At 45.8% G+C, this 288,358-nt stretch overlaps 2 protein-coding genes across 2 annotated transcripts; one reads left to right on the forward strand and one right to left on the reverse strand.

Moving 5' to 3' along the window:
* The first annotated feature begins 56,142 nt into the window (after positions 1-56,142).
* On the forward strand, positions 56,143-122,362 carry LTA4H (leukotriene A4 hydrolase). Its single transcript, XM_077265535.1, has 19 exons — positions 56,143-56,340; positions 64,681-64,811; positions 69,653-69,773; positions 71,703-71,771; positions 79,981-80,085; positions 80,481-80,533; positions 88,709-88,781; positions 91,636-91,776; positions 97,854-97,877; positions 100,106-100,176; positions 101,276-101,387; positions 102,047-102,191; positions 106,060-106,163; positions 106,264-106,334; positions 108,573-108,627; positions 109,396-109,491; positions 113,495-113,577; positions 120,115-120,219; positions 122,088-122,362. Exons 1-19 carry the CDS (start codon positions 56,194-56,196, stop codon positions 122,206-122,208), a joined length of 1,827 nt encoding a protein of 608 aa, XP_077121650.1. The 5' UTR covers positions 56,143-56,193; the 3' UTR covers positions 122,209-122,362.
* A 1,713-nt stretch (positions 122,363-124,075) lies between these two features.
* On the reverse strand, positions 124,076-210,276 carry C5H12orf75 (chromosome 5 C12orf75 homolog). Its single transcript, XM_077265536.1, has 5 exons — positions 210,184-210,276; positions 144,739-144,763; positions 130,258-130,293; positions 129,699-129,772; positions 124,076-125,701 (listed from the first exon to the last, which is right to left on the reverse strand). The coding sequence occupies exons 1-5, from the start codon at positions 210,212-210,214 to the stop codon at positions 125,637-125,639; spliced, it is 231 nt and encodes a 76-aa protein (XP_077121651.1). The 5' UTR covers positions 210,215-210,276; the 3' UTR covers positions 124,076-125,636.
* Positions 210,277-288,358: the final 78,082 nt, after the last annotated feature.

A 288,358-nucleotide genomic window follows, 5' to 3' on the forward strand; every position in this document is an offset into this window, starting at 1 on the left:
AATCTGTTGACCAGTTTGTCCTGAGTATGCTGATACCCCATATGTGGGGGGGCACTGTTTGGGCACCCATCGGGGCTCGGAAGGGAAGGAGCGCGCTTGGAATGCAGACTTTGATGGGATGGTCTGCGGGCGTCATGTTGCATTTGCAGAGCTCCTGATGTACCTAAACAGTAGAAACCCCCCACAAGTGACCCCATTTTGGAAAGTAGACCCCCCAAGGAACTTATCTAGATGTGTGGTGAGAACTTTGAATGCCCAAGTGCTTCACAGAAGTTTATAATGCAGAGTCGTGAAAATAAAAAATATTTTTTTTTCCACAAAAAAGATTTTTAGCCCCCAAATTTTTATTTTCACAAGGGTAACAAGTGAAATTGGACCCCACAAGTTGTTGTCCAATTTGTCCTGAGTACACTGATACCCCATGTGTGGGGGGGACCAGTGTTTGGGCGCATGGCAGAGCTCAGAAGGGAAGGAGCGCCGTTTTGGAATGCAGACTTTGATAGAATGATCTGTGGGCATTATGTTGCGTTATGTTGCGTATAATGCAGAGTCGTGAAAATAAAAAAAAAAAATTTCCACAAAAAAGATTTTTTAGCCAAGTTTTTAATTTCACAAGGGTAACAGGAGAAATTGGACACCAAAAGTTGTCCTATTTATCCCGAGTACGCTGATGCCCCATATGTGGGGGTAAACCACTGTTTGGGCACACGGCAGAGCTCAGAAGGGAGGGAGCACCATTTGACTTTTTGAGCGCAAAATTGGCTGTGGCGTTTAGAGACCCCCTGATGTACCTAAACAGTGGAAACCCCCCAATTCTAACTCCAACCCTAACCCCAACACACCCCTAACCCTAATCCCAACCCGATCCATAATCCTAATCACAACCCTAACAATAATCACAACCCTAACCCCAAAACATCCCTAATCCCAACCCTAACCATAACACTAATCAGAACCCTAAATCCAACACACCCCTAATCCTAATCTCAACCCTAACCTCAAACCTAACCCTAATCCCAATACATCCCTAACCCTAATCCCAACCCTAACCTTAACCCTGTCGGGGTCGTCACGACAATAACCCTCATTCACCAGTCATCCCAAATTAAAGTATGAGCAGAGCATTTGGTACCGGGTAAGAATGAGTCAGACAAGGAGCTGGTTCAATCTCAGTTGATGCTCGTGCGTCTACAAGTATCGGCAACGATCACAGCAACTAACTTTATTTCCGGATACGCAGTACTATATCGTTTTAGAAAAAGGAATGCAATAGGCGGGGTTTAAGCAATGCATATCTAGTATTCAGTCTTTCTGATTTGTCCTGATGTCTTCTGGTGAATCCTTTCTTCACATTCCTGAAGTTTCAATTTCAGAAGAAATGATACTTCTTTCCTCAGAGACGAAAAGTAGGGCAAAGGTGAATACTGGCAGCCATTTTAAATACAGTTACATTAGCATCTACAAGCATGGGGAAAACTTATTGTTTCACAGCATAAGAATATAACAGTACAAAAAGTGTATAAAGATATATCTTTTTCACCTTGACAATCCCCCCTAAACACTAAGTTTTTCCCTTCAGATAAGATCCTTCGAGACTGTCCATGTGATGGGGAAAGGGGAAGTGGATTTCTTCATCCAGACACCTCAGAAGCTCTCCCCTTGCGAGAGGCCTCCAGGCAGCTGAACCCTTCACTAACCTCACATGGAGTTCTCCCACTATCCCTAAACTAAATCTCTTAGCGTCATCTGAGAATAGGGGGTTTTGTCTAATTTCTTGAGGGGGACGTACTTAGGGATCTCCCCTGGATCAGTACCATCGTACTCTAGTGGATCTACTTCTTGATTGAGAAAGGTGCCAGTCGGAATTGCTTTGGCAATAACCTTTTTATACAAGGGAATAACACAACAGAGAATTATCGATCCAATTACAAGGAGGGCAATCAGTACCAGACAAGCTTGTTGAAAGAATCCCTTGAGCCCACCCAACCAGTCGGAAAAGAAAGATGTGTCTACTCCAGCATTAGTTTTCAATTCTGCCGCTAACCCAGTTATCTTTTTAAGGGCTATCATGGTTTTTCCATTCACTCCAGAGTTCTGAGGGATATAGGTACAACATTCTTCTCCTACCATCCCACGAACTCCTCCTTTCTCAGCTAAAATCATATCAAGGGCTAGTCGGTTTTGGAGGGTCATTCTAGTGTTAGGGCCCAGTTCCTCAACTATACCCTGAAAGGCATCTTGGCTAAAATTGACAAATCTTTGTTCACTGTAATATATATAATTGATCAAATCAACATTTTTATTAATCTGCACCTGTGGGATCAAAGAAGCAAAGCCAGCATAGATCTGGTTCTGAGCTTTAAACTGGTCAGGCACCCCCTTGGCACTCCAATGGCATCAATATATACTAGTGGATCTTCTTCATAACTCATGTGGAGCTGATCAAGGCTTCTCCTCTTTCTGGTAGGTTCATCAGGTATCTCTGGATCCCATGGTAATATCTTGAACTGCATAGCTAGTTTAACAAGGGTGCATTGGCCTGTCCAGGCATTAGGCAACCTAGGACGGAGCTTACCATCTCCACATAACCAATGAATGTCGTACATATATTGTGTATGTTTAATTAGCAAGTCAGTATCTAGAGAACTGTTCTCTTTGCAGAAACCTGTCCCAAAGATCCCTACTGGTGTACCTGTGGTATCGTGGGAATTATAGCAGGTGTAATTGTCGGCTAATACAGTTACTTCTCCTGGGACCTTTAGTCTGGGTTTCTCATGAACTAGTGGGACGTAATCTGGGCAATCAGTGGGCTTCAGACCTTTCAACAGATTCATGACACAGGCAGTGGTGTTGTCATCAGGAAAAAGCAATGCATGTGTGTATAGATGTGTATTCGCAGCAGCACAAGCAATACATCCTACAGAGATATTCTGAACTCTTACATTGTATCTCACCCATTCTAACCATAAGTTTTTCCTTGGGGCTGTTTGTGTTTCTATGGAGAAAACTTCTTGCCAACTGAGACCTGGAATGGGGATTACTTCATTAACTACATTTTGCAAACGCTCACCTGGGCCTGTTTTAGCTGTACTGGTAACAGGGGCCTTGGTTGGTCTGAAGCTAATATCCTGGAGCTGTATATGGCCTAAATTCCCATTGTATCCACCATTAAATACATAATGAAAATGTCTTCCCAGTACAAACGTCCGCAGGTCAGCAGATTGGGGGCTTTCAAGATTTAGGAGGAGGGGGTGACAGTTTCTACCCCATTTACAGCCCCTAAGTGGTTGCAGAAGGGCTGTTAGATGCATCCTCTCACGAAGACTCCTACCGGTCCCATCCTTAGGGAACATGGCTTCGCTAGGTTTATATCCCCAATCATCCCCCGTATTCCAGGCAGCATCTGACCAATAATAACAATTATTGTTGTCATTTCTGGTAACACACATATAAAACTGGATGATTCCCTCTACCACCCGTTGAGTCTCGAGGCACTTGACTACATCACAGAAATCAAATCGCCAGATATTTACCGGGGCCGTTAGGTTTACCCAGAGAATGGTGGCACCAGGATTCTTATTTACAATAGGGGCCGAAGAGGTAGGGGCAAGGATGGCCCTCAGTACCAGGACCAAAAACAACAGCAACATTTCCCTTCAATCACTACTGTGACTAAACGCTGATTCGTTCTCTTCTACAGTGTGAGGCGTGGATCCAACTAGGTTTTCCTTCGAGCTTGACAGCTGTGGCTGTGGTCAGGAGCAATTGGTATGGTCCATCAAATCTTGGTTCCAGGCTCTTCCGGACGTGCCGCTTTATCACTACCCAGTCTCCTGGCTCCAAGGGATGGTGTCCAGGAACCTTGTCTGGGTCTGGAAGAGAACTGAAGACAGTTAAATGAACTTTGGCAAGGTGTCCATGTAAGGCCTGCACATAGCTAGTCAAGTCCTGGTACTTGAGCTGCAACTGTTGTGGAAAGAAACATCCAAGATTGGGGCCCCTGCCAAACAGAATCTCATACGGTAACAGTCCTGTCTTCCTGTTTGGGGTATATCTTACTGAAAACAAAACTAGAGGAAGGCATTCTGTCCATGGTTTACCAGTCTCTGCCATTGCCTTCTGGATTTTAAGCTTAAGAGTTCCATTTAGTCTCTCCACTTTCCTACTGCTCTGTGGATGGTATGGAGTATGCAATGCTTGACTTACCCCCAGTGCTGCCATTACCTCTGACATGATCTCTCCAGTAAAATGGGAACCCTGATCGCTTTCAATAACTTCAGGAACTCCATACCTGCATATGATCTCAGCCATCAATTTCTTCGCCATTGTCTTTGCCGTAGCTTTGGCAACTGGGTAGGCTTCTGGCCAACCTGAAAATAAATCAATGCAGACCAACACATACTCATACGTCCCTACCCTGCGTAACTGAATATAATCAATCTGCAGTCTCTGGAATGGGTAAAAGGGCCGGGGAGTGTGTTTGGATGGGGTTTTCACTGACCTACCCTGATTATGTGTGGCACATAACATGCAGCTCTGCACCTGCCTTTCTGCGCAGGTTGAAAACCCGGGGGCAATCCATTGTTTCTGTAGGGTGTCACACATGGCCGTCTTCGAGTGGTGCACATTCCCGTGCAGAACCTGTGCCATCATTGGGTACAGTACCTGTGGTAGGCAGACCTTTTCACCCCTCCCCCATAACCCAGTGACGGTATCAGAGTAAGCCCCTATCTTTTGCCACCTATTTTTCTCCTCCTTACTTGCCTGTTCTTGTAACCGGGCTAAGATGTCTTTTGACACAAGTGGAGATGGTGGGGTGTCTAGGTGATGTACTTTAGAGGCTACAGGAGTGCTTGCTGCTTTCTTGGCAGCCTGGTCTGCCAGTGCGTTACCCTTTGTCTATCCATCAGTGCCTTTGGTATGTGCCTTTACCTTTATGATGCCTGCTTGGGTGGGAAGCTGTAGTGCATTCATAAGTTGCTGGACTGCCTCAGCATGTTTAATGGGGTGGCTATTCGCTGTCAGGAAAGCCCTGGCTCTCCAGATAGGCCCATAATCGTGTGCAATGCCAAAGGCATACCAGGAATCAGTGTAGATATTTACAGTCTTACCTTCTGCTAGTTTGTACGCTTCTGTGAGCGCCTTGAGCTCTGCTTCTTGTGCAGACATATGAGCTGGCATTGACTCTCCCTTGATTACCTCATGTTCTGAGACCACAGCATATCTGGTACAGAAGCGTCCTTGGTCATCTTGGTGACGGGATCCATCTACAAAAAGCTCAAAATCAGCATTAGGTATTGGCACACTAGAGACAGTAGAGAGACCAGCCGTTTCCTGAGACATCAATTCTAGACAATCATGTGGTTTGGAAACGTGATCTTGTTCCTCTGGATCCATTCTAGAAAGAAAAAGAGTGTCCTTTTCCATGTCACCTACCCCTCCTTCCCCCCTTTGGATCCATAGGAACTAGAAGTTTAGGCACTTCCGGAGTTTCCAGAACAGTAACTGCATTAACTGTCCGTAAATCTTGTACCAGCCGGAACAGAGGGGGTTGGCCGGGTGAGGTCTTTTTCTTAACGGGAAACAAGGGCGTGTTACATGGGGAAACACGGTATCATTATCGAGTAACATTTGTATTTGCCCCTTGAAGCCCCGCTCCTGATCATGTTTCAAAGGGTACTGATGGACTTTGGGAAAAGGGGCACCAGGTTTGAGAAACACTTTTACTGGTCCTACAGGCATTATTGGGGGTGGATCTGGGCCTATCAGGGCCATCATAACCGTGGGAAAGGCATGTAGGATACAGATCTCATTATGTTCATCTGCATAGGGGTTATATAACGTAAGGACCATCTGACCATCATCTTGGAATTATATTCTGAAGCGGAACTGTGATAATAAATCTGCCCCCAGTAAATTTACTGGACATATAGGAAAGATTATGAACTGAGCAGTAACTTCAGGGAAGGGTCCCAATGGGAAGGGTTTTGTGAGAGTATATTTATTAGGTCTGCCATCTACTCTAATTAAAACAAACTCTTGGTCTGAGAATTGACATGGCGGGGCTGGGGAGTGAGATTCCCAGACAGGGTTAAAAGGGATATTGCAGAACTGAATTTGTGTAGGGTGGGAGGGCAGGAGCTGAAATCTGTTACATGGGCCACTGATAAGGAACAGAGCTGTGTCCTTGTACTGCGGTGGGGGCTAGAGAGCGAGTAAGAATCGCTGCAGCTGCTGATTTAACCTTTAATTTCCCTGCTGATACAGAATGGGCTTTTTGTTACAATGAGAATCCCAGATCTTTAAATATTACCATAAGACGCCCATAGAACTTCTCGGCAGTCCAGGATATATTGGTGCCTTGGGGTTAAGGGGCATAAGGCTTACAGTCGGGAGTAGAGGCTTGATTTCCTGGGGAGGGACCATATCATCTAACAGGGAGCCCCCCTGTCCCACATTTTTTTTAATTGTTCGCTTTCCTGACACATTAATCTCAGTCACTTTCTCAGTTCCTTCTTGCACCACAAAACATCCAGTTTTTTGTCATAGTAATAGACAACTTTCCTTTTTCAACGTAGCAAAAACAATCAGAATTCACATCCTCTGTTGATCCTCAATTTACTATATATCAACCACTCAACTTGAAGCAGGTGAATCTTTTACCAATCTTTCAATTACACTGATAATCAAACAATCACTTACAAGTTTCCTTCTAAAACTAGGTACCATATTTCACTTTCAAATTCCAGCTTATAATATTTCTTTGTACTTCAAAACAATATTGTCGCTTTAAACAAAACACAGATCTACCAGCGCATACTACACCAAGAAAATACAGAGAGAGAGAGCAGCCGCATGCTGCCCCCTCCATTCCAGAAACACAGACATAAGAAAAATCACAGCATTCCTCTACACAGAGAAAGAAAGAAACAATAGCGCAGCTGCTTGACCCCTCCCATCGGATATTTTAGAAAACTTTCACACAGAAACGAAATACAGCAGTTCTCAGACTTAATTTCTACAAAACCTTCCTCTGATCCTCCCTCTCCATCAACCTCTTTCCATCCTTCGTTCTTTAAGCCTCGTGCAACTCGTAAATGAGCTTGCACTTGTTCTCACAATCCTTTATCTTTCAACATGCCCCTTTTGTTCTCTATGAGATTGTGCCATGTAGACGGCTGCAATCTCCCTGACGAGGGCAATCCTACATGCTTGTACAACCTCTCAACATTCTTGACTGCCTTCTTGCCTTCCCGTGACTCTACTATGGTCTTGACTTCCACAGCATCCTCATTTAACTTGTGGGGCACAGACTTCTTCTGCTTTAAGAGACGCAGCATGACTCACAGAATACTATGCCCTTCTGCAGCAGGCCACTGACAGCGATATCAACACTGTGTCCTATAGCACGGAACCTCGCGTTCAACGTACTAGGAAAAGAGCCTCGCGCTCAATGTTTCCTGTCCCTAACCTGAACAACAGTGATTACAGACTATCCTGTCACGATATTCTAAACGTTGGGAGGTGACCTCCTAATGAGAACCCCTCCACTGAAATTCTGGTGGTCCCCCCCTTGGGACGTCTTAATTACCTGTTTGTACTGAAATTCTGGTGGTCCCCCCCTTGGGACGTCTTAATTACCTGTTAGTACAATATCACAGAGGCTGCGTCTCCTATCCCTTTCTCTAAGCCGCCCCACAATTTACAACTTGCTCAATCTTTCACTCCACTTCACTACTAGACAATAGTCATGGGTAGGGTGGTTGAATGGAGTACAATGACTGGTGGAGGAGGTATGGTGTACACGAGGATGCGCAGGATGCGACGTCTCTCAGTTGCTGGTTCAGAGCGTGGCACGGGATCGCGCTCGGTCTCACCACTCGACTGGTCACCCCTCAGATCCAAGGAGACCACAGACAAACCAATAACACTAGCAAGTGTGACACATACAAAGTATATGATCTCCACTTACCGTGTTTGGAGGGTGATCAGTCCTCGAGGTCAGCCACTACGGGTGTCATCCACGGACGTCCAGGGATGGGTCCAGGGGGTCTCGGATCGCTGGCCACGCCTCACGTTGGAAGCACCAAATTGTCGGGGTCCTCACGACAATAACCCTCATTCACCAGTCATCCCAAATTAAAGTATGAGCAGAGCATTTGGTACCGGGTAAGAATGAGTCAGACAAGGAGCTGGTTCAATCTCAGTTGATGCTCGTGCGTCTACAAGTATCGGCAACAATCACAGCAACTAACTTTATTTCCGGATACGCAGTACTATATCGTTTTAGAAAAAGGAATGCAATAGGCGGGGTTTAAGTAATACATATCTAGTATTCAGTCTTTCTGATTTGTCCTGATGTCTTCTGGTGAATCCTCCTTTCTTCACATTCCTGAAGTTTCAATTTCAGAGACGAAAAGTAGGGCAAAGGTGAATACTGGGAGCCATTTTAAATACAGTTACATTAGCATCTACAAGCATGGGGAAACCTTATTGTTTCACAGCATAAGAATATAACAGTACAAAAAGTGTATAAAGATATATCTTTTTCACCTTGACAACCCTAATCCCAAACCTAACCCTAATCCCAAACGTAACCCTAATGCCAACCCTAATCCAAACCCTAACTCTAATCCCAACTCTAACCCTAACTTTAGCCGCAACACTAGTCCTAACTTTAGCCCCAACTCTAGCCCTAACTTTAGCCCCAACCCTAGCCCTAACTTTAGCCCCAACCCTAACCCTAAATTTAGCCCCAACCCTAACCCTAGCCCTAACTTTAGCCCCAACCCTAACTCTAGCCAACTTTAGCCCCAACCCTAGCCCTAACCCTAAATTTAGCCCCAACCCTAACCCTAAATTTAGCCCCAACTCCAACCCTAAATTTAGCCCCAACTCCAATCCTAAATTTAGCCCCAACCCTAACCCTAACTTTAGCCCCAACCCTAAATTTAGCCCCAACCCTAACCCTAAATTTAGCCCCAACCCTAACCCTAATCCTAAATTTAGCCCCAACTCCTCTATCTGCCGGCCGATCATGGCGGGCGCACTGCGCATGCGCCCACCATTTTCTTACCGGAGGAAGAAGCCGGCGGCCAGGAGGGGACACAGGAGGACTCAGGGACACCGGTAAGTATAACAGGGTCCCCGAATCCCCCTATTTCTCTGTCCTCTGATGTGCAATCACATCAGAGGATAGAGAATTACACATCGCTTTTTTTTTTTTTGCAGTCTCCGGTAACACTTAATTACCGGCGATCGCAAAACAGGGGTCGGTAAAAACCGACCCCGATCATGTTCTTTGGGGTCTCGGCTACCCCCGGCAGCCGAGACCCCAAAGATCTTCCGGGTGCCGGCCGGCGGGCCAGGCGCCTACCATTTTTTGGCCAGAACAAGATGGCGGTGCCCACCGGGGCCACGAGGAGCACCGGGGGAGACAGGTATTGGGGGGCGATCGGGGACCCCATTTCTCTGTCCTCTGATGTGCGATCACATCAGAGGACAGAGAAATTAAATGGGAAATCGCGTTTTGGTTTTTTTGCGACCGCCGGTAAACGGTTAATTACCGGTGATCGCAACCCGGGGGTCGGTAAAAACCCCCCAAATCATGTTCTCTGGGGTCTCGGCTACCCCCGGTAACCGAGACCGCAGAGAAAATCTGACTCTGGGGGGCGCTATTCACTTTTTCCACAGCGCCGTTAATTAACGGCACTGTGGTTTAAGTACCCTTAACTGCCGCCGTTAAAAGGCGTATCGGCGGTCGTTAAGGGGTTAATAAACCATTTGAAGATTTAAACAAAAAACATTGCTTTAAGTACCTCGTTACGTAGCTGAGTGGAGTGAGCCAATCTACCGCAATATATTAATAGGGGTATCCAGAAGTGTGTGTACAGTTATATACACTCTGCTCTATACATACAGAAAGGTGCGTACATAATTTACCACCCACCAAAAAAATATTTGTCAAGGTCACAGTACATCATATCTCACAACTTTTCAGTCCATTCAAAGTAATTTTCCTCCTCCTACTGAAGCCCTGTATACCCTTTCATTGCACCAGTAAAGTATGCCAACAAACGTGCCCCCCAAAGTATGATACAGTGAATTTTTCCACACGCACAGTATGATGACCCTACTGTACACACCTCAACTCCCCCTGCAAAATATGGGGACCCCAACACAGTATGATCCCCCACCTGTGACTCCCATGCAGCTCTTCATGCAGTATAATGGCCCCACACCTCACCACACTGTATAAGGGTCCCCACTAGCCCTCAATAAAGTATAAAGGCTAAAGAAAATCATATGGTACCCCATATTTTTTGTGAAGTGAAAACCATTCCCGGTGACTACCTCTTGAAGCTCATCAAGAGAATGCCAAGAGTGTGCAAAGCAGTCATCAAAGCAAAAGGTGGCTACTTTGAAGAACCTAGAATATAAGACATAGTTTCAGTTGTTTCACACTTTTTTGTTAAGTACATAATGCCACATGTGTTAATTCATAGTTTTGATGCCTTCAGTGTGAATGTACAATTTTCAGTCATGAAAATACAGAAAAATCTTTAAATGAGAAGGTGTGTCCAAACTTTTCGTCTATACTGTATATATGTCCTTCATCGTGGCATATATGTCCCTCGTCCTGGTATATATAACCCCATCCTGATATCTATGTTCCTCATCCTGGTATATATAACCCCCATATATCCCCTATCCTGGTATATGTCCCCTGTTTTGACGCTGTACTTTAGAGTGTAGAAAAAACAAACCATTATACTCACCTGGGGCGAACATAGAAGTCATGGGGCCCCATAGCAGAAGTATAATGCACTCCTCATAGTCCTCCATATAGTATAATGCACCTCCCATCGTCCTCTATATAGTATAATGCACACCTCATATTCCTCCATAGATTATAATACGCCATCAATAAACCTCCATATAGTATAATGCAGAGTCCATAGTCCTCTAACTCAGTGTTCCCCAACTCCGGTCTGCAAGAGCCACCAACGGGTCAAGTTTTCAGGATTTCCTTAGTATTGCACAGGTGATAATTGCTTCACCTGGACAAAGCAAGCATTCAATCACCTGTGCAATACTAAGGAAATCCTGAAAAACATGACCTGTTGGTGGCTCTTGAGGACCAGAGTTGTGGGAACACTGCTCTAAATAGTATATTGTGCATCCCATAGTGCTCCATATAGTAATATAGTATACCGCACAGCCCATAGTCCTCCATATAGTAATATAGCATACTGCACAGCCCATAGTCCTCCTTATAGCATAATTCACTTCCCATTGTCCTCCATATAGTATAATGAACAGCCCATAGTTATTCATTTGGTATATTACACAGCCCATAGTCATCCATGTAATATAATGCACAGCACATAGTCATCCATGTAGTATAATGCACAGACCATAGTCTACACATGTAGTATAATGTACAGCCCATAGTCACACATTTAGTAGCATAGCTACAACCACTGTATACTCAACAATTTAAAAACACCAAGGTTACTTACCGGTAGACGTTTTTTCCGGAACCCATGACACCACACCTGAGAAAGAGGGATCCGCCTAGCCAGGACAGAAAACATACATAAATAAAAGGGTGGTACCTCTCCCCCACTTCAGTTGGATTACAGAGGACCCCGGTTAATTTACACACATAACCCTGAGAGCGCAGGACATGAACCATGTCCTATACCATGACAGTTGGTTAATATTGCTGGCCTCTCTTTGGATCTGGGAGGAGTATTTATACTCACTCCAGACTAGGATTCCATGTCAGCTATACTTTCGTTTTAGTCTGTGTGTCTGACCTCTTGAGTGTGAGCTCTGTTTGCTATTGCTTGTTTGTTCTACTGGCTTTCTGACCTTTGGCTTCCTTTTCTGACTATCCCCTGTCTCACCCCTTGGTTATCTCGTTATCTTTTGGTTTTGATCTTGGCATGTTTAACTACTCTCCAGTGTATATCGTCTCCTCTGCACTTTGGCATCTGGCGCTGCCCTCGAACACCTCCTTCCCTGTCACATGGCTCAGGTCCTATTTGCTACCCGGTGAGTTCCCCGCCACTCTGCTCTCAGCTCCCTTGCTGCGGCATGCAGCTCTCTCTGCAGTAGTAATACTCGGGAGTCGAGCCACCAACACCACGTTATAAAAAACACCCAAACTATAGTGCACACCCAAAAGGTGAGAAGGGAATATACGGGTGTTGTCATGGGTTCTGGAAAAACTGGCTTCCGTAAGTAACCTTGGTGTTTCCCCTTCACTCATGACAGCACACCTGAGAGATTTTCAGAGAAATGAAACACCTTAGGGAGGGACCACCGCTTGCATCACCCTTCTACCAAAGGTCAAGTCAGCAGAGGAGGACATATTCAGTCTGTAGTACTTAAAGAAAGTAGATGGTGAGGACCAGGTAGCAGACTTACAGATCTGATCAACTGATACCTCCACCTTTTCTGCCCTGGAGATAGCCATGGATCTGGTGGAGTAAACACAATAAAAAAGAGCAAAGAATCCACACCACTGCAACAAAGGTTCACAAGGGTTCACCGCGCCTCACACTCACCACAGCCTCGTGCCATAAATGCCCCAAAAGGATCGGGTGCTCAATCTTAGAAAAGTATGCAGGAAAATTCCAATGAAAGAAGAAAACTGATCTGGTGGAGTAAGCCTTGATGCCTTCAGGAACCGGAGCACCACTCGTAGAGTAAGAAAAACTAATGGCCTCCCTGATGTATCTGGCAATGGTATTCTTAGACACCCCATACCCCATTCTGCTACCCTGAAAGGCTATGAATAGGGACTAGTTCTTTCTCCACTGACTGGTCATGGACATATATTCTAACATGGACCTCCTCACGTCTAAGGTATGGAATTTTTCTTCCCCTGGATTTTTGGGGTCATTACAAAAGGAGGGCAAAGTAATATCTTGGCTCCTATGGAATTTAAGAACCACCTTGGGGAGATATGCCAGGTCCAGCCTTAGAACAACTCTGTCATCATACACCTGTGTGTAGGGAGGACATATGGATAGGACTTGTATATCACTCACACTGCGGGCTGATGTTAGGGCCACTAGCAACACAGTCTTAAGCGTGAGGAACTTTGCAGATAACTCCCATAAGGGCTCAAATGGGTCAGTAGTTAGCACCTCTGAAACTAGGTTCAGGTCCCATGGAGGAATTTTTGGGACTATAACTGGTCTTGATCTACTATAGGATCTTATGAACCGAGACACCCATTTATTTGCTGCTAGGTTGCAATTATACAAGGCACCCAGGGCAGACACCTGCACCTTGAGAGTATTAGTTGACAAGCCTAGTTCCAACTCCAACTGCAGAAACTTTAGAATGGACCCAACTGGGGCCTCATCCCCTAAGGGTTGCCCTAAAAACTCAAGGAATCTTTTCCATGTTCTACCATAGAACCGTGATGTAATCGGTTTCCTACTTTTCAACAGGGTGGAGGCTAGCCCTGGTGAGAACCCCTGCCAACTTAGTAATACCCTCTCAAATTCCATGCTGCTAAAAGGAAGCCCTTAACTTGAGAGTGGCACACCGGTCCTTGGGTAAGAAGGTCCGGGATATCTGGTAGAACCCATGGATTGGACATGGACATTAGCCTTAGAAGGGAAAAACCACGATCTCTTCGACCAGAATGGAGCAATGAGAATTACCCTCGCCTGATCCTCCCTGATCTTCCTCACGACTGCTGGAATCATCGCTCTTGGGGAAAATGCGTAGGTCACCCTGAACCTCCAAGGAATCTGACGAGCATCCACTGCAAATGGTTTCTCCCTTGGATTTAGCGAACAGAAGTTCCTCACTTTCCTGTTCCCACACTATCTGCTGGAAAATTTGGGAATTTAGAGTCCATTCTACCTGTCTCAATTTCTTGCGACTCAGGAAGTCTGCCATTGTGTTGTCTATTCCCCTTATGTGAAGTGTCTTAAGGGACAGTAGGTGTTGCTCCAATAGCTGGAGTAGAATATCTGCTGCCATCATTAGGGTATGGGACCATGTTCCCCCCGTGTGGTTGATATAAGCCAAGACTACGCGATTTTCCAACATGACTCAGACATGGTGACTCTGGAGGAAGGGGAGAAAGTGTCTGAAGGCTCTTTCCACAGCCCACGGCTTTTTCAAATACGGACCTTGGCTACTCGGTAGAGGAGACCAGGTCCTCTGAACTGAGTGAGACCTCAGATGTGCACCCCACCCGGCATTGCTCGCATCTGTCATGATAATGTCCTCCAGTGGTCTTATCCACTGGACCCCTGACGACAAATGTTTTCTTACTGTCCATCAAGACAGGGAATCCCTTATTACAGAAGTAGGATGTAAGTTTCCCTCTAAATGCCCTTTTAACAACCTCTGTGCAGACAGGACCTCCTAAGGTAGTTGCTTTAGGTGAAATTGGGCCCATCTTACTGCAGGAATACAAGATGTTAGGGATCCTAGCAAGAACATGCTTTCCTTAGTATCATTGTAATACTATTGTAGGAACTCGAGGATTCTGGTAGCGTAGGGCAATGAACAGAGACAGGTTTCTTTAGTGCAAATAGTGTATTTGTACAACAGCAAATAACACCCAAAAGTATATACTGATAACCCGCAGTGACCTGCAGTGAAACAAGTCCTTGAAACTTATACAGCAAAACGGCAGAATTCTTAAGACAGAGTCCTCAGCAAGGTGATCAAAAGGTAAGTGTGAACGGTGACAAGGTGCGGATCAAAACACTGGCGGTGCAGAAAGAGTCAAATCCAGGTATGTACTGTAGTAAACACAGGGAAGTCCAGAACAAGGCCTTAGGTTAATCTCAGGTATGCCATGAACACGGGTAACTCCAGAAACTAGTTCACAAGTTGATCCCAGATGTGGCATGAACACGAGTAAGTCCAGAAACAGGTTCACAATAAAGTATTATACTGGTGTTGGTTCCAGCAGCTCCCACCAGGGGGAGTAGTGAAGGATTAAGTAGCAACACACAGTCCAGAAACACAGTTCTTACCAGGAGGAGTGAACCAAGGGTTAAGTTCCAAAGTCAACAGACTTAAGATAACATGCAGAGAATGTCCAGAGCCATGGGTAGAAGCACACTAAGAACAAGAAGCTGAGCTGAAGGGAAATGGAAGCAGAATACTCCAGCAAGGAAGCTGACACCTGAGCCACGTTTTAAACAAACGAGCAGGAAGTAGGGCAGACAAAAACAGCAAACTCCATCTTAACAAAGGGCAAGATCATTCAAAAGGTGATTTGGAAAACCCGGAATACTGACAGTCATTTTTAGCTGATGTATCGCTGACAACACCAGGGCCATTATCTTGGACACTTTGTTCTCTGATAGGAGACAGATCTGGCACTCAGAAACCAAAATCAACCCCAGGAAGGATTGTATCTTCTCTGGTTTTAGTCTTGATTTGAGAGTATTTACCATCCAGCGCAGCTCTTCCAGGACCACTGTCACCTCCCTCACCAGCTCTGCACAGTGATCTTCTGACCTTCCGACTATAAGGAAGTCGTCCAAGTATGGGATGATAACGGTGTTCCGAGAACTGCTGAGGTGTCTGCCAGAAAGGCCGCTGCTCCCTGCAACAGTCATATTGGCCAAGATTTCATCTCTCCGAGCTTTACTCCTAAGTTGCTTCTCCATCTGTTGCAGTACAAGTCCCAGCTATTGCTGGCTTCAGACCCCTGTGGCTGCCTCCCAGGTGTGCCTCAGGAACCCAACAGCTTTTTTATCCAACGGATCTCTAAGTGCACCGGAATCCTCAAAGGGCATGGCCGACCTTTTAGAGCATTTCTCTATTGTCCTGTTAATTTTAGGGATTTTATCCCAACTCTCCGAGTCTCTCTTCAAAGGGGTAACTCCTCTTAGGAGATGAGGGCTGTCACAGGTTCCTTCTCCTGTATCACACAATCAACAGAGCAAAAGAATAGTGAACAATTCCAGAACCTTTATTTAGGCAAAAACACGAAAGGTCCATATAATCCACCACACTGAGGATACAACAGTCCAACAATCCAGCACACAGAGGATAAAAAATGGTCCATATGCTTCCCCTTCTCTCTGATGTGCTGTCTTCACTTCATAGTTCCAAACAAGACTGATCTCTGTCTCACCTCCCCATTCACAGGTTAGGGGGGTGGGTCACAGGGGCTCATTGTTTCAACAAGCTAGGTCAACATGTCATTAGCATATTAGCAAACATTATTCACTGACCCTGTGGAGAGATAACAATACAGAACTCTGGGGAGAATATCAGATGGCAAATAACAACTCAACACCATGAAAATAAGTAAAATAGAAATATACACAAAATGATACCCACATAACATATCACACCATCACAAGGGCAGGCTACCAGATCTCTCCAGTTTCTACCACTCTTTATCTATGAGCGCCTGCATCCTGGAGTTAACAGGAAAGGTGCACTTCCTCCTCTCCTCCAAGCCCCCAAACATATCCTCTAGGAGCTTAGGTGTTTTCTCCCTCTTCAGGCCCTTTGTTGACCTGACTGCCTTATCCAACCTATCCATATCCACAGCTGGAAAGCAAGGTCGGCCACCTACATCACTGTCCGAGGAGGAGGACGGGGATTCACTATGGTATTCTCCAATAGACTCTGGAGAGGCCTCCAATTCCGTAACAACCTCCTGAGTTCTCTTGATCCCCTTTTTAACAGGGTCTTTTGGGAACCTTGCACCTCAGCCCTAATTATGGACCTAAGGCTGGTGGCAAAGTCACCCTTATTCACAAAAAAAAGTAATATTCTTGTAGATCACTCACCACCCGCTGTCATATCAAGGGTACCGGATTCAGAGGCTGATCATGAGTACATACGATGTCCCTCCTGGAAATCGAGGAGTCCTGCGACCTCTGACCAGGACGGCTGCCACTTGTGCAGCTGCTCCTCTTAGCGTGCCCGAACTGGTGACCAGGCACAAATATCGGTGACTGCTGTGTAAAGACTGCTGCAGCTGCTGTTGTCCTCTGAGATCCTCTATGATGGGGAGCTTTAGACATAAGCGCTTCTGGACCCACGGACGGCGCCTCCAACACCTGAAGGCCAGCATTCAGGCATGTGCCTGTTCTTCATAAACTTGTTGATACTGTATGACTTATTCCCTACCTTATTCCTATGCATATGGCTCTATATTATGTAGCTAGATATCGACTAATGTATTAGACCTGGCTACAACTCTATTTGTGCCATTTGCACCTTGAGAATTTCTTTTTATTGTTATATTGGTTTTTTTTCTGTATGTTCTTATTGTTTTTCTTGTATATACAGTATGTATGTTTTTTATTAGCTTACCCTTTGTCTTTTAGTAAACCTCATGATTAAGAGCCGGGAGGGTCGAAAAGTCGGGTGTCTCTACTTTACTGGGTTTTGGACCAATTTTTGTAACTTGCCACTTATTTTCTTTGTCTAAAATAAAAATTCCACAGGTGGTTGCAAATCATTCCATTAGGGTGTGCGGTGAATTTTTGCTATTTACCTGTTCTTCAAGTGGCGGGACAGGAGTGGGTAAGTAGACAAAAAATAACAAAATCTTCTCAGCGTGAGGGTCCCCATCAGGACAGGAAACCCAACTGAAGCGGGGGAGAGGTATCGCCCTTTTATTTCCATAGGTTTCCTGTCCTGGCTGGGCAGATCCCTCTCTTGAGGTGTGCTGTCATGGGTGAAGGGAAAAAAATACATGATTATACTAACCCAGCACTCCACCGACACGCTGCTTCCTTTGCTGAAGCTGCGTCAGAGTGCAGCTGATGAGAGTGCACACCAACATCAGCTGCTAGCTTCTGCTGAAATATTTGCTGGCGTCGAAGGGCACTTCATGGTCATTAGGCCCTGACTACACCCAATAGTCCTCCATACAGTATAATAGACTCCTCCATTTAGTATAATACACCCCATGGTCCACTATATAGTATAATTCTTTCCCCATAGTCCTGCATAGAGTATAATGCACTCCACAATCCAGCATACAGTATAATGCCCTCCCCAAAGTCATCCATATAGTATAATGGACTCACCATAGTCCTCCTTATAGTATAATACACTCCGCATAGTCCTCATAAAGTAATAATAATAATTTTATTTATATAGCACCAACATATTCTGCAGCGCTTTACAAATTCTAAGTATAATGCATTCCCCATACTCCTCCATATAGAATAATACACTCCCCATATTCCTCCATATAGTATAATGCACTCCCCCTAGTCCACCATATAGTATAATGCACCCCATAGACCTCCTTACAGTATAATGCATCCTATAGTACTACATACAGTATAATGCACCCCATAGTTCTTCATACACTAATGCATCCCATAGTCCTCCATATAGTATAATGCACCCCATAGTCCTCCATACATTAAATTGCACTCCCCATAGTCCTCCATACAGTATAATGTAAAAATATAATGTATGACTCTTTAACATTGGGTACACAGGCCATGCCGCTGTATGGGGATGCCTCCGCATGCGTCATTTTGATGGTGCGACGACCTGTGTCGAACGCAACGAGTTGCAATTTTGTGCAGATGCCACACCGATGAAACGACGCATGCGGCGGCATCCGCATACAGCGGCATGGCCTGCGTACTCAATGTTAAAGATAGGGTGCGCACGCCGCATGCAGCTGTAGGCGGAGCTGAATGAAGAGGGGCGGCAGTGGGCAGAGCTTCACGGAGGAAGTCCGCAGCCAGGCTAAACGCTAGTGTGAAACTAGCCTTAGCCCTTCTGAATGTAGCCCCGCCCATGTGACAAGACATCCCCATCCGTTTCTAGAGCCCAGCAGTAAAGGAGAATCTGACATGACATCACACGAAGCAGCAGATTCTCAGTCAGAAAATCATGTGGGCAGAAGAGCAGCTGAGGTTACAGCAGGATTTGATAAAACAAGGTATTTAGAGAAGTGCTTATCTATGGCAGTTAGTTCACATGAAAAGTACTTGTAAAGTACTTGTAAAAAGTGGCCAACTCTTTTAAGGTCAGGAACAAAAATACCAACTGCCCAAAAGAATGTACTTTATGCACAAGCAAGGTCCAGCAGCAAAATTCTTTGCTGTAAAAAGACCACTTTGCTACGTCATTTCAGTGGTCTGGTCCCTATTGAGAAATGACCTGCGACTGAGAAGTGACCAAAAGTAAGTAACAATAGCTATCTTATGTGTGTAGATGTTACAATGTATTTAGAAAGATAAAAATACAGATCATTCCTTAAACACTTTAATGCATTTCGCAAAGCTATTGTCTTTCCTTACAGTCTTTGAACTGTCTTCCAAGCCTATCCCTGCCTCTTCCTTTTCTTTGAAAATGGAAATAGAGTTTCGCAATGCAATTGCTTAATACTGTATTCATCCACATGAAATACGAATTCAACAAAATTAACTAAAGTATGTTTTGCAATACCATGAGTTCCTCTTTGAATAATTCCTGTGATTCATTAAAGGGACCTGTATAACTCTGATAAAGCTTCAAATTATGCATTCAGCACATTCCTCAAAAACAAATCTTCCATGCATCTAATGACCAAAATGTTAATGGCAAATACCTACAACTTTTTAAATCATCGGCTGTACTAGGCTATCTTCAGCATTCCCATAGAAAATGTTTGGAGAAGAGGTGTGCATGCTAACATTATCTTCAATTTTATTGTAACAATTAGATGACTAACACTGAACTAAGTTTCAACCAGATTCACCTGTCCTAATGTAGAAAAGCAGGAACCCGGGATGTCGTCATGTACAGGAGGCAGATCAAGAGTTAACAAATTTATTAACAGAGTTAAACTCCATGTAGGGAGAAAGGGAGTATGGGAGCTAAGGTAAATAACGATGTGGGGACTGAGGGAATGAAAAGGGAGAACTAGCGTAAGGTGTAAGTTCAAAAGAGAGTGTAAACTTATCAGTCTGTCGGTTTCTTGATTGCAGCATCTCGGTCTCCAACAATGGCGCCGACACCAGCGGCACGTGATGTCCCGGAGTTGCCCTGAGTCGACGGAGGTCCAATTCTCAATGCAATCGGGGAGTCTTTACTGTCCTAGGTGGGCACCTGTTCCCATGGTTTATTTGTCTCTGGCTTAGCTCAAAGGGTGATACTGCCGGAACGCATCCCTGTTCTGCCGTATATGCGGGTGAGGAGTCAGTCAGTACTGGCCTAGTCCCCTGTCCTCTGCGGGACCGCGTACACACAGCAGTCACTGGTCTAGAGTCTGAGCCACCTCCAGGAACTGGAGACAATAGAGGTTTTGCAGTCAGTAGTGCACAAAAAGTGGACACAGTCACAGGGGATCTGCAAGGTGGGCCTGCACTCACGCAATGCTCCGCTGACAAGGCTGGCACTTTACCCTGCTGTGCACTCAGTCTTCCCGCCAGGTCTCATCTCCTTTTCCCATGTTCACTCCCTTTTATCTCAGACCCGCTGTCACGGAGAGACTAGGTGGGCGAGAGCTTATAACCCGGGCCCCTGCAATTTCCCTAAGACTAGGGAAATACTGACTGGCCCTCTACCTGAAGTTTACACTGATGGTGTGCATGTTCAGGCCTCGAACCTCACCCTGCCTCCTGATACAACCGAGCTGGAAACCTCCGCCCTCCACCCAGTGAATGCAATACACCAGTACCCACAGTTAGCACAGACAAGGATAAAGGAAAATATACATCACGCTGCAGTCACTCAGGAATACACTATAAATGTGCAGGGCAAAATAAACACAAATATAGGAAGGAGTAAATAAGACAAGGGAAAATACACCACCAGCAACGATACTCCAACGACCAGCTCTCCACTCCAGACCGAGATAACAAATACGCAAGACAGAAGCTATAAATCGGCGACACCCAATGATCAGGAGAACTATAAAAAGGCAATGGGCATGGCCCAGCCTCCAATCCGAGGATCAGGTAAATTAACCCCGGAACAGCTAGACAAAATCTAGCCGACGCCAATGAGCAAATAGTGGTCAAAAGCGGAACTACCGCTGTCGGATGACCTGGTCTGAACAGCGTCCGACATGACACAAGCCCCCCCTACTGTCCAGTGCAAAAGTCATACCGTGTCTGAAAGCTCTCACCCATGTAACATTGGTGACAGTCCCGACAGTTCTGGAACCGGGGTAAAAGAGGCACCCACAGTCCGGTTCATCTTCTTACAATATCTTACTTGATTAGAAAACCCCACTATTCAAAGAACCCACATGCCATGCAACAAGACCACTGGATTTTATATAACCTCACACTTCAGTAACAATGGTGAATGCATAAGGAGGTAGCACAGCCTTTTTAAATTGTTCATCTGTGCCTTGAATGTGATAGGGGTATTCCTGACAACAAAGATGGAGACCAACTGTCGGGTTTGTTGTTTCTCTTCTATCTATCTTGTGCCTGATGTGTAAATGGATTACACTGTGTAACATGATTTTTGCTCTCATGGAATAAATGTATTTTTTTGATTGATTTATATCCTAAAAACATGGAAAAAAATGTGTTAGCCTGCAAAAACTTTGATTTTGAAGTCAGGACAGTGAAAAGTTGAAATTGGAATACTTTAACCCCTTAATGACCGCTGATATGCCTTTTAACGGCGGCAGTTAAGGGTACTTAAACCACAGCGCCGTTAATTAAAGGCGCTGTGGAAAAAGTGTATAGCGCCCCCCCAGAGTCGGAATTTCTCTGGGGTCTCAGTTGCCGGGGGTAGCCGAGACACCAGAGAATATGATTCGGGTGGGTTTTTACCAACCCCCGGGTTGCGATCGCTGGTAAATAATCGTTTACCGGCGGCCGCAAAAAAACCCCGCGATTTCCCATTTAATTTCTCTGTCCTCCGATGTGATCGCACATCAGAGGACAGAGAAATGGGGTCCCCGATAGCCCCCCGATACTCACCCGTCTCCCCCGATGCTCCTTGTGGCTCCCGATGGGCGCTGCCTTCTTCTTTTCGGGTGCCGGCCGGCACCTGAAAGATCTTTGGGGTCTCGGCTGCCGGGGGTAGCCGAGTCCCCAAAGAACATGATTGGGGTCAGTTTTTACCGACCACATCAGAGGACAGATTTTGTGCTAAAAATCTCATGTGTTTTTTCATAAATTTCACAAGCCATTATGCTGTTCACATTTCATGTATTGCACATTTCCTTGCTTTAGCACAATAAACTTGAGTGCAGCCATTATCTATTTGCTATGTAAGACTTTTTGGTTATGCACCAGTTCAGACTAGATGGCTGTTCAGTCAGTTTTTCTATATTTACTATGTATTGCTTTTTCTGACTTGAACGCCCCGCCCTTCACCATGCTGTGATTTTAACTACATCCAAACACAGTTGGTTCTAACCTCCTCTATAAATACAGGCTTTACCATTTTATTAGCCATAGGTAAGTGTTCACACTAGGCAGACAGGTTAGTTACCCATTCGATCTGAGATTACCTTGACGTTTGGTGAATGGGCTCACAATATTTGGCCAAATTTTGTGCTAAAAATCTCATGTGTTTTTTCATAAATTTCACAAGCCATTATGCTGTTCACATTTCATGTATTGCACATTTCCTTGCTTTAGCACAATAAACTTGAGTGCAGCCATTATCTATTTGCTCCGATGTGATCGCACATCAGAGGACAGAGAAATGGGGTCCCAGATAGCCCCCCGATACTCACCCGTCTCCCCCGATGCTCCTTGTGGCTCCCGATGGGCGCTGCCTTCTTTTTTTCGGGTGCCGGCCGGCACCTGAAAGATCTTTGGGGTCTCGGCTGCCGGGGGTAGCCGAGTCCCCAAAGAACATGATAGGGGTCAGTTTTTACCGACCACATCAGAGAACAGAGAAATAGGGGGATTCGGGGACCCTATCAAACTTACCGGTGTCTCTGGGTCCTCCTCTGTCACCTCCTGGCCACCGGCTCCTTCCTCCGGGAAAAAATGGCGGGCGCATGCGCAGTGCGCCCGCCGTGATGTGCCGGCCGGCAGAGGAAGATTCTTCCTCTTGTTTTATTTTGGTCACTGTGAGATCCTATCACAGTGATCAAAATAAAAAAAAAGTAAATAACCCCCCCTTTATCATCCCCTTAGTTAGGAAAAAATTATAAATAAAAAAAATGTATGTATTTCTATTTTCCAATTAGGGTTGGTGCTAAAGTTAGGGTTAGGGTTGGGGCTAAAGTTAGGGTTAGAGTTGGGATTAGGGTTAGGGTTTAGATTAGGGTTGGTATTAGGATTAAGAATGGCATTAGGGTTAGGTTTGGGATTAGGGTTAAGGTTAGGGTTAGGTTTGAGATTATGACTAGGGGTGTGTTGGGCTTAGGGATTTGATTAGGGTTAGGGTTGGGATTAGAGTTAGGGTTGGGATTAGGTTTAGGGGTGTTTTGGCGTTAGGGTTGTGATTAGGGTTATGGTTAGGGTTGGGATTAGGGGTGTTTTGGGGTTATGGTTTTGATGAGGGTTATGGATTGGGTTGGGATTAGCGTTAGGGGTGTGCTGGGTTACGGTTGGAGTTAGAATTGGGGGTTTCCACTGTTTAGGTCCATCAGGGGGTCTCCAAACGCGACAGCCAATTTTGTGTTCAAAAAGTCAATTGGTGCTCTCTCCCTTCTGAGCTCTGCCGTGCGCCCAAACAGTGGCTTACCGCCACATATGGGGTATCAGCGTACTCAGCACTGATTTGACAACAATTTTTGAGGTCCAGTTTCTCCTGTTACCTGTGCAAAAATAAAAAAAAATGGGGGGCTAAAAAATAATTTTTGTGGGGAAAAAAAATGATTTTTTATTTTCATGGCTCTGCATCAAACTTCTGTGAAGCATTTGGGCGTTCACAATGCTCACCACATATCTAGATAAGTTCCTTGGGGGGTCTAGTTTCCAAAATGGGGTCACTTGTGGGGGGTTTCTACTGTTTAGGTACATCAGGGGCTCTGAAAATGCAACATGACACCCGCAGACTATTCTATCAAAGTCTGCATTCTAAAATGTCACTACTTTCCTTCTGAGCCCTGATGTGTGCCCAAACAGTGGTCCCCCCCCACATATGTGGTATCAGCGTACTCAGAACAAATTGGACAACAAATTTTGGGGTCCAATTTCTCCTCTTATCCTTGACAAAATAACAAATTGCGAGCTAAAAAATCATTTTTGAGGGAAAAAAAAGATTTTTTATTTTCACGGCTCTGCATTATAAAGTTCTGTGAAGCACTTGGGCGTTCAAAGTGCTCACCACACATCTAGATAAGTTCCTTGGGGGGTCTAGTTTCCAAAATGGGGTCACTTGTGGGGAGTTTCTACTGTTAAGGTACATCAGGAACTCTGCAAATGCAACATGACGCTCGCAGACCATTCCATCAAAGTCTGCATTTTAAAACATCACTACTTCCCTTCCGAGCCCCGATGTGTGCCCAAACAGTGGTCCCCCCCACATATGGGGTATCAGCGTACTCAGGACAAACTGGACAACAAATTTTGGGGTCCAATTTCTCCTGTTACACTTGAGAAAATAAAAAATTGCGAGCTAAAAAATCATTTTTGAGGAAAAAAAAATATTTTTTATTTTCACGGCTCTACGTTAGAAATTTCTGTGAAGTACTTGGAGGTTCAAAGTGCTCACCACACATCTAGATAAGTTCCTTAATAGGTTTAGTTTCCAAAATGGGGTCAAATGTGGGGTCTCCACTGTTTAGGCACATCAGGGGCTCTCCAAACGCAACATGGCATCCGATCTCATTTCCAGCCAATTCTGCATTGAAAAAGTCAAACGGAACTCCTTCTTTTCCAAGCTTTGCCATGCGCCCAAACTGTGGTTTACCCCCACATATGGAGTATTGGCGTACTCAGGACAAATTGCACAATAACTTTTCAGGTCTAATTTCTCCTGTTACCCTTGTGAAAATAAAGATTTGGGGGTGAAAAGATAATTTTTGTAGAGAAAATGTGATTTTTTTATTTTCAAGGCTCTATGTTATAAACTTCTGTGAAGCACCTGGGGGTTTAAAGTGCTCACCACTCATCCAGACACCCCTTGAGGAAGCGGTCACATACCAACGCGAAACGCGCGTCGGGGCACATATCCAGGACTAGGACGGACCTCCACTGACATCTATGGGTAAATCAATCCCTGCACTTTAATATGGTTATGTCTTTGGATGTGATACGGTAAATGCGGCATGGCAATGTATAGTGTGCTGTATAGTGGAGGATGTGTTGCCACTATTTCACACATGTGAGCACACATACTAAGCAATGGCTGTCACACATGTGATATAAACTGCAGTTACCGCAATAATTAGGATATGAGAGTACTGTCCTATGTATCTGGAACTTTTGGCGCACTTTGATTTAGTCACCATTTCACTTTTGGGATACAATATATATGATGTCTTTTAGTGTTTTACATATTTTCTAATAAATACAGTTTTATGGTACCTTTTTTGTTTAGTTCATTTGACTCTTGTTCCTCCTAGTTAGCCATGATATATTGAGTCGTAATGTGCAGTTATTTACTGACGCTCTAATTTATGTATAAGTTCCTTAAAGGGTCTAGTTTCCAAAATGGGGTCACTTGTGGGGGGTTTCCACTGTTTAGGCACATCAGGGGCTCTCCAAGCGCGACATGGCGTCCGATCTCAATTCCAGCCAATTCTGCATTGAAAAAGTCAAACGGAACTCCTTCTCTTCCAAGCTCTGCCGTGCGCCCAAACTGCGGTTTACCCCCGCATATAGGTTGTTGGCATACTCAGGACAAATTACTCAACAAGTTTTGGGGTCTAATTTCTCCTGTTACCATTGTGAAAATAAAGATTTGGGGGCGAAAGAGCGTGGGGGTTTAAAGTGCTCACCACACATCTAGAAAAGTTCCTTAAGGGGTCTAGTTTCCAAAATGGTGTCACTTGTGGGGGGGTTTCCCCTGTTTAGGCACATCAGGGGCTCTCCAAAAGCGACATGGCGTCCAATCTCAATTCCAGCCAATTCTGCATTGAAAAAGTCAAACGGCGCTCCTTCTCTTCCAAGCCCTGCCGTGCGCCCAAACAGTGGTGTACCCCCACATATGGGGTATCGGCGTATTCAGGAGAAATTGCGCGACAAATTTTGTGGTTCATTTTCTCTTTTTACACTTGTGAAAATAAAAAAAATTGGTTCTGAAGTAAAATGTTAGCAAAAAAAAGTTAAATGTTCATTTTTTTCCTTCCACATTGTTTCAGTTGCTGTGAAGCACGTCAAGGGTTAATAAACTTTTTGAATATGGTTTTGAGTACCTTGAGGGGTGTAGTTTTTAGAATGGTGTCAAGTTTGTGTATTTTCTGTCATGTACACCCCTCAAAGTGACTTTAAATGTGAGATGGTCCCTAAAAAAAATGGTTTTGTAAATTTTGTTGTAAAAATGAGAAATCGCTGGCCAACTTTTAACCCTTGTAACTTCCTAACAAAAAAAATTTTGTTTCCAAAATTGTGCTGATATAAAGTTGACATGTGGGAAATGTTATTTATTAACTATTTTGTGTGACATATCTCTCTGATTTAAGGGCTTAAAAATTAAAAGTTTGAAAATTGCAAAATTTTAAAAATTTTCGCCATATTTCCGTTTTTTTCATAAATAATCGCAAGTAATATCGAAGAAATGTTACCACTAACATGAAGTACAATGTGTCATGAAAAAAAACTCAATCAGCGGGATCCGTTAAAGCGTTCCAGAGTTATTACCTCATAAAGTTACAGTGGTCAGAATTGTAAAAATTAGCTCGGTCATTAAGTACCAAACTGGCTCTGTCACTAAGGGGTTAAGGAAAATTACAAATGTTTGGGTTTACGTTCATAACAAAAACAAAATACAAGATATTTCAACCCAATAGTATATTTTAACTAAAATGCTACAAACTGAGGAAAGGAACCTAGATATGTTTACATTTGCGAGGATATGTGAGATCACTTTCACGCATTAATCCCCAAATGTAGTCCTCCATCATGTATTCATTGTAGTTTCCCTGGTAGCGACTTTCAAAATAAAGGATATTTTAATGAAAGCGCTCTCCATGCTCCTCTGAATTGGCACCCATGCTCTATTTGAATCTATCATGATAGGCACCCAGAATATGTACTTTTAGAAATATCTTGCAACCCATTTTACTATAGCTTTTCATCAGAGTTTCAACCAAAGCAAGACTTCTCAGCTTTAATCATTTCCAAGGAAGCCTGTAACTACTTTAACAAAACTGATCCATGTTTTTTTAGCTTTTTTTTTTAGGAGGCTTGGAAACGCTTGACACTCTATAACTTGATTTGATGATGATGATAACCTTGATTTGAGGGCCAATGAAAACCCCAGCTTAAACTTTTGCTTCTGAAAGCTTTGGGAAGAGATCCTGTGGATACTTAAATGTTACTGATTTCTTGTCCAAAGGTGTGACAAATTGCTTGATGTGCAAAGGTGGCATTAACACTAGTGATGAGCGAAAATACTCATTACTCGAGATTTCCCGAGCACGCTCGGGTGTCCTCCGAGTATTTTTTAGTGCTTGGAAATTTAGTTTTTATTGCCGCAGCTGAATGATTTACATCTTATAGCCAGCATAAGTACATGTGGGGGTTGCCTGGTTGCTAGGGAATCCCCACATGTACTTATGCTGGCTAACGGATGTAAATCATTCGGCTGCGGCAATAAAAACAATCTCCGAGCAAGAATATACAGACATTACAGCATGGGATCACAGCTGATTCTTCTTGTGAGGTAAAACATTTCTCTGCCTGTTTTTAAACGTTCTACTTCAAAGAAAGAATGGGGCTGCGGTATGATCAGACCATGTATGCACGGTCTGCACGGCCAGACACAGCCATTACACAGCAGGGGCACATTTGTAAGATTATCTCAGCACAGGAACATTTTTTTTAACATATCTAATTGTGGAAGTTATTATTATTATTCCAACATCAATTGATTAAAATAAACTTTTGTTTGTGTGAAAATCCCTTTAAGGGGATTTTGGTTGGGATAGTATTGTTTTTTTCAATTAGTTTCATCTTATCACTAATTCTGATGTTCAAAATCTGCCACAATCTCAAATTTGAATATAGTGGGTTTATTATTGAACTATGTAAATATCATAATATCATTATAAGAGCCAAAAAAGCTAAGTCTGGGGTACATCAACTTTTCCAAAATAAGTAATACACAATTAAACAGAAAATTACACTTTTAAAACAAGAACATATTTTTTTTTTGTTACCTAGTGTTATAAGAGAGCCATCCACCAATCAGAGTTTGCAGACTCTGTTGTCAACACTAAAGGTACCTTCACACTCAGCAACTTTACAACGAGAACGACAACGATCCATGACGTTGCAGCGTCCTGGTTAGTGATCTCGTTGTGTTTGACACGCAGCAGCGATCTGGATCCCGCTGTGATATCGCTGGTCGGAGCTAGAAGTCCAGAACTTTATTTGGTTGTCAGGTCGGCGTGTATCGTCGTGTTTGACAGCAAAAGCAACGATGCCAGCAATGTTTTACATGGAGCTAACGACCTGTGAGAACGATAAGTGAGTCGCCGTTACGTCACAGGATCGCTCCTGCATCGTTCTGGAGCTTCTGTGTTTGACGTCTCTACAGCGACCTAAATAGCGACGCTGCAGCGATCGGCTCGTTGTCTATATCGCTGCAGCGTCGCTGAGTGTGACGGCACCTTTAGGGGATAGAATGAAGCAAGTGTGTACAAGGATGACTGTTGGAAGCCAGGTGGATTGAAATGTGTGTACCCTGCATGTTGTAGCTCTGGCTAGAGAGCTTCATACAGCTGGGCACAGATTCTGAGCACTCATATACTCTATTCTTAAGAATATGAGGACTAGACTAAAAGTGTAATATCATTGGTCACAATGCCTTGTCTAAACAAAATTGTTATAGTTCTAATTCATGCCTATGGAAGATAAGTAAAAGCTTTTAATTGAAGAAGTCTCATTATTTTGTCACCTATATTGCATTTGGAGCTCAAACAAGATCAGTCTCCATGTGGCAAACTCTCAACCTACCTGAACAAATAGACTGTCCCCATTACAATGTTCCAAGAAATTATTAGAGATGATGGATCTATTTACAGAATTTATCAAGGAGATTGCCCATCTTAAAGGGGCTAGAGCCAGTGGTTGATATCATGCCAATGGCTCTAGGAATTATAGAGACGATTCCTTATTAAAGAATACAAAGAGCCTTTAAGTGGATCCCGTAGTCACTGCTTAGTGTAACGAGATAATCATTGGGTATGATCAGAGGCTATCCAGGGACTCAAACAAGAGCCAATCAGTAAAATGATTTGTTTCAATGCTCCGCAGGGGGCGTATAATTTCATGAGGCAAATTGGCTCTAATGAGGATGTGTTTGCCCACTAGAGATCTTTAAAATGGAATGCCACATCTAGGTGTCATCGTGGTCTTAGAGATGGGGGAATATGTGTGGTTTATTCTGGTGAAGAAATTGGTGACTGAGCGGCCTGTGTCAAAAATTCTGGTGAGACCTCAATGAAAAGTTCCAGGCTTGCACATATAAGGAAAAAACTTTTAATGTGCTCCTCCAGACTAAAGAGAGACAATACAACAAAGATGTTGCCTACAAGCTCTTGCAGCTGTTGACAAGTCCAGCAGCAGCAGTAGCAAACACAACAGGAAACAGAAAAACTGTTGGTGAAACAACTCCAACAATAGCATCAGTAGCAACAGCAACAGGAGGTGTCTATGAAGCAGATGGAACTCCTTGCAGAAGCCATTCATGGAAGGCTGGTAGCCCCTCCCCCAGGTCCATGTGATGACTCATACATCCAGAAGGCGGTAAGGCAAGCCATGCAAAAGGTGATGCCAGGTGATGATTTATGTCTGTCAGAGCACAAAGGGTACATCACAGGGCATATTGCATTGACAAACCCCCTCACTCCCAAATGTTCGACTTACTGCATGTGTACAGAAGCAGTTGCAGCCGGAGTCCTCCACCCCAGCCCAGAAGGTTGATCGTGTTGTCATGGACAGATTTATCAAGTCGCTTCCAAAGCCAGTGCAGACCTGAGTTCCCCATTGGAACTCCCAAAATGCAGGTGACCTGGTTGGTCTGTGGTTGGTATTTTAGAAGCCCTTAAGGAAAGCAGGCATTGTGTCATCCCTATACTGGATTACTCCAGAACCTGGCAGTCAAGAGAAGGGTAATAGAGCCACAGCTGGGGGGGGGGAGTCCGAGGTCCTAAGGGGTCACTGAGGAGTTGCCAAAGGCCTCTGGTTAGGACTTAATTTCTTGGAGTGTTGAAGATATCATGATCTCTGAGCACATAGCCATTCATTGTTCTATCTCCGTCAAACAGATGGACTGCAGTATAGGGAGGCTTTGCTCGTATTATGCCTATCCAGCCTGCAGTGTGGACTGTCAGACTGGAAGGGAGATGCAGGCGTGTGCCAACAATAAATGGGGTACTGGAGTCTGGACTCTGGGAGTTTGGTGACCCTGGTAAGGGCCACACTTCCCCACCAGTTGATCCTTGGAAAGCTTGTGTGTGTCCACTGTATTCATGGGGTCGCTAAAGACTACCCCATTGTCAGAGTGACTATAAAAATGAACTGTGGCTTGGAACCCCATGAGGTTGGAGTAGTTAAAGACCTGCTGCACCCAGTTATAATAGGGTAGGACTTGAGATTCTTGAGTTGGGAATTTCTGGGGGAAATTTTGGGACTGCTCAAATGGAGGACCTTATGTTAAAAAGGCATGGGAAAATGTTACTGTGATAAATGGGGTTGCCCAAGAGCCTTGGGCTACACCAGGTTTCCATATTTCACAGTAAATGAGAATTTGTTATATCGGTTCAGTAAACTGAGAGGGGAAGTATTAAAGCAGCTGTTAGTACTGAGACCCTATAGGCATAGGGTAGTAGACCTGGCCCATTCTCATGTCTTGGGTGGGCATCTAGGTGTAGACAAAACCCAAGAGTGAGTCCTTCAAAGGTTCTACTGGCCTAGGTGTCACCGAGAGATTGTTTGAAATTGCCGTTCCTGTCCTACCTATCAGCTAACTGCTCCCATCTCCCACTTCTACAGTCCCCTAGTGCCATTGCCCATTATAGAGGTCCCAATTTCACCAGATTGCCATAGACTGTGCTGGGCCCCTAGTTAAGTCTGCCAGGGGCCACCAATACATCCTGGAGGTCATGGACTATGCAGCATGGTACCCAGAGACAGTACCACTGAAAAATCCCTCTGTCAGGAGTATAGCCCGAGAGCTAGTCCCGGACGGGACTGCCAAAGAAGATCATGTAGGAGCCGTTCATGCCAAAATGACTGAATCCCAGAAGCCTGACGCAAAGTAATTTCAAAGGAGGTTGAGCCTGGGCGTCATCGAGGAGTCAAGATGGTCTTCTCTATACCTGACGGTTGCTTTCAGTATACCAGAATGACTTTCGGGCTGCAGGGAGTGCCTGCTAACTTCCAGAGGGCCTTGGACTGGGACCTAGGGGGACGCCATAAGACCTGTGATCTGGAGGTGTCCATCTTTTTAGGATTGCATAAAAGTGCCGTTGACCACAGTTTGGTGCACTTCTGAAAAGAAGGACACCGCTGAACAGAGGCCAGATGGAGTCCAGAGTAATTCTGCTTCCTCATTATAGTGAATTGAGCGTCACTTGGAGATTTAGATGGAAACCCCAAAGTAAGTGCCCAGTGTAGAGCGCTGGAAAAATGTGATCCCAAACATTATGTAAAATGTTCCGAATAAAAGAATCAACTCAATCCACAAAAAAAGCAAGCCCTCACTCAGATCCGCCATCTGTTAACGGAAATATAGGGGGCTTCCACATTACTGGTAGCAAAAAGGCTCTGGAAAAGTGAAATGGCTCCTCACCCGCCAAAAGAAATTCATCAAATTCTCGGCTCCCAAATTCAAATGCCCCCCTCCCTTCTGAGCCCCACAGTATACCTAAACCACATATTGCGTCCACGTTTGGCATTTCTGAAAAGATGAGATCCCACCTAACTTATGGGTGCATGCCTCCAGAAGTATGAGTTAGGCATAACGTACTGGTGACTGCAACGTACAGTACTGGTAACTAGAGCGTACTGCTCACTACAACGACAGTCTGCAATTTTCACTAGGCAACATTCATTGCTGCTTGTTTCTGGAAAATACCCATGGAGTCAAAATCATCACTACACCTTGTAGTGCAGCGGGGTTGGTGCAGTGTGACAGACAGGCAGTGACCCAGGAAAGTTCAAAGCAAATGTGTTTTAAAGTTCAAAGAAACTCACAGAATGAACAGCACATGGTATCCTCTGTATTGCAGCCGGGGCGTCTCAACAGTCCGTATCCGAGACCAATTGCCGAGGGCGACTGCACCACTGTGTCACGCTGAAGGGTGCCAGGCGTTGCTGCTCTTAGCTCTGTGTTACTGCACACCTAAGCCAGATGTTGAAGAGCCACCTGCTCTGCAGTTTGCAAACAAAACTCTGATAAATCCAACCCTTTGCTGCAGGGTTTTTAAATGGAATCTTTGGCCATGGGCCACTTGTAAGACCCAGTCTGGAGGGAGCAGACCGCCGCACTACCATCCTGTATTCCGCTCCAAAAATAAAAGCCCTTAATGGGTTCTCCTAAACATTGCCTTGGTCACATAACTTGACCAGGTCCACACTTACTTTTACTTTGCACCTCAGCCACAGCTATATCTGTGATTGCAATGCATTCCAGTATAATATGCTTCTATGCGCATCCTGGGGGATACATATCGATCCTCACATATGATCCCCCTCACTGCCTCACAACCTATAGATAAATTCCCCAAGGGATATAGTTTCCCAAATGGGGTCACATGAGGGGGGATTCTGCTCTTCTAGCAATTAGGGGCTCTAACAACCGCCACAATCAAGACATGGAGTGCCAGAAAAGAGTTGACCCACACAGAAGATAGATATAAAATAGCCTTTATTACAGTGAGTGGCAACAACAAGTTATATATACATAAAAAATAATGAAAATATACAATAAAAACAAGTACGCGATTTAATTTCAGGACAATAAAAAAATATTTTTTTAAAAATATAATAATATATGGTGACCTCCAATCTTGGTGAATACAGATAGAAACCTACTTAAAAAATTTATTTAAAAAAAAAAAAAAAAAAAAAATATAAGCAGTGACCAGTCAATTATCAACTCAAAAGGACATTAAAGTGCATGAGTGCAAAAAAATCCGTGAAATGACAAATATAGTGTTGAATAAAAAGAGCCCACCTTGTGCCACATATGTGTTAATGTGTGGGGCCACAAAAATATATAAGAGCACACAGTTCAATGCATGCAGAACCACTCATGAAAACAGCACATTGCTGCAAAGTAATCACACAAAAAAAGTGCAAAGTGCAGAAAAAATAATAATTAAAGTGTTCTATCTGTAAACTACCTGTGGGGAGAGACGCCAGTTTACAGATAGAACACTTTAATTATTATTTTTTCTGCACTTTGCACTTTTTTTGTGTGATTACTTTGCAGCAATGTGCTGTTTTCATGAGTGGTTCTGCATGCATTGAACTGTGTGCTCTTATATATTTTTGTGGCCCCACACATTAACACATATGTGGCACAAGGTGGGCTCTTTTTATTCAACACTATATTTGTCATTTCACGGATTTTTTTGCACTCATGCACTTTAATGTCCTTTTGAGTTGATAATTGACTGGTCACTGCTTATATTTGTTTATATTATTACTTTTTTATATATATATTTTTTTTTTTTTAAATAAATTTTTTAAGTAGGTTTCTATCTGTATTCACCAAGATTGGAGGTCACCATATATTATTATATTTTTTAAAAAATATTTTTTTATTGTCCTGAAATTAAATCGCGTACTTGTTTTTATTGTATATTTTCATTATTTTTTATGTATATATAACTTGTTGTTGCCACTCACTGTAATAAAGGCTATTTTATATCTATCTTCTGTGTGGGTCAACTCTTTTCTGGCACTCCATGTCTTGATTGTGGCGGTTGTTTCGCATTTAAGTGTTTAGTCACTATCTCTCACAGAGCACTGATATACAGTATATATTCTTTTATTTTTTTAAAAAAATATATTTTTTATTGTTTTAAATTATATTGGTGTATCTGTGTGTTCTAACAATTAGGGGCTCTGTATATGGAGTCAGCAAACTGTTCTAGGAAAATCTGCACTCCAGGAGGCAAAAAGCACTCTGTTCCTACCGAGTCTCTCCGTATGGCTAAGTAGTACTGTACAGCCACATATGGGGTATTGCCACACTCAGTAGAAATTGTGAGACAAATTTTGGTGCCATTTTTACCCACTTCTTCTGTGAAAATGTAAAATCTTTGGCTAAACAAAATTTTGGTGGTAAAAATGTAGTTATTTTGTCTTCACTGCCCAATGGTTTCAAATTCTGTTACACACCCATGGTGTCAATATGATCACTGCACCCCTAGATGAATTCATTGAGAGGTGTAGTTTGTAAAATGGGGTCAATTATGGGGGGTTCTGCTGTGCTAGCACCTCATGGGCTCTCCCAGTGGGTCATGGCTGCTGCTAACCATAACAGTAAAATATGGAGCTTCTTGCCTTCTGAGCTCTGCACTGTGCCTGAAAAATATTTCCTGATTACATGTTGGGTATTGGCACACTCAGGAAAAAATGGACCGAGTTTGTTTTAAAAAAAATTTCCTTTAAGCCCTTAGACAAATTTAAAACTTGGCACTAAAACATTTTAGTGTAAAAATGTAATTTATTCTTTCTTCACCGTTCAGTGGTATAAAATTCTGTGAGGCACATGTGGGGAATTCATTGGTGAGTGTAGTTTGTAAAATGAGTTCACATATAGTTTTTTTTTGTTGTTCTGGCATCTTAGGGGCTCTTCCAATGTGAGATGGCACCCTCAAACCATTACAGGAAAATCTGAACTCCAATATGGCGCTTCCTCCCTTCTGAGCTTTCCCCTTTGCCTCAAAAGTAGTATTCCCTTACATATGGGATATTGTGTACTCAAGGGAATTTTCACAGCAAATTGTATGGTGCAATTTCTCTTGTTACCCCTATGAAAATGCAAAATTTGGGGCTAAAATAACATTTTTTGAGAAAAATGTGATTTTGTTATTTTCACGGCTTAACGTTATAAACTTCTGTGAAGCACCTGGGGGATCAAGATAAGTTCCTTGGGGGTGTCTAGTTTCCAAAATGGGGTAACTTGTGTTTTTTCTTCACTGTTTAGGCACATTAGGGGTTCTCCAAACGCGACATGGTGTTCGATCTCAATTCCAGCCAATTTTGCGTTGAAAAAGTCAAACGGCGCTCCGTCCCTTCCAGCTCTGCCATGCGCCGAAACAATGGTTTACCCCCACATATGGGGTATCAGTGTACTCAAGAGAAATTGGACCCCAAAGGTTGTTGTGCAATTTGCCCTGTTACCCTTGTGAAAATAAAAAAAAATTGGATCTGGTGTAATTTTTTTGTAAAAAAAGTTAAATGTTCATTTTTTTTAAACATTTCAAAAATTCCTGTGAAGCACTTGAAGGGTTAATAAACTTCTTGAATGTGGTTTTGAGCACCTTGAGGGGTACAGTTTTTAGAATGGCGTCACTTTTGGGTATCTTCTATCATATAGACCCCTCAAAGTGACTTCAAATGTGATGTGGTCCCTAAAAAAAAAATGATGTTGTAAAAATGAGAAATCGCTGGTCAACTTTTAACTCTTATAACAAAAAAAAATTGGTTCCAAAATTATGTAAAGTAAACATGTGGGAAATGTTACTTATTAAGTATTTTGTGTGACATATCTCTGTGATTTAAGGACATGAAAATTCAAAGTTGTTAAACTGTGAAATTTTCGCCAAATTTCCATTTTTTTCACAAAAACGCACGTAAACTTTTTGGGGGGCATCCGCAGTTGCGCTGCCCTTTGAACTTACAGCGCAGGCACCAGGGACGCTAATGAAGGAAGAGGAGGCGGCAGCCGGCGCGCAGAGGCCCTGAGCGACAGCTGTGGTGCGTCTGTGTCAGGGGGGAAAGACCTGCCACCCGTCAAATTCGAGGTATGAGGGGCACATTATTAAAGTGAATATTGCAGCGTTTGCAGTGACCTGAACTAAAAGAGCCACCTAGACAGAATGCAGCATTAGTGCTGCACAAGGTGGCTCTTTTAGTTAAAACCGCCTGGGGGGGCGGGGGGTGACAGGTTCCCTTTAACGTGCAAACCAACCTCGAGGGTTTAGGGGTTAATCATTATCCTTATCTTTTTGCAGGACTGCAAAATTTAAGACCTTTCCTTTACTCCACCAATCCCCTGCTTCAGGGGCAGCATACCCTTCATTACTTCCCAAGCTCAGCTATATTCTTTTGAAAGGGGCATGGTATTGCAGCTTCACCCCATTTACGTGACTGTGACTGTGCGTCTTTTTAGGATTGCATAAAAGTGCCATTGGCCAGTTTTGTGCACTTCTGAAAAGATGGTGAGGCAGTGACAGGTGTTATATGCGAGGGTCGCTATGTGTCTCCCAGGATGCGCATAGAAGTGTATAAGCCGCTGGATTGCATTGCAGTCACACTGGGAAAAATGTGGGTGTTGTATGCATTCGTGGTGAACTCCATGAGTGCCCAACAGTGGAGGTCTCATTTGCGGGGAAATTAAACATGAGGTGGGGGTAGTGGAGACCCTTCCTTATGGACCCTCTTCTGGTTTCTATGGAAAAATAAAATTAACCCTCCCAGAGTAAATGTTATTCCAGGCACGGAACCCGAAGATCCCAAGTTGGGGATACCTGCGGTAGGGGTCGCAAACCTAGAGACAGAATGTAACCTCAATAGGTTTCCCCTAGAGGTATTGGCAGGAGAGGTTGAGGAGACCCCATTGATCCCCAAGCTGGAAGTGTCCCCTGGTATGTTTGGGACAGCTCAGCTCCAGGATACCACTCTGACCCGAGCAGAAGAAAGAGTAATCGAAGTAAATTGGGTGGCTCAACAACCGGGTACGGAGACGGTGTTTCCACATATGGCGACCAACCAGGAGTTATTATACAGGGTTGATAAAACCCAGGATGAGGACGTAGAACAACTGGTAGTGCCCCAATCCTACCGTTGGGCGGTGCTCGAAATGGCTCACACCCATATGCTGGGAGGGCACTTGGGAGCCAAAAAGACACAGGAACGCATACTGCAGTGTTTTTTTGGCCTGGGGTCTAAGCTGAGGTGCAGAGGTTCTGTGGAACATGTCCTGAGTGCCAGCTAACCTCACCCACCGCAAACTACAGGAGTCCATTGGTACCTCTGCCCATTATAAAGGTACATTTTGAGCGGATTGTGATGGATCTGGTAAGGCCGATAGTTAAATCTGCCCAGGGCCACCAACATATATTAGTGGTTGTAGACTATGCCACCCTGAGGCCATGCCGCTTCGGCACACCTCAGCTAAACTTATAGCCCGGGAGTTGTTTGCCATGTTCTATTGCCTTGGGCTACCGAAGGAGATCCTTACTGATCAAGGGACTCCTTTTATGTCCAAGGTGATATCGGAGCTGTGGAAGCTCTTCAAGATAAAGCAATTGCGCAGGTCGGTGTATCATCCTCAGACCGACGGATTAGTTGAGCGTTTTAACAAAACCGTCAAGTCAATGCTCAAAAAGGTGGTCTCCAAGGACAGGAGGGATTGGGACATGTTATTGCCCTATCTGATGTTCGCTATCCGCGAGGTACCACAGGCTTCCACGGGTTTCTTTCCTTTTGAGCTATTGCATAGCAGGCATCCGATGGGGTTGCTGGAAGTAGCTAAGGAGATGTGGAACAGGAGCCAATTTCACATAGGAGTGTAATCGAACATGTGGCAAGGATGCAGAACCGGATTACAGTCAGGTCCATAGTAAAGGAACATCAGATGGTTGCCCAGGCCGCACATGTAAAAAGGCCACAGTCAGATCCTTTAAAGAAGGGGATTGGGTGTTAGAGCTGGTGTCCACCGCAAACAGTAAATTTATGGCCACGTGGCAAGGTCCATATGAGGTTTGGGAAAAAGTGGGGGAAGTGAACTACCTGTTTACCAGCCCGGGAAGAGAAAACCCAAACAATTATATCATGTGAACCTACTAAAAGCCTGGAAGGACCAGGAATGTTTGGTCGTGGAGGCGACCCCGGTCGTACCAACAGGGAACCCTCTGTCTCCGGCCAAAGACGAGGCCGAGAGAGAGATAAAAATAGAAGACACTCTCTCTAAACAACAGTATTGAGAGGTCCGGAAAATAGTGCAAGACAATGAACATGTATTCTCGGAACTACCCGGTCGTACCTCTGTCATTCAGCATGACACTGCCACCGAGCCTCACATAAGGGTGCGAATGAAACCATACCATGTGCTCAAGGCCTAGATACATTTGTGATGGAGCATTTGTGAGTAAGGTAAGACAAATGCTCCATCTGGGAGTAATTGCCCGATTGTGTTAATCCCAAAGCCGGACAGATCATTACGGCTCTGTAATGACTTCCGTAAATTAAATGAAGTGTCAAAGTTCGACCTTTATCCAATGCCCCAGGTGGATGAGCTGATCGAGCGACTGGGTCAGGCCCAGTACTTTATTGGCAGGTGCCTCTTACGGAGTCAGGAAAGGAAAAGATTGCCTTCAAAGCAGCGGTGGGTTTGTACCACTATGTAGTCTTGCTCTTTGGACAACATGGGGCCCAAGCCACGTTCCAGAGGATGGGCATAGTGCTAGAAACCTATCGGAAGTATGCGTCGGAATACTTGGATGACATCATCATCTTTAGTAGTGACTGGCATACCCACTTGACCCGGGTACAAGCGGTAGTAGATTCGCTCAGGGCAGCAGGCTTGATGGCGAATCCCAACAAATGTGCGATAGGGCTCGAGGAAGCCAGGTATTAAACATACGTGATCAGCCGTGAGGTTACCATACCTCAAATAAATAAAATCGAGTCCATTCAGAGCGGGCCCTGACCTGTTATCACAAAACAGGTGAGAGCTTTTCTCGGAATCAGAGGGTATTAACGGACAACACACCTAACCAATCTCCTTAAAGAAGTCGGAGGAAGTGCACCAATCCATTGGTTGCGCTGTGCGGACAGCCCGCCCTCATTAGCCCCAACTTCCAAAAATGCTTCATCGTGATGAAGATGAATTGAGAGGTATAGATTGTAAAATGGGGTCACTTATGAAGGGTTCTGCAGCTCTTAACACCTCAGGTGATCCCCCAGTGGGTCATAGCACCCACAAATTGTAACAGCAAAATCTGCACTATGACGCTTCTTCCCTTCTGAGCTTTGCACTGTGCCTCAAAATTTTTAATAATAATCTTTATTTTTATATAGCGCTAACATATTCCACAGTGCTTTACAGTTTGGACACATTATTGTCGCTGTCCTCGATGGGGCTCACAATCTAAATTCCCCATCAGAATGTCTTTGGAATTTATGAGGAAACCGTAGTACCCGGAGGAAACCCACGCAAATATGGTGAGAACATACAAACTCCTAGCAGATGTTGTCCCACGCAAATATGGTGAGAACATACAAACTCCTAGCAGATGTTGTCCTTGATGGGATTTGAACCCAGAACTCCAGCGCTGCAAGGCGGCAGTGCTAACCACTGAGCCACCATGCTGCCCAAAAGTAGTTTTTGACCACATATACAGTTGTGGCCAAAAGTATTGACACTCCTGCAATTCTGTCAGATAATACTCAGTTTCTTCCTGAAAATGATTGCAAACACAAATTCTTTGGTATTATTATCTTCATTTAATTTGTCTTAAATGAAAAAACGCAAAAGAGAATGAAGCAAAAAGCAAAACATTGATCATTTCACACAAAACTCCAAAAATGGGCCAGACAAACGTATTGGCACCCTCAGCCTAATACAACCTTTAGCCAAAATAACCGCTTCCGGTAATCATCAATGAGTTTCTTACAATGCTCTGCTGGAATTTTAGACCATTCTTCTTTGGCAAACTGCTCCAGGTCCCTGATATTTGAAGGGTGCCTTCTCCAAACTGCCATTTTTAGATCTCTCCACAGGTGTTCTATGGGATTCAGGTCTGGACTCATTGCTGGCCACCTTAGAAGTCTCCAGTGCTTTCTCTCAAACCATTTTCTAGTGCTTTTTGAAGTGTGTTTTGGGTCAATGTCCTGCTGGAAGATCCATGACCTCTGAGGGAGACCCAGCTTTCTCACACTGGGCCCTACATTATGCTGCAAAATTTGTTGGTAGTCTTCAGCTTCCTAATGACATGCACACGGTCAAGCAGTGCAGTGCCAGAGGCAGCAAAGCAACCCCAAAACATCAGGGAACCTCTGCCATGTTTGACTGTAGGGACCGTGTTCTTTTCTTTGAATGCCTTTTTTTCTCCTGTAAACTCTATGTTGATGCATTGCCCAAAAAGCTCTACTTTTGTCTCATCTGACCAGAGAACATTCTTCCAAAACATTTTAGGCTTTTTCAGGTAAGTTTTGGCAAACTCCAGCCTGGCTTTTTTATGTCTCGGGGTAAGAAGTGGGGTCTTCCTGGGTCTCCTACCATACAGTCCCTTTTCATTCAGACGCCGACGGATAGTACGGGTTGACACTGTTGTACCCTCGGACTGCAGGGCAGCTTGAACTTGTTTGGATGTTAGTCAAGGTTCTTTATCCAACATCCGCACAATCTTGCGTTGAAATCTCTTGTCAATTTTTCTTTTCCGTCCACATCTAGGGAGGTTAGCCACAGTGCCATGGGCTTTAAACTTCTTGATGACACTGCGCACGGTAGACACAAGAACATTCAGATCTTTGGAGATGGACTTGTAGCCTTGAGATTGCTCATGCTTCCTCACAATTTGGTTTCTCAAGTCCTCAGACAGTTCTTTGGTCTTCTTTCTTTTCTCCATGCTCAATGTGGTACACAAGGACACAGGACAGAGGTTGTGCTAACTTTAATCCATGTCAACTGGCTGCAAGTGTGATTTAGCTATTGCCAACACCTGTTAGGTGCCACAGGTAAGTTACAGGTGCTGTTAATTACACAAGTTAGAGAAGCATCACATGATTTTTCAAACAGTGCCAATACTTTTGTCCACCCCCTTATGTTTGGTGTGGAATTATATCCAATTTGGCTTTAGGACAATTCTTTTTGTGTTTTTTCATTTAAGACAAATTAAATAAAGCTAATAATAATACCAAAGAATTTGTGTTTGCAATCATTTTCAGGAAGAAACTGAGTATTATCTGACAGAATTGCAGGGGTGTCAATACTTTTGGCCACAACTGTAGGGTATTGGTGTACTCGGGAGAAATTGCACAACAAATTTTACGGTACATTTTGTCATGTTACCCTTCTGTGAATAAAAAATTGGGGGCTAAAAGAACATTCTTCTTTGTTTTTATGGCTGAACGTTCTAAATTTCTGTGAAGTACCTGGGGGTTCAAGGTGCTCACCACACATCTAGATAAGTTCCTTGAGGGGACTAGTTTCCAAAATGGGCTCACTTGTGGGGGTTTCCACTGCTTAGGCACATCAGAGGTCTCCAAATGCGACGTGGTGTCAGTTCTTGATTCCAGCCAATTTTGTGTTCAAAAAGTCAAATAGCACTCCTTCCCTATCAAACAGTATTTTTCCCTTCCCCATGACAGCACCGTTACATGAGAGATGGCACCCCCCCTAGGAACAGGAAACCTGCAGTGGAGATAAAAGATAGGGGAGGCACCTCTCTCCTCAGTTTGGTTTCCTGTTCCTGCGGGGAGTCTGCGGCGCTGTACCAGAGGGATCCCCCTCTGTCAATACTAGTCCAGAGACCAAGGTCCGCGACGGGGCAGCTGGGTGCGGGAGGGTGCGCGCCACTCACCGTTCCGGAAGCTGCCTTGCGATGCGTCCTCCCCGCCGTTGGACTCCCCGGCGACTGCTCCTGGCCGGTGGCTGGGCCAGGGTAAGAGGTGTGCCCATCACAAAGCTGGCACTAAGTGAATGGGATGACTTCTGGTTTAAGCGGAAGTGATGTCGCACGCCGAGGGGGAGCGGTGTGCTGACACTCTAGGGGGGAGAGAGTTCAGGGACGCTCACACTGCTCTCAACCTATAATATTTAAAGAGGCAGAGCAGAAGCAACGGTGGTAATAGCCTCTGGCAGAATGGCGGACCCGACCACGGAATCGCCGGTTCCAGTGGAAAGCAACCCACAGGCTGCCAGGTACTGAGGTTCTAGTGGGTGAGTGCCTTTGTAAGGCAAAAAACACGTCAGTAATAGTGTCTTTCTGTGTCATGTTATGCAGGGAAAGAAAGCTACGGCCAAACAGAAAAATAAAGTGTGTGCACTCTGTGATAAAGCTCTCCCTAAAACACATGAGAAGCGGATTTGCCGATCATGTATAAATAAAACTGTGGCCGAGGAGTCATCATCCTTACTCCAAAACATAAAGGCTATTGTTAGGGATGAAGTTAAAATCACAGTAAAAGAGCAAATGAAACAGCATGGTTTACATAGCTCTGAAAATCCACCTCCTACGCCTGCCCAAATCTCTGACATGGAATCTGAAGGTGAACCGGGGGAATTACCACCCGGTGATGACTCAGACTTAGACTCTTCACATGAAAAGTGTGGTCGCCCGTATGTACTATCTGAAGATGTTGGGAAGCTACTTAAGCTAGTCAGATCTACCCTGGGGGTTGAAACACCAAAATAACAAAAATCAATCCAGGACTCTACGTTTAGCAATCTGGAGGGAAAAAAACGGAGAGTTTTTCCTTTCCATGATAATGTATTAAACTTAACCCCTTCACCCCCAAGGGTGGTTTGCACGTTAATGACCGGGCCAATTTTTACAATTCTGACCACTGTCCCTTTATGAGGTTATAACTCTGGAACGCTTCAACGGATCTTGGCGATTCTGACACTGTTTTCTCGTGACATATTGTACTTCATGATAGTGTTAAAATTTATTTGATATTACCTGCGTTTATTTGTGAAAAAAACGGAAATTTGGCGAAAATTTTGAAAATTTCGCAATTTTCCAACTTTGAATTTTTATGCCCTTAAATCACAGAGATATGTCACACAAAATACTTAATAGGTAACATTTCCCACATGTCTACTTTACATCAGCACAATTTAGGAACCAAAATGTTTTTTTGTTATGGAGTTATAAGGGTTAAAAGTTGACCAGCAATTTCTCATTTTTACAACACCATTTTTTTTTAGGGGCCGCATCTCATTTGAAGTCATTTTGAGGGGTCTATATGACAGAAAATACCCAAGTGTGACACCATTCTAAAAACTGCACCCCTCAAGGTGCTCAAAACCACATTCAAGAAATTTATTAACCCTTCAGGTGTTTCACAGGAATTTTTGGAATGTTTAAATAAAAATTAACATTTAAATTTTTTTTACACAAAATTTATTTCAGCTCCAATTTGTTTTATTTTACCAAGGGTAACAGGAGAAAATGGACCCCAAAAGTTGTTGTACAATTTGTGCTGAGTACGCTGATACCCCATATGTGGGGGTAAACCACTGTTTTGGCGCACCGCAGAGCTCGGAAGGGAAGGAGCGCCATTTGACTTTTCAATGCAAAATTGACTGGAATTAAGATGGAACGCCATGTTGCGTTTGGAGAGCCCCTGATGTGCCTAAACATTGAAACCCCCCACAAGTGACACCATTTTGGAAAGTAGACCCCCTAAGGAACTCATCTAGATGTGTGGTGAGCACTTTGACCCAACAAGTGCTTCACAGAAGTTTATAATGCAGAGCCGTAAAAATAAAAAATCATATTTTTTCACAAAAATTATCTTTTTGCCCCCAATTTTTTATTTTCCCAAGGGTAAGAGAAGAAATTAGACCACAAAAGTTGTTGTACAATTTGTCCTGAGTACGCCCATACACCATATGTGGGGGTAAACCACTGTTTGGGTGCATGGCAGAGCTCGGAAGGGAAGGAGCGCCATTTGACTTTTCAATGCAAAATTGACTGGAATTAAGATGGGACGCCATGTCGCGTTTGGAGAGCCCCTGATGTGCCTAAACATTAAACCCCCCCCACAAGTGACACCATTTTGGAAAGTAGACCCCCTAAGGAACTTACCTAGATGTGTTTTGAGAGCTTTGATCCCCCAAGTGTTTCACTACAGTTTATAACGCAGAGCCATGAAAATAAAAAACATTTTTTCCACAAAAATGATTTTTTTAGCCCCCAGTTTTGTATTTTCCCAAGGGTAGCAGGAGAAATTGGACCCCAAAAGTTGTTGTCCAATTTGTCCTGAGTATGCTGATACCTCATATGTGGGAGGGAACCACTGTTTGGGCGCATGGCAGAGCTCGGAAGGGAAGGAGCGCCATTTGGAATGCAGACTTAGATGGATTGGTCTGCAGGCGTCACGTTGCATTTGCAGAGCCCCTGATGTACCCAAACAGTAGAAACCCCAAAAGTGACCCCATATTGGAAACTAGACCTCCCAAGGAACTTATCTAGATGTGTTGTGAGAACTTTGAACCCCCAAGTGTTTCACTACAGTTTACAACGCAGAGCCGTGAAAATAAAAAATCCTTTTCCCACAAAAATGATTTTTAGCCCCCTAAATTTATATTTTCCCAAGGGTAACAAGAGAACTTGGACCCCAAAAGTTGTTGTCCAATTTGTCCCGAGTACGCTGATGCCCCATATGTTGGGGTAAAAAGCTCGGAAGGGAAGGAGCACTGTTTTACTTTTTCAATGCAGAATTGGCTGGAATTGAGATCGGACGCCATGTCGCGTTTGGAGCGCCCCTGATGTGCCTAAACAGTGGAAACTCCCCAATTCTAACTGAAACCCTAATCCAAACACACCCCTAGCCCTAATCCCAACGGTAACCCTAACCACACCCTAACCCTGACACACTCCTAACTCTAATCCCAACCATAAATGTAATCCAAACCCTAACCCTAACTTTAGCCCCAACCCTAACCCTAACTTTAGCTCCAACCCTAGCCCCAACCCTAGCCCTAACCCTAGCCCTAACCCTAGCCCTAACAGGAAAATGGAAATAAATACATTTTTTTAATTTTATTATTTTTCCCTAACTAATGGGGTGATGAAGGGGGGTTTGATTTACTTTTATAGCATTTTTTATAGCAGCTTTTTATGATTGGCAGCCGTCACACACTAAAAGACGCTTTTTATAGCAAAAAAGTTTTTGCGTCTCCACATTTTGAGACCTATAATTTTTCCATATTTTGGTTCACAGAGTCATGTGAGGTCTTGTTTTTTGCGGGACGAGTTGCCGTTTTTAATGGTAACATTTTCGGACACGTGACAGTTTTTGATCGCTTATTTATTCCAATTTTTGTGAGGCAGAATGACCAAAAACCAGCTATTCGTGAATTCCTTTTGGGGGAGGCGTTTATACCGTTCCACGTTTGGTAAAATTGACAAAGCAGTTTTGTTCTTCGGGTCAGTACGATTACAACGATACCTCATTTATATCATTTTTTTATGTTTTGGCGCTTTTATACGATAAACTATTTTATAGAATAACTATTTTGGCATCGCTTTATTCTGAGGACTATAACTTTTTTTTTTTTTATTTGATGACGCTGTATGGCGGCTCGTTTTTTGCGGGACAAAATGACGTTTTCAGCGGTACCATGGTTATTTATATCCGTCTTTTTGATCGCGTGTTATTCCACTTTTTGTTCGGTGGTATGATAATAAAGCGTTTTTTGCCTCTTTTTTTTTTTCCCCTACGGTGTTCACTGAAGGGGTTAACTAGTGATATAGTTTTATAGGTGGGGTCGTTACGGACGCGGCGATACTAAATATGTGTACTTTTATTGTTGTTTTTTTTTATTTAAAGAAATGTATTTATGGGAATAATTTTTTTTTTTTCCTTTATTTAGGAATTTGTTTTTTTTTTTAAACATGTGGATTTTTTTTTTTTTAACTTGTTTACTTTGTCCCAGGGGGGGACATCACAGATCGGTGATCTGACAGTTTGCACAGCACTCTGTCAGATCACCGATCTGCCTCACAGCACTGCAGGCTTACCAAGCGCCTGCTCTGAGCAGGCACTCGGTAAGCCACCTCCCTCCCTGCAGGACCTGGATGCCGCGGCCATCTTGGATCCGGGCACCTGCAGCGAGGAGGTAAGAGACCCTCGCAGCAATGCAATCACATCACGTTGCTCCGGGGGTCTCAGGGAAGCACGCAGGGAGCCCCCTCCCTGAGCGATGCTTCCCTGTACCGCCGGCACACCGCGATCATGTTTGATCGCGGTGTGCCGGGGGTTAATGTGCCGGGGGTGGTCCGTGACTGCTCCTGGCACATAGTGCCGGATGTCAGCTGCGATAGTCAGCTGACACCAGGCCGCGATTGGCCGCGCTCACCCTGTGAGCGCCGCCGATCGCGCTGGACGTACTATCTCGTCGGTGGTCATACGGGCCCACCCCACCTCGACAGGATAGTACGTCCAATGTCAGAAAGGGGTTAATTAAAAGAGAATGGAAAAAGCCAAATAAAAAAATGGCAGTCCCTCATGCCCTTAAGCGTAAATATCCATTTAACGAAGAAATCTGCGAGAAATGGGAAAAAGTGCCTAAACTAGACGCCGCGATTGCGAGTACCTCCAGGGGCAGAGCGCTTCATTTTGAGGACATGGGAGCCTTACAAGATCCCCTTGACAAAAAGGCGGACAAAAATCAGCATGGGAAGCATCAACATGGGCGTTTAAACTGGGGGTAGCCGCCACTTGCACTGCTCGGGCCATGGTTAAATGGTTAGAAGACCTGAGCGAACAAATAAGAGACCAGTGTCCAAGAGATAGACTCTTGGAAGTAATACCCTCATTACAAAATGCGGCGGGTTTCCTAGCGGATGCCGTCATTGACTCGGTACGTTTTGCTACCCGTGCATGTGCCCTCTCCAACTCTGGAAGAGCATTATGGTTAAAAAATTGGACTGCTGACTTTCAGTCAAATGTTAAACTCTGCGCAGTCCCTTGCGAAGGGCAATATTTGTTTGGGAAAGCATTAGACAAAATTCTAGAAAAAGTGGCGGATAAGAAAAAACACTTCCCTCCTCCTTCCTTCTCTAGACGCCGTTGGAGGGTTACTCCACGATCCTTTTGGGGATCAAGGAATGCAGGCCGGGGCAGGTCAGGGGATAAGTCCATGCGAGGAAAGTCCTGGAACGAGAGAAGAGAGGATTCCTCTTCAATAAGCCCCCTCAAAAACCAGACCCCAAACAACAATGATGCCGAGTTCCGGGTGGGGGGGAAGGCTTCGGTTCTTTGTTAAGCAGTGGGTGAAATTAAAAACCTCACAATGGATAATCAGTCTCTTATCCGATGGCCTACGGTTAAACTTCATCACCCCCCCCCGCTCAGTAGGTAAAAATCACCCATGTGGCCAAAAGAAACCAAGTAATATTAGAGAGGGAAGTTCATCTCCTTATGGCAAAAGAAGTCCTCGTAAAAGTACCAGCACAAGAGATAGGATAGGGGTTTTACAGCACCCTGTTCCTCACACCAAAACCGGATGGTTCACTAAGAACTATTTTCAATTTAAAATCACTGAACCAATACATCCGAGTAGAAAAATTCAAAATGGAAACATTAAAAACAACGGTAAAACTGCTATATCCGGGCTGTTACATGGCAGTGATAGATCTCACAGATGCTTACTACCATGTTCCAATTTGCGTAGAACATCAACAATATTTGAGGTTGGTAGTACAGCTAGATCAAATTCCCACTCATCTACAGTACGAGTGTCTCCCCTTCGGGGTATCAGTGGCCCCTCGAATCTTTACGAAGATAATTTCCGAGATAGCATCCTTTGTGAGGAAGGAAAATATCCTACTAGTACCCTATCTAGATGATTTTCTCCTTATAGCAGACAACCAGGGAGACAGTGTAAAAGCAGTTACAAGAGTACGAGACCTGCTGTCCAAGCTGGGATGGATAATAAACTTAAAAAAAAAAAAAAAAAAATCGAGAATGTTTCCAGTCCAGATACAAGAATTCCTTGGGATTCAGCTAAACTCAATCAAACAAGTTTGTGTCCTTCAAGACAGGAAAATTGAAGTCATAAAACAAAAGATAAAACAAACACAGACGGCCCGGTCCATCTCCGTAAGGGAGGCCATGTCCCTTCTAGGGATGTTAACGGCAACAATTCCAGTGGTTCAATGTGGACAAATGCATTCACAGGAGTTACAGTGGCAGATCCTGGCCGAACAAGCAAAAAGCCACTGCAATCTAAATTGGAAAATCATTCTATGGCCACAAATTCGGGACTCTTTAAATTGGTGGCTAAAATCGGAAAATTTAAAAAAGTGGGTGCCATGGTCGGTCCAAAATCCATTGGTACTAACCACGGATGCGAGCCCATTAGGCTGGGGGGCGCATTTAACAGATCAAGTTCTACAAGGCCTGTGGCATCCTCAAATGGAGGCAGCGTCCTCAAACCTGAAAGAACTAACGGCGGTAAGGCAGGCAATTCTTCAAACAGAAGAAAACATCAAAGGAAGTCACTTAGTGGTATTGTCCGAAAACAGCACAGCAGTCGCATACATAAATCGACAAGGGGAAACAAGATCGAGGTCTCTAATGGAAGAGGCCAAAAGACTGTTTTCTTGGGTGGAAAACCACCTCTTATCCTTGACAAGCACACACCTAAAAGGGACAGACAACCTTGTCGCGGACTTCTTAAGCCGGCACGTGCTGCACCAGGGCGAGTGGTCCTTAAATCAGGACATTTTTGGAGAAATCTGCACCATCTGGAGTACTCCACAAGTGGATCTCTTTGCCACAAAACAAAACCGGAAGGTAAAGAGATTCTATTCCCTAAACCAAGGGAAAACCCCGAAGGAGTGGATGTCCTGTTGCACCAATGGAAATTCCAACTTGCCTATGCGTTTCCCCTGATTTCGCTAATCCCTACAGTCCTGAAGAAAATTCGAGAGGATGGGACGCAAATAATTCTGGTCGCACCCTTCTGGCCGAAGAGGGCATGGTTCACCTGGCTCAGACGTATGTCCATCTCGGACCCATGGATCCTTCCAGATGTTCCAAATCTCCTACACCAGTGTCCAGTACCACATCCTCAAGTGCACAGCCTACATCTCACTGCCTGGAAATTGAGAGGGGACTTCTGCTAGCAAAGGGATTCTCAGATCCGTTAGTTGCCACTGTGCTATTTAGCAGGAAAAAAATCACAACTGATAAATATCAGAAAGTGTTGGAAAAATTTCTATAATTTTCAGGATGATACCTGTCGAATGCCACCCAAAAAGTCCCAATAACTGAGGTCCTAGAGTTCCTCCTAAAAGGGTTGGTAAGAGGATTGTCTACCAGCAACCTAAAGGTGCAAGTTTCGGCGCTTAGCGCCTTGTTTGACCAAAAATTGGTTGATCACCCCTGGGTGTATAGGTTCATCCGAACCTCCTTCTCGGCCAGATCATTTAAACCTCGGCCAAAGGTAGCTCCCTGGGATCTAAATTTAGTGCTGAAGGCCTTAATCTCTCCTCCCTTTGAGCCTCTTACTTCCATCTCAGTGAAAGCGCTAGCCTTAAAAACTGTTCTCCTGGTTGCCCTTACGTCAGCCCGACGTATTAGTGAACTCCAAGCTATCTCTGTAGATCCCCCATACAATACCTTTTTGGATGACAGAGTAATAATTAAAACTGACCCGGCCTTCTTACCAAAGGTAAATGCAAAATTCCACAGGGACCAGGAGATAGTTTTGCCCTCGTTTTGTGCCAACCCAAAATCCCAGGGAGAAGAAACCTTTCATTGCCTTGATGTCAGACGTTGCCTACTTCAGTATCTAGAAGTATCAAAACCATGGCGACAGTCTTCAGCCTTTTTTGTCTCCTTCCAGGGGACAAACAGGAGAAAAAAAAGGCCACAATATCTACTATCACACGGTGGCTCCGTATGGCTATCTCACTTTCCTACTCCTCTTCGGGGCAAGCCCCTCCACTGGGTGTAATGGCCCACTCTACAAGAGCTATCGCCACATCCTGGGCGGAAAGGGCAATTCCATTTGAAGAACAAATTTGCAATGCTGCAGTATGGTCTTTACCCTCTACTTTCTTCCGACACTATAGGCTAGATCTGGGGCTTTCAAGTCTTGCCTTTGGGAGAAAAGTTTTATCTGCTATTGTCCCACCCTAGGAGTCTTTTTCTATTTCTTCCTTTCATGTAACGGTGCTGTCATGGGGAAGGGAAAAAATGATAATTACTTACCGGTAATTTGATTTTCCAGATCCATGACAGCACCGCACTAATTCCCGCCCTATCTTGGTGATGGTTGTGTGATTCACAAAAAAAAAAAAAGGTAGAGGAACTGATGGGGATAATATTTGCATTAAATATGTAATTAATACCAAGTAACAACCCTTGGAAATAAATGTAATGTACATAAACCCGAACTAACACAGCGGTTACCTTGCATACTCGGTAAACAAACTGAGGAGAGAGGTGCCACCCCCATCTTTTATCTCCGCTGCAAGTTTCCTGTTCCTGGGGGTGGGAGCCATCTCTCATGTAATGGTGCTGTCATGGATCTGGAAAATCAAATTCCCAGTAAGTAATTATCATTTTTTCTCCACATATGGCGTATCCAGGGCCGGACTGGCCATCGGGCATTTCTGGCAAATGCAAGAAGGGCCGGTGGCAGTCGTGGGCCGATCGCAAGCGCCGACTCCCCCCCCACCGCCTCACCCCCCCGCCAGCGCCGCCGCATTCAACTATACCTATGACGCCGGTACAGTTGAATGCAATGATGGAGGAGAGAGCGTCTGCTGTCGCTCCCTCTCCCATCATTATCCGCTCTGCCTCTGACACTGCGGGTGCGCGATGACATCATATCATCGCGCACCTGCTGTGTCGGGCGGGCAGACTGCAGCTGCTGAGATCGGAGCCGGGAGCAGCGCAGGCACGAGGAGAGGTGAGTAGAGTGTTTTGTTTTTTTAAATATATCAATGAGTGATAACTGGATTGTGGGGCTATTGGGGGGCTGTATTACATTCTATGGGGGCTGGCTGCATTACATTCTCTGGGGGGGATTTATTACATTATATGGGGGCTGGCTGCATTACATTCTCTGAGGGCTGTGCTGCATTACATTCTATGGGGACTGTGCTGCATTAGATTCTATGGGGGCTGGCTGCATTACATTCTATGGGGACTGTGCTGCATTAGATTCTATGGGGGCTGTACTGCATTACATTCTATGGGGGCTGTGCTGCATTACATTCTATGGGGGCTGTGCTGCATTACATTCTATGGGGGCTGTGCTGCATTACATTTTATGGGGGCTGTGCGGCATTACATTCTATAGGGGCTGGCTGAATTACATTCTATGGGGGCTGGCTGCATTACATTCTCTGAGGGCTGTGCTGCATTACATTCTATGGGGACTGTGCTGCATTAGATTCTAAGGGGGCTGGCTGCATTACATTCTATGGGGACTGTGCTGCATTAGATTCTATGGGGGCTGGCTGCATTACATTCTATGGGGCTGGCTGCATTACATTCTATGGGGGCTGGCTGCATTACATTCTATGGGTGGCTGGCTGCATTACATTCTATGGGTGGCTGGCTACATTACATTCTATGGGTGGCTGGCTGCATTACATTCTATGGGGGATGGCTGCATTACATTCTATGGGTGGCTGGCTGCATTACATTCTATGGGTGGCTGGCTGCATTACATTCTATGGGGGCTGGCTGCATTACATTCTATGGGGGCTGGCTGCATTACATTCTATGGGGGCTGGCTGTATTACATTCTATGGGGGCTGGCTGCATTACATTCTATGAGGCTGGCTGCAGTATATACCATACAGTTGCTAAGGTGGGGCCTCGACATGGGATACTCACCACACACGGGGATATGAACACACACACAAAATGCGCCACACACTATCATGTGCTTGAACACATATACCACCCTCAGCACACATTTCACCACACATACACCAACCTCGCCACATAAAAGTCGAAACACAAAAGTCACCGCTCAGAACTCGCCACGCGCAAAATTCGCCACATGCAAAACTAGGCTCACGTAAAACTAGCCACACGTGCAAAACTCACCTCATGGAAAACTCGCCACACACAAAACTTGCACACGAAGAAAAATTGCCACATGCACAAAAGTTGCAACACATGCAAAAGTTGCCTCACACAAAACTTGCACATACTCAAAACGCACCACATAAAACTCGCCACGCGCAAAACTCGCCATGCCAAAACTTGCTGCACACTTCTTGCTACACTAACCTGTCACATGCAACTCGACACACAAAAAGTTGCTACACGCATGTCGCCACACAAAACTCATCTCACAAAAGTCGCTACATGCATGTCGCCACACGCAACTCAACACACACAACTTGACACATGAAACTCGCCCTAAAACACACACACAACTCTGGTATTATCCTTCAAAAATAAAAATCTGATTAATAAGCAGACAAACTACAAGAGCAACAAATGTACCATATAGGAAATACGGCAGCTGTCAGTCACATGACCTATTATGTGTATGTGTGAGCTAATATATACTGCCAGGGGGGAGGGCTTCCTGTTGGCTGGGGATTTATCAGGCTGCCAATTTAGCTTACAAATACTGAGGTAAAAATACTGACCAAATAACGTGTGAACGAGGTCTAAGAGAAGAGATGACATACAGGTATATACTATATACAGGAGGAGATGACATACAGCAGGTATATACTATTTACAGGGGAGATGACATACAGGTATATACTATATACAGGGGAGATGACATACAGGTATATACTATATACAGGAGATGACATACAGGTGTATACTATATATAAGGGAGATGACAAATGTATATACTGAGGGGAAAATGAGGTGTGAGGTGAAAATGAGAGGTGTTAGGTGAAAATGAAAAGGTGTGAGTGCAAAATGAGAGTGAGGGAAAATAGTGGAGTGATCGGAAAATGACAGATGTGAGGTCGAAATGACAAGTGTTAGGGGGAATGAGAGGAGTGAGGGGGGAATGAGAGGAGTGAGAGGGAAAATGAGAGACGTGAGGGGGAAAATGACAGATGTGAGGGGGAAAATGGGAGGCGTGATGGGAAAATAAGAGAAGTGAGGGGGAAAATGAGAGGTGTAAGGGAGAAAATGAGAGATGTGAGGGGGAAAATGAGAGGCGTGATGGGAAAATAAGAGCAGTGAGGTGCTATAACTAACCACAGATATTTACTATGCCCAGGCAACGCCGGGCTCTTCAGCTAGTATGTTATATAGTCGTGTTACACTCCCCTCACTTCTTGTAACCTACAAGTATACAAAGATATTATACAGTCACCATGTGACAAGTGGGCCTGTGTAACTTCAAATGCCAGGGCTGAATTTTAGTCCCACTCTGGTCCTGGGCGTATCGGCGTACTCAAGAGAAATTGCACAACAAACTTTGGGTCCATTGTCTCCTGTTACTCTTGTGAAAATAGAGAAATTTGGGTCTAAAATTAACCTTTTGTGAAAAAAGTTAAATGTTCATTTTTTCCTTCCACATTGCAAAAATTCATGTGAAGCACCTGAAGGGTTAATAAACTTCTTGAATGGAGTTTTGAGCACCTTGAGGGGTGCAGTTTTTAGAATGGTGTCACTTTTGGATATTCTCTGTCATGTAGGCACCTCAAAGTCTTTTCATATGTGATGTGGTCCCTAAAAAAATGGTTTTATAAATTTTGTTGGATAAATAAGAAATCGCTGGTCAACTTTAAGCCTTCTAAATTTTTAACAAAAATAAATGTTTTAAAAACTGTGCTAATGTAAAGTAGAAATGTTTATTTACAGTATAAACTATTGCTAAATTTTCACCAAATTTCCATTTTTTTAACAAATAAACGCAAGTCATATTGAACAAATGTTACCACTATCACGAAGTATAATATATGATGAAAAAAAACAACCTAAGAATCAGAGAGATCCATTTAAGCATTCCAGAGTTATTACCACATGAAGTGACAGTGGTCAGAATTGTAAAATTTAGCCTGGACAGGAAGGTGAAAACTGGCTTGGGGGGTGAGGGGGTTGTCCGGGTTTGGCACAAAAGCCAATAGTCACTCTATGTAATCACAGACTTGTGAATCTTCACAGCGTGTTTTGTCAGGATACTCTGGTGCTGGGTACAGGTGGTCCCCGATATGCATACTCCGGTCCACATCCCGACTAGACGTGCACAATCCCTGAAACGTACAAAATTTCCTGAAACCCCTTAATCCTTCCCCAGTGACATGTCTGGGTGTGCTTCTGTAACCTGGAAAGAGGTATGAGAAGTCTGAACAGCTAGAGAGACATCTGGAGTATTAGGGTATGTCTCCACGTTCAGGATTGCATCAGGATTTGGTCAGGATTTTCCATCAGTATTTGTAAGCCAAAACCAGGAGTGGAACAATCAGAGGAAAAGTATAATAGAAGCATATGCACCACTTCTGCATTTATCACCCACTCCTGGTTTTGGCTTACAAATACTGATGGAAAATCCTGACCAAATCCTGATGCAATCCTGAACGTGGAGACATACCCTAAGGTGAGCTGAAGTTTGCATATTGAAGAGAGACAAGTTGCAGGACTGACACCGTGGGCTGAAGGTTAGCCAGGAGAGATGTTGCCATGATACCTCCTTGGTGGCCATTAGTTTTGGATTCTTTACACTGGCTCCTTTCTGTGAATCATGAGAGCAGATAACCACTGAGAACCACTTGCAGTTTCTGATATCACACAATCCAGCTGCCGATGCGAATAAATCCCTCAAGCAGCCTGCAGCTCAAGAAAAAACCCTGACAAAGGCTTTGACATTAGCTGGCTGTAGTTGACTGGGTTTCAACCATATTGGTAAGGGCATAAATATTGTGTACACCTTGAGTGTGACTACATATTTGACCCGTGAACACTCATTGACTTGTATCTTTTAGCGTATCAGTGTGTTTGGAGAAGCCGCTCCACGCAGGGGAGATGCCGGCTATATTGCCTAGTCGATATCTGCCTCTTACAGAAGTGATCATTGCCATCCCAGTTGAGGCTACTAGTCTATTAAATGCCACTGTCAGTCACTGAGAGGACATTCATTCGACCACTGCGGTTAGCTGAGGGATTGCTATGACAGCCATGCTGAAAAGAGAAAACACTCACACAGCTCCATTGATGGAAAAATAATAATGTGGGTCTGAGAACAAAGCGGCATAAACACGTTTGGTATCTCCGTAATGGCACTGACCTGGAGAATCATGTTGTCAGATCATTCTTACTGCCCAATTAACACCATAAAGATATAACAATGGCGGAATTGCGTTTTTTGTCACCATTTTACCACATTTATTTGTGGTCATTTTGCCTTACTCTATATCGTAAAATGAATGCTTTCCATTCAAAACTACAACTTCTCCCTCAAAAGACAAGTCCTGTGTCAGCAGCAAAATATAAAAGTTATGGCCATTCAAAAATGAGGAGGAAAAAAGAAAAGCACAAAAAAGGGCTTCTTTTTATTAAAATCTATTAAGCAATAAATAAAATTCTCCGGGACGTACTAAAAAGAATGAAGAAAAAGGAATAAATAAAAAGATTGAACATAATAACTTATAGGTCCAAAGATATGGAGACGTATTATAGATTTCTTATGCATCTTGGATATGAAATGACTATGAATTTTTTGTGCGTTTTTTCCCAATGCATAGAATAGCGGGAAAAACGCGAAAAATCCACAAAATTAATGAACATGTTCATTTTTTTACCGCGATGCGTTTTTTTCATGGAAAAAAACGCATCATGTGCACAAAAATTGCCGAATGCATTAAAAATGATAGGATGCATATGTATGCATTTTGTATGCGTTTTTATAGCCTTTTTATCGCGAAAAAAATGCGAAAATTCCTGAACGTGTGCACATACCCTTATGCCTCCAAAAGGCAACCCCATGTAAATAAACCTGGTGCACTGGGACTATCCCTGTTTACAGTGGTAGAACATGGAAGTGCCGCCACTCAGCCTGTCCGTGCCTTCTTCTTCCTCTGAGGTTGTAGACTCAGGGCTCTTCCTGGAAGGGAAATTGTGACACGTACAGAACAAAACTACAACTCCCATAAGGGCTCTCGCGGTCACGTGGCCCCGTCACACACAGGGATTGGCTACTTTCTAGCCGTTCTTGTGTGGGAGCCGTCACAGTTTGCAGTCAGTGTGCTCTGCTCGCGAGTCTGTCATCATGTCTGACCCCAGCTCGTTCTGCTCCCCGGAGCAGTTCATCACCCGGCACCTGAGCCTGCACCTGAGAGTGGACTTCAGCACCCGTGTGATCGCCGCCTCCAGTGCCCTGACCGTGCGCTGCCTGCAGGACTCGCTCTCCAGCCTGGTACCTGTGCCCATTATATAGCTCCTGCTCCGCTTCCTCTGGGTGCAGCACCCATGTGTGGTGGCCCCCGTCTGTGGTGACCCGTATAGTCTGTGACTGGGGGTCTCTAGGACTCTGCTCCATTGGGGGCACCAGGAGCAGCTTGTGTCAGTGCAGGCTCACTCCTGCTCACAGTCACTATACTGGCACTTACCCACGGGTAGACCTATTCCTCTTACTGTCCTGTGCCCCTGCGGTTACACCGCCAGCCATCGGGTGATTTTAGGAGACCCCCTTTAAATGGCATTCAGCAGATCTGTGCAGTGACCCTGCTCATAGTGTCAGATATATATTTCCTACTGTCCTGTGCCCCTGCGGTTACACCGCCAGCCATCGGGTGATTTTAGGAGACCCCCTTTAAATGGCATTCAGCAGATCTGTGCAGTGAACCTGCTCATAGTGTCAGATATATATTTCCTACTGTCCTGTGCCCCTGCGGTTACACCGCCAGCCATCGGGTGATTTTAGGAGACCCCCTTTAAATGGCATTCAGCAGATCTGTGCAGTGAACCTGCTCATAGTGTCAGATATATATTTCCTACTGTTGATTGCCATCAAATATTGCAATTCTGGAATTATCGATCGCAGATTTCACCAGATATGGCTCCACATATCCCACGCCCGGCTAAAGACCCCATTACTTTTGTGGTACTGAATACTTCTGTCCCCTCACTGTATTACTCCCATTAGGCCATCACTACCACGACTGTACGTCTGAGCAGTAGATTAATACGTCAGCTGCCATATTTTGTACCTCTAATAAGTCTGTGCCCGCACCCACCCTGCCCACATCTGTGATTGCAGCCTTCTGGTACGCCATCTCCAGTTCTCGCTAGCAGTGATTTTCTTGTACATGTTTGTCAGTGTGCTGGATTAGGTTTTGGTCAGTGTTCAGACAGTGTTTACCATTAGTATTTCCCATATATTAAACTAATGCAGGTTTCTCCAGCTTCTAGCAAAGAGTAACACATGGACAGCGCTAGGATGCAACTCTCATGTTATCCATGTGCCGTCTGAGTTTGTTACAGGCTCACAGACTTTAATGGGTGAGCTTGATCCATGACTTGGTCTCCCTTTTTTGGTCTCCGCACCGTTTGCTAAAAAGAGTTACAGGTGCATCTCGCAAAATTAGAATATCAGCAAAAAGTTACTTTATTACATATGAGTTTCACTTTTTGTATTGAAAAACTGAAATATAGTCATTACAAACAGAGTGATCTATTTCAAGTGTTTATTTCTGTTAATGTTGATGGTTATGATTTACAGCCAATGAAAACCCAAAAGTCATTATCTCAGTAAATTAGAGTACTTTATAATACCAGCTTAAAAAATTATTTTTTAACATCCGAAATGTTGGCCTACTGATATGTATGTTCAGTAAATGCACTCAATACTTGGTCGGGGCTCCTTTTGCATCAATTACTGCATCAATGCGGCGTAGCATGGAGTCAGTCTGTGGCGCTGCTGAGGTGTTATGGAAGCCCAGGTTGCTTTGATAGCAGCCTTCAGCTCATCTGCATTGTTGGGTCTGGTGTCTCTCATCTTCCTCTTGGCAGTACCCCATAGATTCTCTATGGGGTAAGGTCAGGTGAGTTTGCTCACCAATCAAGCACAGTGATACGGTTTTTAAACCAGGTATTTGGTACTTTTGACAGTGTGGACAGGTGACAAGTCCTGCTGGAGAATTAAATTTCCATCTCCAAAAAGCTTGTAGGCAGAGGGAAGCATGAAGTGCTCTAAAATATCCTGGTAGATGGCTGCGCTGACTTTGGTCTTCATAAAACACTGTAGACCTATACCAGCAGATAACATGGCTCCCGAAACCATCATTGATTGATTGTGAATGCTTCACACTAGACCTTGGAAATCAGGGTCCCAGAGTCTGGAGGAAGAGTGAAGAGGCACACAATCCAAGCTGCTTGAGGTCTAGTGTGAAGTTTCCACAATCGGTGATGGTTTGGGGAGCCATGTCATCTGCTGGTATAGGTCCACTGTGTTTTATCAAGACCAAAGTCAGAGCAGCCATCTACCAGGATATTTTAGAGCACTTCATGCTTCCCTCTGCCTACAAGCTTTTTGGAGATGGAAATTTAATTCTCCAGCAGGACTTGTCACCTGTCCACACTGTCAAAAGTACCAAATACCTGGTTTAAAAACCGTATCACTGTGCTTGATTGGTGAGCAAACTCACCTGACCTTACCCCATAGAGAATCTATGGGGTACTGCCAAGAGGAAGATGAGACACCAGACCCAACAATGCAGATGAGCTGAAGGCTTCTATCAAAGCAACCTGGGCTTCCATAACACCTCAGCAGCGCCACAGACTGACTCCATGCCACGCCGCATTGATGCAGCAATTGATACAAAAGGAGCCCCGACCAAGTATTGAGTGCATTTACTGAACATACATTTCAGTAGGCCAACATTTTGAATTTTAAAATCCTTTTTAAAGCTACGTTCACATTTGCGGCCAGCGCCGCAGCGTCGGGCGCCGCAGCGGCGCCGCATGCGTCATGCGCCCCTATATTTAACATGGGGGCGCATGGACATGCGGCGCACTTGCGTTTTGCGTCGCTGCGGCGCCCGCGTCGGGGCGCAGAGGACGCAGCAAGTTGCATTTTTGCTGCGTCCAAATTCAATGAAAAAAACGACGCATGCGGCGCAAAACGCAGCGTTGTGCATGCGTTTTGCTGCGTTTTTGTTTGCGTTGTGCGCTGCGGCGCCGACGCTGCGGCGCACAACGCAAATGTGAACGTAGCCTAAGCTGGTGTTATAATTTAGTATTCTAATTTACTGAGATAATGACTTTTGGATTTTCATTGGCTGTAAGCCATAATTATCAACATTAACATAAATAAACACTTGAAATAGATCACTCTGTCTGTAATGACTCTATATAATATGAGTTTCGCTTTTTTTTACTGAAGATCTGAAATAAATTAACTTTTTAATGATATGCCAATTTTGTGAGACGCACCTGTATGTGAACAGCCCGATAGTCTATAATGGGCTCTCGTACTATCCGTGAAGACACCGAACGCTGACGTCTGGATGCGGCCTGAGAGATAATTGACACACTAACATTCCCTATGATATACTGCACACTGTCATGGCTTTATCTGTGCAGGTTAATAATATCATGTCTCAGATCTATTTATACAATCTGTTCTATGACACCATTGTAGCTTCTCTGTACTTGCTGCACTTTCTTGCCAAGAATTTTTGTTTTTAAGTGTAGCAGTTCGCTGCTGTATTGATTTACGACTTTGTAATGTTATACTTTGTAACTTTATTAATTTAGTTTCTTTCTGGTCTATTGTCTATTTCTCAGGATTGTTCAACTGTTTTCTTTCTTCACCACCAATATTGTGTGTTTACAGGTAGCTGGATTGATCTACGGCTGGCTATGTACCATAGATGGCTGTTGGCCAACTGCAAGTTCTCCTTAAAGGGAACCTGTCACCACGTTTTTGGAAGATGGGATAAAAATAGCGTTAAATAGGGGCAGAGGTGGGCGTTACATTAGTGTGTGTGTTATGCGTTTATTACCCACCTAAGTTGCCGAAATAACTTTGCAAAGTCTCCGTTTTCGCCTGTCAATCAGGCTGGTCAGGTCGCATGGGCGTTGTCTTCCCCCAGATTTGGCGTAGTTTTCCGTTGGTGGCGTAGTGGTGTGCGCATGCCCAAAGTCCGGAATCCTCTTCCAGGGGATTTAAAATAGCGCGGTGTTCGTTATTGCATTGGTGATCGGTGGGCGCGGCCATCTTCCTTTGGCCGCGCGTGCGCAGAAGCGGCGCTCTGCTGGCCGCGGCTTCAGGAAAATGGCCGCCGCGATATCCATCTGCGCACGCGCGGCATCCCGCGGCCATTTTCCTGAAGCCGCGGCCAGCAGAGCGCCGCTTCTGCGCACGCGCGGCCAAAGGAAGATGGCCGCGCCCACCGATCACCAATGCAATAACGAACACCGCGCTATTTTAAATCCCCTGGAAGAGGATTCCGGACTTTGGGCATGCGCACACCACTACGCCACCAACGGAAAACTACGCCAAATCTGGGTGAAGACACCACGCCCATGTGACCTGACCAGCCTGATTGACAGGCGAAAACGGAGACTTTGCAAAGTTATTTCGGCAACTTAGGTGGGTAATAAACGCATAACACACACACTAATGTAACGCCCACCTCTGCCCCTATTTAACGCTATTTTTATCCCATCTTCCAAAAACGTGGTGACAGGTTCCCTTTAAAGGGAAACTGTCACCTTAGATATTTAACTGCTGATACAGGGTTAATCTGTGGGTTTACAGAGTTACAATGCTGTCCAGCTATCTTTATTAGGCTACTTTCAGACATAGCGCATTTTTGAGCGCTATTTTGCGGGCGCTTTTCAAAAATGCGCAATGTCATTTTCGGCTGCCGGCAAAGTGAATGAGAAATTCACTTTGCCGTTCAGACACACCGCAAAAAAACGCGGCGCTTTTGTCTGCAAACACGCCGGCGTAAAAAGAATTGACATGTCAATTCTTTACGCAGCGGCGTGTCTGCGTATCCCCATAGGGCCCCATATTACCGTCCACACACAGCGCCTTTGTCCTGGGTGTCGGTGTCTTTGTACGGAGGGGTTGACACCCAGGACCGGACGTGACGTCGGACAGGAAGAGGGAAGCCCCCGCCCCCCAGTGAAGCAGCATGGAGTCCTTCAACAGAATGAGCATAAACGTGGGGCTGCTGATCGATTTGGGGTGTGTGTGTGTGTGTGTGTGTGTGTCCATGCGACGCTAGTGCCACCATTGTGCTAAGTCGCCGTATGGGACTACTACTCCCATCCGGTATTAGGATGGGAGAGTTGTCCCTGTGTCCGGCGACTTAGCACAATTGTAAAGTTACACAAAACACCTACACACAATACACATACATGACACACAGTACAGTACATACAACACATAACATAGAGTATATACTCACCAACAGCACACTTGTAGGCGAAGCCCTCGATCCTCCAGGAAAAAATCCAAAAATAATAAACCAAATTCATACTCCCTGTCCGCAGAATCCATAAAACGAGTGTCCCACGCCGATCCCCTGCTCTCCGGCGATACACTGCCAGGAGCGAAGCTCCTAGCAGTGTATCGCGTACTGTTCTGGAGTTCAATGGCTCCGGCGTCTCGGTTAACAGCAGTACAGCTGCGTTGAACTTTCCCACGCAGCACTGCCGTTAAGCGAGAGTGCCGGGGTCAATGACCGCCGGTAAACTCGCTCGCGCATGCGCAGTGACACACCGACAGGAACTATGGCTCCTGTCAGTGTGTTGCTGCAGCCGTGGAGAGCAGACATATCTCTGGATGTGTCTGTTCTCCATGGAAAATCTTGATACGTGGCACTTAAATACGTGGCAATTAAATACGTGACACGTGGCACTTATACGTGATACGTGTCACTTAAATACGTGGCACTTTGATACGTGGCACGTGTCACGTAAATACGTGGCACGTGGCACTGAAATATGTGGCACGTGGCACTGAAATATGTGGCACGTGGCACTGAAATATGTGGCACGTGGCACTTTGATACGTGGCACGTGGCACTTTGATACGTGGCACTGAAATACGTGGCACGTGGCCCTGAAATATGTGGCACGTGGCACTGAAATATGTGGCACGTGGCACTGAAATACGTGGCACGTGGCACTGAAATACGTGGCACGTGGCACTTTGATACGTGGCACTTTGATACGTGGCACTTTGATACGTGGCACTTTGATACGTGGCACTTTGATACGTGGCACTTTGATACGTGGCACTTTGATACGTGGCACTTTGATACGTGGCACTTTGATACGTGGCACTTTGATACGTGGCACTTTGATACGTGGCACTTTGATACGTGGCACTTTGATACGTGGCACTTTGATACGTGGCACTTTGATACGTGGCACTTTGATACGTGGCACTTTGATACGTGGCACTTTGATACGTGGCACTTTGATACGTGGCACTGAAATATGTGGCACTGAAATATGTGGCACTGAAATACGTGGCACTGAAATGCGTGATACGTGGCAAAGAAATACGTGGCACTTAAATACGTGGCACTTAGGCTATGTTCACATTTGCGTTGTGCGCCGCATGCGTCCTTTTTTTGATTGATTTTGGACGCAGCAAAAATGCAACTTGCTGCGTCCTCTGCGGCCGGATGCGTGCGCTGCAGTGACGCATGCGGCGCAAAACGCAAGTGCGACGCATGTCCATGCGCCCCCATGTTAAATATAGGGGCGCATGACGCATGCGGCGCCCGACGCTGCGGCGCAGACCGCAAATGTGAACGTAGACTTAAATAGCTGGATAGAGCTGGATCCGCGGGCTGTGATCTGGCCTACGCTCAGCACTCTGCGGAGCGCTGTCATTCAAAACACGTCCACTCATTTTGGTGTTTAGTCCCAAAATGGAGGATGGAAGAAGAAAAGGGTTGGACAAGGAAATGACATCATTTCTTTTTTTTTTCCCCCACTGCAGTTAAAGCTTTATTTGTGTCAAACACAGACAATCTGCAGAGAAAACTGCATCAAAAAACTGCATCAAAAACTGCATCAAAAACTGCATCAAAAACCGCATCAAAAACCGCTTCAAAAACCGCATCAAAAACGCACCAAAAACGCACCTGCGTTTTCTGCCAAGAGCTGCGGTTTTTGTCCTGAAAAAAAAGGATTGAAATCAGGATCGTGTGAACATACCCTTACCGTACAGGGTTACGAGGGGGGGCGTCTGACTGACGCCTGCCCTAGTAACCTGGGGTTAGTGACAGTGGGGTTAGTAAACCCCAGCTGATGTCTGTTCCGCTTGCTGAGGCGTCTTTGGCTCAAGGCCATTGCAGCTGGCAGAATCGACATGATGTTAACTCCAGTGTGTATTGTATTCTGAGTCATAAAGACAGGAAATGACCTCAATGACTCTTTTTTTTTCCCCTTTTTTTTTTTTTTTCAAACAAACTTTATTTTCAGTACACAATGCTGAAAAAAACGCAGCTGCAAAAAACGCAGCAAAAAACGCTGTGTGTGAAAGCAGCTGCGTTTTTTGCCTGCGTAAAAAAACGCAGGTAAAGCAGCAGCAAAATACACGCGCGTAAAAATACGCAGCAAATACGCTGTGTGTGAAAGTAGTCTTAGTGCAGAAAAATTGGTCTTGCAGGGCCTTTATCAAGCTATGACATATCTCTCTTTTTCTATGACTTGATAAAGGCCCCTCGTGCCTGAAACAGTGATTTTTCTACAGCAGTAAACTTACCAAAAGGCGATCTGGTGCCCATCTGCCAGCTCTAAGTCATAGAGGCAGTGCCCATAGAGGCTTCAGTCACTGCTGTCAGCACTGAGCGGCGGATGTAGTCACACACCAGGACTTAAATGACGGCTGGCTCTACACTGATACCCAGCAGAGCATCTGTCAGTGATTAATGTCTCCGTTTACAGTACAGTATAGTGAGCGCTGCCTGTCGGTGCTCTGCTGGCTTTCAGTATTGGGGACGCACACGGAGCAGCTTCAGTCACCTCTCGCTATTCATCACCCGCGTCATCTTGATTATCAGCTGCCTTTGCAGAGTATCAGTGCAGAGCTGGATGTCATTCAAGTCCCGGCCATGATTACAGCCGCCATTGACAGTACTGGGAGCAGAGACTGAAGCCGCTCAGGGGCAGCTTCGGACTTAAAGCTGGCTGCTAACAGGAGGAATAAAATTAATTTTCTCCAGGCAGCTGCAATTTCAGTAAGAAGGCTGGACAGCTTTGTAACACATATAGGATTATTCGTGTTATTCGGTGTGACAGGTTTCCTTTAACCCTTCCCTTCTTGCACATGGACACTCAGCCAAATGTGCACGTGTTCCCCATGGAAAGAAGGGAATGATCTGGTGGTGGCTTGCTTCCAATGAGAGCTAAGGCATGAGTATTATAATCCAAGATGGCCCGATCCTTCTTTTTTCTTACTTCTGTCATCAGGGAAAAGTCAGACCACCTCTATGCTGTATTAGAAGATAATCAGGTCCCACCAAAATTTGCAGGTTTGGCTGTCGTTCTTTTTTATTTTGGAATGGCAATCTCCTCTCTTCACTGTGTATTGTATGACATGACTGGAGTTTGGGGCAATACCAGCCACAGCATGCAGGTGAGAGCCGTGACCACTGATCACACACCACTCACATGCCCTAGGAATAGCATAGCTGTTTACGCTTAGTTTAACCCTTTAGCATTCTTACCGCTGAGCAGCCCTTCTTCGTTGTGTGCTTATTTCAATTTTTTTTATTCTCCATAGATTTTGGACACCAAAGATCTCACTATCAAAAACGTTTCTCTAAATGGTCAAGAGGCAAAATTTTCCCTTGGGGCAGCTCACAGCTTTAAAGGCACACCACTGGAAATCACCCTTCCATCTCCCCTGACCAGGTACAGTCGCCTTTTCCCTAATGCAGTATTTCCCAAACTTCAGTCCTCACGGCCCCCAACACGTCCTGTTTTCAGGATGTCCTAGCTATTGCACAAGTAATGGAACTACTATCAAGACATCAGAAATGGCCACAGCTACTAAGGAGACCCTGAAAACATGACGTGTTGGGGGCTGTGAGGACGGGGTTTGCGAAACGCTGCCCTGATGCATTGATTATGTGGTGGAAATCGTGTATTTTTCCCTCCCATTACAGTATTACCCGAGAGAGGGTATCCGCCCATCAAGGACAGGAAACCTACTGGCAGTACCTCTTCTTCTCCGCATCAGTTTTGGTTTCCTGTCCTTGAGGGAACCTAAGAGGGTGCAGCACGTTCGAGTTATGTCAGACAACTGGATGACAGTTGCTTACATCAGCCATCGGGGGGTACAAAATCTCAACCCCTGATGTTGTTGTCAGAAAAGATTCTTCTGTTCATTGAAAAACATCAATTGATGCTGACCGCACTACACTTAAGAGGGAAGGAAAACGAGGTGGAAGACTTCCTCAGCCAGAATACCCTGGATCAAGGGGAATGGGAACTGAATCCACTAATATTTCAGCAGATTTTAGATCGATGGGGCAAACAGAAATAGACTTGTTTACCAACAAGCAAAACAGGAAAACAATTTTTGCTCTTTAAATCCAAGAGAAAAGCCATATGCGGTGGATGCACTACACATTCCCTGGGAATTCAAACTAGCCTACGCCTTCCACCACGTTAGTGTTAATTCCGGCAGTCTCAAGGAAGACTCGGAAGGAAAGAGGAGATGTCTTTCTCATTGCTCCATTTTGGCCCAAGAGGCCATGGTTCTCGTGGATGAGGGGGATGTCCTTATCAGATCCCTGGAATCTCCCAAATACTCTGGATCTCCTCAAGCAGGGCAGGGCCCAGTGTGTCATCCTCTGATGTCAGGCCTGCATTTGACGGCTTGGAGTTTGAGGTCGCTATTAATACAAAAGGGCTTCTCCCCGGCCTTAGTCTCTACCCTGCTGCAGAGCAGGAAGCCAGTAACAACTAGGATCTATGAGAAAACATGGGCTAAATTCTTGTCTAGTTCAGGACGGACTGTGGGGGATTAAGTCCTGATAAAGGCCATATTAAAGTTTCTTCGAAGGGGTATGGACATGGGTCTAGCCACTAGCACCCTTAAGGTGCAGGTATCTGCTTTAGGCTGGAGTCTGATGTAACGCATGAAAAATCGGTCCGATTCTCTCACCCGAGAGTCGCACAAATGTTCTCCGTATGGTCATCCGTGTGTAATGCGTTTGCAATGCGATGATGAGATTTCCTCTCATCTGGGTATCTGTATGACATGCATATGGCTTTACATTTCTCACTGCATTTCCCCAATGAATTTAATGGCTCAGTGGGCTGAAATGAGGAAAATGGTTGCGTATTTCTCGCAAATCACACTGATGTTCTGTGTGGTGTCCTCTTTTTTTTTTTTTTTTTTTTTTTTTTTTTTTCTCTCTCCTCGCACCCATACACTTGCATTGGCGAGACTCGGCCGATATACGCTTAAAATCGCAGCATGCTGCGATTTCACTCACACGTAGAATGCGCCCAAAGGGAATAAAATGGTGATGTAAGCTTCCCCATAGATTAACAGTGGTCCGAGAGCTATGCGATGTTTCCTCGCATAGCACTTGTCCCTATTATACGCTAGTGTGACTCCGGCTTTAGGAGCACTATATAATTACAACCTAGCACCTGACAGGTGGATATTAAGGTTCATTAAGGCGTGTGATAGATCAAGACCAATACTGTCCCCAAAGATGCTGCATTGGGATTTAAACCTGTTTTCTGAAGCGCTAACAAAATCTCCCTTTCAACCCTTAGAAGAGTTACCAGCCAGGATACTCGCACCCGAATATACAGATCTCGGAAGATAGTTATTTTGAGACCAGAACCAGCGTATCTTCCGAAAGTAGCCTCAACATTTCATAGGAAGCAAGAAATAGTTTTCCCCTCCTTTTTTAGCAGCCCCAAAAATGCAGAGGAATGGAAACTTCACGTTAGATGTTAGAAGGGTCCTAGTGCAAAATTTAGCCATGTCAAAGCAGTGGAGAAAGAGTCCTTATTCGTGTTATTCCAGGTAACTAGGGAAGGTCTTAAAGTAACAAGGGGTACCGTAGCTAGATGGATTAGGGATGTCATTAGTTTACCGTACTCCTCAAGTAATATACCAGTTCCTAAGAAACTGAAAGCTCATTCCACCAGGACCATGGCAACCTCCTGGGCTGAGGAAGCGGAGGTGTCGATCGACAGGATATGTAAGGCAGCGACATGGTCTTCCCCCTTTGACCTTTTATAAGCATTACCGTCTTAATCTTTCTGATGACCTGTCTTTTGGGAGAAAGTTGTTACAAGCTGTGATCCCTCCCTAAGGTGCCTTGGTCTAAATAAATCTCTCAGGCGATGCCGTCATGGGAGAAGGGGAAAAAATCTTAGTTACTTACCGATAACAGGATTTTACAGAGCCCATGACAGCACCCTTATATTCTCTCCCCTTTTATCACGAGTGGTGTGTATTTTAAGGGTGTTTAAGAAATAATGTTTATTGGTGATGGTTGTGTTACTAACTGCCTGGACGTCCTCTCATTCTCTGAAACCCAAACTGGTGCGGAGAAGTACTGCCCTTTTATTTAGCAGGTTTCCTGTCCTTGATGGGAGGATACCCTCTCTCAGGGTGGTGCTATCATGGGTTCTGTAAAATCCCGTTACCGGTTAGGCTTCTTTCACACTTCCGTCGGTACGGGTCTGTCGCAATGCGTCAGGCCGATGTACCGAAGGACGTTGTGAAAGTTTTGCACGACGTGGGCAGCGGATGCAGTTTTTCGACGCATCCGCTGCCCATTCTGCAGTCCGGGAAGGAGGGGGCGGAGTTTCGGCCACGCATGCGCGGTCGAAAATGGCGAACGCGACGGACAAAAAAACGTTCACTTGAACATTTTTTTTTTGTGACGACGGTCCGCCAAAACACAACGGACGGATGCGACGTGTGGCCATCCGTCGCTAATACAAGTCTATGGGCAAAAAACGCATCATGTGAGCACATTTGCAGGATCCGTTTTTTGCCCAAAACGATGGATTGTGACGGATGCCAAACGACGGAAGTGTGAAAGAGGCCTAAGTAACTAAGATTTTTTTAGAGTTTACTTTTATCTGCTCATCCAGTGAATGGCTATATCTAATGGCTGGTCTTGGCAGGCAAGTAATTTGTGCTTGTACAGTAGGAGATCCTGATTAAACTTCATAATAATAAGGTTCTTTGACTTTTAAGACTTTGGAATGCTTTGAATACGTGATTACATTTTGCAACCTTGTACATTGTGAAGACTCTGACCAGTTTTATTACTTGTCCCTCTCACAGCTGACTGAGCTTATACATAATGACTGAGCTAAGTACGAAGTTTATCAGTTTATTGATTCAGACCTTGGTTTCTCATCCTATTTATTTTATTGTGCATCTAGATATTGGCCAGTAGAGCTACAGCATTCGTAGAGTTCCCTTAGGTTACATGCAATCCTCCCAAGGCGTATTGTGGTGGCACGGTAGAAGTGACCAATAGAAAGTAGCACCCCCCCCATTAAATTGATATGTCTGTAATAGAAAAGCAAGAATAATAATTGATGACTGTGGCTTTTAATCAGTTTGGGGTGAATATTTTACCTGAAAGTCTAGGTGCATTTTTTTTTTTTTGTATGCTGGAGAAACCCCCTGCGATACGTCTGTATTCCTGGGGGGTGCAGCCACTTAATTTGGCTGACAGACAGGACACCTTAGCAGGGGAACTCCCCACAATGTATGAGGTCTGTAATTCATATTAATTTATAGATAAGTTCATACATTTGGCTGAAGAATTTACATCTAAAAATACAGCAAGGTTTTTATATTTTTGTGCATGGAGTATTTATTTATTTTTTTTCCTTTTTATTACATCACAATATAAAATGTGACATATTTTTACTCCTGATTATGCCGCTCCTTTCCCAGGTTGTAGACTATCTGCACTTCCTGGAAGGGAGATTGCGAATGAGAGGTTTTTTTTTTTTTGTTTTTTTTTCTTCTGTGTGCCTCTAAAGTTATGCACCTGGTAATATTGGTGTAAACTTTTCCTTCAGCCACCCGGACTTTTACAGCAGAACTTTTATGTAGGCATTTGCCATTTCTCCTCCTCTATTGGCCAATCAAAACTAAGCTGCGCCCACAGGTAAATTTTGTGATATACGCTAGTTTGTTGAAAGGAACATTTGCATCTTTATTACAAGGCGCAAACAATAGAAAAATTTGTGGCACTCGCCCCTAAAATAGTCCTTTATTACTTACCGGACAGAGGATACAGAAGGATAAGGCTTCATGCAGGCTCTTCATCAACATGGATGAAGTGCTTGACAGCGTGACTAAAAAACTTCACTCCTACCCTCACTGCTCAAAATGTCAAATGTGAAAACAAAACCCTAGAAACCATGGTGAAACGGCAGGCTGGGGTGTCCCCATAATTTCACCACACTTGTATTTTATTCCCTATTTTCCGGTACTTAACGGTATATGGCAAAATTAAGGGGGTCTGCAACAAACAAGTCCTCATATGGCTACGTCTATGGTAAAATAAGTTAAGGCTCCTGGAGCAAGGGGAAGGAAAAAAAATTGGAGCACAAAGTGAAAAATTAAAGCAGTCTCTAATCATGGAATGGTTTAGGAAGTTTAAAAACCTGATCTGCTGTACACATATTTAACTCTATATAAAGGAACGTTCGTATAGCTTTGGCTCATCATTTTTGTTTATTTTGTATAGAGGACAAGAAGCCATTTTGGAAATCTGTTCTGAAACCTCCCCAAAATCATCGGCCCTTCAGTGGCTTAACCCTGAGCAGACTGCAGGGAAGAGTCATCCTTATCTCTTCAGTCAGTGCCAGGTAATAAGACGACCTTCTCACATGTAATCCTTTGTTGTGGTATATTGTATTAATTCAGAATTCTTTTGGTGACAAATTGTTGCCCAGAGCAATCGGATACCTGGAACTTGACGCTCGTTGTCCACACCAGTTCTTATGCTTGAAGCCCACTTTGCCAGTTTGTATTGGAAAAATTAGTACAATTTTATAAAGTGTATGCCATACAGCCAATGTAAAAACTCTGCTTTTTTTTTTTTTTTTCAAATTAACATACAGTTCAGCGCAAAAATAGTTTAGAAAACACATTCACATAAGTGTAAAAAAAACAAACAAACCACAAATTAAGTGCAAGTGCTCTATTCTATTCTACTCTATTCTATTCAATGTGAATAAATCATAAATCACTGCGGGGCTGGGAATCACAGGCAGGGCGGCCGCGCAGGCGCAGTCAGCTGGGCTGCATATGAGGAAAGACGGCTAGCGCTCACTGCGCCTGCACCAGGCAGGGGATAAGAGCGCAGGCGCCGGCTACTTTTGGAAACAGCGGTGAGGAGGAGGCGGCGCCCGGCGCCAAGAAGATGTGAGTGACAGCAGTGTGCTGTCTGAAGCAGGGGGGAAACGCCGGCCCACTTGACTGAGGACCAGGTACTTCAGACAAATTATAAAACTGATTATTTCTCAAGTTACAGCACCCAGAACTAAAAGAGCCACCTTGTCAGAATGCAGCATTACTGCTGCACAAGGTGGCTCTTTTAGTTTGAAATGACTGGGGGGGGGGGGGGGGTGGCCGGTTCCCTTTAAGTCAATAACCCTGTTGGAGGTCGATTGTTGCCGCTTCAATGGCTCTATGTGATGTGATCATAGAGGCTGAAACACACACCACTCGCAAATAAGGAGGTGTATACTGCATGCCTGTATTGTGTATTTTAGTCACTAACATAATACACATATGTTAACACACATCACGTACTACAGACATTACTTAGTCATATTTGGAATACCCGCTTCCTTTTGCAGGCATTACACATACACCTTTACCTGGGTGGCAGCAGGCCCATGGTTTATTGAAGCCTCACTCATTTGTCACATATGCACCACCCGTGATCCAGTGACTAAAAGGAACCTCCATGTAACTTATCTTAGACGCTCCAGCTAAACCCAAGCAGCCAGGCGTCCTGCTGTTTGCTATTCCTTGTCTGCCGCTGAACTCAGCGTCTTGTTGTAGGGAAACGGTCATATTATTTAAAACAAAAAAGCTATTTACCTGCAGATTAGCCTGCTGCTTGGTCGCCTTACTGAAAGCACGCTACCGGGAGCAGATGAACTTGTATGCACCTGGGAGCCAATCGCTTTTATTCATACGGGCGTGCACACAACGACTATGGTGATGGCTCACTGTACACTGAGCTCAGCTGTAATTGCTCCCCGGCACTTTGACAGCTCGCTCTGCCGGTAAATAGCATTTTTAGACTTGACAGGTTCCCTTCAAAGCCCCATCGGTAGATAACAAAGTGATAATAACCTGTGGTCGCAGGACATAAGCCTGGAGAACCACCTCTTGCCTCGCGGTATCTGCAGCTCCTTTTTGATTAGCTGTCCTGACACGACATCATCATTGTGGCATGATGCACACGTAGCGTTATGACAAGGTCAGCCAGTCAAAAGAAGAGCAATGGATGCCATTAGGCTGCATGGGGTGTTTTCAGGGTTACAGTCCCAACAACCACAAACTGGACAACTGAGCCATAAGGTGAGTATAAGGATACATTTTTTCTTTTTAAACGTTGTGATTGCTTTTCATGCTTCAGAGAAATGGCTGATTGCAAAAAAATCTTCATTTTGGCAAATGTGCTTTAATGTAAAATTCAATTCCACTCTAATATATTCGCTCATCTCTAGTTATCACGGATGTATTACCAATCATATTTATTTTTCTTTTCTGTTTTCCAGGCTACACATTGCAGAACTATAATTCCTTGTCAAGATACTCCATCAATTAAATTCACCTATTATTGTCAGGTTTGTTGCCAAAAGAAAAGATACTAGAAGCTGGGATTATTCTAGGGCCCCACTAGTACACTGGTGTGACTCATGCATTTAAGATATCCTGATGATGGCAATAGTGCTTGGTGTCTTACTAAATTGAATGTAAATTTGTGTTACACGACCTGTCACAGATCAATAGTGGCAGTTTTTGCCCTGAAGTTCTTGTTTCACTTTTTTTGTTTTTAATCCCATAGTTCCTGAGATATGGGCCTCCTTTATTCTCTTCTGATTTTTATGATTTTTACAAGGGGGCATAGATCACAGGATAATAATGCAGAGCAGCCCAAAGACACCCCCACAGAGAATTCTGTGTGCACCATTTCCTTGAAAGACCATAAAATTGTCGCTGAATAAAACGTTCCATATTTCTAGAACAGTATAGCGGATTTATAAAAAAAAAAAAAAAAAACCCTTAATACTCAGGGGAGCAGGGGGAATAAAATAAGAGAAAAAACTGGCTACTTTAGACCTGTTGACAGGTCATCTTTAAAGCGCCGCTATAATAGCATGACCACAGCGAATATTTTAAGCTGCACCTCTTAATATTAAGCACGCTGGAGTAAGATGAGCCAATTTTATTAAGACTGGCATAAAATATCTAGTTTTTAGTCCCGTCCCGTCCCCCCCCCCCCCACTGTCTAATTTTTAGAGAATGCAAACTTAGACTTGAGTCTTAAAATGCATCAGATTTATCATAGTGTTTCAAGCTCTTCTACATTTTTGCATTATTTTTACACTGATTTGACCAAGTTTACAACACTTACTAATGGACATACTGCGTGCCAGATATTTATGCTATGTTTTTGGTCAGGGCCGGGACAAAGTATTTTGGTGCCCTAGGTAAATGATGTCAATGGCGCCCACCCCTTGACCCTTTCCCCCTTCCCAAAGCAAAGGGTATGGGTAAGAGCCTAAGGTAACAGGACCCATAATGCACCTGCCCCACCGATGAGTTAGGTAACGAGATCTGACGACCATTTCTACCAGAAATGTTACCTTTTTCACCAAAAAAATGCCAGCACATGTAAAAATTTGGTGTACTATAGGGATGCAACTTAGCAGGGAAATTTCAAAGTTGGATATAAAGTCAATCACTTTTGGAGACTATTTACACAGTGCGGATTAAAATGGGGATATTCATCCCCGATGTTCTATATTTTTAACGCGAAATCCAATGTTAGTCAGGGAAACTAATATAGCTTAACTATAGTGGGGCTGTTTGGCTTCATTTAAGCAGGGCCGGTTTTAGGCAAAGTGGGGCCCTAGGCAAAAGTTTAAAATGGGGCCCCAAATGCTAACAAATTGCACCAACAAAAAGAAACATTTTGGTTGTAGCTACATGCGCTGATTTCAGACCACTAAACGAGTGTGATCAACAATATTGAAGTCATTCGCCACTTGTTTCCAGCCTCTTTACACTGGCTGAGGAACAATGATGGGAACAGAATGATCACTAGTAAATCAATCTGTCCCCATACAGTATCATCTTAGCAGCATATCTACAGTTTTAACTGGGCGATGTGCTGATGAGAACAATGATTTTTGTTCCGGCATATACTGTACATACATACACCGTACACACAGGTACACATACCGTACATACATACAGATACACATACACGTACTGTACATACACACATACAGTTATATACACATATAGTATACACATACCGTACTTACATATACCATACATACACACAAATACACATACATATACCATACATACACACAGATACACATACATATACCGTCATACATACACATACCGTACATACACACATGCATATACCGTACATTCACACACATAGATATACATACATATACCATACATACACACAGATACACATACATACACCATACGTACACACACAGAAACACATACCGTACATACATACACAGACATATACTGTACCTTACATGCATACACACATACAGTTATATACACATAGTATACACATACCGTACATACATATACCATACATACACACAAATACACATACATACACCGTACGTACAGATACACATACATATACAGTATATGCAAACACATACATATACCATACATACACACAGATACACATACATATACTATCATACATACACATACCGTACATACACAAATGCATATACCGTACATTCACACAAATGCCGTACACACATATACCGTACATACACAGATACACACACATATACCGTACATACACAGATACAGTTATATACATATAGTACACACATACCGTACATACATATAAAATACACACACCCAAATACACATACCGTACATACATACATATACCGTACATGCATACACACATATACCGAACATACAGATACACATACACGTACCGTACATACACACATACAGTATATACACATACCGTACACACATATACATACACATATACTGTATGTACATGCACATAAACATACATATATACCATATATCCATACAAATTTATTGCACATACACAGATACACACATACTGTGCATGCATACACACATAGCCATACAAATATACCATACTACATACACACATATACTGTACATACACAGATACACACACACACAGAAACATACACATAGAGACACACAGATGCACACACACACATACATATACAAGCATATACATACACACATACTAATCTTGTATAGGTGATCAGATGAGCCCTGGATGAGGTCACATAGTTCAGCTGGAGAGGGCTGCAGACCCCACTGTGGGGGATGGGGCACAGAGCAGACAGCACTGATATCAGCCCCCTGGTGCTGTCCCGTGCAGTGAGCCTCCTCCCCCATCTCTTCTCTGTGAGGAGACACTGCAGCCTGCTCTGAACAGAACAGTGGAGGGAGCAGAAGACCCCCTGTAAGTCCTGCTCTTCCTCCATGATGGCTCTATGTGCTGTGCTGTGGGGCCCCTGACTGTAGGTGAGCACTCACCATTGGGACGCTCCATGCAGGGGGACAGACGGCAGCCAGTGAGCGCTCTCCTCAGTCTGGTCACTGTGAGGTAAGGAAAGCATTGATTGGCCAGCGTCTCTCCCTGCATGACACGCCCCCTTTTTGATCTCCTGCACTTCGCGCCCCGCTCTCTCCCCGGCACCCGGTGTTCCATGATTATAGGAGGGAGTGAGAGGGGCCCGATCCTGCATGATACCGGGCCTGCCTGCAGGGGCCCCCCTCCACCTCTGGGCCCCAGAGCAGTGCCATCAGCAGTATGTCTGCCCCTGGCTGGGGGCCCCTAGGGCAGCGGGGGCCCCAGGCAGCTGCCTTGTCTGCCTGCCCCTAACGCCGGCCCTGCATTTAAGTGTGCAACATTTAACAGATACTCATGGAAAATAAACCGACCTCATTATAGATAAATGGATACATTTTGATAGTTTTTGCATCTGTCATGTGAGACATATACAACTTGCACAAAACTGATGGTGTTTCTGGTGGTGTATTCATATACTGATTGTGGTTCTGGTAATGTATTCTGGTTCTGGTGACATATACATGTAATGATGGTGATTCTGGTGCTATGTTCATGTGCTTTTTGATGGCTCTGGTGATGTATTCATGTAGTGATGATGATTCCGGTAATATATTCATTTCCAAGATCCATCATCAGTACATGAATGTAGAACCAAAATCATCATCAGTACATAATTAGAGTATCGGAGCCATCAATAGTACATTAATATGGCACCAGAAACATGATCAGTAAATAAATACATCACCAGAACCACCATTAGTACATGAATACATCCCCAGAACCACCACTAGTACTTGAAAACATCACTAGAACGTATCAGTATATGAATAAATCTTAGGTAAACTGAAGACCGCGCACACGGTGTAAATTTTAGGTGATTTATTGAAGCCTACGCGTTTCAAGAGCTTTCCTGCTCTCTTCTTCAGGGCATATAATACATAACACAATATAGGGTGTATTTATACACAGGAAGGAAAGGGAAAGGGGGAGGGGCACCAGAACCGTTATACTTAACATATACATGATTAAAACCAATAAGAATACATTTAAAAAACATTCTCATTATTATTTATTCATAACCTAGGACACTAAAAAATATTAATAACAAAAATAGATAACTTAAAATGAATTAAAAACAAATCCTGAATAAAATCACAAATAGTAAAACGGAGTATTCGAACCTGTGAACTTCACATAGTAATTCCATGTGAAGTTCCAGGTGAAGTTCACAGGTTCGAATACTCCGTTTTACTATTTGTGATTTTATTCAGGATTTGTTTTTAATTCATTTTAAGTTATCTATTTTTGTTATTAATATTTTTTAGTGTCCTAGGTTATGAATAAATAATAATGAGAATGTTTTTTAAATGTATTCTTATTGGTTTTAATCATGTATATGTTAAGTATAACGGTTCTGGTGCCCCTCCCCCTTTCCCTTTCCTTCCTGTGTATAAATACACCCTATATTGTGTTATGTATTATATGCCCTGAAGAAGAGAGCAGGAAAGCTCTTGAAACGCGTAGGCTTCAATAAATCACCTAAAATTTACACCGTGTGCGCGGTCTTCAGTTTACCTAAGACTACTACTCTCAACATCCTTGTGGATTTTTGTGGAGACCTGCTGCTGCGGTCAAGCACACATGGGAGTTGTGACCTAGGTTCACAACTCAAATAGGTGAGTACATTCCCTGCAAAGGGTTGTATGTTTTTTCTCAACAGTGTGACACATTGGGGGCGCCTTGTGTTTTTTTTCATTTTTTTTTTTTCATTTACTATATGAATAAATCAACAGACCCACCAACAGTACATGACTACAACACCAGAAACACGTACGTGAATAAATCACAGGACCACAAGTACTTAAGTACAATGATCAATTGTAATGTCAAGTTAGCCCATAAACAATTGTATTACGTGAATCTACAACCCCAAAACTCCCAGTATGTGCTTAGCAATGCTAAGGAGATACTGGGAGTTGTTGTTACTAGCCATCATCAGACTGTGGACCATATATGAACCACAGAGCTGATGAGATGCAGTCAGTATCACAAATGAACATTTACACCCAGGTACCTTTTTATAGATGACATCTTTTATGGAGTCGTCTTCCTTTTTATCACCATTTTATCTAGATGCCATGTTGACTTTTCACATCTACAGCTTGACTCTGCAGACCTCCCTCTTTTCCAGTCTTCTACAGCACATCCCCAAACAGTGCCTTTAAAAATAAGAGCGTTATTAAAATGCCCTCTGCATAAAAATATTTGTCCATACTGTACCATAAATTAGCCTCTTATGGTATATGGTCACCACACTGTCTACCATTATCAGCTATAAATGACCCACCGTCCACATTTATGAACCATGGTCTATACCGTGGCTGTCCCCTCTCTAATTTTCCATTACACTCACTATATCTCCCCACTGTCCCCGTCATGCTAACCTCTCTCCATACTGTGCCCACAATTCACGCTGTCCACTCTCCATATCCATTCTGTGCTGTCATATCACCACGCTACCTTCTTCAAACTGTAACGACTCCTCAAACTGTCCCCTACACATTATGATGGTCACCAAACATGCCCATATGGCATGGTATCCACAACAACCCCCCCATATATAGTAAGGCCACCTCAGCCTCCCACATATAGTATGATGTCCAAAACAACCCCCATGTATAGTATGATTCCCCCCGGCACCCCTCACAGTATATCCACCACAGTCCCCTGTCCCGTATGGTCAACACAACTCCCAGTATAATGTCATCCACTGCCCCATATATAGTATGGTCACCACAACCCTTCATGTACTTTACTGTCCCCCCGCACAGCCCCTCATTTTGTGGCCAAATACACAAATTAAAAAAATACAAACAAAAAAAACCTTATGCTCACTGTCCATAGTCTCCTCTTCTATCCTGTATAGCAGTGGGTGTGTTGACATCACTGCATTGCGCCATCTGACATCACCAAGAGGATGCAGGCCAGGAGTATCCTGTGTTACTGGTGGAACAGGAGGCTGATTTCAGCTCCTCTGCTCCTGTCCCGGTGGCTCTTACTGACGCAAATACAACTGAGTGCAGGGAGGGAGCTATGGCAGGCAGAGAGGTGAATGGTGTCGGTGACTGAGACTGCTCCCCTGTGTGCCCGCACCACGTCTGTCAGTGCTGCATGCATGTGGCCGGGGGAAGCAATTTTTCCAAAATGCGCCCCCCTAAGGTAGGCAAGGGGTAGTGCCATAGGCGAGTGTCTAACCTGCTATGCCTTGTCCCGGCCGTGGTTTTGGTACACAAGGCTATCCTCTTACAAAAAGACATGTTCTTTTGCTGAGAGACCATCCTCCTCACACAAGAAGTTCTCTAAAACTCAGTGATTATTATGCCATTAACGAAAGACACATGTAGCTTGATAAATCTCTCCCATTGAGGGTTTGGGGTTTTTTTTGTGGTGGATCTGATAAGTCTGAAAATGCATTCTTTTCCAACTTTATTTTAAATGTTCTCCAAGTAGAAACACTTGGCCCTGGTTCATCTAAGCGATTACTTCAAAATTCTGGCATAAATCGATTGAAAAGTTATAACAACGTCTTTACGTAGTCGTGAGTTGCACAAATATTTTGAGGCTTTCGCCGTTTTCGGGGCAGAGTTAGACAAAAAAATAGCTGAGGGCACTACCGATTAAATGTGGGATCAGCTGACAACACCAAAAAACAAGTGAGAATAGGAGCTAGAGTAAGGATCATCTAATATTCTACAATAAATACTTTATTTAGCATCAAATCCATAATGACACATTGTTAAAAACATTTAAAAAGCATAATAGCTCTCATGAGAGCCTAGCTGGTGGATCAATCTTTAGCCAACACCTCTCCTCCAATGCCCAACACAAAGGGCACCAAATGAAATCTATCATTACCACAAAAGTTTATTGAAAACCAGTGTACGATTGACTACCCTAGTGTTGATGAATCGGCCCCTTATTTTCAGTCGAGTCCAGTTTTTTTTATTTTGGCTTTGATCCTATGGGGTTTTTTACTGTTGTAGTATTTCACCTTACCAGCTAAATTGCAAATCCCACAGCAATGGTGACTGGATCCTGAGGTTTTAACCCATTCACGACCTATGATGTATAGGTACGTCATAAGTCGTGTCCTAGCGCGAGCTAGTCCCGAACCCCACCTACCGGCGCCCCTGTCACTTGATCGCAGGGCGCCAATAGGTTGTCATGACAACCGGAGGTCTGTAGAAGACCCCCGTACTTGTCATTGCTGACCTGCTATAGATGATGATGATTTTTGCTATAAATACCAGTGCTGAAGCCCTGTTATATGTAGCACAAGCGATCAGATGATCGCAGCTTTAAGTCTCCTAAGAGGACTATAGAAGCAAGTAAAAAGTTGAAAATAAGAAATGTTTTTAATAATTATTTAAAAAAATATATAAAAGTTCAATCACCCCCCTTTTTGTCCCATTCAAAATAAAACAAGAATAGTAAAAAAATGCACAAATTTGGTATCGCTGCATTCAGAAATACCCAATCTAGTAATATATAAAAACAGTCAACAGCGTAGCAAGAAAAAAAAAAATTAAAAACTCCAGAATTACATGTTTTGTTTGTTTTTTTTGTCGCTACAACATTGCAGTAACTGGCGATCAAAATATCGTATCTACCCCCAAATTTTATCAATTAGAAACATATGTTCTCGCCCAGCCCAAGATTCCAAAAATGGAGACGCTACAGTTCTCGGAAAGTGGCGCCTTTTTGGTGTCTGCAAACTCATAATGACCTGGAGAATCATAATGGCAGTTCACTTTTAGCATTTAGTGAACATGGTTAAAAAAAAAAAAACAATTGTGGAATTGCACTTTTTTTGCAATTTCACCGAACTTGGAATTCTTTTTCCATTACACTATCTGATAAAATGAATGGTGTTGTTGAAAAGTACAACTTGTTCCCCATAAAACAATCCCTCACACAGCCATATTGACAGAGAATAAATAAAAGTTATGGCTCTGGGAAGAAGGGGAGCAAAAAACAAAAATAGAAAATCCCAAGGTCATGAAGGGGTTAATACAGTTTCAGAAAATTTGTGTTTTTGTTGGGGGGGGTTCTGTGACATTTTATAGCAATTGAACCTATTAATTTTTACCATTGCAGTATTGAAATAATTGCAGCTGTCAGTGTTTGAGAAACCCCCTTTATGTCTGTAGGTGTCCGTTCCGAAGGAGTTGGTGGCATTAATGAGCGCTCTAAATGATGGAGATTTTATTGATCCACAAGACTGCAAAAGGAAGATCTTTCGCTTCAAGCAAAATGTAGGGTTTCCTTTCATTTTTTTTTCTTACATGTAAAATATATATATATTTTTTTATTTAATTTTATTTATTTTTTTACTTTCACCATCTGAAATATTATTTTGTTTGTTTTCACCTGGGTTACAGAGCAATAATGTTTTCAGGACTTGCTATACATAAAATAGATCGCACAATAGTCTTGTATTGCTTTGTACAGTAGTAAACTGAACAATTCTACCAGATGGCATCGTCCACGGTTAAACATAAGAGAGACAAGTGCAAAAAAAAAAAAAACACTCTAGTACTAACAATATGTTGGGAAAAAGTACTTTTTTGTTATAATCAGCGTAAATGTGTGAAATTAACCTTACAGAATGCCAATTTTTTTTTAAATATCTTTTTTTTTTTAATAACAGGTGCCAATACCAAGCTATTTAATTGCTCTAGTGGTTGGTGCTTTGGAGGGGAGGTAAGTGTACTCCTGGATAAGCCTGTTGTACGTTGCATAAAACACAATTACCACCATTTGTAGTGCAGATTGTGAAATATGACATAATGTGTTCCCAACTATTTGGAGTGTTAGAGTGCAAAAAAAAAAAACGCCCACGAAAACTTTTAGAATTAGTTATCACCATTTGATACAATGGTCTTATATCTGCAACTTCTCTGAGCTGTGTGTCTGACAGCACTTGTTCCAGTCTCTGCTACCTTATCCACATTGTAAGAGACTCTAAGGCTACATTTCCACAATGAGCTTTTAGTGAGATTTGTAATGTTGCAGATTTTCTGCAGCATTTCTGCACCTCTTAAGTAAAATTGGTTACTAGCATTTTATTGAAAATGCCCTACGTAAAAAAAAAAAAACCTCATCATGGGAACGTAGCCCAACGCTCTAGAGCAATGGCAAAATTGCCCATCACAATAAATTGTAAGTTTGCGAGCAGGGCCCTCACTCCCTTTGTATGTGCAGAGTTATGTGTTGCTCTGTAATGTCTTTATTGTCTGTACATGTCCCCTCTGTATTTTAAAGTGCTGTGCAATATATTGGTGCTACAAAAATAAAAAATATATATATCGCAACCAGTCAGAACATGCCCAATATTCTCTGGAAAAAATGAGCTCTTGGTTGGTTGAAATGGGCAATTGCTCACATTTCCCTTTGAACAAGATTTTATACAAATCTTCCATTGTGCGGATCAGAATCGCTATTTACACTAGTGTCCCTGACACTATATTTGCCCATTATGCTGCATATCTAGATGTTCCCAAACAGTTGTTAGCTGGTGAGTTATAAAATTCCCTTGAGTTATACTGCCTTTCAATTCTGTTTTAGTACTGTGTGCAGAATATCCATTGCATCGTCACACTGCTTTCTCTGCCTTCTGCTTGTAAGCGCTTACGAGCTGACAGACAGAAGCTTATCACAAGTAATAAACAGGGGATAGACAGGAGCAGCATCTTAATGAAATATACTTGAAATTGTACATCCAGATAGCAAAGAAACATTGTATAAATCAGGAGATTGAGAAATCTCAGCATTTTAGACCAAAATTCCTGGTTACTCCCTTTCAGGTGATAGCAGGTTGAAACAACATCTCATAGAAATATAGAGAGACTCAGCAGTGTGAGTTAAGGCACAGCAGTTCTGTCGCTAATCTGTCACTGCTGTCCTTAGAATGGAGTCTTGATGTTCTGTAATGCATAGAGCAGACTACTTGAGGGGAACAATATCGCAGAGAAGTAAGAGTAAAGATGGTGGATAACACCCTTGGGGCTCATGCAGACATTGGACTGGCTGTCGATCTCCCGACCTGAGTGTGACTGCATTAAAAATTTCTATGATGCTGGCATGCTCAGGGCAGGAGACCCGCAGCCAGTGCGTGCACTGTGGCGTGTGCTTGGATTGTTTTATGGACGTCTGCATGAGCTTTTTTGGCTCATTAACTAAAATGGTTATACACTATATACAAGAGCCTATTCTTCACTATACTGGCAAAAACTGCACAGCTTCTTGTTATAGTATACTGCTAAGATATGTTATAGTGTTCTGATTAGCAAGAGTCTAACATTTGTATTCTTTGCCGATCTGAAAAATGAATGGCTATAGGCTATCCCTGTTGTGATTTTGCTTTTTGCTCCCTCTAGTGGTCATTAGTGATTTGACTCTGGAGCTTCTGTCTTTTCCTATATCCTCACCTGGGCCGTTAGTTCAGGGGCGTTGCTATATAAGCTCCCTGGACCTTCAGTTCAATGCCTGGCATCGTTGAAATCAGAGCTAATCTGTTGTGCTCTTGTCCTATGATCCTGGTTCCTGTATTTTCAAGTCTGCTTCCTTGCTTTTTGCTTTTGTTTTGTTTGGTATTTTTGTCCAGCTTGTTCCAATCTGTATCCTGACCTTTGCTGGAAGCTCTAGGGGGCTGGTGTTCTCCCCCCGGACCGTTAGACGGTTCGGGGGTTCTTGAATCTCCAGCGTGGATTTTTATAGGGTTTTTGTTGACCAGATAAGTTATCTTGCTATATTCTGCTATTAGTAAGCTGGCCTCTCTTTGCTGAACCTGGTTCATTTCTGTGTTTGTCATTTCCTCTTACCTCACCGTTATTATTTGTGGGGGGCTTGTATCTTGCTTTGGGGTCCCTTTCTCTGAAGGCAAGAGAGGTCTTTGTTTTCTTCTCCTAGGGGTAGTTAGATTCTCCGGCTGGCGCGAGTCATCTAGCGATCACCGTAGGCATGATCCCCGGCTACTTCTAGTGTTGGCGTTAGGAGTAGCTATTTGGTCAACCCAGTTACCACAGCCCTATGAGCTGGATTTTTGAATCTCGCAGACTTACACGTTCCTCTGAGACCCTGTCCACTGGGGTCATAACAGTATGCCAGGCCCGTATTAAATGTTTAATGCATTGCAGAAGTGGGATTATAAGAAAGAAAATTTTGAGTTTTTTTTTCCCTCTCTCATTTTTTTTTTTTTTTTTTTTCTTTTCCCCTTTACCTCAGAGTGGCTTAAGCTTGCTGCAGACATGAATGTCCAGACCTTGATTACAAGTGTGGACCAGCTTGCCGCTCGTGTGCAGGGTATACAAGATTATGTTACCAGAAATCCTAGGTCTGAACCCAAGATTCCGATTCCTGAACTGTTTTCAGGAGACCGATTTAAGTTTAGGAATTTCAGGAATAATTGTAAATTGTTTTTGTCCCTGAAACCTTGTTCATCTGGAGACTCTGCTCAACAAGTAAAAATTGTTATTTCATTCTTACGGGGTGACCCTCAAGATTGGGCTTTTTCGTTGGCGCCAGGAGATCCGGCATTGGCTGATATTGATGCGTTTTTTCTGGCGCTCGGTTTACTTTATGAGGAACCCAATCTTGAGATTCAGGCAGAGAAAGCCTTGCTAGCTATGTCTCAGGGCCAGGACGAGGCTGAGGTGTATTGCCAAAAATTTCGGAAATGGTCCGTGCTGACACATTGGAACGAGTGTGCACTGGCCGCTAATTTTAGAAATGGCCTTTCTGAGGCCATTAAGAATGTTATGGTGGGTTTTCCCATTCCCACAGGTCTGAATGATACCATGTCCCTGGCTATTCAAATTGACCGGCGGTTGCGGGAGCGCAAAACCGCAAATTCCCTCATGTTGTTGTCTGAACAGACACCTGATGTGATGCAATGTGATAGAAAAACCGCAAATTCCCTCATGGTGTTGTCTGAACGGACACCGGATTTGATGCAATGTGATAGAATCTTGACTAGAAATGAGAGGAAAATTCATAGACGCCGGAATGGCTTGTGCTACTACTGTGGTGATTCTACACATGTTATCTCAGCATGCTCTAAACGTATATCTAAGGTTGTTAGTCCTGTCACCGTTGGTAATTTGCATTCTAAGTTTATTCTGTCTGTAACTTTGATTTGCTCACTGTCATCTTATCCTGTCATGGCGTTTGTAGATTCAGGTGCTGCCCTGAGTCTTATGGATCTCTCATTTGCTAAGCGCTGTGGTTTTATTCTTGAACCATTAGAAAATCCTATCCCTCTTAGGGGTATTGATGCTACGCCATTAGCAGAAAATAAACCGCAGTATTGGACACAGGTTACCATGTGCATGACTCCTGAACACCGCGAGGTGATACGTTTTCTCGTTCTACATAAAATGCATGATTTGGTTGTTTTGGGGCTGCCATGGTTACAGACCCATAATCCAGTCCTTGACTGGAAGGCTATGTCAGTGTCTAGTTGGGGCTGTCGTGGTATTCATGAGGATTCCCTGCCTGTGTCTATTGCTTCTTCTACGCCTTCGGAAGTTCCGGAGTATTTGTCTGATTATCAGGATGTCTTTAGCGAGTCCAGGTCCAGTGCATTGCCTCCTCATAGGGAATGTGACTATGCAATAGATTTGATTCCAGGCAGTAAATTTCCTAAGGGAAGACTGTTTAATCTGTCGATACCTGAACATACCGCTATGCGTTCATATATCAAGGAGTCTCTGGAGAAAGGACACATCCGTCCGTCTTCTTCCCCTCTTGGTGCGGGATTCTTTTTTGTGGCTAAAAAGGACGGATCTTTGAGGCCTTGTATTGACTATCGGCTTTTAAATAAGATCACTGTCAAATTTCAGTATCCTTTGCCGCTGTTGTCTGACTTGTTTGCCCGGATTAAAGGTCCAAGTGGTTTACCAAGATAGACCTTCGTGGTGCGTACAACCTTGTGCGCATTAAGCAAGGGGATGAATGGAAAACCGCATTCAATACGCCCGAAGGTCATTTTGAGTACTTGGTGATGCCTTTTGGGCTCTCTAATGCCCCTTCAGTTTTTCAGTCCTTTATGCATGACATTTTCCGGAACTATCTGGATAAATTTTTGATCGTTTATCTGGATGATATTCTGGTTTTTTCTGATAATTGGGACTCGCATGTGGAGCAGGTCAGGATGGTCTTTAAAATTTTGCGTGAAAATTCTTTGTTTGTCAAGGGCTCAAAGTGTCTTTTTGGTGTACAGAAGGTTCCCTTTTTGGGGTTCATTTTTTCCCCTTCTGCTGTGGAGATGGACCCAGTCAAGGTCCGAGCTATTCTTGATTGGACTCAGCCCTCGTCAGTTAAGAGTCTTCAGAAGTTCTTGGGTTTCGCTAACTTCTACCGTCGTTTTATCGCTAACTTTTCTAGCATTGTGAAACCTTTGACGGATATGACCAAGAAGGGCTCCGATGTGGTTAATTGGGCTCCTGCTGCCGTGGAGGCTTTCCAGGAGTTGAAACGTCGGTTTACTTCGGCGCCTGTTTTGTGCCAGCCTGATGTCTCGCTTCCCTTTCAGGTTGAGGTGGATGCTTCAGAGATTGGAGCAGGGGCCGTTTTGTCGCAGAGAGGCCCTGGTTGCTCTGTTATGAGACCTTGCGCCTTTTTCTCTAGGAAGTTTTCGCCTGCGGAGCGAAATTATGATGTGGGCAATCGGGAGTTGTTGGCCATGAAATGGGCATTTGAGGAGTGGCGTCATTGGCTCGAGGGTGCTAAGCATCGTGTGGTGGTCTTGACTGATCACAAAAATCTGATGTATCTCGAGTCTGCTAAACGCCTGAATCCTAGACAGGCCCGCTGGTCATTGTTTTTCTCCCGTTTTGACTTTGTTGTCTCGTATTTACCAGGTTCAAAAAATGTGAAGGCCGATGCTCTTTCCAGGAGCTTTGTGCCTGATGCTCCTGGAGTCGCTGAACCTGTTGGTATTCTTAAGGATGGTATTATCTTGTCAGCTATTTCTCCTGATCTGCGACGTGTGTTGCAGAGATTTCAGGCTGATAGGCCTGATTCTTGTCCACCTGACAGACTGTTTGTGCCTGATAAGTGGACCAGCAGAGTCATTTCTGAGGTTCATTCCTCGGTGTTGGCAGGTCACCCAGGAATTTTTGGCACCAGAGATCTGGTGGCCAGATCCTTTTGGTGGCCTTCCTTGTCTAGGGATGTGCGGTCATTTGTACAGTCCTGTGGGACTTGTGCTCGAGCTAAGCCTTGCTGTTCTCGTGCCAGCGGGTTGCTCTTGCCCTTGCCTGTCCCTAAGAGACCTTGGACACATATCTCCATGGATTTCATTTCTGATCTTCCGGTGTCTCAAGGCATGTCTGTTATCTGGGTGATATGTGATCGCTTCTCCAAGATGGTCCATTTGGTTCCTTTGCCTAAGCTGCCTTCCTCTTCCGATCTGGTTCCTGTGTTTTTCCAGAATGTGGTTCGTTTGCACGGCATCCCTGAGAATATTGTGTCAGACAGAGGATCCCAGTTCGTTTCCAGATTCTGGCGATCCTTTTGTAGTAGGATGGGCATTGACTTGTCGTTTTCGTCTGCTTTCCATCCTCAGACTAATGGACAGACGGAGCGAACTAATCAGACTTTGGAGGCTTATTTGAGGTGTTTTGTCTCTGCTGATCAGGACGATTGGGTGACCTTCTTGCCGTTGGCTGAGTTTGCCCTTAATAATCGGGCTAGTTCCGCCACCTTGGTTTCGCCGTTTTTCTGCAACTCTGGTTTCCACCCTCGTTTTTCTTCGGGTCATGTGGAACCTTCTGACTGCCCTGGGGTGGATTCTGTGGTGGATAGGTTGCAGCGGATCTGGAATCTTGTGGTGGACAACTTGAAGTTGTCACAGGAGAGGGCTCAGCGCTTTGCCAACCGCCGCCGCGGTGTGGGTCCCCGACTACGTGTTGGGGATTTGGTGTGGCTTTCTTCCCGCTTTGTTCCTATGAAGGTTTCCTCTCCCAAATTTAAACCTCGTTTTATTGGTCCTTACAAGATATTGGAAATCCTTAATCCTGTATCCTTTCGCCTGGATCTTCCTGTGTCGTTTGCTATCCACAACGTGTTTCATAGGTCCTTGTTGCGGCGGTACGTTGTGCCTGTGGTTCCTTCTGCTGAGCCTCCTGCTCCGGTGTTGGTTGAGGGCGAGTTGGAGTACGTGGTGGAGAAGATCTTGGATTCTCGTCTCTCCAGGCGGAGGCTTCAGTACCTGGTCAAGTGGAAGGGCTATGGTCAGGAAGATAATTCCTGGGTGGTCGCCTCTGATGTTCATGCGGCCGATTTAGTTCGTGCCTTTCACGTCGCTCGTCCTGATCGCCCTGGTGGTCGTGGTGAGGGTTCGGTGACCCCTCACTAAGGGGGGGGGTACTGTTGTGATTTTGCTTTTTGCTCCCTCTAGTGGTCATTAGTGATTTGACTCTGGAGCTTCTGTCTTTTCCTATATCCTCACCTGGGCCGTTAGTTCAGGGGCGTTGCTATATAAGCTCCCTGGACCTTCAGTTCAATGCCTGGCATCGTTGAAATCAGAGCTAATCTGTTGTGCTCTTGTCCTATGATCCTGGTTCCTGTATTTCAAGCTAAGTCTGCTTCCTTGCTTTTTGCTTTTGTTTTGTTTGGTATTTTTGTCCAGCTTGTTCCAATCTGTATCCTGACCTTTGCTGGAAGCTCTAGGGGGCTGGTGTTCTCCCCCCGGACCGTTAGACGGTTCGGGGGTTCTTGAATCTCCAGCGTGGATTTTTATAGGGTTTTTGTTGACCAGATAAGTTATCTTGCTATATTCTGCTATTAGTAAGCTGGCCTCTCTTTGCTGAACCTGGTTCATTTCTGTGTTTGTCATTTCCTCTTACCTCACCGTTATTATTTGTGGGGGGCTTGTATCTTGCTTTGGGGTCCCTTTCTCTGGAGGCAAGAGAGGTCTTTGTTTTCTTCTCCTAGGGGTAGTTAGATTCTCCGGCTGGCGCGAGTCATCTAGCGATCACCGTAGGCATGATCCCCGGCTACTTCTAGTGTTGGCGTTAGGAGTAGCTATTTGGTCAACCCAGTTACCACAGCCCTATGAGCTGGATTTTTGAATCTCGCAGACTTACACGTTCCTCTGAGACCCTGTCCACTGGGGTCATAACATATCCCCTTATTGTATTTTCCTTCACGTTAACAATCTTGGCTTCCCACTGCCCAAGGGATTACAACACGGCTACAGCCAAGTTAAGGAGGCTGTGGTATTTCTTCATAGCAGGACCAAATCTATGGAGAGCATCATTGATAAGAAACCACATTGCTCAGCTCTTCATCCAGCATCTTTATTCCAAGAAGAGGTGGGGGTCAAAGCATATTGACACCCCTTCCTTCCATCTGTCAGTAAGTGATTGCATATTGCAGCAAGTAATGCCTATATTTAAAGGGAATGTATCACCGCTATTTACCTGCAGATGTAGAGTTAATTTGCATATAAATAGCATAACAGTGCTGTCAGGCCACTGTACTGAAGTAATACTGGTAGAAAATGAACTTGAAGAGGATAGGGGTAATTCACCAAGGTATTTTTGCCACTTTAAAAAGTAGCAACACTTCTGCACAATGCCTAGTTTTGCAAAACCTTTGCGATTTTTGGCAATTGATGCAGTTCTGCCAAAGTGGACAGAGATTGGGCGTGGCTACGTCTGCCCATCAAATTCATGAAAAGCACCTGATTTTCTTGCTCTATTTCTGATTTTTTTTTTAATTTTTTTTTAATAATAATGTCTTAATTTCAAAAGTTGTGCAGTAATTGGTGAAATCTACCTCTTAATCCACATGCAAAAGCATTTTTTTCCCCTGTAAACTGTGCAACGCCTTTTACATACAATATTTGTGATTTAATATCATTATTTTCAGGAAGATTGGTCCAAGGACCACAGTATGGACTGAGAAAGAGTCTCTGGAAGCTTCTGCCTATGAATTTGCTGAGGTGGGCCTTTACAGCTTATAATTCTCTTAAGCCCTTAACGACCTATGACTTGCATTGTACGTCATATGCTATATTCTTGACTTTGATGCCAGCTTGAGCTTGGTTTAAGTTGGTATACATGCAGCATACAAACGCATGTTCACATTGGCCATAAACCATACAAAACTTACAAGAGACAAAATGAGCAAAAACCCTGCTGTAACTTAATGAGAGAGCAGTGGAGATAGCAGCGCGGTATGTGAACGAATGTCATAGACTGCGGGAAAGAGAACTATGATGCCATGGACTATATCCCCCACAATGGATCTGCCCCCATCCACCTCCCCTATGCCATGGACCATAGCCCCCACCCTGGATCTGCCCCCATCCACCTCCCCTATGCCATGGACTATAGCCCCACCCTGGATCTGCCCCCATCCACCTTCCCTATGCCATGGACTATAGCCCCCACAATGGATCTGCCCCCATCCACCTCCCCTACAGCTCCTACCCAACATCCCCACAGTCCCTATCTCTATTGCCTTTATACACTTGCTTTGGCAAAACTGATGTGCATTTGGTCCTGCCAATAAAGCTTCTTTGAATCTTGATTAAGTAAAAAGAAAAAGTGCATTTAAATAGCACAGGGTTCTTGGTAATACCGTTTTAGATAAAAAATAGCATAAAAGCCATCCCACCATCGACAAGGTGACCCTAATCGGGACGGTCCTACACCGTCTAATATTAAAAACATTACCATGTGTCAAAGTTGACCTCCGTGTGTGAATAAGGGCAGACAAAAGGACCGGATCCTAATCTATGGACACCAGTCTGGGGAAGTCTTTAAATGTAATTTCCAGCTCAGGAGAGGGAGGCCACACCCCAGCTTGCACAGAATGCAAAAATACAAAGAAAAAACACAAAAATTGAGCTTGGTTTGAGTTGTTATACATGCAGCACATAAACGCATGTTCACATTGCCATAAAGCATACAAAACCTGCAAGAAACAAAATGAGCAAAAAATCCTGCTGTAACTAAATAAGCAAAAGTGCATTTAAATAACACGGGGTTCTTGGTAATACTGTTTTTGATCAAAAATAGCATAAAAGCCATCCCATCATGACAAGGTGACACTGATCGGGACAGTTCTATGCTGTCTAATATTAAAAACCTTACCATGAAGAACAGGAACATGAAGCGCCATGGCAAGACAAGCCGCTTCATGGGATGTGTCATCGACAGATAATGGAGATGGCTGACATGGAGAAATCCTACCAAGGCTGGAGGAAGGGAGACTCCTACAACAAACCACGGAATATAGATACGCCCAAAACTATTAGGTAAAAAATGTAACAACTCTTTATTAGAAATATAAATAACATGTTAAACAAAACTAGACAAACAGAGTACGCAGACAGTTCATGTATGGCGGACAGAGACCACTGTATATAGCACCAGGGGGACAGAAAAAAGCCAATGATTATCCAGGACAGGTAAATCCCATCAGTCGGTATATCATATATCCTTAAAGTGCATAATACTGATGGGTACTACCTGTACCTGGTAAATCACTATACATGTCTACATAGCACAAAGGAATCAGTTAAAGGTAACAGAAAAGTCATTCCAATGCAGTGCATAGTGCATAGTACGGGTGAAAGACCTCTATATCTGATACATCACCATAGACATATATATACGTAAAAAGGTGAAGTCAATTGAAAGTGACAAAAAAGGCTAAACCTGTCTTACCCAATTGAATCAGTGCCAGTGTCCGTCCGGCGGCCCCTATGTATCCCTATGTGAGGTTTGCACTGATATGCATCAGTGGTTGCTGTATCAAGGCTGGAGGAAGCTGGACTCTGAGACAGCACAGAGGCACTAATCATAGCGGCACAAGAGCAAGCACTAAGTACCAGATCCATAGAAGCAGGAATCTACCACACAAGAAAAGACCCAAAATTCAGACTATGCAAAGAAACCTCAGAGACCGTCCAACACATAGTGGCAGGATGTAAAATGCAAGAAGGAACAGAGTATACCGAACGCCACAACCAAGTAGCGGGAATTGTATACAGGAACATCTGCACAGTATATGGAGCTAAGTCCCCTTAAGTCCAGGTGGGAGACCCCAGAAAAAGTGGTGAAGAATGAAAGGGCTAAAATCCTGTGGGCCTTCAAGATCCAGACGGATAAGCAGGTGTTGGCTAACCAACCAGACATTGTGATAGTAGACAAGGATCCGAAGACGGCAATGATAATAGATGTGGAAGATGAAGGCAACAGTGATTCCAGTGGTGATAGGAATACTTGGAGCAAGGACCCCAAAATTGGAAGAATAGCTACAACAGATCCCAGGAGCAACATCTGAGCTCTCTGTCCAGAAAAGCGCAATGCTGGGAACAGCTAAGATCCTACGCAGAACTCTCAAACTCCCAGGCCTCTGGTAGAGGACCCGAGAATTAGAAAGACCCAAACAACAATTGTGGAATTGCAATCTTTTTCCTATTTCGCGACATTATGAATTTTTTTTCCCACTTTCCAGTACATCACATGATAAAATGGATGTTGTCATTTAAAAGTATAACTGATCCCACGAAAAAAGCCATTATACAGATATGTTGCGGAAAAATAAAAAAGTTATGGCTTTTGGAATAAGGCAAGGAAAAAACAAAAAATTGGTAGGTCCTTTATGGGGTTAAAATTTATTTATTTTTCGCTCGCCATTGATTCCATGGTGTTGTACATGTGAATGAGACACTAATGGTATGCTGTTGTCTAAGCGCTACATTTAAATGTTCAGCTTTTCTCAAAAAGAAAAAAAAAAGTTTGAGACTCATTTGTGTGTAAATAATTTGATGTTCTACTTTGTAGACAGAAAAAATGCTGAAATTTGCCGAGTCTCTGGCAGGCCCCTATGTCTGGGAGAAATATGACTTGCTCATTTTGCCTCCATCATTCCCATACGGAGGAATGGAGAACCCTTGCCTTACGTTTGTAACGCCAACTGTGCTGGTAAGTAATTCATGTATAAGTATATAATACGGTGCTGTGATGCTGGCTTTGACACTGTAATTTATGCGATTTATGTTCAGTAGATGGGAACAAACATCTTGCAGTACAGTTTAACTATGTAAAAAAAAAAAAAGAAAAGTCTTAAATAAAATAGACAAATTATACCATTTCCAAAAATGGGTTCTTTGGCTTCTACGCAGAAGTAAATTACTGTCTAGATGAATTTGCCTTTAGACGTAAAAAATAAATAAAAATTTTTTAGTTTGGGATGTAAAGGAGTTGTCCAGGAATTGTATATTGATGACCTATCTATAGGTCAGAAAATTGGGATCTCTGGATGTTCGCACTGTATGTTCGCACTGTACAGATCTGGAAGTGAACAGCGCTATACACTTTGTAGTGGTCATTTTGGGTACTGCAGCTCAGCTTTCATTCTAATCAGAGCTGAACTGCAGTACCTTTCAGGGTATGTGCACACGTTCAGGATTTCTTGCAGAAATTTCCTGAAGAAAACCGGAAATTTTCTGCAAGAAATCCGCATTTTTTTTTTTTGCGTTTTTTTTCCGTTTTTTTCGCGTTTTTTTAGCATTCTGCAAGCGTAATTAGCTTGCAGAATGCTAAAGTTTTCCAAGCGATCTGTAGCATCGCTTGGAAAACTGACTGACAGGTTGGTCACACTTGTCAAACATAGCGTTTGACAAGTGTGACCAACTTTTTACTATAGATGCAGCTTATGCAGCATCTATAGTAAAAGATAGAATGTTTAAAAATAATAAATGACCGCTCACGACCAATCACAGGACAGTGACGTCATCGGCAGGTCTTTCGCCGCACACCAGCTACAGGAACCGAACGGCAGCGTGCAGTGGAGGCGGGAAGACATCGAGGGTGAGTATAGGACTGTTTTTTATTTTAATTCTTATTTTTTGACCACTTATATGGTGCCCAGTCCGTGGAGGAGAGTCTCCTCTCCTCCACCCTGGGTACCAACCGCACATAATCTGCTTACTTCCCGCATGGTGTGCACAGCCCCGTGCGGGAAGTAAGCAGATCAATGGACCCCTAGGTGTGCGGAATCCCCTGCAATTCCGCATTTTAATGAACATGTTGCTTTTTTTTCCGCGATGCGATTTTTTCGCGGAAAAAAAGGCTACATTTGCACAAAAAATGCGGAATACACTTAAAATAATAGGAGGCATATGTAAGCGTTTTTTTCGCGTTTTTATCATGTTTTTATAGCGAAAAAACGCGAAAAATACTGAACGTGTGCACATGGCCTAAGGCTACGTTCACATTACAGCGACTAGAGAGCTGTTTTGTTCCTGCATTGTACACAGTGTACATCCGGCAACAGCAGGAGATGCAAAGGTCTGATTGTTGGGTTGCAAGGTGTTGAACCCCCACCAATCTGATACTGATGACTTCGACTTAGGTGAAGCCATCAATATTTAAAGCGGTTGTCCACTAATTTTACATTGATGACCTGTCCTTAGGATAGGTCATCAATGTCTGATTTGCCGAGGTCCAGCACCAGTAACGATCAGCTGTTATTGGTGGTGGCTGCTGGCCAGAAGTTCTCACTTGCCGACCTGCTCCATCTACTTGTCGCGGCTGGGGCTTGGTACTATTCAGACCGATCGGCGGTTGATGTGCAGCACCCTGCGGCAGCCCCTGCATGTAGACGGAGCAGCTTGGCATGTGAGTACCGATAACAGCATTGATGACCTATACTAAGGGTAAGCCTTCAATGTAAAAGTGGTGGACAACCTCTTTAAGGACCCTTTTAATATAAGAATAAATACCATACATCTCAGTGGTTGCTCTCACTGTGTAATGAAGCTCAAACAGAGCATTTGTAGGCCAGAAAAGGTGATTTGGCCTGTTCTTAGTGTTTGTGTTTTTTGCTGTGGCTGATGTTAATACACATCGACTTGGGATGAGCTTTAAGATTTAGACAACTTATTGATAAGAGCGTTGCAGTTTGAGGAATAAGAAATGCAGAGTTTAGTTTTCAATACCGCAGAATACCTGTAGAAAGATAAAGTAGGGTCTCCGGCTGCAAAGACTGTCGGCCTCTATAGGTGCTCCAGTCCCTGTGTGAAAAATGAGCAATAACAAAGTAGGCGTCATCTCACTGTTGGCAGATGACTTATGTAATAAGATACGTGTGTGTGTGTATGTGTATATATATATATATATATATATATATATATATATATATATATATATATATATATATATATATATATATATATATATATATATATATATATATATATATATATATATATACTAGCTGTACTACCCGGCTTCGCCCGGGTTAATGACTGCTGTTAGCAAAATAGAATGTGTTAACAAAAATTTATTCTGCACACAAAAACCACAAAACAAATAGATAGAAATGTAATTATTAAAAGGCAAAAACTAAGCAAATAGAAGCATTTCACAACATATATTAGCTTTGTTATACTGAGAATGTCTTTGTTGCCTATATTAACCAATCAGAGCTCAGGTTAATTAACTGTAGCAAAATAGAAGCTGAGCTGTGATTGGTTGCTATTGGCAGCCTGATAAATCCCCAGCCAACAGGAAGCCCTCCCCCCTGGCAGTATATATTAGCTCACACATACACATAATAGACAGGTCATGTGACTGACAGCTGCCGTATTTCCTATATGGTACATTTGTTGCTCTTGTAGTTTGCTTATTAATCAGATTTTTATTTTTGAAGGACAATACCAGACTTGTGTGTGTTTTAGGGCGAGTTTTATGTGTCAAGTTGTGTGTGTTGAGTTGCGTGTGGCGACATGCATGTAGCGACTTTTGTGAGATGAGTTTTGTGTGGCGACATGCGTGTAGCAACATTTTGTGTGTTGAGTTGCATGTGACAGGTTAGTGTAGCAAGTTGTGTGCAGCAAGATTTGTGCATGGCGAGTTTTGCGCGTGGCGAGTTTTATGTGTGGTGCATTTTGAGTATGTGCAAGTTTTGTGTGAGGCAACTTTTGCATGTGGTGCAACTTTTGTACATGTGGCAATTTTTCTGTGTGTGCAAGTTTTGCATGAGGTGAGTTTTCCATGAGGTGAGTTTTGCACGTGTGGCGAGTTTTGCGTGAGCCTAGTTTTGCATATGGCGAGTTTTGCATGTAGCGAGTTTTGAGTGGTGACTTTTGTGTTTCGACTTTTATGTGGCGAGGTTGGTGTGTGTGTGTGGTGAAATGTGTGCTGAGGGTGGTATATGTGTTCAAGCACGTGGTAGTGTGTGGCGCATTTTGTGTTTGTGTTCATATCCCCGTGTGTGGTGAGTATCCCATGTCGGGGCCCCACCTTAGCAACTGTACGGTATATACTCTTTGTCGCCATCGCTCTCATTCTTTAAGTCCTCATTGTTCACATCTGGCAGCTGTCAATTTTCCTCCAACACTTTTCCCTTCACTTTTTCCCCATTATGTAGATAGGAGCAAAATTGTTTGGTGAATTGGAACGCGCGGGGTTAAAATTTCACCTCACAACATAGCCTATGACGCTCTCGGGGTCCAGACGTGTGACTGTGCAAAATTTTGTGGCTGTAGCTGCGACGGTACAGATGCCAATCCCGGACATACACACATACATACATACACACATTCAGCTTTATATATTAGATATACCTGTATGTAATCTCCTGTATATAGTATATACCTGTGTGTCATCTCACCTATATATAGTATATATCTGTGTGTCATCTCCTGTATATAGTATATACCTGTATGTCATCTCCTCCTATACATAGCATATACCTGTGTCATCTCCTCCTGTATATACTATATACCTGTAGGTAATCTGCTCCTGTATATAGTATATACCTGTGTGTCATCTCCTCCTGTATATAGTATATACCTGTATGTCATCTCCTCCTGTATGTAGTATGTACCTGTATGTCATCTCCTCCTCCTATATAGTATATACCTGTGTGTCATCTCTCCTGTATATAGTATATATCTGTGTGTCATCTCCTCCTGTATATAGTATATACCTGTGTGTCATCTCCCCTGTAAATAGTATATACCTGTGTGTCATCTCCTGTATATAGTATATAGCTGTATGCCATCTCCTCCTGTATTAGCCCTCGTTCACACGTTATTTGGTCAGTATTTTTACCTCAGTATTTGTAAGCTAAAATGGCAGCCTGATAAATCCCCAGCCAACAGTAAGCCCACCCCCTGGCAGTATATATTAGCTCACACATACACATAATAGACTGGTCATGTGACTGACAGCTGCCGGATTCCTATATGGTACATTTGTTGCTCTTGTAGTTTGTCTGCTTATTAATCAGATTTTTATTTTTGAAGGATACCAGACTTGTGTGTGTTTTAGGGCGAGTTTCGTGTGTCAAGTTGTGTGTGTTGAGTTGCGTGTGGCGACATGCATGTAGGGACTTTTGTGAGATGAGTTTTGTGTGGCGACATGCGTGTAGCAACTTTTTGTGTGTCGAGTTGCATGTGACAGGTTAGTGTAGCAAGTTGTGTGCAGCAAGTTTTGCGCATGGCGAGTTTTGCGCGTGGCGAGTTTTATGTGTGGTGCCTTTTGAGTATGTGCAAGTTTTGTGTGAGGCAACTTTTGCATGTGTTGCAACTTTTGTGCATGTGGCAATTTTTCTGCGTGTGGCAATTTTTCTGCGTGTGCAAGTTTTGCGTGTGGCGAGTTTTGCACGTGTGGCGAGTTTTGCATGTGGAGAGTTTTGCGCGTGGCGAGTTTTGAGCGGCGACTTTTGTGTTTCTACTTTTATGTGGCGAGGTTGGTGTATGTGTGGTGAAATGTGCACTGAGGGTGGTATATGTGTTCGAGCACGTGGTAGTGTGTGGCGCATTTTGTGTGTGTGTTCATATCCCCGTGGTGGTGTGATTATCCCATGTTGGGGCCCCACCTTAGCAACTGTACAGTATATACTCTTTGGTGCCATCGCTGTCATTCTTTAAGTCCCCCTTGTTCACATCTGGCAGCTGTTAATTTGCCTCCAACACTTTTCCTTTCATTTTTTCCCCATTATGTAGATAGGGGCAAAATTGTTTGGTGACTTGGAAAGCGCGGGGTTAAAATTTCACCTCACAATATAGCTTTGACGCTCTCAGGGTCCAGACGTGTGACTGTGCAAAATTTTGTGCCTGTAGCTGCGACGCCTCCAACACTTTTCCTTTCACTTTTTCCCCATTATGTAGATAGGGGCAAAATTGTTTGGTGAATTGGAAAGCGCGGGGTTAAAATTTCACCTCACAACATAGCCTATGACGCTCTCGGGGTCCAGACGTGTGACTGTGCAAAATTTTGTGGCTGTAGCTGCTACGGTTCAGATGCCAATCCCGGACATACATACATACATACATACATACACACACACACACATTCAGCTTTATATATTAGATATATATATATATATATATATATATATATATATATATATATATATATATATATATATATATATATATATATATATATATATATATATATATATATATATATATATATATATATATATATATATTCGTAATCAAAACCTCCCCCAAAGGAAAAAAGTACAAAAAACACCCTTTAGTATAAAACTTATTTTATTGCATATATAAATCAGAAAAAAACCTTATATATTGGGTATCCACACTATTGTAGTAATGTCAAGAATTACCATAATGAATATTTACAGTGAAATGTGAACCGTATTATAAATAATCAAACAATAGACTTTGCATTCTGTAGTCACATCACACAAGTGACATAAATTACACAATAGCTAAAAAAACAAACTTAAAAAAAAATTGTTGAAAAATAAAAATAAAATGATTTCTTCTGCATAAAACACATTTTCATATGGCCACTTTGGTGAAAAAATAGTTATCACTGCTGATAAACAGAGGCAAAAATCAAATATTTCATACTGGCCATTGATGCTATTTCAGACTTGGTCATTAAGGGGTAAGTGCATGCCATGAGGTGTTTTTTTGTTGTTGTTGTTTTTTTCATTACTTGTCTTCTCTTGTGCTTTTTACATGTTACAGGGTATATCCGTCTGAATCTAGTTCTTGTATGTTTCTATTTTCCAGGCTGGTGATCGATCTTTAGCAAGTGTAAGTATTGTGCTTTTGTTAGCAGATTTCTTTTGCTATGTTGACGTGAAAAATTTGCAAGTTTTGGTAAACGGTATATTTGCACTAAAATTTGTGACTTTTCATGTTTCCCTCTTATTTTGAAAAGCGCGCCAGGTAAACTGGGAGAGGGCAGATTTATTAATACAGTGGAGAAGGGTAAAACACAATGGCGCTCTCGGGTATGCAGTGGGCTAAAGCCGCTGGTACCAAGAGATTCTGTGCTTATTCTGTCACCTAGGCGTAGAAAGTAAAATCTATCAATAAGAAGATACCGCGCTGCAGGGTATGTGATTTATGTGTAAGTGATCACTAGGTCTTTAATGTACATCTCGATGTCCACTTATGAACTAGGGATCGTATAGACGCACTGCCTGCATTTAATTTAAAGGCACATACCCAGGGGTGGTTTACTTCAGTTTCATTTGGTACCATTTTATATGTACATCAAAGACCTAGTGATCATTTTACACATAGATCATATACCCTGTAGCGCGGTATCTTCTTATTGATAGATTTATTAATACCTTTCGGCAGAAACTAGTGTAAATTATACCACAGGTTAGATTTGCGATTTCATCTTGAACTGTCATCCATTATGTAATTTCTTTCTAGGTTTTCTAAACCGCTTTACCAATGTTACCACTTCACCAAGATGTGGCAAGCATGCTCGATGTATGTGGCAAGCAGTAGCTGCCCCTGATGAGCATAGTCAGCATGCTGGCCCAGAAGTCCATAGCTGCAGATAAGAAAAGCTCACATTTCTGCTGTTTAACCCAATGTTTGACAGCATAGTAGAGCAGAGGGTCTGATCAAAGACCCAGGCCTTATTTTCTACATGAGCCTTAAAGGGACCCGGTCATGTGGTAAAAAAACAAACAAAAAAAACCACTGTTAACCTGCAGAAATAGCTTAAAGCTGCATTTTAATAGCATTCTAATGATGTGCAGCTGCCGCACTGAACAACCAGCCACCGGGAGGAAATGAACCAGCAGCCTCCGGCTTCAGTCACCGCTCAGTACATAGTCCGTGCCGGGCATGGTTACAGCTTCCACTCACTGACTGTCGGCTTAGCAGTGCATTTTGGTGAAAACTAATAAATGTAAAAAATTCAAAAAATATTTGATCAAAAAAACACATGAAAATACTATATAATAAAAATTTTAAGCCATAGCAAATAGATTTATTGCAAATATAACTTCTCATCATAGCAATTTGCCATTGTTTATTTGTTTGCAAAAATTGGGAAGTGAAGCCAAGGTTGCACTCACATTTACGTTTTGACATTCCATGTCTGTTCCTAGGAAAAAAAACTTTGACAAAATTGATGAAAATAGAAGACAAACCCCATTGATTATGATGGGGGTCGTCTTGTTTCTTTTGTGTCAGTTTCAGAACGGAAGAAAAAGCGAGTTATGCAGAACACTTTCTTCTTTCTAAAAACACCCACATCAGAACCCATAATAATCAGTGAATTCCCTCCGCCTCAGTTCAGTCTCTTCCATCTTTAAGCAGAATTGCAAATCGTAGTGTGAACATAAGACCTATTCACACCTCCGATTTTTGCGTACGAGGGCTATCCATGATCTTTATAGTCTATGAAGGGCCATTCACATGTCTGTATTTATTTTTTTTTCTTTTAAAAAAATAATGGGTCCATAAAAATCAGACTGCACTCGGATTACATCCAAGTGCGGTCCCATTTTCATGGGCTGTCAGTGGAGATTTTTTTTTCTTCTCTTTTCTTCTCTCCACTTACAAGAAATTTGGTTAACACTTGTACCAAACTTTTATCAAACGCTGATGAAAATGATCGGTCCATTTTTCCTCAAATGTGGAAAATCTGACGTGTGAATGAGGCCAAACTAACACTAATGGTAAGGACTCATTACAACCCCTATGTTTTATATGTAGTGGTCAAGAAAGTCCTCTTTGCCAATCTATTTTTTTTTTTTTTTTCCTGCAACTGTCATTTTTAAACAATTATAACCGAAAAATGTCTTATACTCTCCTCGTTGGGAATATTGTTCTTGCTTGAAAAGCAGCATTACGATGATTTGCAGCTCCTCCATTTTTTATTTCTCTGCACTGGTTTTAGAATCTTTTAACCATATATTTCTAGTTCATGAGTTTAGTTACATTCCGAAATATTCACAGATGTCTAATCTGCTGGATGTCAGAAATGGATCTCTTACCCATTTAATCTGTAGGTCATTGCACATGAAATCTCACACAGCTGGACAGGAAACTTGGTCACAAACAGAACCTGGGAAAACTTCTGGTATGTACATGTCTGATTGACGATCTCCTTACATGGTTGTCTTTGTCATCCCCAAGCAAAAACTGTATTAGCTGATGAGGAAAGCATACGAAAACTTACCATGGCACCTTATGGGGCTGCAGTTATATTGCTTCACTTTCTATAGGTAATACATTAATGTGAAATCCTTCCTTGTGCAAAAAGCATCAAATAAAATATTTGTCTTTAATAAACTATAGCTTGATCAAGTATTTTTACTTTTGATCAAATTCAAGCAGATAATGCATCTTCAGCAACGGATTTCCATACTTAGAAAAACTACATAGTGCCTATGGAAAATCAGTGGGTGATTGAAAAAAAAAAAAAAAATTGTAGCGCTTATTACAAGTGGTTAAAAGGAATTTTTCATCAGTTTTTTTTCCATCCAATAGCAGCGTAATATAGAGAGAGAGACCCTGCTTCCAGCAATGTCACTTACTAGGCTTCATGTTGTAGTTTTCATAAAATTCTGCTTCATTGTCTACAGTGATAAGCTCTTGCGGTGTAGTCCACCATATTCATGAGCTCTTGCTCTCTCAATCCCGACTATTTAATGGCAGCGTTCTGCCTATGCACAGTGCAGGCAGGACACTGTCAATAAGTGTTGTGGCAGAGTACTTAATTGAGAGAAATAGCAAATAAAATCAAGGTTTTATCAAACCTATTGCAAAAAGCCATGTAAGTGACAGCTGGAATTGGGGGTCTTTGTTGCTATTTTATATTGCCATCAGATTAGGAGACGTAACCTGGTGATACATCTGGCCAGTATGACCTTTTCCATAAGCTTTGGCTCTAGCCATTTATTGTAAGGCATTTAGAAGCTATAGGACATGTTTCATTTCTTTATTATAAAGGGAATGTCCATGGTCAGAAACTGGGCCTCCTTATTTCCAGTGTCTATGGGCTGTTTGTGGTATTACAGCTTTTCTTTATTAAAGTGAACGAAGCTGAGCTGCAGTACCTGACACAGCCCACACGTAACGGTGGCAGTATTTCTCAGATTTAAAGACCCTTTGTATTTATCAGTCATTAATTCACCCGTTTGTTAGAGAATATATAAAGTCGCAGCTCTTTGTTTCAGGTTAAATGAAGGTCACACGGTCTATCTGGAAAGGAGAATTGATGGACTTCTGTATGGAGAGCAGTTCCGACAGTTCAAGGCTTTGGGGGGATGGAAAGAACTTCAAAACGCCGTATGTAGGAATGTCTATCTTCATTATGTGTATATATTAGGAATTGTGATCATTTTACTCCAGTCTTTAGTCTGGTATTGTTCAAGCTGTAAATATATGAAAGGAACTTTATGGGAAGACCCAGTTATGCTTGGTGTCAGGCAAAAAGTAGGCTGTGCAGGATTTAAAGGGTGTCCTTTCACCTTCCTAAACGGGTAAAATTGCAAAGTGGTCCTAAAAAATGTACTTTGAATTTACTTATTTAAAAAAATCCTCTCTGTTCTCATGACTGTAGGGATTTTTAATTGTACTGTTTATTACTTAAGTTACTGGCCACCTCTGCAGTCTATCACCGGTGACCTGTGTGCTGGGTAAGGAGTACAGCGCTTACAAGCTCTTTTGTTATAGAGCTTGCAAGCGTTTCTCTAAAGTTGACCTGTTTTGGCCAGCTACAGTCTCAGCCTCAGTCTTGCTGAGAAGGCAAAGATTGCAGCTTTGGAGAGTTCATAGTTGGAGTGATGATGACGATGATCATCCAAACTGTGCACCATTCCCCGGCAACTGGAAATCCAGAAGCCATAGGAGCCACGTGCGCTCCTTTTGTTTTTCGACTTCAGTTTTTGTTCTTCCATTGCGCTAAGTACTTGACTAATATTCTGGGCATTCTCTCTGCGATACAGGTTAACACCTTCGGTGCTACTAATCCACTCACCAACCTGGTCCCCAACCTACATGAAGTTGATGTGGATGCAGCATTCTCCTCTGTACCATACGAGAAAGGATTTGCCCTTTTGTTCTACTTGGAGCAGCTTCTTGGTGGACCAGGTCTGTAAATGTTGGATGTGGAGGACGTGTGAATGAGAGATTAATATTTAGCATTTTGGGTGCCATCCTAAAATTCTATCTTCAGATCAGAACCCATGTGATAACAGTAGGTTTTTCTTCCATGTCACATGAGAATAAACTTCTGTGTGTGAAGACGATAAAGCTCTAAAATACCACTGGCGCTACTTAGTTCTAAACTACCTGCTGCAGAATAGTCATTCCCAAATCCAGCACAAGATTAAATATCTATTTTTTACTCGCTTATATATTGCCATTAATTCCACATGATTGGCACTGTGCGCACTGGGCTCACAGTCTAGATTCCCTACCTAGCTTATGTGGGAGTACTGACTTTTACTACCTTTTGTAGTTTGTCGTGACGTCACAACCGGCAGCTCCATTTTTGAAAGGTGGTCACATTGAATAACTGCCACCGGCCGGGCCACTACCGGAGAATACTCTTGCCGTGTGATTTAGGAACACTTGGAACTAGTTTTTATGGAACACCTTGGTCTTTTATATTTTGTACCTACACAAGGTTGGCTTATTTACAATCCTCCTCATATATTGAATTATTTCATTACACAATGTTATTTTAGACGAACACCAGTCCTTCTCCCTCATTGTTTGAGAGTTTCCATAGTATTGCTCTACAACCTCTACAGGAAACCTTCACCATGAACCAAGAACACTCCTTTATGTTGATGATTCTTTGTTACATTCATTATTATATATTGATGGTCGTTTCTAAAGAAATCCTTGGTTCATTAAAAAAGGTTTTTGTTGGTTACACATAGCTGAAGCAATGAGATATTAGGTTTCATAATTATATATTTCATCAATCCATCTGTGCAGCAATAGGAAGTGTGGATATTCTGCCTTTTCTTTTCTAAAATTGCTTTTCTGGAAAACTATATCTGCTGATTTTTACCAAAAACAAACTTTCTAATAATAAAATACCCATTATTAAAATATCTGACTTCTTCTTCTAATCACCTCCCAAAATCCAGACGTTAAAGACCTGTAGATGCGTGCAGTATGCCATAAGGCTATGTTCACACGTTCAGGATTTCTTTCAGAAATTTCCTGAGCAAAACAGGACATTTTCTGCAAGAAAATCCGCATGTGTTTTTACCGTGTTTTTTTTTTTTTTTTTTTTGGCGGATTTTTCCGGAGGTTGCCAATGCAATAATATAGTGGGAAATGCGCCAAAAATCCGCAAAATTAATGAACATGCTGCATTTTTTACCGCGATGCGTTTTTTTTTTCGTAAAAAAAAACGCATCATGTGCACAAAAATTGCGGAATGCATTCTAAATGATGGGATGCATAATGTATGCGTTTTTTTCCGCGTTTTTATAGCGAAAAACGCACAAAATCTGCAACATGTGCACACAGCCTAAAGGTCCACTGATGACTGGAGAGGCAGGGGAGCGCTCTCCTCATGAATACTCTGGATTCCTAACTATGTGCCTGAAGTATTGTATTGGGTTACAAGCCTAAAGTTGCAATAATGTTTTGTGTTATTTACACTTTTTTCTTACAATACACCTATCCCTATGTTATACCTCCTTAAAGAGGGCAGCATATTGCTTGACAGACCTCCTATTATTTTTTTTTTTAAGATGTTTTTGGAAAAGTTACATTGGAACCAGTTTGGTTACCTTTACAGCACCTATTAGTCACCTATGTTATAGCATTAGATCCCATATATACTTGGCTGTGGTACCTGTAATGGCACATACACCTGTTATCATATGACCAAGACTTTTTTTTTTTTTTTACTCTGAAACTAGAACATCCTTTTAATATATAGTGCCTTGCAAAAGTATTCGGCTCCCTGGAACTTTTCAACCTTTTCCAACATATCATGCTTTAAACATAAAGATACCAAATGTAAATTTTCTGTGAAGAATGAACAACAAGTGGAACACAATTGTGAAGTTTAACGAAATTTATTGATTATTTAAAATTTTTGTGGAAACTCAAAAACTGAAAAGTGGGGCGTGCAATATTATTCGGCCCCTTTACTTTCAGTGCAGCAAACTCACTCCAGAAGTTCATTGTGGATCTCTGAATGATCCAATGTTGTCCTAAATGCCTAATGATGATAAATATAATCCACCTGTGTGTAATCAAGTCTCCGTATAAATGCACCTGCTCTGTGATAGTCTCAGGGTTCTGTTTGAAGCATAGAGAGATTCATGAAGACCAAGGGACACAACAGGCAGGTCCATGATACTGTTCTGGAGAAGTTTAATGCCGGATTTGGATACAAAATGCTTTCCAAAACTTTAAACATCCAAGGAGCTCTGTGCAAGCGATCATATTGAAATGGAAGAAGTGTCATACCACTGCAAATCTACCAAGACCCGGCCGTCCCTCTAAACTTTCATCTCAAACAAGGAGAAGACTGATCAGAGATGCAGCCAAGAGGCCCATGATCACTCTGGATGAACTGCAGAGATCTACAGCTGAGGTGGGACAGTCTGTCCATAGGACAACAATCAGTCGTACACTGCACAAATCTGGCTTTTATGGAAGAGTGGCAAGAAGAAAGCCATTTCTCAAAGATATCCATAAAAAGTGTCGACAAGCCACCTGGGAGACACACCAAACATGTGGACGAAGGTGCTCTGGTCAGATGAAACCAAAATCGAACTTTTTGGTAACAATGCCAAACGATATGTTTGGCGTAAAGGCAACACAGCTCATCACCCTGAACACACCATCCCCACTGTCAAACATAGTGGTGGCAGCATCACGGTATGGACCTGCTTTTCTTCAGCAGGGACAGGGAAGATGGTTAAAATTGATGGGAAGATGGATGGAGCCAAATACAGGACCATTCTTGAAGAAAACCTGTTGGAGTCTGCAAAAGACCTGAGACTGGGACGGAGATTTGTCTTCCAACAAGACAATGATCCCAAACATAAAGCAAAATCTACAATGGAATGGTTCACAAATAAACGTATCCAGGTGTTAGAATGGACAAGTCAAAGTCCAGACCTCAATCCAATCGAGAATCTGTGGAAAGAGCTGAAAACTGCTGTTCACAAACGATCTCCATCAAACCTCACTGAGCTCGAGCTGTTTGCCAAGGAAGAATGGGCAAGAATTCAGTCTCTCGATATACAAAACTGATAGAGACATACCACAAGCGACTTGCAGCTGTAATCGCAGCAAAAGGTGGAGCAACAAAGTATTACGTTAAAGGGGCCGAATAATATTGCACGCCCCACTTTTCAGTTTTTGAATTTCCACAAAAATTTAAAATAACCAATAAATTTCGTTCAACTTCACAATTGTGCTCCACTTGTTGTTGATTCTTCACCAAAAATTTACATTTGATATCTCTGTTTGAAGCATGATATGTGGGAAAAGGTTGAAAAGTTCCAGGGGGCGAACACTTTCGCAAGGCACTATATGTGCTAGAGCTGGGTGACAATACTGTGGAACGTATTGCAGCAAGTGTTTAAGATGCACAATTTAACATAAACCTGCAATCCCATTTCCCAACTTGTAAAATGGTTTGTGTGTGTCCTACATATATCTTTTTTTTTTTTTTTTTTTTCTTGTACTGGGAATACACATTTTTAAGATGCATGGAGTTCTGTATACCATAGGAAATAACAGTATGACCACTTACTAGGCTATATTGGAAAAGTTGGTAAAATGCCACCCTTGTTCTCGGCCATTGCTTCCTGCTATTGGCTGACGCTTCCATCTTTTCTCGGCACGATATTGTATATAATACTGAAAGACTTATACTTTGACTGTCTTTTTGTTATGAATATTGATTATTCCTTCTGATATATTTCTAGATTATTTTTTTTTTGTTCATTGTAATTACAAATTGATTTTCTAGATGTGTTTCTTGGATTTTTGAAAACCTACATCCAGGCGTTTGCTTATAAAAGTGTAACCACTGAGGAGTGGAAAACGTTCCTGTATTCATATTTCAAAGACAAGGTACAAGTGTGGTTTTGGTTGTGTTTTGTTTTTTTTGCCCCTGGGTTATTGTTTTCATAGTTCAACATAGATGATGTTTTCCTCTTGTCCATGAATACAGGTGGAGATTCTTGATAACGTTGACTGGAATGGGTGGATGCACACGCCAGGCATGCCGCCAGTGCAACCCAAGTGAGTTTCTGTTGCTTCTATTGTCAATATGCTTTTCCCCTATGGCTATTCATACACATTGGTGAGATTTTCTGCTGAAGATTTGGTTACAACAAATCTGCATGTATTTATGGATTTTATTGGAGTAGAGCGAAATCTGCAGGAAAATCTACCCCCCCCCCCTTTACCAAGCATTGAATAGGGTGCTATGGAAATACTCATAATAATGCGCATGCTTCATATCTTTCCCATGCTTTTATTTTCACGTGGACTTTTTTTCCACAACGTGTTACTGGGCTTTCAAAAAAAACCATTTATGTGTATTATATTGTGAATTTCCGTGCGGAATCCACAACGTGTGAACTCGACCTATCTGTCCAAACATTTACAGAGGAAATTATTTCTCATTGTGTGCAGTCTTTAAATAAATTTCTGAAATCACTTCACTTAGAGGATGCTGTTCAGTGTATAGTGTTTTTTTTGTTGTTGTTTTTTTTACTTTTGTAGAAAAGACACACAGTACACATTATACAAACCTAAAAACAAAAAGTACATTATTTTAAATAATTTTATATGTTGCTCCAGATCAAATACATGAAAGCATTATATAATTAGCTTGTCATTTGTGTTAAGAATATATCTGCTCACCTACAATTACATGGATGCACGGCTGATTTCAAAGCCAGAGTTGATGTGCGCAAGAAGGCAAAGCCAGCAGTCGGTTCGTCCTAGTCACTTTGAGCAGGGGGTTGGACCAGATAACCGACGAGGTCCCTTCCATCTCTACTATTCTATGACTCAAGCTTTATTTCCGAATATCAAAAATATGGAATGCATGGTTGGTCTAAAGTTTTTAATAATGCGATTTGTGTTACGTTATAATTAAGGTCCATTAATGGCCTGAAATGCATAGGTGAAGCAATAACTTGAAATAAAGCACATTATAATTATCAGGACATTGCCATTGCTTCCTTATTTGCATTTTGTAATTGGAATTTCTAAAATATTGGCACAAGTCTAAGGATGCATTCACATTTGCAACTTTTTCATACTTGTTCTCAGTATTTTTCACAGATAGATCCAATAGAGGCAACTTGGCAGGTGACCACAAAAATGTAAACTAGATATGAGCAGTCACACGAGGACAATCCTAACAGTACATATGTTACACACTGTTAGTATACGGCACGATACACTCCCTACCAAAGTTGCTGCCTGACCTGGAAAACCACTTGATAAGGTCTTGGAGACAGGTTTTGGTGTTGTGTATAAAGATTATTAGTTTTATTAATGTCTACACTATTTTTAAGTATCACTTGTTTCCATATCACTTGTTTCCAGTACTGATAAATGTTCATTAGGCATAAACCCTGGAGAGTCGTATGACAAAATTCTGTCTTTGGACATTGAAGATAAATGTGTTTCAGAACCGTGTTTACACAGTCACCCCCCTGCCACTGTGACAAGGTCTAAAATAGGGTAGTCATCTTCAGAGTATGCCTTGAGCAAAAACCCTAAACTGTTGGGGTAGACCCTTATTTCCAGAAATTAAAGGGGTACTTCCCTTTCAGAAAACTAGTCTGTAGTAGCTATAGGAGTATTGGTTGCCCTTCTAAGGGCCACCCATCCAGTCAGTCACGTTGAAAATGTTGCACCGAATGAGTGCGTTCAGCGGCTCTGCCCAAGTAGACTGAGCCGCAGATTGGCTGCCGCATCATTAGCGCGGAGACTGGTGCAGCAGCGACGTACCAGAGCTGGACCCAAGGAAGGGGAATTCTCGGTTTGCGTGATTAGCTGCTGACTCTTAAACAAGCAGTCAGGAGCTAATCACGCAGAAAGGGTCTGGGAGAAGCAATCTTATGACATGAGAACAGGATATATCTTGATGCAAATTATTTGTGGCAGCCAGTGTAAAGACATTGTCAGAATATCCCGATAGAGCCCATCCTTCTCTGTTGTAGGGCAAGATATAGGATGAAAGTGGTGATCCAGAGTGTAGCTATAGGCAACCCCTCCATCTTTCCCCTGTATTGGTCACTTGCCTCGTAAGTTGCTATATTATTGTTATCTAGCTCTATGCACACCATTGCATGTGCTGGAAAAGCTTCTTAATGGATCTTTCCAATCTACCCTTACCTCTGATTTCAAAACCTCCAAATGTTCGTTGTACTTGGACTCTTTCTCCCCCCTCTAACCCCTGATGAGAATCCGTATGTAGTTTTCTGCTCTGGTGGCTGATATCGTCCATCTCTTTTGCAGGTACGATATGACTCTTGCCAATGCCTGTGTTCTACTTGGCAACAGATGGACAGAGGTAAGAGGTGCAACGTCCTTCTTGGCTGTAACCGGTTTCTATTGGTAGTCAGAAGATTAACGGTACAGCGAAGCCGCTGAGCATGCACTACCATCATTGTAGAGGAGAGGGTGAAATATGCGGCACAACCGCAGCGTAAACTTCACAATTTGCCTATTTTGTGGATTGGTCCCGACACATACGCTAAAGGCATTCTCGTGAGAAGAAAAAAAAACCTGACCCATTAGTTGTTCGTAGCGTCTTTCGAAGTTTTATATGCCCTATTACGGATTAGTTTTAAGTAAGACAACCACTTTAAAGGGAACCTGTCATGCTGTACATGCAGTCTAATCTGTGGGCAGCATGGTATAGAGAAGGAGAAGCTGAGCAGAATGATGTATAGGTTCGGCGGAAAAAATGATTTGTATTTAATTCATTGAGATCCCTGGTGGTTCTCTACATGAGTCCAGGGGGCGGTCCTGTTCAGTGATTGACAGTCTTCCCTGTATGAATGAACGTGAAAAGATGGCGGTCAATCTCTGTGTGTATGTGTCCAGTGGGCGGTCTTATTCAAACACCAGGGATTGCAACGAAAATGTACATCGATCCCATCAGCTCCTCCACTGTCTGCAGATCAGGATGTATACATAAAGGTCTTCTTTTAATAGACTGAAATGATTGATTGTAACATGATGACCAATTGGATCAGATTGCACCGTTTATTTATTTATTTTTTGGGGCAAAGCTTTTATCTTTTTTTTTTCTTTCTATTTTTGTCATTTTGTTTAGGCTAAGGCGAGTGATTTGAGTTCATTCACTGCCACCGACCTGAAAGAATTATCATCTCATCAGCAAATTGAGTTCCTGACTCTCTTGCTTCTTAAGGTAATTGTTCTTTCTTCGCAGTAGTATTAATATATTATATTCTGAAAACTGTTTTGCATTGATTCCACTTTACTAATAATGATGCTTCTAGGATTGATTGGGTACAAGATAGGCCAAGCATGTATTTAAAAAGTAAAATCTATTAAGTGATCTTGGCACCTATAGTTCAGGGGAAGCGGACAATTCCATAGAGATTATACTGCATACTTTACAGCTAACTAAAGTAAATATGCTTTAAAGGCAACCTGTCACAAAATGTTTGTACCTTTAAAACTCTAGCATGTCGATATACTGCTGGGTTTTAGGGTGACTTACATATGCAATGCCATAAGGAACATTTCTGATAGTGCCATGTTAAAGGGATATTCCTATCTTAATATGTAGTAGGTGTAATATTATTTATTATTATTCTCCAAGTAGACATAGCGAATCAGAAGAACTGCACTACATTTCTCTTTCCATATATGCAGGGCATTGCAGTACCTTTAGGTATCCAGGGTTACAACCACTATCGACTAGCTGTCACTGAGTGGTTGCAACCATGGATACTTAGGGTAGGTGCCCACGATCCGTAAACGCTGCGGGTTGGATGCTGCGTACTTGCGCAGTATCCAGATGTTACAGCATAGTGGATGGAAACTCAAGAAACCCCATGTCCACTATGCGTGCACCATCACCCACGGCTCACCTGCGGAGACAGACATGCGGCACGTCTTTCCAGACTGCAGCATGTCTATTTATCTTGCGGAGATGTGAGTCGCTGCATGATTCATCTCACCCATACAATGTATTGGACGCGGTAAATCCGCACGGTTCAGTGACCACATGCGGATTCACCTGCGTTCAATAGCCGGCAGCGCTTTGGACGCAGCGGTTGCCTGTTCCTGATCGTGTGCAACATACCCTCAAGCTACTGCAATGCCCTGCACATGGGGTAAGCGACATAGCAAATTAAAAGTACTATACTACATTACTTTTTAGAGGTATTTGCTAATATTATTATTTTTACACTTACTACATATTGGAATAGGATCTTGGAGATGGGAATACCCTTTTAAGTTTTATATAATATGGATGCTTTATGTAACTTATCAAAGAAGTGTTATATGGTGCCTTAGGGGACAACAATTTATTGACAGATTCCATTTAAATTGCTATCCCATCTCAGAAAGTGCCAACCTATGGCTAGGCTGTTACGGCTTTCTGAACATTGGCAGCCAAAAATTCAAAACTCCAGAACTGCTGCTTTTCAGTCGCCACAGCTTTGTCAAAAATTGCCAAACGAAGTGATCAAAATGATGGATCTCCAAAATACGATCAATATCAATAAAAACATCAGCTTGCCACACTAAAAAGCAGCAAAAGCAGCCCTCACACAGCTCCATAAACCTGCAAAAAAAAAAGCTACAGATCACGGAAATGGCAACAAACCAAATTTATTTGTTTATGAATTTCACTGCACTTGAAATTTTATTGCTATTTTCTAGTACATTAAATGGTAAATCAATTGTTTTTTGCTGGCCAAGTTGTGAGTTTTTGATGATGCAAGTCCTCATATGGCTGTGTCAATGGAAAAATTTATAGCTCTTGAAAAATCAGGAGGAGAAAATTAAAGCCTGAAAATCGCCCAGTCAGGAAGGAGCACATCTATTAGCCAAACTGCACGCGTTTTGAGCCATTTGGGTTACTAGATGCAGGAACCTGTAGGTGTAATATAACTGTCCTTACCTAGGGCCACATGTTAAGCTGACAGACGCCCTTTAAGGACATTTGCTTGATTTTTCTCTATTGTTAGGGTTAGTCTGAAATCGCTGTTGTCCAAATAAATGTGCTATATACAGGTGCTTCTCGCTAAATTAGAATATCATGAAAGTTACCATATATACTCTAGTATAAGCCGACCCGAGTATAAGCCGAGGCACCTAATTTTGGCACGGAAAACTGGGTAAGCTTATTGACTCGCATATAAGCCGGGTATGCATTGTCCCCTCATCCCTGTCCTGCTCTGTGTGGCTCCCCCCGTCCTGTCCTGCTCTGTGTGGCTCCCCCCGTCCTGTCCTGCTCTGTGTGGCTCCCCCCGTCCTGTACTACTGCTCTGTGTGGCTCCCCCGTTCCCCGGTGAGTATGTCACAGCCGCCGGCTCCTGCTGCTGCTCCCCCGCTCCCCTCCCCCTCCCCTGTTGACTTTCAGGAACAAAGACTCGTGTATGAGCTGAGGGGGCATTTTCAGCACAAAAAAGTGCTGAAAATCTCTGCGTATACATGAGTATATGCGGTAATTTATTTCAGCTCTTCAGTACAAAAAGTGAAACTCATATAGTCATTACAAACAGAGTGATCTATTTCAAGTGTTTATATCTGTTAATGTTGATGCTCTACCACAAGATATTAGGACCATCCACAACTTGCATAGTTTTAGGCGCTCGCTCAAAACTCATTTGTTCAGAGCGGCCTATCACGTTCCCACTCCTCACTGTAAAGCGCTGCGGAATATGTTGGCGCTATATAAATAAAGATGATGATTATTATTATTATGTTCATCATTATGGCTTACAGCCAATGAAAACCCGAAAGTCATTATCTCAGTAAATTAGAATACTTTATATCACCAGCTTGAAAAATTATTTTAAAATCCAAAATGTTGGCCTACTGAAATGCACGTCCAGTAAATGCACTCAATACTTGGTCAGGGCTCCTTTTGCATTAATTACTGCATCAATGCGGCATAGCATGGAAGCGATCAGCCTGTGGCACTGCTGAGGTGTTATGGAAGCCCAGGTTGCTTTGATGGCAGACTTCAGCTCGTCTGCATTGTTGGGGTCTGGTGTCTCTCATCTTCCTCTTGACAATACCCCATAGATTCTCTATGGTGTTAAGGTCAGGTGAGTTTGCTCACCAATCAAGCACAGTGATACTGTTGTTTTTAAACCAAGTATTGGTACTTTTGGCAGTGTGGACAGGTGTCAAGTCCTGCTGGAGAATGAAGTTTCCATCTCCAAAAAGCTTGTCTGCAGAGGGAAGCATGAAGTGCTCTAAAATTTCCTGGTAGACGGCTGCGCTGACTTTGGACCTACACCAGCAGATGACATGGCTCCCCAAACCATCACCGATTGTGGAAACTTCACACTAGACCTCAAGCAGCTTGGATTGTGGCCTCTTCACTCTTATTCCAGACTCTGGGACCTTGATCTCCAAATGAAGTGCAAATTTTACTTTCATCTGAAAACAACACCTTGGACCACTGAGCAACAGTCCAGTTCTTTTTCTCTTTGGCCCAGGTAAGACACTTCTGGTTGACTGTTGGTCATGAGTGACTTGACACAAGGAATGCGACACTTGTAGCCCATGTCCTGGATATGTCTGTATGTGGTGGCTCTTGAAGCAATGACTCCAGCAGCAGTCCACTCCTTGTGAATCTCCCACAAATCTTTGAATGGCCTTTTCTTAACAATCCTTTCAAGACTGCGGTTATCCCTGTTGCTTGTGCACCTTTTTCTACCACACTTTTTCCTTCCACTTAACTTTCCATCAATTTGCTTGGATACAGCACTCTGTGAACAGCCAGCTTCTTTAGCAATTACCTTTTGTGGCTTACCCTTCTTGTGGAGTGTGACAATGACTGCCTTCTGGACATCTATCAAGTCACCAGTCTTCCCCATGATTGTGGAGCTTAATGAAACAAACTAAGGGACTTTGTAAATGCTTAGGAAGCCTTCGCAGGTGTTTATTGTGAAGTATTCTGATTTACCGAGATAATGACTTTTGGGTTTTCATTGGCTGTAAGCCATAGTCATCAACATTAACAGAAATAAACACTTGAAATAGATCACTCTGTTTGTAATGACTCTATAGAATGAGTTTCACTTTTTGTATTGAAGAACTGAAATAAATTAACTTTTTGATGATATTCTAATTTAGTGAGAAGCATTTGAAACTTTTTATATAATACAATGTGAGTGTAGAACAGACTATAAATTTTTTTATTTTTTATTTTTTCTGAGCAGGATCCATTGCCGGTGTCTCATGTGAAGCGTATGCAAGAGGTATACAACTTCAATGATGTCAAGAACTCTGAGATTCTATTTAGGTATGTAAGATCAAAACTGACAATCGGTTCATAAGGTACAACGGAAAAACTGTTGCCATGCTAGTGAGGACTGCCCTCTGCTGGTACATTTGAGACCTAGTGCTAATCAGTGTGAAGTGTGTTTTTCTTTTTTTGTGTTTTAAATACGTGTTTCCATTTTTTCACCATGATTTCAGTAAAGAACAATTAAATTATTATTTATTTTGTTATATGATGCAGTTCTACTTGATGTAGATTTATCCTCTGCCTGACTTACAATTTAAATGGCAAGAATGCTGTAAACATGTCAGACATATCTTCTGACTACTACCTTGATTTATTTAATTACCTTTAATTATTTTTTTTTTTTTAAATCTTCCGGTAGTACTTACTGAAAGTTTAAAGAGCTTTTTCTCCTTCGCCTCATTGGGGGACACAGGACCATGGGTTATGCTGCTGTCTCTAGGAGGCTGACACTAAGCTGAGACAAAAAAAGGTTAGCTCCTCCCCTGCAGTATACACCCTCATACTGGCTTCCAGACACCCAGTTCAAGCTTAGTGTCCGTAGGAGGCACACTGATTTTTATTCTCATGGATTTTTTCTTTTTAATCTATTCCGGACGAAGGGGGCGACGGATTCTTTCATGGTCCGATCTCCCCCGAACCAACAACAGGCGAGCACGGGAGTTTCACCTCACCGTATCCTCTCCTGCGACGTGGGAGCCACTGCCTGAGCTGATCTTTTTTGGGGCGACGGTTTTTTCCCTAGAAGGGCACCGTTCTCCCCACTTAGTCCAGACGAGCACTGGTGTTTTCCTCCAGTATCCTCTTCTGCAGCCAGGCCTTTTTATGCCGGACTGCCCTGTCCACCAGGTTTCACCCTCGGCTGTACAGAGGCACTAGTACCCGTGGCGTCCGTGCGATATTCCCTGCATCACCACTGCATGCGGCTGATTCAGGGGTGGACGGTTCCTCTCCACCCCCCGTTTCTGGGGCTGGTGGATGGAGGCTTCCCATCCCCTGCACCGTCCCTGTCTTTCACCCCAATTACCTCAGTCCCGGTGCGCTGCTCCATCAGGGTAAGTGTCTCGGGGGTAGGGCAGGTGGTCACTGGTCCGGCGGTCCGGAGGGCTCCCCATGTTCTAGTGGCACTCCTTATTCTTGGGCCTCTTGATACCGCGGCCTTCAGCGGCAGCGCGCCAGGCCGATGGTACAAATTTAGTCCCCGGCTTCGGCCTAGACGACCGGGAACCTGGCGCTTCCCGATAGGCTCCGCCCCCCTTTTTCGCGTCATCGCGCGGCTCCGCCCACCTCTAGTGGCGCTTCACGCTAGGCTCCGCCCCCTTTTCGAGTCATCGCGCGGCTCCGCCCCCTTTTCGCGTCATCACGTGGCTCCGCCCACCGGTCCTGGCGCTTCTCGCTGTGTGCGAGATCTTCCCCCAGGTCTCGGCGGCCATCTTGGATCTCATATGCACGCCGCAGCACCAGGTCTCCCAGCTGCAGCGTCCCCCACGTGCAGCTCTGTGCACGCCGGCTGTCGCCTAGTTCTCCTGCCGCCTCCCTCTTCCTCGTTGGGACACAGGACCAGGGTAAGGAGACCGTCAGCGCTCTCCTGCAGTCTCGCTCTCGCTTCCCCTCCCGGGGAATCAGGCTAGCCCCTGGCATTAGTTTACACCATGTCTCCGTCTAAGACTAAGAAATCCACAAAGGTGCATTCGACCTTTTTTTCTGCGTGTACCACCTGCCAGGCTCCACTTCCCCGCCCTCAAAGCTCTCCCCTCTGCTCTGCCTGCGATGCCCCAGGAGCCCTCCACCGCCACCGACTCCGGTGTACCTAGCCCCCCCCCCGTGGGTTGTTTCACTTTCGCAGTCCGTGGATTTTTTAGCCAACGCCATCAAATCCATTCAAAATCCTCCCGGGGAACGGGGCAATCCGTTACAGGTCCTAAGGGATCCCTACGTAGCAGGGGATTCGTCTACCAGCAGGGGCCGCTCTCCACTTATAGAGGCACGGTCGTCCAGAAAACGGATCCGTACTACCTCTCCTGGGCGTTCACCTCGCCACTCAGTTTCTGGCAGCTCCACCTCTCGCTCACCCTCTTTGGGGGCTCGCAGCGTTCAAGACTCTGAACATGAGTCCGAGGTATCATTGGACCCGGAGGCTCCAGAGTTTAGAGCTACGGTTAACTCCCTCATTGTAGCAGTCAATCACGCGCTTAGGGTGGATGATGACCCTAATTCCGCTCCGGAACACGCGGTTTCTTTTACCAGAACCAAGCGTTCCCACAAGACTTTTGCCTCTCACCCAGCTTTTCTTGATATAGTCAAGCGTCACAGGGAGCGTCCAGATAAACGTTTCTCGGGTAAGAAGGATCTGGTATCGAAGTATCCCTTCTCAACAGATCTCGTGAAAGACTGGACGGATCCCCCTATAGTAGACCCTCCGGTCTCGCGCCTGGCCTCTAAAACACTTCTCTCAGTCCCGGACGGCGCTTCAATTAAGAGTCCCACTGAACGCCAGCTAGACTCCCTAGCTCGCTCAGTGTATGAGGCCTCAGGCTCTTCCCTGTCCCCCTCATTCGCCGCGGCTTGGGTGACTAAGGCAATGGTTTCCTGGGCGGATGCTCTAGCGAAATCTATTCACGAACAGGACCTCCCGTCTGAGATGGCGGACCTGGCTAAGCAGTTAGCCATGGCTAGTGATTATGTGATGTACGCATCTCTTGATGCGGCGAATTGCGCAGCATCGGCGGCCGCTAACGCCATCGCTATTAGAAGGACTCTTTGGCTCAGAGAGTGGCGCGCAGACTCCTCCTCTAAAAAATCTCTGATTTCTCTCCCTTTTCAAAGCGGGCGCCTTTTTGGCGAAAGGCTTGACCAGCTTATTTCCGACGCCACGGGAGGAAAGAGCAAGTTTCTTCCCCAACAGAGGCCCAAGGCGGCTTTCCAGCGTCAACCTTATTTTCGCTTTCGGTCCTTTCGTACCAGCCCAGCCTGGTCCAATCCTACCGGTCGCCCCAGATCGGACCGATCCGCTCGCACAGACAGAGACGTTCGCCCCTCCTTCAGGCCGATCCCTTCCTGGCGCGGAAAACCTAGGCAGCCCAGAACCAGAGGTTCCAGACCTCCCAGATTCCCGTCTCAATGACTCGGGAACGGCGCCAGTCGATACCACCAGAGTAGGCGGACGTCTACTCCTTTTTCAGCAGGCCTGGCTCTCCGTCGTTCAAGACGGATGGGTCAGGGACCTGGTATCGTCGGGCTACAAAATAGAGTTCTCCTCTCCTCCTCCAACCCGGTTTTTCCCCTCTCGTCTCCCCAGCTCGGGAGCTCAGTCTCGCGCCCTTCTTTGCGCTATCCACTCCCTCCGCCAGAGCGGGGTCATTGTTCCGGTCCCGGAACACGAGAGGTTCAAAGGTTTCTACTCAAACCTCTTCGTAGTGCCAAAAAAGGACGGAACAGTGCGCCCCATTTTGGATCTGAAACTCCTGAACAAGTGTGTAAGAGTCCGGCACTTCAGGATGGAATCACTCAGATCGGTCATCTCTTCGTTGGAAAGAGGGGAATTCTTGGCCTCGATAGGCATCCTTGATGTCTATCTTCACATCCCTATTTTCCCGCCTCATCAAAGGTTCCTCCGCTTTGCCATTCTGAACGACCACTTCCAGTTCACAGCCTTACCCTTCGGTCTTGCCACAGCGCCCAGGGTATTCACCAAGGTCATGGCGGCTGTCATGGCCATCCTTCACTCGCGAGGAGTCGTCGTGTTACCTTACTTAGACGATCTCCTCATAAAGGGTCCGTCTTTCCAAACCTGCGAGTCAAGCGTCCACATTACCCTGGATTCTCTCTCGCGCCTGGGCTGGCTGATCAACTTGGACAAGTCCTCTCCCGTTCCTGCCCGTCGGATCTCCTTTCTGGGAATGATCCTGGACACTTCAAGGGGGCTGGTTTTGCTTCCTCGGTCCAAGGCTCAAGCGCTTCAGCAGGGAGCCCGAACGCTCCGTCATCTTCGCCCGCGAACCATTCGGTTCGCCATGAAGATCCTGGGAAAGATGGTTGCAGCAATCGAAGCGGTTCCTTTCGCTCAACTCCATCTCCGCCCCTTACAACAGGCTCTGCTGGACAACTGGGACAGGAGTCTCCCATCTCTCGACCGTCCTTGCCCGCTGTCTCCGCGGGTCAGACAATCCCTCATATGGTGGACCCTGGGTCCATCTCTTCTCCAGGGGAAGTCCTTCCTCCCGATCCGCTGGTTAGTGGTAACTACCGACACCAGCCTCCTCGGCTGGGGGGCGGTGTTTCTTCATCACTCTGCCCAGGGCCGTTGGATAGGTCGGGAATCCAGTCTCCCCATCAACATCCTGGAGATTCGGGCTATCAGACTTGCCCTGAGTCACTTTCACACCCTGCTTGCGGGTCACCCTATACGTGTCCAATCGGACAACGTCACGGCGGTGGCTTACATCAACCACCAGGGGGGTACCCGCAGCAGGGCAGCGATGCAGGAAGTCTCTCACATCCTTCGTTGGGCCGAAATCAACCATTCCATCATCTCCGCGGTGCACATTCCGGGAGTCGAGAACTGGGCGGCGGACTTCCTGAGCCGCCAGGGCCTTGCCTCGGGGGAGTGGGAACTCCACCCAGAGGTCTTTCGACAGATCTGTCTTCGCTGGGGGACCCTGGACGTGGATCTGATGGCGTCCAGATTGAACGCCAAGGTTCACAACTTTGTTGCTCGTTCTCGGGATCCCCAGGCCATCGGAGTGGACGCGCTGATATTCCCGTGGCATCAGTTTCAGCTCCCATACGTGTTTCCTCCTCTTCCCTTACTGCCGAAGGTGATCCGAAGGATCAAGACGGAGGGAGTTCCGGTCATCCTGGTCGCTCCAGACTGGCCTCGTCGCGCGTGGTACGCGGAACTCGTCCAGCTCGTAGCCGACGTGCCCTTGCGGCTACCAGACCGCCCAGATCTACTTCGCCAGGGACCGATCTACCATCAGAGCTCAGGGGCCCTACGTTTAACGGCGTGGCTGTTGAAACCTGGATTCTAACTCGTGCCGGTTTCTCTCAGCAGGTCATTCCCACCATGTTAAGTGCTCGTAAGGCGTCTTCCGCCTCCATTTACCACCGCGTCTGGAAAACCTTCTTCTCATGGTGCAGGCTCCGAGGGCTTCCTCCGCTCGTTTTCTCTATCCCTTGCATCTTGAATTTCCTTCAGTCCGGTCTTGACTCCGGTTTGGCACTCAGTTCCCTCAAAGGCCAGGTCTCAGCGTTATCCGTGCTGTTTCAGCGCAGGATCGCCGCCAACCTCCAAGTCAAGACCTTCATCCAGGGAGTCTCCCATGTGGTTCCCCCTTATAGGATGCCGATAGAAACCTGGGATCTCAACTTGGTCCTGGGGGTTCTTCAGGAACCCCCGTTCGAACCCCTTCAAGACGTTTCGCTCTCTGTCCTCTCTTGGAAGGTTGCCTTCCTGGTAGCGGTGACGTCCATCAGAAGGGTTTCAGAGCTCGCCGCCTTGTCCTGCCGGGCACCGTTTCTAGCCTTTCATCAGGACAAAGTGGTCTTACGCCCTTCTCCGGCTTTTCTTCCGAAGGTGGTCTCGTCGTTTCATCTTAACGAGGACATCATCCTCCCTTCTTTTTGCCCGCAGCCCAAGCATAGGGTCGAGAAGGCTCTCCATACTCTAGACGTCGTACGGGCCCTCAGAAGGTACATCTCCAGAACGGCTCATTTCAGAAAATCGGATGCCCTTTTCGTGCTCCCTGAGGGTCACAGAAAGGGTTTGGCTGCGTCTAAATCCACGATAGCCAGATGGATTCGATCTGCTATCCAGGAATCCTATCGGGTCAGGGGCAGCCCTATCCCGGCGGGGATTAGAGCTCACTCCACTCGGTCGATGGGTGCTTCCTGGGCCATCCGGCACCAGGCAACAGCGGAGCAGGTTTGCAAGGCCGCAACGTGGTCCAGCCTGCATACCTTCACAAAGCATTACAATGTCCACATCCAATCCTCTGCGGACGCGGCCCTTGGCAGGCGTATTCTGCAAGCGGCTGTTGCGCATTTGTAGTCAGATGGTGCACGGAGTTATTTGGTTGTATTGTTTCCCTCCCAGGGACTGCTTTGGGACGTCCCATGGTCCTGTGTCCCCCAATGAGGCGAAGGAGAAATAGGGATTTTTGTGTGTACTCACCGTAAAATCCTTTTCTCCGAGCCACTCATTGGGGGACACAGCACCCACCCTGGTAGCCTTGCGGCTCGTTACATTTTTTGGTCTTTGACTGTTTGTTTGACATGTTATATTCTAATGTTTCTTCATATTTTATTGTTATTATCCTACTGCTTTTGCACTGAACTGGGTGTCTGGAAGCCAGTATGAGGGTGTATACTGCAGGGGAGGAGCTAACCTTTTTTTGTCTCAGCTTAGTGTCAGCCTCCTAGAGACAGCAGCATAACCCATGGTCCTGTGTCCCCCAATGAGTGGCTCGGAGAAAAGGATTTTACGGTGAGTACACACAAAAATCCCTATTTTTTTATTTTTGTTTGCACATGTAGATGGTTGCGACTTTGTATTCTTGCAAAGTGGGAAGACGTTATTCCTTTGGCTTTAAAAATGGCAACGGAGCAGGGTCGGATGAAATTTACTCGGCCATTATATCGGTAAGATATGAAGAGGATTTTGGAACCAAATAGAGCATCTAAGTGAATGTTAAGCTTCTACTTTTTGAATATATGCAGAATTATGTACTGATTGTCTGGTTTTGAATAGATTTCTGCTATGAAGGGCTCCAGGTCCCTTGCATAGATGTTGGATAACAGTCTTGCTGCCTGCAGTTACCACTAGGGGAGCTCACTGTAAAATATTACACAACAGTTTACAATAAGACTTCAAGCTCCCTCTAGTGGCGGCTAGAGGCAGACAATATTATAGTAATTACATCAGATTTTAAGTCTGTATCTGAAAAAAATGCATCTGATTTGTTTGTGTCTTCAATTACACTGCATTAAATAGTATCAAAATAAAGGTTGGTTACTTGTTAAAGTCACAGCGGCTCCAGCAGTCCCTGTAATTCTCGGTTTTCATTTCCTGCAGCTACGAAATGCTATACATCCACTTGACTGCTGCAGCCAATCATTCAGCACACGCTGCTGAGGCTAGTGCTTGGCGGCAGCATCACGTGGCTAGAAGTGACATCACTACTCCAGCAAAGTAGACAAAGCCTGTTGGGGACCCATGGAACACGGGTGGAAAAGGTTTTAATAGGCTATTTATTTTTTAATGCTTAGTGCAGTTTATTAATTTGTAAAATTCTTCAACAACTACCATGGTAAATTACTCGCGGCAGAATTTTGGATCTGCAAATGATTGATTTATAGAGGTTTAGCACCCCTTTTTATGTTAGCATCAGTTTTTATATTTACTTTGCTCTGATATTACAGTAAATTATTTACGCATCCGAGGACAATAAAGGAAAAAAAAATCACTTCCTTCATCAGACAGCTGTATGAGCTCTTAAGGGTCTGTGTACATGTTGCGGATTTGACTCTGCGGATTCGCAGCAGTTTTCCATGCGCGGAAACGCTGTGGTTTATTTTCCTCCCCATGTCAATTCTTTGTGCGGATTCCGCAGCGTTTTACACCTGTTCCATAATTGGAATCCAGAGATGTAAAAAGCGTGGTAAATCCGGAGGTAAAATGCAGGGTGTTTTACCTGCAGATTTTTCAGAATCTGCGCAGAAAAATGCGCACATGAATCCGCAACGTGTGCACATACCCTAAAGGGACTTTCAGCACAGAATGACTTTTCAAGCCAAGTACGGGTGCTCCATGGCGGGGCCAATCAGTTATATACACCTTCCCACCTGCTTGGTTTCCATCTATCTCCACCCTTCTCTGGCTCTATGAAGCCAGGGCTGTCAATCAAATAAGGGGGTTGGAGATTGTTTCTCTACGTTAGGTGGGAAGGTGCATATAACGGGTTGGCCCTGCCGTGATGCACCGAGTGGCGGGACTTAGTTTTAAGTCATTCTGTGCCGACAGTCCCTTTAAAAAAAAACACGCTGTTTCAGACTAGTGTGTAATCAGCCTTTATGATGTCCCTATGCAAAATGGGTAGTGTACGGACAGTGACTGACCAATGCAAGTCAGCGCGTTAACTAACAAGAACGTATTGACAGATTTGAACAATGATCTACGTTTAAATATTAATGACAGCATACACTTTGATCCATAGTTCACATCTGACTCTCCCATTATAAGTAAAGGGTGTGCCAAAAACAGATCACAAACCCTTTCCTATCCGTATGTCATGCGTCTTTCACGGATCTATTACAATCATTAGCATAGGAAACTGTATTTAACCTTTTAATAAATTCTTCATTTAAAAGTTTGAAGCTATATGGATAAAAAAAAAAACAACTGATGCAGATAATAATGAAGAAAGTCTCTTTTCTGGATGAAAAGTGGAGGATGTTTGCACACTTATCTGAGCCCAGCCTAACTGTTTTACTTTGTGTATATTCTTTAGGGACCTCTACAACTTTGACAAAGCCCGGGACCAAGCAGTCAGCACTTTCCTCAAGAACAGAGCCTTCATGCATCCAGTGACTGCAATGCTGGTAGCCAAAGACTTGCATGTGGATGGATAATGTAATTATCCCCTCAACATTGTTTTCAGAAGTTTCTACTTGAGCTAAATGATCTAGAAATTACTGCCTTAATCACGGGATTGCAACAAAATCCATAAAGTATTTGTATTCTCCATGCTACAATAAATCATGATGGTGAGCTTTTTCTGAATAATATTTGTCTGTACTTTTTATAGGTATATTTAAGGGTTTACCTGCGCATTATTAAAGTAGTTTAGAAAAAGTTAGCTGTATAATTTACAAGTTTCTGTTCGTGCCGGGTCTGGTAAAACACATAGTTAAAAAAGCCAACTATCAAGTGGCAGCTAGCCATAGGGCCTTTGTAAAGAGTAAGAACAGATACATAAAAAAGAAAAACGTTACAGTATTATATTTAATTGCCCCACTGAAGAAGCATCGTCGAAACACGCCTCCACCCCAATGAAGAAGCCTCGGTGAAACGCGCGTCGGGTGTGCATAGGTAACACATTATATATTATGTATATATCATGAGGTTTTGATTGTCTTACACTTTGCTTAGCTTGCTACCATCACTTTAGCAAAATCTGTATATTATACTGATTTTTCACATCAATATAGCTTGAAAGTCTCATTAAATTGAGTTCTATATTCACTTACCTGCACATATTTGTGACCGTTATATCATTCGTCCTGTAAATGACTTGTGCCTTCCACCATTATATATAGGGATACAGTTAGCAATTACATAATATGTCCTGGTGCATTAAGGGCATTATTGTCATGTATTTTAGATGACCGTTTGTACATATCCTAGATCTTTGGACTTTCCTTCATGATGTATTCACCTTTTTATATAACAGATTTTTCTTTCTTCCAGTCCGTTTATTATTTTATGTATTGAAATGCACTCATTCTTTGTAGTTATTCTATTAACATACAAATGCTTATAAGTTTTATTTTCTAACCTTCACTGCACAAAAAAAAGTGAAATCCAGTGACTATGGGCTATGTCAGGCCGTGGAAGATGTCTCACCTCTGGCTTCTCTGTGCCCAGTTCTGCATGACTAAATGGCTGCTATCTATATGAAACCTTTCCCCTGTACCTGGGGCTTTTTAAATCTGGTCTTAAAAATGCCAAAGTGTCAGAGTAAGGGTTCGTTCAGACCAGTGAGTAATTAGTTCTTGTATCAAAAGGACAGTACACAGACTAATGCGAGTGAGTGGAGGATTTCAGATGAAAGTTTTTACACCTGTATAAATAGAGAGAGAAAATGCCCTACTCTGATCTGTTTGGGTTTATTTTGGATCAGATTTGTTCAACGTCAATGGGTGTGCAAAAAATTATAGACGCCCTTTGTATGGATCAGTTCTATTACAGTTTTGTAAGATGGGGAAACTGTATTTGGCGAAACATCAGGTTTATATTAAAAAAGGAGCCAATTTTTTATAATAAGGCTAATTTTTATAATTTATAACACTTCTTAAAATGAAATTCTTTGTAATGAGGGAGGCAGCTGAATGAATAATTCTGCTGATGGGCATCCTTTTAATACATTTTTATCATGCATATAAGAAAGTCAGAGGAGAGAAATGCAAAGTAGTCTAGTATGGACTGTGCAAAATTGATGGCATAAGGGTTCGCTCACACTTGCATGTTACAGAATTGTAATGTAGCCATAAAAATCTGATGCCATACTGATGGTCCTTATGACATGTCTTTTTTTTTTTTTTTCTCGCATTGTACAGATTTGCAGCACTTTTTTTTTTTTTTTTTTCTTTTCCCCCTCATGTTCAATACAGCTTAGGAAAATAATCACTGATCTGCATGATCTCATTAAATAACATCCGATTTATACACTAATGTGAGCCAGCACTTAAGCTGGAAGCCAATTAGTCCATACAATTTCAGAAAAATCCTTTTATTAATTTAGAATGTATAAAATTTATTTAGTATTTTTTTTTCTACTTATATAAAAATCGACGAAAGAGCAGAAATGTGATCATATCAACCAACAATAAGATAGGCTTCCCCATCCTTCCCCACAGTCATTATCCAAGACCATAGTGTCAGAAGCCCATTTATTGCACCTAGTTTTCCCGTGACTGCTATAACTGCGCACATGTCCACCATAATCTCTTAGGCTATGTTCCCATGAAGAGTATTTGGTGAATGTTTGTTGCAGATTTTCTACACCTATTATGTTAACTAGGTTCATTGCATTTTCAAGTGCGTTTTTCTCTATTCATTTTTTACGCTGAAATTTAACACATTGGGGATCTGAAATGCGCACCCCAGGTCAATTTATGTTAAGGAAAGAAAAGCAATGCGGGCATGAGACTTCTAGAATTCCCATCCATGTTGGAACTGTGTACTCAGCGAAAACACGCAGCGTCAAACACGCATTGTGGGAATACAGCCTTCATATGATCACACTATTTGTTTTTTTGTATTTTTCAGTAGTTTTTGAAGCAGAAACTCTCCAAAACCACAAGGAGATCAAAAACCACAAATTTTGATTAGTGTAAGTTTCTCCTCCAACAACTCACTTTGTGATGCACTAGTAAGAAGTTCACACTAAAAACCAGAAAACCAATTTTGTATGTATGTAAATCTCTGCTTAATGGGGCATCCTCCTTCTTAAATGTCAAAGTTCCCTGAATAAAATAATGAAAACATTATTCTCTCCTCCCGCACAAGCCCCGTTCCAGCTATGCCAGCACCTATTGCAGAACATAGTCTCACGTGACATAATCAGTGATCAGCTGCTGGTCCTTAATATTACATCAGAGTGAATCCCGGCAACAGCATTTGGCAGGAGGGGAGTATAGGGTTTTCTTATTTTCCTCAAGGAATTTGGTCATTTTAGAGGGGGTTGTCCAAATAGTGGACAACCACTTTAATTAATTAAAAGTTTCGCAATTCCTATACAGGTATTTTGTAGGTAACATTCAGCGGCCTGAAGTCCGTTATATGGCTCACAGACTGAATATAATTGTGGCCACACCTAAGAGAAATATTAGGTCTGGTAGGTTACACTCAATGACAGCGAACAGATTTTATAATAAAGAATCAGAAATTTACTAAATATTAATTTAGAGTGAATATGTACATAGAACTGGATAGCCATTTAAGCTGAAAGGTATATTCCTATTAGTTACTGCAATGGATTTTTACAAGCCTTTATGTCAGAGGCAAATTGGTCTGTTAATCTAAATTATAATTTATTATTAACTAGTTTAAAAAAAAAAAAAAAACTTTTCAGTTGCGCAGTGATCTTGTTCCAGGCTCTCATTTGTGGTTTGATGACATTTAATCATCATAGTCTGTTTGCTTCAATCAGGAGCGGCAGCTGAGATGTGACCCACAGTGTCCTCTCCAGAATGCACAATCAATGAGACGTCGCATCAGAATCGTGGACTCGTGGTTACCCGTACTTGGTACTAAAAGTTCTTAGTCAAGTGTTATGCTAGCAGACATTCTCCGGCAGAGGAGATCCAGGCGTTGTGCTCCGTGCTTTCGACTGGCTGGCAGCTGTAACCATTTACAGATGTTAATTACATTTGGTCACCATACATACAAAATAAAATTAATTTATTGCTGCCACAACAGTTTTATGACAATGCTTAAGGTTTCAGTAGTCAGTGATTTATTTTATTTTTTTTATGAATACGGTTTTCAAAGGGATACATGGGATTAGGATTTCCTACTACATTAAAGGGAACTCACCCAGGGGCGGTCCCGCTCCGATGGGCGTCGCGGTCCGGGGCCTTCTATCAGACCCGGACCGCCCCTGGGTGAGTATAATATAACCTCTTTTTCTCATCTTTCAGGATACATCGGGGGCTTATCTACAGCATTATAGAATGCTGTAGATAAGCCCCTGATGCCGGTGGCCGCAGCTCATCTTCGATTTTTTGGGGTGACATGTTCCCTTTAATGTTAAGACCTCGAATGAGTGAAAATGGAGCGGTAACTAGTCTAAGTACACTGCTCAAGAAAATAAAGGGAACACAAATCCCACATCCTAGATATCACTGAATTAAATATTCCAGTTGTAAATCTTTATTCATTATATAGTGGAATGTTTTGAGAACAATAAAACCTAAAAATGATTAACGTAAATCACAACTAATATCCCACGGAGGTCTGGAGTTGGAACGATGCTCAAAATCAAAGTGGAAAATGAAGTTACAGGCTTATCCAACTTCAGTGGAAATGCCTCAAGATAAGGAAATGATGCTCAGCAGTGTGTGTGGCCTCCACATGCCTGTATGATCTCCCTACAATGCCTGGGCATGCTCCTGATGAGGCAGCGGATAGTTTCCTGAGGGATCTCCCAGACCTGGACTAAAGCATTCGCCAACTCCTGGACAGTCTGGTGCAACGTAACGTTGGTGGATGGTGCGAGACATGATGTCCCAGATGTGTTCAATCGGATTCAGGTCGGGGGAACGGGCGGGCCAGTCCATAGCTTCAATGCCTTCATCTTGCAGGAACTGCTGCCACACTCCAGCCACATGAGGTCTGGCATTGTCCTGCATTAGGAGGAACCCAGGCCAACCGCACCAGCATATGGTCTCACAAGGGGTCTGAGGATCTCATCTCGGTACCTAATGGCAGTCAGGCTACCTCTGGCGAGCACATGGAGGGCTGTGCGGCCCTCCAAAGAAATGCCACCCCACACCATTACTGACCCACTGCCAAACCAGTCATACTGAAGGATGTTGCAGGCAGCAGATCGCTCTCCACGGCGTCTCCAGACTTTGTCACGTGTGCTTAGTGTGAACCTACTTTCATCTTTGAAGAGCACAGAGCGCCAATGGCGAATTTGCTAATCCTGGTGTTCTGTGGCAAATGCCAAGTGTCCTGCATGGTGTTGGGCTGTGAGCACAACCCCCATCTGTGTACGTCGGGCACACAGACCATCCTCAAGGAGTTGGTTTCTAACCATTTGTGCAGACACATGCACATTTGTGGCCTGCTGGAGGTTATTTTGCAGGGCTCCTCCTGTTTCTCCTTGCACAAAGGTGAGGTAGCGGTCCTGCTGCTGGGTTGATGCCCTCCTACGGCACCCTCCATTTCTCCTGGTGTACTGGCTTGTCTGCTGGTAGCGCCTCCAGCCTCTGGACACTACGCTGACACACAGCAAACCTTTCCACAGCTCGCATTGATGTGCCATCCTGGATGAGCTGCACTGAGCCACTTGTGTGGGTTGTAGAGTCTGTTTCATGCTACCATGAGTGTGAAAACACAACCAACATTCAAAACATCAGCCAGAAAGCATTGGTATTGAGATGTGGTCTCCTCCTGCAGAACCACTCCTTTATTGAGTGTGTCTTGATAATTGCCAATAATTTCCATGTGTTGTCTATTCCATTTGCACAACAGCATGTGAAATTGATTGTCAAACAGTGTTGCTTCATAAGTGGACGGTTTGATTTCAATATGTTTGATTTACTTGGAGTTATATTCTGTTGCTTAAGTGTTCCCTTTATTTTTTTAAGCAGTGTATATTTCTGCAGGACTGGCTTGCCCTACCTCCTCCATATAGCTCTGTAATATTTCACTAAGGCTGGGATCACACTTGCGTGTGCAATGCGAGAAACTCACGCGAGTCTCTCACATCAATACCCGGCACTCGGGACCGGAGCGTGCGGCTGCATGTATTTCTATGCAGCTGAACGCTCCGGTTTCTCGCATTGCACATGCAAGTGTGACCCCGGCCTAAGGCTACGTTCCCACAATGAGCTTTTGGTGAGTTTTGATGTTGCAGATATTCTGCACCCATTAAGTAAAATAGGTTACTTGCATTTTTTCAAAAATACACAGCATAAAAAAATAATTAAAAACTCATTGTGGGAACGTATCCCTATGGTAAAATCTACCAAACTTGCTCACTAAGGCTACATTCCCACAATGAATTTTTAGTGAATTTTAGAGGTAGAAGACTACAAAGCTTAGAGGCGTAATGTGCTTTCAGGGTTTGATTAATTCTTTCAGGCCAGTGTAGATATATTCTGGGTAACAGTAATTCTGTTACACTCTCCTGAATTCCTCTGGCCAGTGGCAAACACACATTCCCATGATAAGCTTCTTACTGACTTTATTTACACAGAATCGCAGAATAATTGACTAGATTGCTGAGCTATTGGTGAAACTGGTCAAAAACGCAAATGTATAAAGTTGATATGTCACCATATTTCACATTACAAACTGCATACATTATTAAAAGTGAACTGTCACAGAGATTACCCCATCATGCAATCTAAGAGTTTTATCAGCCTCATAATTGTTTTTAATGCATATGGATGCAACCAATACAGCCACACTGATTTGTGCAGAGGGCGCAGGAGCTGAGATCTCTACACATGTGGTAAAGGCTAGCTGTGTTACATAGCAGGCATCTGTCTCTAACAGCAGCAGTCGTAGCTCCGCTCCAACTGCTGCTTTTAGCCATTTATATGCTGCTGTAAATCACCGACGGCAGCAAATTTATACCATGGCTGACATCTTGGTACTAATGTTCAACTCAGACTGAGCTTCATAGGAGATGGTAAGTGAGGCCACGTTCAGGGTTTGAGCTTTTGTTTTTTAAAAGACAGAATTATGTTTTTTTTAGACCAGCGCTTACAGATTGCATTATTTTATATTTTGATCGGACATAATTCCGGCTTTTTTTTTCTTGTTATGCTGCTTACAGATTGCATGAATTTATTTTAAATTTTGATAGATCGGACATTTCTGAACACGGGACAAATGATTTTTTTTAATGGGTCAAAAGAAGGCCAATTTGAACTTTTATTTTTATTTTTTTTAACTATTTTCACTAGTCCCCTTTGGATACTTGAAGCTGCGATCGTCGATCACGTATACTATACATAGCAGAGCAGAAATCATGATTTATGAACACCGGCCAAGAGCCGGCGTTCACAGAAGATTCAAAATGACAGGCACGGGGATCTGCTGCAGCACACAACAAAGACAGCCACACTCCATTTGATGTACATATACGTAAAAGGTAGTGAAGGAGTTGCTTCAGTAGATAATTATTTGATGACAACCTGAAAAGATAATCTTTACACTGGTTCAGATCATAATCTCTTGTCAAAGGTAGTGCTTGGTTTTGCTTTAGTTTCTTGTACTTGGTACATTTGGGGGTGTCCCCATTGTCTATTTAGCTTCCACAGAGGCAGGTGCAGAACAGTTAGGCCCAGGTCCTTCTCAAGCCCCTGTCTATTTTGGGCTGCTAGCACATAACGAGGTTGGGAACCATCCTGATTGGGTACACATTGTCACGGTGGGATGGCTTTTACACTTTTTTTAATTAAAAAAATGTCAACTAAGTACAACATCTAAAAAAAATAAATTAAACTACTATTTACTTACTGCAGGGTATCTATTCTTTGTTTTAATTCTAGGTTATAATCTGTCTGTTAATGGCCCACTGTGTGTTTGTGTGCCGGTGCCTACATAGTACACTTGAACATGGTATAAGTCAACTGAAAAAGAAAACATATTGCATAAATACCTTCTGCTCCTTTTGGATCTCTGTATGTAGTCGTTGTATCTGTTGGGAGACCAACATATACTCCTCCATAATTCCTTAAAGAAAATACATTAAAAACACTAACTCCATGTGATAAACTTAATATATTACATTGAAGGGGTTGTCCCACAAAGGAAGTTTACCAGTTATTCATAGGATAAGTGATAAATGTCTTTTTGCTGGAGCCATGATTGCAATACAGTGTGTCCCCAGCCCCCTGCTTCTCCTTACTCCATGACTGCTCAAGCTATTTCTGATACTGAAGTGATCTGCATTGTGCCATTCCAATTGATCCGGAATATGGTTGTGAAGGGAAGAGGATCAGGGGTCTTGTAACCCGTCTTCTAGTGACCAGAATATAGTCACCCCCTTTAAAACAATTTCTTATGCACATACAAGCCTCTGTGCTGAGTGTAGAATCAAAATGCTAACCAGGACTATAGAGGCTACCACTGCGCCAATAGTTAGACGCCCCTGTACTCCTAGAATGAATATTCATGACACATGCCATTTCAAATAAGTTAAACATTGGACCAAATACCTGTGTTTGTCGTCTTGAGATGTAACATTACCAGACCTGTAAATGAGAGGAGGATTTTAAAAGATTGCAGACATTCTATCATACAATCTTTGACTACAATGGGAAATCTAATCAAAATGTCTTAAGGCAGCGGCTGACTGTGGCAAAAGTTGTGTCCACCCGTTGGGCACCAATAGCTGCACGAATATGAAGCAAAGTCTTGTAGCAATTGGCCATTACAGTAGAGAGAACTGCACGCGACCAAACATTGTGTGGTCGTACTCTATTGTTCCATTTTTGGTCTAAGATTACTAACTTCACCCGTAATTCCTAAAATTAACAAGCTCTATTGAGGATTTAAACCGCTGAAGCATTATATAAAGAAAGTTGTGAAGATTTTTAGTCATGACGTATTTGTGTGACCTACACATGAATCTGAAAAGTGGCCGGAGATTTGGAGTTTTATAAAGCGTAGCTCATTTATCAAAGATTTCTGATGCTTTTTACTTCGTGTAAGAAAAGAAACTCAGATCTGATTGATTACAAACTCGTTTTAACAAGCTATTTATCTGGAAAAAAAATTCTATCTGTGGACCCCTTATAAACAGTGTGCATGGATGATTTTCTGTTATTAATCAGTTTTATTTAAAATATTTTGGGATAACAAAAAGAAATCACACACTTGCAGAATGCAGGACTAAAAGACATATACAAAAGAAACTGAATAGAAAATAGTGCTTAAAACGTATTACAAGGGCGGCAAACACATACTGCTGGGGCAAGCCTATTATTGGTACCATAAATGACAAAAAGACTCTTCAAAATGTCAGGTGAGAGAGGACTTGAATTAATAATACCTTATCAATCATTATACCATGTCAATGAGGCAAGACAACTCTGCATTTTAGGCCGGCGTCACACTACCGTAGAATACGGGCAAGTGCCATGAGAGAAAATATCGCATAGCACTCAGCCCAGTGTTAATCTATGGGGCAGCTCATATTACCATTTATTTTCTCGGGCTTATTCAGCGTGCGTGTAAAATCGCAGCATGCAGCAATTGTCACTGAGACTCGCCAATGCAAGCCTATGGGTGCAAGAAAAAATTAAAATCGCACAGCCACAGCACTCGGACTATGCGTGTGCTGTCTGATTTTTAGGCACCAGTGTCCTTTGAAAAGCCAGCAATTCATGTGCCGTGTACAGTAAAATCACAGAGTGACAGGTTAGAATAGAACATCTAAAATCGATATACAGTGGGGCAAAAAAGTATTTAGTCAGTCAGCAATAGTGCAAGTTCCACCACTTAAAAAGATGAGAGGCGTCTGTAATTTACATCATAGGTAGACCTCAACTATGGGAGACAAACTTAGAAAAAAAAATCCAGAAAATCACATTGTCTGTTTTTTTATCATTTTATTTGCATATTATGGTGGAAAATAAGTATTTGGTCAGAAACAAAATTTCATCTCAATACTTTGTAATATATCCTTTGTTGGCAATAACAGAGGTCAAACGTTTTCTGTAAGTCTTCACAAGGTTGCCACACACTGTTGTTGGTATGTTGGCCCATTCCTCCATGCAGATCTCCTCTAGAGCAGTCATGTTTTTGGCTTTTCGCTTGGCAACACGGACTTTCAACTCCCTCCAAAGGTTTTCTATAGGGTTGAGATCTGGAGACTGGCTAGGCCACTCCAGGACCTTGAAATGCTTCTTACGAAGCCACTCCTTCGTTGCCCTGGCGGTGTGCTTTGGATCATTGTCATGTTGAAAGACCCAGCCACGTTTCATCTTCAATGCCCTTGCTGATGGAAGGAGGTTTGCACTCAAAATCTCACGATACATGGCCCCATTCATTCTTTCATGTACCCGGATCAGTCGTCCTGGCCCCTTTGCAGAGAAACAGCCCCAAAGCATGATGTTTCCACCACCATGCTTTACAGTAGGTATGGTGTTTGATGGATGCAACTCAGTATTCTTTTTCCTCCAAACACGACAAGTTGTGTTTCTACCTAACAGCTCCAGTTTGGTTTCATCAGACCATAGGACATTCTCCCAAAACTCCTCTGGATCATCCAAATGCTCTCTAGCAAACTTCAGACGGGCCCGGACATGTACTGGCTTAGGCTAGTTTCACACTAGCGTTAACTGCAATACGTCGCAAATGCGTCGTTTTTGCGAAACGCCGCATCCAGCAAAAGTTTTTGCTGGATACGTTGTTTCGTCATAGAGTAACATTAGCGACGCATTTGCGACGCATTTGCGACGCATTTCCAAACGGTGAATGCGTTTGGCGGCGTTTGGGCGTATGGTAGCGGTCCGTCGGGAGAAAAAAACGTTACATGTAACGTTTTTTGCTCCCGACGGTCCGCTTTTTCCGACCGCGCATGCGCAGTCGGAACTCCGCCCCCACCTCCCCGCACTTCCCCGCACATCACAATGGGGCAGCGGATGCGTGGGAAATATGCATCCGCTGCCCCCGTTGTGCGGCGGAGACCACACTAGCGTCGGGAACGTCGGCCCGACGCGCAGCGACGGGTTGTTCCCGACGCTAGTGTGAAAGTAGCCTTAAGCAGTGGGACACGTCTGGCACTGCAGGATCTGAGTCCATGGTGGCGTAGTGTGTTACTTATGGTAGGCCTTGTTACATTGGTCCCAGCTCTCTGCAGTTCATTCACTAGGTCCCCCCGCATGGTTCTGGGATTTTTGCTCACCGTTCTTGTGATCATTCGGACCCCACGGGGTGGGATTTTGCATGGAGCCCCAGATCGAGGGAGATTATCAGTGGTCTTGAATGTCTTCCATTTTCTAATTATTGCTCCCACTGTTGATTTCTTCACTCCAAGCTGGTTGGCTATTGCAGATTCAGTCTTCCCTGCCTGGTGCAGGGCTACAATTTTGTTTCTGGTGTCCATTGACAGCTCTTTGGTCTTCACCATAGTGGAGTTTGGAGTCAGACTGTTTGAGGGTGTGCACAGGTGTCATTTTATACTGATAACAAGTTTAAACAGGTGCCATTACTACAGGTAATGAGTGGAGGAAAGAGGAGACTCTTAAAGAAGAAGTTACAGGTCTGTGAGAGCCAGAAATCTTGATTGTTTGTTTCTGACCAAATACTTATTTTCCACCATAATATGCAAATAAAATGATAAAAAAACAGACAATGTGATTTTCTGGATTTTTTTTTCTCAGTTTGTCTCCCATAGTTGAGGTCTACCTATGATGTAAATTACAGACGCCTCTCATCTTTTTAAGTGGTGGAACTTGCACTATTGCTGACTGACTAAATACTTTTTTGCCCCACTGTATGCACTTAGACTACATACAGTGGGTACGGAAAGTATTCAGACCCCTTTAAATTTTTCACTCTTTGGTTTCATTGCAGCCATTTGGTAAATTAAAGTTCTTTTTTTTCTCATTAATGTACACTCTGCACCCCATCCTGACTGAAAAAAGAAACATGTAGAAATTTTTGCAAATATATTAAAAGAAAAACAAATATCACCTGCTCATAAGTATTCAGACCCTTTTCTCAGTATTGAGTAGAAGCACCCTTTTGAGCTAGTACAGCCATGAGTCTTCTTGGGAATGATGCAACAAGTTTTTCACACTTGGATTTGGGGATCCTCTGCCATTCTTCCTTGCAGATCCTCTCCAGTTCCGTCAGGTTGGATAGTGAACATTGGTGGGCAGCCATTTTAAGGTCTCTCCAGAGATGCTCAATTGGGTTTAGGTCAGGGCTCTGGCTGGGCCAGTCAAGAATGGTCACAGAGTTGTTCTGAAGCCACTCCTTTGTTATTTTAGCTGTGTGCTTAGGGTCATTATCTTGTTGGAAGGTCCAGTGCATTCTGGAAGAGGTTTTCATCCAGGATATCTCTGTACTTGGCAGCATTCATGTTTCCTTCAATGACAACCAGTCGTCCTGTCCCTGCAGCTAAAAAACACCCCCATAGCATGATGCTGCCACCACCATGTTTCACTGTTGTGATTGTATCGGGCAGGTGATGAGCACTGCCTGGTTTTCTCCACACATGCCGCTTAGAATTTTCACCAAAAGGTCTATCTTCGTCTCATCAAACCAGATAATCTTATTTCTCATAGTCTTGGAGTCCTTCATGTGTTTTTTAGCAAACTCTATGCGGGCTTTCATATCTTGCACTGAGGAGAGGCTTCCGTCAGGCCACTCTGCCATAAAGGCCCAACTGGTGGAGGACTGCAGTGATAGTTGACTTTGTGGGACTTTCTCCCATCTCCCTACTGCATCTCTGAAGCTCAGCCACAGTGATCTTGGGTTCTTCTTTACCTCTCTCACCAAGGCTCTTCTCCCACGATTGCTCAGATTGGCTGGACGGGGTAGAAGAGATGGATTACATATAGTAAATAGAGTAGATAGATATATAGAGATCTGTGACAAATACAATTAGTACAATGTGTGTGCAAATTACTGTACATGTATTTATTTAATAAAAGATTATTTTTTGAAAACAAAAAATGGTGTGGGCTCCCCAAATTTAATAGCCAGTAAAGGCTAAGTGTACAGTTGTGAGCTGATATTAATAGCCTGGGAAACTCCAAGGGTATTTACCCCCTTCCCAGGCTATAAACATCTGCCCCTGCCGTCGGCTTTACCGCTGCTGGTTACAAAATTGTGCGGGAGCCCACATCATTTTTTTACGAAAATTAATCTTTCATTAATTAAATACATGAGGTAATTTGCACACACTGCACTAATTGTATTTGTCACTGACAACTATATATCTATTCTATATGTATTTACTGTATGTAATCCATCTCTTCTATCCTGTCGGCTCCTGCTGTGATTTTACTGTACATGGCAGATGAATTGTCGGCTTTTATTCTATTTGTGTGTGTGTGTGTTTTGACAAATATTTCCTTTGAAAACTATGTAAATGACAGAAAATTGCTCTATGTAAAAGCTCATGTTAAAATCGCATTGCAATTGGATAGCAATCGCACTGCGTTCGGATGTACAGTACAGACCAAAAGTTTGGACACACCTCATTTAAAGATTTTTCTGTATTTTCCGGACTATGAAAATTGTACATTCACACTGAAGGCATCAAAACTATGAATTAACACATGTGGAATTATATACTTAACACAAAAGTGTGAAACAACTGAAATTATGTCTTATATTCTAGGTTCTTCAAAGTAGCCAACTTTTGCTTTGATGACTGCTGTGCACACTCTTGGCATTCTCTTGATGAGCTTCAAGAGGTAGTCACCGGGAATGGTCTTCCAACAATCTTGAAGGAGTTCCCAGAGATGCTTAGCACTTGTTGACCCTTTTGCCTTCACTCTGCGGTCCAGCTCACCCCAAACCATCTCGATTGGGTTCAGGTCTGGTGACTGTGGAGGCCAGGTCACCTGGTGTAGCACCCCATCACTCTCCTTCTTGGTCAAATAGCCCTTACACAGCCTGGAGGTGTAACAAGAACAAGTTACACGGCACTCTATAAATTTGGGAGTAGAGGTGCTCAAGTAGGGTTTCCAGCCCCTTAAATCAAATGTATCAAAAAGCTTGGCACTCAATAATGCTTGTAGAAAATAAAGTCATTTATTTTACATCTGGACAAACAGATCAGCGGTAGCTCGTTTCTTGCTAAACGTTTTTGGTCCTTTGTGGACCTTCCTCAGAGCAAGTTTATCTGGAGCGTAGGATCTGGACTTATAATCAGATGTACAGTGGGGCAAAAAAGTATTTAGTCATTCAGCAATAGTGCAAGTCCCACCACTTAAAAAGATGAGAGGCGTCTGTAATTTACATCATAAGTAGACCTCAACTATGGGAGACAAACTGAGAAAAAAAAATCCAGAAAATCACATTGTCTGTTTTTTTATCATTTTATTTGCATATTATGGTGGTAAATAAGTATTTGGTCAGAAACAAAATTTAATCTCAATACTTTGTAATATATCCTTTGTTGGCAATGACAGAGGTCAAACGTTTTCTGTAAGTCTTCACAAGGTTGCCACACACTATTGTTGGTATGTTGGCCCATTCCTCCATGCAGATCTCCTCTAGAGCAGTGATGTTTTTGGCTTTTCGCTTGGCAACACGGACTTTCAACTCCCTCCAAAGGTTTTCTATAGGGTTGAGATCTGGAGACTGGTTAGGCCACTCCAGGACCTTGAAAAGCTTCTTACGAAGCCACTCCTTCGTTGCCCTGGCGGTGTGCTTTGGATCATTGTCATGTTGAAAGACCCAGCCACGTTTCATCTTCAATGCCCTTGCTGATGGAAGGAGGTTTGCACTCAAAATCTCACGATACATGGCCCCATTCATTCTTTCATGTACCCGGATCAGTCGTCCTGGCCCCTTTGCAGAGAAACAGCCCCAAAGCATGATGTTTCCACCACCATGCTTTACAGTAGGTATGGTGTTTGATGGATGCAACTCAGTATTCTTTTTCCTCCAAACACGACAAGTTGTGTTTCTACCAAACAGTTCCAGTTTGGTTTCATCAGACCATAGGACATTCTCCCAAAACTCCTCTGGATCATCCAAATGCTCTCTAGCAAACTTCAGACGGGCCCGGACATGTACTGGCTTAAGCAGTGGGACACGTCTGGCACTGCAGGATCTGAGTCCATGGTGGCGTAGTGTGTTACTTATGGTAGGCCTTGTTACATTGGTCCCAGCTCTCTGCAGTTCATTCACTAGGTCCCCCTGCGTGGTTCTGGGATTTTTGCTCACCGTTCTTGTGATCATTCTGACCCCACAGGGTGGGATTTTGCGTGGAGCCCCAGATGAAGGGAAATTATCAGTGGTCTTGAATGTCTTCCATTTTCTAATTATTGCTCCCACTGTTGATTTCTTCACTCCAAGCTGGTTGGCTATTGCAGATTCAGTCTTCCCAGCCTGGTGCAGGGCTACAATTTTGTTTCTGGTGTCCTTTGACAGCTCTTTGGTCTTCACCATAGTGGAGTTTGGAGTCAGACTGTTTGAGGGTGTGCACAGGTGTCTTTTTATACTGATAACAAGTTTAAACAGGTGCCATTACTACAGGTAATGAGTGGAGGAAAGAGGAGACTCTTAAAGAAGAAGTTACAGGTCTGTGAGAGCCAGAAATCTTGATTGTTTGTTTCTGACCAAATACTTATTTTTCACTATAATATGCAAATAAAATGATAAAAAAACAGACTGTGATTTTCTGGATTTTTTTTTCTCAGTTTGTCTCCCATAGTTGAGGTCTACCTATGATGTAAATTACAGACGCCTCTCATCTTTTTAAGTGGTGGAACTTGCACTATTGCTGAATGACTAAATACTTTTTTGCCCCACTGTATGAGTATATTGGCAATATACACTGTGTTCCAAATTATTATGCACAAAGAGTTTAGGAGTGATAAGGTTAGAATTTTTTTGTTTGTCATTTAAACTCATTGATGGTGATGTGTGTCAGGGCTCTTTATATCACTGAAAGCAATTGCAGATACCTGTGCAAATTAGTTTGGCAGGTGTGTCCAAATAAAGGCAAGACTACTTAAGAAGGCTGTTCCACATTATTAAGCAGCCTATATTTTTTGCCAAAATGGGAAAGAAAAAAGGATGTGTCGGCTGCTGAGAAGCAACAAATTGTTACATAGTTACATAGTTATTAAGGTTGAAGGAAGACTTTAAGTCCATCTAGTTCAACCCATAGCCTAGCATGCCCTAACATGTTGATCCAGGGGAAGGCAAAAAAACCCCATGTGGTAAGAGTAAGCTCCATCATGGGGAAAAAAATTCCTTCCCGACCCCACATACGGCAATCAGACTAGTTCCCTGGATCAACGCCTTATCAAGGAATCTAATATATATACCCTGTAATATTATACTTTTCCAGAAAGGTATCCAGTCCCCTCTTAAATTGAAGCAATGAGTCACTCATTACAACATCATACGGCAGAGAGTTCCATAGTCTCACTGCTCTTACAGTAAAGAATCCGCGTCTGTTATTATGCTTAAACCTTTTTTCCTCCAGACGTAGAGGATGCCCCCTTGTCCCTGTCAGCGGTCTATGATTAAAAAGATCAGCAGAAAGGTCTTTGTACTGTCCCCTCATATATTTATACATTAACATAAGATCACCCCTTAGTCTTCGTTTTTCCAAACTAAATAGCCCCAAGTGTAATAACCTATCTTGGTATTGCAGACCCCCCAGTCCTCTAATAACCTTGGTTGCTCTTCTCTGCACCCGCTCCAGTTCAGCTATGTCTTTCTTATACACCGGAGACCAGAACTGTGCACAGTATTCTAAGTGTGGTCGCACTAGTGACTTGTATAGAGGTAAAATTATGTTCTCCTCATGAGCATCTATGCCTCTTTTAATGCATCCCATTATTTTATTTGCCTTTGTAGCAGCTGCCTGACACTGGCCACTGAATATGAGTTTGTCATCCACCCATACACCCAGGTCTTTTTCATTGACGGTTTTGCCCAGAGTTTTAGAATTAAGCACATAGTTATACATCTTATTACTTCTACCCAAGTGCATGACCTTACATTTATCCCCATTAAAGCTCATTTGCCATTTATCAGCCCAAGCTTCTAGTTTACATAAATCAGCCTGTAATATAAAATTGTCCTCCCCTGTATTGATTACCCTGCAGAGTTTAGTGTCATCTGCAAATATTGAAATTCTACTCTGAATGCCCCCTACAAGGTCATTAATAAATATGTTAAAAAGAAGAGGGCCCAATACTGACCCCTGTGGTACCCCACTACTAACCGTGACCCAGTCCGAGTGTGCTCCATTAATAACCACCCTTTGTTTCCTATCCCTGAGCCAACTCTCAACCCACTTGCACATATTTTCCCCTATCCCCATTATTCTCATTTTATGTATCAACCTTTTGTGTGGCACTGTATCAAAAGCTTTTGAAAAGTCCATATACACTACATCTACTGGGTTCCCTTGGTCCAGACCGGAACTTACCTCTTCATAGAAGCTGATCAAATTAGTCTGACATGATCGGTCCCTAGTAAACCCGTGTTGATACTGGGTCATGAGGTTATTCCTCTTCAGATACTCCAGTATAGCATCCCTTAGAATGCCCTCCAGGATTTTACCCACAGTAGAGGTTAAACTTACTGGCCTATAATTTCCGAGTTCAGTTTTTGTCCCCTTTTTGAATATTGGCACCACATTTGCTATACGCCAGTCCTGTGGTACAGACCCTGTTATTATGGACTCTTTAAAGATTAAAAATAATGGTCTATCAATGACTGTACTTAATTCCTGCAGTACTCGGGGGTGTATCCCATCCGGGCCCGGAGATTTGTCAATTTTTGTGATTTTTAGACGCCGCCGTACTTCCTGCTGGGTTAAGCAGGTAACATTAAATTGGGGATTATTATCACTAGTCATATTGGCTGCCATGGGATTTTCTTTTGTAAATACTGATGAAAAAAAGTCATTTAGCATATTGGCTTTTTCCTCATCCTCATCCACCATTTCACCCAGACTATTTTTAAGGGGGCCAACACTATCATTTTTTAGTTTCTTACTATTTATGTAGTTAAAGAATATTTTGGGGTTATTTTTGCTCTCTCTAGCAATGAGTCTCTCTGTCTCAATCTTTGCTGCCTTGATTTGCTTTTTACATAATTTATTTAATTTTTTGTATTTATTTAATGCCTCCTCACTACCTACTTCCTTTAATTCTCTAAATGCTTTCTTTTTGTCACTTATTGCGCCCCTTACAGCTTTATTTAGCCATATTGGTTTCCTCCTATTTCTAGTATGTTTATTCCCATACGGTATATACTGTGCACAGGTCCTATCCAGGATGCTAATAAATGTCTCCCATTTTCTTTGTGTATTTTTATGCCTCAGGATATCGTCCCAGTTAATTGCACCAAGATCCTCTCTCATCCGTTGGAAATTTGCCCTCCTGAAGTTTAGTGTCCTTGTCACCCCTCTACTACACATCTTATTAAAGGAGACCTGAAAACTTATTATTTCGTGATCACTATTCCCCAAGTAACCCCCAACCCTTATATTTGATATGCGGTCTGGCCTGTTGGTTAATATTAGGTCTAGCAGTGCCCCCCTTCTTGTTGGGTAAATTGTGGAGTATTTAGGTCAAGGCATGACTACAATCAACATTGCCAAGACACTTCATCGTGATCATCACACAATCAAGAAGTATGTATCTGATTCCCAGCACACACGTGTGCGCGCTGATAAGGAAAAATTGAGGACTCTTTCCAACAGGCAATTGCGTAAGGTTAAAAGAGCAGCTGCAAAAATGCCTCGTCATACCAGCAGACAAGTTTTTGAAGCTACTGGTGCCTCCAACGTCCCCAGAACAACAAGATGCAGGGTCCTTCAGAGGTTTGCAGCTGTGCGTAAGCCATCCTGTCGACAAACTTTTTCCACTGCACACAAGCAGAAATGGCTCCAGTGGGCCAAACGATACATGAAGACTGACTTCCAAACTGTTTTGTTCACTGATGAGTGCCGTGCAACGCTCAATGGTCCAGATGGATGGAGTGGATGATGGCTGGTTGATGTACACCCCATGAAAACACGGCTAAGGCGCCAACAAGGAGGAGGTGGAGAAATGTTTTGGGCTGGAATCATGGGGAGAGAGATTGTCGGGCCCTTTATGATCCCTGAAGGGGTAAAGATGAACTCCATAATCTATGTGGAGTTTCTAAAACAACACTTCCTGCCATGGTTCAAGAGGAAGAACCGTGCTTTCCGCAGCAAGATCATTTTCATGAATGATAATGCACCGTTTCATGCTGCAAAAAACACATCTGCATCTCTGGCTGCTATGGGCATAAAATAGGACAAACTTATGGTGTGGCCACCATCTTCCCCTGACCTCAACCCCATTGAGAACCTCTGGAGCATCATCAAAAGGAGTGTCTATGATGGCGGGAAGCAGTTCACATCTAAGCAACAGCTCTGGGAGAGTATTCTGTCCACATGCAAAACAATTGAAGCAGAAACCATCCAAAAACTGACAAATTCAATGGACGAGAAAGTTCAGAAGCTTCTTTCGAACAAGGGGTCCTATGTGCAAATGTAACATCACCTAGAATAAAGTTTTCACTTGAAAACTGTTTGATTTCATTTTGTAATAAGCTGATAATGCTTATAACTTCACAATTGACCATTTTTTTGTTCAAAATAAAAAAAAAGGTTGAAAACTCTGCTGTGCATAATAATTTGGAACATGCATTTTGAGTGTTTATTTTTTTTAAAAAGATACTGTTTTCATAGGCAGTTTGTTCCAAAACATTGCAATTATACTAGAATAGTAGATGACTGGAAAATAACAATGACTGCAATTCAGATAGGTAATTTAGAGAAAATATGAGGAAATATTATTTGCATAATAATTTGGAACACAGTGTATGTGGAGGCTAATTTCAGAGGCAGTAATGGAGACCGTGACTGTTAGCAGGATAAGCTGCTTGGGCATGCGATGTGCTCACACTGTATGCGTTCTGTTGCCTGGAGCGCTGATGGCTTCTACAAGCATTATTGAGTGCCATGCTTTTTGATACAGCCTGGAGGTGTGTTTGGGGTCATTGTCCTGTTCAAAATAAATGATGGTCCAACTAAACGCAAACCAGATGGAATAACATGCCGCTTCAAGATGCTGTGGTAGCCATGCTGGTTCAATATGCCTTCAATTTTGAATAAATCCCCAACAGTGTCACCAGCAAATCACCCCCACACCATCACACCTCCTCCTCCATGCTTCACGGTGGGAACTAGGCATGTAGAGCAGTCATCAAAGCAAAAGGTGGCTACTTTGAAGAACCTAGAATATAAGACATAATTTCAGTTGTTTCACACTTTTTTGTTAAGTATATAATTCCACATGTGTTAATTCATAGTTTTGATGCCTTCAGTGTGAATCTACAATTTTCATAGTCATGAAAATACAGAAAAATCTTTAAATGAGAAGGTGTCTCCAAACTTCTGTACTGTAAATCGGATGCTAGCTGTGAAAAATTGGATAGTTCTCGCATGACACTCGTGCGACTCTCGGCTGGAAGAATCGGAACGATTTTTCATACGTTTAGTGTAACTCCGGCTTTAGAAAGAGAAAAGCGGGGGTCAGTAAATTGGTTAAAAGAGATGGTGAAAATGGAAGGAATAATTGAGAGAAAAGGAGGAAAATGGAAGGAGCACCACAACAATCACCTACCATGGAGAACAGAGTGTGGAAATCGGATTCCCTAGAGAATACCTCAATCTCCCTAGAACTCTCAGTCAATAGTTACGCTTTTCAATTTAGAACGTGTCCTGCTGCCACTATGCCAATGAAGGGGATGTATTGGGTGGGATAAACATTGCAGACAATATATTTTTTTCTGAAACCTAATAGTGCTTGGAAGTATTGATAGTAGGGCAACTTAAGGAGTATTTTGGGCTATATGGGGAAGCAGTGAATGGTAGCCAAATAATCTTGCCAATATGTGGAACTTGTCTTCTTGTGCCCAGCAAGAAGTCGACAATATGTGGGTATAGAAAGGCTTTCTGATATTCCTGAAAATAAATCTTCAAGGTTTTCCATTCCTGAGTGTTATCCACACTATCATACCCAGTACGCCAATTAAGAGTCTAAATTAAAGATATGGTATTGAGTAGGGAGAAACCAAGGGAATTAATGACGTTGGAGATTCTTGATAGAAACTCTGCTTTGAGCAGGAACTAAGGAATGATTTTAATGGAGGGATACATTGAAAAATTGTATTAACTTGTCTCTAGAAAGATTAGCTGAAAAGTGGAATTATGCAATACGGGAATGGGAGTATTCTGTGATCTGGATAACATGGATTTTCTTATGAAGGAGTCTTTTGTTCAAAGAGGAGGTTGGGGTGTGCTGCTGTCTATGAGTGGGAGAGAGCCATGGCAGATATTTTATGGGAATATCACTAGTCTTTTGTTAAAGAGATACCCATTACTTAGATTGGCAATTACATGAACAATCTAATGTTCTGATAAGAGATCTTGAATGACACAGTTTGAGATCAGAAAGTTCTCCTCCAACCTATCCTGGGCAAAATCCACCCCCCAAATAAAATTAATTATGGTAGAGCGCAATTTATTAAAAGGAGACTAAAGAAGGAGCTATAAGCCTGCTTGAAACATGTATATGAAAAAGATTATCAATAAAATAGAAAATGCTTTGGTGCTCAACTTGAAGAATAATGAAATCATTTTATTAAATCAACCCAAGTGAAAAGACAGAAAAAAACACATCCAACGTTTAGCCCAAACACCACATTTTTCAAGATATATCTGTAAAAATGTAATAAAAAAATGAACAAGTAAATAACATTCCGAGTTATAGTACCAAGACTATATGGTGGAGATACAATTAAACAGGGTCTTTTCACTTGAGTCGATTTAATAAAAATATTGCATTATTTTTTACAAGTTGAGTGCTGAAGGATTTTCTGCTTTGACGACCATGTTCTTTTTTTTGGAAAAGTGCATGTTTTTTTCCTACTAACTATAAAAAAAGGTTAAGATCCCTATTTTTAGAGAATTTATACTCCCAAACCATGAGAGCTGCAAACCATGAGATCAACAGGAATTTGCATTTGTACCCCTTAAGCGATTGCCACTGAACTGGCGAGTTTTGGGTAATGTGTTTTAGTACTGGCGTTAGAGAAACGCTAAGTCATTCTGACTTGGTGTAATTGACTTTGAACAAAAGATGTACCCTCAGTTAGTGAATTACTGTCTTCACAAGGAAATGGGGTGAGCAGCTCCAGATATGCCTTATGAAATACTGATATACAGTAGTCAGGTCCTCGACTTTCCCCAACAGGAGTGTGTCTAAAAGGGTTGTCTGAATCTAACAGTCAATTTCATACTACATGTTTAACTATTTAATCCAATAATCTAACCCCTTTTCTAATGTACCTCAATTAAAAATGCCCTACCATTCCCTCTCTACACTGACTTATGTTTTTTTTTCCAATAATTATTAGTTTGCTTCTCCCAGCATGCTCGGCGTACTCTCAAACGGATCATCATCAGGGGGCTGCTGTCACTCCCACTGCTTCGTTTAGTGCCCTATATCGAATTGTGATCAAGAGGTGGCACTGCTGTTACTCACCACAGCTTCTTTACCCACCATCTAATGCTGATGTCCCATTTCAGTAGAGGTGATGATAGAAGCAGCGGTCACTTCTTCATGCTGCTACACTTCTTCTGTCCCTGCCACCTCATTCACTGAAACGAAACATCAGGGGGCTGTAACAGAAGCAGGGTGACAGCAGCGCCGCCTCCTGATGACTATTCATTTTAGGGTGACGGCAGAAGCTGTGGGGTGGCACTGCTGTCACTCACCCTGCTTCTATAACCAAGTGGAAACGGACGTGTAAAAACAACCTTTTCTAGTGGAAGGTATATGGTGTACATGGAGAATGGATATATGGAGCTAAACTGGATCCATCTAGGAACCAATACAGTAAGTCATAAGAAGCTTACATAGTGTATATGCATATAACATACTCACATGTCTTTACTGGGACCTTTGCTACCTAGAAAGTAAAAAGAAGGTGTTCAAATTAATTCAGTAAATTGTACCAAAAGTAATACAGTTAATAGGTGGCACTAAAGTTCAAGTCCTCTTCCTCTCTGAAGAGACAATTTGGGTATATAACTTCCTAGAGGAGAATGCAAGGCATTTAAGTCTCCTCATACTGGCATGTGTCTTCTGTTGTATTCTCACTGCGGGGCTGGGATTCACAGGCAGGGCGGCCGCACAGGCGCAGTCAGCTAGACTGCATATGAGCACAGAGGACGGGCAGCACTCACTGCGCCTGCCCAAGGCAGGAGAAAAGAGCGCAGGCACCGACTCATTTCAAAACAGCGCAGAGGAGGCGGCGCCCGGCGCCAAGAAGACTTGAGTGACGGCTGTGTGGCGTCTGCAGCAGGGGGGAAAGGCCTGCCTCCAGGACTGAAGAAAGGTATTTGGGACAAATTACAAAACGGATTATTTCTGCAGTTACAGCACCAATAACAAAAAGAGCCACCTTGTCAGAATGCAGCATTACTGCTGCACAAGGTGGCTCTTTTAGTTTCAAACGCCAGGGGGGAAAGGTTCCCTTTAAGGCTGCCATCACACTAGCAGTATTTGGTCAGTATTTTACATCAGTATTTGTAAGCCAAAGCCAGGAGTGGAACAATTAGGAGAAGAATATAATAGAAACATATGCACCACTTCTGCATTTATCACCCAGTCCTAGTTTTGGCTTACAAATACTGATGTAAAATACTGACCAAATACTGCTAGTGTGACGGCAGGCTAAGAGTTCTGGCTCCTAGAGACCAGTTAGACATTCCTAATCAACTTGTTACCTGCATTAAAAACAGCTGTCTAAGGCCAAGTTCACATTTGCGTATATGTGCACAGCGTATCATTCGCATGCGCTAACGCAGCGTTTTTTATCCGTATCATCTTACGCATGACACAAAAAAAACCGCAGCGTTTGCATGCGTTTTTACATGTGTTTGTGTTATTTATGTGCATGCGTTCGATAGGACAATGCTTTTCCAGGGGAATTTCCTTGACACAAGCCACGTCCAATGGGCGTGTCTCATGGAAACTCTCTATATAGACCCTTGCACAGATGAAATCCTCAACTTTTGCTGCTGTATCCTGCTGAAAGATGGATCTTCGCATGGAGAGCTTATATCGCAATCTGGATTTGGAGTTGAACTTGGCTTATGCCTTTGCTGTTGCTTGCTATGCAAAAAGAAAAAGAGAAAGATGGAGAATACGTCGTCATCGCTTCTGGCAACACCCCATCCTTGAAGTCCGAGAGAGCCGTGGAGCCTATCACTCCTTGTGCACCGAGCTGCGTGCAAACCCTCAGAAGTTTATCGACTACACCAGGATGTCACAACAGAGCTTCGATGACTTGCTACGTGTGCGAGGATCTATCACCAGGCACGACACACAGCTACGGCGAGCAATTCCTGCTGAGGAACGTCTATTGGTGACCATAAGGTACGTAATTTTGAAAAAGAAACACCTGTCATTAATATGATCTAAAATGTTAATATGTTCTAAAAGCCATGCACTGACTTTTTTTTTTTTTTTTTTTGTAAAAGCTATTCAATTACTTTTTTTTCCATTTTTTTCTAAAAGCCATTTACTGATTTTTTTTTTCCCCCATTTTCTGTTCCTGGCTACTGGAGAGACATTTTCATCTCTCCATTTCCAATTCCACATTGGCGTGTCCGCCCTTTCTGTGATTGTTGCAGACACCTGCTGTGCTTTATATGACGTTCTGCGTGCAGAATACCTCCCTCAACCCACAACGGAACTGTGGATGGAAAATGCATCAAAATTTATGGACATTAGTAATTTTCCTGTTTGGGGGCTGTGGACAGGAAACACATTCACATTAGGAAACCAGATGGAAGTGGATTCGAGTTTTTCAATTATAAAAAAATACTTTTCTATTGTTCTAATGGCGATTGCAGATGCTGACTGTAGATTTGTCGCCATTGACGTTGGCTCATTTGGACAAGGAAATGACTCACAGACTTTTAAAAACTCTGATATGGGTCAATGTTTGTATGGTAATGATTTTAATTTTCCACCGCCACAACCTCTTCCCAACACTGAAGGACCAACAATGCGATTTGTTGTGGATTAAGCATTTCAATTGTGTGCCAACCTCCTAAAACCATACTCAAGTCGGAACTTAAATCACACAAAAATGATTTTTAACTACCGACTGACAAGGGCATTTAGAACTGTGGAGTGTGCCTTTGGATTGCTGGTCTCTAAATTGCGCATTTTGGGAACAGCCATTAATCTAAAAATTTATAGTATTGATGAGGTTGTGAAAGCGTGTGTTGTGCTGCACAACTACATCCTGGCTCAAGAGCGACCAAACTTAGAACTAGAGGAACCTGTTACTACCACCTTGCGTGATTACCAAGATCACCCTCTGAGGACTTCAGTGGAAGTTGCCCAAATGAGGGATACATTTGCTGCCTACTTTGTTTCAGATAATGAACGTCTGGCATGGCAAGACGAAATGGTTTAGCGGCTAAAATGTACCTGTAATGTTACAATGTACCTGTAATGTTAAAATGTACCGGAAATGTTATGTTCAAATTTACCTGTCATGTTAAAATGTTCATGTAATGTTTGCTGACTGAAATAATAAAAAAACTCTAGTTAAACATCTGTTGCAATTTGCCTCAACAACGCAATACACATAAGTGTGTGCAGCGACAGCACATAAGGCTGGTTTCACATTTGCGGTTGTGTCCGCAGTGTTTCTGACGCATACATCCACATGCGTTTTGATCTCCTATCTTTTACATTGTAGATGCAGGTGCATGCGTTTGCATGCGATAGCCCGCGTTTCCTTACGCATGCGTATTTTGGCGGTGTGTGGCTGGGCGCGGCTGACACACCATGTTAGAATTTTTGTGGAGGCAAATTTCCGCCGCCATACGCATGCGGACGCTTGCAGAAGGAGTGCATCAAATAAACGCATTACAGTCTATGGGAACGCATGCGTACTCAAGGACTTGCGTTCACTTGCGTTTGCGTACGCATGCTTTCTTCTAAGTAAACATGTCTAGGAACTTGTTTTAAGCCACACCCAAACAAACCTTATAAAAGTAGGTGTGGGCAGTGGAAGTCCACTACTCTCAAGACTCTGGACGTGAGAAAAGCATTGCAGCACATCAAGTTTGGAAGACTCTATCAAAATTTAAGTATACAAGCTATATGTCTGCCTGTCTGTTTTTCTCCCTGCAGTCTGTAATCAATTCTGTGTCTCTTGCAGCATTCCTCTTCATGTCCTCCACTGAAGATCAGAGCTCACACAGTGGACAGGAGACTGAAGAAAGTACATTTGCTGCTGATTGGTAAGTATTCACTGTCACTATTACATGTGGCAAAATATTTATTTTTATGTTTACAGAACCCTTCCAGTGCAGATGAACAGGAGCAGCAGCCTCAGGCCCAAGCTTCAGTGGCAAGACGGCGTGTAAGTATTCTTGACCGGTTTTATTTATTCTTGACTGTTGTTGGTACTCTTGCCTTTTTATTTTTATTCTTTTTGACTGTTTTTGTTTTAAGGGCAGATACACACTGCTGTATTTCTCGTGTGATAGTCGCATCGCACTGCATGGACTGGCCGGCACCTCTCCTGACCCAAGCATGACAGCATGATGGATTACTATGCAGCTGTCAAGCTGAGGTCAGCAGAGCCGACAGCCAGTATGAGGTTTACAATGTGATTCTCGCACGAGAAATACGGCAGTGTGTCTCTGCCCTAGTGTTTTATCTTTCCAACATTAATGTCTTTTTTCCATCATACATGATGGCACCACGAGAGAGGGGATCCACCCATCAAGGACAGGAAACCTTCAAGATAAAAGGGGCGGCTCCTCTCTCCACATCAGTTGGTTTCCTGTCCTTGACGGGGAACCCACAAGATGAAGGACTTCTGATGAAGACAGAAGAGGATGCCTGGGCCTGGGTCGGGTGGATTTGGGCAGGCGCTGGTCTGCTGCACCCGTCACTAGGTACCGGTAGTCGCCTTGGGGGTCATGTATTCCATGCCCCCCCTGAGCGAAGCATGGCCACAACCCGTGAGGCAATGCCCGGGTAAAAATTATCTTCGGGGGCCGCAGATAGCGTTTCCCCCTGTTGATTTAAAAACCTGTTGTCCTCGGGGGTCACTACATGGTGCCCCCCCTGTTGACCAAAGGTGGCCATGCAGCCCGTAAGGCACATCGGTGCCCGGGCTGAGTAAGTCTCCTCGGAGGTTGGGGCCCTCCCTGTTGAGCTTTTAAAGCAGGTCTCCCACCTACCCCTGGTCGGTACCTGAGGCTGCACAAAGGAGCGGTGTCCGGAGCACTAAGAGAGCATCTGGACATTGGGGGTGAGTGCGGCGCTGCCTCCTGGAGTCCGTGGTCTGGACATTCCCGACGCTGCGAGCTCCTTCTCAGCCGGCGTCGGGTGCCCGGAAATGTTGGGTGCGCGCATCCGCACAATACTCGGAACGTTATGCAGGAGCTAAGGGGCAGGGGGACCGAAAGAGTCGGCGCGCACCGGAAATGGTGACCGGATGCACGCCTGGAACACAGTACAGCAGCGCGCACCGGAAGTAAGGACCGGGCATGCGCACAGTGTTCTGGCAGAGGCAGGATCAACCAGGTAAATGGTGGATTAAAAAGCGCGCACCGGAAGTGGTTGCCGGGTGCGCGCTTAGGCATAAGTGTATAGCGCAGTTGTCGTGCTGACAGCTGACAGACGCAGGATCAACCAGGTAATTGATTGCATCACATGCACCGGAAGTGGTGCAGGCACGATCAGCCAGGTAATCAATCATGACAGGTGCGCACATGCACCTGATTAATGAAGCGACCAATAATAGCAGGATCAACCAGGTGATCCATTAAAAAAAAAAAAAAAGAGAAGGATGTGAATCTATTTAAACAAACCAGAAGTGCTGCCCTGTGTCACTAAACCAGGCCAGGTTGAAGGTGACTACTCTTGTTACGTGGTAGTGTGTATGATGGAGAGCTTTTCACCAGAACATTTAATGCCACAGCAAGAGGTGCAGGAGAGGCGGTCTCGCTCAAGTGAGAAGAGCCAGATCCACCATGGCAGCAGCAGAAGCCGCTCGGACAGCGTACGGACGGATCGCCATACCAAGGAGGGGTCCCTAGTCTCATTGGGAGACACGGAGAAAACCAGCCAACCTCCGGATCCGGTACCCGTACTTTGAAAGCGTCCGAGTGGTGAGTGAACTGCGAGAAAGTCCAGCACGCTAATGTCTGTTCTTTTCTCTTCTCTTATCTCCGTCTCTCCCCTCTTTTTCTTACATACATTTGGGGGTGGAGTATAGGAGGTCCCCAAGAAGTGTAAATCAAAGGCTAAAAACAAGGAATGTCCCTTATGCAAAAAAGCGTTAAAACCATCCTGGAATAAAAATCTGTGTCAGGATTGCATTAACAAGACGGTAGCGGAAGAAACACCCTCCTTTACAGAGAGTCTAAGATCACTGATCCAATCAGAGGTCTGTAGGTCTGTAAACGCACTGCAGACAGCCGACACAGATTCCAGATCTAGGGACAGATGCAAACCCCTCAGTAGCATCCCAAAGAGATTCCTCGGAGTCAGAGGGGGACTCAGATACAGCTCGCTGCTCAGATAGTAGCTCAGAGGAGGAAGACGCATTTCCACGGAGGCTACGGATAAGCTTATTAAAGCTGTTCGCTCTACCATGGGGCTGGTAGATGAGAAGGCTAAAAAGACAGCCCAAGAACTTATGTTCAGTGATCTACAAAAGAGAAAATGGAGGTCATTCCCTATTAATGAACAACTACAAGAAACGATTAAAAGGGAATGGCAAAAACCGGAAAAAAGGTCCCAAATAACCACCTCCCTAAAGAGAAGGTATCCGTTTGAGGAGGAGGCGTCCTCATCTTGGGATAGAGCCCCAAAAATTGATGTGGCAGTTTCAAAAGTTGCCAGAAAATCCTCCCTGCCATTCGAGGATCTAGGTTCTCTAAAAGAACCTCTGGACAGAAAAGTGGACAGTTCCCTGAAAACAGCATGAGAAGCCTCGGCAGGAGCACTAAGGCCAGCTATCGCGGCCACTTGTGTAGCCAGATCCCTAAAAATCTGGATAGACAACCTGGAGGATCAGGTAGAACAAAAAGTTCTCAGAGAGACTATCCTAGAGGCAATACCGGCCATGAGAGCTGCGGCAGTATTTCTAGCTGAAGCATCAGCAGACTCAGCTAGACTGGCAGCAAAATCAGCAGCTTTAGCCAACACAGGACGCCGTGCTGTATGACTTAAATGCTGGCCAGGAGATACTCAGGCAAAGATGAAGCTTTGCTCTTTGCCATGTGAGGGGAACTTCCTGTTTGGACCGGCATTGGACGAAGTGTTAGAAAAAGCCGGTGACAAAAAGAAAAATTATCCTAAGCAGCCATTTCAGCCCTTTCGGCTCTCCTTTCAGAGAGGCCGAAAATTCCGAAGGCAGCAGTTTAGAGACCGAGACAGTAGCAACTTCGATAAGCGGTCCAGGGGAGGAAAAGGCTTCTATTTTGGCAAGTCCCCCAGGGACATCAAGAAACCCTCCCAGTGACGGTCCTTCTCAGGTGGGAGGGAGGCTCTCTCACTTCCTTCCAGCCTGGGAGAGGATCTCCTCCAGCGTATGGATCCGACAGATTATAGGATCGGGCCTAAAACTAAAATTCCACCACTGGCCTCCAAGAAGATACATGCAGACCCCGGTACAGTCCTCCCAAGAGAAACAAGACAGTCTGGAAGGAGAAATAATATCACTCCTAGACAAACACGTCTTGGAAGAAGTTCCAACAGAGGAAAGGATAGAAGGGTTTTACTCCCCCCCTTTTTCTCATTAAAAAAATGGACAATTCTTGGAGGACAATAATAAATTTAAAAGGCCTCAACAAATATCTAATAATTCCATTTTTCAAAATGGAAACCATAAAATCAGTGGTGAAACCTCTATATCCTCAGTGTTACATGTCCGTCCTAGACCTCAAGGACGCTTATTATCACGTCCCAATCAGACAACAAGATCGTCAGTTTCTCAGAGTGGCAGTTCAGATGGGGTCCCAGTTGCGTCACTTTCAGTACAGGGCTCTGCCCTTTGGGATAGCAACAGCCCCATGAGTGTTTACAAGACTGATTGCAGAGGTCACAGCACATCTCAGAGAAAAAGACACTCTGATAATACCCTACTTAGACGACTTCCTGATAGTGGGGAAAAACTTTTCTCACTGTCAGGAGCAGGTCAGAATAGTGATGGACACTCTATAGACACTAGGATGGCAACTGAACCTCAAGAAATCCAAACTAGAGCCAGCAGTGGTCCAGAATTTCCTAGGGATAACAGTAGACTCTGTGGCACAGGAGTGTCGCCTCCCAGAGGAAAAAGAGGAAAAGATCAAACAAATGAGGAGTTCCCTGGACATACACAGCCTCCAAGGTAATCACAACGGATGTCAGTCCATGGGGATGGGGAGCTCACTCAGACACACTATGGGTCCAAGACCCCTGGGCTCAAAAGGAGAAAAATCTATCCTCAAACGAGCGGGAACTCCTAGCAATAGAAAAGGCGCTAGAGAGATTACTTCCACACTTGACAGGGCATCGTGTGAGAGTCCTATCGGACAACCGAACAGCGGTCGCATACGTGAACCACCAGGGGGCATCCGTTCTCAGTCACTGATGCACATAACCAGAAGACTCATGACTCTAGCCAAAAGGCATTTCCTTTCATTATCGGCCCTGCATATTCGAGGTGTGGACAATTTAAAGGCAGACTTTTTAAGCAGGAACCACTTGAGGCAAGGGGATTGGTCCCTAAAAAAGTCAATTTTTCAACGGATAGTGCACATGTGGGGAAGACCCAGTGTAGTCCTCTTTGCCTCAAAAGCCAACAAAAAAGTTCAAAAGTTCTGCTCCCTGAACCCAGCAGACAGGCCGTTGGCAGTAGACGCCTTCAGCATAGAATGGACTTCAGGACTCCTGTATGCCTTCCCACCAATATGTCTAATCCCAGCAGTTCTGAAGATCAGGGAGGACAAGGCCAGGGTAATTGTGATAGCTCCCTTCTGGCTGAAGACCATGGTTTTACTGGCTGAGAGTGATGTCAGTGAAGGACCCGTGGGTTCTCCTGGAAGACCAGGACCTTCTAACACAGGGTCCCTTCAACCACCCACAGAATTCCGGGCTACATTTGACAGCCTGGCATTTGAACGGTCGTTGTTAGAGAAAGAAGGGTTCTCAGTTGGTTTAATATCCACCTTGCTTAGTAGCAGAAAATCAGTAACGACCAAGATCTATGGGAGAATATAGAAGAAATTCCTGTCCAGCTCAGGGCCAATACGGGAAGGGGAGGTCCCGATAGTAGCAATACTGGAGTTCCTGCAAAAGTGCTTAGATCTGGGGTTAGCTGTTAGTACCCTCAAAGTACACATTTCAGCCTTAGCAGCCTTATTCAACCTGTGACCTGGCAAGCAATAGATGGGTGGTGAGGTTTATCTGAGCCTGTAGTAGAGCTGACTCTGTTCCATCCCCTACTCCTCCACCATGGGATCTAAATTTAGTGTTGACAGCTTTGACAGAAAGCCCCTTTGAGCCGTTAAATACAACATCATTAAAGACAGCTTTGTTAGTGGCACTTACATCGGCCCGTAGGGTTGGGGATTTACACGCGTTGTCAGCTGACCCCCCTTACACACAAATTATGGACGATAGGGTTGTATTAAAATTAGGGTCCCTTCAACCACCCGCAGAATTCCGGGCTACATTTGACAGCCTGGCATTTGAACGGTCGTTGTTAGAGAAAGAAGGGTTCTCAGTTGGTTTAATATCCACCTTGCTTAGTAGCAGAAAATCAGTAACGACCAAGATCTATGGGAGAATATAGAAGAAATTCCTGTCCAGCTCAGGGCCAATACGGGAAGGGGAGGTCCCGATAGTAGCAATACTGGAGTTCCTGCAAAAGTGCTTAGATCTGGGGTTAGCTGTTAGTACCCTCAAAGTACACATTTCAGCCTTAGCAGCCTTATTCAACCTGTGACCTGGCAAGCAATAGATGGGTGGTGAGGTTTATCTGAGCCTGTAGTAGAGCTGACTCTGTTCCATCCCCTACTCCTCCACCATGGGATCTAAATTTAGTGTTGACAGCTTTGACAGAAAGCCCCTTTGAGCCGTTAAATACAACATCATTAAAGACAGCTTTGTTAGTGGCACTTACATCGGCCCGTAGGGTTGGGGATTTACACGCGTTGTCAGCTGACCCCCCTTACACACAAATTATGGACGATAGGGTTGTATTAAAATTAGATCCGGCATATCTCCCCAAAGTGGTATCGAGGTTCCATAGGGCTCAGGATATAACCCTACCCTCTTTCTGTCCCAATCCTAGTAACAAGAAAGAGGAGAGACTCCATTGCCTAGATGTCAGGAGATGTATCCTACAGTATTTAGAGATGACAAAATCCTGGAGGAAACAGAGGGCTTTATATGTTTTTCCAGGGGTCAAGGAAGGGCCTTAAAGCCTCGAAACAAACTATCGCTAGATGGGTGAGAGAGGCCATTATCCTAGCGTATAGTAGTGCAGGCAGGGTTGTTCCACAGGGTCTGAAAGCCCACTCCACGAGGGCCATGGCGACGTCGTGGGCGGAGAGAGCAGATGCTACAATCAACCAAATCTGTAAGGCGGCCACTTGGTCCTCTCCGTCTACATTTTTTTAAACATTATAGGCTAGACCTATCTGCTACCTCTGATCTCACATTTGGGAGAAGAGTGTTACAAGCAGTGATCCCTCCGTAAAAGAGAATACAAATCTCTGTAACTCTCTCGTGGTGCCGTCATGTATGATGGTAAAACACGGGTATTACATACCTGGTAATGTGTTTTTTCATGAGACATGACGGCACCCTTATATTCCCACCCTTTTGATCACGTCATTAGTTGGGTGCATTATTAGCATTATTTGTATTATATACTCCCTGGGGTATCGGTGAATAGAACCGTATAGGATGTATTATTTATGTGTACACTAACCGGCGGAGTTCCTCTCGTACTCTGTAAAACAACTGATGTGGAGAAAGGAGCTGCCCCTTTTATCTTGAAGGTTTCCTGTCCTTGATAGGCGGATCCCCTCTCTCGTGGTGCCGTCATGTATGATGGAAAAACATGGGTATTACATACCTGGTAATGTGTTTTTTCATAAGACATGACGGCACCCTTATATTCCCACCCTTTTGATCACGTCATTAGTTGGGTGCATTATTAGCATTATTTGTATTATACACTCCCTGGGGTATCGGTGAATAGAACCGTATAGGATGTATTATTTATGTGTACACTAACCGGCGGAGTTCCTCTCGTACTCTGTAAAACAACTGATGTGGAGATAGGAGCCGCCCCTTTTATCTTGAAGGTTTCCTGTCCTTGATGGGCGGATCCCCTCTCGTGGTGCCGTCATGTCTCATGAAAAAACACATTACCAGGTATGTAATACCCGTGTTTTTCATTTCTAGGTCCCACAACGGGAGGATTTTATTGATAATGACCTCCTCATCGCCCTGGTGCAGGAGCGAGTTCCATTGTGGGACACCCGGGAGCAGCAGCACTCGGACGCTGTGGTGATTTGGCGGCTGTGGAATGAGGTGGCCTAAGCGCTGATTGATGACTGGGACAATGCCATGTCACGAGTCAGAAAGGCTTTTCATAAGTATTGCAGTGTGGTCTGATGCGGCAGTGAACCTGAAGGCCGGGATCACACAACCGTGTGTGATGCGATAAACTCCTGCGAGTTTCTCGCATCACACAAAGTTGTGTGATCCCAGCCTAAAGTGCATTGTTTAACAGTTTTTTTGTTTCCCTATTCACAGTGATCAAAGTCAAAACCCGTTGGCATTCGAAGAAGGATCCCTTCAACAAGGACCTGAGACAAGAGATCCAAATTCGCATTTTTGCTGCAGCAAGGATAGGGAAATACAAGTACCACTGGCTGCTGGCTTTCCTGAGGCCTGTCGTTGGTCAGAGAATGTAAATATTTTTGTGCTGTATTCCATTGTGTTGTATTCACCAATCTGAATTTTTGTATTCCACAAGAGTTGGTGCTTTTACAATTGTTATTTTTGTGTAGTAATGTTTTACTTTTCTTTTCACAGAACCTGTAGCAGCACCCTCGAACCTGGATCGTACTCTGGAGTGGTCTCTCATCGAACTGCCACGGACCAGTCCCAGCCATCTCCCAGCGAAGCAGCAAGTGGGCCGGCGTCACAGGCTGGAGAACAGGCAGCTGGTCCTTCAGGTGTTCCCCTGTGCCAGTCCTCTGCCGCTTTTTTGGGGGGCTCTTCCCGCCAGCGGCAGAAGGCCTCGGACAGGTCACTCATGCCCGAGTTTATTCATTTGAGCTTGGTCTTCCAGAATGGCTTAAAGGCGCTGGGAGATAGATTGGAAAGTGGTCTGACCCATATTAACACACTTTTCCAGGATATCAACCAACGCCTTAACCGTGACATCGCCTTAACCGTCTGGAAGCTGACCTCCAGAGAAAAGCACACCATTTTTTTAACAAGATAGAGCAGGGTATGTCGGAACACCTTACGCCTGAACTCCAGCTCAACGTAATTCAGGCCTGCAAGGCTGCTTACGTTCAGGCTATGCAGCAAACTTGGTACTTCCACTAGGCACAGGTGGTATTTCCACCTGTGCCAGCAATTACACACTTAACTTCAATACCGAGTTCTGCTGCATACCACTGTACGGCCACCACCATGCTCAGTCCTGCCGCACACCACTACACCGCCACCACGCCGGGTGCTGCTGCAATGCACTCCACCACCACCATGCCGATTCCTGCTCCTGCACAGCTGACCATCGCCACCATCAATAGGCCGCCAGAGGATCCTGCACTGCTGCCCACCGCCACCAGTAGGCCGCCTGAAGTACCTGCACAGCTGCCCACTGCCAACACCAGTAGGCCGCCTGAAGTACCTGCATGGCTGTCCATGACGCCGGTAGAGTTGAATGCAATGATGGAGGAGAGAGCATCACCTGACGCTCCCTCTCCCATCATTCCCCGCTCTGCCTCTGACACTGCGGGTGCGCGCGCACTCACTGTGTCCCAGGCAGTGCAGCAGCAGCCACCAAGACAGGAGCAGGGAGCAACGCGGGCACGAGGTGAGGTGAGGAGTGTGGGTTTTTTTTTACTGGACTGTGGGGCCATTCTGGGGGGGAGGAGAGATGTGGGCTCTGCTGTATACTATGTGGGCTGTGCTATATACTTCTGTGAGAGCTCTGCTGTATACTACTGTGTGGGCTGTGCTATATACTATGTGGGCTGTGCTGTATACTACTATGTGGGCTCTGGTATATACTACTATGTGGGCTCTGCTATATACTACTGTGTGGGCTGTGCTGTATACTACTATGTGGGCTGTGCTGTATACTACTGTGTAGGCTGTGCTATATACTACTATGTGGGCTGTGCTGTATATACTACTGTGTGAGCAGTGCTGTATACTACTATGTGGGCTGTGCTGTATACTACTATGTGGGCTGTGCTATATACTACTATGTGGGCTGTGCTATATACTACTGTGTGGGCTGTGCTATATACTACTGTTTGGGCTGTGCTATATACTACTATGTGGGCTCTGCTGTATACTACTGTGTGGGCAGTGTTGTATACTACTATGTGGGCTCTGCTATATACTACTGTGTGGGCTGTGCTGTATACTACTGTGTGGGCTCTGCTGTATACTACTGTGTGGGCTGTGCTATATACTATGTGGGCTCTGCTGTATACTACTGTGTGGGCAGTGCTCTATACTACTGTGTGGGCTGTGCTATATACTACTGTGTGGGCTCTGCTATACACTACTGTGTGGGCTGTGCTATATACTACTATGTGGGCTCTGCTGTATACTACTGTGTGGGCTGTGCTGTATAATACTGTGTGGGCAGTGCTGTATACTACTGTGTGGGCAGTGCTGTATACTACTGTGTGGGCTGTGCTATATACTACTATGTGGGCTGTGCTATATACTACTATGTGGGCTGTGCTATATACTACTGTGTGGGCTGTGCTATATACTACTGTGTGGGCTCTGCTGTATACTACTATGTGGGCTCTGCTGTATACTACTGTGTGGGCAGTGCTGTATACTACTGTGTGGGCAGTGCTGTATACTACTGTGTGGGCAGTGCTGTATACTACTGTGTGGGCTGTGCTGTATACTGCTACGTGGGCTGTGCTGTATACTGCTACGTGGGCTGTGCTGTATACTGCTACGTGGGCTGTGTTATCTGCTATGCAGGTTGTGCTATATACTATGGGGGTATATTATATTCTATGGGGGAGGCCGTGTTATATACTATTTGGCTGTGTTATATACTATTGTGGGTGTATTATATTCTATGGGGGAGGCTGTGTTATATACTATGGGGGGCTGCATTATATTCTATGGGGGCTACGTTATATATTTTGGGGAGGTGGGCTGTATACTCTGGGGTGGCTGCATTATACTCTGGGATGGCTGCATTATACTCTGGGGTGGCTGCATTATACTATTTGTGGGCTGCATTATACTGTATTGAGGACTATGGGGAATACGTTATACTATATGAAGAACTATGGGGTGCATTATACTATGGGAAGTGAATTGTACTACATGGATGACAATGGCGGTGCATTATACTATATGGAGCACTATGAGGAGTGTATTATGCTATATGGAGGACTGAGCAGTGTATTTTAATATATGGAGGACTATAGGGAGTGTATTATACTATATGGAGGACTGTGGTGCACATTATAATATATGGAGGACTATGGGGTGTATTTTACTAAACGAGTAAAATGCTGCATATTCAGATTGTTTTTGCTGGAACAAAAATCATTGTTCTCAGAAGCACATCGCCGATGTAAACTGCAGATGTGCTGCTGATAACATGATACTGTATGGTGATCTGTTAGTGATCTATTAGTGATCGTTCTGTCCCATCAATATTCCCCAGCTGGTGGAAAGAGGCCGGGAAACAAGCGTCCAACGACTTCAGTATTGTCGATCAAACTCAGTTAGCGGCCTGAACTCAGCACATGTAAATACAACCGAAATGCTTCTGTGTGATGTGCAATATGTTAGCATTTGGGGCCCCATTTTAAACTTTGCCTAGGCGTAGGGCCCCACTTTGCCTAAAACCGGCCCTGCCTACAAGTGTACAAAGATATTATACAGTCACCATGTGACAAGTGGGCCTGTGTAACTTCAAATGCCAGGGCTGAATGTTAGTCCCAGTCCGGCCCTGATGGCTGTCCACCGCCACCACCAGTAGGCTGCCTGAAGAACCTGCACGGCTGATCCCACCACTCCCACCCTCCCAAGGAGACCCAAAAAAAGGAGGATGTCACAGAAAATTAGACAGAAAGTAAAAAGGAATTTCAGAGGGTGGAATAATATGGACATGGGGGTGTGTTGAGCTGGGTTGAGAAGGGGTTCCAGGGGAAGGGCCTAAAAAATGCGTGGGGTCTGGGAGGTCAGGGATGGGAGTAGACACATTAGGAGTGGAAGCGTGGGAAGGGAGAGACACATTGGAAGGGAGAGACAAATTAGAAAACATAGACACATTGGGAGGTGAGGGTGGAGGGGGTAGGAGAGTTTTGGGGGTACGTTGGCTGGTCCTAGTCTTCTTGGTTTGCTGCGATGAAGGGGTACTGGCCTTCTGTTTGTTTTTTTTCTTTGGGCGGGTGGGAGTGGTGGCTTGAGGCTGATGTGCAGCAGGACTCGGTATGGTGGTGGAGGTAGACTGGTGTGAAGCAGGACTCGGCATGGTGGTGGAGGTAGACAGGCGTGCAGCAGAATATTATTAGTTTGCCACTGTGAGCAGAATTGAGGATTTCCAGATGTTTTTGCCCGATTCATCTTTAGCAAATTTTCTAAAAGCCGCACAATTAGACGCAAATGTACTACAGACCACCCTCCGAGTGATTTTATGTATGCCAGACATTTTGATGCAAATTTTGCCACATTTTAACGGAACCTGTGACTTTTTGCGCTAAAAAGTTGCAAAACAGGTTAAAAACTAAAATAAAGAGTATTTTATTCTAGCAAAATTCATTAACTGTATGTGATGAATTTGGCATGAAAATGTCAGTGAATACCTAAAGAAAAGTGACTTAACAAAATCACAAGAGATGAATTAGTCCCCGAGTATTGATCATCATGTGAAGGTCAGCATACTGGAGACGGGAATGTGCCTGACACAATGGTCGTTTATCTTCTATATCAATGGGCAGCTCCAGTGCAGAATTCATACAGGAGATCCAATTCCTATTCTTACATGGCACGAAGCAAAGTACAAATAGATAAAACCTATGTATTTTATACCCACTTATGACAGACAATGCAGCCATGTGGTGCCATTCACTGTGCATTTCTGGGGTCTCCAGGAGACCCCGCTATCACATGCCCTAAGATAGAGGGGTCTAAACTCATAACAGTTTACCATTAAAGTGTAAGTTAAACATTGAAAATTATTTCAGGTCCAAAAATCTATTTAAAGTACTTATACAGTATAAGTTTTATTAGCTTTAGCACTCCACTTAATACAGAGCTTAAGGGGAACCTGTCTTGTCCTTTGTAGAATGTAAACTGTCACCGGTGCGTTGCTGGTAATGCAATGCGCATCACCAACACGTATGGGATCGACACTACCCTACCAACACAGCGCAAGCACGGGAATTTTCAAATCGGATTTGAGTGACGTCGGCACAACCCGGGGATCATCATTCAAATTGTGTGGGCGGCGACAACCGTGATCAAACCCGATAAAGCACACCCCTATGACTAAATGAGCAGGTATGTTGTAACTATATAAAGGGCTTTTTGCACATGATTACAATAGTTTTCAAAGAGATTGCCCACAAGTGCAAAAAAAAATAAAAAATTCTGCTTTATTTTTCCAGGAACACCACATCTCTTGTCCATGGGCTGGCAGTTTCAGGGGGGGGGGGAATGCAAACCTATATTGTAATTCTAGACAACTTCTTTAAAAAGGTGTTGTCTGGTGAAAACCGCACTGTGTACTGAGGGGTTTTGCCGGTTTTAAACCGGGGAACGGAGGATAAGTACGAGTTATACATACCCCCAGCCAGTGGGCGTGGACTAGCTCTCCATACACTTGTATGGAGCAAGCCGCACCCTCTAGTCGGACAAGCTCACTGGCCCTCTGCGTCACTGGTCAGGGCGTGGCTTTGGCTCAATACAAGTGTATGGAGCAAGGCCGTGGCCACTGGCCGGGGGTATGTATAACTCATACATACCCTCCATTCCTGGATTTGAAACTGGTGAATGCCCGCAGCACACAGTGCGTGCGCTGGTGGGATTCATAAGTCTGCAGTCACACAGTGACTGCAGATTTATCAGTTTTGACCAGAGATCCCCTTTAAGTAAGCTCCCTAAGTGTGATGGTAGGAGTAAGGAGGCACTGGGGGGCTAGAGTAGGGTTGGTTAAAGGGAACCTGTACCATGAAAAAAAATGGTATTAGCCTTCAGATATGGGGTTAACCTGTAGGTTAATAGTGTTCTGAACCTGCCTGGTACCAGCACTCAGGCCCGGTTCTAGAGAGGAAATTAACTTTATTCCTTCCAGCAGTGTTCAGATTTCAGTCATGCGACCCTGGCACTGGCTGACAGCCAGCCCTAATGCTGAGCCACTGTCAGTCAGGGTAGGGGGCGAAGTTACAGCCGCTGCTCTATACACAAAGCGGTGACTAAACCCGTGCTGGCGCCGCCCTCATGACTGAAAGAGCGAGGCTGCTGGGAGGAATAAAGTTAATTTCCTACTGGCAACGGGCCTCTAAGTGCAGGCGCCGGGCAGGTTCAGAATGCTATTAACCTGCAGATTAAAGCACTTATCTACAGGTTAATAGAATTGTTTTCACATGACAGGTTCTGTTTAAGTAAATATAGAAACTAGTTCATTTTTATATCTTTACATTTTTTTTATTAATAGAGAAATTTCTTATAAATAAAATGCAAGTGTAAGAAGGGGGCTGTCGACTGGGAAAATGTGCAATAGATGGATTTAAATTAGGATAAGACAGGATGTTTGGGAAAGACAATGTGTGCAGTACTCAAGCCACGTAACAATTAAAGTTGTTGTTCACTTTCAAACTTCGCTCCATTATTTTTAAAACTGTTATTATTGATGTGTTTGGTGTAGCAGAACTGACTGTGTGTTGTGTCTGGTGTAGCAGAGATGACTGTGTATGTAGATCTGTCACAGCACATTAATTCAAGGCAGATAGAGGTATGAGGAAGAGAAACAAACACCTACAGACAGTAGGGGGACAGAGGGGGCGGTCGCTCCTGGCCTGATGCTCAGAGGGGCCCACATGGAGCTACGCTACTGTAAATGTATTGGCGTGCACAGCGCACCGTTACATTCTGCGGCAGAGCAGGGACAACCGATCTCCCTGCTCTGTCGCCCGGCCGCTATGGGCCCCTGAGCAGGCGGGGGGTGGGGGGGGGTGCAAGCAGTGGGCCCCCCGCCTGTCATCACAGGGTCAGCTGTATCGGCATCTAGCCAATGCAGCTGACTGCATTAATGAGGGAAGGAGCACTACGCTCCCTCTCCAATTATCCCCGTCAGCGTCACCGATACTGGCAGGGGGCGTGATGACGTGACTGCCCAGCGCCCGCAGTCTGAAGGTGAACGGGAGCAGGAAGCAGTGCAGGAACCAGGAAGAAGAGAGGTGAGTATTTATTATTTTTCTTTATGGGGCTGCCTTATATTACAGGGTCTGCTTGTGGGGGGTGCTGCCTTATACTACAGAGTCTGCCTGTGTGTGTGGGGTTCTGCCTTGTATTACAGAGTCTGCCTGCCTGTGTGTGTGTGCTGCCTTATACTACAAAGTCTGCCTGTGTGTGTGTGTGTGGGGGGTGCTTCCTTATACTACAGAGTCTGCCTGTGTGTGTGTGGGGGGTGCTGCCTTATACTAGTCTGCCTGTGGGGGGAGTGCTGCCTTATACAACAGAGTCTGCCTGTGGGGGGTGCTGACTTATACTACAGAGTCTGCCTGTGTGTGGGGGGTGCTGCCTTATACTACAGAGTCTGTTGGGGGGTGCTGCATTATACTACAGTCTGCCTCCGGGGGGTGCTGCCTTATACTACAGAGTCTGCCTGTGGGTGTGTGTGCTGCCTTATACTACAGGGTCTGCCTGTGGGTGTGTGTGCTGCCTTATACTACAGGGTCTGCCTGTGGGGGGTGCTGCCTTATACTACAGAGTCTGCCTGTGGGGGGTGCTGCCTTATACTACAGGGTCTGCCTATGCGGTGCTGTCTTATACTGCAGAGTCTGCTTATGGGGTGCTGTCTTATACTGCAGGATCTGCCTTTGGGGGGCTAACATACTACAGAGTCTGCCTATGGGTTGCTGCCTTATACTACAGTCTGTCTATGGGGTGCTGTATTATACTACAGGGTGTCAGAACATTTTTTATTACCTTTTGTGCATTACTGCCCTTTTCCACGATGGCGTCTTTGGTCTCATGTGCACTGTGTCTTCCTGCTATAAAACTCCACCCCAGCCTTCAGTCTGTGTTAGAGTATTCTGCCTTGCATCCAGCTCCTGACCTCTGGTGACTCCCTGGCTATATACCTGCTCCTGTGAACCTGTGTGATGATCCTGCTACTCTGCTCTGAGTTCCTGCTGCATACACCAGTTTCCAGTAATCCTCCTTCATCTGCTGCTCGTGTTTACTTCCATCTGCATTTGCTGGACATGTAAGCTGTTGCTGCTCTGCAAAAACCTGAAACTATTAACCAGGCCTCCCTGGTTGTGCTAAGATATTATTTGAACTGTAAAAAAAAAAGGTTGTGTTTCAGCTCACCCCCATCAGCAAATCCATGAAAGTCCACAGAAACATCCGAGCAAGGAAAACGCCACCGCCCAACGTCCTCTGCCAGGTAAGTAAGAAGAAAATCCAGCTCCGGAGTAAAAAGTCATCAAATTTATTTCCACATATTTAAAATTTGGAAAAAGCTGCTTACAAATAGCTGCACAACTATTCCAGAAAAGAAGCCATAAGTTAGCTGAAAGCGTTTCACGCACGCATGGTGCTCTTTGTCCACAGCATAAGCTTGAATAGCCTAGCAAGTCATATAAAAACAAATTTAACAGGCGAATAGCAATGAAAATAATTAACAAATCCCATTGGATATCTAGAACATGTGACCTTAGGACAGGTAAAAAACACCAAAATCATTAAATACAATTTATATGCACATATCAAGAATACCGCACAGCTAAGTGTAATTACCAACCTGAAAGAAAAAAGAAAAAAAAAGAAAAAGATACAAAATGCAAAAACAATAATAAAATATTAATAGTGCAACATCATCTCTTTTCTAAGATTTAACCCTGTAGGCACTCTGGTGTTAAATAGATAAATCCAGAAAGCCTCTCTGTCACGTAATTTGCTTTCTCTGTCACCGCCTCGTATATTTTTATACATTTGTTCTATTGCATAGACCTTTAAATGACTTGTATGTCTGTCATGTTTGTTAATAAAATGTCTTGATACATTTGACACATGACGTAATGTTGGTTGGACAATATCCAATAAATGTTCCCTAAATCTGTCTTTTAGTTTCCTTATTGTCGATCCAACATATAGGAGTTTGCATTCCAGACATTCAATAATGTAAACTACATTATTATTATTATTATTATTATTATTTATTGTTATAGCGCCATTTATTCCATGGCGCTTTACAAGTAAGGAGGGGTATACATAATAAAAACAAGTACAATAATCTTAAACAATACAAGTCATAACTGGTACAGGAGGAGTGAGGACCCTGCCCGCGAAGGCTCACAATCTACAAGGGATGGGTGAGAATACAGTAGGTGAGGATAGAGCTGATCGTGCAGCGGTTGGTTGATCGGTGGTTACTGCAGGTTGTAGGCTTGTCGGAAGAGGTGGGTCTTCAGGCTCTTTTTGAAGGTTTCGATGGTAGGCGAGACTCTGATGTGTTGTGGTAGAGGGTTCCAGAGTAGGGGTGATACGCGAGAGAAATCTTGTATACGATTGTGGGAAGAGGAGATAAGAGGGGAGTAGAGAAGGAGATCTTGTGAGGATCGGAGGTTGCGTGTAGGTAAGTACCGGGAGACGAGGTCACAGATGTATGGAGGAGACAGGTTGTGGATGGCTTTGTATGTCATCGTTAGGGTTTTGTACTGGAGTCTCTGGGCAATGGGGAGCCAGTGAAGGGATTGACAGAGGGGAGAGGCCGGAGAATAGCGGGGGGACAGGTGGATTAGTCGGGCAGCAGTGTTTAGAATAGATTGGAGGGGTGCGAGAGTGTTTGAGGGGAGGCCACAGAGCAGGAGGTTGCAGTAGTCGAGGTCGGAGTTACAATTTAAGAAACTTTTTATCGGAAAATTTTTTAGATTGCTAGAACATTAAAATCTGCGGGTTTTTTTTAGCATATACGCATGTCTTACAAGGGTGTGAACCACATCTAAAAAAACCTTTCGTTGATAGCCAGTAAGTGGGAGTTTTTGGTTTAATTCGATTCAGAAAACTGGGAGATAATGCATTGCCTAATGTAGGTGCGCATCTGGAGATACCATTCTGTAAAATTGTGTCCATAATTTGATCATCTCTCAGCAAATTCAAATTACGCAATACAATTTCTGAAATAGATTTAAAATATGTACTATATGTGAGTACTAACACTGGCTGTTCAACAGGCAATTCTGTTTTTTTCTGTTCATCATAGACATCAGTAGTTTGTATAAGACCTGATCTTGTCTTTTTGTCTGCAATGGAAAAAGCACGATCTATGGTCCAATTAGGATATGCCCTGTTGTTGAGATGTTTTTTAATAATGTTTTTTTCCCGAGTGAAAGCAAGTTCATTATTACAATTTCTTTTGGCTCGTAATGCCTCTCCTACAGGAATTGACCGAATGGTGTGAGAAGGATGAAAACTGCGTGCATGTAGTATAGTATTGCCAGCGGTTCGCTTGCGGTATGTTTTACTTTGAACAATTGTGTCAGGAGAACCCTGAAGACATAAATCCCAAAAATTTATAGAAAATTTATCAAAAGTATAAGTAAATTTTAAGTTGAATGGATTATTATTTATATAAAAAATAAATTGTTCCAAGCAATTCTGATTGCCCTTCCAGACCATTAATAGGTCGTCGATATACCTTAAATACCATTCAATATCTTGAAAAAAAGGGTTATTATCACTAAAAATGTACATTTCCTCCCACCAAGCCATTACCAGATTTGCTACTGAGGGTGAGAATTTAGCCCCCATGGAAACTCCCTTAATTTGGATGAAAAATGTATTATCAAATAAAAAATAGTTATGAGATAATAAAAAGGATAAGACTGTCCCAATGAATATTTGTAAGTCATAAGTTAAATTACTATACTTGTTTAGATGAAATTGTACAGCCACTAATGCAATTCTATGTGGAATAGATGTGTAAAGTGCAACTACGTCGCAGGTGAGCCATGTCCAATGTGAGTTCCAGGTTACATTATCTAGCATGCTTAGAACATCTCTGGAGTCTTTCAGGTGTCCCGGGACTCTTTGTTCTAATGGTTGGAGAATAGTATCCACCCATTCTCCTAAATGCTCGCTATAAGAACCTATACCCGAAATTAAGGGGCGCATGGGAGGTGGATGAACATTTTTATGCGTTTTTGGTAAAGCATGCATAAATATTGCCTAAGACAAGGACTTATTCGTGTCAAGTATCCTCAAGAATAACTGTGCTTCATAGACTTTCTGCGTGTTTGCATTTTCCTCTGACGTTCCCAATAGACTGCTAAGCTGCGTTTAATATTTACACCAAGTGTTGTGTACTTGAGTTTCTCTCTGCACCTGTTTGAATCACCGTGTGATAATATAGACTTTACCACTTATAAAACTGTGTCCTGTAGTTGTCTTCTTCCATGCAAAGAGTCTCCTGAGTTATCCCCTATAATTATTACACAGGGTCTGCCTATGGGATGCTGCCTTATACTACAGAGTCTGCCTATGGGGTGCTGTCTTATACTAGAGGGTCTCCTATGGGGTGCTGCCTTATACTAGAGGGTCTGTCTATGGGGTGCAACCTTATACTACAGGGTCTGCCTATGGGATCTGCCTTATGCTATAGAGTCTGCCTATGGGGGTGCTTTATTGTCATGCTCACGCCCTGACTGGTGGGCATGAGCTCGGGGGGTTTGTGGCCCCACTGTGCCATAAACCAGACTACCCTGGAAGGGGCATGACTATGACAGCTGCCTTGGTCTTCACTGGAGCCTCTGATGGTTAGGTCAGGCTTGTGCATCAGGCAGCTGCCAGGTGCTACTCCAGGGTGGTGTCTGGCTGTGGCTGCTGATTCCACTTGGAGAACAGGAACACTAGGACAGGTGCGGGCATCAGGCAGGACTAGCAGATGAGCACGGATGAAACTCAGACGAGTAGGCTGGCAGATCTGAGACACAGGGCTGGCAGAGACACAGGGATGGCAGGCACGGCAGAGACACAAGGCTGGCAGGCACGGCAGAGACACAAGGCTGGCAGGCACGGCAGAGACACAAGGCTGGCAGGCACGGCAGAGACACAAGGCTGGCAGGCACGGCAGAGACACAGGGCTGGTTGGTGTGCTGTATGAAGGAACAGGTAGGGACCTGTTCACACTGGAGGTGCAGGTACGGATATGTAGTATGAAGGAGCAGGTAGGGACCTATTCACACTGGAGGTGCAGGTACAGAAACAAGACAGAAGGAAAGGAGAATGAAGGAACAGGTTGGGACCTGTTCACACATAAAGAGAACTGCAAGGCTGCGCATAGGAGCGGTAGAGCAGCAAGAGATAGCGCAGCAACAAAAGCTAAGCAGAGCGGAACCGCAATGAATGCGGAGAGGAGCTGCAGCAAGAGATCTCTGCAGCAGCAGAAACTAAGCAGAGCAGAACCACAAGGAATGCGGAGAGGAGCTGCAGCAAGAGATTCCTACAGCAACAGGAGTGGAGCAGAGTAGAACGGAGCAGAACCGCAGGAGTGCAGAGCAGAGGTAAAGCCACAAAGGTACAGAGCAGGCAGAGCCGCAAGAGTGCGGAGCATAAGCCAACAGAGAGGACACAAGGAAAGGCACAGCAGGGAAAGAAGCCACAGACAAGGAGGCAGAGGTATTACAAAGTTCAGACAAGGTAATGGAACAGACAAGGTAGAAGAACAAAGACACAGGGACCAGGATATTCTGCCTCCGGGAGGGCAGACAACAAGATCAAGGCAAGAACAGGAACACTGAGACCAGGATATACAGCCTCCTGGAGGGCAGACAGACAAGATCAAGGCAAGGCTAGTAGTAGAACCTCAAGAGAAGGAGAAACACAGAGCAAGGCCTGGCAGCTCAGGAGCAAAACACTAACGGAGTTAACACATTGCACAGACCCAGTCCACTGGGTGGAGCTGCACTAAATACTGGAGGCCTCTTGGTAATTGGTCAGGAACAGATTAGACAGGTGTACCTGATTCCTATAAGAACCAGAGAGTTCAGGTGCCACCCCCCTATGCACACAGCCAGGAAGCATGCAGAGAGGAGAGGCACAGAATATGGAGCTGGCAAGAAACAAACCACATGACCTGGAGCAGTGGGTAAGATAGTGTGAGAGATGAGGGCCATGCTGTGATGTCAGCAGAGTTGTTACAATTATACAATATAGAGTGTTACAATTATACAATATACTGTAGAGTAGGCCTATGGGGAGTGCATTATACTATATGGAGTCCTATGGGGAGTACATTATACTATATTGAGGACTAACTGGTGCATTATACAATATGGAGGCTATCTAGGGGGCCATCATACAGTGTGGAGATTACAGTGAGGGGGTCATCTTACAGTGTTGGAGCCATCAAACAGTTTGGGGGCTACTAAGGGGCCAGTATACTGTGTGGGTGATACTATACAGTGAGGGGGCATTATACTGTGTATAAAAGAGCATCATACTGTGTATAGGGTAAGGACATTATTCAATGTTAAGCGGGCACTTATTGTTATAGGGGAACTCAGGTTACTGTGACTGTCAAAGGGGCACACACAGGACAATATTACTTTTTAGGGGACAAAATGTGGGCACTGTTTTCTAGGGCACCTGCACCCGGCATTACTGTATTCTAGAGAGTTGCTTTAGAATTTAGAGGGCACAGAGGACCACACAGCAGGTGCAGTAATAGGGACACATACGGCAGCAGCGGCTCAGTATTGGGATATCAGCAGGATGAGGAGTTTGTGCAGGTTGGGAATACCGTATTTTTTGGCATATAAGACGCACCGTCCTATAAGACGCACCCCAAATTTGGGGTGAAAAATGCAGAAAAAAAGATTTTTTATAAGATGGGGGTCCGTCTTATTGTCCGAATTTAAGATCTCTTACCTGAGGGCAGGCAGTGGCAGAGCAGGGTCACAGGAGGCATGGTGGTGGCAGAGGTGAGGTGATGCTGAGGTGCGGTGGGCGGAACGGCGTGCACCTGAGCAGGGTCCCATCCTGCTTAGGTGGGCGACGCCATGGCCTGGTGTCCATGGGGAGGTTGCTGTGGCGGTGGCAGACGTGCGGTCACTTCCTCAGGTGGCAGCGGCCAGGGTCCCTTCCACATTTGAGGTGACGCCACAGCAGTAGTGAAGGAGAGCAGCAGAGCTGGGTGGTTTTCCTGGTGGCGGCGGGCTTACCGGCATTGTGGCGGCGACAGAGGTGCGGGCATGATGTGGCACGGTGAGCTGTATGGTGTGAGCAGGTCCCATCCATATTTGAGGTGAATCCGCGGCCCTTGATGGAGAGCAGCAGAGCAGGGTGAGTTAAGGATTTTTCCGGTGGAGGCGGCCATCTTGCTGAGGCCGCGGGTGCGCAGATTCACTACTCTGCGTCCCAGGGCTTAAGGAAAATGGCCGCGGGAGGCCGCGCGTTCACAGATGGAGATCGCGGTGGCCATTTTCCTGAAGTCGAGTTCGCAGATTGAGATCTCGGCTTCAGGAAAATGGCCGCCGCGATCTCCATCTGCGCACGCGCGGCCTCCCGCGGCCATTTTCCTGAAGCCCTGGGACGCAGAGTAGTGAATCTGCGCACGCGCGGCCTCAGCAAGATGGCCGCCGCCACCGGAAAATACCGTAACTCACCAGCGCTGCTGCTCTCCATCAATACCGGGCCGCGGATTCACCTCAAATATGGATGGGACCTGCTCACGCCATACAGCTCACCGTGCCACATCATGCCCGCACCTCTGTCGCCGCCACAATGCCGGTAAGTCTGCGTTCCGAATATAAGACGCACCCCCCATTTTCCTCACAATTTTTTTGGGGAAAAAGTGAGTCTTATATGCCAAAAAATACGGTAGATGGTGATGGGGCTGGAATATGAGAAGTGAAATGTGTCTTTGTTGTATTCTCTGCAGATGAGTCGTGGCTGGAAGAAGTTGTCATGTCGGTCTGGGCCAGATGGAAAAGACGTGAAAAGTGACAACTCCATCAGAAAGAACGTCAGCGGTAAGTCACCATCTATAACTGTACTGTGATCTATTATATGTTCTGTAGGACTGGTATTTACCACTGACCATATGGCGGTAATATCAATATTGGTCTTTATATAGAGATTATCTTCAGTAATAGAGCGGTCATCTGCTGAGGTTCTCCGCCACTATTAGGGTGCGTCACCCAGTTGTAATCAAGGTTACCTGGTTAGGGGCCCACTCAGAAGCTTCGCCCCACCCTGAACCAAAACCCTAGCTACGCCTCTGCCTACAGAGGAGAATACAGAATTCAACTTGGATGAAAGTGTGGGATGAACAAAAGGGCACAGTACACATTACACTCACATACATTTTTACCATTTTGTAGATGAAGCAACATAGCCAATAGAGAGAATGATGAGAAACAAGGAAGAAATGAGGGATGGGGTAGGAAGACAGTAGAAGTTGGGATTGATACTTAGTGCAGCCTGCTAAAGTAGTTACACGTCTTTCCTGCTGCATCAGGATGTAAACAAGCAGAACTGAAGGTTGCGAGGGACTACATAAAAATAAATGTAAAAAATAAATAAATCACAATTTATGGTAGGTTTGCACTAAAGAACATGGGTAATGTTATTGCGAACACTTAAGCAAGTTGAAGAATAAATTATCTCTAAAAGGGCTAAAGTTAAAGATGACACATTTCTTTTGTATTTTAGAAAAAAAAGATAACACAAGTAAACATAAAATGCAGTTTTTAAATGAAGGTCTTTATTATTAAGGGAAAAAGAAAACCTAGCCTACAGGGCCCTGTGTAAAAAAGTGATTGCCCCCTAAACCTAATAGCTGATTGGGCCACCATTAGCAGCAACAACTGCAATCAAGCGTTTGTGATAACTGGCAATGAGTCTTTTACAACGCTCTGGATTAATTTCGGCCCACTCATCTTTGCTGAATTGTAGTTCAGCCACATTGGAGGGTTTCCGAGCATGAACCGCTTTTTTAAGGTCATGCCACAGCATCTGAATCAGATAAAGGTCAGGACTTTAACTGAGCCACTCCAAAGTCTTAATTTTCTTAAGCCATTCAGAGGTGGACTTGCTGGTGTGTTTTGGATCATTGTCCTGCTGCATAACCAAAGTGTGCTTCAGCTTGAGGTCACGAACAGATGGCCGGACATTCCCTTCAGGATTTGTTTTGCTAGACTGCAGAATTTGTGGTTCTATTTACCACAGCAAGTCTTCCAGGTCCTGAAGCAGCAAAACAGCCCCAGACCGTCATACCACCATCTCCGTATATTATGGTTGGTATGATGTTCCTTTTCTAAAATGCTGTGTTACTTCTACGCAAGATGTAATGGGACATAAACCTTCCAAAAAGTTTAACTTTTGTCTCATTGGTCCACGGAGTATTCCCCCAAATGTGGTGGGGATCATTAAGATGTTTTCCGGCAAAACAGAAGAGCTTTTAAGTTCTTATTGTTCAGCAATGGTTTTCGTCTTGGAACGGAATGTATATATTGCGGCATGTATATATTCCTCTTTTACATTTTACAAAATGGGAAGATGCAAAAGTGGAAATGTGTGCGCTGATAACTTTGACCAAGGTTTCAGATCATAATTAGCCTGTTAGGGCTTGTGGACAAGTTGCAAATTTGGTGCTTTTTTGCCATGCAGATTTGCTAGCAAAACCTGAAGCAATCCTTATGCCAGCCAGTGAATGAGAAACCTGAAATGTCATGCACATTTTGAGTACTTTTGACTTGCAGATAATAATCTGCAGCATGTCAATTATCTGTGCATTTGTGCCAGTGTTTTTCATCATTGGCCTCACTCAAATAATTAAAAAAAAAAACAGAGGAAAAAACACACCAAAAATGCGTGTTTTTGCAGCTGCGTTTTTCCTGCCAAAAGATGCAGAAATGGTGCAGCAGATTCAGAAATGGTGCAGCAATTTCTGCATCCATTTACTCAACGTGTGCACATAGCATTAGGGTTATGGCTTGTTCACTATCATTGTTAGGAAAGGCCAGGTGATGGAAATTTCCCAGCTTTATAAAAACCCAGCCTCTTCTAATCTTGTGTCAAAAAACAGCAGCCATGGGTTCTTGAAGCAGCTTCCTAGCACTCTGAAAATGAAAATGGTAGAAAACTACAAAGCAGAAGGCGGCTATAAGAAGACAGCAAAGTGTTTTCAAGTTGCCCTTTCCTCAGTTCAAAATGAAATTAAGAAATGGCAGTTAACGGGAACAGTGGAGGTCAAGATAAGGTCTGGAAGACCAAGCAAAATTTCAGTGAGAGCTGCTCGTATGATTATTGGAGAGGCAAATCAGAACCTCTGCTTGACTGCAACAGACCTTCTGGAAGATTTAGCAGACTCTGGAGTTGTGGTACATTACTCTACTGTCACGATCCATTTTTGGATGCTTGGCAGGTTTGGTTCCACTATAATTTACATGTAGCTATTTTCCTTTCAGGCCAGCAGGGGTTAATGTCAGTTTCCCTTGCGGACAGCTTGTTTCAACTGCAGAGTTGTTAGGTCAGCTAATGTGGGTAGTGACCACTCCCACCATACTTTAAATGGTCACCTGATGCATCAGCTGACTGTTGGTGATAGAGTTTCTCTGGAGACCAGCCAATGAGAGAAGAGCTCTCTGGGTCAGCATATATCAGCTGTTTGAGGTCCTAGTTTCATATAATCTGCTGGGTGGAGTTTACAGCAGTTTTTTGGAAGCTAAGTGTTATATTTATACCTTGTCTGTCTCATGGTTGTTACCACCTCCTGTGTTGTACCATCTGCAGTGGTAAGGCCAGCTCCGTTGCCGGCCAGTGCACTAGCCAGGGCAGTGCGAGGTGACAGTGAGGGATGAGGTTTGTGACAGTGGAGGGGGGAGGACCCGCTTAGGGCGTTAGGGGAGTGCAGGGACAGGCTCAGGTTGGAGATCAGGAGGTGTTCCATTAATCATTCCCATTTCCATCCCTGTTGTTAGTGTTCGTTTTGTCGTCCGTTGGACTTAATCTGAGTCAGTTTCGTAACATCTACTTTTCATAGACACCTGAACAAAATGTTGTATTCATAGAAGAGTCATCAAAAGAAAACCTCTCATGTGTCTTCACCATAAAATTCAGTCAGAAATATGCAAAAGAACATCCAAAGAAAGCCTGATGCATTTTGAAAACAACTGATTAGGTTAAAATAGAACTCTTTGGCCAAAGAAGAAAGCTATGTATGGAGAAAAAAGGGCACAGAATTTCAGGAAAAGAACATCTCGCCAACCATTAAGCATGAGGGTGGATCAATCATGCTTTGGGGTTGTGTTGCAGCCGATGGTATAGGGAACATTTCACGGGTAGAGGAAAGAATGGATTCAATGAAATTTCATCTAATTTTTCCTGCAAACATAGCACCTTCTGTAAAAAAGCTGAAGTTGAAAAGAGGATGGCTTCTATAAATGGATAATAATCCTAAACACACTTCAAAATCCACAATAGACTACCTTAAAAGGCGCAAGCTCAAGGTTTTACAATGGCCATCACAGTCCCTTGATCTGAACATCATTAACCCCTTACCGACCTCCGCCGTACTATTACAGCGGAGGTCGGATACCCTGCTTTAGTAACATAGTTATTAAGGTTGAAGGAAGACTCTAAGTCCATCTAGTTCAACCCATAGCCTAACCTAACATGCCTTAACATGTTGATCCAGAGGAAGGAAAAAAAAACCAAGTGGCAAAGAGTAAGCTCCACATTGGGGAAAAAAAATCCTTCCCGACTCCACATACGGCAATCAGAGTAGTTCCCTGGATCAACACCCTATCAAGGAATCTAGTATATATAAACTGTAACATTATACTTTTCAAGAAAGGTATCCAGTCCCCTCTTAAATTTTAGTAATGACTCACTCATTACAACATCATATGGCAGAGAGTTCCATAGTCTCACTGCTCTTACAGTAAAGAATCTGTGTCTGTTATTGTGATTAAACCTTTCCTCCAGACGTAGAGGATGCCCCCTTGTCCCTGTATCAGGTCTATGATTAAAAAGATCATCAGAAAGGTCTTTGTACTGTCCCCTCATATATTTATATATAGAATAAGATTACCCCTTAGCCTTCGTTTTCCTTAACTAAATAGCCCAATAATAACCTATCTTGGTATTGCAGACCCCCCCCCCCCCTAGTCCTCTAATAACCTTGGTCGCTCTTCTCTGCACCTGCTCTAGTTCAGCTATGTCTTTCTTATACACCAGAGACCAGAACTGTTCACAGTATTCTAAGTGTGGTCGAACTAGTGACTTGTATAGAGGTAAAATTATGTTCTCCTCATGAGCATCTATGCCTCTTTTAATGCATCTCATTATTTTATTTGACTTTGAAGCAGCTGCCTGACTATTCTGTCACGCGCCCCTCACGTATGGACTGTCTTATGCTCAGCCTCATGAGAACGTTGCCATGTGTGAGAAAACTGCATGCAGATATTACTCGAATCGTACCTGAATTCTTCTAGTACATCTGTATCCACAAGACAAGGAGTCAGGGAGTAGATTACTTGGCAGTTTATTTTGCCTTGAAGCAAATCACGGTCCGCTAGGTAAAAAGACAATTCCTTTGCCAGGTCAGAAAGTATGACTTCCTTCAATGTTCCACAATTACAGAATGCAGACAGGAAGAACTAGTTCTGACCGGGAAAGCAAGGTCTCCACCCAGGTCATTAACATATACAAATATACATGTTGAACACCAAGATGACCACTGGGTGGCAGCAAATCATAACAAGTAAGAACACAATACAAACTGAATGCATTTTCAGAACAAATAGGGAAAAACAGAAAAAACAATAATGTAAATACATTTGAATCTGTCACAGAGTGGCAGCACACTCCTCGCCTAAAATCCAAGGGATTTTACTCCTTTATTAACTGCATTGGAAAATGCCCAAAGTCCATGGAATAGCTGCAAGGGAAAAGCATTAATAATTGCACTTTTAATAGACACAATATGCAAAAAGAACAGTTGTAGTCTTTGTTCATAAAAAAAAGCAAAAATGTAAAACAGGAACAAATTGTAATGAAGGTGGGAGGCTGCCTCCTGGCCAAGGCCTCAAGAAAAAAGAACAGCAAACTGTAATCCAAAGTGTAACTGTAATCCACAGTGTAACTGTAATCCACAGGGTAGCAAATCCAAGAGTTCCCAGCGACCACAGGATAACTCCCGCCGTGAACTGATTAAGTTGAAAAGGGGCTATTTCTCTTGCAATAGCTCGTACAAGCCTCGTCCAGCTCGAGAAGCATTCAAAGTGCTGGCGGTCCTGTCCTGCTCTGGTTTTATAAGTCTTGACTTCTTGATGGATCTCAGGATCGCTGTTGGGATTCTGGAGACTGAAGAAGTTGTCCTGAGTTGACTCTTCCTCCTTGTCCAGCAAGAATGATGGGCCTGTTAACCAGGCAGATTTCACTAGGGCACTGGCAGATATTGCCCTGGTAGCGAGATCAGCAGGATTAAGTTCAGACGAAACGTAGCTCCAATGTTCAGGCTTAGAAGATTTCCTGATTCTTGTCACACGGTTATGTACATACACATAGAAGCGCTTGGTTTGATTGTAAATGTAACCAAGGACGACCTTGCTGTCTGTATAAAACTTAACATTGTCCACATTGACATCTAGCTCCTGCTGCACAAAGTCTGCCATCTCCACGGCCAGCACTGCCCCACAAAGTTCAAGTCTAGGAATTGTATGATCGGGTTTGGGGGCTAGCTTCGCCTTGCCGAACAGGAACCCAATATGGTTTTTGTCTGAAGAATCTGTAATCCTTAGATAGGCAACTGCTGCTATGGCCTCGGTGGATGCGTCAGAAAACACATGTATCTCAGTTCTTTTACTTGAGGCAAGAGGTATTGGTACATAGCGTCTTAACACATTAACCCCTTCTAAGGCTTGAAGGGACTGCTTCCAGGATTCCCATTTTTTAAGCTTACTGTCAGGCAGCGGTTCATCCCAATCTTTCACAGTCTCTGAAAGCTGCCTTAATAGGAATTTACCCCGAATGGTGATGGGGGCAACAAATCCCATGGGATCATAGAGGCTATTGACTACTGAAAGGACACCTCTTTTTGTAAATGACTTGTTGGCACAGCTGACCTGAAACCCAAAGGAGTCTGTTGACAAGTCCCATTTCAGGCCTAGGCTCATCTGCACAGGTGGCAAATCTGACCCTAGGTTTAAGTCTTTAAAACCTGGAGCATGGTCACTAGGTTGAAAGGCTTTCATGACCTCTGCGCTATTGGAGGCAATTTTGTGCAGTCTTAAACAAGCCTTGGACAGCATACTCTGGGTTCTTTTCAACAGATCAATGGCTTCCCCTTCAGTGGGCAGGGACTTCAGTGCATCATCAACATAAAAGTCTCTCTCCACAAAGCGCTGAGCATCTGCCCCGTATTCTGCCCCTCCTTCAGATGCAGTCCTGCGCAACCCATAGGTAGCTACGGCAGGTGAAGGGCTGTTACTAAACACGTGTACTCTCATACGGTACTCGATTACCTCCTTACTGGTGTCATTGTCACGATGCCACAGAAACCTGAGGAAGTTCCTATGATCCTCTTGCACAATAAAGCAATGAAACATTTGTTCAATGTCAGCAGTGATGGCTACACGCTCTTTTCTGAACCTCAATAGCACCCCCACTAGGTTATTGGTGAGGTTGGGACCTGTAAGGAGCACGTCATTAAGGGATGTACCGTGGTGCTTTGCGCTAGAGTCAAACACTACTCTTATTTGGTTTGGCTTACGTGGGTGGTATACCCCAAAGAAAGGCAGGTACCAGCACTCCTCGTTGACTTGTAGTGGAGGGGCTGATTCGGCATGGTTGTTGCTGAATATCCTACCCATAAAGGTGACAAAGTGTTCCTTCATCTGAGGTTTGTGGCTTAAAGTGCGCTGTAAGGAGTTGAGTCTGGATAAGGCTTGTTCCCGGTTGCTTGGGAGTTTGGCCCTGTTGAGTTTAAAGGGTAAGGGTGCGACCCAATGACTGGTCTTGTCCTTGACAAACCCACTGTCCATAATATTGACAAACTCCTCGTCTTCTACTGATGAGGCTATCTTGTTGTCATCGTGAGTTGTGCGGAAAACCTGTCCCCCCAAACTGTCATCATAAGGGGTGGGAATGACATCGGGTGTCTGCACTATGTCAGAAGGCCCCTCTTTCACTTGGTAATGACAGGGACAGGGTCTGAAGCAGGTAGGACGGCCATTACTTAGAACATAAGTCTTAAAGGAACTCACACAGTCTGCGTGATGCATCCTGTCCAGGCACACATCTCCTACGATTACCCAGCCTAAATCAAGTCTCTGCGCATATGGGGCATTATCGGGACCATTGCACTGCTGGCGCACCTTGTGCATCCTAAGGACGTCTCTCCCAAGAAGGATTAGTATTTCTGCATTCATGTCCATGGGAGGGATCTCACTGGCCAGGTGCCTTAAGTGGGGATGATGATAAGCGGCCTCAGGCGTGGGTATTTCCTCTCTCTCATCTGGCATATCATTGCACTCAATCAATGCAGGTAAGGGAAAGCTCTTTGTGCCCTTAATTGGAGAGATCATGTACCCGCTGGCCCTTCTGCCCGTGGTGTCTACCAGGCCGGAACAGGTCCTGAGAGTGTAGGGAGTGGCCGGTGTCTTTATACCAAAGATGTCAAAGAACTTGGGTTTTGCTAGAGACCTGTTGCTTTGTTCATCTAACATAACGTACATGCGGACAGCCCCCTCTGGCTTCCCCTCTGGGTAAACACTGGCTAAGCATATTTTGGCACAGCATTTGGGACCGGATCCCTCCCCACAGACTTCAGTGCAAGAGGATGAGACTGTTGCTTTAGCAGCTACTGGCCCCTCACCCTCCCCGCCATGGACTGGTACAGGACTGGAGGCAGGGGTATGCTGGGCAATTCCAGGAGCTAAGGCAAGGTGCATGGTTGTTACATGTCTATTGCTACTGCACTCAGCACATTTGACTTCTACCGTACAGTCTTTGGCAATATGGTTGGTAGATGCGCAGCACCTGTAACATATTCTATGTTTCTTTAACAACTCTCTGCGCTCTCTCAGAGGCATTGCCTTAAACCCCCTACAGTGATGAAGAGAGTGAGACTTGCCATGGAGTGGGCACTCTCTATTGGGATCCCTTTCCCTCGGGGCAGGGAGAACTGATGTAGCAGGAGGGGGCATGGCAGAAGGGATGTCAGTTTTCTTGACGGATACAGTCCTTCTAATGTCTCTGCGTTTTGGTGTGGTGTTGTCATACCTCTTAGCGGCAGATGGTGGCATTGACATGTCAGGATCGGTGTAGACGAAACTGGGGTCATTTCTCACCCGCGCTTGATTCTGGACAAACCTGCAAAGGTAAGAGAAAGGGGGAAAAGACACACCATAATCTTCCTTGTACTTGAATCCTTGTATTGTCCATCTCTCCTGTATGCCATGTGGTAGTTTCGCTACTATGGGGTTCACACCAAGAGCACTGTCGAGATAACTCAGTCCAGTTAGGCGTGGGTCAGCCTTAGCAAACTCGAGTTCCGTCAGTAAATCGCTGAGATCCTGAAGCTTGCGAGTTTCCCTCATCTGGATCCTAGGAAAGTTCTTAAGTCTGTCGAGCAAGGCACGCTCAATGACCTCCGAGCTGCCATACGACTCCTCAAGCCTTTTCCAGGCGGCAGCGAGACCCGGAGCTGGGTTATCCATGTGCACTGACCTTAGCGGTTTGATGCGATTGGTAGACTCTGGGCCAAGCCAGTTGATGAGTAGATCAAGTTCTTCCTTGGCGGTGAGGCTTAAATCTGCGATTGCAGCCTTGAAAGTTGATTTCCAGGCCCTAAAGTTCTCTGGACAGTCATCAAACTTGGAGAGGCTAACCTTGATCAGCTCCCTGCGTATCATGTACCTGGCAAAGTCAGACAGATCTGACCTCTCGTTCCTTGTTGCCGCTGAAACTTGTAGTCCCTCTTGGACGGGTAAGTCGTTTGGCGTGTAAGGCTGAGCTGTACCAGGGTGGAATGACATAGCATAAGGGTTGAGTTGCGGTTTAACCTCTGTGGTGACTGGTGGCTGTAGCTTGAACTGTGGTGGTGCGCTGGTGTTCACCTTGTGGTCTGCTGCAGATGAGATCTGCTGGTGTGTAGGCACATTTAAAGATTGGATTGGAGGTGGCGCCAGTGTCTGCGGCACTGCGACATCCGGTTTAGGCGGTTGCATGAGATCGCTGGTAGGAGGCATGGAGGCTGATTGGTTCAGCACGTACTCAGCAGTGCGATCAGCCGTGCTAACCTCCTCTGTGGGGAGAAAACAGTCTGTATTAGTGCACTGGCCCAACGCTTGTTCCAGGACTTTTACTTTAGCGAAGGCAGCGGCCTTTTCCTTTTCTGTATGGAGGATTTTCAATAGGGCATCTGCTTTTGCCTGTTTGGCTTGGGCCTCTGCTTGTGCTTGTTTGGCTTCAGCCTCTGCTTTTGCCTGTTTGGCTTGGGCCTCTGCTTGTGCTTGTTTGGCTTCAGCCTCTGCTTCTGCTTCTTTCTTTGAGAAGGCACTCCTCACCTCTAAGTCTGCAGCGGCTATTTGCGCTTGGATGAGTTGGTCACTTAAGACTGACCTCCTGGAACTAGTAGTTCTGCATGACCGTAATGATCTGGCTGTCCTGATGGTTTGCTTGGATGCAGCAGATCGGTGTGATCTGGTCTCCTGTAAATGGGCGATGCGGAGGTCTGCTTTAACCTTGGTGTTTTCCACTGTCCCCTGCCTCTGCTGGCTCAGTTCTTCCATTTGGGCAAGGGTTAGTGAGGCATCTGGAACATTACTACTTTTCAGAAAGGTGGTATACTTGGTAAGAAGCCTCTCATAAGATTCCTGCTTGGCAGATAAACGGTTAATGAACGCTGTTAATTCTGCTGTATCATCACCGTGAGGGAAAGCTGAGATGCATTGGGAGACTCTTTCCCACAGTTCACTTAAGTTGCTTTCATATTCACTTTTTGTGCACATGTAACTTTCCACTGCCTTTGTGGATGGGTGGAGTGCCCTTTTAGGTTTTGTGGCTGCATCTGCACTCTCTGTGACTTCTGTGCACACAGGAATGTCCATCACTGTCACTGCATCGGCAGGCGAGCTTATATCAGACATTTTCCTTCACTTTGCAATAAAGATGTACTGTCACTTTAAATCTTTTTTGAGGCAGAAAGCAGGGCTTTAGATGATGCAAGAAAGGAATACAGTCTATGATTAATCAATATCTCTTTGAGCGCGTGGCGGATGGCGCGGACTGTAGATGACAGCAAGCTGTGATTTCAACATGTGCTCTCACAAATGGTGGATCATAAGTCACAGTCACTCATAGATAAGCAGATTGTATGACAAATCGGATCGGATTATCACTTAATAGAGGGCAGATGGGTTCGGATTGTGTCCTGAACAGTTGTGGGCACCATGCGGCTGCTGGATGAGGCACACACAGGCAGGTGTCGCATTACATATTACAGTCTCTGATTTGTGCTGGGCTGCTGAGGCTTCAGGCGGCTTATGACACACACACTATGTAGTGCTGAGGAATCTTCACACAAAGCTTTCTTCCTGAATATACTGAGATGTCTTTTTACTATTCTGTCACGCGCCCCTCACGTATGGACTGTCTTATGCTCAGCCTCATGAGAACGTTGCCATGTGTGAGAAAACTGCATGCAGATATTACTCGAATCGTACCTGAATTCTTCTAGTACATCTGTATCCACAAGACAAGGAGTCAGGGAGTAGATTACTTGGCAGTTTATTTTGCCTTGAAGCAAATCACGGTCCGCTAGGTAAAAAGACAATTCCTTTGCCAGGTCAGAAAGTATGACTTCCTTCAATGTTCCACAATTACAGAATGCAGACAGGAAGAACTAGTTCTGACCGGGAAAGCAAGGTCTCCACCCAGGTCATTAACATATACAAATATACATGTTGAACACCAAGATGACCACTGGGTGGCAGCAAATCATAACAAGTAAGAACACAATACAAACTGAATGCATTTTCAGAACAAATAGGGAAAAACAGAAAAAACAATAATGTAAATACATTTGAATCTGTCACAGAGTGGCAGCACACTGACACTGGCCACTAAATGTGAGTTTGTCATCCACCCATACACCCAGGTCTTTTTCATTGACGGTTTTGCCCAGAGTTTTAGAATTAAGCACATAGTTATACATCTTATTACTTCTACCCAAGTGCATGACCTTACATTTATCCCCATTAAAGCTCATTTGCCATTTATCAGCCCAAGCTACTAGTTTACATAGATCATCCTGTAATATAAAATTGTCCTCCTCTGTATTGATTACCCTGCAGAGTATAGTGTGATCTGCAAATATTGAAATTCTGCCCTGTATGCCCCCTACAAGGTCATTAATAAATATGTTAAAAAGAAGAGGGCCCAATACTGACCCCTGTGGTACCCCGCTGCTAACCGCGACCCAGTCCGAGTGTGCTCCATTAATAACCACCCTTTGTTCCTTATCCCTGAGCCAGCTCTTAACCCACTTACACATATTTTCCTCTATCCCCATTATTCTCATTTTATGTATCAACCTTTTGTGTGGCACCGTTATCAAAAGAAAGCTTTTGAAAAGTCCATATACACTGCATTTCCTTGGTCCAGTCCGGAACTTACCTATTGTGATGGGAACTGTTAATGTGTAATTGGTGAGGATGTGGTGCAGAAGTGGTTTTTCCAAGAGAGGGCAGTAGGACTGTGGATGGTTTGAGGGATGGAGGTGGGTTTAGGGTGGAGCCTGGGCAGAGTCTCAAGGGGGCCCCGAAAATCTTGCCAGTATGGGGCCTAGAAATTCCAGGTGGCAGCCCAGTTTTCTGTGACTACATGTAGCATACTAAACTTATTGATTCCTGATGCTCCTTCTCTGACATTGCTCAAGTGCCCCACTTGTCTCCATACTTCCTCTTCCCAACTTGGTCTTTCCATTCCTGAGATATGACCTCCTCTTCATGTTATAGATTCCCAGTAAGTAAGGCGGCTGATTCATCAAGGTGCTTAGGCCACATTGCTTTAACTCCTTAATCCCATATGATGTACTATCATGTCGAGTTGACCTGGGACTTAATTCCACAGTAACGGGATAGTATGTCATATGTAATCGGCCGCGCTCACGGGGGGAGCGCGGCCGATCGTGGCCGGGTGTCAGCTGACAATCGCAGCTGACATCCGGCACTATGTGCCAGGAGCAGTCCTGGACCGCTCTTCGCACATTAACCCCTGGAACACTGCGATCAAACATGATTGCAGCGTTTCGGGGGCATAGAGAAGCATCGCGCAGGGAGGGGGCTCCCTGTGGGCTTCCCTGAGACCTTCGGTACAAGGCGATGTGCTCACCTTGTACCGAGCGTCTCCTCCCTGCAGGCCCTGGATCCAAAATGGCTGTGGGGCTACTTCCGGGTCCTGCAGGGAGGTGGCTTACAAGCGCCTGCTCAGAGCAGGCGCCTGTAAGCCTGGAGCAGTGCCGGTCAGATCGCTGATCTGACACAGTGCTCTGCAAAGTTTCAGATCAGCGATCTGTCACTATATAGTGATGTCCCCCCCTGGGACAATGTGATAATGTAAAAAAAAAAAAATGTAGATGTGTAAAGAAAAATAAATAAATAATTCCTAAATAAAGAAAAAAAAATATATTGTTCCCATAAATACATTTCTTTATCTAAATAAAAACAAAACAATAAAAATACACATATTTAGAATAGCCGCGTCCGTAACGACCCGACCAATAAAACTGTCCCACTAGTTAACCCCTTCAGTGAACACCGTAAAAAAGAAAAAAAATACGAGGCAAAAAAACAATGCTTTATCATACCGCCGAACAAAAAGTGAAATAACACGCGATCAAAAAGACGGATATAAATAACCATGGTACCACTGAAAACGTCATCTTGTCCCGCAAAAAACGAGCCGCCACACAGCATCATCAGCGAAAAAATAAAAAAGTTGTAGTCCCCAGAATAAAGCGATGCAAAAATAATTATTTTTTCTATAAAATAGTTTTTATCGCATAAAAGCGCCAAAACATAAAAAAAGATATAAATGAGGTATCGCTGTAATCGTACTGACCCGAAGAATAAAACAGCTTTATTTTACCAAACATGGAACGGTATAAACGCCCCCCACAAAAGAAATTCATGAATAGCTGGTTTTTGGTCATTCTGCCTCACAAAAATCGGAATAAAAAGCGATCAAAAAATGTCACGTGCCCGAAAATGTTACCAATAAAAACGTCAAATAGTCTCACAAAAAACAAGACCTCACATGACTCTGTGGACCAAAATATGGAAAAATTATAGCTCTCAAAATGTGGAGACGCAAAAACTATTTTTTGCAATAAAAAACGTCTTTTAGAGTGTGACAGCTGCCAATCATAAAAATCCACTAAAAACCCGCTATAAAAGTAAATCAAACCCCCCTTCATGACCCCCTTAGTTAGGGAAAAATAATAAAATAAAAAAAATGTATTTATTTACATTTTCTCATTAGGGTTAGGGCTAGGGTTAGGGCTGGGGCTAGGGTTGGTGCTAAAGATAGGGTTAGGGCTGGGGCTAAAGTTAGGTTTAGGGCTACAGTTAGGGTTGGGGATAAAGTTAGGGTTGGGGCTAAAGTTAGGGTTAGGGCCACAGTTAAGGTACCGTCACACTAAGCGACGCTGCAGCGATAGCGACAGCGATGCCGATCGCTGCAGCGTCGCTGTTTGGTCGCTGGAGAGCTGTCACACAGACCGCTCTCCAGCGACTAACGATGCCGAGGTCCCCGGGTAACCAGGGTAAGCATCGGGTTGCTAAGCGCAAGGCCGCGCTTAGTTACCCGATGTTTACCCTGGTTACCAGCGTAAAAGTTAAAAAAACAAACAGCACATACTCACCAGCGCGTCCCCCAGCCTCTGCTTCCTGACACTGACTGAGCTCCGGCCCTAACAGCACAGCGGTGACGTCACCGCTGTGCTTTCACTTTCAGTTTAGGGCCGGCGCTCAGTCAGTGTCAGGAAGCAGAGGCTGGGGGACGCGCTGGTGAGTATGTGCTGTTTGTTTTTTTAACTTTTACGCTGGTAACCAGGGTAAACATCGGGTTACTAAGCGCGGCCCTGCGCTTAGTAACCCGATGTTTACCCTGGTTACCAGTGTAAAATATCGCTGGTATCCTTGCTTTTGCTGTCAAACACGGCGATACACGGCGACCTAGCGACCAAATATAGTGCAGACCTTCTAGCAGCGATCAGCAATTTCACAGCGGGATCCAGATCGCTGCTGCGTGTCAAATACAGCGATATCGCTATCCAGGTCGCTGCAACGTCACGGATCGCTGGCGATATCGCCTAGTGTGACGGTACCTTTAGGGTTGGGGCTAAAGTTAGGGTTTGGATTACATTTACGGTTGCGATTAGGGTTAGGGGTGTGTCAGGGTTAGGGGTGTGGTTAGGGTTATGGTTGGGATTAGGGTTAGGGGTGTGGTTGGGATAAGGGTTAGGGGTGTGTTTGGATTAGGGTTTCAGTTACAATTGGGAGTTTCCACTGTTTAGGTACATCAGGGCTCTCCAAACGCGACATGGCGTCCGATCTCAATTCCAGCTAATTCTGCGTTGAAAAAGTAAAACAGTGCTCCTTCCCTTCTGAGCTCACCCGTGCGCCCAAACAGGGGTTTATCCCAACATATGGGGTATCAGCGTACTCCGGACAAATTGGACAACAACTTTTTGGGTCCAACTTCTCTTGTTACCCTTGGGAAAATAAAAATTTGGGGGGCTAAAAAAACATTTTTGTGGGAAAAAAATGATTTTTTATTTTCACGGCTCTGTGTCATAAACTGTAGTGAAACACTTGGGGGCTCAAAGTTCTCACAACACATCTAGATAAGTTCCTTGGGGGGTCTAGTTTCCAATATAGGGTCACTTTTGGGGGGTTTCTACTGTTTAGGTAGATCAGGGGCTCTGCAAATGCAACGTGACGCCTGCAAAGCAATCCATCTAAGTCTGCATTCCAAATGGCGCTCTTTCCCTTCCGAGCTCTGCCATGCGCCCAAACAGTGGTTTACCCCCACATGTGGGGTATCAGAGTACTGAGGACAAATTGGACAACAACTTTTGGGGTCCAATTTCTCCTTGTACCCTTGGGAAAATACAAAACTGGGAGCTAAAAAATAATTTTTGTGGAAAAAATAATAATTTTTATTTTCACGGCTCTGCGTTATAAACTGTAGTGAAACACTTGGGGGTTCAAAGCTCTCACAATACATCTAGATAAGTTCCTTAGGGGGTCTACTTTCCAAAATGGTGTCACTTGTAGGCGATTTAATGTTTAGGCACATCGGGGGCTCTCCAAACGCATCATGGCGTTCCATCTCAATTCCAGCCAATTTTGCATTGAAAAGTCAAACGGCGCTCCTTACCTTCCGAACTCTGCTATGCGCCCAAACAGTGGTTTACCCCCACATATGGGGTATCAGCGTACTCAGGACAAATTGCACAATTTTTCTTCTCTTACCCTTGGGAAAATAAAAAATTGGGGGCGAAAAGATAATTTTTGTGAAAAAATATGATTTTTTATTTTTACGGCTCTGCATTATAAACTTCTGTGAAGTACTTGGTTGGTCAAAGTGTTCACCACACATCTAGATAAGTTCCTTAGGGGGTCTACTTTCCAAAATGGTGTCACTTGTTGGGGGTTTCAATGTTTAGGCATATCAGGGGCTCTCCAAATTCAACAGGGCATCCCATCTTAATTCCAGTCAATTTTGCATTGAAAAGTCAAATGGCGCTCCTTCCCTTCCGAGCTCTGCCATGCGTCCAAACAGTGGTTTACCCCCACATATGGGGTATCAGCGTACTCAGGACAAATTGCACAACAACTTTTGGGGTCCAATTTCTTCTCTTACCCTTGGGAAAATAAAATATTGGGGGCGAAAAGATCATTTTTGTGAAAAAATATGATTTTTTATTTTTATGGCTCTGCATTATAAACTTCTGTGAAGCACTTGGTTGGTCAAAGTGTTCACCACACATCTAGATAAGTTCCTTAGGGGGTCTACTTTCCAAAATGGTGTCACTTGTGGGGGGTTTCAATGTTTAGGCATATCAGGGGCTCTCCAAATGCAACATGGCATCCCATCTTAATTCCAGTCAATTTTGCATTGAAAAGTCAAATGGCGCTCCTTCCCTTCCAAGCTCTGCCATGCGAACAAATAGTGGTTTACCCCACATATGGGGTATCGGCGTACTCAGAACAAATTGTACAACAACTTTTGGGGTCCATTTTCTCCTGTTACCCTTGGTAAAATAAAACAAATTGGAGCTGAAGTAAATTTTTTGTGAAAAAAGTTAAATGTTCATTTTTTTTTTTAAACATTCCAAAAATTCCTGTGAAAAACCTGAAGGGTTAATAAACTTCTTGAATGTGGTTTTGAGCACCTTGAGGGGTGCAGTTTTTAGAATGGTGTCACAGTTGGTTATTTTCTATCATATAGACCCCTCAAAATGACTTCAAATGTGATGTGGTCCCTAAAAGAAATGGTGGTGTAAAAATGAGAAATTGCTGGTCAACTTTTAAACTTTATAACTCCCTAACAAAAAAAAAAAATGTATTTCCCAAATTGTGCTGATGTAAAGTAAACATGTGGGAAATGTGACTTATTAAGTATTTTGTGTGACATATCTCTGTGATTTAAGGGCATAAAAATTCAAAGTTAGAAAATTGCGAAATTTTGAAAATTTTCCCCAAATTTCCGTTTTTTTCACAAATAAACGCAGGTAATATCAAAGAAGTTTTACCATTATCATGAAGTCCAATATGTCATGAGAAAACATTGTCAGAATCACCAGGATCCGTTGAAGCATTCCAAAGTTATAACCTCATAAAGGGACAGTGGTCAGAATTGTAAAAATTGGCCCGGTCATTAACGTGCAAACCACCCTTGGGGCTTAAGGGGTTAATAAGTTGCAAAATTTTTGTGCAACTTGGCAGTTACGCATAAATATTGCATTCTTTGGTGTTTTACATGCCAGTCCTGGCCAGCTGCTCCAATATGGGCGGGACAAGGCATGGTCACACCTGCCTGTCAATTTTATCTTAAGTTACACCACTAAAGTGGCATAACTTACTCCAGAAATTTATGCCAGCCCCAAGCTGGTGTACATTACTAGTTGTGGCACATGCTGGATATCATACGCGCCTTATATCAGATGACACTTAATGAATCAGGTTACTTTACTATAGCAAGCGCTTCATTCATGTGCAATGCCAGTCTTAATGAATCGCCTCCAAAGTCTTTTTAGTAACTGGGTGTGGTCCTCAAGAAGACACCCATAGAGAAGAGTTGAGGATCACATAGAGGAACATAGAGGAGTTGAGGATCACATCTATTTGGCTAAATAAATAGATTTATACAAAACGAGGTGGGGCCATATCTCAGAAACAAAGAGGCTCTGGAACAAAAGAAACACAACACCAGATTTAGTACAAACTGGCATCTGTCTAAATATTATCTTACTGTTTACAAGCAACAAGATGCGGCCACTTGGTCATGAAATCTATCCATACTTCCTATTCCACACCATGAAAAATTCCTTCCACCCACAACTTCACAATAATGCTTTTCATAAATTACATCAAGGCCATTGCAAGGTACACACAGTCCCTTTTGCATGACTGCAGTATTGTAGAGGCTTCCCTCCAACTGTCTCCTTTATAACCACCCCATGCTCCCACAGACCCCCCAAATGAACACTCATAACACCTTTCCTTTTGATACATTGGCCATTTATTATACAAACATTACAATAAATAACTTTTTCTTAACGAAGTTCTTGGAGCTCCAAAACCTGACGGAAACCAGTAAATAATAATTAACTATCCAGCATTACCTCCAACCAGGACCACAGGCTCAGGGGCACCTTTGTTGCTGGAACACTTTTTCCATAACACTGACTCCCAATGACCCCACCCTGAAGAGTCACAAAATCCGTCAGGCAATTAACCAAAATCCAAACATAAAGGGGTAGTTACCATCCATCCGATATACAGTACAACCCCTCCACCACAATTTTGCCACCAACTCCAAGAACCTCCTCACCACCACTTGCCGAAATGACCCAATGGCATCATTATCCAACATCGTGATAATTTAACCTTACTTGAGCCCCCTAATTAAAGGGACAGGAGGGCGGGACCTTTGCTTTTGGTGCCTCGTGCAAATTGCTATTTATTTTAACCCCTGCTTGCCCTACAAAGTTAAGTCATGGGTCACTGCGCTCATGGCTTTGCTGTGGGCTACATTTTTCCATTCTTCTCTGGTAGAATTGTACATGCGATGGTCCTCAATGTGTTCTTCTTTGGCGCCCCTAACGTAGCTTCCATCACCTTCAGGGAAATCCATGTGGTTAATGCTGCATCCCCCCCTGTCCTGTTTTCCAGCCATGCTCTGTATTAACTTGAGACCTGGTCTCCCATTTGTACGCCGGCTTCTCTACCCTCTCCTCTCCAGCTATAAAGTTTGCCTGGTTGTTGGTAGTTTAAAAAAAAACAAAACTCAAACAAATCACAAAAATGGTATGTAATTTTGTAACGGAAACCCCAATCAATTTACAATTTCCTCTAGGAGATGCAAGAAGACGCAACACACAGATGTTACCATCTTGATGTAAGGATTATTAACTGTAAAAGCATCCACATAATACATGGAAATGGCTTGGCATTTCCATGTCCTGTACTATCAGTAGGACCCCACTTTTATCTTTTACAATCACTTTGAAAAGGGAATGTGCACTTTAAACAATTATTTCACAGAGTGCTACAAAACATCCAGTGCTCTCTAATGCTCCAGGACACACAGACAGCACAGGACATATCCAGTAACTAAAATACAAAATTGCGAGATACTGAGCATAAGGGTGCCCCGCTCTAGCAGAGGAGTTGATGGTGCCTAGCCACTCTCTCACTCGCTCAATTTCTTATGACCAGTTATTTAACACTTTCAAGGTTATTCTTGCTTGATATAATGTTTATTTCATTATTTCATATTTAATCCCATTATATGGACTTCTGTTTAAGTCTGTGATGTGGTCATCTGTCAGAGAAAACAAGTCCTCATTACTGATGAGCGAGTGTACTCGTTGCTCGGGTTTCCCGAGCACGCTCGGGTGGTCTACGAGTATTTATGACTGTTCGGAGATTACGTTTTCATCACCTCAGCAGCATGATTTACAGCTACTAGCCAGCTTGATTACATGTGGGGATTACCAAGCAACCAGGCAACCCCCCACATGTACTCAGCCTGGCTAATAGCTGTAAATCATTCAGCTGCCGTGATGAAAACGAAATCTCCGAACACTAAGGCTACTTTCACACTAGCGTCGGGTTCGGCCCGTCGCAGTGCGTCGGGCCGAGGTCACCGACGCTAGCGTTGTCTCCGCCGCACAACGGGGGCAGCGGATGCATTTTTCCAGCGCATCCGCTGCCCCATTGTGAGGTGCGGGGAAGTGCGGGGAGGTGGGGGCAAAGTTCCGGCCGCGCATGCGCGGTCGGAAAAAGCGGACCGTCGGGAGCAAAAAACGTTACATGTAACGTTTTTTGCTCCCGGCGGACCGCCACAACACGGCGCAACCGTCTCACGACGGTTGCGACGTGTGGCAATCCATCGCAATGCGTCGCTAATGTTAGTCAATGGAGAAAAAACGCATCTTGCAAGCACTTTTGCAGGATGCGTTTTTTCTGCAAAATGACGCATTGTGACGGATTGCAGTTAACGCTAGTGTGAAAGTAGCCTAACAAATACTCGGAGATCACCCGAGTGTGTTCAGGAAAACCCGAACGAGTACAGTCGCTCATCACTAGTCCTCATACAACACATACACAATTTTTCAGGAGATGTGGCTATTATAGAAATGAGCCCCCAATTATCAGATTGTTCGTATTTTTAAACAAACATTACCTTTGCCATTACATACTGAACGGCGACGTTGAGTGCCTGCACAACGTTTATGTTTAATGGACATACTGTTTGCAGAGTCATCTTTTTATAACATTTGCAGCCCTGACCTATATACTGCAGGGACAAAAGTGCACTTTAACTTCGCTACAGCGGCTTTTACACACATGAACGTACCGACTCTTAACCTAATATGCAGGCGATATTAGAAATCCTGCCCAGCCGTCAGCACTTTGCATATATTCTTAGAGGTTGGAAGCACCAAATTTAAGAGGAACAAGATTTTTATTCTGTTTTATTTTTTTGTGTTTTGTTACTTAGTCTAATATTATTGCATCCACCACTAAATATATAATCCACATAAACTATAAAACAGATCAATATTTTTCAAACCTTCTATTCTCCAAACCTAGGCTGGTATTGAGTGGCCGGTATCCATAGGTTCATCACCTTTGTGGAGGACATCCATTTTACTTTTACTCAGCTAATGGAGGGCCATTACCTTTCAAAACCCTCAACAACTTTTAGGCCATGTTCACAAGTTGCGTTTTTGCTGTTTTTTTTAATGCAAATTTTAAACTGTGTTTTACAGTACCAGCAAAATCTATGAGATGTCAGAAATCTCACAGACACATATTGGGTTTTCCTGACTGACTTTCAGCATTTTTTTCACTCATAGAAAGACATTAGTAAGTGAAAAAAATGCAGCAAAAACACAGGTATCAGGTTTTGCTGGGTTTTCGGTGCAGAAAACACAGGAAATTGCACCAAATTCCTTTTGGGGGCACTAAACTTCAATCAACATACACAATAGACAAATGTACCTGAACAAAACTCAGCAAAAAACGCAGCAAAATCTACTTTAACTTTTTTACTGCCAAGAGAGCAGGTTTTGGATGGAGAAAAAATAAAAAAAAGCAAAAACGTAACGTGTAAATGCAGCGCCCCAGAGTCCTGGTCGTTGCAGTAATGTTATTCTTCCACCAGGGGGAGTGATATTACGTCTGAAGGCAATAAAGGAGATCTTCTTTCCAGGTATCACAAACCACACAACACAATTCACACTCCAGGCCGCCAGGGGGAGCTACGCTTCTATCTATTAGGGCACTCCTCACAGTTAGGTAAAACTGGTGGTTTGGTTAGGAAGTTAGTCAGAACCCGACGGAGTTTGGCAGAAGCTGGCTGGACTGGGTTCCAGTCAGATCCAGACTGCGGTCTGCGGAGGACGAAGGTCCACGGAGCTGCGCCTGCCCCACGTGCGGCAGCATCCTACGAGAGAGAGACACTAGAAGAGAAGTGTATTGCAGTGAGTGAGAAACTAAGTCATAGCAAAAAGGAGAGGAAATCAGAAGGCGTTCTGTCCTGTAAAAGGCTGCCTCCTTTCTGGGGCGCAGGAATCCCGGTGGCCAGAATACCGAGGGAGTAAGGATCTCTATGCTTTACTTCAGAGACTGGCAGGACAGTTAATTCCACGTTGGCTGCCCGACCTTATACCGAGGAGGCACGGTGGCAACTTGTGGGGGCTGGGGCGTCGTAGGGTCCCTATAAAAAGCCTCAGGCCACCAGTCATACGGGTTTTGTCTTATCCTATCCATCAGGGGGACAGAGAGACAGAGACATAACATCTCCAATAGTTGTGAGGACCTTACCGATAAGCTCAGCAGGGAGGTACTACAACACCCAGGTGCTAGAGGAAGGCTACTGATTTCCAACTGGATAAGGGGACTCTGGATTTGCCTTCAGACCGGCCGGACTCTGCCTACCCTGTGGTCGGTACCCTGGACTGTGGACACTGAAGCCTTCAGTAAAGGTAAAGAGACTGCAACCTTGTGTCCTCGTTATTCACTGCGCCTTACATCATCCACCATCATCATCATCTACACTCTGGGAAGCCCTGGGGATACACTTCACCTGTGGGAAGGTACTCCATCTAGCTGCCATTCCATCACCCCAGCGGACCCCTAAGCAGCGTCGGTGGCGTCACGAACATTGGCGTCACGAACATTATCCCTTTAAAGACCTTTCCCCCCATTTATCCATTGACATCCCTAGGGCCACGGACCGGGTCAGCCACCGTGACATCCCCGCCTAGCCCGGTACCGAGTACCCCTAGCCCTATTGGAGGTGATCCATGAACATAGCTTTATCCTGTTTTGTCTCTGTTTGCTGTGTGACCCTAGCCATAGCCTGAGAATGTAGTAGGGAACTGAGGCAGTGGAAGTGCTCTGTCCCACCCAGAACACTTCCAGTCTCATTTGCAAAGCATTTCTAAAGTGGATTTCTCAGTAATACAGTAGCATTTTTGCTTAACAATGGGATAGAATAATTGGTATGCCTATAGCCTTCATAGTCATGTGTTTTGGGAGAGAGGGAGGGGTGAACTGACAGGTTTAAAATATGCCCCATTCACCACAAATTTACTCCCCTGGAATCTAACTACCCTTTCAGATTGTCTGCTTCCCACTTCTACCATCTAGGAACAACCTCTTATTCAGACCATTTTTCCACCAATTACATCCTCCCATTACATGATCCCTATTGGCCTTAATGGAAATCTCATTTCTGCATTAAAGAAAAAAATGACATGACTCCCAAAACTAATATACCTTTGCCAAGGCCTACTATCACAGGTTGCACTGACAAGAATATTTTCCAAAATCATATTACATTGTGGTGAACATTAGATACCAGAAATTACTTGTGGATTAATAAAAAAAAGGAGGTGCACAGCCCCACTAGTGCACAACTCCTTTTAAATGCCCCATACTTTCTTCCCAAACTGGCACTGATCCTCGGGCGATCTCATGATATTGCTTATGTCACGTGAGTGCTGCAGCCTATCAGAGGCCACGGATGAGCTGCAGATCTCACAGTTCCATCAGTATGAGCTGTTCCGTTTAATAGAAAAGTGAAGGGGGACGTGGCCTGGATATGGCACTGAGAGGATACACTTGGAATGCCCGCCAGGGCCATGGGGTACCCAGTACCAGGTCCGGTCTTTGTTAAAGGGGAGGTCACAGTGGCGGCCACCCGGTCCGTGGCCTTGGGCGCCCAAGTAAAAGGAACAGTCTTTAAAGGGGTTGTGAAAATAATAAGTTTGTGACGTCACCTGTGGTACTCGGTCAGGGGTGAGCGACACTGCTAAAAGGGGTCCTCTGGGGGGCGATGGTGCTGCAGCAAAGATAGTGTCGCTTCCCACAGGTGAAGCAGGATCCCCAGGGCTCCAGGTGTGTTTGACCAGAGTGGTGTGGTGCCAGAATAAACAGAGGACACAGGATTACAGTCTCTTTACCTGGTTTACTGGTTGTAGTAAGCCACAGTCCAGGGTACCAGCAACAGGTGGTGATATGGTCCAGCCGGCCTGGAGGCAATGGTGGATTCCTCTCTCAGGTGAGGTTTGTAAGTCTTCCTGCTGACGCTCTTATGCAAGGTCCTTGCTGCCTGCGGCTCCCTTACAAAGTCCTCTCTTTCCTGTCCTCGAACAGTACCACGTATGGTGGGCAATGAGAGCCTTTTTACAGGCTCTCTATCACGATCCGGGCTCTCTGTCACGACCCGAGCTCTCTGTGTACTGCTACACCTTTGGGTGTGGGGGTGCGGACAGAGAACATACAATCTTCTGTCCTTCCGCTTCTGCTGTGGAATGTGAAGCACGATACAGCCTCGGGCTCCCGGTGCCCGGTTTCTGCGCTCTAGCTTAGAGGGTGCCCGGTCACAGTTCCCCTCCAAGCTCCTTTCTTCTCCTTTGCTTCTCCCCTCAAGTGTCACTATCACTGCAACCCTTCTGGTTCTCTTCCGTCCTGGAGCTGCAGCTTCACACGTGGCTGCACGGCCCCACTCTCTGTTCTCACTCCTCTCTCCTCCACTGTCTCTGAACAACTTCCTAACTCCTCCTCCAGACCAGAGGATACATATATCTGGGGGAAGCTCCCCTGAATCCGGGTTCAGAGCTACCCCTTCTGGCCTGGATTCAGAATGTGTTGCATGTAGGTGAACTACCTGGTAAAGGAAATCCTACTTGCCTTCAGGCATGACATCACCCTCCCCGAAAGGAAGGCAACATCACTGTAACAACCGGTTACCTAGGGTGTTACACACACACACACACACACACACACACACACACACACACACACACACACACACACACACACAGAGTTCTCTTGTCAGACCGTGTTCCTGGGACAATTAAAAGCAATTTACAGCCTAAGGCTGCCGTCACACTAGCAGTATTTGGTCAGTATTTTACATCAGTATTTGTAAGCCAAAACCAGGAGTGGAACAATTAGAGGAAAAGTATAACAGAAACATATGCACCACTTCTGCATTTATCACCCACTCCTGGTTTTGGCTTACAAACACTGATGTAAAATACTGATCAAATACTGCTAGTGTGACGGCAGCCTAACACATGCAGTCTATTATGGTAAAGAATTCAGGAGATAAGAGGGTAATCTGAGGAGAGATGACATGCTGCGGAAAATACAATGCAGCGTTTCCGCACGGTATTTTCCGCACCATGGGCACAGCGGATCTGGTTTTCTATACGTTTACATGGTAATGTAAACCTGATGGAAAACTGCTGTGAATCCGCAGCGGCCAATCGGCTGTGGATCTGCAGGCAAATCTGCACCGTGTGCACATAGCCTTAATGTCGGCCTCACAAGAAAACAGCTCAATGAGTCTCCTTGTACTCTCACCGAAGCCCACACACTCAGCAGCGCTTCCTTCCCAGGGGATTCGGATATGGCACACGCCATAATTGATTTGAAACATCATATAACATCTGTCCCTACTAAACAAGACATGGAAAAATATATACAGAGGATGGAGAGCACATACAAAACTGAAATACATTCCCTCACTTCTAGCCTGTTAGAGCTTACTGACAAGGTACAGATATTAGAGGATGATATCATACACATACCTCCCAACCATCCCGGGACTGTCCCGATTTTGACAGTGAGCCCCGCGATCCCGGGCGGGACATTAGTTGTCCCGCACTGGTTGGGAGGTGTGTATATCACCCGGTCAGCTCCCTGAGCCCCTGCACCCGCAGAGCAGCATATTGGCTGCTCTCTGCTCTGTGCACACAGGACCTGTGATGAAGTCACAGGATGGGAGGAGTCAGGGGGTCACATGATGGGGAGGACCTCCGTGTACAGGACTCTGCTGGTTGTCATGGCCCTGGAGGAAGGTAAGGGTATGTGTGAGGTCAGGAGGTGTTTGCAGTGTGGATGTAGCAGAGCCGTGTGTGTACGAGGTGTATGGATCGGAGCAGCGTGTGAAAGGTGTATGGAGCAGAGCCGTGTGTACGAGGTGTACGAAGCCGTGTGTACGAGGTGTACGGCGCGGAGCCACGTGTGTACGAGGTGTACGGAGCGGAGCAGCATGTGAAAGGTGTATGGAGCAGAGTCGTGTGTGTAAGACGTGTACGGAGCGGAGCCACGTGTGTACAAGGTGTATAGAGCAGAGCCGTGTGTGTACAAGGTATACGGAGTGGAGGAGTGGAGCCGTGTGTGTATAAGGTGTATGGAGCGGAGCCGTGTGTGTACGAGATGTATGGAGAGGAGCCGTGTGTGTATGAGGTGTACGGAGCGGAGCCGTGTGTGTATAAGGTGTATGGAGCAGAGCCATGTGTGTACGAGGTGTATGGAGCGAAGCCGTGTGTGTACGGAGTGGAGCCGTGTGTGTACAAGATGTATGGAGAGGAGCCGTGTGTATATGAGGTGTACGGAGCGGAGCCGTGTGTGTATGAGGTGTATGGAGCAGAGCCGTGTGTGTACGAGGTGTATGGAGCGGAGCCGTGTGTGTACGAGATGTATGGAGTGGAGCCGTGTGTGTATGAGGTGTACGGAATGGAGCAGTGTGTGTATAAGGTGTATGGAGCGGAGCCGTGTGTGTATAAGGTGTATGGAGCGGAGCCGTGTGTGTATAAGGTGTATGGAGCGGAGCCGTGTGTGTACGAGATGTATGGAGAGGAGCCGTGTGTGTATGAGGTGTACGGAGCGGAGCCGTGTGTGTATAAGGTGTATGGAGCAGAGCCATGTGTGTACGAGGTGTATGGAGCGAAGCCGTGTGTGTACGGAGTGGAGCCGTGTGTGTACGAGATGTATGGAGAGGAGCCGTGTGTATATGAGGTGTACGGAGCGGAGCCGTGTGTGTATGAGGTGTATGGAGCAGAGCCGTGTGTGTACGAGGTGTATGGAGCGGAGCCGTGTGTGTACGAGATGTATGGAGTGGAGCCGTGTGTGTATGAGGTGTACGGAATGGAGCAGTGTGTGTATAAGGTGTATGGAGCGGAGCCGTGTGTGTATAAGGTGTATGGAGCGGAGCCGTGTGTGTATAAGGTGTATGGAGCGGAGCCGTGTGTGTATAAGGTGTATGGAGCGGAGCCGTGTGTGTACGAAGTGTACGGAGTGGTGCCGTGTGTATACAAGATGTATGGAGAGGAGCCGTATGTGTATGAGGTGTACGGAGCGGAGCCGTGTGTGCAAGGTATACGGAGCGGAGCAGCGTGTGCAATGTGTATGGAGCGGAGCTGTGTGTGTACGAGGTGTATGGAGTGGAGCAGTTTGTGTACGAGATGTATGGAGAGGAGCCGTATGTGTATGAGGTGTACGGAGCAGAGCAGTGTGTGTGCAAGGTATACGGAGCGGAGCAGCGTGTGCAATGTGTATGGAGCGGAGCCATGAGTGTGCGAGGTGTACGAAGTGGTGCCGTGTGTGTACGAGATGTATGGAGCGGAGCCATGTGTGTATGAGGTGTACGGAGCGGAGCCATGTGTGCAATGTGTACGGAGCGGAGCTGTGTGTGTACGAGGTGTACGGAGTGGAGCCGTGTGTGTGTGCGAGGTGTACGGAGTGGAGCCGTGTGTGTACAAGGTGTACGGAGCGGAGCCGTGTGTGTATAAGGTGTATGGAGCGGAGCCGTGTGTGTACGAAGTGTATGGAGTGGAGCCATGTGTGTACGAGGTGTATGGGGAGGAGCTGTGTGTGTATGAGGTGTACGGAGCTGAGCCGTGTGTGTACGAGGTGTACGGAGCGGAGCCGCATGTGCAAGGTGTATGGAGCGGAGTCGTGTGTGTACAAGGTGTATGGAGTGGAGTTGCATGTGTACGAGGTGTACGGAGCGGACGCTGGCTGTGTCGGATCGGAGCAGATATTGCTCCTCGCTCTGACACTGACTGGCACATGAGACACAGGAGGTCTTTATCAGTGGCGTATCACAGCTGCAGCGACGTGATCAGTCAGCGGCGCAGCTGGATGACACCATTCAGCGCCGTGGGAGTGGAAGCTGCCGGCTGCTGTGAGGGAGTGCGGTGAAAGGTGTGTGTGTAGTGATGGAGAAGGCAATGATGGGGGTGGGGTGACCATGTGTGGCCATTATACTGCACCCAGCATTGTGTGGGCCATTATACTGTATGGAGCATCGTGAGGGGCCATTATACTGTACCCAGCATTATGTGTGGCCATTATACTGTACCCAGCATCGTGTGGGGTCATTATACTGTACAAAGCATCATGTGGGGCCATTATACTGTATGGACCATCACGTGGGGCAAGTATACTGTACGCATCATGTGGGGCCATTATACAGTATGGAGCATAATGTGGCCATTATACAGTATGGAGCATCATGTGTGGCCATTATACAGTATGGGCATCATGTGGAGCCATTATACAGTATGGAGCATCATGTGTGGCCATTATACAGTATGGAGCATAATGTGGCCATTATAAAGTATGGAGCATCATGTGTAGCCATTATACAGTATGGAGCATCATGTTGCCATTATACAGTATGGAGCATCATGTGTGGCCATTATACAGTATGGAGCACTGTGTGGCCATTATACAGTATGGAGCACTGTGTGGCCAATATACAGTATGGAGCACTGTGTGGCCAATATACAGTATGGAGCATCATGTGAAACCATTATACAGCATGGAGCATGATGTGTGGCCATTATACAGTATGCAGCATCATGTGGGCCCATTATACTGTATGGAGCATCATGTGGGGCCAGTACACTGTACGCAGCATCATTTGGGGCCATTATACAGTATGGAGCATCATGTGTGGCCATTATACAGTATGCAGCATCATGTGGGCCCATTATACTGTATGGAGCATCACGTGGGGCCAGTACACTGTACGCAGCATCATTTGGGGCCATTATATGGAGCGTCATGTGTGGCCATTATACAGTATGGAGCGTCATGTGTGGCCATTATACAGTATGGAGCATCATGTGTGGCCATTATACAGTATGGAGCGTCATGTATGGCCATATTTTTTTTTTGTTTATAATTATTGTTTACGAAACATTGTGATCAGAAGTGCTAAATGGGTGTGGTTGGGACGTGACTAGTTGTGAAATGGGTGTGGTCAGAGGTGTGGCCTAAAATTTGCCGCGGCACGCTGCGCGCGCCGCTGACTTTGTCCCTCTTTCCTTTCCTCAAAAGTTGGGAGGCATGCATACACGTTGGGGGCCATCATCATAATCTTCATAAATAAATACTGGATCTTCAGAGCCAACAGATTAAAAAAGTGTTGAAACCCAGGAGAACGAAGAGTCCAAAAATAGCCAAAGGGTAAATAATCTCATGTAACTTTATTGAGACTTAAACCTTACAAAAATACAAAAATATTACCATATAGTAATCAATTAAAACCATGTGAATGATCCATGGATACAAAGAGTGACCCGAGATCAAGGACCAACAAGGACCAGGACAGTATTAAACATGCCAGATGTAAATAGTGTTACCAAATATACGATCAGTATGCCGCCAACATATCAATAAGACTGTCTTAAGCGTGTGGCGATTCAGTTAAACAATGTAAACTGCATCAATAATGCCAATGATATCGCCGCATGCCCATATGCAAAAACAGTGTGCAAAGTAAAATGGGATAAGAGTTAATTACCCATTAGTGTGACAGGTCCCGTCCAGATCCCGGTCAGCTACCCCAACGCGCGTTTCGCGTATAATTAATCCCGCTTCCTCAGGGGGCGTGGCTTAATAGAGATCCCCATCCGGTTTAAATATAGGTCACCACCGGTCAAGTGATGATGCTAAAAAGTGCGAGTGCGCATGCGTGAAACGCAAGTGAGCTTAATCACTGCGTTCCAGCCCTCAAGCCCAGTCGGCAGGTCACAATCACATGAGCGGGTCAGCGCTACACCCACATCTAGTAATTTGCGACCGCCCCTGGGCCAGGAGCTGGGAGCGCAGGAGTGTTTACACCAATATAACAATAATACACTATGTTCCAAATTATTATGCAAATTAAATTTTTATCGGATTTTCCTAAATGGTTGGTGCAAATGACAGTCAGTCTAATAAAAGTAATCGCCCATTAGGGTATACATCGAATTTTATTGAAGAAACCTCCCAATGATAACAGTGTAATCTCCAAAATGAATAAAAACTCAAAATGCACTGTTCTAAATTATTAGGCACAGTAGAATTTCTAAACATTTGATATGTTTTAAAGAACTGAAAATGCTCATATGTGGAATTTGAGGCATTAGGAGGTCACATTCACTGAACAAAAAAGCTTTTTAACGCCAAAGCATCCTAACAGGCCAAGTTACATGTTAACATAGGACCCTTCTTTGATGTCACCTTCACAATTCTTGCATCCATTGAACTTGTGAGTTTTTGGAGAGTTTCTGCTTGTATTTCTTTGCATGAAGTCGGAATAGCCTCCCAGAGCTGCTGCTTTGATGTGAACTGCCTCCCACCCTCATAGATCTTTTGCTTTATGATACTCCAAAGGTTCTCTATAGGGTTGAGGTCAGGGGAAAATGGTGGCCACACCATGAGTTTTTCTCCTTTTATGCCCATATCAGCCAATGACTCAGAGGTATTCTTTGCAGCATGAGATGGTGCATTGTCATGCATGAAGATGATTTTGCTCCTGAAGGCACATTTGTGCTTTTTATACCATGGAAGAAAGTTGTCAGTCAGAAACTCTATATACTTTGCAGAGGTCATTTTCACACCTTCAGGAACCTTAAAGGGCCCCACCAGCTGTTTCTCCATGATTCCTGCCAAAAACATGACTCCTCCACCTCCTTGCTGACGTTGCAGCCTTGTTGGGACATGGTGGCCATCCACAAACCATCCACTACTCCATCCATCTGGACCATCCAGGGTTGCTCAACACTTATCAGTAAACAAGACTGTTTGGAAATTAGTCTTCATGTATGTGTGGGCCCAATATGTATGTGTGGGCCCATTTCTGCTTGTGAACACTGTTTAAGGGTGGCCGGATAGTAGGTTTATGCACCACAGCAAGCCTTTGAAGGAGCCTACACCTTAAGGTTCGAGGGACTCCAGAGGCACCAGCAGCTTCAAATATCTGTTTGCTGCTTTGTAATGGCTTTTTAGCAGCTGCTCTCTTAATCCAATGAACTTGCCTGGCAGAAATCTTCCTCATTATGCCTTTATCAGCACAAACACATTTGTGCTCAGATACAGCCACAAATCTCTTAACAGTACGATGATCACGCTTAAGTTTTCTGGAAATTTCTAATGTTTTCATCCCTTCACCAAGGCATTGCACTATTTGATGCTTTTCAGCAGCAGAGAGATCCTTTTTCGTTCCCATGTTACTTGAAAACTGTGACCTGCTTAATAATGTGGAACATCATTTTTAAGTAGTTTTCCTTTAATTAGAATCACCTGGAAAACCAATTATCACATGTGTTTGAGATTGATTTCAGTGATCTATTGAGCCCTGAGACACAATACCATCCACGAGTTTATTTGAAAAACAAAACAATTAAATCTTTATGACACTTAAATCCAATTTGCATAATAATTTGGAACACAGTGTATAGTGAGATAAAGTGACGAGTGCCTAAGAAAAAGATAGTGTACTGCGAAAAAATACATGATATAATGATCATAAATAATAAATAAATAAATATTCACTTACGTGAATCACTGCCGAATTTCACCCCATTAAAGATCCACCCCCACCCTGCGGGGTCCAGTCAAACCCACACCCCAGTGACTGGAAACCTCCGCCAGATGGGGAATGGAGCCTCAGAGGTAAGAAACGGCATACATGTGCAAAAGAAATTGAATAAATAGTGCCAATACTGAAATAGTGTATTGTCTACCAAATAAGTGACATCGTGCATAATCTACTAACTATGGTAACAAAGCAAAAAACAATAAGCAAATATAACAAATGAATAATATAAAAATGTAGCACCGCCTAAAACACTGCATGACCGACGTATAAGGGAATAACAGGTAGAAAAAATACGAAAAATAATATGAAAAATAAAGAGTAGAGGAATAAAAGCTGGTATATTATCACAAGTCAGGTGAATTAACATAAAGCAGCAGGATTCAAGGAACGGTTCATCTATATCCGTAAAATGTACTTGATCGCTTATTTGTTATTGTCCATCATATTTTATGTTATTCCTGTGCACATCAAACTTCAAGGCTTTATAATTCCTCCATCTAGGATATACTGATAAAAAAGTGTATACAATGTCCAATCCAGGGTGAAATTTAAAAATAGCTGAAGTTTTATTCTGCCATAGCAAATACAACATTTCAACCACAGATGGGTCTTTCTCAAGTACACCAGGATGAAACCACAAGGATGAAGAGGTTTGGAAACCTTGAAACGCGTTGACAAACTGCATTCATGCTTCACCTCCGTCTGTGATCGCATTTTTGTAACCTTGGGCACCGTGGACTTTGAACCACCGAATTCCTCAATCATTGCATCGTATCTCCTTGGTGGTCCTGCTGCAGCCTTTACATGTTTCTCTGTAGGTGTTGTAACTATCAAAACCCTATCTGATGAGCGTTCCTATAACACCTTATACCACTTGGCTATCAGGTAGACCCTATTTGTGCTTTTTGTCTCTCCAGCTTTACCATTTGTTTTTATTAAAATGTATGTAACACTAATGCGGTTGCCCCTGCATGGTTCTCCTTTCCCCTCCATGCAGGGACATACTCACCGCCTCCGTCACATGATGTGGTCCTGGTTGTGTCTCACTGCCCCTGTCTGTGTGCCTAGTGAACGTGCACACCTGTTCTTAAAGGGGCAGTGCACGCACCTGCTAAGTTGCCCCCAGCCAATAGTTGGGAGCCATCTTGTATAAAAGGCACCCTTCTCAATAGAAAGCTGACTAAGCAATATTGATTCATTAGTAAGTTAGTTTGGAAGTAGTGCGTTGTTAGATCCCCTGGTCCTTGTGTGGCCAGGTCCTGAATCCAAACCTCTGGCCATGTGTGGCCAGTTCCTGAACTTGCTCCCCTGGTCCGTATGTGGCCAGTGTCTTAACCTGCTTCCCTGGTCTGTTTGTGGCCAGTGCCCCGACCTGCTTCCCTGGTCCGTGTGTGGTTAGTACCCAAAGCTGCTTGGTTTAGACCGGACTAACTGGTGTTAAACGTTTGCTAATCGATGGTCATTTACTAGCCTGTTTAAACAGGCAGCCCGTTCTTCAGATGTGCACAAAACGATCAGTAATCAAATCATTCTGGGAACAAAGGCTGCCATTGTACTTGGCAGCGCAGGTCATGTTTACATAGAACGATGTGCTGCCGAGAACGATGATCCCTTATGCAAACCAAAAGATAATTTCACCCAATGAAAGAGCGTTTTGCTTGTTCCCTGGCTGATTGGCAGCCTGTTTACACTGTATGGAAATGACCGTTCGTAGGAAAACTTGTTCCCGATAATCATGCAGTAGAAATGTACCTTACAGCTAGATACTGAGCAGCATTTTTCAGTTGTTTCACCACTCCAATGCTATCATTCATTTCATTTTTTTTCTTAAATGAATTTATTAAAAACCCACACCGGATTATTGTAAAACGGAAAGCTGAGCAGCCTCCAGCAGAACACAATTAACCCCTCATTTTGCCGAATGATGCATCATGAATTTAAATAGGGATGACCATCAACTCAGCCACTAGGGGGGAAACAATCTCCTGTGAAAAGCAATCACTGCCCTGTGGCTGAGCGCTAATATTCTAGAGAAAGCAGCTGGGGATTGAGCATAGAGAACTGCTAACGTCTTAGCTTGGATGCGAGTCCAAAAGCTGTATTCTTCCTACACCGGGTCCTACAGATCATTTAGGCAACATTCAAGCAGCACTTTACAGCCTTTTCTTTGACATTCTCATCATTTTTATGGATCATTTTTGCAAGGAGGTGAAAAACATATGGTGAAATGTTCATTTAAAGTCTATAGTGGTATAGAGAAAAAAAAAAAACTACGCAAAAAGGGGAAACTTATTTTTTTCAGTTTTGAAAAAAACTCCAAAAACTCAAACCTTAATTGGCAGAAATTGCCATAAATTATACACGAACTCTACATCATCTCATAACTGGCGTAGATTTGTTTGTGAGCCTCTTAAGTTTGGGGTGTCTTTCTGTGCTTTATGAAATGCCAGTCAAAAAACACTACCCGAGATACTAACTCTCAGAGCAAGGCGGTACATATGCTATATATGTATTTTTAAATATTCATTCTTTATTATAAATCTGGATAAAAAAAATAATTAAAAACAAGCAGGGATTTCCCAAATGTAGCAATCCAATATCATGCAGGCTTTTAAGGTAAGTTCACACTTTGCATTTTTTCAGCATTTTGTATTGCAAATTTTCAGCTGAATTTTACAGTACCAGAAATCTCATGCACACAGCTTGTTTTTTTTTATCAGTATTTTGTGCTTTGCATGTTTGTTTTTTTTGCACAATAGAGCATGTTACTTCTTTCATGTTTTTTTCATGTTTTTTTCAGCGTTTTTCACACAATTATATGAATGGGTAGTGAAAAAATGCTGAAAATCGACAGCAAAAATGCAGGTATCGGGTTTTGCTGTATTTTTTGGGCCAAAACCATAGAACTTTTTTTGAACTAAACTTTATCAGCATGCACAAGAGACAAATCTAGCATGCCAAAAATACAGCAAAAAACACACACAAAAACAAAGCAAAAAAGCCAGAAAAAAATAAGCATAACCTGCTTTTTACTGCAACTTCTTTCCTGCCAAGAGATCAGGTTTTTCTGCTGAAAAAAAGAAAAATACTGAAAAAATGCCCTGTGTGAATTTACCGTTACATCGGAAAGTATGCACATTAGATGATCAATAGAATGCAATAGATACAAGTGTGAAAGGTCTCTATTGATGAAAATAATGTGCTCGCTGCAGAACTATGTATAGTTGTAAAGTAAAGTGCCTCTATATTCAAGGAAGGATCCGCTATCTATAGTAGATTTTCAATGGATCACATATCCATAATATGGATAACATGATCCATTAAAGTGCTATGTGCTTGTACTGGCAGCCATAGAGTGAGAAGTCTGCATGTATCATCAGGGTTACCATTTTATGACATGCCAGTCTTCAAAAATTCCCCTGAAGCCAGTCTCACACGTCCAGATAATTCCGGTACCGGAAAAATCGGTACTGGAGTTATCCGTGTCCGTGTGTCTGTGAGCTCACGTGGCACATCAGTGTGGCACTCGTGCGGCAGCCGTGTGCCGACTGAGTACCACACGGACCGTGCAGGAGACAGCGCTACAGTAAGCGCTGTCCCCTCAGCGTGTGGTGCTGAAGCCGCCATTCATTCCTTCTCTACAGTAGCGTTTGCTGGAGAGAAGGAATGAAAAATCAATGTTTTTTTTATTATTTTTGTGTTTAAAATAAAGATCCTTGTCACCTGCCGCCTCCCACCCCCTGTGCGCCCGCCCGCTGGCATTAAAATACTCACCCAGCTCCCTCGATGCTTCCTCTCAGTGCCGCAGCTTGTCCTGTGTGAGCGGTCAAGTGGTACCGCTCATTACAGTGATGAATATGCAGCTCCACCCCTATGGCGCTGAGAGGAAGCATCGAGGGAGCTGGGTGAGTATTTTAATGCCAGCGGGCGGGCGCACAGGGGGTGGGAGGCGGCAGGTGACAAGGATCTTTATTTTAAATACAAAAATAATAAAAAAAACATTGATTTTTCATTCCTTCTCTCCAGCGAACGCTGCTGGAGAGAAGGAATGAATGGCGGCTTCAGCACCACACGCAGGGGGGACAGCGCTTACTGTAGCGCTGTCTCCTGCACGGTCCGTGTGGTACTCAGTCGGCACACGGGCGGCACACGGACAGCATCCGTGTGCGGTACGTGTTTACACGGACCCATTGACTTTAATGGGTCCGTGTGATCCGTGCACTCCCACGAACACTGACATGTCTTCGTGTTTTTCAAACGGACACACGGTCCGTGAAAACATGCTGACATGTGCAGAGACACATTTATTTTAATGTGTCTACGTGAGTCAGTGTCTCCGGTACGTGAGAAAACTGTCACCACACGTACCGGAGCCACTGACGTGTGAAACAAGCCTTAAAGAGTATTTTTAAATGTATGCCATTATTTTCCAGTTATTAAAACCTACTAACACTACAGCATTTATGAAGGAGTCCTGACTGAGCCAATAAAAATCTTCATTAGAAGAAAATAAAGAATAAAATGAAAAATGTGATGTGTACGTGAGTAAAAACTGGCAGAAATCTCCCGATGGTGGCCAAGTAAGGCTACTTTCACACTAGCGTCGGGAACAACCCGTCGCTGTGCGTCGGGCCGACGTTCCCGACGCTAGCGTGGTCTCCGCCGCACAACGGGGGCAGCGGATGCATTTTTCCCACGCATCCGCTGCCCCATTGTGAGGTGCGGGGAAGTGCGGGGAGGTGGGGGCGGAGTTCCGGCCGCGCATGCGCGGTCGGAAAAAGCGGACCGTCGGGAGCAAAAAACGTTACATGTAACGTTTTTTTCTCCCGACGGTCCGCTACCACACGCCCAAGCGTCGCAAAACGGACGCAACGTTTGGCAATGCGTCGCAAATGCGTCGCTAATGTTAGTCTATGACGAAAAAAGTATCCAGCAAGAACTTTTGCTGGATGCGTATTTTCGGCAAAACGACGCATTTGCGACGTATTGCAGTTAACGCTAGTGTGAAAGTAGCCTTAGCAGATAACACGACTTGTACCTATTCAGAGGCCCCTAAAACACAGCTAGGCTTCTAATGCTGTGAAATCAAAGAGGATGTAGCATGTTGTTCTGTCTTCTGTATGTTATTTACAGCGTTATATGGGGGATCTGTCAACATTTTACTGAGAGTGATCTTCTGGTTTTACATAAAATTTCAATATTAGCTGGGGAAAGAACAGTAAAGGAACCTGGTTGCGATATTTTGACTTATTTGAGCACTAATTAGTTGATTTTTGGGCCCTTTTTCACCTAAGCTTCTCAGACTACCGGAGTTAGTTGATGGAAAGCAATCAATGAGTTGATGGAAACCAATGTTACATTTTTTCCATCCAGCATCAAAGGGAATCTGACAGATGATTTTAGACATTTAATCTGAGAGCAGCATAATATAGGGCAAGAGAGCCTGATTCCAGGGCTGTGCGTTGTCGTTTCAATACAATCAGTATTTTATCAGCAGGAGATTATCACTAGAGGACTAGTTCTCACATGCAGGCCGGTCAGGCTAATTTGTGTATCTCCACCCCCACTATGGATTAGCAGCTTACTCACAATACACAGTGTACACAGGAAGCTGCCAGTTGGGCGTGTGTGTGAGGGGGGGAATGCTAACATTTCTGGAATCAGGCTTTCTTGATCTGTAGATATATCTCAAGGCACGGTGCATTCAATAATTGTAATTAAGAGAAAAAAATTATATATATATCTAAATCTATAACCACTAATGTGCACCAATGGAAAAATAGAATGGACATTCGGAACCATATAAAACAACAAACGAAGAAAAACCGAAACAAAGTCCAAAATATGATTTACAAATTTTATTAAAATATATATAATATGATATAACAGTGGGAAAAATACCGTAAAAGGAACATCACCAGGGACAAATAGTCAAATTAAATAAATATAACACCTAATGTGATAGTATATATAAATCTATACCCATGGGCAAAAATTACATGTAGCAGCCAGGAAAATAATAATAAATAAATAATCATTAAAAAGTGCATATACAACCAGTACAAAATATATATATATATATATATATATATATATATATATATATATATATATATATATATATATATATGTGTGACTCAAAAGAAGACCTGAGTTTGCAGATATTAGTGCCAAATAATAGTGCTGGATCTAAGCGATATAAATTATATAGTAATCATAGTGATATGGTCATAGTGACCCTAAAGATAAATTGTCCAACAAGAGGCAAAACGTCGGGGCTCGGCACATCCCAGGGACTTCTACCCCATTTGGCTCACGCAGCAGGTAATATTAGGTGGCTTCCTTTTCTTTCTATACTTTGTTTTTGCCTCTTGTTGGACAACTTATCTTTAGGGTCACTATGACCATATCACTATGATTACTATATAATTTATATCGCTTAGATCCAGCACTATTATTTGGCACTAATATCTGCAAACTCAGGTCTTCTTTTGAGTCACACACACACATATATATATATATATATATATATATATATATATATATATATATATATATATATATATATATATATATATATAAATATATATATTTTGTACTGGTTGTATATGCACTTTTTAATGATTATTTATTTATTATTTTCCTGGCTGCTACATGTAATTTTTGCCCATGGGTATAGATTTATATATACTATCACATTAGGTGTTATATTTATTTAATTTGACTATTTGTCCCTGGTGATGTTCCTTTTACGGTATTTTTCCCACTGTTATATCATATTATATATATTTTAATAAAATTTGTAAATCATATTTTGGACTTTGTTTCGGTTTTTCTTCGTTTGTTGTTTCTTGATCTGTATTATGCTGCTCTCAGGCTATAAATAAAAAACCTGTTGACAGAATCCCTTTAATAAAATTATGTTTTATGTGCATAAAACTATGTGGACATAAACAAAATGAATAAACTGATGATTTTTTATAAAACTGGATGCTGTTGCATATTTTGGCTGCAGTACATCCTCGAGTTGAACCTTGGGTGCTATATGTGACTTTACCCTATCTTTAGCTTTATGAGAAGTGTTTCCTAACTAATCTCCGGCAGTGTATGCCATTATTTCAAGGGCTGCACTTAGCTTTGGTATATCCATGAAATACGCACTTCTATTCTTGCATACATGATATTAACACTTTGAGGACTAGCAGTACGGGCTCAGTGCTAGGTACCAGTGGCTTTCAGAATAAGCAGTTCTGCATTACTGTGGATGTCCTGGTATGAACCCTTAATACTCGTGAACTGGTTATTGCTCAAGTGAAAAGGGCATTGTTCATCTGTCATTTCATCTATTAACTAGCATTGATCTTCCTACTGTACTGGATACATTCTGCTCTAAGCTGAAATTCAATTAATAGCATATGTGGAGACTACAGAAAAATAGACAGCTTACTATTACTGACTGCCAAGAGTTATTCCTAAAATAGTCTAAGGGTATGTTCACATGTTTAGGATTTGCCATAGACAAATCTGATGTGCAGTTTTCAAAGAATTTTCTCCAGAAATCTGTATTTCTTGTGAGTCTCCAGTTGTATTAAAGGAAACCTGTTACCTTGGAAAGCGCTATTTACCTGCATATATGGGGTTAATCTTCAGGTAAATAGTGTTCCAATGCTGTCCTTGCAACTTACTGAGGGTGCGGCTACCGGGAGAAAATGAACTTATTTCCTCCATAGAGCCGCCGGCTTTCAGTCATGAGGCACTGCAGGAACTGATTACAAGGTCTATAATCATTTTCTTCACCAATCCCATGACTGAAAGCCGGCGGCTCTTTGGAGGAAATCAGAAGGCTGCAAAGAACGCTTAATGGAAAAAAATCTAATTAAAAAAAATAAGAGTATCCACAATAGTCCTCCAGGATATGGTTCCATTAACCAGAGAAATCTTCCCGTTCTTGTGTACCTACCGTCCTCATCTCTATACCACCATCTCCGGCATGTCCCTACATCTTCAGGGGGCAAAGTGCTCCACAAGCCTACCCGATATGGTGAGAAGTCAGAACAAAATATGCAGACTGATTTAAATGCGTTGTTCGCCTTGTGGAACTTTTTTTTTTTTTTTTTTACAGTTAAAATCATTTTTGGAACCAGGTTTCATTAAAATAAATTTGCACCATTTTGCTTTTACACGTTTTTTCCCTGCAAATTCAATACTGATGTTGCCTGAGGCCACAAATCATCTAAGATTAACTCATAAAAAGAAAAATAGTTACAAAGTCTCCCATTGGAACCAGCTCACTGATGGATTCTCAGTTTACTCATTCTGCAGCCAGCAATAGACAGTGGATCACATGCTGCAGAGGGAAAATTGTGCAAAGTTGTAATGAATTGCAAAAATTATTTTATCCAGAAATACAGGCATTTAAGCAAAAGAATTAAAGACCCCCCAACCACATTCGGATGGCCCATGTGTGCCCATAGAAGATCCCAAGGACGCCATGTAGTTTAGGGGTGTAGTGACCCAGGATGATAAGTGTGATTATAAGACTATAGAGGTTTTCAGTAGAAATCACACAGTGAAGCAGGAGGCGATTACAATCAGGTCGTCCAGCCGACGGGTGACGATCTCCGACCTCCATTCTCTCCATTTGTCCTAACAGGGAAGCTAGATGGGGCTGACACGGAATACAGTCCTCTACATACACCAGCGGTAAAGGGCAAGCAGCCCAGGAGCCCATGTACGGGCGATCAGCGACTGGCACCCTGCCATACACCCCCCTGTACCCGGGTGCAGCACGCCATGCTCCGGACAGGCACTGTCACCGCTGGCTGCATTATTCCCGGAGGAGCCCTCTGTGCAGGCAGTGTTAGCACCATGACAGCTGCACTCAGCGCCGTGATGTCTCCTTACCTCCCGCGGATGACGAGTGGCTGCAGCCCATGCTGTGGGTACTGGTGGGCACACACTGGTGAGCGGCGCGCCGTCCGGCTGCTGTCACTGCTGGAGCACGGGGCGGGGCGGGGCGGGGCGGGCAGCTGTTACTGGAGGGGGCGGGGCCTGCTGAGCCCAGAGTACCGGAGCCAGGGACCAGGACACACAGGGCGAGCGTCACATCGCTGTCCAATCACAGCCCGGAATCTCGCCAGTACTTCATTACCATTGGTCCAGCCCTAAGAGCGGGGTGTAAACTGGAGCAGCAAAGCTTCCATCCTGTGCCAGCCCAGGCGCACCAGTCTCACCTGTGCCCCCGCACCAGTCACACCTGTGCCCCCGCACCAGTCACACCTGTGCCCCCGCACCAGTCTCACTTGTGCCTCCGCATCAGTAACACCTGTGCCCCCGGCACCAGTAACACCTGTGCCCCCCGCACCAGTCTCACCTGTGCCCCCGCACCAGTAACACCTGTGCCCCCGCACCAGTCTCACCTGTGCCCCCCACACCAGTCTCACCTGTGCCCCCCGCATCAGTAACACCTGTGCCCCCGGCACCAGTAACACCTGTGCCCCCCGCACCAGTCTCACCTGTGCCTCCGCACCAGTCTCACCTGTGCCCCCGGCACCAGTAACACCTGTGCCCCCCGCACCAGTCTCACCTGTGCCCCCGCACCAGTAACACCTGTGCCCCCGCACCAGTCTCACCTGTGCCTCCGCATCAGTAACACCTGTGCCCCCGGCACCAGTAACACCTGTGCCCCCCGCACCAGTCTCACCTGTGCCCCCGCACCAGTAACACCTGTGCCCCCCACACCAGTCTCACCTGTGCCCCCCGCATCAGTAACACCTGTGCCCCCGGCACCAGTAACACCTGTGCCCCCCGCACCAGTCTCACCTGTGCCTCCGCACCAGTCTCACCTGTGCCCCCCGCATCAGTAACACCTGTGCCCCCGGCACCAGTCTCACCTGTGCCTCCACACCAGTCTCACCTGTGCCCCCCGCATCAGTAACACCTGTGCCCCCGCATCAGTAACACCTGTGCCCCCGCACCAGTCTCACCTGTGCCTCCGCACCTGTCACACCTGTGCCCCCGCACCTGTAACATCTGTGCCCCCGCACCAGTCTTACCTGTGCCCCCGCACCAGTCGCACCTTTGCCCCCGCACCAGTCTCACCTGTGCCCAACTTTATATTACTCCACCAATGTAGCAACTTTCCAAATAGTCTTGGTGAAAGTCATCCTTCTGGTGTGTGCAGCACCTGTGTAGAACTATGTGTCTCCATGGTTACAGACTTGTGTTGTCAGACCCTGCTGTCCTACATGGCTCTGCCTCCTTGGAGCCATGGACACAAACCAGTAAGATATTTTATATCCAGACTGCATAACACAATTGCTTCTTTTTTATTAGAAAGGGAATCACTCACCAACAAAATACATTTTAATCGAGCTATGCAGTGATACTGGGGACTTTACCCCTAGAAAAATCTTACTAATACTGTGTCTGTAGAATTACTTGTTATGTTATATGACATGTTATTACATGTTGATATGTTATTATGCAGCGCCCCAGAGTCCTGGTCGTTGCAGTACTGTGGCTCCGCCACTATGGGGAGCCATGGTGCGTCCGATGGCACTGAAGGAGTTCATCTGATCAGGTATCACAGACACCAATAGATTTCACAGCTGGGCCTCCGGGGGGAGCTAAGGGTTCTATTCATTAGGCCACTCCCCACCATAGTGGGTAAACTGGGGGTCAGGCAGGAAGTTAGAGCAGAAAGCTGACTGGATTGGACGAAGCAACACCTAGTGGCAGAGGGTGTTGTGGGGGAAGATACAGTAGGGTCTCTGTCAGGGGTGGGATCCTGACAGAGGCTTGGCATTGAAAAGAACGTAACGGGTCCGCGCCAGCTCCGGGAAGCGGCGGGACCCAAGAAAGGACTAGAAGCGAGATAGATTGTGCTGAGTGAGAAACGAGATCAAGCAATAGGAGAATACCAGTAGGGGTCGTGCTGTAAGACCGAAGCAACACCCTACTGAGGCGCACTACCGGTGGCCGGAACGCCGAGGGAGTATTATAACATTCAGCTTCAAGCAATACTCTAAACAGCGGCAGGACAGTCAGTCTCAGGCGGGCTGTCTCACTTAAATCACCTATGCAGTCTTGGGAGGCAATTGCGGGAGAGGGGCGTCTCTAGGGTCCCGGAAGAACTCCAGGCCTACCCGACAAACGGGTGCCGTTCTAACTGTAACATCAGGAAGGGACGGAAGATTAGCAGAAGATCAGTTAATCGAGTTGTGAGGGAACACGAGAAACAGACACAACGGTTGTGGGGTACTTTCCGTAAGCATAGCAGGGAAGGACTACAACACATAGCGCTAAGAAGGAAGGCACCGATTTCCACCTGTGAAGTGAACTCTGGAGGTGCCATTGGACCGGCCGGACTTGCGCAGCCTGGTGAACCGTATTCTGGACTGAGGACTCAGAGATCTCCAGTAAAGAGGTAAAGAGACTGCAACCTGGTGTCCTCGTTATTTACCGCGACCTGCACCCCACAACTGCACCACCAACATCCACACCTATCATTCACTGTGCGCCCCACGGCAGGGTCACGGGCCGGGGCCTAGCCGCCGTGACAACCCCAGAAGCAGAGACCCAGAGGCCCGGTACCGGGTACCCCTCGGCCCTGCGGCAGTGGGGGCGCTACAACTTGGCGTCACGAACAGGATCTACTTAAGCCTGAAGAATCGGGTCATGTGTGCCTTGGAACTGTAATTTGTTGTGCTTGGACTGTACTTTATTGCAAAGACTGTGTTGCGCCATTTACCGCCAAAATGCGCCGCCATTGCAGCGCTGAAGAGAGAAGGGGCGTGAAGTAGGCGTAGATAAGCTGGAGAGCGCGAACAGCGATGACCGCCCAGTCTAAGTATTTCTGTGTCCTGAGGACGTGCCCGTCAACAGCCGAGGTCCGCCTTCTGATCCTGGTTGGAGGGTGGAGACCATGGGGACGGGGCCGCCCACTAAAGAGACCGCGGGAAGAAGACATTGGAGGAGAGGCCAAGATGGCGACACCAGGAACACCACGCGGGGCTGACCCGGTCCGGCCTGAGGCTGCGCAACCTGACATAGCCCCAGAAACGCCAATGCTGCGGGGTCTGACCCTCACAGGGTCACCGATGGGCCGACCCCCTCTGCCGCTGTCTGAGGAATGTGTGGCTGCAGCCGAGGTCCGACAGCTAGCCCGCAGGCTGGAGGCTGATGCTCGCGTGCTTACTCGGCTAGGCCAGCCCACGGAGATCCGTTTGTCCCCAGTGTCCCCTGCTCCTTCCCACCTGGCCGCGGATGAAGGTACGCTACAGACGCCGGGCCTGAAGATCATGCCGGACGCCGAACATCTACGGCGTCTGATGGCAGCGTGGCGGAGTCGGCCCCAGCCTGTAGAGCAGATTGATTTAATTAGCGCTCCGGAGATCCCGCCATCACACTGGGGTGTAGTGGTGGCCTTTAACCCTCAGTGTGGAAGAGGAGTGATCCAGGAGATCGGGGAGCCGCTACAAGTCCGCGTAGACCGGGAGGAGGTGGAGCCCTGCAGCGGGAGATTCACTCGTGATCTGGAGCCAGGTGATGCCGTAACCTACACGAGGTGGAGGAGGGACGCTGGCGAGACGGGCTGGGTCGCCCGAGGCGTCCAGCGATGCATCGCCCTCCAGGCTGCTGCCGAAACACCGGAAGAAGGTGATCCCAGGGGGAAAGCAGCAGAGCCCGGCCCCGCGGAACCTCGAGAAGCCCGGCCTCGCTGTGCCCCGGAGGAACGTGTGCGCCTGCCAACGAGAAGGGCCTCCCGGCGAGGGATTTTATCGCTGCTGGGACCGGAACCGCTTCCTGGCTCACCAGTGCGATCCGTTGGCCTGGTGAGGCCAGATCGGAGACCACCACAGTAAGATTCTACTGTACTTTCTTACTTGTAAAATAGTTACTGTTTTATTGCCTTTTATGATTGCTAAAACCCGTCCAGGGTAAATTCTTAAGGGGATCCTTCTATGGACATGGGATCCCTTTTGTTTTTGGTTATTTTCTATTTTTCTACGTTACTTCAAAAACTGTGAAATCATGAACAGTGCATGATCCGAACTTTTTGTAAATAGTTTGCACCTTATTAAAGGCGCTCCCTACTGGTTTTATTTAAAGACTCTTTGCGAAGATACCGCACTGGAACCTTTGCTGAGTATGGACTGGTAGCTTGAGAAGACGCGCTACCTCACAGAGACTTGGTCCCCTCTTAAAGGGGATGTTCATTTGCCGCATTTTGATAGTAATATTGCTTAAGACAAGTAGCAATAACGTTGATGAAGAGAAAAGTGATGATAATGTTGTACGAGAAAAGTTATATGTGTTTAATTAGTTAAATGTGAAGAAATACTGATGATGTGCTCTGAGAATTAAAAGGTGAAAGATAGAAGAAGGATGCAGTGGGCCCGTAGAGATAGATGTGGTGTCCAGCATGCAAGAAAGGGAAGAAAGATAATGAGAAGGCTTAATGTTCGATAGAAAATGTTTAGATAATGTTGATAGATAGTTAGGATAGAAGGTAAACCCTGAGTCCTCATAGGAGTCATGTAGAAATGACTTAGTGCTCTTAAACTGAAAGTAATGTTATGTTCTATACTGTGTATAGTAGTTGAAAAGGCAGTAGGCCCTGGCTGAACGGGGCGGTCCTGTAACAGAAAGGAGAGGCAGTAGGTCTGGTGCCGATAGGACAGGCGGTCCTGCAGATTTAAAGAAGGCGAATGGGAAAGTTAAAATACCTTATAATGTGATTATAGGAAGGTCTTTAGTGGATTTAGAGTGTGAGTCCTTAAAGGCAATGTTAAATTATTGTTCAACAATTTTGTACTTAGTAGCATACCCGGTTGGGTAACAGGAGTTATTTATAGCCTGTAATTTATAATGTTAACCATGTTTGTAACGTTCAAGTGTCCTCACCTCCCATAAAGGGAAGCTCTGTTCAAGTATACTTATTATTATTTGCACTCAACAAAAATTGTATGTCTTTTTGCTAACCTGTATTGTTGTTTTCTTCCCAGTCCCGGAGTACTGTGTTTAACCAGGGGGGAGTGCAGCGTCCCAGAGTCCTGGTCGTTGCAGTACTGTGGCTCCGCCACTATGGGGAGCCATGGTGCGTCCGATGGCACTGAAGGAGTTCATCTGATCAGGTATCACAGACATCAATACATTTCACAGCTGGGCCTCCGGGGGGAGCTAAGGGTTCTATTCATTAGGCCACTCCCCACCATAGTGGGTAAACTGGGGGTCAGGCAGGAAGTTAGAGCAGAAAGCTGACTGGATTGGACAAAGCAACACCTAGTGGCAGAGGGTGTTGTGGAGGAAGAGACAGTAGGGTCTCTGTCAGGGGTGGGATCCTGACAGAGGCTTGGCATTGAAAAGAACGTAACGGGTCCGCGCCAGCTCCGGGAAGCGGCGGGACCCAAGAAAGGACTAGAAGCGAGATAGATTGTGCTGAGTGAGAAACGAGATCAAGCAATAGGAGAATACCAGTAGGGGTCATGCTGTAAGACCGGAGCAACATCCTACTGAGGCGCACTACCGGCGGCCGGAACGCCGAGGGAGTATTTCATTAGACAGCTTCAAGCAATACTCTAAACAGCGGCAGGACAGTCAGTCTCAGGCGGGCTGTCTCACCTAAATCACCTATGAAGTCTTGGGAGGCAATTGCGGGAGAGGGGCGTCTCTAGGGTCCCGGAAGAACTCCAGGCCTACCCGACAAACGGGTGCCGTTCTAACTGTAACATCAGGAAGGGACGGAAGATTAGCAGAAGATCAGTTAATCGAGTTGTGAGGGAACACGAGAAACAGACACAACGGTTGTGGGGTACTTTCCGTAAGCATAGCAGGGAAGGACTACAACACATAGCGCTAAGAAGGAAGGCACCGATTTCCACCTGTGAAGTGAACTCTGGAGGTGCCATTGGACCGGCCGGACTTGCGCAGCCTGGTGAACCGTATTCTGGACTGAGGACTCAGAGATCTCCAGTAAAGAGGTAAAGAGACTGCAACCTGGTGTCCTCGTTATTTACCGCGACCTGCACCCCACAACTGCACCACCAACATCCACACCTATCATTCACTGTGCGCCCCACGGCAGGGTCACGGGCCGGGGCCTAGCCGCCGTGACAACCCCAGAAGCAGAGACCCAGAGGCCCGGTACCGGGTACCCCTCGGCCCTGCGGCAGTGGGGGCGCTACAATTACATATCACTAGGATATCTAACCTGTACAGTTAATGTTAAAATCTCCCATTGTTTTCAGTTCTACAAAAAACGTTTTACATGACAGGTTCCCTTTAAATAACCCAGTAGCCATTATATAACATCATGTGGTAGCTCAGCCAATATGTTTAGATCAGGAACGGACACGGACCGAAGAGGGCCCCTGTGCAGGATTAGTATATGGGCTCCTGTGCAGGATTAGTATATGGGCTCCTGTGCAGGATTAGTATATGGGCCCCTGTACAGGATCAGTATATGGGCCCCGTGCAGGATCAGTATACGGGCCCCTGTACAGGATCAGTATATGGGCCCCGTGCAGGATCAGTATATGGGCCCCTGTGCAGGGTCAGTATATGGGCCCCTGTGCAGGATTAGTATATGGGCCCCCGTACAGGATCAGTATATGGGCCCCGTGCAGGATCAGTATATGGGCCCCCGTGCAATATCAGTATATGGGCCCCCGTGCAATATCAGTATATGGGCCCCTGTGCAGGATCAGTATATGGGCCCCTGTGCAGGATCAGTATATGGGCCCCTGTGCAGGATCAGTATATGGGCCCCTGTGCAGGATCAGTATATGGGCCCCTGTGCAGGGTCAGTATATGGGCCTTGTGCAGGATCAGTATATGGGCCCCTGTGCAGGGTCAGTATATGGGCCCCTGTGCAGGATCAGTATATGGGCCCCGTGCAGGATCAGTATATGGGCCCCGTGTAGGATCAGTATATGGGCCCCGTGCAGGATCAGTATATGGGCCCCCGTGCAGGATCAGTATATGGGCCCCTGTGCAGGATCAGTATATGGGCCCCCGTGTAGGATCAGTATATGGGCCCCCGTACAGGATCAGTATATGGGCCCTGTGCAGGATCAGTATATGGGCCCCTGTGCAGGATCAGTATATGGGCCCCGTGCAGGATCAGTATATGGGCCCCTGTGCAGGGTCAGTATATGGGCCCCGTGTAGGATCAGTATATGGGCCCCGTGCAGGATCAGTAAATGGGCCCCTGTGCAGGGTCAGTATATGGGCCCCGTGCAGGATCAGTTTATGAGACCCTGTGCAGGATCAGTATATGGGCCCTGTGTAGGATCAGTATATGGGCTCCTGTGCAGGATCAGTATATGGGCCCCTGTGTAGGATCAGTATATGGGCTCTGTGCAGGATCAGTATATGGGCCCCGTGCAGGATCAGTATATGGGCCCCTGTGCAGGATCAGTATATGGGCCCCTGTGCAGGATCAGTATATGGGCCCCTGTGCAGGATCAGTATATGGGCTCTGTGCAGGATCAGTATATGGGCCCCGTGCAGGATCAGTATATGGGCCCCTGTGCAGGATCAGTATATGGGCCCCTGTGCAGGATCAGTATATGGGCCCCGTGCAGGATCAGCATATGGGCCCCGTGCAGGATCAGTATATGGCCCCCTGTGTAGGATCAGTATATGGGCCCCTGTACAGGATCAGTATATGGGCCCCTGTACAGGATCAGTATATGGGCCCCTGTACAGGATCAGTATATGGGCCCCCGTGTAATATCAGTATATGGGCCCCTGTACAGGATCAGTATATGGGCCCCAGTGCAATATCAGTATATGGGCCCCTGTGCAGGATCAGTATATGGGCCCCTGTGCAGGATCAGTATATGGGCCCCGTGCAGGATCAGTATATGGGCCCCTGTGCAGGATCAGTATATGGGCCCCTGTGCAGGATTAGTATATGGGCCCCCGTGCAGGATCAGTATATGGGCCCCGTGCAAGATCAGTATATGGACCCCTGTGCAGGATCAGTATATGGGCCCCTGTGCAGGATCAGTATATGGGCCCCTGTGCAGGATTAGTATATGGGCCCCCGTGCAGGATCAGTATATGGGCCCCGTGCAGGATCAGTATATGGGCCACCGTGCAGGGTCAGTATATGGGCCCCGTGCAGGATCAGTTTATGGGCCCCAAGCAGGATCAGTAAATGGGCCCCTGTGCAGGGTCAGTATATGGGCCCCTGTACAGGATCAGTATATGGGCCCCCGTGTAGGATCAGTATATGGGCCCCTGTGCAGGATCAGTATATGGGCCCCCGTGCAGGATCAGTATATGGGCCCCCATGCAGGATCAGTATATGGGCCCCTGTGCAGGGTCAGTATATGGGCCCCGTGCAGGATCAGTATATGGGCCCCAAGCAGGATCAGTAAATGGGCCCCTGTGCAGGGTCAGTATATGGGCCCCTGTACAGGATCAGTATATGGGCCCCCGTGTAGGATCAGTATATGGGCCCCCGTGCAGGATCAGTATATGGGCCCCTGTGCAGGATCAGTATATGGGCCCCCGTGTAGGATCAGTATATGGGCCCCTGTACAGCATCAGTATATGGGCCCCGTGCAGGATCAGTATATGGGCCCCGTGCAGGATCAGTATATGGGCCCCCTTACAGGATCAGTATATGGGCCCCCGTGCAATATCAGTATATGGGCCCCTGTACAGGATCAGTATATGGGCCCCGTGCAGGATCAGTATATGGGCCCCTGTGCAGGATCAGTATATGGGCCCCTGTGCAGGATCAGTATATGGGCCCCGTGCAGGATCAGTATATGGGCCCCTGTGCAGGGTCAGTATATGGGCCCCTGTGCAGGGTCAGTATATGGGCCCCGTGCAGGATCAGTATATGGGCCCCTGTGCAGGGTCAGTATATGGGCCCCTGTGCAGGATTAGTATATGGGCCCCCGTGCAGGATCAGTATATGGGATCAGTATATGGGCCCCTGTGCAGGATCAGTATATGGGCCCCCGTGCAGGATCAGTATATGGGCCCCTGTGCAGGGTCAGTATATGGGATCAGTATATGGGCCCCTGTGCAGGGTCAGTATATGGGCCCCGTGCAGGATCAGTATATGGGCCCCAAGCAGGATCAGTAAATGGGCCCCTGTGCAGGGTCAGTATATGGGCCCCCGTGTAGGATCAGTATATGGGCCCCCGTGCAGGATCAGTATATGGGCCCCCGTGCAGGATCAGTATATGGGCCCCCGTGTAGGATCAGTATATGGGCCCCTGTACAGGATCAGTATATGGGCCCCATGCAGGATCAGTATATGGGCCCGTGCAGGATCAGTATATGGGCCCCCGTGCAATATCAGTATATGGGCCCCCGTACAGGATCAGTATATGGGCCCCGTGCAGGATCAGTATATGGGCCCCTGTGCAGGATCAGTATATGGGCCCCTGTGCAGGATCAGTATATGGGCCCCTGTGCAGGATTAGTATATGGGCCCCCGTGCAGGATCAGTATATGGGCCCTTGTGCAGGGTCAGTATATGGGCTCCTGTGCAGGCTTAGTATATGGGCCCCCGTGCAGGATCAGTATATGGGCCCCGTGCAGGATCAGTATATGGGCCCCTGTGCAGGATCAGTATATGGGCCCCCGTGCAATATCAGTATATGGGCCCCCGTGCAGGATCAGTATATGGGGCCCCTGTGCAGGATCAGTATATGGGCCCCGTGCAGGATCAGTATATGGGCCCTTGTGCAGGATCAGTATATGGGCCCCGTGCAGGATCAGTATATGGGCCCCTGTGCAGGATCAGTATATGGGCCCCTGTGCAGGATCAGTATATGGGCCCCTGTGCAGGATCAGTATATGGGCCCCGTGCAGGATCAGTATATGGGCCCTTGTGCAGGATCAGTATATGGGCCCCTGTGCAGGATCAGTATATGGGCCCCTGTGCAGGATCAGTATATGGGCCCCGTGCAGGGTCAGTATATGAGCCCCTGTACAGGATCAGTATATGGGCCCCCGTGCAGGATTAGTATATGGGCCCCTGTGCAGGATCAGTATATGGGCCCCCGTGCAATATCAGTATATGGGCCCCTGTGCAGGATCAGTATATGGGCCCCTGTAAAGGATCAGTATATGGGCCCCTGTTCAGGATCAGTATATGGGCCCCGGTGCAGGATTAGTATATGGCCCCCGAGCAGGATCAGTATATGGGCCCCGTGCAGGATCAGTATATGGCCCCCTGTGCAGGATCAGTATATGGGCCCCGTGCAGGATCAGTATATGGGCCCCTGTGCAGGATCAGTATATGGGCCCCGTGCAGGATCAGTATATGGCCCCCTGTGCAGGATCAGTATATGGGCCCCGTGCAGGATCAGTATATGGGCCCCTGTGCAGGATCAGTATATGGGCCCCGTGCAGGATCAGTATATGGGCTCCTGTGCAGGATCAGTATATGGGCCCCTGTGCAGGATCAGTATATGGGCCTTGTGCAGGATCAGTATATGGGCCCCTGTGCAGGGTCAGTATATGGGCCCCTGTGCAGGATCAGTATATGGGCCCCGTGCAGGATCAGTATATGGGCCCCTGTGCAGGATCAGTATATGGGCCCCGTGCAGGATCAGTATATGGGTTCCTGTGCAGGATCAGTATATGGGCCCCTGTGCAGGATCAGTATATGGGCCTTGTGCAGGATCAGTATGTGGGCCCCTGTGCAGGGTCAGTATATGGGCCACGTGTAGGATCAGTATATGGGCCCCTGTGCAGGGTCAGTATATGGGCCCCTGTACAGGATCAGTATATGGGCCCCGGTGTAGGATCAGTATATGGGCCCCCGTGCAGGATCAGTATATGGGCCCCTGTGCAGGATCAGTATATGGGCCCCGTGCAGGATCAGTATATGGGCCCCTGTGCAGGATCAGTATATGGGCCCCGTGCAGGATCAGTATATGGGCTCCTGTGCAGGATCAGTATATGGGCCTTGTGCAGGATCAGTATATGGGCCCCTGTGCAGGGTCAGTATATGGCCCCCGTGTAGGATCAGTATATGGGCCCCTGTGCAGGGTCAGTATATGGGCCCCCATGCAGGATCAGTATATGGGCCCCTGTGCAGGATCAGTATATGGGCCCCGTGCAGGATCAGTATATGGCCCCCGTGTAGGATCAGTATATGGGCCCCTGTGCAGGATCAGTATATGGGCCCCGTGCAGGATCAGTATATGGCCCCCGTGTAGGATCAGTATATGGGCCCCTGTGCAGGATCAGTATATGGGCCCCGTGCAGGATCAGTATATGGACCCCCATGCAGGATCAGTATATGGGCCCCCGTGCAGGATCAGTATATGGCCCCCGTGCAGGATCAGTATATGGGCCCCTATGCCCCTATGCAGGATCAGTATATGGGCCCCTGTGCAGTATCAGTATATGGGCCCCTGTGCAGGATCAGTATATGGGCCCCCGTGCAGGATCAGTATATGGGCCCCGTGCAGGATCAGTATATGGGCCCCCGTGCAGCATATGGAGGTACAAGTGGACCCCCTATCCCAGGCCGCCATCAGGGCACGACTGCCCTTACCTCTTGTATAGCTGCACTGACAGTATGGCCGCCCCTGATTTCCCTACTGAGAAGCAGTGTGATGGTGCGGAGCTGTGATCCGGGAACTTGCCGAGATAAATGAGGGCAACAACTCTCGCCTGCATGGCTACATTCATTCTATCAAACTCTCTCTTAAATAACACCAAGATAACAAATTGTCAGTATCGCCATGGGACTCTTGTGTTTGCTGTCTGACCACAGTAGACGTTATCATCACATACCCGCCACCATCAAGACACTGTTCACACATCAGAGGAGTGAGACCCGCGCTGCTAATTAGACCACCATATATTTTTCAGTGCTGAGTGCTGTAAAACTAACAGTGAGGCTGCCGTCACACTATCAGTATTTGGTCAGGATTTTACATCAGTATTTGTAAGCCAAAACCAGGAGTGGGTGATATATGCAGAAGTGGTGCATATGTTTCTATTATACTTTTCCTCTATTTGTTCCAGTGATCACATAATATACACTTTTGACCTACAAAAAACAAAGCCGCATAGAACCTCATTCATTTTTTATGCGTTTTTTTTATTCAGTTGTAACTGCATCTCAACTGCACAATCTGAATACACCCTATATAACTGTGCTCATATCTACCTATAGCAGAGATCATTGAGAACTGACCCTCCATTACAGTGCTGGATTTTGCCAAACTGGACATAAGGGTCTGATGTTTGTTGTAGCCGGTGACCTAGCGTGGGTGGCCAGTGCCTGGGCAAGGCCAGTATTTAGGGCACTCTAGCCTGGGCACTGTTAGACATAAAATGTAAAATATAAAGTTAAACATTGCACAAATAAAGTGAAAATCCTGCTCATCGGTCTTACAATCTACTCCCCGTCCTAGTGCACGGTCACATGACGTGTGGATAATCAACAAAAGAGGGGATATTTTAGGAGCATACATGTAAGGAGATGGACATATTGCCCACGTTTCCCCATGAAGAAGTGTAATGCTTTCTTGTGAAATGTGAATTGTCACATGCGTTAACAATGTTGGTATTCTGTGTTGCCTGACAGTAGGGAGAGTTAGAGTTGAGTTTGGGACTAGCCCTTAGTGGAAGAGGTTAAGTTGAAGGGACAGAGACGGTTTCCCATGAGTTTCAACTATAAGGACTTCATTATGTTTATATTGCTAGCAGAGAAGACCTCCTTATATACATAAAAAGGGTTGCCACCCATCAAAGGTTGGATCAATAATTAAAAACATCACACTAATTTAAAAAAACCATTAACATATGAGTATTTTATGACTGGTACAACGCCAGGGGAAAAATGGCACAACACAATACATTGCGGTATAAAAAAAAAAAAAAAACTACTCGTGTCTTAGTGTCCTATTCCTAAATTGACACTGATTAGGGTTAGAAAAAAACGTGTATAACTTTAACATTCATTATATTATTAGTGGATTGTTTTGTTTTTGTTTCCTTACATGGAATAATTTTAAATTTGGGAAATTAATTTCTCTGTCTCCCCTCACAAAATTTCAAGTGAAAGAAGAGGCAAGGACCTGTGAGAAGCCACAATGCAGCATTTGCTATCTCAGTTGCTGCTTAAAGGGGTTGCCTACTACTAGGACATGGTGCTCTGCATAGGCAGCAAGCAAGATGACAAAGATCAATTCATAGTGAGAGGGTTTTTTAATCATAGTTGCTGTCTATGCTGTACCCAGCACTGCTGTGCTCTGTATGAGAATCTGTGACACTGATCTAAAAGCATAGCCTGGCTAGTTTAATCATCTAGTTCGCCAAGTGAGCCCTTAATACCCTCCTGGAAGAAGCATAAGTGGTGGTGGAGGGTGAAAATTGGCACTTGGGGAAAACACCCCCAATCTCCCTCTCCACACCACTGTTTCTGCCCTTTGCTGTTCTTTCATCATCTTGTTTGCTAATAATGATGTTCCTCCAAAGTCCTACACATGTTCTGGTAACAAAGGGATAGGTCCTCTTTTTCCAAAGGCCTCGTAGCAGCTGCCTGGGTCTTCTCTTGCTTGGAAAGAGCTGAATGAATCTATGCCCAAGTTCAGATGAACATAGGGGTTGAGGAGTAAAAGGCAGCCGTTTCATGCACGAATTCCTGTAACAATAGCCACATTGTCTCTGGAGACGCGGAGATATTCATTGTTGTGCGATTGCGTAAAAGGGCTTTATTGTGATTCCTGTTTGCCAGCACACTGCGACCTTGCTGCAGAATTTAGTTGCAAACTCTTGCAAGGCTGGATTGAACATGGGCTCACAAATAAAACATTTACTACAGTATATACACAAAGAAAGCTGTTTATTGTATACGTTTTCAAATATTGGTTTGTAGCTTATTTTTCTCCTATTTTGTCCTATTTTGTGAATGAATACAAGTAATTAAAAGCACCTCTGTCACCTGAATATACTGGTTTATGTAAGAGCAGCCAAAACGCCATAGATAAATACTATCTACCGTAATTCTGGGGGCTGACAATGCCCAAGGGGCCCCTGCGCAATGAGGGTGTTCGGGTGCCCTCTTTCTTTCAAAAACCACAAACAGGCATGGTATACATACATACATATATACACATGCAATTTGATGTACAGTGGATCTGCCAGCAGATAAGTTTTATTACACTGATTTTTCTACTTCACATGATCCACATGAATAAATGACTTGTCTCTAGGTTTGAGTGATATATATATATTTTTTAATATGAATTTCACCAGGTTAGTAAAGTTACACGTAAAAATTTCTTGCAGAAAATTCCTGAAGAAAACCGGACATGTGTTTTTTTGCGCGTTTTTTCCACGTTTTTTTCCCTAAGCATTATATAGCGGGAAAAAGGCAAAAAAACCCACAAAATTAATGAACATGCTGCGTTTTTTACCACGATGCGTTTTTTTTCGCGGAAAAAAACGCATCATGTGCACAAAAATTGCAGAATGCATTCTAAATGATAGGATGCATATGTATGCTTTTTTATCGCAAAAGAAAACGCAACGTGTGCACACAGCCTTACTCTGCTCCTACAGCTGCAGTTTTGTTACTTTTGTGGGAGCAGAGCCTGCAGGAAGAAGAAGCGGGCTGCTGCACACGATGGTGTCTAAAGACTAACCAATACAGAGGTCAGGTAGGGCAAGAACTTGAAAGTACTGCTATTTAGGTAGCATCTGTGCTGTGCCTGCCTACAACGTCTGTCGGCTCAGGCTGTTAAGAGGGATAGTAATTTAACAGTGAAATGCTCTCCTTACTGCCTCCGACACTCCAATCTTCACTGGTCCTCCTGCCTCCTTATTTCATCTCTTCTTCAATAAGTGTTCTCCAGTTCCCAAAGTGCTGTCATATTTTCTGTGCCTCCATCCCACACAATTAATAATACAATCTTTTGTACCAGTGCCTCCTCAGGGTGTTGAGCTGTTAGTAATCACTTTTACTTAGTCTGCATAAATCGTGTATTTTCCAGTGTTGTTTTGCCAGTTCTCCTTTCTCTTGTGGCTTCTCACCTCTCTCTCTTTCTCTCTCTCTCCATGCGCATTAAAGAGGACTGGATCCAGCTAAAAAACGGAACCGGTGCATCAGTTTTTCGCAATTTAGGTCGGATCCATTTTTAAAAACATTAGCCAGATTTAGCCTGAAAGCAAAAACCTGATGTGTGAAAGTAGCCTAAGCCTTTGGCTGGTTTCACACATCAGTGGCTCCGGTACGTGTAGTGACAGTTTTCTCACGTACCGGAGACACTGACACACATAGACCCATTCAAATGAATGGGTCTATGCACATGCCTGGGTGTTTTCACGGACCGTGTGTCCGTGTGCAAAACACGGAGACATGTCCGCTTTTCTCCGGCAGCACGTACAGCAATACGTCCTGCACACGTGCACACGGAGAACAGTGTGCACTCTCCTCCATGTGCACGTACCACCGCAGGAGAAACAGCGCTACCGTAAGTGCTGTCCACCCTGTGTGGTGCTGAAGGCGGCATTCATCTCTTCTCCCCTGCAGGAGAGAAGAGATGAAAAATCAAATTTTTTTTTATTTTTTGTTAAAAATAAAGTTTGGGGTCACCTCCCACCTCCCACCCCCCGTGCGCCCGCCTGCTTGCAGAGAAATACTCACCCAGCTCCCGCGATGTCTCCCCTCAGCGCCGGCAGCTTGTCCTGTGTGAGCGGTCACATGGTACCGCTCATTACAGTGATGAATATGCGGCTCTACCTCCCATAGGGGGTAAGTGCTGTCTCTCCTGCACGGTCCGTGTGGTCCTCAGGAGGCACACGGGCGGCACACGGCTGCCGCATGTGTGCCACACTGATGTGCCACGTGAGCACACGGACACGGATAACCCCGGTACCGTTTTTTCCGGTACCGGAATTATCTGGACGTGTGAGACTGGCCTTTGTCTGTCTTTCCTCCTGCCCTTGTTAGCCTCCAGTCTGAGCAGTTTTGTCAAAAAAGGTGCACTCATTTACTTTTTTGTAATTCAAAGGTTAAAATGAACTTAAAGAAGCACACGCATTTTTTTTAAATCATGTATTTTTTATTAAAGCATATGACACGCCATTAACACAGTCCGATACAATTTCCAGACAAATACCGTACATTAGATTCATGACCTGATAATATATTTTCATTTTACTAAACAACACCCATACCACCTAACCAACCCCCCTCTCCCTCCCCCCAATCTCTTGCCCATTATCCAATACAACCATCTGACAGCATCACCTCTTGAGAAAGGATAACAAGCTGTACAAAAACACGCCTGTACATGTAGGAGTCCCCCAGAATCAACTACACGACACCTATTCTACTTTGGAGTAACTCAGCAGACGCCACACCTGGGTAATCCATCCATCCACCCCACAGATTTTCAAATTTTGTATTCTGACCTCTCTTACTGTATATATTTCTTTCCATAAGGAGAATAAAATTTATCTTGTTGATAAATTCCTTTTTCCCTGGCGGTTTTTCATCCAACCAGTGCATTGCGATGAGGTTTCTCGCAGCATACAACAATCTTGCGATAGTCAGCCTTCCACATTCATCCGTAGCAATATCATCCATACAGCCGAAAAGGCAAGTCAGCGGGTTACGCACCACATCTACTCCTGTCACCTCCTGGATCAAGTTAAACACCTTCACCCAAAAGGGTTAGAGGCGAGCACCTGACCACATCATATGTAGCAGATCAGCGCCTTCCTCACCACACCTGGGACATTCTGAGTCACCTCTCAGTCCTGCCTTCCTCATCCATGCCGGAGTCCTGTACACCCTATACACCAGGTATAACTGTGACACCCTCTTAGCCCCACTCAGGGAAGCCCTGGGGATATATTGAAGTATGGACTCCCACTGGGACTCCGACAAGGGGCCCACATCCGCCACCCATTTCTCCTTAATCCTTAACAGATGCTTCAATAAAAAGGTATCCATCAGACCCCTGTACATCAAGGTAATGAACTCCCTCGTACTCCTCCGAGGCCCAATAAGATTCAACAAGCTATCTGACTGCAGATTCACGCGCGACACCTCATTTTGACAGCTTAGGGCATGTCTCAACTGCAGGTACTGAAAGAATGACTTCTGGGTTAAAAGGAGCACATGTGCAGCGCCCCAGAGTCCTGGTCGTTGCAGTACTGTGGCTCCGCCGCTAAGGGGGGCTATGGTACGTCTGTTGGCACTGAAGGAGTTCATCTGACCAGGTATCACATACACCAATACATTTCACAGTCGGGCCTCCAGGGGGAGCTAAGGGTGCTATTTATTAGGCCACTCCTCACCATTGTGGGTAAACTGGGGGTCAGGCAGGAAGTTAGTTCAGAAAGCTGACTGGGTTGGAACCAGGCAACACCTTGTGGCAGGGGGTGTTGTGGGGAAGATTCGGTAGGGTCCCTGTCGGGTTTGGGACCCTGACAGAGGCCTGGCAATAAGAAAGAACGTCACGGGACTGTGCCTGCTCAGCATAGCGGTGGTGCCCTAAGAAAGGAACAGAAGCGAGATATATTGTGCTGAGTGAGAAACGAGATCAAAGCAAGAAGGAGAATACCAGTAGGAGTCGTGCTGTAAGACCGAGGCAACATCCTACTGAGGCGCACAACCGGCGGCCGGAACGCCGAGGAAGTATTCATATATCTAGCTCCAGGCAATACTTCAAACCAACGGCAGGACAGTCAGTCACAGGCGGGCTGTCTCACCTAAATCACCTATGCAGACTTGGGGGGCAACCTGTGGAGAGGGGCGACTCTAGGGTCCCGGAAGAGCTCCGAGCCTACCCGTCATACGGGTGCGTCCCAACCATAACACCGGGAGGGACGGAGGATTAGCAGAACATCATCTAATCGAGTTGTTGTGAGGGAACACGAGAAACAGACACAACAGTTGGGACTATCCCGTAAGCACAGCAGGGGAGGACCACAACACATAGCGCTAGCAGGAAGGCACAGATTTCCACCTGCAAAGGGAACTCTGGAGGTGCCATCGGACCGGCCGGACTTGCGCAGCCTGGTGAACCGTATTCCGGACTGAGGACCCAGAGACCTTCAGTAAAGAGGTAAAGAGACTGCAACCTGGTGTCCTCGTTATTTACTGCACCGCACCACCACCACCATCCATATCTATTATTCACTGTACGCCCCTCAGCAGGGTCACGGACCGGGCCTAACCACCGTGACAACCCCAGAGCAGAGACTCAGAGGCCCGGTACCGGGTACCCCTCGGCCCTGCGGCAGTGGGGGCGCTACAACTTGGCGTCACGAACAGGATCTACTTAAGCCTGAAGAATCAGGTCATGTGTGCCTTGGAACTGTGATTTATTGTGCTTGGACTGTACTTTATTGCAAAGACTGTGCTGCGCCATTTGCCGCCAAAATCCGCCGCCATTACAGCGCTGAGGAGAGCGCAGGAGAAGAAGAGGGGCGTGGAGTAGGCGTGGACAAGCTGGAGAGCGCGAACGACAATGGCCGCCCAGTCTAAATATTTCTGCACCGTGAGGACGTGTCCGTCAGCAGCATAAATCCGCCTCCTAATTCTCAATGGGGGGCGGAGACAGAGAAAACGAAACCGCCCACGAAGGAGAGAGCGGGAAAAGAACCAGGAAGCGACTCACGTGGAGGACGCCATGGCCAGCAGCTCGGGACCCGAATGTGGGGTGGAAGCAGAAGTCTCCCCCAACTACCCGGACGAGTACCGCAGTGTTGTGAATTTGGATTCTGGGCTCCCCCGGTGGCCGCTTGTGGAATTGGACTTGTCATCCTCCTTCCTGTTTCACCTGGTTCCATCAGTAGTGGGTGTCGCTATTTAAGCTCATTTCTCTGGTGGTTTCTTGCCGGTCAACAATGTTATCTGATGCCTCTCAGTGCTTGTTCCTGCTTCTAGACAACTACTAGATAAGTTGGACTTTTGTCCATGTTTTGTTTTGCCTATTTGTTCCAGTTCACAGCTGAAGTTTTGTTACTGTGTCTGGAAAGCTCTCGTTGATCAGGGATTGCTACTCTGGCGTTATGAGTTAATGCCAGAGTTTAAGGTAATCTCTGGATGGTGTTTTGTTAGTGTTTTTCTGCTGACCATGAAAGTATACTATCTGTCTTCTGCTATCTAGTAAGCGGACCTCAAATTTGCTAAGACTATTTTCCTGCTGCGTTTGTTGTTTCATCTGAACTCACCGTCATTATATGTGGGGGGCTACTGTCTTCTTTGGAATATTTCTCTAGAGGTGAGCCAGGTCTTATATTTCCCTCTGCTAGCTATTTAGGTCTTAGGCCAGAGCTGGGCATCTAGCGATAAATAGGAAATGCTACCTGGCTATTTCTAGTTGCGCGGCAGGCTTAGTTCATGGTCAGTATAGTTCCATCTTCCGAGAGCTTGTCCCTCTATAGGCTTGCTATGATCTCTGCCTGCAGAGATCATGACAGTTTGACCGGCCTATAAAGTGTTAAAGACCCAGGTTGAGAAAGGAGAGTTATAAGAAGTCTGCTGGAATTTTTTTTTTTTTTTTTTTTTTTTCCTCCAGTCTGCCTTGCTGCAGTCTTTTTTCTCTCTCTCCTCCTAATCTCTGTATGGCTCTGTGTGCACCTGACAATAATGGATCTCCAGAGTGTAACTGCGGGTTTGAATAATCTCATCACGAAAGTACAAAATTTACAAGATTTTGTGGTACATGCTCCGGTATCTGAGCCGAGAATTCCTTTGCCGGAGTTCTTCACAGGGAATAGAGCTAGCTTCCAGAATTTCCGAAATAATTGTAAGCTTTATTTGTCCCTGAAGTCTCGTTCAGCTGGAGACCCTGCTCAGCAGGTTAGGATTGTGATTTCCTTGCTCAGGGGTGACCCTCAAGATTGGGCCTTCTCATTGCCAGCAGGGGATCCTGCGTTACGCGATGTGGATGCGTTTTTTCTGGCCTTGGGCTTGCTTTATGAGGAACCTCATTTGGAACTTCAGGCAGAAAAAACTTTGATGGCACTATCTCAGGGGCAAGACGAAGCTGAAGTTTTCTGCCAAAAATTCCGTAAATGGTCTGTGCTTACTCAGTGGAATGAGTGCGCCTTGGCGGCAACTTTCAGAGAAGGTCTCTCTGATGCCGTTAAGGATGTTATGGTGGGGTTCCCTGTGCCTGCAGGTCTGAATGAGTCCATGACAATGGCTATTCAGATTGATAGGCGTCTGCGGGAGCGCAAACCGGTGCACCATCTGGCGGTGTCTATGGAAAAGACGCCAGAAAGTATGCAGTGTGATAGAATTCTGTCCAGGAGCGAGCGACAGAATTTTAGACGGAAGAATGGATTGTGTTTCTATTGTGGGGATTCTACTCATGTTATATCAGCATGCTCTAGGCCAGGGGTCAGGAACCTTGGCCCTCCAGCTGTGGGAGAACTACAATTCCCAGCATGCCTCAACTGCTGCAAGTTGCTAGGGCATGCTGGGAGTTGTAGTTTTATAACAGCTGGAGAGCCGAGGTTCCCCACCCCTGCTCTAGGCGTACAAAGAAGCTTGATAAGTCTGTTTCCATTGGCACCATTCAGTCTAAGTTTATTTTGTCTGTAACCCTGATTTGCTCTTTGTCATCCATTGCCACGGACGCCTATGTTGACTCTGGCGCCGCTCTGAGTCTTATGGATTGGTCCTTTGCCAATCGTTGTGGTTTTGATTTAGAGCCTTTGGAGACTCTTATTCCTCTGAAGGGGATTGACTCCACCCCATTGGCTAATAATAAACCACAATACTGGACACAAGTTACCATGCGTATCTATCCGGATCACCAGGAGATTATTCGTTTCCTGGTGCTGTATAATTTACATGACGATTTGGTACTGGGATTGCCATGGTTGCAGTCTCACAACCCAGTCTTGGACTGGAGAGCAATGTCTGTGTTGAGCTGGGGATGTAAGGGTATTCATGGGGACTTACCTTTGGTTTCTATTTCGTCGTCCATTCCCTCTGAAGTCCCTGAGTTCCTCTCTGATTATCAAGACGTCTTTGACGAACCCAAGCTTGGGTCGTTACCTCCGCACCGTGAGTGCGATTGTGCCATAGATTTGATACCGGGTTGTAAATATCCAAAGGGTCGTTTGTTTAATCTGTCTGTGCCGGAACATGCTGCTATGCGGGAATATATAAAGGAGTCTTTGGAAAAGGGACATATTCGTCCATCTTCTTCTCCCTTGGGAGCTGGGTTTTTCTTTGTCTCAAAAAAAGACGGCTCTTTGAGACCATGTATTGATTATCGGCTTCTGAATAAGATCACTGTTAAGTATCAATACCCATTGCCATTGCTTACTGATTTGTTTGCTCGTATAGAAGGTGCTAAGTGGTTCTCTAAAATTGATCTTCGTGGGGCGTATAATTTGGTGCGGATCAGGCAGGGGGATGAGTGGAAGACCGCATTTAATACGCCCGAGGGCCACTTTGAGTATTTGGTCATGCCTTTTGGTCTTTCTAATGCCCCTTCAGTTTTCCAGTCTTTTATGCATGATATTTTCCGCGATTTTCTGGATAAATTTATGATAATATATCTGGATGATATTCTGATTTTTTCTGATGACTGGGACTCTCATGTCCAGCAGGTCAGGAGAGTTTTTCAGGTTCTGCGGTCTAATTCTTTATGTGTGAAGGGGTCTAAGTGCGATTTTGGGGTCCAGAAAATTTCCTTTTTGGGGTATATTTTTTCTCCCTCTTCCATTGAGATGGATCCCGTCAAGGTGCAAGCTATTTGTGACTGGACTCAGCCCTCCTCTCTTAAGGGTCTTCAGAGATTTTTGGGCTTTGCCAACTTTTACCGCCGATTTATTGCTGGTTTTTCGGATGTCGTTAAACCACTGACTGATTTGACCAGACAAGGCGCTGATGTTGCTAATTGGTCCCCTCATGCTGTAGAGGCCTTTCAGGAGCTTAAGCGCCGTTTTGCCTCTGCCCCTGTGTTGCGTCAGCCTGATGTGAATCTGCCTTTTCAGGTTGAGGTTGACGCTTCGGAGATCGGAGCTGGGGCAGTGTTGTCGCAGAAAGGTTCCGACTGCTCCGTCATTAGGCCTTGTGCCTTCTTTTCTCGCAAATTTTCGCCCGCAGAGCGGAATTATGATGTTGGGAATCGGGAGCTTTTGGCCATGAAGTGGGCGTTTGAGGAGTGGCGCCATTGGCTCGAGGGGGCTAGGCATCAGGTGGTGGTATTGACTGACCACAAAAATTTGATTTATCTTGAGACTGCCAGACGCCTGAATCCTAGACAGGCGCGCTGGTCTTTATTTTTTTCTCGCTTTAATTTTGTGGTGTCATACCTACCGGGTTCTAAGAATGTTAAGGCAGATGCCCTTTCTAGGAGTTTTGACCCGGACTCTCCTGGTAATTCTGAACCCACAGGTATCCTTAGGGAGGGAGTAATTTTGTCGGCCGTTTCTCCTGATCTGCGGCGGTCCTTGCAAGAGTTTCAGGCGGATAGACCGGATCGTTGTCCGCCTGATAGACTGTTTGTTCCGGATGATTGGACCAGCAGAGTCATCTCTGAGGTACATTCTTCTGCATTGGCAGGTCATCCCGGAATTTTTGGTACCAGGGATTTGGTGGCAAGATCCTTCTGGTGGCCTTCCCTGTCACGAGATGTGCGAGTCTTTGTGCAGTCATGTGACGTTTGTGCTCGGGCCAAGTCTTGTAGTTCTCGGGCTAGCGGACTGCTGTTGCCCTTGCCTATTCCTAAGAGGCCTTGGACACACATCTCGATGGATTTTATTTCAGATCTGCCTGTTTCCCAGAAGATGTCTGTCATCTGGGTGGTCTGTGACCGTTTCTCTAAAATGGTCCATTTGGTTCCTCTGCCCAAGTTGCCTTCTTCTTCTGAGTTGGTTCCTCTGTTTTTTCAGAATGTTGTCCGATTGCACGGTATTCCTGAGAATATTGTTTCTGACAGAGGTACCCAATTTGTGTCTAGATTTTGGCGGGCATTCTGTGCTAGGATGGGCATAGATTTGTCTTTTTCATCTGCTTTTCACCCTCAGACTAATGGCCAGACCGAGCGGACTAATCAGACCCTTGAGACATATCTGAGGTGTTTTGTCTCTGCTGACCAGGATGATTGGGTTGCTTTTTTGCCATTGGCAGAGTTCGCCCTCAATAATCGGGCCAGCTCTTCCACCTTGGTGTCCCCGTTTTTCTGTAATTCGGGGTTTCACCCTCGATTTTCCTCCGGTCAGGTGGAATCCTCGGATTGTCCTGGAGTGGATGCGGTGGTGGAGAGATTGCATCACATCTGGGGGCAGGTTATGGACAATTTGAAGTTGTCCCAGGAGAAGACTCAGCGTTTTGCCAACCGTCATCGTCGTGTTGGTTCTCGGCTTTGTGTTGGAGATTTGGTGTGGTTGTCTTCTCGTTTTGTCCCTATGAGGGTCTCTTCTCCTAAGTTTAAACCTCGGTTCATCGGCCCTTATAGAATATTGGAGATTCTTAATCCTGTTTCTTTCCGTTTGGACCTCCCTGCGTCCTTTTCCATTCATAACGTTTTTCATCGGTCGTTATTGCGCAGGTATGAGGTACCTGTTGTACCTTCAGTTGAGCCTCCTGCTCCGGTGTTGGTTGAGGGTGAGTTGGAGTACGTTGTGGAGAAGATTTTGGACTCTCGTGTTTCCAGACGGAGACTCCAGTATCTGGTCAACTGGAAGGGTTACGGCCAGGAGGATAATTCTTGGGTCAATGCATCTGATGTTCATGCTTCTGATCTTGTTCGTGCCTTCCATAGGGCTCGTCCTGGTCGCCCTGGTGGATCTGGTGAGGGTTCGGTGCCCCCTCCTTGAGGGGGGGGTACTGTTGTGAATTTGGATTCTGGGCTCCCCCGGTGGCCGCTTGTGGAATTGGACTTGTCATCCTCCTTCCTGTTTCACCTGGTTCCATCAGTAGTGGGTGTCGCTATTTAAGCTCATTTCTCTGGTGGTTTCTTGCCGGTCAACAATGTTATCTGATGCCTCTCAGTGCTTGTTCCTGCTTCTAGACAACTACTAGATAAGTTGGACTTTTGTCCATGTTTTGTTTTGCCTATTTGTTCCAGTTCACAGCTGAAGTTTTGTTACTGTGTCTGGAAAGCTCTCGTTGATCAGGGATTGCTACTCTGGCGTTATGAGTTAATGCCAGAGTTTAAGGTAATCTCTGGATGGTGTTTTGTTAGTGTTTTTCTGCTGACCATGAAAGTATACTATCTGTCTTCTGCTATCTAGTAAGCGGACCTCAAATTTGCTAAGACTATTTTCCTGCTGCGTTTGTTGTTTCATCTGAACTCACCGTCATTATATGTGGGGGGCTACTGTCTTCTTTGGAATATTTCTCTAGAGGTGAGCCAGGTCTTATATTTCCCTCTGCTAGCTATTTAGGTCTTAGGCCAGAGCTGGGCATCTAGCGATAAATAGGAAATGCTACCTGGCTATTTCTAGTTGCGCGGCAGGCTTAGTTCATGGTCAGTATAGTTCCATCTTCCGAGAGCTTGTCCCTCTATAGGCTTGCTATGATCTCTGCCTGCAGAGATCATGACACCGCAGCCACTACTCCACAGACAACGCTGATCTTTTGCAGGCTGAGATGGGAGACCTGATTCACCAGCTTCTTCAGCTGAACACGGTGGCCCAGGCTCCGCACCAGGTAGCGCCGGAAGGAAGTCCTCTGACATCGGGTCCTGTACCGCTACCAGAGTTGTTGCTGAGGCCCTCGAGGACACCGTCAGCGGAACCCGCCGCGGAGGAGGAACCTGCACTGGCTGGTGAGTCCGTCGACCCTGTCCCGCCGGCGGAGGGCTTGTTAATGGGTCCCGTTGCGGCACCCCCTCTCCCTGGGACCCATAGACTCCAACGCCTGTTACCATGGGAGGAGGCAACGGGCATGGAACACCGCCTGAAGGCCCCGATCGCGCCAACCACCCTGTTGTGTGAGACCCGTGCGGAGCGCACGGTATACCGCTGGGTGAACCCAGGATCCGACCTCATGGGGTTCCCCGGGGTGAAGACACGGGAAGGGGAGATGGTGCATGCCCTGAGCTGGGAGGAATACCAGGCCCAGCTGGAACAGCAGTGGGAGGAGAAGGAAAAGGAGTACCAGGCCGGGCTGGAGGCCTACCATCAGAAAGACTTGGCGGTCAAGGACCGGGCCCGCAAGGACCCCACCGCTCACCAGGCCCCGCGCAGGCAGGGCATCATCACCACCTTCAAGCTCCGCGGAGGCTGGGGCTTCATTGAAGAGCCGGGTCTGTATGCGGAGGTGTTTGTAAACCGAAGGGATGTCGAGTCGCATCTCAGAGAGGGCCACCCAGACCGGGATCTCTATCCGGGGAATGAAGTCTCGTACACCAGGCACTTTGGGGAAAAGGGGTGGTTTGCCCTGAATGTCCGCAAGAGGCAGACCCCTGTGAAACCCCCGATTAAAGTGCCAGCGAAGCTAACCCCTGTAGCCAAGGTGCCCCCTTGTGGTCAGCCCATGGTCATTACAAGGACCACCGAGGTCACCCCCACGTGCACTATGGTCAAGACCACGACATGCAGCATTGTCACCTCCACCACTCTCGTGGCCAAGGAGGCACCTCTTCCGGTGGGTGGTGCCCGTGCTGCTCCAGCACTGAAGACAGTGGGTACACAAACCCCCAGATGGGACAGTGCTCCACCCTATGCAGTACCAGGCGGCGGGCAATATCCAAAGGGGTTGCCTCCGCCGGTGCTGCCCCCTGATTGGTTTAAGTAAAATCTTAAAACTCTGCATAACATGTAAATAGTTCTTCAAACTGTTTTCTGCTACGTTGATGCTAAAACCCGTCCAGGGTTAACTCTTAAAGGGATCCCTTTGTTGACCCGGGATCCCTATTGCTTTTTGGCTGTTTTTCTACTTTTTGTTTCCTGTTGAAAAGAACTGCTGGAATCATGAACAGTGCATGATACAAACTCTTTGTAAATAGTTGCACCTTCTTAAAGGTGCTCCTTACTGGTTTTACATAAAAGAAGGACTCTTTGCAAAGATACCGCACCGGAGCCCTTACTGTGTACGGACTGGTAGCTGAAGAAGCTGCGCTACCTCATAAAGACTTGATCCCCTCTTAAAGGGGATGTTCACACGTTGCACTTAGGAATGGTATTGCCTTGAGACAGCTAGAGGGCAATAATGTCTTAGAAGAAAGAAAGTAACAATGTTGATATGTAAACGTTAAATGTAACCAACTAGTTAATTGTGAAAAGTGTTTGATAATGTTGATGGAAGAATGAGGACAGAAAGTGAACCCGGACGGGGTTAGTTGGTGAGTCCTCCTAGGAGCCATATAGAGATGGCCTGTTGATCCTAAACTGAAGGAAAAATGATATGTTCTATACTGTGTATAGTGGTGGAAGGGCAGTAGGCCCGGGCTGAACGGGGCGGTCCTGCAAAGAAAGGAGAGGCAGTAGGTCTGGAGCCGTTAGGACAGGCGGTCCTGCAGACGTAAAGTAGGAGAATGTAGCACAGTTGCTTAAGCCTTATAATGTGTTATAAGAAGGTCTTTAGTGGATTCAGAGTGTACGTCCTTAAAGGCAATGTTAAATTATTGTTCAAAGATTTGCACTAAGTAGAATACCCGGTTGGGTGAGAAAAGTTATTTATACTAAGTTATTCAAAGTATTTAACCATGTTTGTAACGTTCAAGTGTCCTCACCTCCCATAAAGGGAAGCTCTGTTCAAGTATGCTTATTGTTATTGCACTCACAAAAATTGTATGTCTTTTTGCTGACATGTATTGTTGTTTTCTTCCCAGTCCCGGAGTACTGGATTTAACCGGGGGGGAGTGCAGCGCCCCAGAGTCCTGGTCGTTGCAGTACTGTGGCTCCGCCGCTAAGGGGGGCTATGGTACGTCTGTTGGCACTGAAGGAGTTCATCTGACCAGGTATCACATACACCAATACATTTCACAGTCGGGCCTCCAGGGGGAGCTAAGGGTGCTGTTTATTAGGCCACTCCTCACCATTGTGGGTAAACTGGGGGTCAGGCAGGAAGTTAGTTCAGAAAGCTGACTGGGTTGGAACCAGGCAACACCTTGTGGCAGGGGGTGTTGTGGGGAAGATTCGGTAGGGTCCCTGTCAGGTTTGGGACCCTGACAGAGGCCTGGCAATAAGAAAGAACGTCACAGGACCGTGCCTGCTCAGCATAGCGGTGGTGCCCTAAGAAAGGAACAGAAGCGAGATATATTGTGCTGAGTGAGAAACGAGATCAAAGCAAGAAGGAGAATACCAGTAGGAGTCGTGCTGTAAGACCGAGGCAACATCCTACTGAGGCGCACAACCGGCGGCCGGAACGCCGAGGAAGTATTCATATATCTAGCTCCAGGCAATACGTCAAACCAACGGCAGGACAGTCAGTCACAGGCGGGCTGTCTCACCTAAATCACCTATGCAGACTTGGGGGGCAACCTGTGGAGAGGGGCGACTCTAGGGTCCCGGAAGAGCTCCGAGCCTACCCGTCATACGGGTGCGTCCCAACCATAACACCGGGAGGGACGGAGGATTAGCAGAACATCATCTAATCAAGTTGTTGTGAGGGAACACGAGAAACAGACACAACAGTTGTGGGGACTATCCCATAAGCACAGCAGGGGAGGACCACAACACATAGCGCTAGCAGGAAGGCACAAATTTCCACCTGCAAAGGGAACTCTGGAGGTGCCATCGGACCGGCCGGACTTGCGCAGCCTGGTGAACCGTATTCCGGACTGAGGACCCAGAGACCTTCAGTAAAGAGGTAAAGAGACTGCAACCTGGTGTCCTCGTTATTTACTGCACCGCACCACCACCACCATCCATATCTATTATTCACTGTACGCCCCTCAGCAGGGTCACGGACCGGGCCTAACCACCGTGACAACCCCAGAGCAGAGACTCAGAGGCCCGGTACCGGGTACCCCTCGGCCCTGCGGCAGTGGGGGCGCTACACATGCATCACCATTTTATCCTCTTACTATATTGCAATCATATTATACAGCACTGTGCACTTGAATTTTCCCTGCACGAGTCTCTGGCAGGAGGAAACAGCTAGGTCAAGAGTTGAAGAGGGGAAAAGAGACTTCCTGTTTTTTCATAGAGCAGAGAAAAGAGAAGAATTGGTAGAAAGGCAAAATGAGCAATTGTAAGTACACAGTACTATATAATATAATTATTGCAATAAATTAAGAAGATAAAAACTTTGATATGAGGAGTTCTTCTTTGACACCTCAGATGCAACAGTCCACTGACTGAACTTTCAAATTGTTTTAATGTCCAAAATCAAACAAAGTTTAAAAATAAAGAATAGAATGAATAAAACAAGGTTCTTCCTTAATGCAATGTTTATTATTATTAAAAAAAATAAAGCATAAAAATACAGGATTGGTATAATTACTGGTGACTATTTCATAGTAGAATGACTCCTTCTGCCATCTTTCCCAGGGAGGTCCAGTGATGTAAGTGTCCATAGATGAGACACCAATGACAGAGCCTCCAGACAAAAATATGTAACGGAGACAAGTGGTGGATGCCATACAGTGATATCTTTCTACCTATAGGCTGCTATGGCAGTTGATAAATGCTTCCTTTTTTTACTGTATTTTGCAGTATACTGATGTATATTGGTTAGATGGAGATCAAAAGGATACTCTAATGGCCTCTATCAAGCTTATGTACATGTTAGGCATGTCCTTTGGGAGCTTTCCCAGCTTACATGCTAAATATTAGGGACATCTGTGTTGTGAATTCTGCTCTTGGGTTCCCTCCGGTGGTTGTTGGTAGTAATGCAGTTGTCCCTGGGTTGCAATCCTGGGCAGGTGTTCCTGCTGATTGCAGCTCTGACTGGGATATTTAGGTGTGCAGGATTCATTAGCCCTTGCCAGCTGTCCATTGTTCTTGGAGGTTTTGCATCTCTGTCTGGTTCCTCCAGCCCTGCTGCCAAATCAGCAAAGATAAGTGTCTGGTTTTGTTTCTACAGCACACATGCTGTGTGCTTTACAATTCAGTACTATTCAATGTTTTTTCTTGTCCAGCTTAGACTGTGTTTGGATAATTCAGTCTAGTTGGATTCTCAGGAGATGCAGATTCACATTCCATGTCTTTAGTTAGATGGTGGAATTTTTGTATTATCTGCTGTGGATATTTTTAGGGTTTTAATACTGACCGCTTAGTATTCTGTCCTATCCTTTCCTATTTAGCTAGCGTGGCCTCTTTTGCTAAATCCTGATTTCTGCCTGCGTGTGTCTCTCCTCTAATACTCACAGTCAATATTTGTGGGGGGCTGCCTATCCTTTGGGGTTCTGCTCTGAGGCAAGATAGAATTCCCATTTCCATTTATAGGGGTATTTAGTCCTCCGGCTGTGTCGAGGTGTCTAGGATGTGTTAGGTACACCCCACGGCTACTTCTAGTTGCGGTGACAGTTTAGGGTTTGCGGCCAGTACAGGTGCCACCTACTCCTGAGAAAGTCTCATGCGGCTCCAAGGTCACCGGATCATAACACATCTGTGAACAGTATCTAATACTGCTATACACATCTGGGCTGCACAGACAGTATGTCTGCCCCTGGTCCTGTTTAAGAAATGGACGTGATCAAAAAATAAAAAGCAGGGTCCATCATATCGTTGGTGAAACATGTGCAGTCGCACAGGGGCCCAAAAAGTAAGGAGGATCACTTCCACCTCCAAAGCAGTAAGCAGCCCATATACTGTTCTTGCACAGAGACCCCCTGTCTGTCTGTGTCCGCCACTGATAAGGAGTGCTCAATGTGAGGCAGTGACCCCTGTTACATCTAGGGGACGCTGTATGTTCTCCTCGGGATATGCACGGAGGCGTATCATTACCCGCCGCTGTTCCTTATCTAATCTCACAACCTCTCCCTTCCCCCTATCTGACCACCATCTACTCACCTTCTCATCCTTGTCCTCCTCACCTGCCCCCCATGTCCAGCCATTACCACATCCTTGCAGAAACCTCGCACATCTAGACATTCACAGACTCTCAGACTCTCTCCTACCCCTGTCCTCCATATCTTCGCTGCACGACACGGACAGTGCCACCGCTTTCTATAACACCACTCTCACATCAGCCATAGACTCAGTTGCCCCTCTCATGCATGGCACAATGCGACAAACCAATAGGCAACCTTGGCATAACAATCTCACAAAAAACTTTGACAAGTATCCAGGGTTGCGGAGTGGCGTTGGAAGAAAACACACCTGCCAGACGACTTCACTGCTTTCAAACAAGCTACATTTGACTTCAAATCAGCCCTCACCTCTGCTAAACAGACCTATTTCACTAACCTTGTATCTTCACTATCCTACAACCCAAAACAACTGTTCAGCACATTTAACTCTCTCCTCCGCCCACCACTGCCACCTCCAACTCCCTTCATCTCTTCCGAGGACTTTGCCACCTACTTCATAAACAAGATCGACCAAACAAGGCAAACCTTTACTTGTCCACCACCCCAACCACTCCATATACCAGACCTCTGCCCTTCCCTAATAACCTCCCTCTCCAACATGACCGAAGGAGAGCTTACTCGCCTCTTTTCCAAATCACACCTTACCACCTGTGCACTTGACCCCATCCCTTCCCACCTGCTCCCCAACCTCACTAACACGCTTATTCCAGCCCTAACCCATCTCTTCAACCTATCGCTCTCTTCTGGTACCTTCCCCTCTGCCTTCAAACATGCCACCATCACACCCATCCTCAAAAAACTAACCTTGACCCAACTGCTATGCCCAGCTATCGCCCCATATCACTAACTCTCTCCTTGACAACCTCCAATCTGGCTTCCACCCCCACCACTCCACCGAAACTGCCCTGACAAAAATTACTAATGACTTAATCACAGCCAAAGCTAACAGACAGTTCTCCATCCTCCTCCTTCTTGACCTGTCCTCTGCTTTCGACACAGTCGATCACTGCCTACTGCTACAGATTCTTTCTTCCCTTGGCATCAAAGACCTCGCCCTGTCCTGGATTGCCTCATACCTATCCAACCGCACATTTAGTATTTCCCACTCCCACACTACCTCCTCATCCTGCCCTCTCTCTGTTGGAGTCCCTCAAGGCTCTGTCCTAGGGCCCCTACTTTTTTCCATCTATACCCTTGGCATAGGACAACTCATAAAATCCCATGGCTTCCAGTACCACCTGTATGCAGACGACACTCAGATCTACCTCTCTGGCCCAGATGTCACCTCCCTGCTGTCCAGAATCCCGAAGTGTCTGTCAGCCATATCCTCCTTCTTCACCTCTCGCTTCCTAAAACTCAATGTAGACAAAACCGAATTCATCATCTTTCCCCCACCTCACGTATCCCCCCTACCCGATCTATCTATTATGGTAAACGGCATCACGCTCTCTCCCGCTTCTGAAATCCGCTGCCTTGGGGTAACTCTCGACTCTGCCCTGTCCTCCAAACCTCACGTCCAAGCTCTTGCCACCTCCTGTCGCCTCCAACTCAAAAATATTGCTAGAATCCGTTCCTTCCTCAGCCCACAATCTACCAAAACTCTTGTGCATGCTCTCATCATCTCCCGCCTCGATTACTGCAACACCCTCCTCTGTGGCCTCCCAGCTAACTCTCTTGCACCACTCCAGTCTGTCCTCAACTCTGCTGCCCGGCTAATCCACCTCTCTCCTCGCTACACCCCTGCTTCTCCCCTCTGCAAATCCCTCCACTGGCTCCCAATCCCCCAACGAATCCAGTTCAAACTACTAACACTGATCTACAAAGCCATCCACAACCTTTCCCCTCCCTATATCTCTGAACTAATCTCCCAATATCTTCCCTCACGTAATCTTCATTCATCCCAAGACCTCCTACTCTCCTCCACACTTATTCGTTCCTCACACAACCGCCTCCAAGATTTCTCCCGAATAACCCCCATCCTCTGGAATTCCATGCCTCAACACGTCCGATTATCCACCACCCTCGGATCCTTCAGACGGAACCTGAAAACCCATCTCTTCAGGAAAGCCTACAGCCTACAATAACCATGCCGCTGCCTCACCGCCGCCTCACCACCGCCAGAGCCGCCGCCTCACCCCTACCTTCTGTCTCTTCCCCACTATCCCATAGAATGTAAGTCCGCAAGGACAGGGTCCTCTCCCCTCTGTACCAGTCTGTCACTGTAAACCTGTTTACTGTAAACGATATCTATAACCCTGTATGTAACCCCTTTCTCATGTACAGCACAATGGAATTAATGGTGCTATATAAATAAATAATAATAATAATAATAATAAAATGGTAGTCGCAGGCATAACTGTGATGGTGAGACAGTAACCGGCATTATTGTAAATGGCCAGTATGTGTTGCAGAGGAGATCCTCTGCGCTGTAAGCCAGTAATGTTGTTCTGGGACCTGTAGTCCCACAAGTGTTTGTTTAGTTAAGGGAGGCTTACAGGGTTAGTTGGAGAGCTGGGCGGGTCTGACTAACCACACACACCTCCCACCTGTGGTGGTGGGTACATGGATATAATGTGACTCAGGTCTGGTCACATGGTCGGAGTGTGAGGTCCTGGATGGCCTGTGTGTTGGAATGTCCTAGGAGTAGGACTGGATTTGTGAAAGCACATGGAGAGGCCATGGAACCGGAAGGCCTGTGTGTTTGGAGGTCCTGTGTGTGGACCGAATCCCTGAATAGCACACGGAGAAGCCGCGCACCTGAGTGGCCTGTGTTGGAAGGTCCTAGGAGTGGACTTCCTGAAGAGCACATGGAGAGGCCATATGTGCAGAGTCTGTGACAGCACTGCGTTGGGGAAGCTACCATTGTTTCTGTGGGTCTGGACTGTCGGGAGTGCCCTGGTCACAAGGACAGTGATCCCAGTTATATAGAAACAAAGAGAGAGGGGAGCGCACATGAATGGTATCAGCCGGGAAAAGAATGCAGAAAGGTCATAGACCTACTCACCGCAGACGGTTATGCTGGACAAGCATAACAATGTTGAGTGGCTCAGAAGGAGTCCTAGTCCTGTGGGGCAGGTGAACGGCAGCTCTCAGACCTCGGCACGGTGGTATCCGGAAGGCTCACGACGATGATGGATGGCTGAAGTCCGGAGATGTGCCGGAGTGCAGGAGACTCCGAGTACTGCTTCCCACGTGATCAAGGACCTGCCGGTCATGTGGTAGAAGGTCCTGGAGCAGCAAAGGGTGATCCCAGTTAGGCAGTTTTCCCGGGAGTGAGGACTGACGAGTAGTGTTGAGCGATACCTTCCGATATCGGAAAGTATCGGTATCGGAAAGTATCGGCCGATACCGTCAAAGTATCGGATCTAATCCGATACCGATACCCGATCCCAATGCAAGTCAATGGGACGAAAATATCGGAATTAAAATAAACCCTTTATAAACTTGTAGGTTCATTCTACATGAAGGAAAACAACTAAGAATAATGTAGGATGTATTGGGGGAGGTGGCGGAGACATTAAAGGCACAGAGGTTTAGCCCAATCAAATAGAATAGCAGGATTTTTATTTTTTTTTATGACGTTCGGCGTTAGAAAGATTTTGACTGTTATTTTTTTTTATTTTATTTTGTCAGATATTGATGTTTCACTACTTCCACGCCCTTCACCTTCTTTTTTACTTCTCCCACACTTTCTTCTTCATTATCCTCATCATCAGCTTCTTTGACATCAACTTCTTCACCTTATTCATCCTCTTCTTCATCTTCTACCTATTATTTTTTTTGTTACATTGTTCATATTCTTTTTATTTTACTATTATCTTCTTCATATTCAGCTTCTTCATCATATTCTTATTTGTGACAGGCATTCCCGTAGTTGTTATCTATAAAAGTTTGAAGATTACACCTTCCGTTCTGCCTGTCACAAAACAGTTACATTTGTCCGCGTTCAGTTTGGCCTGCAGCATCAGGCTTTATCCAGGGGCACCACGAGGAGGAACGGACTCACCCCCATACACTGTTTAGTCTTCTTCTGCTTATAATTTAGATAATATCTTTTGCTCTGATATTTAGTCTTATGCTTAATGTTCTTCTGCTCTTTGTTCTGCAGCCTCTTGTTCTTCTGCTTCTCGGTCTTCCAGGTCGTCGTCGTCTCCAGGGTCGTCGTCTCCGGGGTCGTCGTCATCGGGGTGGTCTTCAGGGTCATCGTCTCCAGGATCGTCGTCATCACGGTGGTTGTCGTCTCCGGGGTCGTCGTCATCGGGGTGGTCTTCAGGGTCATCGTCTCCAGGGTCGTCGTCATCACGGTGGTTGTCGTCTCTGGTGTCGTCGTCATCTTAGGGGTGGTCTTCCGAGTCATCGTGTTTAGTCTCTTGAACTTGGAAATGTAGCAGAAGGTACAAGAAGGCTGAGAAAATGCCGAGAAACAGCTGATGGAACTGGAACTCGGATGGCTACCCGAAGGTCCAAGAGCCAATGGAACTACCGAGGACCAGCTGACGTTACTGGAACCCGGTTACTAAGCAGGAGGTACCCGTGCCTGAAAGCACTACCAAGGACCACCTGACATTGGTGGAACTCGGATACCCAGAGGGAGGCACCTAAGCCAAAGGCTCTGCCCGGAACCAGCTGACGGTACTGGAACCAGGATGGGGAGCAGAAGGTACAAGAGCAAAAGACACTGCCGAGAACCAGCTGACGGTGCTGGAACCCGGATGGGTAGCCGAAGGTCTAAGAGCCAATGGAACGACCGAGGACCAGCTGACGTTACTGGAACCCGGTTACTAAGCAGGAGGTACCCGTGCCTGAAAGCACTACCAAGGACCACCTGACATTGGTGGAACTCGGATACCCAGAGGGAGGCACCTAAGCCAAAGGCTCTGCCCGGAACCAGCTGACGGTACTGGAACCAGGATGGGGAGCAGAAGGTACAAGAGCAAAAGACACTGCCGAGAACCAGCTGACGGTGCTGGAACCCGGATGGGTAGCCGAAGGTCTAAGAGCCAATGGAACGACCGAGGACCAGCTGACGTTACTGGAACCCGGTTACTAAGCAGGAGGTACCCGTGCCTGAAAGCACTACCAAGGACCACCTGACATTGGTGGAACTCGGATACCCAGAGGGAGGCACCTAAGCCAAAGGCTCTGCCCGGAACCAGCTGACGGTACTGGAACCAGGATGGGGAGCAGAAGGTACAAGAGCAAAAGACACTGCCGAGAACCAGCTGACGGTGCTGGAACCCGGATGGGTAGCCGAAGGTCTAAGAGCCAATGGAACGACCGAGGACCAGCTGACGTTACTGGAACCCGGTTACTAAGCAGGAGGTACCCGTGCCTGAAAGCACTACCAAGGACCACCTGACGTTGGTGGAACTCGGATACCCAGAGGGAGGCACCTAAGCCAAAGGCTCTGCTGGAACCAGGATGGGGACCTATTCAAGCTTGTCTTCCTAGAGCCCCAACTGGCGGTGTTGGAGCCCAGGGTCAGCAGGAGGAGGAGAGGGAGCAGAGTGTAGGCCGAAGCCTGCACTGGCGGCAGCTTTGGGTCTGTTGTGCCTGCGTGGCTGTTGCAGGACACGTTGCCGGCTGCACAGCAGGGGAACAGCTGGCGGTGCTGAACCCCACTGACACATTGGCTGGTGTTTGGCTCTGTGCAGCTAGCAGTACCGGGCCCCAACTGGCGGTGTTGGAGCCCGGGCTCTGCAGGGGGAGCAGAGTGTAGGCCGAAGCCTAATTGAACCAATTTCAAAGGTAACCTTTAACCCCCCCTCAGGTGTTACAAAGTAGAAGAGCCACAGCTTATGCAGCAGTAGTGCTGCACAAGTCAAAGGTTGCTCTTTTAATTTTTCTCCTTGCACACGCTGAATGAAACACGTATAACATTTAGCCCTTTATACAGTCAAACTGTGTTGGAGGCGCGAGTTCCCTTCGTAATGAGACGCAGCACAGATGTCAAGAATCCCACCTTGGTGCTGGGTGCAGCCTCCTGAGCGTTGTTATTTGCTGTACAGGAGTCTGCGCTGTCGTGTTATCCCCTGGCCTAGCGCTGTTAGCGCTGCCCATCTTCTGACATCATTTAATGTCGACCGGTGCGGTTCGCGATGACCATGAATCCCAGCCCCGCAGTGTCTTAACATTGTTAAAACACTGCGGGTCTGGGATTCATGGCCTGGCGCAGCACATATGTTCGCCTCTCACACTCGGGTCCTTACACCCGCTTCAGACTGTGCGGCGTCAGCTGATCCCTTATCGCATGCCACGGCCATGAAGCCGCACAGTCTGAAGAAGGCGGAAGGAGATGAGGGACAGGCGAACTGATGCACTGCTCATGCCCATCAATCACACCCTCGCAGTCCCAATAAATAAGACACCGAGGGGCGTTGTGTGGGTCAGGGCGGCCGCAGAGGCGCAGGCAGCCAAACAATGATGCCAGAAGACGGGCAGCGCTACCAAGGGGGTTGCAGCGTGTCATTACAAAGGAAAGTCACACCACCGGGACGGTTAAATGGTCACACAGGTGACACATTTTAGACGTGTTTTCAGTTCCACATGTGCGAGGAGAATACGTTTATGAGCCACCTTGCACACATGCAGCATTACCGCTGTACAAGGTGGCTGTAAAACGTACAAACGCCTGGGGGAGGGGGGACAGGTTCCCTTCAATTTCAGTTCTTGTGTCTGCGTGGCTTTTGCAGGACACGATGCCGGCTACACAGCAGGGGAACAGCTGGCGGTGCTGAACCCCACTGACACATTGGCTGGTGTTTTTCTCTGTGCAGCTAGCAGTACCGGGCCCCAACTGGCGGTGTTAGAGCCCAGGGTCAGCAGGAGGAGGAGATGGAGCAGAGTGTAGGCCGAAGCCTGCACTGGCGGCAGCTTTGGGTCTGTTGTGTCTGCGTGGCAGTTGCAGGACACGTTGCCGGCTGCACAGCAGGGGAACAGCTGGCGGTGCTGAACCCCACTGACACATTGGCTGGTGTTTTTCTCTGTGCAGCTAGCAGTACCGGGCCCCAACTGGCGGTGTTGGAGCCCGGGCTCTGCAGGGGGAGCAGAGTGTAGGCCGAAGCCTAATTGAACCAATTTCAAAGGTAACCTTTAACCCCCCCTCAGGGGTTACAAAGTAGAAGAGCTACAGCTTATGCAGCAGTAATGCTGCACAAGTCAAAGGTTGCTCTTTTAATTTAGCTCCTTGCACACGCTGAAAGGAACACGTATAACATTTAGGCCCTTACACAGTCAAACTGATTTTGAGGCGTGAGTTCCCTTCGTAAAGAGTCGCAGTACAGCTGGCAAAAATGCCACCTTGGTGCTTTGCGCGGCCTCCTGAGCATCGTTATTTGTTGCACAGGAGTCTGCGCTTTTGTGTTATCCCTTGGCCTTGCGCTGTTAGCGCTGCCCATCCTCTGACATCATGTTATGTCGGCCGTTGCGGTTTGCGATGACCATGAATCCCAGCCCCCCAGTGTCTTAACATTGTTAAAACACTGCGGGGCTGGGATTCATGGCCTGGCGCAGTACATATGTTCGCCTCTCGCTTGGGTTCTCGCTTCAGACTATGCGGCGTCAGCTGATCCCTTATCGCATGCCACGGCCATGAAGACGCACAGTCCGAAGAAGGCGGAAGGAGATGAGGGACAGGCGAAGAAATGCACCGTTCATGCCCATCAATCACACCCTCGCAGTCCAAATAAATAAGACACCGAGGGGCGTTGTGTGGGGCAAGGCGGCCGCAGAGGCGCAGGCAGCCAAACAATGATGCCAGAAGACGGGCAGCGCTACCAAGGAGCTTGTTGCGTGTCAATACAAAGGAAAATCACACCTGAGGGACGTTTTAATGGTCGCAGAGGACTCATTTTTAGACGTGTTCACTTCAACATGGGCAAGGAGAATAAGTTTCTGAGCCACCTTGCACACATGCAGCATTACTGTCATACAAGGTGGCTGTAAAACGTAAAAACGCCTGGGGGAGGGGGGACAGGTTCCCTTCAATTTCAGTTCTTGTGTCTGCGTGGCTGTTGCAGGACACGTTGCCGGCTACACAGCAGGGGAACAGCTGGCGGTGCTGAACCCCACTGACACATTGGCTGGTGTTTGGCTCTGTGCAGCTAGCACATCTGGGCCCCAACTGGCGGTGTTAGAGCCCAGGGTCAGCAGGAGGAGGAGAGGGAGCAGAGTGTAGGCCGAAGCCTGCACTGGAGCAAGTTGAAAGGGAAACTTAAACCCCCCCCCAGGCGTTTGTAGCTGAAAGAGCCATCGTGTACAGCACTAATGCTGGAAAAGGTAAACTTAGCTCTTTTAATTATGGTCCTTGCACATGCTGAACCTAACACTTATGAAAAGTGTCCCCTCCTACCGTGATACCGTCCGGTAGGTGGAACTTTCCTTTGTGATGTGACGCAGCACAGCCGTCATTCTTACCCCCTTGGCGCCGTGCGCCGCCTCCTCACCGTTGTTTGAATCAGTCCCGAAGCCTGCGCTGTTAGGTTAGCCCTTGGCCATGCACACATTTTGCGCTGCCCGTCTTCTGACATCATTTGGTGTCAGGCTGGCTGTGCCTGTGCGGCCTGTTGTGAATTTGGATTCTGGGCTCCCCCGGTGGCTACTGGTGGAATTGAACTTGTGACATCATCTTCCCTGTTCACCTGTTCTGATTAGATCTGGGTGTCGCTATATAACCTGGCTTCTCTGTTAGATGCTTGCCGGTCAACAATGTTATCAGAAGCCTCTCTGTGCTTGTTCCTGCTCCCAGACATCTACTAGATAAGTTGGACATTCGTCCATGTTTTGTTTTTGTATTTTGGTTCCAGTTCACAGCTGCAGTTTCGTTACTGTGTCTGGAAAGCTCTTGTTGATCAGGAATTGCCACTCTGGTATTATGAGTTAATGCCAGAGTCCTAAAGTAATTTCTGGATGTGTTTTGTTAGGGTTTTCTACTGACCATGAAAGTATGCTTTCTGTCTTCTGCTATCTAGAAAGCGGACCTCAAATTTGCTAAAACTATTTTCCTGCTGCGTTTGTTGTTTCATCTCATATCACCGCCAATATATGTGGGGGGCCTCTGTCTCCTTTTTGGGCATTTCTCTAGAGGTGAGTCAGGTCTTATATTTCCCTCTGCTAGCATTATTTAGTTCTCCGGCCGGCGCTGGGCATATAGGGATAAAAAGTAGGACATGCTACCTGGCTACTTCTAGATGATGCGGTAGGTTTAGTTCATGGTCAGTATAGTTACATCTTCCAAGAGCTTGTTCCTATTGAGGCTTATGCTAGTTCTCTGGCCATGGAGATCATGACAGCGGCCGCACTGGCCGAGATCCCGCCTCGTACTGTCTTCTGATTTAATCCCACTGGGGGCCTGAGATCCGTGGCCATGCGCAGTGCATATCCTCGCCTCTCACTCCCCTCCCTACGGCTTCTTCAGACTGTGCGGTGTCACGGCCGTGGCATGCTATTAGGGACCAGCTGACACCGCACAGTTTGAAGAAGCCGTAGGGAGATGAGTGAGAGGTGGAGGTTCAGATATGCACTGCGCATGTCCATGGATCTCAGGCCCCCAGTGGGATTAAATCAGAAGACAGTACGAGGCGGGATCTCGGCCAGCGCGGCCGCACAGGCGCAGCCAGCTTGACACCAAATGATGTCAGAAGACGGGCAGCGCAAAATGTGTGCATGGCCAAGGGCTAACCTAACAGCGCAGGCTCCGGGACTGATTCAAACAACGCTGAGGAGGCGGCGCACGGCGCCAAGGGGGTAAGAATGACGGCTGTGCTGCGTCACATCACAAAGGAAAGTTCCACCTACCGGACGGTATCACGGTAGGAGGGGACACTTTTCATAAGTGTTAGGTTCAGCATGTGCAAGGAGCACCATGAAAAGAGGCACTTTTTCCCTTTGCATCATTACTGCTGCACAAGGTGGCTCCTTCAGTAACAAACGCCTGGGGGGGGGGGGGATAGGTTCCCTTAAATTTAACTTGTTGTGCCTGCGTGGCGGTCGCAGTACACGTTGCCGTATACACAGCAGGGGAACAGCTGGCGGTGCTGAACCCCACTAACACATTGGCGAGGTGTTTGGCTCTGTGCGTACAGCACTTCTGGACGGCAACTAGCGGTGTTGGAGCCCAGGGACAGGTGGAGGAGGAGGAGGTGGAGGAGGTAGGAGGAGGTAGGAGGGATTGCCACACACACAGCAGGGGAACAGCTGACGTTACTGAACCCCAATAACAGAGGAGCGACTGTTGGGACTGTGCGGACAGCACTTCTGGACGGCAACTAGCGGTGTTGGAGCCCAGGGACAGGTGAAGGAGGAGGAGGTGGAGGAGGTAGGAGGAGGTAGGAGGGATTGCCACACACACAGCAGGGGAACAGCTGACGTTACTGAACCCCAATAACAGAGGAGCGACTGTTGGGCCTGTGCGGACAGCACTTCTGGACGGCAACTAGCGGTGTTGGAGCCCAGGGACAGGAGGGGGAGGTGGAGGTGGAGGAGATAGGAGGGATTGCCACACACACATCAGGGGAACAGCTGACGTTACTGAACCCCAATAACAGAGGAGGGACTGTTGACTGTGCGTACAGCACTACTGGACGGCAACTAGCGGTGTTGGAGCCCAGGGACAGGAGGGGGAGGTGGAGGTGGAGGAGATAGGAGGGATTGCCACACACACATCAGGGGAACAGCTGACGTTACTGAACCCCAATAACAGAGGAGGGACTGTTGGGACTGTGCGTACAGCACTTCTGGATGGCAACTAGCGGTGTTGGAGCCCAGGGACAGGAGGGGGAGGTGGAGGTGGAGGAGATAGGAGGGATTGCCACACACACAGCAGGGGAACAGCTGACGTTACTGAACCCCAATAACAGAGGAGGGACTGTTGACTGTGCGTACAGCACTACTGGATAGCAACTAGCGGTGTTGGAGCCCAGGGACAGGAGGGGGAGGTGGAGGTGGAGGAGATAGGAGGGATTGCCACACACACAGCAGGGGAACAGCTGACGTTACTGAACCCCAATAACAGAGGAGGGACTGTTGACTGTGCGTACAGCACTACTGGACGGCAACTAGCGGTTTTGGAGCCCAGGGACAGGAGGGGGAGGTGGAGGTGGAGGAGATAGGAGGGATTGCCACACACACAGCAGGGGAACAGCTGACGTTACTGAACCCCAATAACAGAGGAGGGACTGTTGACTGTGCGTACAGCACTACTGGACGGCAACTAGCGGTGTTGGAGCCCAGGGACAGGAGGGGGAGGCGGAGGTGGAGGAGATAGGAGGGATTGCCACACACACAGCAGGGGAACAGCTGACGTTACTGAACCCCAATAACAGAGGATGGACTGTTGGGACTGTGCGTACAGCACTTCTGGACGGCAACTAGCGGTGTTGGAGCCCAGGGACAGGTGGAGGAGGAGGAGGTGGAGGAGGTAGGAGGAGGTAGGAGGGATTGCCACACACACAGCAGGGGAACAGCTGACGTTACTGAACCCCAATAACAGAGGAGCGACTGTTGGGACTGTGCGGACAGCACTTCTGGACGGCAACTAGCGGTGTTGGAGCCCAGGGACAGGTGAAGGAGGAGGAGGTGGAGGAGGTAGGAGGAGGTAGGAGGGATTGCCACACACACAGCAGGGGAACAGCTGACGTTACTGAACCCCAATAACAGAGGAGCGACTGTTGGGCCTGTGCGGACAGCACTTCTGGACGGCAACTAGCGGTGTTGGAGCCCAGGGACAGGAGGGGGAGGTGGAGGTGGAGGAGATAGGAGGGATTGCCACACACACATCAGGGGAACAGCTGACGTTACTGAACCCCAATAACAGAGGAGGGACTGTTGACTGTGCGTACAGCACTACTGGACGGCAACTAGCGGTGTTGGAGCCCAGGGACAGGAGGGGGAGGTGGAGGTGGAGGAGATAGGAGGGATTGCCACACACACAGCAGGGGAACAGCTGACGTTACTGAACCCCAATAACAGAGGAGGGACTGTTGACTGTGCGTACAGCACTACTGGACGGCAACTAGCGGTTTTGGAGCCCAGGGACAGGAGGGGGAGGTGGAGGTGGAGGAGATAGGAGGGATTGCCACACACACAGCAGGGGAACAGCTGACGTTACTGAACCCCAATAACAGAGGAGGGACTGTTGACTGTGCGTACAGCACTACTGGACGGCAACTAGCGGTGTTGGAGCCCAGGGACAGGAGGGGGAGGCGGAGGTGGAGGAGATAGGAGGGATTGCCACACACACAGCAGGGGAACAGCTGACGTTACTGAACCCCAATAACAGAGGATGGACTGTTGGGACTGTGCGTACAGCACTTCTGGACGGCAACTAGCGGTGTTGGAGCCCAGGGACAGGAGGGGGAGGTGGAGGTGGAGGAGATAGGAGGGATTGCCACACACACATCAGGGGAACAGCTGACGTTACTGAACCCCAATAACAGAGGAGGGACTGTTGACTGTGCGTACAGCACTACTGGACGGCAACTAGCGGTGTTGGAGCCCAGGGACAGGAGGGGGAGGTGGAGGTGGAGGAGATAGGAGGGATTGCCACACACACAGCAGGGGAACAGCTGACGTTACTGAACCCCAATAACAGAGGAGGGACTGTTGACTGTGCGTACAGCACTACTGGACGGCAACTAGCGGTTTTGGAGCCCAGGGACAGGAGGGGGAGGTGGAGGTGGAGGAGATAGGAGGGATTGCCACACACACAGCAGGGGAACAGCTGACGTTACTGAACCCCAATAACAGAGGAGGGACTGTTGACTGTGCGTACAGCACTACTGGACGGCAACTAGCGGTGTTGGAGCCCAGGGACAGGAGGGGGAGGCGGAGGTGGAGGAGATAGGAGGGATTGCCACACACACAGCAGGGGAACAGCTGACGTTACTGAACCCCAATAACAGAGGATGGACTGTTGGGACTGTGCGTACAGCACTTCTGGACGGCAACTAGCGGTGTTGGAGCCCAGGGACAGGTGGAGGAGGAGGAGGTGGAGGAGGTAGGAGGAGGTAGGAGGGATTGCCACACACACAGCAGGGGAACAGCTGACGTTACTGAACCCCAATAACAGAGGAGCGACTGTTGGGACTGTGCGGACAGCACTTCTGGACGGCAACTAGCGGTGTTGGAGCCCAGGGACAGGTGAAGGAGGAGGAGGTGGAGGAGGTAGGAGGAGGTAGGAGGGATTGCCACACACACAGCAGGGGAACAGCTGACGTTACTGAACCCCAATAACAGAGGAGCGACTGTTGGGCCTGTGCGGACAGCACTTCTGGACGGCAACTAGCGGTGTTGGAGCCCAGGGACAGGAGGGGGAGGTGGAGGTGGAGGAGATAGGAGGGATTGCCACACACACATCAGGGGAACAGCTGACGTTACTGAACCCCAATAACAGAGGAGGGACTGTTGACTGTGCGTACAGCACTACTGGACGGCAACTAGCGGTGTTGGAGCCCAGGGACAGGAGGGGGAGGTGGAGGTGGAGGAGATAGGAGGGATTGCCACACACACATCAGGGGAACAGCTGACGTTACTGAACCCCAATAACAGAGGAGGGACTGTTGGGACTGTGCGTACAGCACTTCTGGATGGCAACTAGCGGTGTTGGAGCCCAGGGACAGGAGGGGGAGGTGGAGGTGGAGGAGATAGGAGGGATTGCCACACACACAGCAGGGGAACAGCTGACGTTACTGAACCCCAATAACAGAGGAGGGACTGTTGACTGTGCGTACAGCACTACTGGACGGCAACTAGCGGTGTTGGAGCCCAGGGACAGGAGGGGGAGGTGGAGGTGGAGGAGATAGGAGGGATTGCCACACACACAGCAGGGGAACAGCTGACGTTACTGAACCCCAATAACAGAGGATGGACTGTTGGGACTGTGCGTACAGCACTTCTGGACGGCAACTAGCGGTGTTGGAGCCCAGGGACAGGTGGAGGAGGAGGAGGTGGAGGAGGTAGGAGGAGGTAGGAGGGATTGCCACACACACAGCAGGGGAACAGCTGACGTTACTGAACCCCAATAACAGAGGAGCGACTGTTGGGACTGTGCGGACAGCACTTCTGGACGGCAACTAGCGGTGTTGGAGCCCAGGGACAGGAGGGGGAGGTGGAGGTGGAGGAGGTAGGAGGAGGTAGGAGGGATTGCCACACACACAGCAGGGGAACAGCTGACGTTACTGAACCCCAATAACAGAGGAGGGACTGTTGACTGTGCGTACAGCACTACTGGACGGCAACTAGCGGTGTTGGAGCCCAGGGACAGGAGGGGGAGGTGGAGGTGGAGGAGATAGGAGGGATTGCCACACACACAGCAGGGGAACAGCTGACGTTACTGAACCCCAATAACAGAGGAGGGACTGTTGGGACTGTGCGTACAGCACTTCTGGACGGCAACTAGCGGTGTTGGAGCCCAGGGACAGGAGGGGGAGGTGGAGGTGGAGGAGATAGGAGGGATTGCCACACACACAGCAGGGGAACAGCTGACGTTACTGAACCCCAATAACAGAGGAGGGACTGTTGACTGTGCGTACAGCACTACTGGACGGCAACTAGCGGTGTTGGAGCCCAGGGACAGGAGGGGGAGGTGGAGGTGGAGGAGATAGGAGGGATTGCCACACACACAGCAGGGGAACAGCTGACGTTACTGAACCCCAATAACAGAGGAGGGACTGTTGACTGTGCGTACAGCACTACTGGACGGCAACTAGCGGTGTTGGAGCCCAGGGACAGGAGGGGGAGGTGGAGGTGGAGGAGATAGGAGGGATTGCCACACACACAGCAGGGGAACAGCTGACGTTACTGAACCCCAATAACAGAGGAGGGACTGTTGACTGTGCGTACAGCACTTCTAGACGGCAACTAGCGGTGTTGGAGCCCAGGGACAGGAGGGGGAGGTGGAGGTGGAGGAGATAGGAGGGATTGCCACACACACAGCAGGGGAACAGCTGACGTTACTGAACCCCAATAACAGAGGAGGGACTGTTGACTGTGCGTACAGCACTTCTGGACGGCAACTAGCGGTGTTGGAGCCCAGGGACAGGAGGGGGACGTGGAGGTGGAGGAGATAGGAGGGATTGCCACACACACAGCAGGGGAACAGCTGACGTTACTGAACCCCAATAACAGAGGAGGGACTGTTGACTGTGCGTACAGCACTACTGGACGGCAACTAGCGGTGTTGGAGCCCAGGGACAGGAGGGGGAGGTGGAGGTGGAGGAGATAGGAGGGATTGCCACACACACAGCAGGGGAACAGCTGACGTTACTGAACCCCAATAACAGAGGAGGGACTGTTGACTGTGCGTACAGCACTACTGGACGGCAACTAGCGGTGTTGGAGCCCAGGGACAGGAGGGGGAGGTGGAGGTGGAGGAGATAGGAGGGATTGCCACACACACAGCAGGGGAACAGCTGACGTTACTGAACCCCAATAACAGAGGAGGGACTGTTGACTGTGCGTACAGCACTACTGGACGGCAACTAGCGGTGTTGGAGCCCAGGGACAGGAGGGGGAGGTGGAGGTGGAGGAGATAGGAGGGATTGCCACACACACAGCAGGGGAACAGCTGACGTTACTGAACCCCAATAACAGAGGATGGACTGTTGGGACTGTGCGTACAGCACTTCTGGACGGCAACTAGCGGTGTTGGAGCCCAGGGACAGGTGGAGGAGGAGGAGGTGGAGGAGGTAGGAGGAGGTAGGAGGGATTGCCACACACACAGCAGGGGAACAGCTGACGTTACTGAACCCCAATAACAGAGGAGCGACTGTTGGGACTGTGCGGACAGCACTTCTGGACGGCAACTAGCGGTGTTGGAGCCCAGGGACAGGAGGGGGAGGTGGAGGTGGAGGAGGTAGGAGGAGGTAGGAGGGATTGCCACACACACAGCAGGGGAACAGCTGACGTTACTGAACCCCAATAACAGAGGAGGGACTGTTGACTGTGCGTACAGCACTACTGGACGGCAACTAGCGGTGTTGGAGCCCAGGGACAGGAGGGGGAGGTGGAGGTGGAGGAGATAGGAGGGATTGCCACACACACAGCAGGGGAACAGCTGACGTTACTGAACCCCAATAACAGAGGAGGGACTGTTGGGACTGTGCGGACAGCACTTCTGGACGGCAACTAGCGGTGTTGGAGCCCAGGGACAGGTGGAGGAGGAGGAGGTGGAGGAGGTAGGAGGAGGTAGGAGGGATTGCCACACACACAGCAGGGGAACAGCTGACGTTACTGAACCCCAATAACAGAGGAGGGACTGTTGACTGTGCGTACAGCACTACTGGATGGCAACTAGCGGTGTTGGAGCCCAGGGACAGGAGGGGGAGGTGGAGGTGGAGGAGATAGGAGGGATTGCCACACACACAGCAGGGGAACAGCTGACGTTACTGAACCCCAATAACAGAGGAGGGACTGTTGACTGTGCGTACAGCACTACTGGACGGCAACTAGCGGTGTTGGAGCCCAGGGACAGGAGGGGGAGGTGGAGGTGGAGGAGATAGGAGGGATTGCCACACACACACAGCAGGGGAACAGCTGACGTTACTGAACCCCAATAACAGAGGAGGGACTGTTGACTGTGCGTACAGCACTACTGGACGGCAACTAGCGGTGTTGGAGCCCAGGGACAGGAGGGGGAGGTGGAGGTGGAGGAGATAGGAGGGATTGCCACACACACAGCAGGGGAACAGCTGACGTTACTGAACCCCAATAACAGAGGAGGGACTGTTGACTGTGCGTACAGCACTTCTGGACGGCAACTAGCGGTGTTGGAGCCCAGGGACAGGAGGGGGAGGTGGAGGTGGAGGAGATAGGAGGGATTGCCACACACACAGCAGGGGAACAGCTGACATTACTGAACCCCAATAACAGAGGAGGGACTGTTGACTGTGCGTACAGCACTACCAGGCAACAACTAGCGGTGTTGGAGCCCAGGGACAGGAGGAGAAGCAGAGGAACACAATGTAGGCCGAAGCCTGATTGGAGAAAGTCGAAAGGGAACCTTTAACCCCCCCGCCAAGGCGTTTGTAGCTGAAAGAGCCAGCTTGTGCAGCAAAAAAGATGCAAAAGGAAAAGGTGGCTCTTTTCATGATGCTCCTTGCAAACACAGAACTAAACACTTATAAAATGTGTCCCCTGATACCGTGAGACCGTCCCGGAGGTGGGACTATCCTTCGTAATATGACGCAGCACAGCCGTCATTCCTACCTCCTTGGCGCCGTTCCCCGGCTCCTCAGCGTTGTTTGATTCCGTCCCGGAGCCTGCGCTGTTATGTTATCCCTTGGCCAGGCACACTTAGCGCTGCCCATCTTCTGACATCATTTGGTGTCAGGCTGGCTGCGCCTGTGCGGCCGCGCTGGCCGAGAGCCCGCCTCGCAGTGTCGTCTAATGTAATCCCACCGCGGGCCTGGGATCCGTGGCCATGCCCAGTGCATATCCTCGCCTCTCACTCCCCTCCCTATGGCTTCTTAAGACTGTGCGGTGTCACGGCCGTGGCATGCTATTAGGGACCAGCTGACACCGCACAGTCTGAAGAAGCCGTAGGGAGATGAGTGAGAGGTGGAGGTTCAGATATGCACTGCGCATGTCCATGGATCTCAGGCCCCCAGTGGGATTAAATCAGAAGACACTGCGAGGCGGGCTCTCGGCCAGCGCGGCCGCACAGGCGCAGCCATCCTGACACCAAATGATGTCAGAAGACGGGCAGCGCTAAGTGTGCCTGGCCAAGGGATAACTTAACAGCGCAGGCTCCGGGACGGAATCAATCAACGCTGAGGAGCCGGGGCACGGCGCCAAGGGGGTAGGAATGACGGCTGTGCTGCGTCATATTCCGAAGGAAAGTCCCACCTCCGGGACGGTTTTACGGTATCAGTGGACACATTTTATAAGTGTTAAGTTCTGCGTGTGCAAGGAGCTAAACAAAAATAGCTACCTTTTCCTTGTGCAGCATTACTGCTGTACAAGGTGGCTCTTTCAGTAACAAACGCCTTGGGGGGGGGGGGGGGACAGGTTCCCTTACATTTCAGTTGTTGTGTCAGCGTGGCGGTCGCAGGACACATTGCCGGCTACACAGCTGGGGATCAGCTGACGTTACTGAAACCCAATAACACTGGGTCGTATGTTTTGACTGTGCAGACGGCACTTCTGAGCCTCAACTGGCGGTGTTGGAGCCCAGGAATTTAAGTTCAGGTGGTAGAAAGATGAACACAACAGGAGACCTGGATACTGTAGACAGTCACCTAATTATTTAATCAGGAAGAGGAGTGGCAAATTCCTGCGAGATCCAGGCCTTGTTCATTTTCAGGAAAGTAAGCCGGTCAACGTTATCGGAGGATAGTCGCATGCGACGGTCAGTTAGTACACCACCTGCAGCACTAAAGACACGTTCCGATAATACACTGGCCGCAGGGCAAGACAGCACCTCCAATGCATACTGGCTTAGCTCTGGCCATGTATCCAGCTTTGAGACCCAAAACTTGAAAGGGGAAGAGCCGTCTGGGAGTACAGCAAGAGGGCAAGACATGTAGTCTGTCACCATCTGACGGAACCGTTGCCTCCTGCTGACTGGAGCCGTCTGTGATGGTGTAGACTTTTGTGGCGGGCACAGAAAACTGTGCCACAGTTGGGCCATACTGGTCTTGCCTTGGGCAGAGGCACTGCTTCTGCTCCCTCTTTGTGCAGAGCCTCCACCACTGCCTGGACGCACTGAGCTGCTTTGGAATGCACTAGCAGCACTTCTCTCAGTTGGAATGGAGAAGATGATGGAATTCACCAGTGTGTCTTGGTACTCCCGCATTTTTCGCTCCCGGTTCAACGGTGTGATGAGGCTTTCTACGTTGTCCCGGTAGCGAGGATCGAGGAGGGTGAACACCCAATAATCAGACATGTTGAGAATGTGGGCGATGCGGCGGTCGTTTCTCAGGCACTGCAGCATGTAATCCACCATGTGCTGCAGACTGCCAACTGCCCAAGAAACGCTGTCCCCTGCTGGAGGCGTGATCTCTGCCCGCTCGTCATCACCCCACCCTCGCTGTACACACTGAGTATTGGACAATTGTGTAACTCCCTCCTCTGGACGGATGTCTTCCTCCTCCATTGACTCCTCCTCATCCTCCTCACAAACTGTCCCCTGCCTACGCGTTTGTGAGGAACCACGTGGCGCTGACTGTCCAGAAGATGATGGAAATGCTGAATCCTCATCCTCCACCTCTTCCACAACATCATCCCTTAGCGCTTGCAGTGATTTTTCAAGCAGGCAGATAAGGGGGACAGTCATGCTGACTAGTGCATCATCTGCACTCGCCATCCGTGTGGAATAATCAAAGGGACGCAAAACCTGGCAGACGTCATTCATAGTGGCCCACTCTGTGGTCGTGAAGTCTGTACGGCGCTGACTGCGACTTCTTTGCGCCTGAAGCAGCTGGTACTCCATTACAGCTTGCTGCTGCTCACACAACCGCTCCAACATATGTAACGTGGAATTCCACCTGGTAGGTAGGTCACATATGATGCGATGTTCCGGCAGGCGGTGTCGGCGCTGCAGAGCCGCAATGCGCGCTTTTGCCGTGCTGGAACGCCGCAAGTGAGCACACTCTAGGCGGACCTTGTGCAGCAGTGCATCAAGATCCGGATAGTCCCTCAGAAAACTCTGCACGACCAAATTGAGCACATGTGCCAGACATGGGATGTGAGTGAGGTTGCCGAGGCCCAGAGCTGCCACCAGATTTCGGCCATTATCACACACTACCATGCCTGGCTGGAGATTCGCTGGCACAAACCACACATCGCTCTCCTGCTTGATGGCATTCCAGAGCTCCTGCGCTGTGTGGCTTCGATTCCCCAAATAAATTAATTTCAAGACGGCCTGTTGACGTTTGGCCATGGCTGTGCTCATGTCGGTCGTAACAGGTACACGTTCATCACGGGTCCATGTGGAGGTGGACTGTGACGGCTCCTGCAGCGATGATTCTGAGGAACTGGTGTAGGAGGAGGAGTCAATGCGTACAGAATGGATTCCTGCAATCCTTGGAGTGGGCAGGACACGTCCTGCGCCACTCGCACGGTCTGTACCCGGCTCAACGACATTAACCCAATGGGCAGTGAGGGAAAGGTATCGCCCCTGTCCATGTTGACTGGTCAACGCATCGGTGGTGAGGTGGACCTTGCTACTGACGGCGTTCAGTAGCGCGTGTTTTATGTGTCCCTCCACATGCTTGTGCAGGGCAGGGACGGCTTGCCTGCTGAAGTAAAAGCGGCTGGGCACATTGTACTGTGGGACTGCCAATGACATCAAGTCACGGAAGCTGTCAGTCTCCACCAGCCTGAATGACAGCATTTCCAGCGACAGAAGTTTGGCAATGCCTGCAGTCAGAGCCTGTGCTCGTGGGTGGTTTGACGAGAAAGGCCGCCTTTTCTCCCATGCCTGTACTACCGATGGCTGTAGACTGGGCTGGGAGTGTGTGGATGACTGGGAAAGTGGTGCTGCGGGTGGAATTACAGCGGGTCTCTGGACAACAGGGCCAGAGGTTCTTCCACGGCGATCCTGGGAGGAAGCCGAACCAGCTGCGTGTGAGCTGGAGGAAGAGGCTACACGAGCTGAAGGGGTGGTAGCTGCCGCTGTTGGTTGTCCTAGCTCTTCAGTGTGTTTTTCTAACTCCACCGGGTGCCTGGTGCGCACATGTTTCCACATGTTGGAGGTATTGAGGTTGCTGACATTTTTCCCTCTTTTGACTTTGTGATGACACACCTTGCATTTGACATAGCAAATGTCATCTGCAACTGTGTCAAAAAAGGACCAGGCACTGCAAGTTTTGGGAGCGCCCTTTTTGGCTTTTGGAAGAGACATGCTCCTAACGGGTGCCAAAGCGGAGGCTGCAGGATCCGCAGTCTTCCCCCTCCCTCTCCCTCTTTGGGCCATACAGGGAATCTCTTCCTCAGAGCTGCTCCCACCACCTTCCTGTCCCTCACGCCAAGATGGGTCAAGGACCTCATCATCTACACTACCCTCTGCCCCCAACTGCTCCTCCTGGGTAGTCTCAGCAGCAGAGCACGCACCAGTAAGTGGCACCTGAGTGTCATCATCAGCTGATGCGGCCTGCGATGTGGTGAACGGAGCCACTGGCCCACCCGCCTCTTCAGACTCAGAGAGAAAAAGCTGTTGGGCATCACTGCACCCTGCCTCTTCTTCCATTTCTCCAATGCTGCTTGGCTGGCCCCCTGTTTCCAAGCCAAGAGATTCAGAGAACAGAAGTAGAGACGGCTCCTGTCCTGGGCTCTCTGTCTGCCTGGACAATTTGGCAGGTGGTGAAGAGACAGATGGCTGCTCTCCAGTGCTCTGTGTCTGAGAGGATGTGGCAGTAATTGAAGTTGATGCATTAGCTGCCATCCATCCGACAACGGCTTCAATTTGTTCTTCACGCAGCAGCGGTGTACGGCGCTCTGCGACAAAGCTGCGCATGAATGACTGTTCCCTGGTGAAAGTGGGTGCTGATGAGTCACCGGTGCCCGCAGCAGGCACAGAATCCCCACGTCCCCTCCCTGCTCCGCGCCCACGCCCACGCCCACGCCCACGTGCCATACTCACTGCCTTCTTCATCTTGGTTGACTGATAAAGATAAGCAGAAAAGTACTAACGGATTTGTGTGCTTATTCCTGAACAACTCCTCCTAACAGGTATAAGAAACACTAATTTTCTAAAGTGTGGACTAGACTTTAATATGAGCTAATGTGGCCTACACAAATGTAAAGTGGTGTCACTGGTGTGTTTGGTGAACTATATTATTTATTTATTTTTTGGGGGCTGAACTGACAACAGATAGAGCTGCAGTCAGATAGGAGGGATTGCCACACACACAGCAGGGGAACAGCTGACGTTACTGAACCCCAATAACAGAGGAGGGACTGTTGACTGTGCGTACAGCACTACTGGACGGCAACTAGCGGTGTTGGAGCCCAGGGACAGGAGGGGGAGGTGGAGGTGGAGGAGATAGGAGGGATTGCCACACACACAGCAGGGGAACAGCTGACGTTACTGAACCCCAATAACAGAGGAGGGACTGTTGGGACTGTGCGTACAGCACTTCTGGACGGCAACTAGCGGTGTTGGAGCCCAGGGACAGGTGGAGGAGGAGGAGGTGGAGGAGGTAGGAGGAGGTAGGAGGGATTGCCACACACACAGCAGGGGAACAGCTGACGTTACTGAACCCCAATAACAGAGGAGCGACTGTTGGGACTGTGCGGACAGCACTTCTGGACGGCAACTAGCGGTGTTGGAGCCCAGGGACAGGAGGGGGAGGTGGAGGTGGAGGAGGTAGGAGGAGGTAGGAGGGATTGCCACACACACAGCAGGGGAACAGCTGACGTTACTGAACCCCAATAACAGAGGAGGGACTGTTGGGACTGTGCGTACAGCACTTCTGAACGGCAACTAGCGGTGTTGGAGCCCAGGGACAGGAGGGGGAGGTGGAGGTGGAGGAGATAGGAGGGATTGCCACACACACAGCAGGGGAACAGCTGACGTTACTGAACCCCAATAACAGAGGAGGGACTGTTGACTGTGCGTACAGCACTACTGGACGGCAACTAGCGGTGTTGGAGCCCAGGGACAGGAGGGGGAGGTGGAGGTGGAGGAGATAGGAGGGATTGCCACACACACACAGCAGGGGAACAGCTGACGTTACTGAACCCCAATAACAGAGGAGGGACTGTTGACTGTGCGTACAGCACTACTGGATGGCAACTAGCGGTGTTGGAGCCCAGGGACAGGAGGGGGAAGTGGAGGTGGAGGAGATAGGAGGGATTGCCACACACACAGCAGGGGAACAGCTGACGTTACTGAACCCCAATAACAGAGGAGGGACTGTTGATTGTGCGTACAGCACTTCTGGACGGCAACTAGCGGTGTTGGAGCCCAGGGACAGGAGGGGGAGGTGGAGGTGGAGGAGATAGGAGGGATTGCCACACACACAGCAGGGGAACAGCTGACGTTACTGAACCCCAATAACAGAGGAGGGACTGTTGACTGTGCGTACAGCACTACCAGGCAACAACTAGCGGTGTTGGAGCCCAGGGACAGGAGGAGAAGCAGAGGAACACAATGTATGCCGAAGCCTGATTGGAGAAAGTCGAAAGGGAACCTTTAACCCCCCCCCCCCCAAGGCGTTTGTAGCTGAAAGAGCCAGCTTGTGCAGCAAAAAAGATGCAAAAGGAAAAGGTGGCTCTTTTCATGATGCTCCTTGCAAACACAGAACTAAACACTTATAAAATGTGTCCCCTGATACCGTGAGACCGTCCCAGAGGTGGGACTTTCCTTCGCAATATGACGCAGCACAGCCGTCATTCCTACCTCCTTGGCGCCGTTCCCCGGCTCCTCAGCGTTGTTTGATTCCGTCCCGGAGCCTGCGCTGTTATGTTATCCCTTGGCCAGGCACACTTAGCGCTGCCCATCTTCTGACATCATTTGGTGTCAGGCTGGCTGCGCCTGTGCGGCCGCGCTGGCCGAGAGCCCGCCTCGCAGTGTCGTCTAATGTAATCCCACCGCGGGCCTGGGATCCGTGGCCATGCGCAGTGCATATCCTCGCCTCTCACTCCCCTCCCTACGGCTTCTTAAGACTGTTCGGTGTCACGGCCGTGGCATGCTATTAGGGACCAGCTGACACCGCACAGTCTGAAGAAGCCGTAGGGAGATGAGTGAGAGGTGGAGGTTCAGATATGCACTGCGCATGTCCATGGATCTCAGGCCCCCAGTGGGATTAAATCAGAAGACACTGCGAGGCGGGCTCTCGGCCAGCGCGGCCGCACAGGCGCAGCCATCCTGACACCAAATGATGTCAGAAGACGGGCAGCGCTAAGTGTGCCTGGCCAAGGGATAACATAACAGCGCAGGCTCCGGGACGGAATCAAACAACGCTGAGGAGCCGGGGCACGGCGCCAAGGGGGTAGGAATGACGGCTGTGCTGCGTCATATTCCGAAGGAAAGTCCCACCTCCGGGACAGTTTTACGGTATCAGTGGACACATTTTATAAGTGTTAAGTTCTGCGTGTGCAAGGAGCTAAACAAAAATAGCTACCTTTTCCTTGTGCAGCATTACTGCTGTACAAGGTGGCTCTTTCAGTAACAAACGCCTTGGGGGGGGGGGGACAGGTTCCCTTACATTTCAGTTGTTGTGTCAGCGTGGCGGTCGCAGGACACATTGCCAGCTACACAGCTGGGGATCAGCTGACGTTACTGAAACCCAATAACACTGGGTCGTATGTTTTGACTGTGCAGACGGCACTTCTGAGCCTCAACTGGCGGTGTTGGAGCCCAGGAATTTAAGTTCAGGTGGTAGAAAGATGAACACAACAGGAGACCTGGATACTGTAGATAGTCACCTAATTATTTAATCAGGAAGAGGAGTGGCAAATTCCTGCGAGATCCAGGCCTTGTTCATTTTCAGGAAAGTAAGCCGGTCAACGTTATCGGAGGATAGTCGCATGCGACGGTCAGTTAGTACACCACCTGCAGCACTAAAGACACGTTCCGATAATACACTGGCCGCAGGGCAAGACAGCACATCCAATGCATACTGGCTTAGCTCTGGCCATGTATCCAGCTTTGAGACCCAAAACTTGAAAGGGGAAGAGCCGTCTGGGAGTAAAGCAAGAGGGCGAGACATGTAGTCTGTCACCATCTGACGGAACCGTTGCCTCCTGCTGACTGGAGCCGTCTGTGATGGTGTAGACTTTTGTGGCGGGCACAGAAAACTGTGCCACAGTTGGGCCATACTGGTCTTGCCTTGGGCAGAGGCACTGCTTCTGCTCCCTCTTTGTGCAGAGCCTCCACCACTGCCTGGACGCACTGAGCTGCTTTGGAATGCACTAGCAGCACTTCTCTCAGTTGGAATGGAGAAGATGATGGAATTCACCAGTGTGTCTTGGTACTCCCGCATTTTTCGCTCCCGGTTCAACGGTGTGATGAGGCTTTCTACGTTGTCCCGGTAGCGAGGATCGAGGAGGGTGAACACCCAATAATCAGACATGTTGAGAATGTGGGCGATGCGGCGGTCGTTTCTCAGGCACTGCAGCATGTAATCCACCATGTGCTGCAGACTGCCAACTGCCCAAGAAACGCTGTCCCCTGCTGGAGGCGTGATCTCTGCCCGCTCGTCATCACCCCACCCTCGCTGTACACACTGAGTACTGGACAATTGTGTAACTCCCTCCTCTGGACGGATGTCTTCCTCCTCCATTGACTCCTCCTCATCCTCCTCACAAACTGTCCCCTGCCTACGCGTTTGTGAGGAACCACGTGGCGCTGACTGTCCAGAAGATGATGGAAATGCTGAATCCTCATCCTCCACCTCTTCCACAACATCATCCCTTAGCGCTTGCAGTTATTTTTCAAGCAGGCAGATAAGGGGGACAGTCATGCTGACTAGTGCATCATCTGCACTCGCCATCCGCGTGGAATAATCAAAGGGACGCAAAACCTGGCAGACGTCATTCATAGTGGCCCACTCTGTGGTTGTGAAGTCTGTACGGCGCTGACTGCGACTTCTTTGCGCCTGAAGCAGCTGGTACTCCATTACAGCTTGCTGCTGCTCACACAACCGCTCCAACATATGTAACGTGGAATTCCACCTGGTAGGTAGGTCACATATGATGCGATGTTCCGGCAGGCGGTGTCGGCGCTGCAGAGCCGCAATGCGCGCTTTTGCCGTGCTGGAACGCCGCAAGTGAGCACACTCTAGGCGGACCTTGTGCAGCAGTGCATCAAGATCCGGATAGTCCCTCAGAAAACTCTGCACGACCAAATTGAGCACATGTGCCAGACATGGGATGTGAGTGAGGTTGCCGAGGCCCAGAGCTGCCACCAGATTTCGGCCATTATCACACACTACCATGCCTGGCTGGAGATTCGCTGGCACAAACCACACATCGCTCTCCTGCTTGATGGCATTCCAGAGCTCCTGCGCTGTGTGGCTTCGATTCCCCAAATAAATTAATTTCAAGACGGCCTGTTGACGTTTGGCCACGGCTGTGCTCATGTCGGTCGTAACAGGTACACGTTCATCACGGGTCCATGTGGAGGTGGACTGTGACGGCTCCTGCAGCGATGATTCTGAGGAACTGGTGTAGGAGGAGGAGTCAATGCGTACAGAATGGATTCCTGCAATCCTTGGAGTGGGCAGGACACGTCCTGCGCCACTCGCACGGTCTGTACCCGGCTCAACGACATTAACCCAATGGGCAGTGAGGGAAAGGTATCGCCCCTGTCCATGTTGACTGGTCCACGCATCGGTGGTGAGGTGGACCTTGCTACTGACGGCGTTCAGTAGCGCGTGTTTTATGTGTCCCTCCACATGCTTGTGCAGGGCAGGGACGGCTTGCCTGCTGAAGTAAAAGCGGCTGGGCACATTGTACTGTGGGACTGCCAATGACATCAAGTCACGGAAGCTGTCAGTCTCCACCAGCCTGAATGACAGCATTTCCAGTGACAGAAGTTTGGCAATGCCTGCAGTCAGAGCCTGTGCTCGTGGGTGGTTTGACGAGAAAGGCCGCCTTTTCTCCCATGCCTGTATTACCGATGGCTGTAGACTGGGCTGGGAGTGTGTGGATGACTGGGAAAGTGGTGCTGCGGGTGGAATTACAGCGGGTCTCTGGACAACAGGGCCAGAGGTTCTTCCACGGCGATCCTGGGAGGAAGCCGAACCAGCTGCGTGTGAGCTGGAGGAAGAGGCAACACGAGCTGAAGGGGTGGTAGCTGCCGCTGTTGGTTGGCCTAGCTCTTCAGTGTGTTTTTCTAACTCCGCCGGGTGCCTGGTGCGCACATGTTTCCACATGTTGGAGGTATTGAGGTTGCTGACATTTTTCCCTCTTTTGACTTTGTGATGACACACCTTGCATTTGACATAGCAAATGTCATCTGCAACTGTGTCAAAAAAGGACCAGGCACTGCAAGTCTTGGGAGCGCCCTTTTTGGCTTTTGGAAGAGACATGCTCCTAACGGGTGCCAAAGCGGAGGCTGCAGGATCCGCAGTCTTCCCCCTCCCTCTCCCTCTTTGGGCCGTACAGGGAATCTCTTCCTCAGAGCTGCTCCCACCACCTTCCTGTCCCTCACGCCAAGATGGGTCAAGGACCTCATCATCTACACTACCCTCTGCCCCCAACTGCTCCTCCTGGGTAGTCTCAGCAGCAGAGCACACACCAGTAAGTGGCACCTGAGTGTCATCATCAGCTGATGCGGCCTGCGATGTGGTGAACGGAGCCACTGGCCCACCCGCCTCTTCAGACTCAGAGAGAAAAAGCTGTTGGGCATCACTGCACCCTGCCTCTTCTTCCATTTCTCCAATGCTGCTTGGCTGGCCCCCTGTTTCCAAGCCAAGAGATTCAGAGAACAGAAGTAGAGACGGCTCCTGTCCTGGGCTCTCTGTCTGCCTGGGCAATTTGGCAGGTGGTGAAGAGACAGATGGCTGCTCTCCAGTGCTCTGTGTCTGAGAGGATGTGGCACTAATTGAAGTTGATGCATTAGCTGCCATCCATCCGACAACGGCTTCAATTTGTTCTTCACGCAGCAGCGGTGTACGGCGCTCTGCGACAAAGCTGCGCATGAATGACTGTTCCCTGGTGAAAGTGGGTGCTGATGAGTCACCGGTGCCCGCAGCAGGCACAGAATCCCCACGTCCCCTCCCTGCTCCGCGCCCACGCCCACGCCCACGTGCCTTACTCACTGCCTTCTTCATCTTGGTTGACTGATAAAGACAAGCAGAAAAGTACTAACGGATTTGTGTGCTTATTCCTGAACAACTCCTCCTAACAGGTATAAGAAACACTAATTTTCTAAAGTGTGGACTAGACTTTAATATGAGCTAATGTGGCCTACACAAATGTAAAGTGGTGTCACTGGTGTGTTTGGTGAACTTTATTATTTATTTATTTTTTGGGGGCTGAACTGACAACAGATAGAGCTGCAGTCACACGGAGACCGTGCAGACAGACGTAAACGGCGCTGCAAAGCCCAAAAACCCTCCTCTACGTTATCCTATGTAGTGTTTTTCCACAAGTTAGCTGGAGACGGGTGGAAAGACACTAATAGGAATTTTTTGAAAAAATGTGCAGCAGCCTGCACTACTTAAAACAAAATGAAAATTGATTTTGCGGTATGACGCAGTGAAGAACCCTGAGCTGGAGACAACCAGGCTATGGCTGCTCACAGACAACAGGGCGAGCTGCAGTCACACGGAGACCGTGCAGACAGCCGTAAACGGCGCTGCAAGGCCCAAAAACCCTCCTCTACGTTATCCTATGTAGTGTTTTTCCACAAATTAGCTGGAGACGGGTGGAAAGACACTAATAGGAATTTTTTGAAAAAATGTGCAGCAGCCTGCACTACTTAAAACAAAATGAAAATTGATTTTGCGGTATGACGCAGTGAAGAACCCTGAGCTGGAGACAACCAGGCTATGGCTGCTCACAGACTACAGGGCGAGCTGCAGTCACACGGAGACCGTGCAGACAGCCGTAAACGGCGCTGCAAGGCCCAAAAACCCTCCTCTACGTTATCCTATGTAGTGTTTTTCCACAAATTAGCTGGAGACGGGTGGAAAGACACTAATAGAATTTTTTGGAAAAAATTAGCAGCAGACTACACTACTTGGAAAAAAAAAAAAAGAACAGTATGAGGCAATGAACCACCCTCCCTGAACTGAATACAACCAGCTATGGATGGCCTATGTGGCTGCACTCAGACTAGAGAGTGGGCTGCACTCACACACACACACACACAGACCTTGCAGATCGCTGTGAAAACAGCGCTACAAGGCAAAAGCAAGGTGAATAGTAGGTGAACACAGCGGTTGCTAAATTAGCCTTTGGAAAGCACAAAGAAGCAAATCGCTATCTCTAAACTGGCCCTCAGTCAGCAAACAGCGTCCTGTCACTAACTGAATTCACAGCAGAGTGATCGCAAAATGGCGCCAGCGACTTTTAAACTGCATCATGACATCATTTCAGCAGCCAATCACAGCCATGCCAGTAGTTTCATGCCCTCCATGCTGAACAGGATGTGCCCACACTTGGAATCATTCTCATTGGATGAATTTGTGCATTTTGAATCTGGGAACTTCCGATTCCGGTATCCGATACGCGGCAAGTATCAGAATCCCGGTATCGGAATTCCGATACCGCAAGTATCGGCCGATACCCGATACTTGCGGTATCGGAATGCTCAACACTACTGACGAGGAGTTCACGCGTGGAGCAGGAGCTCCTGGAAGGTAACCCAGAGTATGGGGACCGTGTGCACTAATGAGGGTCAGTTACTATGAACTGTGTGGTCTCCCACGGTAACTGGATGAAGTGAGGTCTGGCGTGTTTAGAGACTGCAACTGTCATGTCGGACACTGTTCAGACCAGGTCGTCTGACAGACAGCGGTAATTCCGCGTTTGACCACTGTTTGCTCATTGGCGTCGGCTAGTTTTCGTCTGGCTGCTCCGGGGTTAATTTATCTGATCCTCGGATTGGAAGCTGGGCCATGCCCATTTCCTTTAAATGGTTCTCCTGATCTTTGGGCGTCGCCGATTATAGCTTCTATCTTATCCGTAGTTATCTCGGTCCGGAGTGGAGAGCTGGTTGTTGGAGAATCGTTGCTGGTGGTGTATTTTCCTTGTCTTATTTACTCCTTCCTATATTTGTATTTATTTTGCCCTGCACCGTTATAGTGTATTCCTGATTGACTGCGGCGTGGTGTATATTTTCCTTTATCCTTGTTTGTTATAACTGTGGGTATTGGTCTATTGCATTCACTGGGGGTTGGGCGGTGGTATTCAGTCTAGGGCTGAATCAGGAGTTAGGGTGAGGGTGGAGGCCTGAACATGCACACCTTCAGTGTAAACTTCAGGTAGAGGGTCAGACAGGGTTTCCCTAGTCTGAGGGAAATTGCAGGGGCCCGGGTTATTAGCTCTCGCCCTCCTTGTATCCCCGTGACAGCAACTTAATGTCATGCTGGGTGAGTAGAGACATTGATACGGCGTACAGGCGCCACCGGGAACTAGTCAAAGGAGGAATGGCGGGTGCAGTGTCTGAAAAGTGATTAAAGCTGTGTGCTATGAATTATCTGCTATTGGAACAGACTGTTGGTGCTTATGATGTTCTGTGGATGTAATGCACTGGACTTTACGTTATGCGGTTTATGACGTGTAAATGAACCAAATAGACTGTTTTGTGAGAAAACCGTGCCCATGTGCCTTAATGCCTTTGCTAAGTGAGTTTCCCCCAACACATGCAGTAAGCGCTATATTACATCAGATATGAGTCTGCAGTAGTCGTGAATGGGGCACTGCCGATACTCCTCTTCAGCCTTGTGCTGTCCGTCATAGTACTAATTGACTGACTGATTTTATCCAAAAAAAATACAGACGGGAAGCGCATCCCTCATGGATATAGCAGATGTCTAAAAAGATTGTCCCATAAATATTGTCTCACTTTGCTCGATTGCACAGCTTGTCAATTCTTTTAGTGATGTTGCTGCTGATTTCTTCCATATTAATGAATGGGGCTAGTGCACGCAAAAACATGCCAAAAACACACCTCACATTTGAAGTCACTTTGAGGGGTCTATATGATAGACAATACCCAAAAGTGGCAGCATTCTAAAAACTGCACCCCACCACTTAGTAACGGAGAAGCGTTTATAAGACACCTATCCATTACTAATCGTACGGTATAGTTGTATGGTAAATAAAGACACAGCAAAATTAAAGTATTTTATTTGAAATAAAAACAAAACAGAGTTTAACCTTTTTTATTATTACTCCTAATTCAAGCGAAGCCCTTGATCTCCTGTAATAAAAGTAAAATAATAAAGCAACAATATACCATACCTGTCCGTTGTTGTGTCCCACGCTGTAATTCATGTCTGGGGATACACAGTTTTCAACCTGGACGGCACCAAGATGCGACCATCCCAGCTGAAAACCACTGGTGAATGAGCTGCTTGGGAGCGGAGCTTCAGTGATTCGGGGTGACGTCATAGAGGTTACCTCCGGTCACTGAGCTCCGTTCTCCGCTGGGCTGGGCAACTATTACCTCACTTGCCACCGCTACAGGGCAAGTGGGAAGAGCCGGGCAAAGCGCCAGAATTGGTGCATCTAATAGATGTGCCTTTTCTGGGCAGCTGCGGGCTGCTATTTTTAGGCTGGGGGGGGTCAATATCCATGGCCCCTTACCAGCGTGAAAATAGCAGCCCCCAGCTGTGAGCTTTGGCAAAGGCTGGTTGTCAAAAATGGGGGGGACCCCGCGCCGTTTTTTAAAATTATTTATTTAAATAATTAAAAAATATGGCGTGGGGACCCCTCTATTCTTGATATCCATCCTTGCTGAAACTGACAGCTGAGGGTTGCAGCCCCCAGCTGTGAGTTTTGTCTGGCTGGTTATCAACAATAGGGGTGAGCCCAGCTGTTTGTTTTTTTTTTATTACCGTATTTCTTTACATAGCAGGATTGGCATATGAATACTCCCATCCGCCGCTCCTGCTGTCACTGTTATTATCAGCAGCAGGGGTAGGCTGATCGGAGTAATAGTCCCATCAGCCACTGAATGCCATCTCTTTTATTGCTTCTTCCCTGGCTCCCGTCCTTGTGGTACTGATGATAAAGCATTGCTTTTTGCCTTTTTGCCTTGTTTCTTTTTTTTTTTTGGTGTTCCCTAAAGGGGTTAACTAGTGGTATAGTTTTGTAGGTCGGGTCGTTGTGGACACGGCGATACCAAATATGTGTACTTTCATTGTTTAGATTTTTTTTTCATTAAAATATTTATTTATTGATAGAATAAATATTGTTTTTTTATTATTATTTAAAAAATATATATTTTTACAATTATTTAAAACATTTTTTTTTACTTTTATCTAACTTTTTTACTTTGTCCCACTATGGGACAATCATTTTTTGCAGGCTGATCGCTCCTATGGCATGCAGATGAATCAGCATCTGCATGCCATATAAGCTGTCAGCGCTGCCAGGGCCGCCATCAGGGCATTACAGCCAGGACTGGTGTATGGGGCCCGGTGGGCCGAGGGGGCCCGCATCGGGCCCCGTCTCATCTGCTCACCGGGCCCCCCCTGCCCGCGCCCGCACGTCAATAGTTAACAGTAGAGTTGAGCGACTTTCATTTTTTTAAGATCGAGTAGGGTTTTGGGAAACCCGATTTTGTCCAGAGTCGAGTCGAGTGCAGTCGGCCGATTGTCGCTAAAAGTCGGGGATCGACCGAAACACGAAACCCAATGCAAGTCAATGGGGAAGCATAGTCGGCAGTGAGTGGAGGCCAGGAAAACACCTACAGTGCCCATTTTAATGCCAAAAACATCCATTCTTGTTTCTGAAGCTTGTCAATCTTAATTAACTTTATAATAATAGTTGGGCATAGGAAATTGGGGGTCATTTGGCAAAAGTTGTGGGGGGAGTAGGGCTGGCTCAAGTTTTTCGTGGGCCCAGGAAATGCGGACTACGTCACGGAGGTGTTGCAGGGAGAGGTAAGTATTTCAACGTTGCAAGTGCTGTGATCCTGAGCAAGCAGGGGGGGCCCACTCGTTCGCATTGGCACTGGCACAGGGCCCCTCAAAGTACGGCGGTGTGTTTGCATGGCGGGGGCGCCTCCCACCAGCAGCGACACTTTTGCGTACTCTGAGTGGCCCTGTGCCAGTGACGTCGCCAACGAGTATGCCCCCCGCACCTGATGAAGGAACCTGCACTTTCATCTGCACCTTCCTCTTTGTCCCTGTGTAAGGTGGTATAACATGCGGGAAGGGGAACCTTACTTTCAGCAGGGTCAGATTCTGGCTGTGTAGAGTACAAGGGGAATGTAGTGGTCTAGGTCAATGTACCAGCAGACTCATCTAGCAGTGGCTGGGCAATGGGCAGGATGAGGAGGAAACAGATATAGGGCCAAAGAATAAAGTAGGCTAAATGCAGATCAAAATTGGTAACAGGACTAAACAGGCGGCATTGCTTTGTTCAGTGGAGTAGCAAACCCAAGAGCAGCAGACACTGTTTCAAGGGCCTAACCACACTAGTAGGCCAAATGCAGTTTAATATCTGATAGTATAGGCCGAAAGCCAGAATGTGGAAGCTCAGCTTTGTTCAGTTGAGGACAACACCAGGGAGGGGCAGACACCGTTAGTAGGCCGGAACAGCCAATTTTTTTAAAAAACAGCAGTTAATAAGAGGCAGAAGGTAGAAGCTCAGCTTTATTCAGTTGAGGACAACACCAGGCAGGGGCAGACACCTTTAGTAGGCCGGAACAGCCAATTTTTTTTAAAAAAAGCAGTTAATAAGAGGCAGAAGGTAGAAGCTCAGCTTTATTCAGTTGCAGCTTCTTGGCAATAATATAAAGAAGACGCAACAGGACAACACTCGGTGGATGCCATATCTGTGTTTTCAATGGAAAAAAACCTTTCAGTTAACTACTTGCAGGAGAAAGTTTTTGTAGCTGGTGGCCAATTTTTTAAAAAAACAGCAGTTAATAAGAGGCAGAAGGTAGAAGCTCAGCTTTATTCAGTTGAGGACAACACCAGGCAGGGGCAGACACCTTTAGTAGGCCGGAACAGCCAATTTCATTTTTAAAAATCGTAATTTGGAACAGAAGGTTGAAGCACAGCTTTATTCAGTTGAGGACAACACCAGGCAGGGGCAGACACCTTTAGTAGGCCGGAACAGCCAATTTTTTAAAAAAACAGCAGTTAATAAGAGGCAGAAGGTAGAAGCTCAGCTTTATTCAGTTGAGGACAACACCAGGCAGGGGCAGACACCTTTAGTAGGCCGGAACAGCCAATTTTTTTAAAAAAAAGCAGTTAATAAGAGGCAGAAGGTAGAAGCTCAGCTTTATTCAGTTGCAGCTTCTTGGCAATAATATAAAGAAGACGCGACAGGACAACACTCGGTGGATGCCATATCTGTGTTTTCAATGGAAAAAAACCTTTCAGTTAACTACTTGCAGGAGAAAGTTTTTGTAGCTGGTGGCCAATTTTTTTTTTAAAAAAAGCAGTTAATAAGAGGCAGAAGGTAGAAGCTCAGCTTTATTCAGTTGAGGACAACACCAGGCAGGGGCAGACACCTTTAGTAGGCCGGAACAGCCAATTTTTTAAAAAAACAGCAGTTAATAAGAGGCAGAAGGTAGAAGCTCAGCTTTATTCAGTTGAGGACAACACCAGGCAGGGGCAGACACCTTTAGTAGGCCGGAACAGCCAATTTTTTTTAAAAAAAGCAGTTAATAAGAGGCAGAAGGTAGAAGCTCAGCTTTATTCAGTTGCAGCTTCTTGGCAATAATATAAAGAAGACGCGACAGGACAACACTCGGTGGATGCCATATCTGTGTTTTCAATGGAAAAAAACCTTTCAGTTAACTACTTGCAGGAGAAAGTTTTTGTAGCTGGTGGCCAATTTTTGTACTGTACCAGTTTTTTGTTGTATGTGTTTTTGTTTTTAATGTTAAAATGTCTGCATTTGATATCTCTCCAGTATTTTCTTTTTTATAAGCAAAATACTGCAGTTTTACATCGGTTACATGGATACACAGGCAGAATTGTTGTCAGCGGGGGAGTATTTAAAGTAGGGACCGCAGACAGGCTATCAAAGGCCTAAAATAACAAACAATAGGCTCATGGCAGTTTTACATCGGTTACATGGATATACAGGCAGGCAGCTTGGTGGTCAGTGGAGGAGTATTTAAAGTAGGGACCGCAGACAGGCTATCAAAGGCCTAAAATAACAAACAATAGGCTCATGGCAGTTTTACATCGGTTACATGGATACACAGGCAGCTTGGTGGTCAGTGGAGGAGTATTTAAAGTAGGGACCGCAGACAGGCTATCAAAGGCCTAAAATAACAAACAATAGGCTCATGGCAGTTTTACATCGGTTACATGGATACACAGGCAGCTTGGTGGTCAGTGGAGGAGTATTTAAAGTAGGGACCACAGACAGGCTATCAAAGGCCTAAAATAACAAACAATAGGCTCAAGGCAGTTTTACATCGGTTACATGGATACACAGGCAGCTTGGTGGTCAGTGGAGGAGTATTTAAAGTAGGGACCGCAGACAGGCTATCAAAGGCCTAAAATAACAAACAATAGGCTCATGGCAGTTTTACATCGGTTACATGGATACACAGGCAGCATTGTTGTCAGCGGGGGAGTATTTAAAGTAGGGACCGCAGACAAGCTATCAAAGGCCTAAAATAACAAACAATAGGCTCATGGCAGTTTTACATCGGTTACATAGATACACAGGCAGCATTGTTGTCAGCGGGGGAGTATTTAAAGTAGGGACCGCAGACAGGCTATCAAAGGCCTAAAATAACAAACAATAGGCTCATGGCAGTTTTACATCGGTTACATGGATACACAGGCAGGCAGCTTGGTGGTGGTGAGTGGAGGAGTATTTAAAGTAGGGACCGCAGACAGGCTATCAAAGGCCTAAAATAACAAACAATAGGCTCATGGCAGTTTTACATCGGTTACATGGATACACAGGCAGCTTGGTGGTCAGTGGAGGAGTATTTAAAGTAGGGACCGCAGACAGGCTATCAAAGGCCTAAAATAACAAACAATAGGCTCAAGGCAGTTTTACATCGGTTACATGGATACACAGGCAGCTTGGTGGTCAGTGGAGGAGTATTTAAAGTAGGGACCGCAGACAGGCTATCAAAGGCCTAAAATAACAAACAATAGGCTCATGGCAGTTTTACATCGGTTACATGGATACACAGGCAGGCAGCTTGGTGGTCAGTGGAGGAGTATTTAAAGTAGGGACCGCAGACAGGCTATCAAAGGCCTAAAATAACAAACAATAGGCTCAAGGCAGTTTTACATCGGTTACATGGATACACAGGCAGCTTGGTGGTCAGTGGAGGAGTATTTAAAGTAGGGACCGCAGACAGGCTATCAAAGGCCTAAAATAACAAACAATAGGCTCATGGCAGTTTTACATCGGTTACATGGATACACAGGCAGCATTGTTGTCAGCGGGGGAGTATTTAAAGTAGGGACCGCAGACAGGCTATCAAAGGCCTAAAATAACAAACAATAGGCTCATGGCAGTTTTACATCGGTTACATGGATACACAGGCAGGCAGCTTGGTGGTCAGTGGAGGAGTATTTAAAGTAGGGACCGCAGACAGGCTATCAAAGGCCTAAAATAACAAACAATAGGCTCATGGCAGTTTTACATCGGTTACATGGATACACAGGCAGGCAGCTTGGTGGTCAGTGGAGGAGTATTTAAAGTAGGGACCGCAGACAGGCTATCAAAGGCCTAAAATAACAAACAATAGGCTCATGGCAGTTTTACATCGGTTACATGGATACACAGGCAGCTTGGTGGTCAGTGGAGGAGTATTTAAAGTAGGGACCGCAGACAGGCTATCAAAGGCCTAAAATAACAAACAATAGGCTCATGGCAGTTTTACATCGGTTACATGGATACACAGGCAGCTTGGTGGTCAGTGGAGGAGTATTTAAAGTAGGGACCGCAGACAGGCTATCAAAGGCCTAAAATAACAAACAATAGGCTCAAGGCAGTTTAACATCGGTTACATGGATACACAGGCAGGCAGCTTGGTGGTCAGTGGAGGAGTATTGCAAGGAATGTCTGTCCCAGTACTCCCAAAATATAAATAGATGTTAATGTCTCGCAAAACAACCCAAAAAAAAAAAAAAAAAAAGTGGCATACTTAGGTACAGGGCTGGGCTCATCTGCTGAGTTTCTGACATAGTAATTTGGCAGTAACTATTTAATGGTGCCAATATAGGACACAGACACAGACTACTTTAAGTTGCATCATAGATGTCTACAAATTTGTATTGTCAGTGCCAGACATTGAATGATGTCAGCGAATAGACTAAAGATTGGTGGAGCTGTGCGACATAATTTTGCACGTGGTAGAGCACAGTTTGAGCTGGGGGAGGGGGGAACTCTCTTGAGGCCGGCGGGACCGCCCCAGGGCCCCTCATGTTACAACGGTGTGTCTGACGTTGGGTGCGCACCACCACCGCCAGAGACACTACATTGTACTATGAGGGACCCAGTGGCAGTGCCGTTGACCAAAAGCGGCCACACCCACCTCTTCAGACAAACAGCAGTCTCACGGGTGCTTGCGCCAAGTCGCGATACCACGGCCCCGTGTGGGGAGTTTGGCCATTTAGGGAGGTGTAAACATGTCGTATGCTGGACAATCAGCTGCAGCAAATTATACATTAGAAAAGTAATTCACAGTAGTCCACAGGCAAGAGCTTTTCATAGGAAAGCTAGGTGTCGGCCGGGCAAGGTGGGGCAAAAGATTTCGAAATCCAGTTGTGGTTCATTTTAATGAATGTTAGATCGTCAACATTTTGGGTAGCCAGACGAGTCCTTTTTTCGGTTAATATTGAACCTGCAGCACTGAATACTCTTTCTGATAGGACACTTGCTGCCGGGCAAGCAAGCTCCTGCAATGCATATTCTGCCAATTCTGGCCAGGTGTCTAATTTTGATGCCCAGTAATCAAATGGGAATGACGGTTGAGGGAGAACATCGATAAGGGATGAAAAATAGTTAGTAACCATACTGGACAAATGTTGTCTCCTGTCACTTTCAATTGATGCAGCAGTACCTGTCCTGTCTGCGGTCATAGCAAAATCACTCCACAACCTGGTCAGAAAACCCCTCTGTCCAACGCCACTTCTGATGTGTGCACCCCTAACACTCCTAGTCTGCTGCCCCCTGGAGCTCGTGTGAGAACGATCACGTACGCTGTGTGCTGGGAATGCCTGAAGCAAACGGTCAACAAGAGTTGATTGTTTGGTTGCTAATATTAGTTCCAAGTTCTCATGTGGCATAATATTTTGCAATTTGCCTTTATAGCGTGGATCAAGGAGGCAGGCCAACCAGTAATCGTCATCGTTCATCATTTTCGTAATGCGTGTGTCCCTTTTTAGGATACGTAAGGCATAATCCGCCATGTGGGCCAAAGTTCCAGTTGTCAAATCTCCGGTTGTGATTGGTTGAGGGGCAGTTTCAGGCAAATCTACGTCACTTGTGTCCCTCAAAAAACCAGAACCCGGCCTTGCCACGCAACCAATTTCCAGTGCCCCCGGGAAAGCTTCTGCATTAAAAATATACTCATCCCCATCATCCTCCTCGTCCTCCACCTCCTCTTCGCCCGCTACCTCGTCCTGTACACTGCCCTGACCAGACAATGGCTGACTGTCATCAAGGCTTTCCTCTTCCTCTGGTGCAGACGCCTGCTCCTTTATGTGCGTCAAGCTTTGCATCAGCAGACGCATTAGGGGGATGCTCATGCTTATTACGGCGTTGTCTGCACTAACCAGCCGTGTGCATTCCTCAAAACACTGAAGGACTTGACACATGTCTTGTATCTTGGACCACTGCACACCTGACAACTCCATGTCTGCCATCCTACTGCCTGCCCGTGTATGTGTATCCTCCCACAAAAACATAATAGCCCGCCTCTGTTGGCACAGTCTCTGAAGCATGTGCAGTGTTGAGTTCCACCTTGTTGCAACGTCTATGATTAGGCGATGCTGGGGAAGGTTCAAAGACCGCTGATAGGTCTGCATACGGCTGGCGTGTACAGGCGAACGTCGGATATGTGAGCAAAGTCCACGCACTTTGAGGAGCAGGTCGGAGAACCCAGGATAAGTTTTCAATAAGCACTGCACCACCAGGTTTAAGGTGTGAGCCAGGCAAGGAATGTGTTTCAGTTGGGAAAGGGAGATGGCAGCCATGAAATTCCTTCCGTTATCACTCACTACCTTGCCTGCCTCAAGATCTACTGTGCCCAGCCACGACTGCGTTTCTTGTTGCAAGAACTCGGACAGAACTTCCGCGGTGTGTCTGTTGTCGCCCAAACACTTCATAGCCAATACAGCCTGCTGACGCTTGCCAGTAGCTGGCCCATAATGGGACAACTGGTGTGCAACAGTGTCATCTGCCGATGGAGTGGTTGGCCGACTGCGGTCTGTGGAAGAGCTGTAGCTTCTGCAGGAGGACGAGGAGGAGGAGGAGGAGGGGGTGCGAACGCCTACAGCCAACTGTTTCCTAGACCGTGGGCTAGGCACAACTGTCCCGAAATTGATGTCCCCTGTGGACCCTGCATCCACCACATTCACCCAGTGTGCCGTGATGGACACATAACGTCCCTGGCCATGCCTACTGGTCCATGCATCTGTAGTCAGGTGCACCTTTGTACTCACAGATTGCCTGAGTGCATGGACGATGCGCTGTTTAACATGCTGGTGCAGGGCTGGGATGGCTTTTCTTGAAAAAAAGTGTCGACTGGGTAGCTCCTATCGTGGTTCAGCGTACTCCATCAGGGCTTTGAAAGCTTCGCTTTCAACTAACCGGTAGGGCATCATCTCTAACGAGATTAGTCTAGCTATGTGGGCGTTAAAACCCTGTGTACGCGGATGCGAGGATAAGTACTTCCTTTTTCTAACCAGAGTCTCATGTAGTGTGAGCTGAACTGGAGAGATGGAGATCGTGGAACTTGCGGGTGTGCCGGTGGACATGGCAGACTGAGAGACGGTTGGAGACGGTATTGTTTCCGCCGGTGCCCTAGATGCAATATTTCCTCCTACAAAACTGGTGATTCCCTGACCCTGACTGCTTTTGGCTGTCAAAGAAACCTGCACAGATACTGCCGGTGGTGCGGAAAATGGTGGCCTTACAGTGATGGAAGGGATGTTGCGTTGCTGACTAGCTTCATTGGCCGAGGGTGCTACAACCTTAAGGGACGTTTGGTAGTTAGTCCAGGCTTGAAAATGCATGGTGGTTAAGTGTCTATGCATGCAACTAGTATTGAGACTTTTCAGATTCTGACCTCTGCTTAAGCTAGTTAAACATTTTTGACAGATGACTTTGCGCTGATCAATTGGATGTTGTTTAAAAAAATGCCAGACTGCACTCTTCCTAGCATCGGATCCCTTTTCAGGGATTGCAGACTGAGCTTTAACCGGATGGCCACGCTGTCCTCCAACAGGTTTTGGCTTTGACACGCGTTTTGGGCCAGATACGGGCCCGGCAGATGGAACCTGTTGCGATGTTGATGCCTGCTGCGGCCCCTCCTCCACCTCCGCTTCTGAACTACTGCCGCCTGCACCCTGTTCCCCCAATGGCTGCCAATCAGGGTCAACAACTGGGTCATCTATTACCTCCTCTTCGAGCTCGTGTGCAACTTCGTCTGTGTCACTGTGTCGGTCGGTGGTATAGCGTTCGTGGCGGGGCAACATAGTCTCATCAGGGTCTGATTGCGGATCAGTACCCTGAGAGGGCAATGTTGTGGTCTCAGTCAAAGGAGCAGCATAGTACTCTGGCTGTGCATCAGTGCACTCCATGTCAGAATCTACTTGTAATGGGCATGGCCTGTTAAGTGTTTCACTTTCTAAGCCAGGGACGGTATGTGTAAAGAGCTCCATGGAGTAACCCGTTGTGTCGCCTGCTGCATCCTTCTCTCTTGTTGTTGTTTTTGCTGAGGAGGACAAGGAAGCGACTTGTCCCTGACCGTGAACATCCACAAGCGACGCGCTGCTTTTACATTTACCAGTTTCAGAAGAGGAGGCAAAAGAGCTAGAGGCTGAGTCTGCAATGTAAGCCAAAACTTGCTGTTGCTGCTCCGGCTTTAAAAGCGGTTTTCCTACTCCCAGAAAAGAAAGCTTTCGAGGCCTTGTGTAGCCAGACGACGAAACAGGCTCCACAGCTCCAGACTTAGGTGGAATATTTTTATCCCCACGACCACCTGATGCTCCACTACCACTACCATCATTACCAGCTGACAATGAACGCCCACGGCCACGACCTCTTGCACCAGACTTCCCCATTGTTTGAAAAACTTAACCAAATTAACTTTATTTGTTGCTGTCAAACAACTTACACGGTGAGCTATAACTTCAGTATGATTTCAATATCCCTTAACAGGTTGGTGAGACCACAAGGAAAATCAGGCACAATGTTACACACTCTGTTTTCTGTGGCACCAAATCACAGAGATGACACACACGCAGGACTGTCACTCAAGCACAAATGTCAATATTAATCTCCCACCTATTTTTTTTTTTTTTTTTTCTCAGGGAGACTTTAGAAACCAAATAAGATAAAATGTTTTTTTCAGGGACAATTTAGAAACCAAATAATTAAAAAAAAAAAAAAAAAAAAAAAAAAGGCTTTCTATGGCCCACTGAATGAGAGATGGCACACACAGGAGTGGCACACAAGCCCTGACTGAGGCCAATATTTTTCTCCCACTGATTGATGGAGTTTTTTTTTTTAAGGTAGATTTTCGAACCCAAATCAAGGAAAAAAATAAATAGGCTTTCTATGGCCCACAATTTGAGAGAGAGAGGTGGCACACCCAGGAGTCAAGACTGGCACACAAGCTGAAAGGGCAATATTAATCTCCCACTGTTTTTTTTTTTATTTTTATTTTTTTCAGGGAGACTTTAGAAACCAAATAATAAAATAAAAAAACAAAATAAATAGGCTTTCTATGGCCCAATGAATGAGAGATGGCACACACAGGAGTGGCACACAAGCCCTGACTGAGGCCAATATTTTTCTCCCACTGATTGATGTAGTGTTTTTTTGTTAAGGTAGATTTTCGAACCCAAATCAAGGAAAAAAATAAATAGGCTTTCTATGGCCCACTGAGTGAGATGGCACACACAGGAGTGGCACACAAGCCCTGACTGAGGCCAATATTTTTCTCCCACTGATTGATGTAGTGTTTTTTTTAAGGTAGATTTTAGAACCCAAATCAAGCAAAAAAATAAATAGGCTTTCTATGGCCCACTGAGTGAGAGATGGCACACACAGGAGTGGCACACAAGCCCTGACTGAGGCCAATATTTTTCTCCCACTGATTGATGTAGTGTTTTTTTTTAAGGTAGATTTTAGAACCCAAATCAAGCAAAAAAATAAATAGGCTTTCTATGGCCCATTGAGTGAGAGATGGCACACACAGGAGTGGCACACAAGCCCTGACTGAGGCCAATATTTTTCTCCCACTGATTGATGTAGTGTTTTTTTAAGGTAGATTTTAGAACCCAAATCAAGCAAAAAAATAAATAGGCTTTCTATGGCCCACTGAGTGAGAGATGGCACACACAGGAGTGGCACACAAGCCCTGACTGAGGCCAATATTTTTCTCCCACTGATTGATGTAGTGTTTTTTTTTAAGGTAGATTTTAGAACCCAAATCAAGCAAAAAAATAAATAGGCTTTCTATGGCCCACTGAGTGAGAGATGGCACACACAGGAGTGGCACACAAGCCCTGACTGAGTCCAATATTTTTCTCCCACTGATTGATGGAGTTTTTTTTTTTTAAGGTAGATTTTCGAACCCAAATCAAGGAAAAAAATAAATAGGCTTTCTATGGCCCACAATTTGAGAGAGAGAGGTGGCACACCCAGGAGTCAAGACTGGCACACAAGCTGAAAGGGCAATATTAATCTCCCACTGTTTTTTTTTTATTTTTATTTTTTTCAGGGAGACTTTAGAAACCAAATAATAAAATAAAAAAAAAAAAAGGCTTTCTATGGCCCACTGAATGAGAGATGGCACACACAGGAGTGGCACACAAGCCCTGACTGAGGCCAATATTTTTCTCCCACTGATTGATGTAGTGTTTTTTTGTTAAGGTAGATTTTAAAACCCAAATCAAGGAAAAAAATAAATAGGCTTTCTATGGCCCACTCAGTGAGAGATGGCACACACAGGGATGGCACTCTAGCAGAAATGCCAATCTTAATCTCCCACAAAAAAAAAAAAAAAAAAAAAAACAGGGACTGTCCTACAATTACTATCTCCCTGCAGTAATCTCAGCCAGGTATGGCAGGCAGCAATAGGAGTGGACTGATGCACAAATTAAATAAAAAGTGTGGACAAACAAAAAAGATAGCTGTGCAGAAAGGAAGGAACAAGAGGATATGTGCTTTGAAAAAAGCAGTTGGTTTCCACAGTGGCGTACACACAGCAATACAGCTATCAGGGAGCCTTCTAGGGCAGCCCAATGAGCTACAGCGCTGAGAGAAAAAAAAAAAAATGTAGCTTCCACTGTCCCTGCACACCGAAGGTGGTGTTGGACAGTGGAAATCGCTACAGCACAAGCGGTTTGGTGGTTAGTGGACCCTGCCTAACGCTATCCCTGCTTCTGACGAAGCGGCAGCAACCTCTCCCTAAGCTCAGATCAGCAGCAGTGAGATGGCGGTCGGCGGGAACGCCCCTTTATAGCCCCTGTGACGCCGCAGACAGCAAGCCAATCACTGCAATGCCCTTCTCTAAGATGGTGGGGACCAGGACCTATGTCATCACGCTGCCCACACTCTGCGTTCACCTTCATTGGCTGAGAAATGGCGCTTTTCGCGTAATTGAAACGCGACTTTGGCGCGAAAGTCGCGTACCGCATGGCCGATGCAACGCTGGGATCGGCTCGGTTTCATGAGACGTCGACTTTGCCAAAAGTCGGCGACTTTTGAAAATGAACGACCCGTTTCGCTCAACCCTAGTTAACAGCCGCCAGCCAGTCGGAGGCTGGCAGCTGAGTTGAGCTGCAGTGCGCATGTCGCCGGCGTCTGACGTCATTGTCAGCGGCCGGCGAGTGCGTTCTTCACCTGCGTGGAGGGAGTGAGCTTCGCCCACTGTAGGAGTACGGCCAGGTAAGAACTCGTGTTTTTTGTTTTTTTTTTAGAGCGGCGATCCAGGGGGTCCCGGGGCAGAATGCTGGACACGCTGGGGCAGAGATGCTGGACACGCTGGGGCAGAATGCTGGACACGCTGGGGCAGAGATGGTGGACACAGGGGCAGAATGCTGGACACGCTGGGGCAGAGATGGTGGACACAGGGGCAGAATGCTGGACACGCTGGGGCAGAGATGGTGGACACAGGGGCAGAATGCTGGACACGCTGGGGCAGAGATGGTGGACACAGGGGCAGAATGCTGGACACGCTGGAGCAGAGATGGTGGACCCAGGAGCAGAATGCTGGACACGCTGGGGCAGAGATGGTGGACACACGGGCAGAATGCTGGACACGCTGGGGCAGAGATGGTGGACACAGGGGCAGAATGCTGGACACGGGCAGAATGCTGGACACGCTGGGGCAGAATGCTGGACACAGGGGCAGAATGCTGGACACGCTGGGGCAGAATGCTGGACACAGGGGCAGAATGCTGGACACGCTGGGGCAGAGATGTTGGACACAGGGGCCGAATGATGGACACGCTGGGGCAGAGATGCTGGCCACAGGGGCAGAATGCTGGCCACAGGGGCAGAATGCTGGACGCGCTGGGGTAGAGATGCTGGACACGGGGGCAGAATGCTGGACATGGGCAGAATGCTGGACACGAGGGGCAGACTATGAGACACGGGCAGAATGCTGGATACAGGGGCAGAATGCTGGATACAGGGGCAGAATGCTGGACACAGGGACAGAATGCTGGACACCAGGGCAGAATGGAGATACAGGGCATGACTGGAGACACTGGGGGCATGACTGGAGACAGATGGGGCAGAACGGAGACACAGGGGGCATGATTGGAGACATGGGGGCATTATTGGAGCCATAGGGGGCAGAATAGAGATACGGGCATGATTGGAGACACGGGGCAGAATGGAGATACGGGCATGATTGGAGACACGGGGCAGAATGGAGATACACGGTATGATTGGAGACACGGTGCAGGATGAAAGACATGGGGGCATGATTGGAGACAGATGGAGCAGGGTTGGAGACAGATCATGCAGGATCATGGGACAGGATGGATACGATGGAGACAGATGGGGCAGGATGGGGAGATCATATGGGGCAGGATGGATACTCATGAGGGCAGGATGGGTGAACATATGGCTGAAGCCAGGAATGAGACACACGGGGCCAGGGTGGGGGATATTATTATTCCCATAGGGGCTAATTAAGGGATATTATTACTGCAGTGATGTATTTATTTTATTTTTTGAGGACACTGTTTTAAATGGGGAGGCGGTCCTGTTACTGTGCAGAGTGACACTATGTTGCCTCTTTTTCTTCATGTGGTGTAATGTAGAAGTTGGAAAAAATTAAGTAATGTGTTCTGCAAGCAGAGCTCGAGATAACTGTGTTATTTCCTGCAGAGACAAGTCCTGGCTGGATGAAGTGATGGCGGTCTGTGCTGGATGAAAGAAGGACTTCACCTAGAGACATCACTGGTGAGTCAGTGTGTTACCTATACACTGACACTATATACTGTATACTATATACAGAGGTCCTGTGTATAATGTCACCGGTGATCACTGTATAACCTGTACACAGACACTGCATACTAAGTACACATCTCCTGTGTATAATGGCACTGATGGTGATATTAGTATTGTGTTTTTTTTTATTACTGGTCAGTATTGTATTCAGTCACTATGTGGTGGTAATATGTGGTCTGGACATGGTGTGGTGGTATTAGTGACCAAATAATATCACATACAAGGAACAAACACCACCGCACCATGACCAGACCACATATTACCACCACATAGTGACCAAATAATAGCATATACAAGGAACAATGTGGTGGTAATATGTGGTCTGGTCATGGTGCGGTGGTATTTGTTCCTTGTATGTGATATTATTCAGTCACTTTGTGGTGGTAATATGCGGTCTGGTCATGGTGCGGTGGTATTTGTTCCTTGTATGTGATATTATTCGGTCACTGGTGGTAATATGTGGTCTGGTCATGGTGTTGTATTTGTTCCTTGTATGTGATATTATTGGTCATTTTAAAAATTGAAAAATAATTAAAAATATACCTAAATTGTATTGCATATTTTAACAAATATTTAGTAGGTTACAGTAGAGTAGGGCCCGGCCAAAAGTGTCTACCGTGTTATGGTGGTGGCTTAAAAAATCTTTTGGCCAAAACAAAAGCTGCTGGCTATATGTGTGATCTGGTGATTGAAACTGTTAATGTGTGATAGGTGAGAAGTAGAGTTTTTCCAAGAGAGAGCGGTGGGACTGTGGACAGTTTGAGGGGTGGAGGCGGGGCTGGGGTGGAGCCTGGGCGGAGTCTCAAGGGGGCCCCGAAAATTTTGCCAGTATGGGGCCCCGAAATTTCTAGTGGCAGCCCTGAGCGCTGCACTGACAGAGAGAGACTTGGTGATCATGCACTGCGCATGATGACCAAGTGTCCTAGCTCTGGTGACCTGGATTTCATCATGACGACATCGGGTCACTATGGCAACATCGGGACCCGGCGTCACGCCACAGGGTCGCCAGCCCCTGCAGCGGCTTCCAGAATGCTGCAATCGTGTTCAATCACAGCATTTCGGGGGTTAAAGTGCAGGTAGCGGTCTGTGACCACTCCTGGCACCTAGTACCGGGTGGCAGCTTTCAGAATCAGCTGACACCTGGCGGCGATCGGCCGCGATCCCCCCCCGTCATCGAGGCCGATCGCTGAGACGTACTATTCCATTGGCCCCGGTCACATGGACGGAATAGTACGTCTGATGTCAGAAAGGGGTTAATATGATTTGCCCTCCCCCAATAAAGTTGTAACACTATTAAATAGGTTCTGGGGGAAAAAACATTTAAACATACTAGTATACATAAGAAAATTACTGTTTATTCATATTTATTAATTCAAAATCCCAGTTTTGAGTAACATCTCCTGAAAAAGACAATGGATGACACAGGTGTAAGTAAGCGTTCTATGGCTTTCACATTTCAATTCATGTTCAGATTGCGCCTAGAATAAGTAGTTACCAAGGAATTCATAGGCGTGAGGAGACAAGCACATCTGTTGATGAGACTCATTATTGTTCTAATTGGTGAAAAATGTATACTAATTATAATTGGGAGGTTGAAACATCGGATACCAGACATGGATTGTCAATTAATTGTGTCCATAAGTAAACTAGAAAAGTATAAAAATGTTTTAATAGACAGAAGGAGAGCCCACTGTCAGTGTGTCCAAAAGAAGCTATGCTACACTCGACCAAATTGTTGTAAATGTGTCACGACATAGCTGTTGAGTGACCCAGGACCAGGGGCTCCTTCTCTGTCTCTTACACCAGCGGGCGCCCTAGCTCATCCTATTCCCCGGGATACTTCTGAAGGTGAAGATGTCGGGCCTCTACCCTTGCCTTATCTCCTAACTCAGCCCTCCATCTGTTCTCTTCCCCCACTCAGGGAAGAGGGGAGCTGCCGTGCTCTGCAGAACACTAACCCAATGAACAAGGCAACACAGATAAGGGTAACTGAAAATACCAGGCATATAAATATTCACTCACATATATCAGAGGAATGCGCCAGGGAATGGAGGATGGGGAAAAACCAAAGTTAGGGTATGTGTCTGCAGCGCCCCAGAGTCCTGGTCGTTGCAGTACTGTGGCTCCGCCACTATGGGGAGCTACGGTGCGTCCGATGGCACTGAAGGAGTTCATCTGATCAGGTATCACAGACACCAATACATTTCACAGCTGGGCCTCCGGGGGGAGCTAAGGGTGCTATTCATTAGGCCACTCCCCACCATAGTGGGTAAACTGGGGGTCAGGCAGGAAGTTAGATCAGAAAGCTGACTGGGTTGGAACCAGGCAACACCTTGTGGCAGAGGGTGTTGTGGGGGAAGATACAGTAGGGTCTCTGTCAGGGGTGGGATCCTGACAGAGGCTTGGCAACGAGAAAGAACGAACAGGGACCGCGCCTGCTCCGGGTAGCGGCGGTGCCCAAGAAAGGACTAGAAGCGAGATGGATTGTGCTGAGTGAGAAACGAGATCAAGCGATAGGAGAATACCAGTAGGGGTCGTGCTGTTAGACCGGAGCAACATCCTACTGAGGCGCATTACCGGTGGCCGGAACGCCGAGGGAGTGGAATAGCATACAGCTTCAAGCCATACTCCAAACAGCGGCAGGACAGTCAGTCTCAGGCGAGCTGTCTAACACATATCACCTATGAAGTCTTGGGAGGCAATTGCGGGAGAGGGGCGTCTCTAGGGTCCCGGAAGAACTCCAGGCCTATCCGACAAACGGGTGCCGTTCTAACTGTAACATCAGGAAGGGACGGAAGATTAGAAGAACATCACTTAATCGAGTTGTGAGGGAACTTAAGAAACAGACACAACGGTTGTGGGGTACTTTCCGTAAGCATAGCAGGGAAGGACTACAACACATAGCGCTAAGAAGGAAGGCACCGATT

Source organism: Ranitomeya variabilis, chromosome 5 (assembly GCF_051348905.1).
Source record: "Ranitomeya variabilis isolate aRanVar5 chromosome 5, aRanVar5.hap1, whole genome shotgun sequence".
Taxonomy (NCBI): domain Eukaryota; kingdom Metazoa; phylum Chordata; class Amphibia; order Anura; family Dendrobatidae; genus Ranitomeya; species Ranitomeya variabilis.

Bases quoted from the DNA above. Each gene is read 5' to 3' on its own strand.
- LTA4H (XM_077265535.1), top strand. From the start codon at position 56,194: ATGTCTGACCCCAGCTCGTTCTGCTCCCCGGAGCAGTTCATCACCCGG. The intron at 64,812-69,652 runs GTACAGTCGCCT...TATTTTGTATAG, and splicing joins CTTCCATCTCCCCTGACCAG to AGGACAAGAAGCCATTTTGG. The intron at 120,220-122,087 runs GTAAGATATGAA...TATATTCTTTAG, and splicing joins TTTACTCGGCCATTATATCG to GGACCTCTACAACTTTGACA.
- C5H12orf75 (XM_077265536.1), bottom strand. From the start codon at position 210,214: ATGGGCTGCAGCCACTCGTCATCCGCGGGAG. The intron at 144,764-210,183 runs GTAAGGAGACAT...TTTACTTTCTAG, and splicing joins CCACTCGTCATCCGCGGGAG to GTAGCAAAGGTCCCAGTAAA. The intron at 130,294-144,738 runs GTGAGTATGTTA...TCTCATTTACAG, and splicing joins AAAGGTCCCAGTAAAGACAT to GTCTGGTAATGTTACATCTC.